This window comes from Cataglyphis hispanica, chromosome 3 (assembly GCF_021464435.1).
Source record: "Cataglyphis hispanica isolate Lineage 1 chromosome 3, ULB_Chis1_1.0, whole genome shotgun sequence".
Lineage (NCBI taxonomy): Eukaryota > Metazoa > Arthropoda > Insecta > Hymenoptera > Formicidae > Cataglyphis > Cataglyphis hispanica.
Genome location: NC_065956.1, coordinates 7,961,513 through 8,249,870, shown reverse-complemented (window position 1 = coordinate 8,249,870; position 288,358 = coordinate 7,961,513). Strand labels below are relative to the sequence as shown.

Here is a 288,358-nt window from a genome sequence, read left to right as displayed (position 1 = left end):
TCCTGTCTCGCTCGCCCGGAAAGAAGCCAAGCCCTTTAACGCCCGCGGCGAGCCTTCCGTCGTCGTGTACCTACATAATTTATGAGGATCAAAAAACGCGAAAAAGTTAATCAGCCGACCACGCAGCCATCGCCCCGGCTCTTCCAGCTTCCAGTCTCGTCTACACCTGCTCTCCGCGCCACGTTCGCCTCCTTCCATCGCGATCCTGTCCCATAGTCGCCGTCATCGTCGTCGTCGTCGTCCTCGTTCTTTGCGAGATTTTGCCCCTCGGCCCTTTCGGATCCTTCTCGTACCTTTGTGTCCCAGCTTTTTCCTGAAGTTCGCATTAATTTCTACCTCGTTTGTGGCGTCCGCAACCTCTTCCGCGATATCCTCCCTCTTCTCCTTCTCTTTTTCCTCCGCCGTCCATGACTCTTCGTTCTGTCGCGACTTTAAAACATCCTGGCAGGAGGTTCGCATAAATCTAGACGCCGCCGGTCGCCGCTTTATCCGTCGTCTCACTTCCAATTTTCCCTACGCGACTCAGACGTCCTTTAGATAAGTACTATTTACCCTCGTCGCAATGATCTCTGTCGTTTATTATCTATTGGCAAAAGTACACAATTCCATTTTTACGTATATCCAAGGAAAGTGAAAATTAATATAAATGTAACAGAAAATTGTTATAGAGATGTTGCACAAAATAATAACAGTATAATATATAAAATCAAATCAAAAACTTTCATGATATTTTGTTTTGTTAATTACTCTCTCTCTCTCTCTCTATCTATCTATCTATCTCTCTCTCTCATTACATATGTGGATATGTGTTTCTCATTGAGATTTACCTACAGTGTTACGTATTTGAATGCCTTATTAGCGTCCGGAATTTTCTCCCGCTCTTATTTATTATCCAGGCGTCGGAACGCCTAATTAAAAAGGTAGAGGAAGCACGGCGGGAGGGGGACGATGAAGCCAGCCTCGTACCATCCCGTCGAGAGATTAGAATTTACAGCGTTCTAATCGGGGCTACCTAACTAAAGAGGCCAATGATTTGTAGAAGTCTCTGGGAGAACCGATCCTTATTATCGCTTCTGAGATGCTTCTCTGCATTTCCATCCATCATCATAAATACTTTGTTGATTAAATGGATTAAAAATTGTTACAACATAGCTTTCACGGAATTCTTGAAATTCTTTCTAACAAAAACTGTCAATGTAATATTAGTTATTTTATTTTTTCACAATTTTTGCCTTGTAATTTATTCGAATATTTTATAAATCAATTAAATATTAAATATTGCTGCTTGTGTAATTATTCATTTTCGGTGAAATAACATGCGAGATTTCCAGTCGATGAAACATTATACGCTTTAGGCAGATAGTCTACAACGATGAATCGTTTTCTAGAGGGCAGTAGCTTCCGGTGCGCGAACCATAGGATATCAGGAAGGAAGATTCTTTTACGAAGAAACCTTTAAAACAATTGTTACATGCTTTATTGCGAAATTATTGCTGCTTTATTCGCAATGTAAATTCGCGTTTACCGCGGAGCAGGTCGAATCGAGACTTTACTTGGGATTTACTGTTCGTCATCCACATTGGGGAACTTCCTTAACACGTGGCTGCCGGCAATGACGAGACTACCGAGTCTAAGCGACGAACAATTTGCATAGATGCTAATTATGTGATTGTCTACCCGCGGCAGCTCGTAAATTGCTTCGCTACGAAACGCCATATCCGCGATATCGACGATAATCCTCGCGATAATAAGTATTTTCGTAAATCTGAGCGCGAGTCATATTCAAGGACGCCAACTCTCGAAGAACCATAATTTTAAGATTGTCATATTGAACAACGCCAAAGTCGCGAAAGATTACAAATTGACAGGGATAACGTTGATGTTCGCATTGATTTTGCAAATTTATCAATTTGAATTGAAAAATTTACGCAATTAATGGAGGTTTCTGTTCAGCTATTAAAACGCACTAGACCAGAAGGATGCGAAATCTTCGCAAACATTCCGATTTGATTCCGTTAGATGCGACCAGCTAAAGGATCAGCCGTCGTCGCATTACACTTCCATTACGATTAAGGAAAAAAATAGAAACGATTCCCTAGTTTTCCCTTTGGACGGTAATCGGTAGGTAGATAGATAGGTAGAGAAATCTCGTGCCTCCGAGAGGATACGCCACGGTAGGACGGTATAGACGTAGTGAGCGCGGACGAGGAGAAACGGCACGGCCAATTACTTCCGCTCAGTTACACTCGGCGTAATCTCTGTTAAACTGTTTGTCGAATCATATTGAATTACCCAGCTCGGGGCGCCGATCCTTTGTAGCACGGAAGGCCCCTCGGGGATCCTCCGTGAGATTAGATTAATTCGCCTGATTTTATTAGGACGTTTCTACAACGGCGCGACGCGACGGTACACGGGGCCTTTTCCTCAACCCCTCTTTGCGCATCCTTGCTCCCTCCCTCCTGCCCCTTTCGTGAGACATGCCGCTCGGGCCCCGGAGAACGAACGGCGGGCCAGATGCGGTCGTTCTTTATCTTAAGGACTCACAAAAAGCCGCGGAGGCGATATTCTCCTCGGGAAATCTCATTTTCAACGCGATTGTCCTCTCTCTGTCTCGCATTTTCTCTTTCTCTTTCTCTCAGTCGCTTTGCACCCCTCCTCGAAGAAATTAGTACCGCTTTACGGTTCCTTGCGCACATGCGGCCCACCCTCTCGTATCCCGCATTGAATGCACGCGGTGTATCCACGCAGGTAAACCGAAAAGGTAGACCTAACCCCGAGAACGACGGTCTCTTTATTCCGCGTTTATCCCTGACAACGGTGCACAATGCAATTCTATTCTCCTCCCCTTTCCCTTCCTTGAGAGTCGCGCGCTGGTCCAAGGTAGTTGGAGAGAAGCCGATTTCGACGTAGCTCGATCTGTGACGAATAATTTTTACGCTAATTTCGAGTCGCCAGATGTCACCCAAGATGAAAAAGAGGGTGGAGGTGAAAAGAGATTGTTTGCGACCGTTTGTGGCCGCGGGATGATTCGTTTAAAAGTCGGTCGAGGTGGTCAGCTTGGAATATATGTTACTCAAATGTATAAATCGTGTGTAAGAAATTGCGTCTGCGAGTACTTGTATATATTATCAATTATGGACGGAATAATTATGCGACAATATTTTTCTCTTACTTTCAATTCTGTCATTTATTCTTGTTACTGTCTCCTTTTCGAGTCGGGATACTATTATCGGATAATCGCTTAATCGACTAAATGCACACAATTCACTTGAATTATAATACGGCATTGCTCGAAGCGTTTAGTGTCTCGTTTCGTATGTAGGTCACTCGAAACAGTAGAAACACCGTAGGCACTATAGTTCGGTCAATGAGTAATTCAATAAATAATGATTTGAAATATATTTGCGACAAATTATAATATTCACCAGACCGAATACAACCCGAAACCAATCTCGCATGTCCGCGGGATATTTTAACCGCACGCAAATATATCTCAACTATTTACATGGACATTTCGAAAATCAAATGAATCGCTAAAACTAAACGAACTCACGTTATACAATCGTCGAAAGCCCTTTTCAACACGAGCGATTGTAGTACGATTGGACTACATTCTCGCTCTCTCGAATATATTTGCGACTTCAATTTCGGCGAGATAAAAGAGAAATTGTCAACAGGCTAAACGCGAAATAAATTTGTTGACCGTTGTGCATTGTATTTTCACATCCATTTATTTATTTATACATATATTCCGTTGACCCGCAAAATACAGTTTATTTTATCGACTCTATCCCGTCAAACGAATTCCGTTTTGCGGAGACCGAAATTAAATTTTACGTTCTGTATAAAATTCATGACGATGTTGATGCGCTCTGTTTTAAATTAATCACAATTCTCATCATATATTAATTAAATCATAACTATTTGATTACTGCTTAATTCTTGTCAAAGTTATAGAATCATATTAGTTTTGAATACTTTACTCCGTTGCGATCACAGATTATGATTGAGACGAGCAAAAAAATAACAAATTTTATTTTAAAAAGACACAATAAATTAGGCATATTAAATCAACCGATCTATTTACGTCTCTTTAAAACAAATTAAAGATACTTTTTTTGAACCTGTTACATGTATTGATAATTCTATAAAATTATCTTTCTTAATTTCTATAAATTATCCTCCAATAATAATCCTCCATTATTAAGAACCTAAAAAATCCTTATTAAAGAGATATTAAAGAAAGAAGCTAAATTAATATCTATGAAATCGCATTAAAAATTACTAGCAGCCTACTACTAGACCTTATCTAGTATTGCTATTATTAAACATCAATTATGAGATATAATAGGAATGTGAAAATTATTTAACATCGGAAAAAAATATTAAATCTCGCGTCCGTAATTTGTAATTTTGTCAAAAATAAAAATGTTTCTTGATTGCACATTTATCACAGTATACACACCCTCTGAATAATCCTATTATTATTATTATTATTACGCACATGAATATACGCTTTATTAAAATATTATAAAATAAACTCTTTTATTAATATTATATATATCGACATGATATTGTAATTTTATGAAAATTTTGTGTAATATATTATTTAATTTCACGATTCTTCCGCAAATATGCGGCTACAAACAGTCAAATTTAATTAATTTAATATAATTTGATTTGATTTATTTTGAAATTACAATTGCAAAGAAAGCGCATTACGTTTTATATTTGTATTATCAATCAATATTTACAATTCTTACAACCTACAACCTATAATACTTTGTTATAATAAAAATATATTTTTTATATAATAATAATTTAAAACGCCGGTTATTACTTCTAAAAAGAAAAAAAACAATTTTAATTATAAAATTGTAAAATTTAATTGTAAAATTGGAAGCAAGATAAACAATTTATATGACGAATCATAAATAGAATTTATTGAATTCCAAACACGAAAATATTTATATCTTTAAAAAATCAAGTTTTCCAAACGATTTTTGTCAAAGACACTAGATATTTTACATACATTTCCATTATTTAGAGTCTGTCGATTGAGAAATAACGATTACAACCGTAACGAGAGATGAAAAGAATGGAAAAAGGAGAAAATAGGTATTCCGGGGATAATAGAAAAGATTTACTTACTGAAAAGAGGGATTCGTGCTGCAGGGTTAAGCGCATAATCAATCTTCGTTACCGAGCGCAGTTAGCTAAACGGTCGTCTATTAATCGCTTAGATGCTCCGCGTTAGTTGACGGAAGTGTTGCCGAATGAAAACAGTACATTGTGGCGTGCGGTATTGCTGTTTTATTCTGAATCACATCCAAAGAGAGAGAGAGAGAGAGGAAAAGAGAGAACTACGGTAGAGAGAAAGCCAACCACTTTCCAGTTCGCGACATACATACACAAAGCTAGGCACATATGCATACATTCACGGCATGCATATATATATATATATATATATATGTATGTATATATGCACATATATATCTAACGATAAATAGCAAATACGTGCGCAAAGTGCATAGCGACGAGTTATCGCGGCGAGCACAATTTCGCCGGCGTTTTCTGTTCGTACGAGCTACAAAGCTGACGTGGCTGAGGAAACGCCGCGAATTCCGTCCATATACCAAATATTTTCATATTCCATTCGCGACTAGCTGCCCCCCCCCCGTTCTCCTCCTCCTCCTCCTTCTCTCTCTCTCTCTCTCTCTCTCTCTCTCTCTTTAGCCTTTCCTTCTACCGCGCACTATCTTCGTCTTTCTCGCACCACGGCCGATACCAAAGGGTATTGGGATTTATAAGGAGGAACGAAAACTTCGCCCTCTCCTCCCTGCCTTTCCCCCTCCCCTTCCGCCTTCCCCCTCCTCCCTTCCCCGCCTCTTCTTTCTCCTTCTTCTCGTCTTCCCACAGCGGGAGGAGGAAAAGCAATTTAAATTCCGATCGTTCATAAAGCGGAACATCTCTCTCTTTCTTTCTCTCACTTCTCTCTTCGCTATTTTCATCCCCGTGGGCCCCTTCTCCCCTCTCTCCCCCCCCCATTTTTTACTCTTAAGCTTTCTTTCGCCTCGCGGCTCTTGCGCTTCCCTACCACCCTACCATACCTCTTCTTCCTTTACCGTTCGTTATTTTGGAACGCGGCTTTTGGTACTCGCGAAGAATGAAAGCTCGCGAAGGAAGAGATGTAAGAATGTTTCGAGAATGACAGTTTTGATCTACGTCAAAAACAGATAAATTATTCTTGTCGTATTTAATGCAGAAACCGGTACTATGGCCAATAACAAGCAAAAGTGTTCCCAATATTAGAAAAAAATTTGTTCAAATATTTTCTATTCTAAAAAAGAACAAATTTTTAAGCCAGTTAAAGGGGCAATGCGCATTTAAAAGTTCGATTATCTTTATATTATTTGGATATTTTTTTTTTAAATTAGCAATTAGTTTAATTGAACTTCCGTGCTCTCGAAGAATTTGCAAAAACTCAATGCCATTGATTAAACATTTTCGGACACAAGAGTAGACTAGCTTAGAATTTATGAGACGCATTTTTTTTGCAACGTGCCACGTATAAACAGGATGAAGATGCCTTCGTAAATTCGAGTAGAAGGATGACATATATACACAAATACACACGTGGCGTTTCTCCCTTCGCGTTTCGCGAAGAGAATACAGAGGGAGAAAAGCGATTACGGTTATTTCTCGTGGGAGAGCACGCGTTCCCTTATCCCTTCTCCGCCTCCCTGCCATTGTTGCTAATGGATCACATCTCTGAATTTCCCTGACATTACGTCCCTCATGTAAGATTTAAAGCGGAGTCCATCTCTCTGCCCATCGAGACTGTACGAGCTAATCTCTACGACCTGAGCGATAATTCTCCTTCCAGCTTTGTCTTCTCTTCACCTCCCTCCCCCTTTCTTCCTTTCTATTCGAGCATATCTAATACGCACGTAATGCGTAAGCAAAGATGATGTTGTTAGAAGCTCCGCCGAGTCCCTTCATTCTTGTCTAAATAAAAATTGGAATTTTTTTTCTGACATTTCATTTATCCTGCAAATTCTTCTTGTTTATAAATATTTATAATTACCTTGCCTGAAAAATTTTTAGATATTTACAGAGTTTAATAATTATGCTGATTAAAATATATGTAGCAAAAATATATTAATAAATTTTAATTATATCTTTAATACCTTATTAGAGATTTCTCGTATAATTTTTGTAATAATTTATAACTAGGCGACCACATTTCATCATTGATCCTCTCGTTCACAAAATTTGCTCATTAACAAGATGGATTAATCCGTAATACTTCCACTCTTTTCTCCCGCCTCGTTCCGACGTTCGCTCGCAATCCCGATTCAGTTTTTCCTGGCTTAAGCATATCGCATGTACGCTCTTCGGAAGGAGTTGCAGGGGATACATGCTTGCTTTGTGATATATATATATATATATATATATATATATATATATATATATCGCTGGTCAGCAAAAAATTAATTAAGCGCTCACGCACAAAAGCGCAAATTATGCCGCGTAGATTTCACAGCGGCGAGCCAGAAAAATTACAAACTCTTAACACCGCTTAATTAAAATCGTTTAGACCAGCTTTTTTTAATTAAGATTGTTAAAAACCAAAATTAGGGCGGTTCGCGTCTTCGAATCTACTGGCTATTGCTCTGCCTCTCTCTCTCTCTCTCTCTCTCTCTCTCTTCTTCCGAGCTCTCCCTCGTAGATTTATAACCGGCGATTGTCTCTGTCCATCAACGCTAATCTCTACAACCCCTGACGATAACTCTTGCTTTCGTTTAACTCTCTCTCATTCATCCCTCTCCTTTACTCTTTCTCGCGCTTTCGCAAGAGAGGTGCAGCCTCTCTTTAGCGCAAACTACCGTAATATATTACACGTAATGTATGCCGGTTTTATGTTTCTAGGGCATGTCGAGCCCTTAAGCGGAAACCTATGCGTCAGCTAAAGTACGAGAAAGCGGGTCATCGAAGTTCGCAAAAATTAATTAAAATCCTCACGGCAAACTTTCCGCGGTCCGAAGCGTCACTAAAATCCACTGCGCACTTGGAAGCTTCTTATGCGGCATTTAATTAAAAACGTCCTCTCTTTTCTTATCACAATAGGACAACGTAAAAAGATTTCTCTCTACAATAATATAACATTAATGTTTCGATTCGCGTTTAAAATGCGACATTGATTATTTCAAAGAAGGTAATTAAGAAATAACGATTGCGATAAAAATTTTATAAAATTTCATTTATTAAATTATTAAAAAATGAGGAGCTATCAGTTTCAGAGTATTGCAATTATTTTAATTAAGAAACTTATTGGAATACCGTACAATATATGTGAGATAAAACTTTGATGTTGCAAAAACCAATAATAATCCATTTTACTCTAAAAACGCGAGATACAAGGTAATAAAAATCCTTCGATGAAACATAGATTCCGGGACTCGCGCCGACGGAATATTTCGCGCAAGCTCATCTTCCCGTATTCGGTCCCGATAATCGAATTCCCGACCGATAGATTGCTTCGAACTCGCTCTTAATCGTCTCCCATCTCACGTGCGATTACGTTTTAATATCGAGAGCGCGGATCAGGAACCAAATATACTAACGCTGTACGAGGATGACGGAGGGGGAGAGGGTGGCGAGACGGGAAGGGGGACAGACTTCGCGTAGGCAAGTTCCCAGATTTGTTTCCCGACGGACGTCGCACGTTGAGCCGACGGTAGGACTTGTCGGATTTTCGGCTCTCCCGGGCGATGTCCCGCGGGAGGAAGCCACCGTCGGGATGGCGGACGGGCCTGGAACGAGTTTCTGGCACTTTGCAGCTCAGCGTCTGTTGAATATTTGATTGCAAATGTGGCCCAGCCGCAATTCCCGTACCGGTGTATCCAACTCACTGACTGACTGACTTGACTGATTGATTGACCGACTCGAATCGCGTGAAAAAAGCGCGATCGCTTTACATATAAAATTAAACAGCTTTAGCTCCTGTACTTCGTCTTACTTAAGTAAAGACGCTCCTTTGTTGTTCATTTAGTATTTATTGTTGTTTTAGCAGGAAGAAGCCTCCTCTTTCTCTCTCGAATTATTATAGCTTAAGGCTTAGAGCAACGAAAGGTTATCACGAGACAAGAATGTTCTATCATATCCCTCGAGGGTAAAATGTATAAAAATCAAACCTTTTTAAAAATTTATTTTCTTATCAAAAAAAAAAAAGAAAAGAAAAGAAACAAGATCAATATCAGATTTTAAGAGATTTTAAAGTCTTGAAAGCCACAACTTTCGGAAAAATAGCATATATATATATTTTTGTTAATACATGAATTAATAATGGTATCTTAAAAGCAATCCAAGATACGATAGGATTGAAATTTATCTTCCTCAACGTTCAAAATTTACAGCACCCGTGATTCAAACGGCCGACATAAATAAGCAAAATGCAGTCTTCCGCTTTCGCCGTGCGACTCTCTAAGAGCCTTCGTCACTGCTCGAAGCTGATTAACCGTAGCCTATACAGAGTGTCCGCGCCACCCTCGCAACGAGACTGATCCCATCCCGTGTCGTTTCTCACCCCGTCTCTCGCACCCTTCTCAGCCGTCTGTCTGTTCTGCTCCCTGCATCAAGTTCAATGAAACTATACAAACTACGGTGGCGTTGCTCTCAGAGAGATACTGAGCCCCTTTCTCCTCCCTTCCTCTCTCACACCCATCCTGTCTGCAGGGTAGATACGAAAGAGCTGATAAGAGAGGCAAGACGAGGGAAGCAAAAGGGGGAGGAGGGACTTCACCTACGAGCAGAAAAGGAAACGGAAGCGAGAGGCATGAGGCTATGAAAAGGTACCTCCGAAAGACGCGAGAGACGGATAGATAGAAAGACCAGGGAAGAGGAAGAGAGAGAGAGAGAGAGAGAGAGAATGAGAAAGAGAGAGTGGGAGGCGAGAAGGAGATTGATTAAAACGCCGCGGGAGTTCGGCGTTTTCCTTTCACTATTGATTCCGTTTACCAGCGGCCACGCCGGCGCCTCTTTCACTTATCTGTCAACACTTACGTCCGCCAAAGCTCTCGAATAATGGGTTCCTCGTTTCGAGAACGATCGCGAATGGAGAAAGCGCGAGGATGGGGAAAAAGAGGTTCGCGAGTGATCGGTGTGGTACCGGCGAGATGAAAAAAGTTTTCGATCGAACCAAAAAGCGGCCTTTATTATCGAAGCGCCTTCTCCCCCTTCTTTCTTCATCGCGTTCCTATCCTATTCTAGCGTAGAGTAACGTCAGTATTTCCATGAGAACTTTTTGACTGGCGAACGCCTAGCGAAGAGAACATTTTGCCAGCTTTATTTGCTCGGTAGAATGGTTCAAGAATTGTTCTCGCATTAATCATTATTGCGAACTGCTTCGATAAGCGAGATAAGCCTTTAACTACACTAAATACTACTCTGACAGTTCTATAAAAAAAAATAAGTTTTTTTTTTATGTGACACGTGACGTATCTAATTATCATGATTTACAGCGTACACAATATACAGAATAATTTACGGAATTGTCATAATTGATATCTTTTGTTTTTCAAAGATAAAGAAAAATGAACAATTTAACAAATATTGTATTTAATATCTTTCTCTATTTTTATTTCATTAATACATTTTAAAAAATACTGCATTTAAAAAAAAATTTAGAACCCTTTTAATTTTTTATACTAATTATTTTGCGTAATAAAATGTAAAAAGATTTTCGTTTGAAAGTAAGAAAGATTATCGCAATGCCGCAAATTATCATCGCGCGTAATTGACGATTTCGTCTGCCGCTCGAATGACTATTGGAAGAATTATTGCGAGCATGTTCGTGCGGGCGTAAATCTCGCATGAAGGATGCTGCGCCGCGGTCTGCTGAATGTCTAGAACGAGCCGGATCACACACGTACCTTGACTACTTGGCGCGCAGCTCAGCGATAAGTCTGGCGCTGGAGGTACTTGCGAACACGCGAGTGAATGCATATCCACACATACATACGTGCGTATACTCTTTCCCCTCATTAACGTCTCGCGACTGCTTTCTCTCTTCCTTCTCGAGTTTTCCCGGTTCCATTCACTCGACGAGCTTTCTCCTCTTCTCTCTCTCTTTCTTTATCGTCGCATTTCCCATGAGCAAAAAGGAGAAATTATCAAAAGCAATTAGTAAGTTAATCGTTCCTTCAATTGTCAACGACTTTTTCATAATGCTGAAATGAACATTTAACGTGTCGAATTGACAAGATTTCAGCTGTTGTATGATTGAAAACTACAAAAAGATTTCCAGAGTTTTGTCTTTAAAATGATAACTAATAATTATCTAAAATCCACATATAAATTACTATTATAAATAATTTTTAATTAAAGCATATTTATCTTACAAAATTAAAAATTTGATAACATATAAATTAGATTTTTATAACACAAATATAAGCATTCCATTTCTTCGGAATAACAACGTGATTAAAACGTCATTTACATTCTATATAATAAAATATTGAATAAGAGATAAATGGACGAAATGAAATCAAATATCTAGTTATATGTCTTAAGCGGGCAATTTATTTAATCCATCTTATCGCGATATCTGACGGAAAAATAATTGAAAAAATAAATGGCTCTTTCTTCCGCAAAAACCGCCAAGTCAGGCAATCGAGAGAATGCAACCGAAATTGAAATGGCAACCAAAAGTCACCGGGGGTCTTCCAACCCACAACACTGACCCAACCGCGAGAGAAAGATGGATATCAGATATATGTCCTTCCAAAAGCGAAAGAGTAACAACCAATGTCATCAGAATTTCAATAAAGCGACGACTGCTTCGGAATTCGCTTGAAATTGTTATGTCGTTTTCACACACAGAGAATTTTTATTTTTCAGGAAGTTGCTTACATTCCCAGTACTGTCCAATAATTTTTCGAAACACAACTCGCGTCAAGATAAATGTCGCGGTTTAAGAGGCCGGCCCTTTGAAATTTTTCCCTTCTTTCTAACCACCGTCACTTTGCAGAAAACACTTCAACGTAACCCTTTGTATGCCTTCACATATAGAGGAATTTACCCTGTAACAGGCACGAATGGAAATGTTGACCATTCTCTCCAAGCTCTTTCATATAGCTCGACGGAAAAAATTAGACGCGAAGGGACGATACGGAGAGAGGAGACTTGATGGGATATGATACCACGCTGCTCCTTACACGATTGTATCTGACGACTAGAAAGGAAAAATAAGCGCGCGCGTGAGTGGCGGTAAAACGACAGATCGAGTGGCTTTCATGGATAATGGGATGTTTTATACCAGACGAGCGATTCTGTGGTTACAATGTGACAGGTAGGCAAATGAAGAGGGAGAGGAAAAGACGAAGGGGGAGGAGAATCACTGATAAATATTCAACCCCGCCGCCGTTCCTTCCGGATATCGGCGCGTTTCCGCGATCTTGATTGATCACCCGCCCCGAAAAAAAAGATGAAAGGCGCGAAAAGGCCCTCCGGCGATGTAAAAGAAAACGGTCATTATCTGCGACGACTTTCCACAACGAGCGAGTCTTATAACTTTGCGTATTGGCTGATTTGATGGAGACCCATCTTTTTTTTAGAAATTTTTTTGACTCCCTTATCGATAATTCTTTTTTCGAGCGAACTAATGAGGGATTCCCCATGATTGTACCGCGATTTAGCGTGGCTCGATCGTGCCAGAGGAATACATTGCAGAAAGTCGATTATACGAATTAATGGGGGATGATAGAGAGTATCCGGATAATCGATATTTTGTTTAATGCGACAATCTTTAGCGGGAATCTTTAGTGGAATTGCAGGTATTCGATAAAAGCACCGCGATAATGGTTTTGTCGTTTTAATGTGAGTTTATTCCTATGAAAAAAAAAAATAGGAAATAGGTTAAACAAGAAAATTATTTAAAGATTAGAATTATAAATAAACTGATAAAAATAAATAAATATTAACAAGAAAAATCATCTTTTTAATTTATGAAAAATAAATTCTAAATTCACTTTTTCATTTATCATAATATTATTTACGTATTAATCTTTCTATATTTATTTATATAAGAATCTAAAACATTATTAAGTAAAATTATATCTACACATTAAAATAATAATGTAGTAATATAAAATGTAACATAAAGTCTATAATTGATAAAATATATTAAAATAAGATTTATGTTTTGCTATATATAAAGAATTCTGAATATTATTTGCTGTTATATAGCATCGCATTCCATTACGCATCGGAAACTTTTTCTCGCGCCATTAGACGTCCGTTTCCATTTTTCCAACAAGCGCGACAGCAGATTTCTCGATAATAATAGCATCATGCTTGTGGAACCGTTCATGCGGATTATCGGTATTTTGATGTATCGCGTGGTAAAAGATCGATACGTCCCGTCTGATAAAGGTCTACAAATGGACACTCAAGAACGGAGGGACAGTATCTCCGGACGAGATCAAACGCGACTGTCTGTCCTGGGTGCCAGCTGATACGTGAAATCTGACAGACACGTGGCCACGGGACTGTACACGCTTTTCGTTTTCCGCACATTTCGTTTTCCAAATATAATTGCCGCGACCAGAGAAGAGATTAAATGTGATCAGATACGATTTCTTCACTACGATAAATCTCGTTTTCTCATGGAATTTCTCTCCGTGAGATGAAAAATTTAATCAGCCCAATATTTCTGTATTGGCAGTGATGTTGACGCAACGTCAAATCTTTTTTCTCTCTTTCGTTTATAGCTACGCTTATAAAAAAAAGGAAAATATTAGCCACATGTAATGTTAATTACGCGGTTCTTTTCTTTTTTAAAATCGCTATTTCTTTTGTATTTTTATAACGCTATTATTATTTTTTTCATATTTATAAATGCTTTTTGCATTTTGTTCGGTCAAATCTAGAGTGAGTTATTTTATGCACTTCTGGTCGCGCGATAATAATTTTCAAGCCAGTTTTTACCAGCTGACTTTTATTAAGATTGCGAGCTGTCTCGCGTCGCAAATAACGGTGTTGTCGCGAAGACTCCCGAGAACAATGGCCAGCAGCGATGCCTTATATTCCTTTTACGCAGAATCCTACGCAGTTCTGCTGGTCGCCAAGGGAAAGTAGCGCCCGATTTATGTTACCAGGCGACACCACGCACCATTGTTCTTTTTATCGATTCGATCGGCTGCGTTACTTTATTAAAAGACGTAACGCATGGAATGTTGTAATAAGGATACGCTCCCGTGTATCGCGACCATCGTACCGCAAGTAATAACGTCCGTGGTGCGATACTTCACTAGGTGGTCCCTTTTATCTCGATTGTCGGCTGCTACGGATATCCCTACAATACTGAATCGTAATAGCGACGATATGAAACCGGAGGAAATATTGTACAAGCAATCTTGAAAAGAACACAAATATCCCTTCGTGTAAACGAGATAGAAAATTCCAAAGGAATCTATCTTTGATCAGATTTGTTATTCGTAATTATATCTTACATATATATACGATACAAAGTCTACGAAATTTAAAATCACTATCTTTTTATTGAATTATATATTTTTTATTATATCGTTAATGACAATGATAGATTAAACACACATTTGGCTCAGCCAAACAACAAAAAGTTGTTACATATATATTTTCAATTTTCTTGATAGCACGCGAAGAGATTAAGACAGTCTGCACGTGTCAGAATTATGAAATAAGACGGTCAATATGAGAGAAAAGTGTCAACGCACTCGTGACCTAATCATTTGTTGACTGCGAAAAAGTGCCGTGCTCTATCTGTGAATCTCGATCAGTCCCTCCATCTCTACCGCGCTCATAAAAAGTATATTAATTCGGTGGCACGTAATTCAATTCTCGATTCCATCCTTCGAGCCTCATCAGCTGAGTGCACGCTTCCGCATAAGCGTGTTTTCACTATGATGTCAATGCGCCAATTAAACGCAAGGGAAACTCGTATAACATACGGGAGCCAATCTAAAGTGACAATAAACACGCTTGTTTAGGAATGGCACATCCTTGCCTGAACCGAAGAGATAAGCCTTACACGCAAGATGTTACTCGCGAGATTATATTATATATACATCTGTAATTCTTTTTCTTATTTATCACGAAAAATATATATTTTATTGATATAATTATATAAACAAAATTCAATTAAGTATGTTAATTACTGCAAACTGACATGGCAACATTTCTATTAACGTATTTATGTTCGAACAATGAAATTGAATTTTATGACAAATGCATTAAACTTTACGAGTAAATTCAAAAAAATTATTTGTACCTTGTAAACTTTGCACTATCATTATTGCAAAGTTTCACGCGTAGTAATTTTCGAACAAATTGAGTAACGGCGGCCTTAAATCTTCATTAAAATAAAAACGGATATTACCGAATCTATAATTAAAACTATAATTTAAATTATAAATTACTGTTATAAATTTTATTGTGTATATGTGAGTGTTTGCGCGTTGTTGCTTGAAATTCCTTAAGATAATTAAAACTCGTTATAATTTTATTTGTATTAATTATACGGAAACAGTACAATATTAATTACAGGTTTAAAGAGATTTAAATAAATTATATAATCAAATCATGTTGCACTTTTAAAATAAAGCTAATTAATGTTAATTAATTAGCTTTATTTTAAAAGTGCAACATGCTTTGATTTTATAATTTAAGTAATAAAACATAATTAAAATTACACAATAGAAAAAATATGCACATTTTAAAATATTAAATTATAATATTACATGTATTCTTTGTCTCTTCAGAAACTGCAATTAAAATTTTATTTAATTTGCTGCGTTGTCACAGAAATGGTACTGTATCAACAATAACTCAAATAAAATGATTAGAAACAATTTCTTAATTTTTATCCTTATTTTAAATTACAACAATAATAATTATTTTATATTTTTAATCGATTAAATATTGCAGAATCAATAATTAAGAATTGCCTTCATTTTTTTCTACATTGATACTGATAAATAAGATAAATAATAAATAAGTATAATAATAATAAAAATAATACATTATCTTGATAAAAAGAATTTGGAATATTAGATGAAAAAGGGAGCAATGAAACTACTTCAGATTTGTATTTCGACTGAAAAAAATACAATAATAATATTTAATTATCGATTAAATAATATAATGCTCTTTGTGAAATTTCGCGAATAATTTTGCGATCAAGATACTGTTTCACTATACTTGCATTAGATATATTTAGCTACATGCGCTGGATTAAATTCATCTTATATGCACGAGCTCCACTGCTGAAGCTTTGCCGCGTAAACGACGCGAAAATTCGTCAACGATGTCGCGGCGTACAACTAAACCTTTAATGTGTATACGCGACCGTCTAACGGCGTGTAACTAATTCCGAATCCATTAGATCCCCCGCATTTACGTTCAACCGTATAAATTGCACCGCAAACGTGTAGGCGTGTAAATCCCAAATCTCCTGCATGATTTGCGTTTCCTAATGTAATTATTGCGTACAATTTGCCCCGATGTTGCGAACGAATTTAGCATTCTCGTCGTCTGAGATTTTTTTGCACCAGTATGATTTATTAATTAATTATCGCAAACTTTTGTCGATCAGAGAAAAATGTCTTCTGATAAGAAACACTCGTAGAACACTGTGTTAATTAATGTTTTTTTTTTTCTTTTGTTTCTTAGAGATTGTAACGATGGAGTAGTTACGTTGAGAAAATAGCATTGACCTATTTCTAGCGACAAGCACGGAAGTTTCAACATGCGAATAATGTCAATCAACGCCCATTATTGCTACGGAGAAGCTCGTCTGTGTGTTTTAGCGCGTTCCGAATCCGTCGAACACCAGTGTGATAAATCCTCGTTAATGACCTGGCCGGATGACTTAACGTTACCGACGTTTCTCGCATTACGACGCGCGTGGGTGAGTGACTCTTCTTCTCGTATTGGTTGAGCGCGGGATGCAGATTCGCGGAACGCGGCTTTGTTAAAGGCATGAGGACGTCTTTATTAATGACACGCGGGAGATCGCAACATTCGGTGCGACCATTATTCATCGCGAGAGTTCGACGTGGATGGGGAGAGCGAGTCGCATGAAAGGAGAGAGAGAGTGAGGGAGAAGGAGGGGCGGGGCAGGGAGGGAAAGAGGAAGTACAGATACGCGAGATATGCATAATCTGCAGTTGCATTAACGTGCGCACGCGCGCATTCATTAGCTCGCACAATCGTATTATTACCGCGTTCCCCCATAAACAAGACCGATCCTCGCGGCCGATCTCTCGTTTCCGCGCGTGATAAATGATGAAAGCGGGACGTTTCGACTTTCCGACGACGGCCGATGCACCCACGTGCACCTATCTCGCGGTTTATCATCGACGCCCACGCCGTGCACCGCAACGGAGCTGCGAGTCGTCGTTGTCGCGCGTAAATCAAAATCGCAGGCGCCAACACATCTTGTCGGTCTGCTCTCTCCTTCCCTGATGTACGATGGATACACACCGAGCATAAATGTCGGAGCTGTGAGTATTACATCTCGTATTGCTCGGATTATCGATCACTTGTTAGTATTTATGCCTATCTTACGTAAATTTTAGTACCGTGACGAAGAAGAATTAATTAATCGTCAATTATAATGATTATAGTCGATTAATTTCCGATATTTGTCGCGGTCGCGAAAAGAAATTTGATAATATACGGAGTATCTCGAATCACTATCTTACTGTGTCGAGTGTCAACACGCGAATGACAACACACAGAGCACCTGTGATAACAACAACACTAACACTAATAACACAATCTCTCTTTAAAGAATATTTTCTTTAAAGGAAATGATTTTTTAATAAATAGCATAATCCCTAAAAAGAATAACACACTTGTCTGTGTGAAGAATTCTTTATATTATTGAAAGATAACAGATAAAAAAAGGCATCTGTCTATCAAAACTTTTACCTCCGATTTCATAACAAACATCCGAGAAGAAGACTACCGAATTCGATCGACAGTTATCGATCCTTCAAAGATCTATTTTTTCACTCTCTTCGCCCATTCCTTTTTCCATTTCCTCTCTCTCCCTCTCTCTCTCTCTCTCTCTCTCTCATTTATCCATCTATCTATCCTTTTATTTCTTTAAACACTTTTTTTTTACTGCGATCCACTGGGTGGCGGACCAACGAATGTTACCTGCTTTATCGGCCCCATCTCCCAACGCCGAGATCGTCAATTAACCGGCAGTGGTCTCCCTATCAAACGACGGACGCCGGCTTAACAAGGTTCTTCGCTGGCCGACGCACGCGGGTCTGATTTAAATAAACCATTACCGGATGGTATCTCTCATCGGCGGGTCCACACCTCCGACGAATTCTGACACTCATTTCTTGCCGACGCTCGTAGCGAGTGAGAATTAGGGAGCAAAGGGAGAAGAGCCATACCGTAATCGTAAGGCATGGCTGCATTAACTGCAGGAACAGTAGGACTTGTGATAGTTACTGCTGATTAATTAAATGAAAAATCAAAGCGTGTCAACAATTATTTACCAAAAAAAAAAAAAATTAGATAAAAACCCTCTTTTCAGAATATAAATTATTAATAATAGAAATTTTATCTTAAGTACAGAAATAAAAAAACTGAGATTTTGTTTAAAAAAGAAATGCACATTTCGAATTTTTTAAACATTCCTTTAGACTTCGCAGGTTTCTAAAAATCGATCCTGTGTGTCGATCTTTCATTCTTTCCTTCAAAAGTAGCAAAGTTATCTACCATCTGCTTCTCCCGACTATCGAACCTTCGATCATTTCAAAATTTCGTTCGCTTCTCTTTCTCTTGATGATGTCCTGACTCATCTTCATCACTAGCAGTAGCAGCCATGACACGGGCGGACTATCGCGACGTAAAGGCTAACGACTGATCGGCATGGATGATAGAGCCTGTTAGCCAAACGCCATGCTTCTTATAAGAGACGAATATGTTCGCGGTTCAGGACCTGTTAACGCTGCCGGGAGCTGATATCTGTGTTCTCCACGGCACAGGACGGTACCGTCCTGCCATTCTCGTATCCGGTACACGTCGTGTACCGACGGATATTCATCTTGGTGGTCTTTGTCCCGGCAGCATTGTCCGTGCTGCTGAAGCTCACGGGCTGAATTTCGCTAGAACTATCGGATACGCGGCCAAGGCGGCGATAGGGTGTCAATTTAGAGAACGTTTTATGGGTCACGCGCGACATGCGCGTCCGTCAACGAGCGTGAGAACAGTACGATCGGATTCGAGAATCGAGAGGCGCCTTCGTTGAGAAATTTTAAGACACAAGGCTCAAATCCATATCTTCAAATTTTTGTTAAAAGAAAAATATTCTAAAATTCTATCAGACAATTCTATTTTTTTTTTTTTTTTTAATAGAGAATAATAATAATTAAGCTCTTTATTATATCGTTGTTGATTATTCGCATCTTAATTTTTGAGTTCTCAAATCTCTATTTTACTCTAAATTCAAAAAGATCACATCTTTTAAAATTTTAAATGTCAGTAGCTATAAAATTGCAAAAGTTTTAAAATTTACAAATCCAATGTTATTAACACTAATATCAAGTTAAATCTCAGAAAATCAAGAAATATATAAATTTAATCCGTTAAAAAATCAAAAATTTTCATGAAACTTTATTTAAAATTCAGAAATTGAAAATATAAAATTATCTAACAATTCAAATTGATTTCAGGCATATCACTATGAATATTTAAGAAACTGTTCCATCTCGCAAATATACAAATTTAATACACATAATTGCAACCGCGATATCTGTCTGTTTAATTCAATGCCCGAGATGCCTCGGTGCATATATGTACAATAAAGTAACAAAAGCTATTAAATTATTACTTCTATAAATTGTTAATTCTCGATTTTCCTCGAGGAATTACATGCGAAAGAATGTGAATTTTTGCATCAAAGTACATTGAACTTCGATGCAAAAATTCTCCCTCTATGAGAGAGAAGTCTCGCGATGTCAATTTTGTTTTATGGGTCGTGCTTGACACACGTATCTCTCGGACTTCTGCTTCCATCGAGAGAATACAAGTCGTTCACTTCCAAGAATGGCCCTTTGATCCGCGCCTCTCTCTCTCTCTTTCTCGTTTAAAAGGATGATATATCGTATTTGCTTTACAAGACGCTTTCGATAACCCGATCGAGGCCTCTCCGGTCGGATCGGAATTATTAATTACGATCGAACTCCGTTTGACACGCCTTCGCATCGTCCGAAGTTCACGAGAACGACGTTCGTTCGGAGATTTCAAGATACTCCAATGAGATCCACGCCTACAAAAAAACTATTAAATTAAATGCCGCCTTTCGTATAATTGCACGCGTGTGTGATTTCTACTTTCTTCGGCTTTTTTAACTCAAATCCGACTATAAACAATCGAACGTATGAAATTCTGAGATAGCATATATAATTTAATATGTCTTTTAAAAATTACGAGTGAAGTTGCCTCTCTAATTAAATACACACACAAGATTCTAAAAAATTTTCTGATACTTTAGCCTTATTAATGACTAACTATCCAGCTTTGTATATAAATTTATATGAAGTTTTGCTCAAAAAATAAATACACTTATATTTTCTTTCAATCGTAAATTTTTATAAAACTCGTATTATAGAACTCGTTTTATAGAACTCGTAAATTTTTATAAAAATGTAGATTTATATTTGTTTATTATTTATCGCTTTTCACAATGGAAATATGGAAATCTCTAAATTCTATAAAAACTTTTAATAATTACATATTCAGATTATTGAACAACTGTTTGCACATCAATAACTTCAATTGCATCGATTGTAATCAATGTTTCTCATCGAGAATAATCGTCAAAAATTGCGTAAAAAATATCAAATGTACATAAAAAAGTTCAGTTTTATATTTATAAACGAATAATTGCAAAAAAATTGTAATTATATACTGTTGTTCGTTTTACGTTACATTCCGATGCCCGTAGCGCTCATTCATCACTAAATCTGCACTGACTACCAATACTTTCATTGTAAATCTCAAATTTCGCGAGCACGGTGCATGCAAACAAGTTGATCTCTCGCGCGGCAGAAACGCGTCGCTGAACAAACTTTGGGCGTAACCGATGCGTGCATAAATCGCTCGTGAGCGAGAGTAAAAATTCGAAGTGCGTGTACAATATACGTTCGCATGGGCGTCGCTAAAATTTTTCGTCACAAGAAGTTTATGCTATCAAAAAATATCTTTTCCTTTTTCTACACTTTCATGTTTTTTAAAAAAATATTGTAAAAAATACTGTTAAATCCTGTGTTGACAACAAATAATAATATATAATTTTAATAAAAAAATTATTATTTTACTTATTATTACAAATATTATTTTTCATAATTATCTTAAACAATCTGTAAAATAAAAAAAGAATAAATGTTTTCACATAAATACATTGTCCTCTATTTTTATCATTTATTAATTTTGCAATTATAATTTGTAATTTTTTTAAATATTTAATTTATTTGGCTTGCTAAAAATCGGAGTCATTAATTTTGGCAAATATAATCTCGATCAAAGCTTTCTTTTCTCTCTCGATTCCACACCGTGGGATGCATCATTTCGCATCCATTTCGCTGCGCCTATGTAAGCGATATATACGTCACACGTGCACGTGGTTGCGCGCGAGGCGTGTCACCGTGTGATGTGTGATTTAGTAAAGAGCCTGAGGCCCGATGGATCATCCATTGAATGGTAATCTTCATGCCCCCGAGGATCGTCTCCGAGGCTTGTCCTCCACGGAGATTGTTGTCGATGACGTTGTTGTCAAGATAGCGCGTGCACTACATTCTGGTGCAACATTCCGATATTTGCGCTTGAATAAGCCCGTAATACATTTTCGATTTCATAAATATGGTAGAGATATAAAAAATACAATAATTCTCTATATGTGAAATAACATCTATAAATATTTAAAAAAAAAAAAAGAAAAATTTAACAAAATAATATTTTAAAGATAGTAGAATTCCAATCCAATTCGATTTAAAGGAAAGAAGGGAGGGAAAAAGAAAGATAAGAATTGAGAGAAAAGGAGGAGAAAAAAGGAAAGAAGGAAGAGAGATGCTGAGATAGCTTGGTGGAATTTCATTGCACACACGGCGTAATTAATATATGACAGTTCGTCGAACGGCCCTGAACTGTTCGCGCATGACGCACGCCCACCGCATCGGAAATACAATACGTATAAATCGTCATGAATTTTGAGAGGCCTGTAATTTCGTATTCAATTGCATTTTCGTACTGGATTCGGGCCCGTCCTCCGTCGCCGCCTCCTCCCAAAGCGGCAAAGACTTTGCCGTGTTCGTCCTCTGATTGTAGGTTCGAATGACTCAGCCCTTGGCACATCCCATGGTTCGCGGTCTATGAGTTTTCACGCGATTTTCGAAAAATATATCTTGTAAAAATGTAATAAATATGCTTATATCTAAGAAGAGCAGAAAAACGTAAAACAGGAAAGGCACCTTTTCAAAAAGAGTCTCTGTAAAAGTCACAATAAAATTTTACAGTTTAAGCAAAAAACACCGAAAGTAATTGTTCTTCGTAAATTTCTATACCAAATACACACACCCACCCACAATTCTGACCAACAAAAAATATCATAAATGTCAAAGAATTTGAGAAAATAATTATTTCATTTTTTTGCTTAGAAAAAAAAAGTTATTTTTTATCGTGTAATTTAAGCTTAATTTCGCGAAAGAAAAATCCACACTCATGTTCAAAAACGAAAAAGGAAATGAGAAGGTTGCAGAGAAATCCATTTTCAAGACACGCTCGCCCCTTGCATACAGAGCTCTCTCTCTCTTTCTCTCTTCTTTAATTCTCGAAAATCGCGCAAACTTTAAATGTGCAAGCTAGGTAACTCTCGCTGAGCGATTCGCAAGTTCGTGGAACACGTTCATGGAACAGTTTCGCGGATGAAAGAGAGGACGAAACATATTCGGGCGGGCAAAGTGAATTCGCGGCGGAGACGGACGGACGATATTTCAAGTTCGAACGAACGCGACCTGATTCCGTCATAACACGACGGGGGATACCCGAGATGCGCGGCTCATCTCGCCTCTCGGATGCAGCGTGAACTCCGCGTAGCACGCGATTCGACTTAAAGCCGCGCAATATTTCTCCTGTCGTCCCGACGTTGGCAGACGTTGGCACAAAGTTCCGTCCGAAACATGGTCGACCGAGAAAGTGATTTCGCCCGTATCGACTTTCGAAGTCTACGATTCTGAGCCAACGGAGCTACGCAGTTCTGAGGATCGCGTTGACAGACAAAAATACTTGTACATATGAGAAAATACATATGTATCTTAATATCTTGTATAATATATATATATATATATATATATATATATATATATGTACACTTTATATAATATATATACATAGAGATATTTTTTTCAGAATAATTTTGTTAATCTCTCTCCCGCAACATATTTACGTGAGATATATGTTTTTAGAGATTTTAATTTATAATATTAGTTTCAATTGTCTTAATAATTTCTACACATATGTATACACACATAATTTATTTAAAGACACAATAACTGATGCATGATTAAAAGCCTCTAATAAACTATCCTCTTCGATAATTCAATAATCCATAATATCTCATAATTTCAATTGTGGTTAAGCGCACACTGTTATAATTTGCCATTGTGACTATCCTTGTCATCATTATCAATTATTATATCAATGAATAATAGATATTCCCATTAATCAATTCCATAAATATTTATTGGATATTGAATCAGAAAGATATGCAAAGGATATACTCGGATATTCTCGTGAAGAATAAAAGCTAAATTGTGAGAAAGTCAGAGACTGATAAAGGCAAGACCAGCATGTGCCGAGTGCAAGAGATATAAATCTCATGATAAATCGAGTGCCGGCGGGGGTGTAGCGGAATAAGCAAATGGCAATGAGAAAGCCACCCTACAGGTGGCAACACCCACACACACGCGTGCACGCAATGTACGTACATATACACGCAGGATGCGCAGCTAGACGTATAATGCAGTCGAATTACCCGTATAGAGGAGACTCCATCTATCATCCCGATCTCATCCGCCGGCTTAGGCGACCCCGATACGTCATTTTCCAAATCTCGCGGCTGTGGAGAGCGCCAGAGAGATTCGACGCGTCGGCAAAAGTCGAGGAAAAAAAAATCTGAAGGAGAGCAATGGAGGGATGGTGGAAGAAGGAAGCGCGACAGAACGGATGAAATAAACCCCCCAGACGTCGGAGCGCGGCGTCGCGACGCCGACTCCGACAAACGTCAAAACTGACGTCTGCCTCACGAGTGCACCCACTGTGACCGATAAATTATGTCACACAACCACGCGCGAGAGTAAATGATTCCGCGTCCTCCGTTCCATTTTCCTTCGCGTTGACGTCTATTAGATTGATAGCCTCGCGTCGCCATCCGCTATATTCAAGCATTTTGTAAAAGCCTGAATTATTAGAATTTTATTTTACACGCGTGGTGATTGACGTTATGATTAAGTATGAAAAAATTAATATGGAATTACTATAAATTATAAAAAATTGTCGGTTTTTATAATTTCTACATTTCATAAAATATGTACTTGATTAACTCATTTCCGTCGTGATACGATATTACTATTAGGTCCTTTAAAAATCAATAGATTCCACACGTAAGACTCCACGAATCTTTCCTTTTTTCTAGACATTAGAAGGTACATGGGATCCTTGATTCTACGAAGAGAGCTTTCATATCATAATCTTTCGATCTATAAATCCCTCGTTCTCGATATGGCCACGCCTTCACTTAGCTTATCCTTAATACCACAAATTCTTTCCTTCATAAATCCAACGACTTATCGTTGGTAGATTAGATTGAAAAATCCAACTACACTGATTCTCGATTTCACAATCTTCTCTTCTAACTATTATTTAAATTTACAAAATTTTTATACATTTTTTGATATATATATATGTATTCCAAATACTTTTTAACGATGCAATTTTGCAGCTACATTAGCATCCACATTTATGAAATCCATCCTAATTAATCTACTCAAACTTTTTTCGTTCCAGGCGAAGATTCATAATCGTCACCTCTGATGCATGTTTGTTTTTCACACAACGACGGCCGTTGCCGTCGGGATGCATTTTAAGCTATTCTCCTCTCCGATCTACTCAGATACCCTCCATCGAGAAGGTCGGTAATTACATGGCGGACAGGTTAAAGGGAAGAGTTATGACGCTCGAATAACCGTGGTGTCTTACGCGAGTGGGTAGTAACTTGACCAAGGCATTAAGGCGATCTCCCGCGGCGACCATGCATACATTACGGTGCGGGGACCAACGCCGTTTACTCTTTCTCTGCCCTCGCACGACGACACGCAACCGAACGTTTAAAGACGCAGCATCGCGCGGAGTCGATTAGTAGCCTCCTCCGCGACGATGATTTACAGCATCCTCTCGTTCTTCTGGTTCCAAAAGATTGAGCGTGAAATTAGGATGAGTTAGATCTCGACATGTTGACTTATGTCAGATTTCCGTTCCAGACTCCAATGCAAAGTTAAACCTCAAATATCGAAACTATTTTCCAAATTGCTAATCTTTTTTCGTATTTGTCAGAGTAAATTTAGATGCCAATAAAAAAAGGTAAGATCTTAATAAAACAAAATTAATCGAAATTTACGAGAAAGTCTGTAATGTTACATTTGATTTGTGATTTCATTACGCTATTCCTTTATTTATAATTAAATATGCAGCTTTGACACTAAAATCTAAATTATGATAATATAGTTTCCAAGAAAAAAAAAAAAAAAAAAAAAATATTAGCCTATAAAAAATATCAAAGTAGGTATATAAAATTGAGATTTAGGTCAAACACAGGTTAATTTTTCCGTCCATCTGTCCTTGGGGGAAAAAGACATATGTTTCACCGTTCTCTTGTAGGTAATTTCACGGTCGATTATAGGGCGGGCGAAAAAGAACCGGCTCGTTAAGAGACGTTAAGATCAGGCAGCAGCCGAGCGTCGAATTTTAACATTTAGTTCTCTCGGGCTCTCAAAATTGTTGTCTTATATCTTGTTCTCTAGCAATGATACACGTCGATGGAAACGCTATCTCGCTCGCTTCGACAGGCGAGTTTCGATGTGGAGGTAATCATGATTACATCGCCCGGAGGCGTTACACATCGTAACAGATATACAGTGGTTGTCAGCCTCAATCTTTTACTATTTTGAAACAAAACTAAAATTTGAAGTGTATAATTATTATACGAATTTGTGCTTTGACAATTAATTAAGTAAGAGCCTTATATACAAGAATTATATATTTATTTTTTATTTTCAAAATAATCATTTTCATCCAAGCAGCCACAACAACTTATTAAATCTCCTCATTGATAATCTCAGCTCAGAGTATTTATATTTTTGCTCAATATTCCTTTTGATTTTCAAGAAGACGAGGCTCGCTCTCTCGACGCTGTCGATTCGGCGGCCACTTTTAGCCGACGTCGCTTTATTTCTTTCCTCGCGAAACGTTTTCCTCGAGTAAGGCGACGTCGACTCTCGCGCTGATGAGCCACCGTCGCGAGCAGTCGCGATTCATTAATAATTTTAATAAGGGATCTTAATAGAAAGCGCCAGGGCCCCGCCCTCTCCCTCTCCTCCTCCATCGGAGATTCTTTTGCTCGTCGAGATCGGAACGGAGCCCAGCCGTCCTCATTCGCGATTATCATTCGCCGTTAATTTGCCCGGCGTTCCTTTCCGAGACGATTCATCCGGCAAGGAGCGAAGTTCTTTTCGCGGACTGTCTTGCCATTAAGTATTATCGAAAGATTGAGAGAAAGAAGGAGATAGAAAGACGAGCGCGCGACTGCCTCTTTAACAAGCTACTCGTCCGGCCGATTATGAATTACGGTGCAAACCGTCCCTTCCCTTCCCTCCCCTCCCCTCTGTCTACCGTCGCGCTTGATGAGAGACTCTTCATCAAGATTCTCGATATTTCGTATAGTAGCTCTCGCGCGTGCAATAAGAAACTTCCGCGACAGACAAGAATTTCCCGCGAGGAGTTTCCGATCGCGTCGATTTCCTGCGAGATTATTGTCTTCCGCTCGTCAAATCGACGTTGCCGTTTCATAATATATTTTTAAAGCTTTACAAAGTTGTTACATTCCTATCGTGCAGGATGTATCTCGAAACGTAGGTACTGTTTATGATATTATATTTATCGGAAAATAAAACGAGGAATATTGAATAAATTGTGGTTAAGAACTCCACGTACAAGCGAGCAAATTATGACATAGTGATCTCTGTTGATAGCAGAGATTATTAAATTAAAGAACTGAGATGACCGTGCGTAACATTAGAAATTGTACTGTAATTTTTTTTTTTTTTTTTTTAAGGTGGATTTTACTTTAAACAAAACTTGTATAATCCAGTAATAATATAACCCAGATATATTTAATTACGACGATAATTGATCTATTTTTTAATCCTTATTATACGAGAAGTGCGAGAAAAACCGTAGTTTATTGTTAGTAGCGGGATATATTTCAACGTCGCTTCGCCGAGCAAGCAAAAATCTCTCCGAAACAGCGAATTAATTATTTTACATGCACGTCGTTTTACCAGCGCGTCAATCACCGATAGACACCTGATGCGTCAATGATTAATGATCCTCTTCGATTACGTAGAGGGGATCGTGATTTCGAAAGAGCGAGAGCACCGGTGATGGAGATTCCACGGCGGTCGAAACAAAAAGGGTTCGAAGGAGGGCGTCCGCCTGTTTTGGGATTCCGGCAAAGAAAAAAAATACGGGCCAGGAAAAGAGATGCTTCGGCGTCGTCATCGTCGTCCGCCTTCGGTGACTCGACGATTTGCGCGATTGTAGATCAGCCGGTCGCGCTCATAAATCGTGATTAAATCTCGTAAATATCGCTGTTGAACGTCAGTAAAGAGAGAGGAAACTTTGTCGGAGAAGATTGACACGAGAAGAAAGTGAAAAAAGGAGAAAAAATTCTCTCTAGCTTCTTTTTTTATCGCTTTCCTTTATATCTCACTCATCTCTCTGATGATACTCTCTTTGAGCCAAGTAAACATTCTCGAAGTTGTGAGAAAAAACAATTTTTATCTGCATAAAAAATCTTAATTCTGCGCATCTCCTATTTTCTAAATTATCTGCTCAGAAATTTGATTTTTTCGTACGTTGATTTACTGCAGAATTAACCGTAAGATTTTTTCTTTGAAAATTTTTAGAGTTTGAAATTTTTTCTTATTTGTATTGTATCCCGTCATCTAGTTTTAAAAGTTTAACATCTTTCCCTTAAAAAAATCTGTTTTTTTTTTTCACATATTTGTTGTGTTATTTTTAGATAAGATTTTTTTATAAAATTATTAATTTTTTATATTAGTGAGCTTTAATCTTAATTATAAAAATCGATGAAAATGCCCTTTGCATAATTGTCGGATATATTCGTTTTTTATCATCTGTGTTCAAAATTTTGAATTATAAGAGAAAATAAAACTAAGTCTATAAGACATAAAATACACGCACATATACAAATGAAAAGTAAGAATACAAATCGAATTCTTACTTTCAATATGTACATGTACTAATTAATTTTAATTAATCGTATCTGATAATAAAACAATGAAGAATCTTACTTCTTTATATTTTATATAATATAAAGTCAATTTTTAAATCTGATTTTGTTTTTATAATTCCGCATTTATTTTTATTGCGCATAAAAACACTTCACGCAAACAAATTTCAACATTCATATTGTCTTCATTCTCGTTATACGACTAATCCCACGGCGTGTCGTCGTCACATAGACTCTCGTCACGAGACTCGGTTTATTTACGGGAAATTTCGTTTATCCTCAACGCCAGCGCGAACGAGTAATTTCCGAAAAAAAAAAGGTCAGCCGGAGGAAACGCAGTGCGCGCGCTCACGTTTACCATACATAATCTCCTCCACCTCGCCCACGTTTTCGCCGTAATAGAGCCTTTTGATCTTGCCTCTCGCTATCTTAAACCGCAACGCGAGTACCTACCTACCTATCTACGAAAGCGCCTCTATCTGGGTCGTCATATGCGGCTCGTTCCTCGCATCCCAGACGCGTTCATCATCTTCCTAACATCTTTGTCCTCGAGGGTCGTTTTCTCGGCTTGCCTTTGAACTCGCCAAGACGCGATAATTGCGTCATCTTTTTTTTTCTCGCGCGTCTTCCATCTCGCGAGACTACGCTTCCACAGCAAAATTCGTTGGCCTATATTCGCATACCGTGTTAATGTTGAATATCGCCGCGTGATGCTCAGTCCGTCATAATGTTAAATGCGCGATTTTTATGTTAAACGTTTCTATATATAATGTTAAATAATTTATATTTAATGTATGTTTATATTTTAAAAATTTTAGTACAATCCGAGTTGAGATATTTATAACTGTTGCATGTCTGTTAAATTTTTCTACTTTATTTTTTCTGGCGGGATAATTGCATGCGATAAAATACTGTGTTTTTATAGAGCTTAAGCAAGGATCAAAATTTGTTCAAACCCTTACACTTACATCGATTGCCTTGATTTTAAGATATATTACTGTACAGACTAGAATAATGTAAATCATTTATATTTGAATTGATTCCGAATTGCTTCTGAAGAGAGTTGCTAAGAGGGGATTGCAATCTGAAAACCTATTCAAGACGCAAATGACTACACCCTTTACGATAAATGTAAAATCTAAAATAATGCGTGAAGTGTGTAAATTTTTAGGAATAATTGCCGCTATTTTACTAAACGATCCATCACGAACCATCTCGCGCTTTACGCACGACTTGGCTTTACCCACAAATCGAAGAGTCGGAAATCACAGAATGACATCACGCGCAGATTCGCTCATTGACAAAGTGATGCATTAAGCGAGCCGGGAATGCGCGGCGTTGGCAAGGGATTTTATCCCTAAATATCGACGATCCCTGAGGGATCGGTTCCGAGGGAGAGCGCGCCCGTTCCATAGTCTAAGAGCCCCGGACTGACAGCCGCGCCATATATTGATAACGTGTCTGAGCTCGGGCTTCCATTTCACGGCGCTCTGCCTCCGTCTGTCGTATCCGGTTTCGCGGCATTTTCCACCCAGTGCCGTCGTCGCCCCCTTTACGCACACATATGTAGATATATATATATCGTTCTCGTCTCGCGAGACACGTCAAGGTTTTGTCGGGTCTCTATAGTACAGCTGGGTGGTCGGGACTCACTTACAGACGCCTCATTTGCATCATTTCCGATGATATCCAGCGCGCGAATTATTACACGCGGATGATTATCGTCGTGTATGAGCGAGATGTTTTTCATATCTATCTGGTGATCTGAAGGTGATTGGGTCTTTTTTACAAGCCGTTCTGAGGATGCGAACAGGAAGAATGTTCGTATTTTAAAAATCTGGCATATAGTTTCTCAGCATTGTTTAAATCTACGCGAGGAGAAAGTTTATCTCAAATTTTTTATTTGCGAGAAAACATCTTTTTAATATAAATATTCTGTATAATATTTAATCGCTCATCAAATCAAATAATTTTTATCAAACATTTCTTACATATTTATTGATCTAATAAAAATTAATATAAATGTGCAGCGGGAATAGATTTGATAAAAATTATTATCTTATCTATCTAAATGGGAAATAGAACAGCTCCAGAGTATTTATATCAAGAAAGTGTCTTTTTACAGAAAATAGAAAATAAATTTTCTCGCGCGTTGATTGAAACGATCACGAAATAGTCGCTCCATAAATTTTCCAACTGCGTGTATTCAATACGTATTCAATACAATATTAAAATTTAATGTATTGTATAATTGAAATTGGACAAGAATAGTCGAGATTGTTGGGACATCGATTTATTATTACGCATAACAATTAAATATGCAAGCGGTATATGGCCGATATGGCTGAAAGGCTACTTTGGCATTTACAAAGTGAACTCAATTATATCGTCGGTCCATGCACGACGCAATAGAGAGGTTTCATTAAACGAGAGACCATCATAGGGCGTAATACTTCTACCTAGTTCATGGTAGATTAATACGGAATTTATGGGCAAAGTTTTGCCCGTATTGAGTCTCGGCGCGCGGGAAAGTTCCTGCCAGCTGCAGCTGTACCGCGAATACAGCATTGCGATCGCGAATTTCAAGCAGCTGCGGGGAAAAATGTTGAAAGATTAGAAAGCCCTATCTGAAGCGTTCTTTTATTTATACATAATTTACATGCGTACACCGAAAATAAAGTAAATGTAAAACCTGTAAAATTTTTGTTTTACAATTTTATTATTTTATTAATTTTCTAATTTATATCAATTTTATATTTTTTCCGATCTTGCTTTCTTCTATCCGATCGAGACAGATGTGTGCCTTGATGCCAAAAGGCATCGATGGATTTATCTTATTTTGAATCGAGGGGAAAGAGAGAGAAAAGCCAGATTCAATTTCCAATCAAAATTGGAGACACAGAATATACGCGACTCGACTCCAAGTTATTCACAGTGCATATTAGCCGCTTAACTATAAAGTAACCAGCTCGGCGCTCGTTCGAGGAATTTCCCCCATCGGTATAACCTACTCCAATTTTTTTTTTTTTCTCTTTATCTATACTCGCGCGGGAAAAATAGTTAGCCGAGCTAGATATCTGTATCGTTTTCTCGTTCGTATGTGGCAAAAAAAGAGAAAGAAAGAGAAAGACAGACTCCTCTCCGTTTCTCTCGTTTTTAACGTGGCACGTCGCGACGTCTCGGCCGTGGCTTACCGCGGGACAAGGGAAAATTGGAAATGCGACTAAAACGAGGAAAAAGTTAAATTAAATATTCCGCGCGCCCGCGTCCTTTTTACCCGGATTTTTCAATTTCCTCCGGCAACACTCGGAGAGCTTTCTCTCCTCCAACGCGGCGCATTCTCGTTCGTGCGGATGCGCCAGCGTCACTATACCTCGCGGAATGATAGTCCGAGTGCCTTCTCTGACTTCTTTAAGGTAATCACTCGAGAAAGATTTAAGCGTGCTTCCTTACAATTGAATTTCTTGCCGTTCGCGCCGCATTCGCGAATGAGACAGTCCCCGAAAAATTTTCTCGCCGATTTTTTAACGAAAAAAACGGTGCCGTTGCGATATTATATGACAAATTATGTCTTTATGTTCCTTTCTTTCAAATATAATAATTAATTATCCAAATAATTTTTGTTTCACTTTTCTTCTTATATGATTGACTATATCTTGATCAATGTTTTGTCGAGTAAGTTTTGTTTAATTTTTTTTTATGGTTTAAATAAAGTCAATTTTTTTTGCCAAATTTGATTACTTTTAATAATCACATTTAGTAATCAAATTATCAATTTAAAATCGAATTATAATTTATTCATTTCCAACATAGATTAAAAGAAATAATTGGACTAATAATTTCCAAGAAAAATATACATAAACTTTTCTTAGCAAAGTGTGTAGTTTTCTTTCAAGATATAAACTTATTATATTAATCAATCAAATCATCTAACAGTATTCTTTGAAACTTCTGATCCTTTACTTCTGAATCATTAACAGAATTCTCAATTTCTTTATTTTCAATTTAATGGATTGGTGAATAATTGTAAATCAACTGTCAAGATCCAATTTCAGTTAGAAATGTTTGACAAAGAGTGAATTGTGATGCAGATTGAATTATTAAGTGCATTTATCAACGTTCAATACCAAGAAAAAGAGAGAAAAATTTTGATATATTTTACTAATCTATATCAAATACGAGTGATGATAGAAAAAAATTGATTTATTACAATGTATGTAAGCAAAAAATTGCATGATTTTTTGCTTCATAATTTATAATTTATGAATTTTATAATAAATCATGAAAACGTCAATACGACTACAATGAAGGGCTAAATTAATTTAACTCGTTCACTGATATCTATCTACCCAATATACGTATCGTCCAAATTTAATTCGAGACTTTGGAAAAACGATGACAAAAGGAGACTTTCTTCTTTTTTCCTCTCTTTTAATACATGGTTTCTGTTCTGAATAAAGACATACCATGTTTTTACAAAAAGCAACTTCAGCGCGTAACTGTCGAATTAGGGTGCGCTTCCGGCGACGGATAATTCTCCAACTTAACGAGTTCCCCAAATCTAAGAGACGCGCATCTTAACGAGCCGAGAACGGACAGGTGCATCGGAATACCCAGTCGTACCCTCACCACCGGGAATCCTCTAACCGCCTCGATAGAGTCATTATCGAGCAGGTGAATCCGCGCATACGAAGCTGCGAGAGCTCAGCGGGCACATAATTTTCAGGCCACACCGGGAGTAGCTTACCTGCGCATAATACACCTGCGTGTGAGCAGGCAGATAATCAGCTGGCGCGGCTCCGACTAATAATTGAAACCGAATCCGTCCGCGCACACGTACACTAGCGACGCGGATATACACGTGAGGAACGAAATGCGCGAAACGCACGCAAGTTGTTAATCGTAATTACGTTCCCGTACATTGCTGACTTTATTATGATATATTAACGTTGCAATTTTCAACAATGGCGAGGACAGAGCATTACTTGAGAAGCCATCGGGATTTCAACGTTCGTTCTATATATCAGATTGTTACATGCAAAAAATGAAAGATCGCTGTTGCAAACATTTTTAAAGATCATTGTTCTCTTTAGAGAGAGGCTATTTAAAATAATGAGTTTAAGAAACGGCGAGGAAAATATTTGTTAGATAATTAAAGTGTTCTTACTCTCTCTCTCTCTTTTCTTTCTCCGGAAAGATATTATCCACGCGGAATAATTACAAGACTTGCCGAGACAACTGAAAATGGCTTTCCTGAAAAGCGGCAAAAACTTTTTCGCGAAAAGACATTAATCTCGGGAAGAATTGCTTCTACTCGACTGCGCTCGATAGCGGCAATAATAATTTCTTTATCGGCTCGGATGCAGCAGCGCAAGCTGCGTGTCGGATGATTTTTTTCGACATTTTTTCCTACGACGGCCATCTGTCGCGGGCTTGCAATCGCATTCGAAGCAAGCCTACCGTAACTGACGAGAGAATGTCGCGTTCGCTTTTAACGATAAAGCGAGAAAAATAAATCGCCAGCGCTACTCTCGCGATACGTTAATTACCGGCGAGGATGAGTCGCGAGCCGTCGCTCTAACGACCGGCTTCATTAACCGGAAACAACCGACGTTATTCGACAAGTAGATTTTCGCGTCAATATTAACGGCGTTTTTCACCCATTAGGGGAAGCGAGTTCGATGGCAGATAAAAACGCTCGAGAGTTTTCTTCCCTATTCTCCACCCATCTCCACTCCTTTTTTTTTTTTTACTCTCCGACGAAACGGAAACGGGAAACCAAACCTGTCGGAAACGCGACTCGAACGGGAAAGGTAATAGGAAAACGCGCGGATAATCGTTCGTGAACATTTTCGCGTAGTTTTACGAAAAGAGAACCGACGGGAAACAAAAGCGGTATTGGAGCTTCATTTGCAGCGTTGATGCAGCACAGAATTGGCCCCGAAGCGTGCCCCTGTTATTATATCCATTTCTCTCGCTCTCCATTCCGCGTACATTCCACGTATATGCCGGCGCAATTTTTTAATTATGCTTTATTATTATTAACTTTATTATTAACGGGATAGAGAAGGATTATGCGCGCGATTGTAAAATCTCGCCAAACTTCACTCGCGCTTCCGTCATCTGTCAACGCGTCGTGTTTATTGTTATCAAAAATTCACGCAGGAAAAAGGGACAGAATTATTTATTAATCGCACGGATATACAGGCGTAAAATAAACCGAATAATAACAATGTAAATATTTGTCAGCAACCAAATTTTGTGGAAAGAGTATATATCTTCGCTCTTTTTACTCTGATGCGACAAGAAAAAAAGATCAAAAGCTCGACGCGTATATTCGCGTCCAAAATTAATTATAGCCATCATTGTATACTTTTGCGTCTAGTGAACAATATAAATCTGTCGTGAATTAGTTATAGTAAATTGGGATTTATGGATTTCGAAGAAAACAAAAAACTGGCCAGCGATTTCGGGACGGGTTTCACCTGCTGTTGCTCAATTTCACGGGGATAGGTTGATTGGCGGGGATCGACGGCATCGATAGAAAAGTCGGCCGTGATAATCGGCAACCTACGCAGGCTGAAAAATCGGAAACGGGTCCTGCCCCGCGCCACGGTTATTATCCCTCCATCACGAGTTAATAATAGTACGCATCTGCCGCTGTTTATACAAAAAATTATATCCATCGTATATACTAGATTTGCTTCTAGATCAAAAACATTCCAAAAATTTTCTTTTCGAGTTAGATACATATCTTGTAATGCGTTGCATGATTACTGAGAATTCTATCTTTAATAAAGCATTCGTACTTATCAGAGAATGCAATTAGAGAAAAAAATAGCTCTTCAATAACAATATAAATATGAAAAATTAAAAAATTGATAACAAATATTATCAAATTAAAGAGATTACATATGCAAAATAAAATTTCCTTTAATATATAATTATATATATTATTATTAAAATATATATAATCACACACATATTATTATTGAGATTGAGAGGCAGTGTTAATGTCATTAATTCGAGAAATAATTTTAAAAGACAAAAAAATAAATTTTAGCGCACATATTTGCGCTGCCTACAAGATTAAGACGTACATATAAGCACGTTCTGACCTTTTTATATCAAATTGTTCCCGCCTCGTTAAAGCCATCAACGTATATAGATCACGCAATCAATTAATCTAGCGCCTTCGTTTATCCACAAAGCCTGGCGTCGACTCAAAGATAATGCAGACTCTCTTTTCATCTTCTTTGTTTTATCGCGCGGCCTACGGGCGTTTTGCGGGCAGAAAATCATATTTTTTTCTGGATCTCGCGATGGTCGGCCAACCGCCGTTAATAAAGACATTAACCGGCTGTGCCGCGCGATCCTGCGGCGCGATGAAGACCTTCTCCGTTCCAGGAGGCCACTTAGAGTTCAGCCGGAGCGAAGCAAAGACGCTCGCTTTCGGCGAAGTGATTTACGTCCCGCGAACTGTAATTATTAAAAGGGCCTTCCGCGCGAGATCGCCTCCGTTCGCCAGATCCGCACTGGTTAACCTTTTATGACCCTAACCCGGCTTCAAACTAACATATTCCTTTCGCTTTTGATTATTCGAAAGATGATGATCATACAAATATTTGCAAATTATTTTTAGAAATGCAAAATTTTGAAAAATGAATTAAAGATATTGTTATCTCTTAATTTAACGCTTTAATATTTATATAAATTATATACGTTACGTTTTTTTTTAAATTCGTATAGAAGGTCAAAACATTTACCTTAGATATCACAAATACGTATAAGATAAGATTACGCGAAATTGTAATGGATGCCGGGTGTCTGCGTCGTTAGGGAAAATTATTCTGGAAAATCCATCTTCTACTTTCGAGAGATGAATCGTAATCTAAAAGACCGAACTTTATACTCGCGCGCGAGAATCTCAGTCGCTTTTATGTCACCATTCCCCGGCATGAGAAGAAAAAAAAACACGATGGCTACGGAGGATGATAAAGGCGGAATGAGTCGTCATTCCGTGTCGCGGTTCGAATTTCCGGCACGTTATGGGTCGTCATAACCGGGATTTAAAAGACACGAGTAACGAACAAACGACACTCCAGAGGCAAGTATATATGTACATATATATATATATATATATATATATATATATATATATACATATACATATATACAGTGACATATATATAGCGACGAGTTTATTTTCATTCGCGTTATTGCCTTGCCGCGACTTCGATGCAGCCCCTCGTTCTCCAGAGGATCATCGATATCCGGACATATGTCGGATATCCATGAATGGATTTACGATAGAGGCTCGTTTTGCGAAAAGAAACGATCGTCCCTAAGAGCGAACTTTGATTAACTCACCAAAGTACCGTTCAATTTTCATTTTATCCAAAAAATATAAGAAATATAATACATAATTCGGAATGACAAATAAATTTGGATTTTTACAAAATGCAGTTGCATTACTGCAGATATTATTTTTGTGAAAAGATAAAAATATTAATCGATTTCACACTTATTATTCTATGAAAAATGTAACGAATATTTTAGTAAAAGAATGAGTGTGTTATATTTGAAATGTTTCATATTTTATCACAATATGTGAAAATAAATTATGAATTGCCTCGAACGATATTAATTTTTTTATGATTCCACCTTAAATTTTAATTCCTTCGCTTTATAAGCATAATGATCAAAAAAATTTTGTGATAAATTATAATTTATATAAAATAAATCACTAATTTTATTTTTAATAAATGAAGGTATTCTTGAAATATCTTATTGGTGCCTGTATTTGAACAAAGCAAAATCGATCAAATTATTTTACTATTTTCTCGAAAATCCTACGAAAAAGATATCGAATCTCTGAATTTCCATATTTGATATTATTAATTGAACTATAACTTCTATATATTGATCGACTCTTTTCCAATATAGTACTATTTTTTATATTCACGACTGCATACGGACAGACAAAATAGAATTTCTACCGCTCGACTTGTAATTAAATAATCAGATTGTCATTCATATAATTCACCAAAAAGAGATTATCCTATTTTATCGCTATATCTTATCTTATCGCTTCTTTGCAACTAAAAAGAAACGCTAAAATTCTAGTTATACTTAAATAATTATACTTTAACAATTTTTTTCTCGCGGCGCGCAATGTGTTGCCGAATCGAATTTATATCATACATCAAAGAGTTCGTCGATACAAGATTCATTTTTATATATCGTATTATGGGTATACTTTTTTTTACGAGATGTGGTGTTGATGTTTACGGAGAAAAGTCGCGTAAACTAAAGAACATTAAACACTAAGAGAAGAGTCCTCTCACAGAGGAAAAGGGAGATAAGAAGGAGGAGGGGGGAGGGGGAGAGGAGATGAAATGAGATGAGATGAGGCGCGCGAAGCGTAAAGAGCTCGACGACGGAGTGGTTGCTCACATTCTTCTCGCGGCGACTCCGTTATATTAACGTCTTATATCCGCCCCGACGGTTTTATCGATAATTAAACCAACTTTTCTGTGGCGCTTCCCCCAGACGCCTGCGGCACTTCATTCGCCCGGACACGAACGACGACTGCAGGCATCTGACAGCGGCAAATAGGCTTTAACTTGTCTTTAAGGCTTCGTCACTTAAGCGAGCACAACCGCCCGACCACGAGCGCGGGAATAAAAGTCCGCCAACTTTTTCATCCCGCCGCCTCGGCAGATTACGGACTTTGATAGAAAAGTCGAAGCGCGCGTCGATAATGGCAAGGACGGTGTTCGATTTTCGTAAACATCAGGTAGACACGTCGCTAAACGTTAAGTAAGTGCCCCCTGAAAGACGATATCCAAAGAGTTAAGCGAGATGATTATTTCAGATAGTTTCACAAATTTTTTAAATCTAAAAAATTCAATAATTAAATTATCTTATCTATATATTTAGAATAAAAATATCTATATTTAGAATAAAAAGATCATGAAACTTAAATATTACAAAAACTAGAAATTAAAATATTCTCAAATTCTCTCAGAAACATAGATATCCTAGATAATTATTATAATAATATACTCTCTAGATTTAATTAGAATTAAGTTTAATCGTAATATTTATTTATAAATCTCAATTATACACGTACAAACATATGTATAAGTTCGACTATAATATCGACAAATTCCGGTAGCTAATCCAAGAAACAATATATGCGCTTGTGTCTCATATTAAAAAAATTCAAATCTCGATTTATCTCAACAGCCACTCTCTTCCGAAATTATCCTAATCAATTCCAGTGAGCAACGATATCTACCATTAATTGTATAATTAATAAACATTGGTAAGGACAAAAATAATGACAAACACTAGCCTAGCTTCGTTTATGAGAGTCCGGGTTAGCGCTTTACGAGCAATGGCAGCCTGGTAAGTTCCTCGCCATCGCATACACACACACACACACACAAACGCCGCTCCGAAACTATCCGACACCCTGCATAATGAGGACGCTTATGTCGACATGACTGCAAAATACACATGTGCTCAAAGTGTACGCCGGGATTACGCGAGATGCGGCCCCGTCGGTGCAACTTGGACGGTAACGCACGAAGAAGAGGTTTAATCCGCCAAAGTGTAGGAGTTCGGTTAACCCGTTTGGGTGAGATTTCGATTCGGCAGTTTCATTTCCGACCACCGGCCGGAATCATTAGCGTTTGTAAACAATTACTGCGTTCCGTGGGAAATCTCGCTTTCGGATTAATCTTGTTGATCGCATCGCGCATTTGTAAAGTAATTTCTCACGCTAATTTATATTATTGCATTAAAGTATTAATTGTTAGAATGCTTAAAATGTATCCGTGACATTACTATATCGGCAGACTATATTAGCTTTAGTATTCTTTGTATTCTAGCTTTAGGTTGTAAAAAACGACTTATTTACTCTTTTTATATTTTCTCATCTATACTCATCTATATATTATAAAACATATTTTACAATTTCTGTACAAATGAAAAAATATAGATAGCCAAACATAAAATTAATAATTACTAGAAGATGCATTCGTCAATTAGAAAACATCTATTTATAATGAGCCTTTTTCATCTAAATAAATTCTCAAATATTTTATAAAAGCACAAGAGAAAATTATATTGATATATGAATATTTCAACGCAAATAAATTTTACATATCCCAGAAAATGGCAGATTTTTTTATATATTCCTTCTATTTCTACATTAAAAAGATTATTCATATTTAAAACTTGCAAATGAATAATTAATCTCCCTATCGGCTTTATTCAATACTTTTTAGTCCTCTAATATTGAGCTTAAATATAAATTGATCATTAAGTATAATCTTATTATCCGATTACATTAGAATTTAATTGGAATGCAATTATCAAATATGACAGGAGAGATTATTATATCATATTTTTCTATAATAAAAAAGAATGATTCATGAGATTCAGCTCCCTTAAATTTCTTTAAGCAGAGAATAATATTTATACGTAAAAAAGATAATATTACAAAAAAAATCTCAATATATCAACGTACACATCATATATACAGTGTTACATTCTTTTCCCGATGCGCGAACAGAATCATCAGATTTTCATCGGTAAACACATTCGTCGCACATAATGAAGAGTGTTGAAGTAAAAGTTTTACCCGCCGAGAACGATGCCCTATCGAGGGCGCATCTTCCTCTCGGCCACGAGAAATGGCAGTAATCCCCCGTAAAATGGCGGGTCGTAGAGACTCGTGCGATTAGCGTGCCAGTCCGGAGTGCCCGGCCGGGGGCGAGATGGCCTGATGGATAAACGAGAGGCTCGTTTGGACTTTTGACGACTTCGGCCGCGAGTCGTCCGCGAGTTGCGCCGCAACAGCTGATCTTATCGCGGCCGTAGCTGTGATCCGCTCGCATTAACGAACGAGCACCGATTTTATGCGCCGTTCCGTTCCGTCCTCCATCGATCTGCCCGTGAACCAACTCGATAATTATGCTAATTGCGTAACAACCAGCAGTCTTAGCGCAATGTTGGCTGGGGAACTCCCAGGTCGCGTGAACCTCCAACTCTCGGCTCACGTGAACTCTGCACGTGAATGGTTGGAGGTTCTTTGATCTGGCTCTTTGATTGCACTGTTTCTTACTCTCGGGAGATTAAATTGTCAAAATATTAATTCGTTCTATTTTGTATAAGGAAAAAAAAATATTTTATTATAAAATATTTTTAACTTTATATTAAATGTACTTAAAAAATTAAAGAATTTATATGTATAAAATTTTGAAGTATCAAAAGAGGGAAGAGAATCAAATTTTTGAAAATAATAAAGTCAAATGACTTTACGATGCGCGAGATTTAAAAAAAATCATGTGATCTGAAGATTATATCAGATCAAGATTTTCTAGAAATATCAATTCTTGCATCGAAAAAAGATAAACAGCTCTTTGACCTTTCGATGCTTATTTCGAGCTTTTACGTATATTTGGCGCGTGGCAACGCGGCTGTTTCGAATCGACTGCTTAAAGTAAATTGCAAACTTCAACCAGATGTTGCCCCTAAATTAATACAAGCATTAACCTCGTTCATTGCTAATTCCCCCGTTGCTCCACTTCCGCTAAAATTACATCCTCTCATTCGATTAAGCAAACTCCGAAGTTATATCGAGTTAAAAATGTTGATTTACACTGGGGAACCGATTCAACGTTGGAATGCTCTTCTAACTTTATCGCTAAGCGGCTTTGTTCTGCATAAATTTCGAGAAATTGTTCAACTCCCCCTCAACGTTTCATATAAAATTCTGTGATTCTGTTTTACCAGAGTTATAAAACTATCCGTGATATTACACGATTCAATAATTTAAAAACTAATATAATTTTTATCGTCGAAAAAATTTCCTTATTCCTTGGGTCAGACCGATTATACGTATAATAATGCGAAGGAATTAATAGCATGAAATTAACCCGCAAGCGCTTTCTCGTGTTGGTTGAAACTAGTAACAACATTATCATAGTGTTATAACAAGCAGGATGCGATTAAAGTAATTATCCAACGTCTCGTATACTCGTCGATGAATTATTTTCAGTGTATACCACGGAGTAGAGACCATAAAAAAAAAAAAAAACGGAAGAGGTAGCTGATTGTGAGCTCAACATATTTGCGAACCATCAATCGTCTTCATTGCACAAATTATACTTATATTTGACTTTCTAACTCTGACTTAAAATTAATTACATGCTATAATTATCGTTACATGGTACCGCAGTTGTGCGAGAGCAAACGATGTTTATTATTTCTCTTTTGTATCATAAAAAAATTATAAAAAAGTTAAATAACATATTAATAACATAACATATAAATAATACACGTATAAATATAACACGTATATAAAACGCGAATTTTTATGTATCAAGTTTAAAATGTTTAATTTTTATACTCGGTTTTATGAATAAAAATAAACGTGAATATAATATTGTTATGAAAAATCAAAATATTTAATAACACAAAAGTTTTACGAATCTCGTTCAATGGCCAGTAGCGTGAAATTTAATTTTATTTTAAATTTCTCAATTAAATATTGAATTATCTTATCAATTTATAATTCAATAAATATTGGCAACTGATAATAAATCATATTACGCAAACATCCAATCATTGAAATTTAATATTTGCCGGTGTGTATAATTCACGATAACATTCATTTATTTCCCCATACAATATAATCGCAACATTCGACAAATGCGGGTCCCCTTTTAACGCGATGAGCGGAAATGTTTAGGAAACTGCGAGACTATCTGGAAGAAATTTATACGCGCATCTGCGGCTCGCCTTCGACGCTTCTGTCGTGCATCAATTAATTCACATGCAATTAAGATCAAGCGAGAAGCATCCCCCTACCCCCGCATCCTCCGCGCCGGTGCAAATCCTCTGTAAAACACACGAGCCTAACCGGCCGTTAATCGAACACTCCTCACGAAGTAAAAGGAAATGCTGCAATTATTCGCGCACGAGAACTGGAATCGGCCGGCCGCGAGAAAGGAGGGAAAACCGAGAGAGTTGAGAGAGGAGAAAGAGGGAAGATTAAGAGCGAGTTTTCGCGCGATCAAGGAAATTCTTTTCGAGCAAACTAAGGGAAGCGATTTAGTACGGCGTTTAAAAGCGAAAGCGTCTAGAGATGCAATTATTTAAATTTAATCGTCTCGAATAACATTAAATAAATTAGTAAATTATTTGTCCAATAATTATATATATCTGTGTTTGCTTTTTGCGAACAAAAAATAAAATAAAATAGGTATCTAAAATCAATGTTTAAGAAAAATTTTCTTTTCTTTTTTTGTGAATTTGTATGCATACACTTAACAACATGTTAATTACTATATGTTTCCCAGCTTATCCTATAACATAGTTAAGCGTGAATAAAAATTTGAAATTGATCTGAAGAAAATTTTAAGCAATCATTATTTTTGCAATTTTCGATCACTATAATTTTTTCAGTAAAGTCTTACTGCTATAATCAGTGAAATATATAAGATAAGAGAAGCAAAATGTTTTCACAGTGACATTTCCACTTATTCCATTTAAGAGGATAATAATCTCTCCAGTATACAATACAGATAGATAATACACTAATTACAAACTAAATTAATTTTAATTTCCCGCAGAATTCCTGAAATCTGCAACTTTCATGATTAAATATTAAATTACCAATAAAGTATTAATCATGAAGAATCCGTTGCAGAATTTTCTTTTATTACCAACTTTTCTTATGTTTTACGAAATGCTCGATATATTCTGTGAATATTCTTGAAGAGAATGCGTGACTTTCGCGGGAAAAGAAAAGAATCGATCACCACACATTCAAAATCCCCAAGGAATTGGATCGTCTATCTCTCGATTCCCAACATTTTCATTTCACAGAAAGCTGTGAGAGGAAGAAAAAGGGGAAAAACAAGAGTACGTATATGAAGATAAAAATACGAATAACATAAATGAAAAACATATGAAGGAGAATAGACAGCGGAAAAATTTAAAGTGCTAAAAGCGATACTTCGCGATACTTTGGCCGTTCCAAGAATGAACAGTTGCTCTCTACCCCTTTCTCTCTTTTTCAACCAGCAGACTTACAAGATGACGACGAGCGGTGTCCCGAGGATACGCGAGGAGGTTGCGACGGACACTTGAAAGGGACAACTTGGCAGAGAAGAAAGAAAGTCTTCTAAACCGTCTTTGTGCTAAAGCATTCGGCTTGCAATCCCTCCTCTCCTCCCCGCCACCAACTTGTGCAACGAGCCGCTTGCCGGGAAAAACGGCAGACGTTTAACCCAGTTTTCCACGGGTGAAATTAACGTCTTACTTTAATGCCGAACTTTAAGTATTTCACCGCCGAGCGGCCGAGATATATGGGGCTACCCGCTCCGGAAAATAGGTAACGATTCTTTTCGTGAAGAATCTCAGACGCGCGAAGACTCGTTTCCGAAGTGGTAGATATTTTATGCTACACTTTTTTCCCCTCTCGAATTAAAAGCGTATCAACATTTAATAATGTGCGCGCGCCTTATGTGTTTATTAAATTCATCGAAAATTAATATATTTTTCTTCTCTCTTTTTCTTTTTTTTTCGCTCGTTTCTCGTTTCTTTTTTTTTATTTAAAAAATCTTTTTCGTCTTCGATACGATTCGACTTCTCGGTAGAGTTACCACGAAGGGACTCGGGTAGATGTTGCATAGGTAGATGTTACCTGGCATAGGACAGCCAAGAGAGCCTCGTAGTATTAAGTCATTACGTTCGAACCTGGCCCTAATAATACCCTTCGAGCGCCGGATGAGTGAGCGAAGCTAGCAAGGCCCCGTCCATCCATCCAGCCGTCCGTATCTTCTGCAGAGGTTCTCACAGTGATCAACAACCTCCATCGCGATCGGTCTCTTCGGGATCGAATACGATCGTAGCCGACATTGTCACTCGCACATTCGATACTTTGCTTCTCTATAAGAAGCGAGGTTACTTCGACCCTTGAGTGTACTTCGGATCAACGCTCTACTGACGATACGAAGGGAAGTAAAAATACCCATCATGAGATGCGATTATTATCCGCAATAGAGTGTATGATCTAATAATTCTAATCATCGAAGGCACAGCAGCATTTAGCCTTATTAGTTTATTACATGATTTACATTTTAATTTTTTTATGTTAAAAAATCGAAACACTTCACATTGAATGTTTTTATTTTGAAGACTTTTATGATTTTCAACTTGATTTGTCGTAAAAAAATTTATCTGAAAAATCGAATAATTAAAGAAATTAACATGAATATTATTCTAACATTGCAAAATGGTATCGGAAAATCAACTTTTTCAAATACGATCTTTTTATAGAAATTAGTTTTATACTATTTATATTATCATGTATTTCTACTTGTCTTTTTCTAAATCTCAGCTTGACATCACTGTCAGTCTCGCGATATCGATGTAATAATATAATAATATAATCACAGACGGTCGGATTTTCCTGACAGTACATCTCGAAGCTAGACAGACAGTTAGTTACCCGATGCTAACTGAGGCGAGCCAATCCGACATGAATCTGCACATGTCACATAAGACTCTTTGTACGGATTCTCGTAGGCGCCTGACACGGATTGTCTGTAAGCGAAACCCCGCATCAATAAGCTTGTAATAAGATATTAATACCGGCAATCGCGGTTAGTCTAGTGCGTGACTTTACGGGCTGCTCATACACCTCTTTCTCCCTTTTTCTCTTTTTTTTTTCTTTTCTCTTTGCGTGAAGAAGGCTTGTTTGGGGGAGGAGGGAGCGACACGTTTTGCGTTAGGCCTCCTCCTCCGATCCAGAGGCGTGCGTTTGTGCGTACCAGGATCAAGATGTGGATAATGACTTCATACAGAGTACCTCGGTGGTCCTTCATACACGCAGATTCACGCTGATCTATCTGTACGAGAAAGTATATAAAGGCCTCTCGACACAATGCAGTTCAATACAAAAAGCTATATCGTATTATAATTTTGATAAAGCTTGATATCTTTCTCTTTCTCTCTCTCAAAAGCTATGAAAAAGAGAACTATTTTTTAATATAATCGACCGCAGTAAACTTAATTTTTTTTTTTTTATTTATAAAAATTTTAATTTTTATGATAAATTTTTGGGGGAATTTAAAGAATTCTGACAATACATTTAATTTTTAATAAAACAAAACTTTTCAATATGTTACGTGCCATAATTGTAGCATAATAAATTACTTTTAGTTCGTTTATACAATTTCAATCTTTAATTTTTCAAAAATGTAAATTTAACTCTTCTTAATTTTTTATTAAAAATTCAATTTTTTTAGTTTTATGTATTTTGGATTATTGTCAGAAAAAAATTATAGTTTTATTGTAAAAAAAATAGTTGGAGCAAAAAGTTGAAAGTTTATCACGTTTTAATCAAAGATCTTATTTTTTTTTTTTCGTCGATAATTTCAGAGATAATTCTTTGTGCGAGATCGCGCATTTCTACATTGGAAATTGCCTCTTTTGGTACATCCTGTAGCATACAAGGCCGAAGCGATCGTGTAATAAGATATTACAAGGGCAAACCCGCAAGGGCCCGTCGGGCATAACCGGGGAACATAGCTGGTGGTCCGCACCGATTCCGCCGTGCGCCCAGAGAACAACCTTGTCGTATGTCATCATCGATGTACCCTGTTCGAGTGTGTCTTCCTTCACGCCCTCATATAGAAGAAAATGTCTGTTTTCCTTCTCTCATCCTTGTCTCCGCGAATCTAATTGCGTTATTCATCATGCGAAAATATTCGTCATAGAATTTGCGCGAACTTATGTTAAACAAAATTAATCAATATCAATTACAATTTATAATGCATTATGAAAGCACGATATGCGTTCTTAATCGATTTTCTTTAATTAAATGTGATTAAAAATATTCATCCCTTTTATTTTAGATTTTGATATTCAATACTTGGATAATTAAATTTCTGCTAAATGTAAAAATTGTAATTAATAGCAAGATATAAATTCTTAAAATACAAAAATAAGATAAATCGCAAGTAATTGCTAAAAATTAAAAATTCGAATATCATAAGAGTATAATACAATGTGATCAAGTTCACACGAAACATCTTTGGCGAAACGATAATTGCGGTAATATATAGGTAACGGACGTAAAGCAAGGAAGTAAAAGGTATAGATATAGTATAGATTGCTTAGCGTAAAAGTGACGTAAAACTTCGACGCCAGATGCGCCTCGTAAATCTCGCGTAGCTTCCGCTCAATCGATATACGGTCCGGTATCTCGGTCAAAGCTCGTTAGCGATTCTTCGCGGTGGAGTTGCTCTAATTGGAGATCCCTAGTCGGAGATCCTCCCACCCTAAAGAAGCGCGTGTACATACACTGCGTTCGAGAAGCGGTTATTATTCGAGTCGATGGGACCCTCGATCGACGGTACTCGCCGCCGGCCGTAGAATTCATCGCAAATTCACGCTCGACGCATTCGTTTTTGCCCCGCCAGTTCATTAGCTCGGAACCAGTCTACTTCAACTACTGACAACTTTGCGGAACGCAGCTTACCTTCCTTACATACGTATCGCTTTTACGAATCGGAATTTTGATTTTAAAATATTTCGATGTAAATATTCCGTTCCTCTCGTTTTTTCACGGCAATATTATATATAAATATATATGTTCCGACTAATCCGCTAAAATTTTGATTTTAAAATATTTTTATACAGTATTTAGTAAAACTGTCATATATATATATATATATATATATATATATATATATATATATATATATATGTATATCTAAAAAATACATCAGTAAATTTTTTTTAACTTACGCCACTTATTCACATTGTTCATCATCTCCAACTGTCAATATAAATTTATTCATAATAAATTAATAAATATTTGCTTAATTAAACGTCAGGTTAATCAAACATATGAAATCGCACTTGTCAAAATAAATTTCATAATTAACAAGAATCAACCAATCACGTTAAAAAAAATCGATCGCATCTTCCGATAAATAAAGAATCTTCGAGAATCGCGACAAGACCAGTCAAGATGATCGGAAATAAGACAGACTCATCCTTATATATATATATACCGCTTTGATGGTCACGGATATCAACGGACGCCAATTTAGTCAGTCTAGGTGGCTACTTAATAGCCGCGTTATCCGCTCCAAGATCCTCACTTACGTCGGATCCCATTTGTCAGTCTTAACACGCGAGCCGCGATCCGCCTTTGCCAGTCTCTTTCCCAGTGGTACTCGTCGCCAAACACGGTGATGGGTTTCTATGACGAGGGAAGATCACCTACTTCTCTGAAGCATCCTAGTCGCGTATCGCTCCGCGCCCCACAGTCTTCTAATTACAGACTCGGTGCGCAGAGGAGATATCGATTGGATCTCTTTCTTTCTCTCTCTCTCTCTCTCTCTCTCTCTCTCTCTTGAGGCGAACGGTCGCTGAAATAATCGAGCCGAAACGCGGCGCCGATCTTGTCTAGGCGGTTAATGGCTATCATCGGGACACCTATCTTCTGTAGGCGACGCAATTTCAAAGCGCTTTTTCCAGAGCCGTAAAAATGAGTAGAACAAAAAAATAATTGCTGAAGTATAGAAATTACAATAAATATCGTTTCAAACGAGTTTTTTTTTATGTAATTAATGTGGACGTAAAGAATCAATCATTTCACAGGTAAATAATTATTTATATCATTTCTGATTGATTTATATCATTTCAATTACAATCACGATATATAAAATCTCTTTAGAAAAATGTATGCCATTATAGCTAAATTTGTTCTGAATTTTACAGATGTATGAATATCGGTAAATAGGATAATTCGTAGCTTTATAGGTCAGATCGCGGTATTGGGGAATCCCGCGAACTTTTAACCCACGAGAAGACAAAAATTCGAGCAATCACGTGCGGATTATGACGAGGAGAGATGAAACTGAGCCCGAACCCGGAGAAATCTCGTATCCTCGTTCTACCAATCTTCTCGGTCGCTTAAAGCTCCGCGATGCTTACCGCGAAATTGGTAGGCCGTAATAAACCCGGATCTGATTATCTCGGGATTGCTTGATTTGCATCCAGTCACGGTTCAGCTCAGGATGACGACGCTACGCCACGCCGCGCCGAGCCGAGCCGTTTCTTGAGGCGCGCTGCGACGAGATTGAGAAGCACGTGAGGGTTTCATGCATGTCATCAAGTGCCTCGCATATTCCGCCAGGCACATGCGAATGAGGAAAGCTCGCTTTAAACACGTTGATGGAATAGCGACAACAATGCGAGCATTCCTTCTTCGCCGATTCTTAGTCGGAGTAATTACGAGTTTTGTAATCCGACTAACTAATCAACATATTTTTAAAGGCAGCATCTCTAACTTTCGAAATATAATTAAATATCAAATTATAGATTATAATAATGTGAGAATATTCTCGAAAATAATCTAAAATATGAGATACTCTCTCGAAAATTTTAACTTGTTTTTCATTTAATTTTAATTTACTTTAATTTATTTTTAATTTTGTTTTAATTTATTTTAATTTTATTTCTATTTAATCTTGGAATAATTTTTAATTTGCAAAACTATAAAAAAGAAATTTAAACGCAAGATATATTTTATATTGAAAATTATAGGGTTCTGATAAAATACATTTTAGAAGAACGAATAAGTAGTAAGATAGTTAAAATTTACGCACGACTCGTGACACAGACAATTAATTAAAATCAATGAATTAAATGTAAACCTATATTTCGTGTTCGATGAAGATAACAAAATGTTAACATAGCAAATATTTGATATTAGCAGATTGTGTGCCTTACATATTTAATATTCTGTTTAATAATATTCCTCTTATATCCCATTCAAATTTATAATTATAACCGTAATTTTATATATAATAACAATATATATATATATATATATATATATATATATATATATATATATACACACACATATATATATATATATAATTTTATACATATATTAAAACTTTTTCGCTTTAAATATAACGGGAAGAGTAGTATTTAACGTTCGAGGAGAGAAAAGCGGATCATAGCCAAGAGTTTCGAGTTAATTAATTAAATTTAATTACCGAGCGAGTGATATCCCGGAGTATATATCCCCGGTATCTCCTCCTCCCACAGCGCAATGTAACTTTCACATGCACGAGACGCATATAATGTGAAACACGAAAAGAGAGAGAGAGAGGGAGAGATTTGGAAACACTCTTCATAAATTTAATGGCGCGTTCCCTCCCATAACTAATTAAAGCAAATAAATATTACATAAACCCGTGACGATCCGTTAAAAGAAAAAGAGGTAATCGCGGAATGATCTTCATTACATGGTCAGCGTAATCTTCGTTAAATAATCCTCTCACGCTTCGAGGGAGCTTTTATGCGCGGAAGGGAAAAAAATTCCGTCAGACGAGTCGGTAATCCCAGGGTAAGCTCGCAAGATCCTCCGCCACGGATGCGAGAAGCTTCGCGGTGAATTTTAGAAACGCGGCCATTACGCGTTAACGCGATCCCTCGGTAGAATCCTTGGAACGAGAGTACTTCGACGATGAGATTTCGATTGGACGATGACGTCGTCGGAGAGGCTGCTAAATTAAACGCCGTCAAGCGTGATCTTGTAAACAGAGCGTTTCCCTGCCGGGAGAGATTCTCGCGATTAAATGGGCTTGACGATTCGTGCGATTTGACTTCGTGAATTAACATCGACTACCGGCGTTTACGATCTCGCAAGTGGATATACCCGATCCTCCGACACGCGACTCTATCGCGAAGACGTCCGGAGGGTCGATTGTTTGTCTAGCTTTCCTTTCTGCCTCCACCGGGTTCAATCTCCGCCGAGGCAGACGGTTTATACCGAGTGGCTCTATCCGACACGAGCGCCGTCGTGTTTCTAGAAAGACGTGGTCGTGAAGGGGCTTTTAACTCGCGTAATCGAAACGCATTCCGCGATCTTTAACCCTTTAAAGCAGATGCTATCTTTCGCCACTCGTTTAACGTAGCGTAAATTCTTGAAACCTTTACATTCTTGAAAAGTTTAAAAGTACGAATCTTAGTAGAATACAAACTAGATTTCTCAATCCTATTGTTTTCAGATTCAGAAATTCTTGAATCCATAAATAAATAAAATTTTTAAATTTCTGGAATATTTCTTTTAAAATTCAAAGTGCGTCTCCGATTTAACAAATATAAGATATAAATAATAATTGCGTTGGCTTTTTCTAATATATTCCTTACTTTCCGGTTTTAATATAAAAAATTTTGCATTTATAGGTTGTCAAATTTTTGGATTCTTGAAACAATTCGAAAATATGTAGTAATTTTCGCTGGTTATTCATCGGTTCACTCATGCAAGGCGAAACTTGAGATAACGATGTAATGGGAAATCCCCCGTCATGTAGATTCGCCTCGATATTTAGGCGCATGATGAGCGATCATGGCAGTAGGCGTCTGCCGATAGCTGCCCAACACGGCAAGTTTCTACTTCATCTACCGCATTATGTCAGTTCTATACGCGTACCATGATTAATCGCGAATACAGATACTAGAAGTTCATTAGCGCAATTAATTCTTCCTCGTTACATTGTTATACGTAAATGGAATGTACGTGAAGTGATAGGTCGTTTCGCGCAATCGTAATTGTGATTATATGCGTAGAAACAATAAAAAGATTAAAATTCATATACATATAACAATTGTAATGTACAAAACAATGTGTTAGTAAGCCATTGTAATGTAATAGAAAAATTTCATTTGATTAGATGTTTAATTTATTTTATTATTTTTTTAAAAAAGGTTAATCATTGTTTATTAGTGTGTACATGATTCATAAAAATAGATAAGTTATTGTGTAAAATTGATCTTTACAATTCAAATTTTTAATTAACGTATATTTATTACATTAAATTGATATTATTACTACCTCGTTCAAAGAAAAATTATTCCCTCTTTCCAATCTGAAAACAAATCGCAGAGCATCACAATTTGCAATATTGCTAAGATAGCTCTTGTAATTATATTTCAATAAATAATTTGAGCGAATAAATATAAATCGCAGTGCCTCAGAGAGAGATAGACAGAAAAAGAGCTTTCTGTAAAGCCGCGGTAGGAAAGTCGAGAAGAGACAATGGATGAGAAGAAAAGAAACGCTAGAGGATGGCAGGGAAAATGTAAATGAGTACGTGAATATCTGTCAGTAGTGAAGTCGTGGAATGCAAATTGAGGAGAGAGAGAGAGAGAGAGGGGCTTAAAAGCTAAGCTATTGCCGACTGGTGCATTGCAGTGGCCGGTTGAACTAATGATCGATATAGTACAGAAGGCGTCAACCCGATTTCCGTATCGAATATACAGAATCTTCGGGACACATAAAGCAATTTTCACGTAATTGACCTCGTTTCGCGTGCTACTCCGAACATCCACTTGAACACGTCTCGATCGAAGGATTAACGATAACGGGAACGACCTGTTTTTTTCTCGCGACATCGCGCTTCTCGCCGCAATCGCTTTTATCATTTATGATGATCCATGAAATAATCGTAGCGATATGAGCACATTGGACAGACTAGTGTAAAAATAATCATTTAGAAATAATTTTGTTTAAATAAAAAGGTATCTAAAAATTAATTTTTTTTTTTATGACAAGAATACAAGGAAGAGTACAGGGAAATATTTATTTTAAGTAATTAAAAAAGTAATTTAAGTAATTAAAATAATAATTCGAAATAGAGTACCTATACGATGGTTGCAATTATTAATTAAAATATTTTTTACAATTATTGTAGAAGAATTTCGTACACAATTTTGAATTTAAAAGAAAGAGAAAAGACATTCTGCGATACAGCTCACGCTCGAAAAGCTGCTTAGATGAGCCGATTTTTACGACATCGTTAAAGCGACGGAAAAACCGGCAAGCACAGATCGCCGGTGTGAATAAAGCATCACGCTGCGGAGAGTGCACTACCGATGACTGGCGTCAATAATCTTCTCTATTATGCATAACCAGTCTATAAAATCGAAGTATCCCGCATCGTGGAAGCTTTTAGCCGCGTTTGGCGTAAAGTAAAGACGAGATAAAGACGAGCTTAAAAACGGCCATACTTGGCTGTACGATTCCCTCTTCTCTCTCTTTCTTCCTTTTTCTTTCTTTCTCTCTCTCGCCCTTGTTGTAAACGATCCTTTTATCGGGCGTTAAAAAGATGGTCCCTAATTAAGGGTGCTAAAAAGTTTAGCGGGATATACGCGCTTATTTAAGGAACGATACGAATCCGTCGCGTCCGTCTTCTTTATTTATTTCAAAACTTTCCGAATGTATAATGACTCCGGCGAAAAGAAAGTTGCGCCTTTTCACGCGCAAAGTAAAATTTTCACAAAGAGCTGCGTTATGTAAAATACTATTTATACCATTTACTGGCGCGCAATAAGACCAATACCCGCTTAAATTTTCTATTTATTTAAATATTAACAAAAAGATTTAAATTGCCTGACAATTCTTTCGACTTGCATCATCTCTCTGTCGAGAATTTAATGTTTTTAAAATTAAAATTAAACACTTTTGAAATAATTTAAATTGAAATGAGATTTATCCTCGTTTTTCCTTCTATTTATTGTTAAAATTATTCAGGACGTTCCATCGTCAGAGATGTTACGGTTCTGTGATCTTAAAACTACCACACGTACATTAGGTGTACATGTACATGTCGACCCCTCATCCGACCTCTTCCTCTTATCAAGCATTAACCCTTCGCGCGCGAAATTTGCGGTATTGTAAGGGTGTCTCGTGCGAATGGCACGTCGAGAATTCACCCGACGCGATCCGCAGGGGTTACGGATATTTTCATGCAAATGCGGATATCTCTTTTTTTTTTTGCGCCAGCAACGTGGAACAATAGCGGCCGAATTCATTCTCGCCGGAATCGCGCGTCGAAATTGTCGGGATTAATGCGAAAGCGCCCCATCGCCCGCGAGTATAAACACTTCCTGAAAGGGGAAACGACAAGGGGGCGTTGATTCCTTCACTATAGAGGGGATTTTGGTGTAATTTCGCCAGTTAACAAGATCGTGCACTTTGCCCATTGATTTGCAAACGTTTAATGGCAATAATACCTATTAATCGATTCGCAAAGAATTTATATATAGTTTAATTATCTATGTTTTAAAAAGTATAATACAATATGTGTGAAAAAATTTAATTAACTCCACCAATAAAATAAAAATGAGAAAATAGTTAAAAATTTTTGATATTAATAAAGTGCACATTTTTTGAAGAATAATAACAGTAACTTAGTGTCAATCAAATTATTAATTAAATTTTTTTATTAATTAAAACTTCCAAGCTTTATAATAGTTTTATGATATATTGAGTATAATATAAAGCACAATATTTTTCATGATATATATTTTATCTTTTATATCACTGCATATAAACGCATATTCATTCTTAAAAAAGACATGTTAAATATACGACTTCGACCCCCTATCAGAGGTCAATGAAGGAAAAAAATTCCTTCCGTTGCCGGCTAATTATTGTCGCCGGGCTACACAAGCATAATTTTATGCTCATTTATGACATGACAGTTTGTCATGCATCGTTTCAATAAATTGCAAAATTTAATATTTGAATAATTTGATTGAAAGTCAAATTATTCAAATTATATGACACACAAATGTTTTATTAATTTATTTTAATATAAATTACATATTATAAATATTATAAATATTATATATTGTTATAAGATTAAATATTATTACTTCAAACAATGATTAAATTTGATTGATAATTTGACATTAGATTGACTAAAGTAAAATTATTTTAAACCGATGCGTGACAAACTGTCTAAGCTTTCATTGCTATGATAATAAAGATGGATGGGCTGTGAAAAATGCTGACAAAATTGGCGCAATATCACAATAATTATCAATGTTTCATGTAAGAAATAAAGTTGTTAGCGTCTTCTACATTAAATAAATTAAATAAAATTTCTATTGAAAAAAATATTTTATATTTTTTCCAATTTTTTCTTTTAATTTATATCTTAAATTATATTTCTAATGTGTCTTAATATATATTTAAAAAGTCTATTGAAAGTTATTTGATTGCATTTATTCTAGCCCATCCATTTTGAGGCAACGGATTTATTTACAATCTACAATCTACATTTGCATCTACAATATCTACGGATCCGTCACCTCAAAATAAAATAAAATTTATCACTCACCGGCACTCTGATGCGCAACAGCGGAGATTTGGTCTTGAGGCTACGTTGTCTGCAACACACAAATATAAAATCCAAATTGTAGCAACGTTTAAAATAATTATTAATATTTCAAAAAATTATTATTGTGCGCATCGAATTTTATATCCGATGCATATAATAATAAGAAGATATATAAATATGAAATAATTTTATAAATTCTAAAAAAGAAAACTATTTTAAATAGAAACTTTTAGACGAGTCTATCTTGTTTAAATTATTCAAACAATGATCGAATCGAATTAATGCGTGTGCGATATTTATAATAATTAATATAAAAATAATAATACTCACCCTTGGGTTGCTCCGCCGGTGCAGAATGCCTCTCCTAGGCCTCCTCCTCCTCTCAGATTGATTCACACGCGCGATACTTTGAACGACACTCCCGCACTTTCAAACTTCGGCACGATCGAATTCCGTTTCACGCGAGAATCATACTACGAGTCGACAAGTATTACTTTACTGTTCGAGCGTTGCTGTATGGATGATAACAAGGCTATAAGTCGTAAGACGTTAACAATAGCGCGCTAATGTTTACATCGCCAAGGCCGAATACAATGTTATTGTTTTCGCGGCCGAAAATATGTAGCGTACTATGACGTATATACGGTGTGAAATATTGAATAATACAAGTATTTTAAATTATAGATTAATTATTTAATAAATACGATTAATATATCATGGAGCTTATTATTATGTTAATGATTATTCGAACCTGCGATTTGACTATTTTTTATTACGCGTTCTCAAGCTGAATCATATTTAAATTGTCGAAAAATTGAACAATAAAGTATTGGATGAAATATAATTAAAAATCAAGTATTTTTAAAGAAATAATTATTGTTTATAAAGAGAGAAAGAGAGAGAAAGATCGCGATAAAACAATAATTTACAATTTTCTAATCATTTAGATTCTTGATTAAAACGTCACGCAAAATACGCACTTCGGAATTTATCCATTATGATGTAATTACGTATTATTCAAAATTTAAAGTGTGAAAGATAATTAATTATTTATGATATCAAATTATTTCCCGATACTTGTCGCGATCGCGTAGAAAAATTTGATGGAGTGTCTCGCGTTTTACTTCCTTACTGTTCAAGTATCGCCGTGAGACTAATAAAGTTGTAAGCCATAACACGTTAACAATAGCGCGCTAATGTTTACATCGTCATGACCGTATACCATGCTATGTTTTGATTATTCGTCGCCGAAATATTTTCCGTACTATGACGTATATACAAACGGAATATTAAAGTATACATGTATTTTAAATTATAAATCAATTATTAAATTATCAATTAATATATCACGGAGTTTATTATATACTGGCAATATTGTTACCTCTTTTTTGCGATGCTGATTGGTTATCTCGACGATGCACTGAACATTACTTTATATCAATAAAAGCTTGTCATAACTGAGCGACACATTTAATAGTTTAAATATTGAGGGTGTGTAATTTTTATTTAATTTATTTAAAAAAAATAGAAAACTAGAATGAATATGTAAGTAATTATATACACGTACACGTTAAATAAATGGGGCGCGCGCATTTATAATATTCTAGTAAAATAAAATCCCTCTAACTATATTCCAACCATATTCCATGTTCCAAAGTGCCTTCGCAAATCCTGAGATACGTCGCCGCGATAATCGCTACATTGCCCCGCTATCGCATGGAAACGATATAAAAATCGACGTGCTTCAAGGAAGTATTGAATACCAACGTCACAAGATGCCGTTGAGAAGGTTGGCCGCAGGACTTCGAAGACTCCGCCCGATCTTCCCTCATCATCGTAAAGTTTATGCCAACACGCCGTGTTGTATACACTCTCTGCCGGAGCCCGGTATTACGCTTTAAGCGTGAGGCAGGGATGGGGTTGGTTTGGCTATAGAGAAGACGGGGCGCGGTCCCCGCTTTCTCTCTCGCAATATACGATGGGGTCGAGCATGTACAACCACCGTCGTGTCACGGCACGTAATTTCAGCTAGCTCTTTATGGACCATCGGCTAAACTTCGAAGGTGGCCAAGCAGCGCGTTCTAGGATCGATTATGGCTTCTTGTCGCACATGCAAAGTCGAATATCTAATATAAACAGCGTCTACGCTGACATCAATTAGAAGAGACGATGTTTGTAGCAAAAGATTTTTTAGGAGTAAATTTAAAAAAAAAAAAAAAAACTACGCCTGAATGTTAAAAATTATTTTCTTCATACCGATATCGCTTCCCCGAAACTTATTAAACTCTTATTACATTCCTCAAATGCTTGGAAGTTTCACGACCGATCGGTTCATATATGAGTTTTTGAGCTAGAGAGAGAAACTGTTTAATTGCTTATCGTATCCATGTGTTATTTATAGTCCATCGATTAAATAGCTAATCATTTTTTAAACTTTTATATTTTATGTTACCTGTATTAATAAAATGTTATAAAAATATTTATTTTTTATTTTATTATTTATTGTTTATTACTAAAATATTATTTATTTATTTTATTTTCTCATCAAAAATAAAGACAAAAATATTTTGAATAATTTAAATTTTAATTTGCCTATTCAACTTTCCTGTAAATATATGTAAATTCTTTTTTATCCTATAATTATTAAGAAAGTAGCATGACTAAACGATTGACTTGCAAATTTTCTAACTTTACAAGTTTGATACTGCGAGAGTTTCCAGGCTGCACATAGAATTCCTTCTTGAGAACTGCGATGTGGAAAATGCGTGTACGCCCATCGACGACATCGTACCGAAAGCGTTCTTTTCTCAGGGAAAGCCGCGCTTTTTCTCACGAGGACGCTCGTAAACGCTGAACGCTTAGCCGCGGCTAAGTTATCGTTCGTTTCGCCAATTGATTACATGAATTATAGATGTGCCCCGCGCCATCCTTGTATCACGCGCGCCACGATCCGTACGTGGCTATCCTCTCGCGGCTGTTAACGTCCGGGAAGAATTAGAGTCCGGCCGGCTTTAACCACTGTTCGCATCGGCTCGTAACTCACGTCGAAAAAAAAATATAGGATTCGTGACGAGCGGGATCGGTCGCGCGGCGGAGATGCGATGAAAAAAAAAAAAAAAGAGAAATTAAAAAGAGAGAGAGAGAGAAAAAGGAAATGCGCGGAATAAAAATGCGTGGGCGATCCGCAGCTCTCGTTATTACGATTTCCGAGATCTGCATAATGGCCACGTATGCGAGACACGTCGCGATATTTCATCGCGCGCACACTTGGAAACGTCAACGAGGGGGGGATGAAACATCTCGCCCGGAAATGCCGTTCTCATCGCGACCGCGATCGCTACGCTCGTTACATCGCGATTAATTAATGCGGATGTTGTCGAGCGATCAGCCGCTGGCTAGCGATCGACCGACAGATTGTATTTTTTGACGGACAACGCGTGATTCTGGTACGATGTACGACGACTATTGCCATTTTCCTTCATTCTCTTTCACTAATTTAAAATTGTATTATTAATTTTGATAACAATAATTATTAAAAATTATTGTTTAATCAATGTTCAAACAAGTTTTATGCACGATAATCCACTCTTAAAAAAGGCCTGCTAAATTGAGACTCATAAATATTGTTGCTTCTTTTCTGCGATGTTAAAATTAATTATCTCGACACTGCGTTATGTATTACTTCATATCATTAAAAGGCTATCATGGCTTTGCAAGTCGCACATTTGACAGTTCAAATATTAAGTATGTATAATTTTAATTGATTAAAAAAAAAACAGGTAACTAGAATTAATATCTAAATAATTTTGTAAATATATATGTGCGTGTGTGTGTGTGTGTGTGTGTGTGTGTGTGTGTGTGTGTGTATGTATAAAAAAATGAATTAATTAATGCTATCAATAATTAAAAGTCTTTTGAATTTGATTACTCACCACTTATAGCGTTGCTCCATTCATTGTCGGATGCTTTTTAGGATCTTCTTTTTCTCTCTTGCTTCATCTTTTGTTGTTTCTTCGTGCCACTCACATTCACTCGCGAAAACACAATTAATTATAATTAGTCGAATATGCGACGATCGCGGCACACTTTACACACGCTGACATTCCTGATTACGGAACAATCGCACGAGACACCCACTTTATTATATCAGAAAAAAAAATAAAAAAAGAGAACACAAAACATACGATTTGCTCGACGTTTACACGAAAATCATATGCCACTCGTTATAGCCTCTCTATTGTTGAATTACCTTTTTTAATTTTTAATTTTTAATTATAATAATTATAGCAAATTATATTTTAATATTTGTTACAAAAAGAAAAGAATTGGACAAAGCGTCCCGCTCTATTATTTTATTGCTTCAGGGTCGCTATATGATAACAAAGTCGTAAGCCATAACGCTAACAACAGCGCGCTAACGTTTACGTCACCATGTTATTGATAACTTGCTGCCGAAATATTTTCCTTACTATGACGTATATATAAACGGAATATTAAATTGTACAATTATTATAAATTATAAATCATTTATTTAATAAATGATTAATGTCACGGAGATTATCGTTGTGTTAATTATTCGGATCTGCGATTCAATTATTTTATTGCGCGTTCTCAATCCGAATCATATCTAAATCGTCAAAAAATCAAACGATAAAACAGCGGACGAAATATAATTGAACTTTAAGTATTTTTGAAGAAATAATTATTGCTTATAAAAAGAGAAAAAGATCACGACAAAATAATAATTTGCAATTTTAAAATACACATCTCGAGATTTATCGTTGAGATATAATTACGTATTATTTAAAGTATGTAAAAGATATATAACTATTTATTGTATCAAATTATTTCGCGATACTTGTCGCAATCGCGTTTAAAAAAGGAATTTGACAGAATGTCTCGCGCTCTACTATCTGGCTGTTCGAGTGTCGTCGTGCGACTGAAGGCTGTAAGTCGTGGCACGTTGACAATAGCGTGCCAATGTTTACATCGTCAAGGCCGAATACCATGTTATTGATAATTCGTTGCCAAAATATTTTATGTACTATTGGCATATACACGTACATTTATATGTATTAAATTTATACGAGAACATTTGAAATGAATTTTAAATATTTTAAAGGTAAATTTTTTTACAATTTCTTTTTATTTAGAATTATAGATAGCATCCCACGAGATATAAAAGAAACTTATAACATTTTTATACTCAAACCAATATTGTAAGAAATATCGCAAATTTTTTTTATCATTTTTGTCTATTATTATTTATAAAAACTAAATGGCGCATTTTATAATATTTTATATAACACACACACATACATATAATATTAATATGCCTTAAACAACTCTTATTGGGTTATCCATTTTTAAAAAGATATGTTAAATTGCAAGTATTGTATCCGCGATGCTGATTGATTATCTCGATGCTGCATTACTTTATATCAATAAAAGCCTATTATAACTGAGCGACGCATTTGATAATTCAAATATTAAGTATGCGTGTGTAATTTTTATTTAATTTATTTTGAAAGAACGGAGAACTTAGAATAGTTAATGTGTACATAATGGAGAATTAATATGTGAGTAATTATACGCACATAAAATAAATAGCGCGCGCTTATAGAGTTCTAGTATAATAAATTTTTCGAAAATTACAAAATTAAAGCGTAACAAATGTACAATGTTACTTCCTTTACATTAATAAGTGCTGCAAAAATTTGAATAACCCATGATCACAAAAATGGTAGAGTGTAAAAAATTTAAGACATTTTGCATTTTTTCGAGAAATAACGCTCGATTTCAATTTCTCGTCGGCGATGTTTCAGACCGACTGCACGCAAAATCCGAAACAGCCAATCGCGTCGGCGTTTTATTTCTATCTTGTTTTTTTTTTTTTCTTTTTCTTTTTCGTCAAACGGTGAGCGCTCGAGGGTTGCTCGTAAAAGCGAGAAACGGAGGTTCACCACCGACCTCGCTAATGACCGGGCGTAAAACGGTCCGTAAAATTTCACCCGTTATGAAAGAGCCCGGAAGAGGAAAAGTAGGGGGCCGGGGCGGGGGGGAGGGAGGGAGGGAAGGTTGCGTATCGAGTTTCTCCGGGGGGTTGAAGACCAGGAATAGGTAAACTCGATGATTATTCCGCGCACGTTATTCGATACGTCGTTAAACGCGTCCCTGGACGAGGCTTTGGAAACTTTTGCAACGCGATGAATTTGGCAGAGCGGCCTCGTCGATCCGACACTCGTCTCCTTCTTATTTCTCCCAAATAGATATTTCTCGCGCGTGATCGTAAAACACTACTTCACGATTCCAAGATTGCCGCATCGCTTCGACTCGCGAACGACTTATATCGCAATGTATATTAAATTCTATTGTCTCGTGTGTGTCATCACTAGAGATATAATCATCGGCGCAAGTAATAATCGTAAATCAAAACTAAGCAAAATTTACAATACCTATTATTAGCAAACTTTTTCGAAGCATTTAAGAAAAGCGGTAAAGAAAAAAATATACGCCTTTATAAAAATGCCTTTGGTAAGTTTTTTTATGGGACACATTTTTGCAAAATTCCATTGATATATATATGTGAGAAGCCTATTATAATACTATTCTGTTATATAAATAATTAAATTAAATGTTATATGTGTTTTGATAGAGTTATAATCATCAAACGGGTAATAATATCTTTCATTCTCGTTCAAGATAGAACGATCTGCTAATGCCCTAGTAAAGGGTTGAAAACCACCGACACGCCGGATCCCTTCCAGGTTCTCTAACTGTACATAATCCCGCTAACATTGTCGCGTAAAGTGCTTTACGTTGTATCTACGTGCGCTTCGCTGCGGAATTAAACGATCCGAAGGGGCAGAAGGGAGGTGGTCGGTGAGAGTGAGAGCAGATTGAGAGATTTACCGAACGACGGGGGCGGCGTCCAGGTGGGCCGTTATTTATGAAAAAATCGATGCTCGCTTCTCGAAAGTATATTTTCGAGGGATAACAGCGCGAGGGGGTTGAGGAACGAGAAAGGGGCGAGAGAGAGGGGTCAGGGGAGCGGCGGGATGGATCCATAAAACGTTTCGTACGACGGGGTTTGCAGTCTCGCGAACCGAGCGGACTCGGCGTTAACTTAGTCCTATGATTGACGGTTTCCGGTTCCGGCTCGCCCCGGACCCACGGGGACTGATATATCGCACAGACTCGCCGGATGTCTGCGCGAAGGCATCGCCGTAAAATTATTGGCCGGCCGCGACGAGACGACTTTATCGAATTTCCACGCTCGAAACCGGGCCTAATGTTTCCCCGGGGCCGTTTGAGTGCGCGAGCTCAACCCTCTTCCGACACGACGCGAAATGCGGCGGGAATCGAGGAACGTCTTCCTCGTAGGATACGCGCGCTCCCTCGTCCCGTTGGACGAGATAAAATCGTTTACTCTGATTTTTACCATCGTGGGTACTAAAAGAGAAATTTATCTATGATTTAAAGAATGGACCCAGGAACCTTCACACAACGGTTGTTATCATTCTTCCATCGTTATTTTAGATTTAATATGCATTTAATTAATGGACAAATATTTAAAATCCGAAATATTGATTTTATTTTTACACATCCTGATAAATTTTAATATCAGTAGGAGAATAAACAGATTAAAAAAAAATTACTATTCTTTTATTGTTTATGTATTAATTACTTTTCGTTCTTTTAATTGTCACGTTATTCCGCGCAATTAAATAAAAAGCACATACGTTCGGCGCGACTCGCTAAATGCCGTAAGATTTATGTTTACGATGCAACATAAAATTCCGAATTCGCCTTTTCAGACACCAGACACTCACTACTAGAAGAAGTGAATCGCGCTTTACGGCCACGACGGGATAGGAGTCTCGTGCGAACGGCAATGTCGATCGTGGCGTTTCCCACACTCGGCAAAGTACTCAATTACTAACGAGTGCCGTCTATAAAACAGTCAACTATCCCGGCGGCAAGTCGTGTCGCTTGAAAAAAATTTTTCACGCATGCTTTTTTAATGAGACTGCGCTTACAATTAACGGTCCACTCTCGCACTGCTCTTATAAAAGTATCACGATATTAGACGATAAAAGCGCGATCGACACAAAGTTAAAAGACTTTATCAAAGTTTCACTACTTCATATCAATCTTTAAATAGCTAATTGTTAAAGGTACTTGATAAATTTTCCTTTTAAACCTCCATTTGTTGCCTGCAAGATTGAATACTTGCTCTGAATTTTCTATCTTTCTTAACAAGAATTCTTTTTTACTCTCTCAACGCTTAATTTGCCAGAACCTTTAAATCTCGCACTCAAAATAACTCTGTAATTTGATTACCCCACTTAATTTTTTGCTGGAAGAAAAGCAATCCACCGTGAATTCGTCAAAGACTACATTTTTGCTTTTAAAACGGGAGAAAATACAAAAGTGACTTACGGTTCTCCAAACAGTGTACGGTTGTCCGACAGTCTAGAACGCGAAATTAACAAGGAACGACACCGATGCACCAGCCACGAGACGCGAAAATAATACCCGCTTCATTACCGCGCGTTTTTAATTAAACGCGGACGGCCGCGCTGGCGTAACAAATTAATTAAGCGACGTCGCATTAAATATCGATATCGGTCGAAAAGCGGACAATTCCGGACCGTACATTTGTCGCGTGCGAGAAATTTGTCCGCGTGCGCGTTGCTGCCGCACGATCCCGTTGAAACCGCGCAACATGCGCCGCGCGCGCTTACATTTTTCAGGTCGACACGTCATCTCATATTTTATAATTTGCTCTCTGTTGGCGCAAATCACGCGTTAGTAACGTTAAATTACCGCGGCGCGAAACGCGCGTACCGACGCGTCGACATCGTATATGTAAATAAATAGTTACGCAGTAATTATCGCGTGTTTGTCTTCGACGCAACGTTAACCGGAAATAATGTCGGATCGGGGAGCTGAAAAGTAATTAAAATCTCACGGAAACGCGCGTAATTAGTCCATTGTTGAAATTATAAATCCACAACTTTGCCACACTACGCCTCAACAACTTTCGAAGCTATCGCCTTTCGCATAAATAACTCTCGCGTCTCCCTATTTTCCGCGGCCATTAACTTATCATTATCTACCTCATTAGCATAGAAAAGTAATGCTATTATTTAAGTACTAACTAAAACGAGTTTGCGCTGAAATGATTCTTATAGTATCGCGAAATGGAATTTTGAAAAGGACTAAATAACTAATACTCTTCTTACAAGAAACATACATTGTTATCCCTTTTGATCTCCGCATCACACAATCATACACATTTTATGGATATATAAAAAAAAGAAATAAGAAAATTGCCATCAAACAAGCGTATCACACAGTATTGTGAGTATGACATTGTCAAAATAATTACAAAACATAAAATCTAATAATGATCTCACAATATTTTTGTGTGTGCAAAGCATTAAGGAATGATAATTAAATACAGAATGTAAAAAGGCAGCGACAATAAATAAATTGTTAAGGAGTTAATAAACTCGTAGTTGCGAGAAAAATGACATGTCGACTACAGATTATCGCAAATTGGAGCTATAAGCGCACGCGAGTATTCAGGTGTTATACGAGAGACGGATTATTTGCTCAGCAGCTTCCATTACGAGGCTGCGTCGTAATGACGGTGTTAAAAACGATCCTCGGTTAAGGTCGAACGACACGAATCCACCACATACGCGACATACTTTCAGTTTATCCCTCTTCTCGTGCCCAGAGATGACGGATTTGCTGAAGCGCAAAGCACTTTTTATATTATACGTGTGTAATTCACAGTATAATTATCGCTCTATGCTTATCTCTCTCTCTCTTTTACAAGTATTTTATAAATTCTGCGTAGTTATTATAATATTCAAATTATTAAAACAGAAGAAAATCTTTTAATTTTTCTATTATAATATTGATTTAATTAAATTATTATAATAATTAATTATTTATAATTATTATAATAAAAATTATTAATTACTATAATTATTATAATAATTAATTTATTATAATATGAAACTAATTAAAACATAAGAAATAAATATTGTAAGCTCTTTTTTTATTTATATGCGCAATAATGAATATTGAACAAATATTTCTAAATATACAATGGAAAAAATATATATTTATGTAAAACTGCGATTGATAATTATATATTCTGGATAATTATATACTTTTTGTTTGTCTTTCATATTTTTTCCAACACATTTTTCTCTGTGAGATATTCGTACACGTAAACGTGTCGAGATTGTACTTTTCTGTAAATGAAAAACGAAATTGCGCAATAATATACTTCATGGAACACGCGTTTTCACACGCAAAGAACGGTAAAGCTCGCTCCGCGCGTATGTGCAATGGGATGCCGGGTTACTATTAATCTTCAGTTAGCCAGGCATTCGTATTTATTGTACGAATCACACTGGCGGGACGTCGCCGCGATTATCAGCCGGCGGAATTACCTTCCATCAGCAGTAAATAGCACGTGCACATTGCGACACGGCGCAACAGCGTGTTGCAAGTTGCACCTGCAAATGAGAGCGCATCGAATTCTTGTCCGAAAACTTGCAAGTGTATAGTCATTTTATTTAAAAAAAAAATTCTCCAATTATAAAAGCAAAAACTCTAAAATTTAGAATAGTTAGTCAAGTTTTACAGCAATATCCAAATTTTGTAGTCAACGCTATTTTAATTAATAAATGTCTTGAGAATCAACACAAAATTCTATTCTGTTGTTATAAAATTCATTTTAATTTTTAATTAAAAGATGAAGTTTTGCATTGTTTCCGTTTATCGTTAAAATTTAATCCCCAACACCTACGTGTTCAATTATTGCAGATTTAAAAACGACCAGGTATGTGTGTGTGTGTGTTTGTAATGTGAAAGAATAAAAAAATAATATTCTGCAAATAGTTGCGCAATATATCTTGTAGTAATATTCTTTACTTTTGAGCTTGAGAAGCAGATTTGAAGAACGCGCATATTACGCGAAATATAGCGGCTATATTCGACCGTCCTCGGAGAGTGAGATGAAACAACTAAAGGATAGAGGATAAAAGTTAAAGGATAGAGCGCATGCGAATGTGAATCGCGGCGACGAATACATCGCTTTACTCAAACCGGGAGATGTGAAAGTAATTTATGATTTCCACTCTATTGTCCTGACCGGGATGTAAAATTAACACGACAGTTCTGTTACAAGACAGAAAAATATATAACGCGCAGGTTGCTTTTTTAATTAGGCAAAGGTTTTCGCACGCTATTACAGAGACAATTAAATTAATTCAGGTCGTTGACATATCAATTAATCATACTAATTGCTGTAAGTGCATGGGATAAATTAAACGGTCGCTTACAAAGTCACCTAATTCGAACTTTTTCAATCTCGTTAATACACATATCGTATATATATTATAATAGAAAAGATATTAAAAAAATATTCAATGTATTCAAAAAAAAAGAAAACTAAATTCGTAAAACAGTGCTTATTATATATATATAACTTTATATATTTATTAATTCTATTTGTTTGCTTGCAAATTTCTGGATTCCTAGATACGTAGATCCATGAAGTGACATGTCTGTGTCAAATTTCGAAAACGTTATTAATCACGAATCTACAAATCGCTAAATTCGTTCAATATATAAATTACCAGGTTTATAAGCCTTATATATTTTGAAACAATCTGTAGGGACAACCCACGCAACGCACAACGTTGTTATTACAATAAACAATGAGCCGATTTACATACGTCGCAACACGCAACCCGGAGCATTGTACCATCACACTTTATCAACACCGACTATCTCTCGACCGGTGTTATCAACCATCGAATCATCTTACAGATAAATCCTTCGTACGTGAATTATTACGGCGCGTCGCATTTATCGTTGCAGCTGCTGTGCGAAACGCGAAAATTTTGAAACCGCATTGAATCAGAGCGATTGAATTTTCACTGAAGCAATTGAATTTCGCATGTAATGTTAATTAACAGATGTTTTAGCATTAATGATTTCGTATTATTGTGCGTAGCGTTCATCATTTATCGGATAAAACGAGTTAATATATAAAAATATGCATTTTGTTGATAATTAAAATTACCGTATTTATCGCGCTTTTACGATCGGTAGTCAAAAATTTAAATGTTGTTTACAATGAAAAATCTCATCCTCATATTTCGCATAATTTATGCCCGATGGATGACGATAAATGTTAAGTCACTGCTAATTACAGGATTGTTATCGAAAAACAGTACTGTTATCTAAATGAGTAAACAATAATATTCAGATTTATGAAAATGTCGACAACGTGTTTTGTATATGTATAAATCACAGTGCTTATTTTGAAATATTTAACAGCACATTTGATATAATTACATACATACACAGTTACTTTTATATATTTATACTAAGCATAAAATTATTTTTATTTTAGATGTAATCAAATAATTGTATTAAAATATCGACTATTTCTTTTCATTTTTTGAAAAGAAATAGTCGACATTTTAAAAATAATAAATAGTCGATTTGTTGAAAAATCTGCATTTATAAATTTCAAATCAGAGTTATATACAAAATGCATTTTTCTAAAACATTGATAATTATTGTTAAAAATTATCAAATTAGGAAAATAAATTTTCGAACAATAATAATGCTTTAGCCGTGAGAAATAAAAACGTACGATTCTTGTTGGAATTTATGTAAAATGACATTTCCCCGATATTTATTCTATCACGTGAATATAACGAACGGACGTTTTCTAGATTTTTCTTGATCCGTTTGCCGATGCACGTCTCCTTGCGATCCGCGCTCTCATTCTCTGAGATTGAATCGTAATAAACTAGCGCGTGACAAATTTTATCGAGGAAACGGCAATGCGGAACACGTGCCGCGAGACACGGGGCGCATAAACGAAGTAAACGACAGCGAACGTATTATCAGAAACACCGACGTAAAAATTCAGCGCAGAAATTTTTATTGCCTTGTCCAAAGTTATTATAACAACAATCAAATAAACTTTCCTATTGTTCTTGTTTCACACCTGCAATATTTCATTTCTCCCCTCCCCTTATGCGTAAAATTCCTCTTTTTAACTTTTTACGTGTAAGCGTGCTCATTCGCTAATTTGCATTTCTATTCATTTTTATCCGTAGCGCTTATTCGATGGTAGTCGAGAAAATCCAATCTCCCCTCTTTAGTAGTGATCTCCTTATCTTACTGCTTGTTGCCATGCCAACATTATTATGTCTTGAATTTAATTACAAACGTTTTTCTCCTCCTTCTCGAGAAAAATGTTCTTCTGCACTCCTTTTCATGACGTGGCGTATTTTTATTATACAATTATATTCTTATAGAGCAATTGTAATCTCTCATTTTATCACTTCCCTTTTGCAAGGATCTCAAAATATTGGTATCACTCGAATTCTCATTATTTCTAATTTTTCAATTTCTACTTCTCGCAGAATGGTCTCTTCGGTACAAATAGATATAATATATATATATATATATATATATATATATATATATATATATATATATATCTCATTTTAAAAAAAGAAATTAAGATTTCATAAAATTATGAAAAAATTTATTAAACATATTTCTAAAAATTTAATATCCAAATACATAATTTGCAGATCTTGAGATATAATTTCGACAGATAAAAATATTTATAATCTTCGCGAAAACCCCTGTCATCGTATTCCCTTCCGTTACCGTCAAAAACGAATGAATAATTACACACAAAGGGCAGCGATATAAAATATATATATTATATTTTCCTCACCAACGTACGACGTGATTGAGCGATGCTCTTTTTCCCGCGGAACGTTTAGCTCGCTTATTTAGAACGCGGACGACCGCGATGATAAAACGATAAAGAAGGAAAAGAGAAAAGGAAAGGAAGCAGTCCCGCGTCACGGGGTTGAGGGCAGAGGGGGAGGGGGAGAAATAAGGAACGAGGTACGGCGCATTAGTTGAGAAACACTGGTGGCGGTCTATCATCTGGCGTATATAACGTGGCACAGTTAAATAAACCCCGGGAAATGCATTTCTCTTTGCGCGCGTCCCGGATAGCACCGGATGCGGCTGTCATCCCCGTGTGCTCGTGCATCATCCTCCAGAAGACGCGGGATCACATCTCTTCCTCTCCGTTTCTTCGCCGCCTCCCACCGCCGTCTCACCCTCATCCCTTTAAGAATGATTCTTCTTCTCCCTGTAAATTCTTCTACCGGTGATTCTTTGCGCCCGCGAACGTTATTAATCCTCCGATATTTTCACCACGTTTACGATATAACTCGACTCGCAAACTTGATTAATTTCTTAAATCTGCGTTTTTTGTATATAACGGGAAAGCGCTCGCCAATTTTTGGACGCATTTATATCTTTTATATCTTTTTACTTGAAACTCTTTCATATTCAGGTATAAAGACTATCATTAAAATTAATATCATTAAAATTTTATAATATTGTAATATAGATATATAAGATCGCAGAGAGAGAGAGAGAGAGAGAGAGAGAGAACTTTATATTTTCTATAATTAAATTCTAGTGCGCGACTTCTGCTTTATATATAAGAGAAATTTTTCCGCTAATGAAAACTTTGCTAAAAAAGAAAATCTATTGAAGAAGAAGGATAAGTGTACAGTACACTCTCAACGTCAACGCGTTTGAACGCAGCATCTGCGATATTCCATGAATTATGTCATTTTAACTGACGGGAACCAATTTGGTAGATCTTAAAAAAAAAGAATCTCGCGCGTTTAATCTCCTCCCTCGGGACACGCAACGAAATAGCCAACAGAACGATGGCGGTTGTCCGAACGGGAAACGAATTTATTCTCAACATCGCGGCCCCGTCCTTTGGATAAAGACGATGACGACAACGACGACAACGACCAGCGAGCCGAACGATATTTTCAAGGCAGGAAATTTATGCCGCTCGCGCCATTCGTTACGACGACGGCTCTATCTGCGCGTGACGTTTATTAATAACCTTTCTATCTTTAAAGGGAAGAACGACGCGCTCCGGCGTGTCACCTCGCTAACGAGACTAAAAGCTCGTAATTGATTCTCTTCCGGCGCTAGCCCCACCAGACGCGAGCGTGTTCACGCGGATGAAAAAGAGGACCGGCTATTAACACCCGTTCATTGGCGGCTATTAAATCGGAGCGACATAGCATCTGGCATGCGTCGTCCGCCAAGGTTCTGCCTTTGCTACATCTGTTTCACGGAGTCCTTTTTTATCTCGTTATGAGGTACTTTGATGATCGGATATAGAAAGCAAAGATTGTATCCTATAATGTATGCTAGTGACATTTGACTGTGTGTATAAATATATAAAAATATTGCATAAATAAATAATACACTGAGAATTCTGAAAGAGTTGAGTTTGTAGATGATATATTTAAAATATAAAAGAAAATCAGCCGTTGCTCTTTCGTAATGTAATTACATTATTTATAATTGTAGATTTAATTACAGGAAATGTTCTAAAAGACTGATTAATCGAGCAAAAAGCTTTCTTAGAACTGCATTAATTATAAGGCTTATAATGAATTTTCTCTTTTAAAATCTTTAAACTGTTTACAATCCCCAGAGATAATTTCAAAAAAAAAAAAAAGAAATATATTTTATTTAATATTGATTTCTCGATACAGTTAATAGAGAGGAATGTCTCTTTTTTGAAATTCCAATCAAAACGTGCAACAAGCAATCATTAAGAATGGTGATACTAAATTGTCGCGCCATTAGTCGAAAAATAATTTTCTTGACATTGTATCGCGTAGTACATAATGTCAAAAGAATTGTGTGTATTACTACCGGTATTCGCTCGAGATTTTTCGTGATACGCCCGGCTTGTGAATGCAATTTCTCATTAAAGATAATGCTCGTCGTTCTTCAGGCGAACAACTGCGACCGCGAGTAAGAACAGAATGTAATGCCGGCATTCCTCTTAATTAAGATCGTACCTTGTCTTCCTGCCAGCAGTGAAACGACACTCTACAGTCTGTTTTGTTAAACAATAGCAGAGAGAGATGCGAGATTATCTTATTCTAGATAAATGGAGTTATGTTTCTAAATAAATTATCTGATAATTATTATAAAATTTTAGTGTAATTATCTAATCACATCTCAAAAAGATAAAGTTAAATGCTTTAAATATTTGAAAATTCAACAAAATATTTCTTTATTTTTTTTCAATTCAAATAAGACATTCGAGAATTATTATTAGCAATTTCCGTGCGATTCCATTATTATCACTGAAATTTATAAATCAATCGACGAAGGAACGAGCGCATTGAGAGAGGCTCCAGTACCGGTGTATTCTCGATCAAACGAGCACTCGAAGAAAGTAGCTAGAGCTCATTCGAAGCAATGGACAGCCGGTCAGAGAGCCGTCGGAAGGCTATACGAACAACGTCCTTCCGACCTCGTATTCATCCACTTTGCAGGCTTCACAAGAGTGTCGGACGAGATTGGATGGCCATCGTCGCCATTTGCAAGGTCGATTGCATCGGTCATTTGGGTAGCCGCGACGGTTTCTTCGTTCACGTTTTGCCAATATTGGACAATCAAGCTACCGTAACAATCGCCTTCGCAAGTTGCAGACGAAATAGGAAACAACAACTAGCTTGCACAAATAATGTTCTACAGCCAAATTCAAATCTTTAAATTTAGTGTCGCCAGTACTACGAAATTTTTATTATTGACTTTATAATTCTCCGATGAACGTAATATAAAAAATTAAAGAATTCTAAGTTCTATGAAAATTTGTATAAATTTCACAATTTTAAATATCCAGCTTTTCTTTTCCAAAATAATTTTAGTCGCGTACTCATCGAAAGAAAGAAAGAAAGGAAGAGAAAGAGTTTGTATATTAATTCTATTTTTTAAGTAAAGCTTTACAACAAAGAGCATACGATTTTCTAGACAACGAGTCAGTCATACATCAACGAATAGCATAATAACAGAATTTCTATTACACTAATTATGTCTATTATAATTTACGCGTACATAATATCACAATAGCACGCTTCGACGCGTTGTTTGTATCGCAAACTAAATTACAACCAATTATTTATGTATACGTCCGGTAATTACGAATATCCCATCGGGATCGATAATAATCAAACTCTGGAAGCTATATGAAATTTACAGGAATCCTTTGATATAGAAGTGCCTTTGAAATGAATTTAATGATACGGTCAAAGAGCGTAACCGTCTCGAGATTTCTCTCATTTCGCGCAATATCGCCTGTGGAATCCAGCGGCGTAATATCAAGTTTTAACATTCGTAATCCAATATTTCCGTTTTAATTGATACCATAATACATAACATTGATACACGCGTAAATGAATAAAAAATTTTCAAAAATTTTTTATCACAAAAAGACATTTCTTTGCTCCAAATATATTATGAATTCGAATCACACTATCACACACGCACACAGATATTACAATAAATGATATTTGGAAAATGTATATAGTTGATGTATCATGTAAAAATTATCTTGGAGAAAATTAATGATGTTTGAATCCTCGACATCCGAGATCATTAGAAAGACTTCGGACAGACGTGTTTCTACGTGAGTTGTTCGATCACGTTTTTCTTTCGGTGACTCGAAAGACCGAATAACTGCGATCGTCTTAGTTTTATTTGCTGTGCGATCCGCGCAGTCAACTCAACGTTTTCTCTTTTCTTCTTGCATTTGTCTTTAGTGTATATCCTTGTATATCGAATCTTACTTTTTACGTTAAGACGAATGTTACGCAACGATAGAAACTTACTAATGGATTTTATCGATTTAAGAATCAAAAATATTTTCGAAGATCAGAAGATTCAAAAGGCTAATATTTTAATATAAATAATATTAATGTGCATATAAATATTATACAATATACATCTATAATAAAATTTGAAAAATTTGAAGAATTGTTAAAATACTATGTTTTATAAAATTTCTTTATCGCTATATAATACATAAATCTTTCAATTTTCAAATTACTGCGTTTTATATATTATTGATCATAAAAAAATTTACATGTTGCTGTTTTCATACTAATTTTTATTTCAATATGTTATATACTAAAAACAATTTTCTATAATTCTAGTTATTAATCTATCAAAATAAATATTATTTACATATTATTTATGTATATTATAATATGTGTATATAAATATTATTTACATATTATTAAATATTATTTACATAAAAATAATGTGATTTCTGTAAGTTTTCATAAAAAACATAATATTATTAACATTTTAAATAAAATATATTTAGAAATAAATATTAAGATGAATTTATGATAAGAAAAAATATTTTAAATAGTATGATGCTAATTTTTTATGGCTGAAACGCGGATTGGTTAACATAAAATATTTATTTATCATAAAAAAATAAAACAAAGAATAATTCTATTAGCAAGAAAGTACTATATATTTAATCAGAATTGACAAGTTTTTGTATTAAATTAATACCCAAAATTAAATTTTATTAGGCTACATAAAAATGATGTAACGAGCCCGTATTAAAAATACCTTAGTCTTTATCTTTATTTTGAAAAAATATGTCGTTATCTGAGTCCTGAAAACATTTTTGATGTATCGGTCATCAAAAAATGATTGAAATAAAAAATGATTGAACTATGATTGAATTTTATACATCTTTCCGAGAATTTTTCCGGAATTTTTCTCAATGACGGGAAAAATAAAATGTGACGATTGCAAGCAATCGGTTCCAATCGGCCGGACTCAGATGAAAGATACATCGGGTAGAAAATCAAAACTTCCTATTTGTCGAATATTGGGAAGATTCTTCCGACTCTTCCAACGAGCAATCGAGCAAGAAGTCAAAATCGTAAAACGCGACGTCGTCTTTCTCATTCGAAAAAATTTCGCGGCGTCTCGTCGAAACGAGAACGACGGTCGTCTGCGCGAAAAATGCAACCAACAATGCATTTCTTCGCCGGCGAAGTTTTTACGATGAATCGCGACGCGGATTCCCGTCGACTTGTCGTCGACAGAAGTCCGGCTGTAAAACGCGTATTTCTCGCGACTGACCCGATTCGTCCCAATCAAAACTTTGTCCCGTTTGTATCTCTGTAACTTCCATCCGCTTCACATCCGTCATCCGCACCGCGTTTATTCCGTTTCTGTAAGTTTCGCGCGGCGTGACTTCACAAAAAAAATTGAATCTTCCGGTTCGTACAACGCGAGAAATTCGAGAGTTAGTAAGTTCGACAGTTACAGACTCAGTTATGTAATAAGTCACCGAAATGTGCCAGTAAATGATCACAATAATTAATAATACATTAAGTCATTAATATTATTACATCATAATATTATATTATTAATGCAATCAATAATATATAATAATTTAAAACATCGATAATAATTTTTTTAATGTAGAAGCCACTTTATCGATTATTTTAAATTGACGTTTTAAAATTTTCATTTAAAAATTCAATGTTTGCATTTTAAAACATGGAAATATATATGTTCGAAAAAAGTAGTTGTAGTTTTTATTTCATTTTATGTATAATCGTGAACAATTTTGTATACAATTATAAGTAACATTGCTATAAATTCTAAAGCAGAAAATAATTTGTATTTTATAAATAATAAAATAATGTGTGTATGTGTATATGTGTGATTCTATTCCTATATAAAAATAATTCTTATATTGAAAATCATTCTTGTAATATTTGGAATTATGTACAAAATTTATTTGATACATATTCATATTTTTCAATCAATATATTATATCTGCGCATAACATTACAGTATGCAATATTTTATATGCTTTTTCAATATTCCCGATACGCCTTTATATGGTTAATTTTAATAGATATTTATTATCAGTAAATTTAATATTTACTTTAATAACGTTTAGGACTACGGTCACACGGAGTTTATTTGTTGGAACTCTCACACATTCATACTACCGACGCTATATATTGCTACAATCTCTCACTGCTTTTCTCGGCATTTTCGATGCTATATGTTTATTTGCAAACAATATTCCACTTAACAAATTTTATCTAAAATTATAAGATCGAATGTCCTGTGACAAATGCGCTCTCTCTCTCTCTCTCTCTCTTTCTCTTTCTCCTTCTTTCTTCTGATCGTAATATCATAATATAATATATTTTTTTAATATTCACAATATTTGTTTGCAATTAAATTAATATCACAAACATTTTGATGCCACGAAGCCGCGCAACTACTTCATAGATGAACAGAAAGATTAAATATTTTAATTTCCGGTTTGTTAAATCCGATTTTATAAAATTTCGTATTTACTACGCAAATTAAATATAACTGACATGCATTATTTGAGCGCTAATTTCCATTAAACGTAACGTTAATACATATATGCATATTGAATATAAAATGCAAAAATATAAAATAATTTTAATTGCTAATTATTCAGATATATTCCATATATGAGTAATTTTTGAACTTCGTTATTTTAATTTTGCTATACATGCTGTATAAAATCAAGATCTAAAATTCCAAGATGCAAAATTCGGTAAAATTGTAGGACTGCATCTCAAAATAAATCCAGATGTTCTCTCTACGATTTCTCACTATTTGAAAAAACAAAAAAATTAATTTCTTTTTTAATCGATTTCCGTTACGAGCGGCCAACCCCCATTCACGGGGTGTCAAAAGTGAACGGCTCCGCGCCGTTCGTCGGCGGATGTGTAGCAACTGGCGAGCACATTAGAATAACGCGACGCGGCCAGGCTGCACCGTGCTAATTACGTCCTGCCGTCTAGTTTGTATTAATGCGGGCGTTAGCATTCCGCAACGGTCGTCCGGCTTTCCGCGTTACGTCGCCGTGTCGCGTCGGAGACGTGCGTTACGTGCGTCAGAACGCACCGGTGATTGTTGTTCCGGCCCCAGAGGGCCATGTTGCAACTCGTTCCCCTTCCTCTCTCTCAACCCCAGCCAGCCGAGGGTTGCTCTGCACCAGGTGGATTTAACTGCAGGTATAAGCTACGTTGGTGGATACCCAGCATCATCCCCGAGTCCGAAATCACTTCGCACGAGCTAAGCTCGTTACCGACCTCGTACTTTATTTACGCAAATGTCGTCGCTGCCACACGTCTCGCGATTAACGCAGCAGGTACCGAGTGTGTTTCTGTTACGTGGAACACGAAGCTGGAAATTAAAAGATGTCCATTGTCCATGTCGCATACATGTGTCAATGCAATTGACGTGGTGAAAAGCAACACCAGCTAGTTTTATTGAGATTGAACTATTTATAGTACGAATTAAGGCAATGCTTTTAAAAGAAATGAATTAATTAGTAAAATGTGTAATCATAAGTAGATTAAATAAAGCTACGTCGAATCTCTTGTACAATATATATCATAGTCATCAATTGATTATATATTCAATGATAATATATTTAAATTGATTATATATTCAATTAATTATATATTTAATTTTTTTCTCAAAAAAAATTATAATATATATAGTATATATATATATATATATATATATATATATATATATATATATGTATATAAGATTATATACAACATATATATTTATATATAATTATATTTAATAAATATATTTAATAAATTAAACATGTATTAAAATTTTATTTACATAAGATTATATCAATGTTTTGTTTATATCGTTTCTTATGTAGATGACTACGATAAAATAATACTCATTATTCTATCTTCGCTTTCGCCGCATACCTTAATTTTCATTGCGTACGAGAAAAGAAAAAGTATTTTTTCACGTGGATGTATTAATCTGGACAAGGCTACATAGAGATTTCGCTAATTACAGTTCTAAGTAAATCATACTTTGGACAAATAAGTAAAAATGCAAGAGTAGCGCTGGCAGAAAGAAATAGAAATAAACGACAGGAAGGAAGGACTCCCTCTTTCAAGGAAGCGTTGTGAATTAGTTTCCATTTGTTAATTACATACGGAGTAGCAAAAGGAAAAGAGAGCAAGATAGAAGCGGGACGGAAATAATTATGTTTAATCTTGCAAAAATTAAAAATTCTGAGACGACTGAGAGAAACTTTTTCTTTTCTCTCCGCGAGAGCCGCACGATCGAAATCAGTTTACAACTTATTGTTTTTGTTCCTTTAATTTTATGTATCTTATAAAAATTATTTTCTATAAAAATTTCAGTATAACATTATATTAATATATTTTCTTCATATTGTAACATTTAGTGATTAAATAAGATTGCGAGAGCATAATTTTTTTTTTACATTATATCTTATGTTTCCCTTAAAAAAAGAGAGAAATGTCTTGTAATTTTTTTTAAAGATTTTATAATAGTTACATAAAAATTCCGGTAAATAATTTGATTATAAATCATGGACTGTGTTAGGCGTGAGATACTTATGTCTTCAGATGAGTCACTGTCCGGAAAGGATTAAAAGACTGCAGGAATGCGAAAGATACTCGCGTTAAAAGGGTGCAAAAGAAAGGAGCGTGAATCGTGGAAACCTTTGCCTGGTACTTTTCTCGTTGCTTATCTCTCCGGCAGATACGCTTCGCAGCGTTGTTGTGCAGCTAGTGTCGAGACGAGGAAAAAAAAAAAAAGAAAAAGGGAAGCGAAAAGCCGGAAAGAGTACGCTATCCGGTGTGCCCACGTACAAGTAAATCGTGCAAGCGTATATACGTGTGTCCGTACGCGTATTCCGCGAGCGCTTTTAACGAGCAAACTTTCGACAAATAAATTTCGTGAATCAGCGCGCGTTTCGCCCCAAGGAGGTGTTCGTTCGTTCGTTCGTTATGCGGCCAAGAGATCCACGAACGCGTTGGCTCTATCTGCATGCTCTGTAACTGCGAATGAGTTGCAACTGATGCATCTCTGGGGCACTCTGAAAGGATTTGCATGGTTGACTATTTACGTGTTTTACTCTGAACGCATCATCTCGAATGTCTATTCAAAGTAAACGAAAGCGAAAGAGAACGATTGCTGTGTTTTAATGTCTTTAATGAGTGGATTATTTTTATGAAAATAAATTTTGACTCTATTCGAGGTGCTTGAATGATGTTATAAAGAGATTTGGTAGAGATTCTAATATTCAGATAACTTTGGATCAATGTTTGATGTATCTTTAACACTTTTAGATTGCAGTAATTCAATGAAATTGATCAAGTATCAAAAATTTAACAAAACCTTTAGAAATTTATTAATTAAGTTTAAAAATCTTGTTTGTATTTTTCTGATAAATTATAAAAATTTGTTTATATAAATATAAATATTCCCTTCCCTGAATAATTAAAAATAATATTAAAACAAATAAAAATATAAAAATATAATAAAATTATATGTTATTATTGCTATTGTATTTATATATGTATATATCTCAATCATTAAAGATTTTAATTAATCAACATATGTTTGTGAAAATAAAAATTATGCTTCTTTTCATCTTTCTGATTGATATCATATCAACTGTATTATTTAATTCTTCTTTCACATTTACATCCTATAATATATGTAACATGTTTTTATAAGCTTTCGGTAGATGATTATCGTGAAATAAATAGTAAATAAATATATAAATATCCGATAAAAGACAGTTTGCATGTACATCGTGCTCATTTTATTCCGCAATTTCGTGATACTTATACAATACTATTCTACTAGTTTTCTTTTCTATAATTATTAATCTAATTGATCGTCAAACTTTATAGTCTACTTTAATAAGATTTAAAAAGTTTATTTTATAACATTGGCAGAAACAAAACTTTGAAGAAAACAACGTCTTGGCGTGCGACCGGCGGAATATCGAGCTGCATCTCGCGACTTTAATACTTCAACTTCCACTTTCGTTCCTTCCACCGGATGAAGTTCACTTGTCTTTCGTTAACTCCACGTCGACGCAGAGCACAAGCAGCTTAAAAACTAATAAGTAACTGTCGCCCTTGTCTGCTTCCTTCCCTTTTCTTTTTGTCCCGCTGTACGTTCCTCGTATCGCTGCTTTTCTTCATTCCTCATATCTCACCATTTTATTCTTCTATCATCCTGCTATATACTTTGTTCCCAGATATTTATAGAGTATCAAAATAATTTAATAACATGTATTAAAGATAGAGAAATTGTTTGGAATATTGTACAATCAAATATAGATTTCTTTCTTTTTATTTGACTATTTTTAAATTTTTATTATTTTTTGTTATTTTTTAAATTTATATTATAGGAATAAATGCGCGTAACACGAAGACTCCGACGATAAATAAGGGATTAAATTTAAATTAAATCTTGAATAAAAAAGAGTCGATTTCAGTTTCATTTATTTTAGTTTCACGTGCTCTATACATTTCTTTTTTAGGTATATACTCCATATCTATACATACATTCAGGTCGCAGGTATGGGCTAATTGCTGGAAATGCGTCTTCCCTCGGTAACAAAATTCGCTCATAGCCCACAGAATGGCTCGACAAAGCTAATTCCTTGCCGAGTTTCTCGCTCTTAAAGCCGAAGTCTCATAAATTCAACGGATTCTCTCGATATCCTCTAAGATTTAGTCGAAAAAGAAAGAAACAAGTCTCGCTCCTTCGCGGGTGAATTATTTTGCCATCCGACCCGACCATCTCGATTATTGCAATATTAACTCCTTATTTCGACGAGATTCTAAAGCTTTCTTACTCGATAACTCACCTCATTGTCGACATTTTTTCCTGTTTGTTATGAATAATAACAAATCTTGTCCATATGGTTGATGAATAAATTCGCAATGAAACTTTATAAAGACCAAATAATTGTAACCAAAATATATCGAATTCTTTTGAAAGACTAATTTTTAGCTAATTAGCGATTATAAATTACTCGCAAGTGCGACGATTTGCTTTCTCAATTTAATATTTAAAAAATTTATTTTAATTTCAGATTCATCTCAGCAATGTTCGAAAAATTAGACACGTCCGATACTTGCAACCATACACGTTGATCCGAAACGAGTGTTTAAAAGAGTGATCACGGAAAAGACCGTGATAGATACGCGCGATCGCATCGGTAGGCGCAGTTATACCACCCGCCTACAAACCATGGCAATAAAATGAATTTATCGATGCCGCAAAACGGCGGCTCCTTACTCGCTCTCCTCCCGCGGTCGTACTTCATTTTGCCGATATTAAATGCTGTAAATTCAGACCGCCACCTCCATCCCTCTTCCCCTCTTTGCCTACTTCCCTCTCTAGGTACTACCATATCGCCACAGGGTGCTGGGAATCGATGGACTTGTGTATGTATGAGTGTATCGTATGTGTATATATGTACTCACATGCAATGAGTTTATATCATATGTCATCGAACACAGGTCTAGACAACAGCTATTAACACGTGAATGAAAAGCACATCTTATTTAACAGAATAATTTAAATTAAAATAAATTATCTACTTTATGATAAAAAGTTTATGCACAAAAATATACAAAATTATTTTTTTAATAGAATGTATTTTTTCGGAATAGTTCGATAATTATTGACTCGAATTCACGATAAGATAATTGACGATTATTTAAGTTTAAGAAAATATAAATATATGGAAAATATAATTCTTATCATTATTTAATCGGTTGGGGAAAACATTTTCTTAGCTCTTAGAAAATTTTTATTCAGTTTAAAACAAAAATCATTTATTTGAGAAAACATGAAACTATGATCAATCTAAGAGCATATTTGAGGACTATCTAATTAATATTTTTTTATCATTATAAATTTTTATTTTATATTAAACTTTTAGCTAGAATCTTAAAGCACAAAAGTCAAATTATTGTATATGCCAGTTTTGATGTCGTTCCTTTATAAACTTCATTATAAGGCATTATAGAGCAAAAAAAAATAAACACAAAATTTTACTTTTCAATTACATCACATTACAGCTGCATTATACCGTAATAATTATATTACTTTGTATCTATAATACATAACATAAAACAATTACTGCTATATGTGATATCCAAATATATCGCATTATATCACCATTAGACCAACACGATTACATCACGTCGCAATTACATTACGTTATTTGATCAAAGTGATTATCGGTTGAAAAAGACCTATTATCGATTTCGCGATCGCGTAAAGTAACTTATTAGAAGAAAATCATAACGCATCACACAAATGAATCGATTCGCAGTCGTTGCATCGTCGATCGGAATTCCGTTTCTGCTTTCATCCGGATACAACATCGGCGGTTATTTCGTAATCAGACTCATAAAGGAGGTTTACGAGCGGACAAACTTACGCAAAAAACCCAATCATATCCGCGTGTAACAATAGCGAAAGGGAAATAACGAGGCGGCGAAACGCCGCCACGTGCAAGCACTCGAGTCATCGTTGCATAAAATCCGTTGCATCAACGCCAGGGATTTTTGTTCGATCAAAAAATCAACTGGACTACGGATTCGTATTGTAACTTCATAACGATAATGAAGCTCGGACATTAATCGCGCCTTTTATCGCGTTTTAATCAAGAGACGCGACGTGAGAGCACATATGATTCGTCTACTCATGGCTCGTAAGATATAATGATTAACAAAACTGCTTCCGAATCGCGAGGGATTTATATAGCAATGTATTTGATTTACTTAGAGACAAAAGAGACTCTCATTTCGAAATTTATAAAATGTTTGTAATAGAGATTCGTAAAAAACCAAAGAAAAAGTTATTTTTCTTTTTATATTAATTAGTTTAATTAATTTTATTGCAATCATTAAGCTAATATAATAGAAAATTATATATATATATATATATATATATATATATACAAAGATGCAACGCGATATATAGAAAACATAAATATATATATATGATATATATGTATACATTATCTAAAAAAACTCCATAATGTTGTTGATGCATTTTTAATTTTATATATATAAAGAAACACATGTAGATCGTGAAAGGAATTTCCAATATAAAAGATGAGTTATATTACGGAATGCATTTGTATAACGTTGGAAAAAGATGAGATATTACACGCGAGTTATATATATGTACAACAAACTAACATTTTAACATTAACATTTTAACGAAAAAACTTTTATTACAATATTTCACACACAAGGGAATGTACTTTGCAGTAATGAAAAATGAGAAAAGAACATACATGAGAGAGAGAGAGAGAGAGAGAGAGAGAGAGAGAGAGAGAGTGAGAGAGAGCAAATTACGTAATAACTGATTATCTTATAAATATGTTAAAAATTGGCTTCTCGATATATATGTTTGTCTTCCAAATATCAATATGTTACAATATATCTATCTTTGCTTTTCTTCTAGAAAAATATTTAAAATACAATCTATGATGTATGACCATACTTAATAGCTTATAGGCACAGTGTGCCTAAATAATCTTGTTCTCACGAAATGCAAATAGAAAAAATTGTAATGTCTTTCTCGAGGCATACATAAATTCACTGCAATCATCGTGTATCTTTTAGCGCGCCTTTCTGCTGCGTTATCTTCATACTATGTGTACGAGCATAAACGAGCATCGTTACGCTTGCATCAGCATCAAAGGCAAATACGACGCGTGGAGAACGGGGCACGTGGCGGCAATTTTCTGAACGTGTCGGGGAGACATATGTGTGCGTGCGTGCGTGCGTGCGTGTGTGTGTGGTGTGTGTGTGTGTGTGTGTGTGTGTGTGTGTGTGGTGTGTGTCGGACCGACCTTTATCGTCGCGGGAAAAGAAAAAACCACGACCTAGAAACGTGACCCGTTTCGCGCACGCGGATGTTGCGACGATGCAATTATCAACTCCCGCATTTCTTTGCGATCAAACTTTAGCATTCGTATCTTTTTGATGACACGGCAAAAAAATTCTTCTGATGACTAAGACGTTTTTTTTTTTTTTATCAAATGATTAGATTTATGCGATATCGGGAAAACTGAGTTTTACGAGCTAGGTCAATGAAATCGAAACGAGTCGCGTCAACCAATCAGTTGACCCTGTCTTCGTTTTTTTTCTTTTGAAAATTTTACCTGAAAACCGTAAAAATTGTCATACTTTGCGATAGAAAACAACTGTAAAATTGTTTGAAAGATTAACTGTCACAACTTAAATCTCTCTGTCTGTAAATATGAATTAGAGATCCATAACAGCTAGAAATGAACATGCAATTGAATGAGGGAAGATCGAGAGTTCTCGCATGCTGGACATTTATCACGCAATAAAATAAAATAGTCGTGAGCCGTCGCTCTACAGGCACCGTTTCTCTCCCGTCGAGAGAGCGATATTATTAGAATCGCGATTGCCAGCATGAATCACACTATATGCAGCATCGTGCGAAATGCAACAGCAACAACACATGTGTTAGTTTTCTTTCTGCTGAAACAACGCAGTCCGTTTACCTACCAGTTATTTACCTTTGTTTTATATGTTGCTAAATGCAAGCTTATTTTTTTTGCCTCACGTAGAATCATCATCGATAATATACAATAAGATACATTGTCGAATGAATACTATCTAATCGGTAGACTTGCATTGTTGTAAAATTGTGCAAGAATATCAATTGACAGATTTAATAGATATTTTGATCAGGACAGATTTTTAGCTATAAATGTATATATAAAAGAAGCAAAATTAGATAAGACAATAATAGATTCGAAATTAGCATACATTGACTAAATTATTTCTTTTTGTCTTAAAATAACAATATAAATTAATTAAAAAAAAACAAAGAAATATAAATAATTATCAAAGTTTTGTCACTTTTTTTTTATTGTAACAAGTGTTAATGTATTATTAATTCTTTATTATTTTGAAAAATAGCATTATTTATTAAATAATGTTTGTGAATAATACAACAGTTTTATATTTGTCACTTTATAATTATATAGCAGAATAAAATATTAAGTCTCTATTTATTTTATAATTATACATTTTTAACTATTATATAAACAAAGTGATTCGAATGATCTTCGAATATTAACGCAAACTGTAATTGTTTTATGTATTGCTTATGCAAACATTGTTTATATATATATATATATAAAGATTTATAGAATTGTAAAGATTATAGAATCCAGATTTTTATAAAGATTATAGATTTATAAAACTTTATAAAATTCTTAATTATAATAATTTTTACAAACTGTATAGTTCTTAGCATATACGTATTATTATTTGATATTCAAATGCATTTTATGATATAAATTGTATAAAAATTTAAATAATGAACAATTACACTAGTTTAGAAAAAATATAATCATTTATCATTATATGAAATATTATGTAAGATATATTGTTATTTTAATAAAATGTCATAATCATTATTTGTGTGTGAAAAATGTGAACGGCTCTTGATTAAAAATTTCTAAAATTTGGAATATTTAGCATCAATAATAATTTAAATTAATTCTATTAAACATTGATAATAAAAGCACCAAAGATTTAAGCAGACTTAATATTAAACATGAAAATGCATCTGACATTAAATTAAACATTAACATGTATGAGCTATACATTTATATGAGCTATAAGATCCGTTAATACTCTTTCCGCATAATTACAGTCATTAACATAATTATTAAAGGTAGATTATTAATTATCATTAAAGGACTAATAAAGTGAAGGGGAGCACGAAGCGAATATTATTATAATATCGCTATTTACAAATTTCTCTTTACTTAAATATAATTATTATAATTACTCTTTCTTTGATAATAGTCAAAATACAAAATACATACGAAAAATATATTTACAATTTATGATTGAGAGTAATCTTTAGATTTTCTCAAAATGCATTTGTACCTCTGCTGGTTTCAACAATTCGTCTCCTCTCTTTTAAAAGCTCCAAAAATTTTGCCCTTGGACTACCAGGATACTTTAGTTCCATGTTCAAAGATCCTATAAATCTGGAATTCGGTGACTCGAGCCTTAAACTATCTTTTGATTTCTGTGTAATTTTTCGTGTGATTTTCTCTTCCGCATTGAACGTTGGTCCAGCGTCAATCGATTTTGAAGGATCTATCAGACAATCGGGATACTCTACTTTTGGATTATCATTTTCTTCCGGCAATTCGTTGCAATCGTATAATTCTTCAAGATCGATCTCCGAACTGATCGATGTTCTCGAGCCAATATTCTCTGTTTGATCGGAAAGTTTCGTTTTCCTAAAATTCCGGGGGCTACTCTCGATTCCGCGGATGTCGTCGAGATAATCTTCGGTGGCGGAAACTTCATCGAAATTAAGGATTCCACGAGTGTCCCGTCGGAAAGTCTCCTGTAACTTGGAATAAGTTGTCGGGTTTTGAGACCTAAGATCGTGCATTTTCCAGAGGCGTTTCTGACGCAACTGCCTCGAGCTTTGGTACTTGCTGGAATCGGCCACACGCATCAATTGATCAAAAATCTTGCGCTCCAGATCATCCTCCGGTGTGATATCGTTGTTTTTATCGTCAAAATCATGTTCATCGATTTTAATCCAATCTCGCCGATCCGTCTCCTTTAACGTAGACTGCTTTGTGACGTCAGTTTGAATGGAAGACAAAAAGGGCAAGAAATTTCTCGAAAGATTCGACTTGTCGCAACTCTTAACGTTATTTTTGAAAATTACATTGTCGCATTGACGGATCACGCCGTCCTCGACGCTGGACATCTCGGAATCTACGCTGAGACTCGCTAAACTCGATTTAGCGTCAGCAGACTCAACGTCGATGCCATATCTATCTCGAAGGATCTGATTGTGCTTGCTGACCTTGTCGATGCACGCCTCCAGTCTCTCGATACCCTTCAGACATTTCACGTAGGACTCGACTGCGACTTCGTCCTTCGCTTGCAAATACTCGTCGGTGTCATCTTTTAAGCTCACTTTGCGCCCGCGGAACTCTATGTGATCTTTATCCGTGCTCGATTTGTTCCCTCGACGACCTCCTCGTCTTCTGCGACGCTTTCTGCGGCTCTCCAATGTGTTCACGGCACTCATGTACTCGTTGATAGAGTTCATGTTGCGCATGAAGATCATCGCCTCATTCAGGTATTTCTCGAAAATGTTTTTTCTCTTCGATGTGCGGGTATCTTCATCGCTGACGACGCTGTCTGATTCGTTGCGAAACTCCTCGCGGTGATCCTCGTCAGGAAATTCCTTCTCATTGGTTAACGATTTTCGAGAGCCCTTAGAATCATGATTTTCTTTCGAAGTAGACTGAACTTCCTCGCTCTTTGTCGGTTCTATCTTTTTCCGCTGCAAGGATTGGTCAACTTCGACATTTGATTGCACGATGTCCAAGTTTTCGGTCACAGCTGGCTTCTTCATCTTGATAATGGACTTTACAACAGAGTTTCGTTTCGATGCCAGGATTTTGTGGTCAGCCGCGACAGTTATCTCTTCGGGATTACTTGAATTCGAAAAAGATACTTTCTTCTTAATAATATTATCACACTGATTAAACGCTACGTTTGCTTCTTCTTCAGAATCGCTATCCACAAGATACGACGACGTCCCTAGGATCAATGTCTTGTAATCCTGTATTGGATTCTCATCCAATACCTCGTCAGGTTTTCTTTTCGGAAATTCCATCTTAATATCATCGAAATCGTCGTCTATCGATGATTCAACTTTAATCAAATTCGCGTGATTTGCCGATTTCAAAGCTTCTTTCTTCGTATGCGCGACAACATCTGGAGGACAAAGGCTCTCGTAATTCTTCGTATTCTCGTTAATCTCTTCGTAATTCTGCGTATCCAGCGTATTCGCGACAATAGATTTTTTTGCGGCATTATCTTCGTCACAATCAAGACTGTCGTCCGAGAAATTATAATCACAATCTAATAGATCTTTTGTCAAAGCAGATTTCTTCAAGTCATCAAAATTGTTCGCAAAATCTTGATTGCATGTTTCGTAAATCGGTTTTTCTGAAATTTTATTGATTGAAGTACATTCGCTGATTATTGTAGAAGAAGGTAAGTCGTCAGGTAATGGTATATTAATGTCTTGCTGCGCGTTAGGCGACATGACCATTATCTCTCTGCTATAATCGATAAAATCTGAACATGGAAAAGTCCAGTTTTTCCATAAATCTTGACAAGCAAGTCTGTGTGTCGGTCTTCCAGAACTTAAACTGAAGCTACGTCTCGCGACGAAAGCCCGTGTTAAATCGGATCCTCTCAAGATCGGCTGTTTTCTTTGATAAGGATCCTCGATATCCCATGTCTTTGTGTCATTCTCCTTTGTCTCGATAACGGAAGAAGTGCCCAGAGAGCTCCTAAAGACCATCGACTTCTTTGTTACGATTTCCTGCCTCAAATCGGAAGTCGCATCACGACTATAGCTATTGCTTTTCGGATCCTGAAAAATGTTTTCAATCCTGAAGGTTCTACCATCCGCCTGAATGGCCGTCGATCTTACTGTAAAATCCTTCAAAAAAGATCCTTCAGTCTCGTTCTTGATCTGTTCCGTCTGAGATTCCTTGTTGCTGGAAATAGGTTGCGGCTTTTGGACTATGGCATCATTGCCATCCGTCACAGCAATCCTGGACTCTAGGCCGTTCGTACTTTCGATGGTTATGCTGATCATGTCTGGTAGAGATATGGAAATGACATTTCTCTCGGGACTGCTCACTGGCATGTGCTGGCCGATCTCGTGAATCAGACCGCAGCAATGATTATGACCTCTGCTCTCCGAGCTCTTCTTCTGCCGACTCGCTATTTGTCGATTTCCGCTTTCCGTTTGCACCGCCGAGTTCCTGCCGGATGCAAGGAATGTGTTGGTCGAACTATCCGTACATGGCATCCTTCTGTCAGTTTCTGGATAAAGCTCGGGCATCTCGGCGCTAGATAGGTTGCTCTCGGCATAATTCTGCGTGTCGTCGGAGAGTATGCCGGAATCGTTTCGCGGCGAATGCAGATCATAATCGTCAAAATCAAGATCATTGGCTAAGCTCTCAGCATCCTTGCAGCGGAAAATGCTGGTTTGTGGTCGGCGATCTGTCAGCGTGGCCATATCTTTCACTCTCAGAATGGGCAATCGGTGATTTGCCATAGCCGCAATGTCATCGCGTACGTCTGCATGTTCTTCCGTAAGAACCGCCGCATCCTGAAGAGCCACTTTAGGATTGTCTGTCAAGCACGCCGTGTCTTTGAAACGCAGCGTCGACGCCGTCTCTGTCTGCGTATCTACGTTCATCCTCCGCCGCTTCATCAGCATCTTCCGCGAGATCTCCTGGAGTCTCGATCGTGTAATAAGATTGTTGGGCATCTTAACGTCGATGCCCTCCGGCGGCGAACGAATGTCCGATGTGTTATTAATGTTCGCCATATTATTACTCTCTTCTGTATGCTTCTTGCTGGAGTAAAGTCTTTCCGTGACGGCTGCGACAATGTCGGCGCGTTTTACTCTCTGAATCGGCGTATGATGTCGTACACCGCCCGCGGTTGTCGCTTCCTGATCTAAGAAGCTCTTTCTGCGTAATAATTTGTCACGCGTCAAGCTTGAAATCAAAATCTGCTCGTCTTTGGAGCTACTTGAGCTACTGTCCTTGCTAGTTTTTCTCTTTAGATTTTCCAAACTCGGTTTTCTGCCAATGTTGTAGCCTGTCTTGCCGATATTGGAATCCTTCAAGCTCTTGTCAGATTCGTTGCTGCTCTTCCTTTGATAATCCTTGCTGCCAATCGCTTTCCAAATACTTCCAGATTTAATGTTCACCTTGCGATCGTCGATCTCGCGGATGTTGTTGAGCTTTTTCCCACGATCGGGTAACGAACGCTTCTCTAAATTTGTATGCGATCGCTGAAGATGATCGAGAATCGATGATTCCTTCTTTTTGCTGATACCATCGATAGAGCCAAACTTCTTCGAGACGTTCAAATTCGATGACGGCAAGTCGATCGAGTTTTGTTTGCTAAACTTACCCCTCGGTCCGCTTCTTCCAACAGATGCCGGACTCGATGGAATATGAAACTCGCCAATCTCTGAATCGCCCAAGGCGTTGCAAGAATTCACCGAAATACTGTGATCATCAGGATCAACGTCGTCGATCTTTTCTGCTTCCTCAAACTCCTCGTTGCCACCTTCTATAAAATCCGCGTCAATCGAGTCTTCCTGCACCTCATCAGAGCAGATTTCCTCGATCTGCGTCGACGACTCCTGTAAACTGTCGTCTGGCTTAATTAGCACAGCCACCAGCGTCGGTATGTCCACGAAGACCGGTTCGTTAATTTCGTCCACCACCTCGTCCTCTTCGTCGCTTAGCTCGGTGACCTTGGCCTGGTTGTAATTGTTGATGAAACGATCGGGGACTCGTAAATGCTCGTAAGAACTAAACTTTCTGATGGATTGTGAAGAGCCAGTCTCACAAATCGTCACACTGTCGCTGGAGTTGAATCTTCTGATCGGAAGAACGTCATGCGATCTGTCATTCTTTGATCGTGCAAATTTGTTCTCGTGATCGAATTCTTTAGGCCGCGAAGTGTTAAGCGGTTCCTGTTCTTCGCGATACTGAAGATCCGTCGCCGAATTTTTTGAACTTTGAACTTTGCCGCAACAACAGTTAGTCTGCTGGTCGATATCCTGCAACAAGGTTCGTATAACCAATATTATTTTAATTTTAACTGAGAACGAATATAACATATTCGCGCAGCGAAGTTTCTGTTCAAACTATGTTCAATTATGTAGGTAGATGTTTCTCAATATTATCGATGCTTCCTCCATAAATTATTTAATTAGAAAGAAGAGAGAAAGAGTTTACATTTTTCTCTTTCCTATATAACATTTTTATTATATTAAAATATTTTTCTCTCTATATATTACAATTTTCTTTTTGTAAAAAGGCTAAATTGACTTAATGAAAATTTTTAGCTTTTTATTTTCTGCTCCCATAATTCTATTTTATAATATCTCTATTTGCACACATATATACCATAATTATGATATATTTATTATTAAAAAAAAAAGATTATTATTGCATGTATATAATATACTGTTTCCGATTCGACATAAAGGCTTTAGGAAAAAGAACGTCGACAGAGTTGCAATTGCGAATGAAGCATGAGAAATTTAATTAATCGACAATTATGCAACACGCGCAAATGAAGAATAGCGTCTGCCTGATAGAAATGGAAACGCGGATACCTCGTTAAAGCATAACACATCGGCGAGCTGTATTTTATCAGCAATCGTTCGGCAGATCACTCGCAACGGGCGCTCAATAAGTGTCAAATAAACGATCAATGAATCTCATTTGCGTAATGACATCGGACAATATCGCGCGACGCCGCTCGTATTGGTAAACCCCGATAATAAACTCCCCCATCTCTCCCCCTTCATCTACCCGCACAACCCTTCGTGAGCGTGAGCTAAAACGCGACTGAAAAATCGGCCGCTATTTATCGCGGATCCGCGCGCTCCAGCGAAATTGCAAAATTTGTTTTATAATACCGCGCTATTACCGATCGCGCGCCGCTCGAAACTCATTAATATTTTGCGCCAGCAGCATGCGAATCTACAGCCGTGTTATAAAGTCGCTCGATCAACATCAGGCCGGGGATTAAATCCTTTCGTATTTTCAGTCTCGCTTATACCGAGCTCGATTTTTCATTCCGGTCGTGCCAAGAGACAAAACGAGAAAATGTTATTAATTTTCCTTCGATTGGGACAAAACTTTTGCACATAAAAAGTTGTGAAAAATCATGGTAAATGATGTGTAAATAATATTCAAATAATATCTCTTTCCCTCTTTCTCTCTCTTTTTGTTTCTCTGAATTAGAATTATTATATTGCTCACGCCTACAATTTTCTATTTAATTTTAAAAAATTAATTTTAAAATTAATTTTAAAATTTGAAATTATTTCTTTTTGTCTGCTTATGCAAAGTTGAGGCAGTTTTTTTTTTTTAAAAGATCTCTTATTAGAGACAATGTTTGCGTGTTTTTCATTACAGAGGATTCCGTATTTGATTACTCAACTCGTTTTATTTGTGTATTTGTGTTTTTTAACTGTCTATAATAAAAAATTTAAATTTAAATTTTAAGTAAAAATGCTTAAATGATATTATGGGACGAGAAGACCCTATAGAATTTTATATAAATTTTAAATTAATAATTAAAGAATAATTCTAAAATTTAAAATTATATTTTGTTGGGAGGATAATTAAATTAATTTAACTTTAATTTGTAAAAAATAATTGAAACAAAGATATTTGAAAATAATGAATAAATTTGTTTTGTTTTATTGGTAAATAAATAAATTGTGTATACACAACTCGTGTAATTTGCGTATGTCGAGTAAATCTGTAAATTTCTTACCTTTTGCAGTAACAAGGATTTTAATCTCGCCACCTCGGCCCTTAATTCACGGATGAGCCTCTCCACAGGATCCTCGTTGACCATCGGTCGGTTGACCACGCTCTGCGCCCTTTGCGCAAATCGTAAGGTATGTGCAGTCTCGTTATAACTTCCGCTAGCAGGAGATATTGCTGAAGTAAACATAGACTCGTATCAACACCAAAAATACATGACAAAAATATTGCACGTTCCAACTACGACTATTTAATCGGTGCGATTTTTTGTTTGATATTAGCGGCTGCGACAAGTTTGCATTCTATAAGTACAACTGTTTACAGCAACAATTAAAAATCGAAATAATGAAAAGTTGCTTAATGGTATCTACCAAAAAAGATCTACTGTCGCAAGATGTCGCAAAATACTGCTTGCTTATTCGAAGACAAACTATCGTGCGAGCGATCGATTCGATTCACTAAACACCTCACGTGCATTTTCTCGATGTATAGAAATTTTTTAATTTTAATTGGCCTCTGAACAAAGAACTCGTTGTGAATTTATAAATCCATTAACAATCAGATACTCTCAACGCAAATGGCGAGCTCGAATCCTCGCGCATCGCGTCTATCGAATTAATCGAGAAAAAATGTACGGAGCGATGCCCCTCACATTGACAAGTCAAACAAAAATAATTCTCACGTCTCTTCGCTGAGAGAATTTAAAATGAATTTTGAGTGAACGGTATCTCTTTTTCAGACGTCGACATATATACGATCCGCGGAATAATACAAGTCTACGCGACTACGCACTATATGTACACTACACAAGCGCGGGTCCACTGAATATTAAACGTCTCCTCGATAATAAACCGAAATGCTATTAGCAATTCAATTAATTGCCGATAATCAGCGGTTCGGAATATTCCGCTACGATTAATTATACATGTCGCCGAGCCCGGCTAGAAGTATTCGCACAAAACTGAGCTGTGTGTTCCCCGGCCAATTATACGGATCGCGACGGATCGACTCTTCCATTTCGGCAATTAATTGTGATGAGTCGAAAGAGGAAAGGCGCACCTTCTCTCGATTAACGTCTCTATACGTCGCGGACTCAATTACGTCAATTTCGTTTACGGTTTACCGCGAAGTGAGGAAAATATCACGATGATATAAATTAAGTCTAAATAAACGATAAAACGGATAATATAAATTTTACGTTTTGTCCCAGATTAATTCCAAGGATTTCGTGAATTTAACATTCCAAAAAATCATGTTTTTATTACACGCTATTGTATCAGTTTCAATCTAAAAGGATTATATATATAATGAAAAAGTTATAGTATTAGATAGTCACTCACTTATACTATACGTTATCGTTATTTTAGTACTATTTTAAATTTTAATTCTTTCCGGTTTTTAATCGACAAAAATGGCATTTTTGTGTGCTCGTAGAGATAAAGATATTACTGTGTATAACGCAATTCTCTCTGCATGTTTCATTTAACTACTAATAGAATTTTCTACGGAAAGATAATATCTCCTTAAAATAATGACGATGATGATTCTCTTAAAACTTTGTCCAATTTGTAGTAACATTTATTCTCCCCCAATTAGAAGAAAATGTCATGAGAACAATCCGATTTAAATACCTTTCGGAGGAATCTTTTCAAGATAATACTGCAGCAAAAGATTAACGTCAGAAATAAAATTTATTCAAATCCCTTGGAAATTTGGAGTTTTTAATTGTTTTTCTAATATACTCTCTATACAGAGCAAGACTTAATAGTATTATTAAGAATGTATTAGCTAACATCCACCTGAAAATTAAAAATTTAAAACTTTATTTTTATGTATTATTTAAATTATTATATTATTTTCCAATTTGTTTAACAATTATCATATCTTAAAAAACATTATTTAAAAATTAGTTAGCGATCATCGCTCATGTTCATATCTCAATTCGATCTATTAATAATTGAGATTTTTAGGAAATCCCTTTACAAAATCCACTGATATTGACGTGATTATCATAGCAACGATGTTCATTCTCGAGTTACATTGCAATAAAAAGTTTTATGAATTATATTCAACAGACGAGCGAACGATATACGCTACGAGAAAAATATTGGCGCTAGATAGTAGCATCGATCATGTATTGCTCTACTATCACAAGCCCACTACAAAGTTCTTATTTACCGCTTCTCGCGTCACTACCCTCACTCTATCTCGGTTCTATCGAAATTTAATCTCCGCGTCTTAGCTTGCCTGGAAAAGCATTTAAACCAATTATGTTCAACCTTGGTTTATCCTAGATGGAAATAATTTCACGAATCTCGCGCAGGTGCTCGTGAATAACATTTTCTCCTTGATAATTGATGGAATTCAGGAAATGACAGAGCCTCGAGAACAGGAAGATAGAAATGGCTGTGTGGCTTTTACGGCCGAAAATTACTTTTAAAACAAACCGAATAATTTTTAATTAACGAAGCAACCATGGAAGAGCGCAGAATAAATTAAGCAATTGGCAACAGCTGATCGTAATTGACTCTTTTAGCTGGCTGACAAGGGACTCGCACTAAAAAGTCAATTAAGCAATTGTCGAATCAGCCGTCGGATTTCAATCTGTACACGAGAGAACAGCAAATGGTAACAGAAAGGATATTAAAATGAAGGGTTCGAGATCAAAAGAGGGGAAAAGTGAGCTTATAATTTCCTCGCGAAAATACACACGGTAAAACGCGATTTGTACGGGCAGAATATTCCTGGAAGGAAATCTCTTAACGTCGATGGAACGTTCTAAGGTCGCGAGAGTTGTGGAGAAATGGAAAGAGAGAATATAAGTTTAGAGAGAACGGTAGGGGAAAGATCAAAAGAAAAAGAGACCGACATACACTTACTAGCGAGCATAACGGTGGTAGCATTTCCTCCGAGTGCATCTTTCAACAGCCAAGTAAGAGAGGAATCCCTATAAGGGATGTATCTTTTGCTTGTCCCACTTCCGGTCGAGCCTTTTTCAACGAGTGCTGATATGACGTTTCCCAAGGCCACTAGGCTCTTGTTGATATTCGCACCTTCCTATAAATAATTCGATGAAATATCGTTGAAAATATTAACGAAAAGAAGAATTTATCTTATTGTCGACTTTAAAAATACATTTTTCTCAAACAGTTATAAAAATAATTTTAATAATTATTTGATTTCGTATAAATTGCGAAAATTATTGTTAGATCAAATTATAAAGTATTTTCGGATCAATAATATTTGAAAGAAAAGACAATTGTTTATTTATAAAAATTTGTTTAACGTATGACTTTTCAGTAACTGAAACATACTTTCACACGTGAAACACTACCAGCGATGATTCTCGATTTTCCGCGACGTTTTGATGATTCTTTCTGTATCTTATTATTAGAAGGCATAGTCACATTAACATTGATACTCAATCAATCAAATTGTACATTGATTAATTTAGAGCGCAATATTTAAATTATCTAAATAATATCCTTTATATATTATCCTTTAACGTATTAAATCTCAATATTAAAAATATATTTATATTATTTTTATGATGATCCTTATTTATGAATGAAAATAGAAAGAATTATTGACAGGTATTGAAAAACACTGATGTACTTCGATAGATTAAAACATATGTATATCTTGTGCCTCGTCGAGATGTAAAAATAAAAGCATTTCAATAACACAATAGTTTAACGCGGCACTTCTTCACGCACGTTTTACATTAATATTTCCGCGAGCAAAACTCTCTCCGGCGGTCGATCAGCCGCGATGGCGTCCAGGAGGAGATTGATAAGTCGACGAAGCTCCATCCCGTCCGTCCATTCGACTCGCGCGAGTATCGATTTTCATCGCGCGAAATTCAGCCGGCGAATATATCATTCCGACCAAGGATATTATTTTTAGGAAATGACTCACCTTCAGTCGATGAACACCGCCGCAGGTGGCCGCGCTCTCGCTGCCCGCTAGATCGACCAGATGCAACCTGCTGCCGGCGCGCTGAGTAACGTCCTGCCTCCCGGAGGACGTGGTGCTGTCACCATCAGAAGGACGCTCGACATCGGCCGTCTGTTCCCGCGTGAGATCGACGGTCAGTAGAGCGTGGCTACGGCTGCTGCTGGGATTTTGAAGTGTCGAAGCTGTCTTTCTGGCCTTCGTGCCCTTCTCCACATATGACATCAACGATCCCAGGTCGCGGACCACGTGGCGCGTTAATCCTGAAAGAGACGGAGTGTTTGACAGAAGAAAGATATGATGAAACGGGAGGAAAGGATAGAACTTGGTCTATCGCGAGATGTATCAATTGAGTTTCGTTGTTAGAACGGATTACGAAGGTGAGTGAGAAAAAAATAGACGGTAGATACCGGTTCAGAAATTTTAAAAGAATGGAAAAAAGATCGTAAAATTTGAAATTTTTTTAATCTTCTAAAATTCGAAAATCCAAAGATTCAGGAATTATATCAGAATTTAAAGATGTAAAGATCCGACGTGATTTAATAAATCAAGAATTTTACAAAATTGTAATAGTTTAACCGATTAGAAACTTAAAGATGCAATAATAATAATTTTGAGAAATTTATTTTTATATATAAAAAGCAATCATATATTATCCAATTCCAAAAAACGCATCAAATTTTCCAAATATGGCATTCAATTATATTCAATGATGACATTTTATGATTAATTATTATTACAAAATAAAAAAAAATGGTGTTAATAAAATTATATCACTCTCGCGGAATTAATGATACATTTAACGCGATCAAGACCCAATGTTTAATATACTACTATATTTATCTCTTTATTGAACCTGTGTAATGTAACGCGGCGAGAATGGAAGAGATATTACAGCGTGAAGAAAGGCGGCTGTGCAAAGAGAAATAAGCGGTGAAGATTTAAACAGCGCAGACTTGGGTACACACTGAATAAGAAGACCCTCGAGAAATTTTAGCCGACGTCCACGGTACGCGACATTTTACGTAAACGCGAGCAGAGTACCTTGAACGTAGGGTCCTAGTCGAGGATGTTCTCGAACTCGAAGCCGGCTCGCGCTCGTCGACGACTGCAAGAGATCCCTCACTTTCTCGTTATATATCTCCAGATAACTGAAACAGAGATATAATATCAAAAGAGCACTTTCACCGCATACAATATTATTGTAAACAGTTACATGTTAGTTATTATATTTTCCCTCTCTCTCTCTCTCTCTCTCTCTCTCTCTCTCTCTCTCTCTCTCTCATGAATTTTCTTTTTCATTATTAATTATATCTGAAATATTGAAAATATATATCTAATATAACTGTAAAAATAAAACTGTTGATTATCGATTCATCATAATTAATCATTTATCAATATTCATATAATCAAGCACATATGATATTTATAATAAATAAGATCGAAATGTAATGAATCTCGATTCTTTTGTAAAATATCATAATTACACATTTGTGATAAAAAAGATATTATCGATTAAAATAAGGACAATAGATTGCGAGCAATGCCTTTACCTTTGGAGTAAAAAGAATCAGAAGCAATTAAAATCATCATTCTACACACATCAGTAACACTATTAAACCAACACTATTTTCTTCTCTCAGCAAGATAAAATTTAAATCCTGTCGATTATGGAGATCCATAAAAAAAAAAATGTGTTAGTCATTTACGTAAACTTGACGGCTTTTAACAAAAAAAAGAGAAAAGCGAATCGCGACGCGTCACCGATGCACGAGAATGCGATGCGCTTCGAAGACGAAGACGAGTGCGAGGAGATAAATCGCATACGGCGACACGTGAATGCCACGTGCTGCAACGAGGCTTCTGCGATCCTCTTAACGTCATTATACGTGCTGTTGCGCTCGCGAATTGCACATACGACCGTAAATCGGCTTAACGGCATGATCGGGCAACCTCGAACGAACGGTCACGTTCACCAGGTAAAACAACCTCCTCGTCTCTCTCTTTCTCACCATCTTTTGTCCCCATTTTCTCTCTTTTTATTTTCCTTCCTATCGAATTCCTCGACGGATCAGCGCTACGCGAATCTTCTCGATCGCACCGTACGATCTGCGTAAGAAATAACGAATAATTTCTTATTCAAATTTTCACAGATTTCTCCAAACAATGAGTAAATATCTTATATCATAGATGGTGAAATATTAGATTATTTTTTGGATTTACAAAACATAATAATACCAAAATAAATTATCAGTTAAAACATTTATTACAAAATAAAACGAGATATTTTTGTTATCTTGACTGTCTCCATCTAACAATAAGATACGAATCTCTCTTTCTTTATCTCTGCACGTATTATAATATATTATATATGTACTCATTTTGTTTATGTATAATAATATAACTTAAGCCAATTCTCTTTTGTTAGCCCATTTTTATTTTTTTCGTATCATAATCGTAGATTTTTATGTATCTCTATAAAGATAAATAGTTCTTAAAAGAATTATACAATTGTTCGACTTTTTTAGAATTGTTTACAACCAAATGCACCAAGTACTTTCTCTCTCTCTCTCTCTCTCTCTCTCTTATATTTCTGAAAAAAAAGTTCTGTCGTCCATCTTTCTTGACCCGAAGATACACCCGCTTATCGGATTACAGTGGTCGTTACAGTGACGTAAATTGTGCGGCAGGGAAATTTTAAACGAACAAAACATCATGTTCCTCGTTCACGAGAAAAGAGGTAAACGTTCGCAGGGATCATTGCATGCGGCGAATTGGACACTTACCAAAAAAATTAAAATTTTTTTTCGTTTCTCACGATAATATTTTTGGAAAGACGTAAAAATTGCGAGAGATATTACGCGAAATCTCGATGGAAAACGCCGCGTATTTTCCTGAGCGCGATGAAGTTTTCGTGCCATGCAATAATTTCTAATATCATCGTCAATGTCTGGACAATGGTTTGCACTGTAATGTGTGTTTAAAAATAAAAAAAGATGATTATAAAATTTATTACACGTCAGAAAATTATTTAAAATTAATCTAATTAGCTAGAAAACAATTCGTTTTAATCAATATCGTTAATTTAAGCCGTCTGAAAATGCAGAGAAATTTCTGCCAAAAAGATATAATTATTTTTTCGCAATCTTAATAGCAAATAAGTTATTAAATATATACATTTCAATGAAAAAATAAAATATGAAATACACTTTTAATAGTGAATCATAATTTGTAGCTTATTTTCGCATATACAACTCATTCTCTTTAAACGTAAGCTTAAAATAATACTGTTATCTTCTGCGAAATACTGTTATCTTCTCATTGAGGACACCGGATCTCTCGAGGGAAAATATAATGCAGGCTTCTTTGAGAATATACCCGAGAGAGACTTGACAGCAAAGTTCGATAGCCGGTAATTAATGAAAATTAATAACCTACATTGAATTATCGCTAACCGATGACGTCTAATCTCACCGATCTCCAGAGATCTCGTTGCTTAATTTATTCTAACAGAATAATTTACACCTTTCACGGCCATTATCTATTGTCGATATTGATCGAAAGCATATTATGTTTGTTCAAGTAATAGTTCTCTCTTTCGCGTAATAATTTTCCAATAGTTGTAGTTGACCTAGAATTAAATTTCATTTTTTGAATGCGCTCAAAACATTATTATACCGGATATTGTGAGAAAAGTATGTTTCGTTTGAGAAACCATTTGAATTCAGTTTGTCGAACTCGAAACAATTTCTCGTGTGGATTTCATCTCCCCGTCGACAAGACAGAGCGCGAAAACTTTGCCGAGGAAGGGATCGGTGGGCGCGTTAATTACTGTTAATTAATGATATTCTCAGGCGCGACGGTGGGTGGAGAAAACGCCGAAGCTCATTTATTATGAGCCCTAAACTTTTCGAGTGTCTTCCGCCTCCATCTGCCGAAAGGCAGCTGACGAAGGGGCTAGTTCTCGCGAAAACGGCGACTCTTTTTCGTGTCTGGCGAATATTACGCCACCGTAATAGAAATCGATTCTGCAGCCCCCGATATCTGAAGGACGAGAAAACCTTCGGTCGTGAGGGAAGGAATCGTCGAGCATCGAACGACTTGCCTGTCGCGCCATGTAATTCTCGAGCCTGGCGTTATCGAAACGAAATACTTATCAAGTCGAATCTATTACTTGTGTATTAAAATTTCTTTATTCTACTGTAAAGATAATATACCGTCACCAGCAATATTTATTATATTGTCATATTTTATAAAGCAATTATCGATTGAAAATTTGTTAGCAATTTTCTTGCTCTTGCTCTTATTGTCATTCAAAATCTTAAATTAAATTCAATAATATTTAATCTTTTAACAGTAATCTTTTGGGATCTTATACTTAATACTTAGAATTCAATTTGAAAATTCGTCTGATAATATTGATTAATATTGTATTTACAATATATGTGTGTAAGTAAAATAAATATATACACGAAAGTTTGTAAGAAAATTGCATAATTAATCCGACGAACAAGAAGAGATATTTTTGGGAGGAGCATTTTTAAAAAATACGATTTATGCGTCGCTTCGTCGATGAACAAACGAGGGAAAAGGAAGGAGAGACAAAGAGACAAAGGGCTTCCGGCTCCGAGCGGCGAGAATGATAAAGGTAGAAGTTGTAAGCTTCAACGAGCAGAATGCTCACGATAAAGACGCTTCCGATCACTCTCGATAGTCCTACGTGTTAAAGGCCATAAAAGGCTCTCAGAGAGAGTTAACTGACCTGGGTCAACGTTTCTCGTACGCTCCACTTGCGTACGTGTTGGTTATATGAAATGGACACGGCGAGGATTTAGGTAAAACTTAATTTAAAAAAAAAATCTTTTAGAGATAGTTTTCCACACACAAAACTTTTTTATGTACGTATATATTAAACAGTTTAGTCTTATTTGAATTAAACTAAATGACAAACAAAGAGCGCGTGATCAGCATATATTGGCTCTTTAATTATTTAATTTAAAGTCAACGAAATTTATTTTTGAAAACGGATGTATTTTTATCACGTGTTTTTTTATGATTTATTTTAAAAATTTTTTTCAAGAAAATTTTTTATGCCTTTTATTGTTGGAAAATTGGATAAAAGTATGTAAATGGCAATATTCGATAAACAAATAATCGATACAAACAGTTTGTTACTTTGAATGTAACAATGATTATTTGAGATAAATAAAATAAAGCACAGTTCAAGGATCACACAGTATCGGTATAATATAAATTTGTTTAATTATTGGTTTTTTTTTTATAAATATAGCCCGCAGACATGGAAAATGACTTTGTTCTCTTATTTACAATGCAAATGCAAGCTATTTCATATGATATCGTAGCGCGATAACGCAGTAATCGAAGAATAAATATAAATGTCCCAGTTATGATTTCAGTTTGTCATAAAATACTTTCAACATACATTATTCACGCAAAACATGATTATATTCTGCTATGTTTAACTGCATCTTTATATTAAGCTTTTAAGCAAAAGAAACTTGTGCACTTTTTATAAAAACCGATCAATCTTTTTTATTATTTCAAATGTTACATATCGGTCTTTTTTAGATTACATGTAAGCTCAGGAACAACAAAATGATTTATAAATATAAATATCTTAATATGAAAAATAAATTCTGCATATGCAAGATAAAGCACAATGTGTCTACTTAATCAAAATTAGTGATCATTAAATATATAGCAAAACAATGTACGTATCACGATGATCATCTCAAAAACAATCCGTTGAGTGCGCCATCGATCAACAATTATTGTCATTAGGCATTGACATTTAATGCGCGTCTAAGTCCCACGTGATGTAGCATGCCGGTCGGCTCTTTCCGTCCGCAATGAAACGGTAAGCCATCAAAAGCTCCGCATTACTTATGGCTGATTGATCGATAGAACTCTCCTTTGCCCGCCCTTCGTCCTCCCTTTGCGTGGTTCTCCGTCTCTCCACAACCTTCTCACTCTCGACGGAGAGCTTTAATTCGACTCCGAGCGGCGTTTTCGATTACCGCTCTGATCATTACGCGATCGCGACCGAATCGCAAATTCAATTCGATCCGTCTCTATTTGCCGAATTGGCCGTCATTTAGCGAATGCACCGTTCCATTCGAGAAACGAACGCACATCGGAAAAATTTTGCGGTTTCTACATTCAAATAAAAAGGCTGTTAACTTATTTTTCTTGATAAACATATTATTTGAAAAAGACTTTTCTTTTCATTGATTATAATAGAGGACATTAATACTTTTTGATAGCATTCTTCAGGTGCGGAATTTTTTCTGACATTCATCAACTCTTTTCGAATCAAATTTCCTTAACAAAAAAATTTCTTGTTTAAAAATAAAAAAAAATTGATATATAGAATTTTGTATAAATTTTAATCTGAAAACAAAAAAATAAAAAATGTTAGAAATATGTTAAAAATATGACTGTTCAATCGAAAATCTCTAGAAATTAATTAATATGCTAATAATTAGGAGAATCCCAAATTATATCCGAAAAAGTCCATCATTTGAATAAAGAATTCGCTATAGCATTTATGGCGAAATTTGTTGATATATTATATATAGATATCCGATGTAAGCGTCCAATGTAATGTCTCTTAAACTAACACAGGAAAAAATATGATAAATAACCTACACAGTATACATTAATTAAGAGCTTTCAGCTGAAAATTTTAAAACAGTCTCTTCTCTCACGCATATATTCATAAATATAAATTAAATATTCGAAAATTTTGCAATGTAGAATATTATCTGTGATCCACAAAAGAGCATAACATTTCCTATTCAGCCGTATTTTACGCCAGTCATGTAAAACGAACACATTATCATCTTTTTAAATAATGAATGTTGCCAACGCGAATTTGTCGCCACATTATGGAAACGCAACAGAATATAATATTCATATCCATTAGAGTGGAAAGAGAGAGAAATATATATATATCTTTTATTAATTAATTTTCTTCGGATATTTTATCCATTATACGAAAAGAGACTGATATTCTTTATTTTAAAAACGGGGGCCTCGTCATAAAATAAAGTTAGGAATTTCAGAATTATATTATTCTTTGCCATTTGTATTACGACCAGATCATGAAGAAAAATTTTGGCATTACTGTTATTAATTTTAATTAGAGTTAATCAGACATCGATTATCGGATCAATCCAAAATTATATGTTCCAAAGGATTCTTCTAAAAATAAATATAAGCCGATTCAATGCCTGTCTTGCAGAATGATAAGTTTGTCCTCAAACAACATTTCTTCTGTCACATTAAATCGAATTACATCCCGTAACGTTTGTTTTGCATATAGGAGGGAAAAATATGCGATGTCAAATTCGAAAATAGATGTCGAAAAGATGAGCAAAATAAAATAGAATTTTATCGAACGAAAGTTTATCTAACAAAACGTTAATAGGAAATGTGTGTGTGTAAGTCTCTTGAATCTGTCGCGAGACGAAACATCGAAGAGGGAACGCGCGCGATCTTCCGAAATCGATGACAGGCCGCGTGACAATTCCCGGACCACACAAAGTGTGTTATAACGTATCGACGTTTAGACATATGTCGACTGTAGTATTGTTGTTGCCCCGTAAATTTAATTACACTTGCACATCTCCAGCCGGCGTTTATTGACGGGCACGATACTCGTTAATAGGTATAATTAATTACACAAAACGTGTATATCGAATTGACTTTTCCTCTCCTCCCTTTCCTCGCGGGATACTCTACCTACGTTTGCCTCTGTACACATTTATCTACGTATATACATACATGCACATCGTCACCGCGTTGTTATGTTTATCTGCATATGCATTTAGGCACGTGATAATGACAGTGCGAGTGTATGGAACACGCCCGTAGATGAAATGGTCTGATCGCCGCTTGGAAAAACTCGACCCTCGCGAAAAGTAGTTAATTAGTTCCTCGAGCGAGCGAGTTGCGGCCGCTGATAAATGCATATAAATCCATTTCACACTTAGCAAGGTCAAGCTTGTATACAACCTTACAGTTTCTATCCCTTTCAACGCTCATTATAAAATATGATTAAAATAACAAATCTTATTTTATAATTTGATAACTAAAAGATGAATAGATACTCTAATACGGAAGATTTTCTTCTCTTTTTTTATAAACTGCAAGACAAAACTCGGCCTTTTTACTCTCGAAATGTAAATATAAAAGAGACTTGTAAGTTATTAATATTCTTATTATAATAAATTTCAATTTCTTCGTGAAAAGCACAGAAGCTCGGCATAAGAAATGCAAAAACTTATATTGGCAATCAATAAATAACTTCGATAGATTTCCCGAAGATTCTAACCGTTCGTTACCACGTGGTGCTCAATAAAATTTCCTCGAGCCTTCTTCGCTCTTTTCTTTCCACCTTCCGTTACATCTCCTTCGACTTCTACCCCAGTGAAGAAATCCCTCGGGCGCTAATTCCATTAGCTGCCATTTTTGTTATTTTCCACTCTAAGCATCGGCTTTTGCAACGCTTCACCTTTTAATTCCGCGCTTCCATCCTCCTCATCTATCCTCATATCACAAAACAGCGAAAGCCTGTCAATTAGCGACAAAATGTCGATAATATTATACAAGTGTGCGTCGATGCGATCTCTTTCTAATCGTTATCTATGCATTATATATTATATGTCGCGTTTCTCTTTCATTTAGGATTTATTTTCATGCGAGTAACTTTAAAAGATTGTAACAAAAGACTCTTAAATAAGGATCGATAGTAAAGGTACGGCGCATGCAAAAATGTTATTAATTAATATTCTAAATAATACTCTACAGCAATTCTTCTTTTTCTTTTCTCTCATTGTCAGCATCTTTTTGCAATTTTCTTTCGTTTCCATTCGTTATCTTTCCTATCCTCTCAATTGGTTTCTTTTCTTTCTTCTTTTTAATTCTTCAAGTTATTCAGCTCAATTTCTTTTTTTTTTTTCACAGTGAAGCGCGTGACGAGAATAAAGTTCGTGATCGATTCAGCGCTTTGCGATTTGCACGACTGAATTTTATTTATCGAGAGTCCTCGCCATCAGGCGCGTCGCTTCCGATTTTGGCATAGACGACAGCACAAATCCACGATTCGACGATCGTCCACGCGTCGACGGAAGCCGTGAAATTCGATGGTCCCGCGTATCAATGGGAGATATCCGACGACTTCTCTTTCGCGTAGGCCAATATTCAGCGTCGTGTCATTTCATGGCAGTTTTGAGCTCGTCATTCTCACGAGACATATCGTTTCGTCCTGTCATACGCGAGATCGCAAGGATTCAATATTAATATAATATATATTTTTTTCTAAATTCAAAAATTGAACTCGTTGAATATGTTTAAAAAAATTTAATATCTGAAATGCAGTTGTGATAAAAATTTACAGGTTTATGTTATAAAGATTTATGTGAGATGTTCAATTATGTGAGTTAAATTTCATAAATACAGGTATCACATCCAATAACATTTTGATATTTCTGCAGAAGTTACATATATGACTCAGTTTACACAATTTTCGAGCAGAGAATCCTACTGTCAAAGCAAACATTCGAAGATCCAAGAAACTGTCGATCTAGTATTTCAAAAGAGACAGCTGCTCGAGTCAAATACGGTATTGTAATTAAACACGAAGTCCTAGAAATTAAATAGAGTTCAAACACGAAAAAATTCTTTACATACACAAAAATCTTAGAAAATCTAAAAATTTTCTAATATTTAGATTTTAGGAAAAACGTAAAACAGACATCAAAACGTTTTTTTTTTTCAAGACTCTCCAAGAATCTAATTGGATAAACTTCTACAATGTTCGAATTCTAATACCTAGCAATCTAAATCTTCTAATAATGGATACAGATCAAATATGACTTTTATCATAGATACTTGAATATATTTCATGCATTTGGTTTATATAGCTTCAGCGTATACATCGAGATCACTGTATTATTCGAACATTCCTCTCTCAAAAGATATACGCGTATAAACTCGTCTATTCGTTCTCAGGATTATTTATACGCGTTGCGTGCAACACCTTCTGCGCATCGTCAAAACGCGAACTAGGGTCTGTTTTACGTACATAGATATTTGTATCCAATTGTATGTGTGTGTATGTATGCAGAACGCTATCGCGTTTTACCGTTTGGATTCACGAGATCATACCGTCGTGATATCACGCCATCGCCGCTAATATCCGACGATACAGCTAAAGCCGAATCGTATCCTTTCGCCGATACGAGCAAAATAACGTGGCAGAATTTTTCCTCGCAGTTATATTTTTGTTTCAAAACAGCCCGATAAACAGGTCTTTTCCCGACGAATTTAAAAATAAAAAAAAAAATGAATTTATACGCGATTTTCTACTCGAAGAAAAATATATATGGTTGTCATCGTAAAATCGACGTGGAAAATAATAAAGAGAATTATTAATTAATTACATTAATATATCAGATGATCAAGAAAATTTGTGCGGCTTTCTATTGTCGAAAAATATACGAATTTTCTTGGTTGCCTAACAATTAAAACTACGCTGAAAGACAAGAGCATATATATTATATATATATGATATTCCAAACCTATTTTATTTGACTCATTTTTAAATATTGTTACAAAAAATTAAATCAAGAAAACCATTATTATTATATAAAAATATCAAAATAGTCTTGAGTTAAAAGCATCATAATTAAACATTGTGATACTTTTTATAACAGAACATACTTTTTTATTCCAATTGTACTAATACTTATATCAAACATAATATAATATAGAGGAGTTTACTTCCGTGTATAATATATGCAATATTATACATGAATATGTGCTATAATTATTGTCATTTGCAGAGAGATTTCATCTTCAATGCAGTGTAAAAGCGTTAACATCCGTATATGCAGAAAGACAGAGAGAAAAAGAACAAAAAGGAGCGAGAGAGAGAGAGAGAGAGATCGTTACAACATTATTTCTCATCCGTCAACTACACTCGCGATACGTTTCACTTGGGCTGTATTGTTTGATGATTACGGATGAAGCTTTATATCCAATCAATCACGCTTGACGGGTACATTGGGCAGCTGACTCGAGTGGGTTAATGCGTCCATCGATTATAGATGCGCGTTTCAATGATGAATCCGCGTCAGAATCGATTGCCGAGCAGTGGCTGCAGTGCCGTTAACACACATTTAATCCACGCGACAGCGATGTGATATTTCACAATGACTTCCGGCTCTTTTTCAAGTCGTAAGCTCGCCGCGTCCCCGATTTTTCACAAGCACCGCGGCCCGCCGATATATCGATCGCAATTACGGCAGACGCCGCGCACTTTACACATAACGCGTCGAACAGTCCATTATCGCGACGATTAATTTCGATGAAATATCGGAGCCGGTAATTTTGATTCATCGCGACGCGAGAATGTTGTCGCAAAAAGAGTAATGCGATCGTATCTACCAAGCTATTTATATAGACAAATATTTATATATATAAAGTGCGATATTTATTTATAAGTTTTAATAAATTCTGCATTTAGGAGTCATATTTTATAATGTAAATGCGATTATGCATATTTGACATTCTTTTTAAAATTAAAATGAAACAATAAAAACTTTTACAAACGTATCGTTTGAAGGTGAGCAAAGGCAATTAAGAGCTAGCACGGTAATTTGTGCGTAAATTTTATTATAATCAAATTATATTATACTTTATGTTAATATAAAGTAGAAATAAACTTAATAAAAAGCGTATATTTTGGTTCTTTCTTTGATCATCTTTAGCGCAATTACAAATGAAGAACAGAAAACCGAGCTGTTCAAACGTGATGTTAAAATGGAGTCGCAAATATATAAGAAGTTACAACGAACAGGAGTCTCATATATTAAAAGGCAAATATCACAACAAACGCTCGAAACAGACTGTCAAGTCTCTTAACGTCGCACATAACATAAAGAAAATAAATACAAAGAAGTGTTTACAAATAAGACCCGATATTTAAAGTCTCAACAACTCGTTGATTACATTTGTATAAGTATGATGTAAAACGTAAAAAGACACAGAATGTTTATGTCATATTTATACAAATGTAACCGATGAGTTGCCGAGACTTTAAATGTCTCGCCGCCTGATTTGTAAACACTTCTATGTATTTATTTTCCCTATATTTCTTATGTACAACATTGAGAGACTTGACTGTCTCGAGCGTTTCTGTGCTATTTATCTTTTAACAACATATGCGATTCACTTTTATTCGTTGTAACTTCTTGTAATCTTATGTTTGCAACTCCTTTTTGACATTACGTTTGAAAAGCTCGCTTTATGTTCTTTATTTAATTTACAATTGCGCTGAAGATAATTAAAAAAGGACCGAAAAGTGTACGCTTTTTATTAAGTTTGTTGCTACTTTATATTAATATAATTTGATTATAATAAAATTCACGCACAAATTACCGCACTGGCTCTTAATCGCCTACTCTCACCTTTGTACGTGACATTTCTTTTATTTTCCAAGAGTAACATTTTTCTTTCGTTTTAACCACTGGAAAATGCGAACGCTAAAGTTTCTCTATCTTATCCCGTTGAATTTAATTTACCCCTAAACACAGTCGACGGCAGCAAGTAGAAATGGCTCCAACAAACTTTCTTGCTCGACCCACTTAACGATTTTATGTCCGGCCGCTGACGGGCCGATGGAATCGGCCTCAAAACGGGCCGTGGCGCCCAAAACTAGTTTCGTTTTTTCACATTAAATCAAAATATCAATTTTTGATGTATGATTAACATTTCAGAATGATTCATACTTTTCTTTTAGCAAAATACAACTTGTCACTAATTTCATTTCTATATATCATTGATTTATATCTGCTCTTATAATATAATATCTGTATATACTTTATATATTTGATCACCTATATTTTTTTATATATTATCTATCTATTAATATTATCACATACGTATATGCAGAATCTATTTTATTATATAATTTATTATCCACTATATTTTAGAGAATATAGTCCAAAATAATAAGTCCAAAAAATAATAAGTCCAAAAAAATATAAATCTAGAAAGAAAAACAATATTGAATATGAAGTATTTTTTTGATTATATTAATTACTGAACGCGTTTATCATTTACATTTTATCTCTCAAATTGATCGTTCGCGAGTAGAATAAAATGCTTTAATTGTCAAAGGAAAAAGAGATGTTAAATGGATGTGAGAGCGAAAGCAACATAAATTTATTTGCAAAATTATACGTGCGCAATAACGATGATAAAATGAAATAATTTATTTTTTATCTGATTTTGAAAATATCATAATGCAGCGATAATATGTCATTTTCACGTATATGCTTGATGATTGGCACATAAACTTTATGAAATAATAATAAAAATTAAATTATTAATATAACGTATTCATGCTTCATCCAATGTAGTGCAAAAATATTTTCATACGAAATGTAAGTGACAACAAAAACAATTTTATATATTTTTTAACAGATATTTTAAATAAAGAAAAATATTAACATGCAAATCGAGTCTCGCGGGCTATCTTCATTTCATTCCGCAAGAATTTATCAAGTTTAAAAGGTAAAAAAAAGCAAGATATCTATCAATTCAAGAGTCTAAGAACATAAATAGATATTTGAGAATTCGAATATTTATTGTTTCAAAAAGTTAGAAGTTCTGAAATCTAAGAAACCAAATGTTCCAAAATTTACGGAACCAAAAAAATCTAAAATTTGAAATCTAAATAATGTATCCTAGAAATCATAAAATGCAAATCTAAGAATTCTAAGAATTCAAAAATTCAGACATATTTTATTGAAATTGGTGGTTCCAAAAATTTTAGAATTCTATGAATCCAATTCAAATTTTGGGAATTTCAAATTTGACTTTAGAGATACAAGAAAACATCCACAGAATCCGAAAGTTTAACATGATTAAAAAAAGGTTTAACGTGTCGGGAAGTCAAAAGATAGTTTAGGAGAAGCTTGCTGCATTTTTCGCGAAAATACGCGAGACATACGGGAAACGGAAATTCGGCGATGAACACATTTGAGATACATTCTTAATCTTACCCGGCTGCAGCAAGATTGCGTCCGTCTGGGATTGCGAGTCACGGGGCACTGAGCTTGCAAGACACATCCAGGCCAACAGACGGTGGTTGCAAGCCTCGCGACTCGCAAACTCGATTCTACGTCTATCGTTTCTCCCTTCCACCACCACCCGTTGCAACCCTTCACTTTACACATAGTATTTTTCTTCCTAAACTTTCTTGAATTCTCGTTGAACTATATATAACATTTTTTATACCATTTATATAGATCTTTACACATGTTTTAAGATCATGTCAAAAATGTAGGGATTTAAAGCACAAATTTTTCAAATATTATGCTGTTTAGAATAATTAATTAAACCGTCGAATTTCAAGCTTTTATTTAATGAATAAAAAATATTAAAACTTTTTGGCTTCAAACTCCTAAAAAATTCTATCATATTCAAACCGTCAAATTTCGCGAACATACATTCAGAGGATTTGAAAACATTGACTGCCACTTATCACAATCAAATGGCAATAAGCCTGTCTCTTCGATGCGCTCGCAACGCGCGCTATCAATTATTGAAAAATTGAATTTATGCCAGCGCAGTTTTGCAGCTTTTTTTCAAACTAATCCTCGTTTTCATCTAGCGTCGCGTTTAACGACTGCCAAAAATACACGAAGTCGAACTATCCATTTATTCGCGTCATGAACGGTATACAGTGTGTCTCGGCGGATTTTTGTCGATTGGCAATTATCGCCAAGCGATTTGTTCCCTCGAGCTTTTGGTGCACGGGACGAGGATATGTATGAAAGCGATTAAAGCGGAATAAATAGTAAATCCGCCCGCCGAAGGCGAGATAGATAGATCGGCGAGCACGCGAAACGACTTTTGCAATCCCGCAGCGATTTTCGATGCAGTATCAATTTGTCATTATTATACTTGCAGAGAGAGAGCCGAAGAAAAGTCTCGCAATTCGCATCGCGATGCAAATTGACCTTACAAATTCGCGATAGCGATTAGACACGACGCAGAACGTCGACGATCGTCGACACGAAAGCAACTTAAAGCTATCGATGATAAGGGATAAAAGAGGCGCGCCTTGATTGGCGGGCCTTGACCGAAAGCATCAATGTTATATATATATATATATATATATATATATATATATATATACTATATATATATATATATATATAATATATACATAACGATATATAAAGCGATCAGAGAAGTTACGCGAGTTGCATTTTTGATTCGCATAACTTTAATATTTTTACACGTTATATCTCATGTGTAAAATCAAATATTCCATTGTTGTCACAATTCAACGTAACAATATATGTATTTTAATTTCACCAACTTTTTATGGGAGAGATAGTGCATTACATGTATATGATTTTTTTTTATACAAGATACTACCGCATATAAAATAGAATTATTAATAATTTCGTTATTCGACTATGTCTATATATCTTCTTTTTTGTTTTGACATAGTGTTGATAAAAAAAACGAGGTAACTAAATCACATTTAGTTTGACATCCGACGAGAGATACATTTTTGATATTAATAATAATATTGTTTACACACATATTTCTATAAATATTGCTACAGACCATACTACATATACGTTTGAGTTTCGTGACTTTTCGATCATCCTGTATCCACATTTCACGTACGTGTGTATTCACGCGGTGTTCGCGAGCAAAGGGTACCACGAGAGACGGTGTTGATTTTCCCACAGTTATCAAGACGCGGACAGGTTATCGGTGTTCCGAAGGCTATCTGTTCGACTTGCAGCATGATTAAATTTTCCAAGACGCAGTATGAGAGAGAACGATGACAATATATCGTGCATGGCATAAATATTAATCTAGGATCGACAACAAATTTATATCAAATTTATAACTTTTTGATTAGCAATTAATTATATATTATCATACGTTTATATTTAAAACTTTACACCATTCTTCATTAACTAATGTGTGAGAAATTATGCAAAAAAGTTTTTAATAAAAGAAAATAAAATATAAACAAATTTATTTCTCAATAAATTTATATCACACTTGTTTGATATTAATCAAAATATTAATATCAGGTTAAAATAATTATATGATACACGAAGAACTAGCTTTCTTTAAATATTTTTCTTCAAAAGTAGTTTTATTAAAGCATTTTATATATTTATTAAATAATCTGTTGCATAAAAAAAATTACAAATATTACATGCAATTTCTATAATTTTATGCTCAAACTTGCTGATTTGAAAAATATAAAAAAATTTATTTTAAAAAGTTGATCGCGTATACAGACGAGATTAATATATTCGAGGAAAATCCGAAGACACTACAGTGGCCAGCAATAAGGAAAATAAAAGAATGCAAATTTCATTGAGGCTGCGGCGAAGCGCGATGAACTTTTTTGGTGGTAAAAGGAAAGGATGTAGCGCGGTTCACAAGTATCTTTCAGAGTATGTACTTAGTACAAAGTATCGAGATACTTTAAGCATTTTAAGTGGCGATCGGAAAGTTTCTATTGATGATATCGGAGAGAAACTTGCAATTTTCATCGACATTCTTATCGCGTTAACTTTATATATTAGATTATCGAGGATTATTACAATTTCTATAATGTAATAATGATAATAATGAAAAAGTATAATAATATTTCAACGTTGTATATATTTAATTTTTCTTGATTGTATTAAAATATAACAGATATTATATAGAATAATATGTGGACTAAAATCTATAGTCAAATTAAATCACGACGAGATTGTATTTTACTTTTTGACGCAAAATGTAAACATGAAAATTCATCTGTGAAGTCGCAGATTTATGTTACAAATTTTGCGCGCATATTTATATATTTCACGAATAATTGAAAAAGTTTTCGTCGGATAATGCACTCACCTCACAGTCACACGATAAAGTTTCTCATGGCCATTCTCTTGCTCGATTTTTGAAAAAATTCCTTCGCACAATCGTGGAATAAGTCCTGGATCCTCCTGAAAAAACAAAAAAAAATCTAGATTCCAACATTGCTCTGCGGTAGTATACTTTATCACTATGTTAAAAATGGTGATGCTTCATCGTTCTATTTTTCAATGATTAAATACAATCCGGATTGAGAAGGCGCAATAAAATAATCGAATTGTAGGTCCGAGTAATTAGGATAATGAAAAATTCCATCATACATCAATCGTTTAATAAATAATTAATCTATTGTTTAAAATATTGAACATTTTAACAAGAGAAGTTTTATCAATTTCCAAATTTGGTGCGTTCTCAATCAACTTTAACAAAAAAGAAAAAAAAAACAATTTTTTTATAATTGAAGCTCTATAAATGAGCTATACAGTCATAACACAGGCTGCGCTTTTAAAACGTTTCATCTCTTCGTATCCATTAGGATACAGCCTCTGATCGTACGCGAATATGTTGAGGGATGCCGGCAGGCAATTTAATTAAGCGGTATTCCGCAAAAACAGTTTCAATTTATTATTTAAAATTATCGGAACGAAAAACAGAACATTGATACGATAAAGACTTTTTCTCTTCCACCTCCCCCCCTCTCCCTCTCGCTCTATCTCTTTCTCTCTATCTTTTTTTCTTTCTCTCTCTCTCTCTCTCTCTCTCGTCCGTTAATTAAAACCAACGATGCGATATGATAAAATTTCGGGAATGACAAAAGAAGAAGAGAAGAAAGAGGAGGAGAAGAACAATCAATAATCAGATTAATGCTGTTTAAACTTTAAATATATGCATCGATCAAATGATGCAAAATGTAAAATATATAATTTCGCAAGGCTATTATATATGAGAGTGCTAGAGCTGATCGAAGCTAAATATTTTCCGGAAAATTCATCCCACCGATTTTCATTTGCCGATACAATAATAAGGCGGGAAAGATTTTGAGTGAATTAATATAACAATTGCGTATTATATGAGCTAATGGAGTGAGCTTGATTGCATCCAAGATATGAAAAGTAATTTATATCCAAATTATTTTATGTTACAGTGTTAAACGCGCTAAAAGATATAGGAATTTAAAAAAAAACTGACATTTCTATTTTTTTAAATTGAAATCAAAAAGAATGTAAGATGCCCAAAATAAAAATTTTATTTGTTACATTTAAGTACTAACAATAAAAAAAGACATTATACAAAACGTAATAATTATCAAAAAAAAAAATCTAGAAATTATATCAAAAACACAAGTTTGTCATAATTAATTAAACAAAATAATATAAATATAATATTAAATTTTAATTCAATATTATATAGGCAATAATAATATAATTTTTATTAACGCATTTATTTAGTTGTTGCAATGAAATGTATGCAGCTCTAAATTTGATTATGAAAAATTGGAAAAAAATTTTTTGTAAAAAAACTGAAACTGTATTCAATATGTAGCTAGTGGCAATTCTGTTGTTCGATAAAACAAAATTTATCGTACATATTAACAATAAAGTTTGTTATATTTGCCTATAATGAACCAATAGCATTTTATCACTGATTTTTTTAGCATGTCAAACGTGATTTCATTGTAAGCACTTCGATGCTATTTCGCAGATTTGCAGATTGTGTAATACACATGTGCCTTAGAAAAACGGCGAATTATCGAGAGATTTTTCTAAGAATACGGGAGAATTAATCATTTAAGCGAGCGTGAAAAGACTGATCAAGATTGATAACACTTTTTTAACGAAATTAATTAACATGACAAATTCGCGAGGAAAAAATTTTTTAGATCGTAGCGTGTATACATTTTGCATGGATATTTTCGCGGATATTGCGAATACGTCAGCGGATACAACGCTGATGACAACAGAACGCTGTCCGGACTAAAATAAAAGCAAATAGATTACTCCGCATTGCACGTGAAAAATAAAAAAAAAAAAGTAGAATAACGTTTCGCAATGTATTAATAAAACGCGGAGTAAATCAAAATAATTCGGCTCGCGCTTCGCTTTTAAAAATAATATTGCGTATCAAAGGAAACGGGACACGGATTCGACGATGCATGAAAAAGGAGTCTATTATGTTCTGCAAAAATGAAAATAAAGTGCCAATCAGATTTATTACGAGATAAATCGAAACAATTTGCACATTGTACGTTGACCCGTAAACACATCATCACCGGTTTATTCAGATGGTAAAAGAGTTTCGCAAAGCTGCCGCGCGCGAAAATAACGTTGATAAAATAGATATAAAATGCGAAACGCGTTTTAACGGACGACGAGAGCGTGCTCGAAATCGCAAATGCAATTTTTCACGCATAGAGCGTTCCTCTACTCTATCGAATGAAACTTTAATAAAACATTCTTAGAGGTATCTCTGTGAAACTGGACCATCGTATTTCTTATAATGTAGCAAACATTTTCATTATGATAAGGAAAACAACCGCGAAGAGAGAGAGAGAGAGAGAGAGAGATTTTCTTTTTCTAATAATAAAAGTGTATGTACTTTTGACTAAATAAATATTGAATAAAACCGAACTTTTTAATCTGTTATTTAATTAATGGCGGCATCGAAACAAAGGTTATTATTATTAGTATGTTGATAAAATATGCAAATAATACTTTATAATAACTAGTAATACGCTCACAATTTATCATTTGATGCATATATGTGTGCATATATGCGATGTGTGATATTATAAAGTCAAAATAAGCTAAACGCTCAATTATTCATACGTTCGATTATCGAGAATCCATATCAAGTAAATTTATAATTAAACACATTTCAAATTTAAAATTAATAAAAGTGTTTAAAATTATATTAACGCATTGCATAAAAGCTCCAATTGCATTTTATATTGTGTCTATAAATGAAAACTAAAATGTAGAAATTAAATATTGCGATGGATCACAAAATTCCGACGATAATGTAAATAATCCTCGTTCGAATAAGTCAGTTAAAAATTATGATAAAAGAAGTGTAATTGTACCTTTGTGCCCATCATGGTGTAGGTTTTACCCGACGCACTCTGCCCGTAAGCTACCAAGCAGTAATTGTACCCGGAAAACATAACGTCCAGGATGGATTGGCCGAGCGTCTCGTAGATCGTCGCTTGGGTAGCATAATTCTTCGCTTCGGGATTCGATGAATCGAAGCAGTAATCGAAAGCATACCTTCGGGTTCTCTCGCGACTGTCTCCGGCCTTGCTCGACGACACCTTCAAATTCGTCAAGGAAATCTCATTCGGCTCCGCGCGAATCACCACTTCGGACCCCGTCAAATTTAATTCCCTGCGTAAATAAAAAAAAAAATATATATATATATATAAATATTTAAATTAATATAATAGAATTTTGAAATCTAATTCTAAAAACATGAAAATCTAAATTTACCACAAAAATCCAAAAAATGTTAAAGTCAGAGAATATCAGTCAAAATAACAGAAAATCTAAACATAAATGTATATTTAAAAATTTAAGAGTCTAAAAACTCCAATAATCTAAAATAAAGAGGCATTGGCATTTTTCAATTTTAATCTAGAGAATGCAAACGAGAAAGTATTCAAATAGTTGAAATCACATCAAAAATTTATTGACTCATAAAGATTTTGCAAATCGGTTTCGGCCGCGATCTGCCGATCAAACACGAGAAATAATTGCTAGTATCGTCGCAAATATTTGCGAGAGGGTCAACGAACAGGCTTGGAACAGGAACATTGCAAACAGCTTTGCTAACATTTTCGAAGCTACCATCGTTTTTCCGCCTTTCTCGTCTCGTATATACGTGTTACACTCCCGTCGTCGTTCTTTTTTATTTCATGCTTTTTTTTTTGCCAAGCACATTTTTTCATGCTTCGTGGATCGGAATCGATTCATCGAAAAGCGGTGGCGGCGGCAACGGCGATGGTGCATGCACCGTACATCGCGTTCACACGGAGATATGCGCCCCCCATGTTATTTTATAGAGGGCTTTGCCCGATTTTCTCAAAGCATTTTACGCGACCGATCGCTTTATAAAAAACTATTCCTTTTAATAAATTTTAATATTAATTTTAATATTTAATGTTTTTTATTAATGTTTTTTATTTAAGAAAAAAGACATTATATCAGCATACTAAAATATCTTTTGGACTCTATGAGACTTCGCCTTTAAAAAATTTAAAATTGATATCAAATGATTCAAGGATGAATGTATAAATCTGGCCAATAAGAAATCTAAAAGTTGGAAGAAAAATAAAAATCCCCAAAAAATGTAAAAATTGAAAGATTGAAACATAGATCGTAGATTCGAAGATTCAGCATTCTAGATTTCTTTTGATCTACAAAGACATGCAACAAGTTTTCCTCGCAGGAAACATCGAGGTTTACATCGCGAATTGCAGGTCGAGTCGCGTTTTTGGGTCAGACGGTGTCGTGCGATGCTACAGTTTGCGTGTCGCGACAGATAGAATGTCGCGATTATGTATCCTCATGTGTATACATATATATATATATATATATATAGAGAGAGAGAGAGAGCAGAAAAGAGTTTAACTCCGGCGCGCGCGCTCTTGCGTGATTCTCTCAACCCTGTTGTAGATTTGCCGTCGGAAACATCCCTGTACGATTTCGTATCGTGCTTTGCGTTTTAATCGCGAGAAAAATTTAAACTTTTCCTAATATATTATATTAGGCAAAAGAGACATTCCAATCGTACAAAAATGCTAATATTTTTTTTATAAATACATTTATGCAATTGTATGTGTATTCTATATTCTCATCATTATTTAACACAAAATAGATATAAAATAATAGTTATTATAAAATATTTTTGTACAATTAGTAACGAAACAACTAATTATAAATTTCAACTTCTGCGTTCACTCTTTTAAAATGTACACGCAATAAGTTTATTTTATGAGAGCCATGATTACTATGATGCGGAACGCGGTGATTCATCTCCGTTCTGTTTATTTGTTCTCGCGCTTTAATCGTTTGAGCTTGCTAAAAACGGATTCCTTCTCAAACGGAGTCGTTAACTCCGTCTAACAATATAAGTGAATGTCAAAAATTTTATTCTTACTAAGCCTCTTTAATTAAGATTATTTTTATATTTTTATATTTCTTCTTCTCTTTTTATATTAATTCATAAATTTTTAGATTTTTAAATTGCGAATTTTTCGAATCTTTATATTCTTAGATTTGTAAATATCTGCGTGTTTCGAATTTGCAGTCTCGTTTATTTTTAATAAAAGATTTATGAGGGTTAAATTTTTAGAATTTTTAAACTTTAAAAATTCAGTTATGAAAGAATTATAAATTAATTTGTTAGATTTTTTTTCTCTGGAAACATGCAAATATACAGCATGAGAGAACTCACGGTTTATGCTTAAAAAAAAATAATAGATGTAATATTAATAACACATTCTTTTATCCGACAAATCACTGTCATGTCACATACTCGGTGGAATGATGAAATGTAGGATACTTTTGGAGTTTGACCATCCCCTAAATGCGTGCTATATTGGTTAATAAAAGAGACATGTGCGTATCCTCGATTCTCTCGACGCACTAGCACGAAAATAACAATGCCGACGCATTAAGACGATATACGCGTACCTGTCAGACCGAGGCGACTATAAACAGAACAGATGCACCAGCTGTCAACGTAAAAAGGTCGCCCCTACGGCCCGTCGCAAGCCACGGTCCCTGTGCGGCCCAACCTCACGCTAAGTCAATGGGAATATTTTTGTCGTGAACTCTACTCTCGGAATCATTAAGCGACAGTCGACAGCCATACGTCATCTCGTCCGCAAAGAAAATTAAGACTAAGAGTTTGATACAAGGTAAACATAATTTGCGAGATATATGATAAATAATTTTTTTCATATTTGAAGAGAATCATCACAAATTGTAGATCTATTTTTTTTTTTAAGTTTTTAATTCTATTTGGGAGATCTTTTATGAAAATTGCATATAACATATTTTTCAAAAATCTAATTATTAAAAAATCTGAAAGTTTTATAATCGAAAGATTTGGGATTTAAAAATTCAAGAGAAAGAAAAAGAAATTGCGAATCTAAAAATGTAGGAGAATTTTCTAAAGAATTTTATCGAAAAATTAAGAATTGGAAATGTGTTACATTCGATCAAGCAACGCATGGTGTAAACGAGCTCTTACATATTTCAACAAATAAAAAACTTGAAGAAAATTTCAATACCTCTTGCATGGATACATACAATAAACTTCGGCGCGCGAAATCATTAATTTCCTGTTGTAAACGAATTTCGTGAGACCCCATTCTGTATCTTTAAATATCCACGGCTTGTGAACTTAATACTCAGTTACACTCGATTCGCATAATTATATAATATATAGAAAGAGAGAAACTAATCTAAAAAAAAAAACCAAAAATATATATATGTATATATAATCTTTTCCAAAATATATGAAACTTTATTAACGTATATTTTTCTTATTAATGTTATCTCGAAAAATAATTTAATTAACTTGCTAAAGAAATACAACAACGAGATATATTACTAAAATATTTGAAAATTAACCAAACAGTCGGAGGTAGATTGGAAGAGAGCTTCCACAATTAAGCACTCCTAAATTATTCGGCTAATGCAGCGCGACCGGGCGCACCGAAGCAATTAATCACGCTTTAATTACGTATTTGTAACGTAAATAAGCGCGTAATAATTCGCGACAGAAAGCTTCCCAGAAGGTCCTCAAATTCTCGACGCCCGATCGCTTTCATCTGCGTTTCCGGTGATTCCGCTCCGGACGCCTTTACCGCCTGTGGACGGACGCGCCCGGTCGTCTTTTTGCCGCCACCCCAGTAGTCTAAGTATAGAAACGAGTTCGTAAGTGCTTGCATTGAACAACTGCGCACAAGTGTGTAAATTGAAAATTCAAAGGTGTAAAAATTTCGGGAAGAAAGACGAGAAAAGATACAAGAAACGTAAAAGTCAAGACACACGCATGGACTTATGAATCTAAAAAACTAGGAATAATAAAAGTTGAATAATTTAAGAATCAACAAAATTGTTCATTTTTAAGATATAATAAAGATAGAAAAAATTATATAACATTAAAAGCTTGTATACAAAACGCGTCTGAGTACTTCCTGTACAATTTAAAAGACACAAATTTTTTTTACAATTTTTTTGTAATTTTTTAGATACATAAATTTGAATCGTAAAGGAAACAAACGCAAAATTTTGCAAAACAAAATAAATTTTAATTATTGCTAAAATTTATTGGAACAAAGTTTTATCACTCTTATTGTATTTTAACAATTCTTATGCTATAATATAATTTACTTCGTATTTGATTCGTGCATCAGTGTTTCAATGTTTAAAAATAATAACAAATTAATTATCAATTTTTAAAACTATTTTATATCTATGCTGGGTACAAAATATTGCGAAGGAAGATACAAACCTTGACCCACATTGCTATATCTCGAAATTCGTGCGAAAGCATAAACGAAGAGAATGTAATCTGATAATTTTAATATGCCAAATTAAATAAAATTAAATTGATTTATTTTTAAATATGAAAATGCGTTTGTAAAAGGATGATATAATTATTTTATATATTATTTATATCAAAATATTAAGTTTTTATATAATTGAAGTTAATTTTCATAATAAAATATTTTTTCTGAAGCATGACAATATATAGATTGTCTTAAAAATAACATGATCTTCGAGACCCAGCAATTACTTTTCTGAACCATTTATAGCCTCATTAGCGACACGCACAGCACAAAATAGATCTTGATTGAAAAACACATCGATAATTATCATACTCTTCGTTTTGATATTTTTATCCACATTTTCAAGCAATATTATGTAAAATTAATATTTTATTTACAGAATCAATGATCCCGAATTATTAACGATTGATTTACTTCTTAGACAACATAATACAAAAATATAAAACTAGTTTACATTGAAACAATAGAAATTGTATTATTCATGATACTATTTTTTAAGCAATATAAAAACAATATTATCTTTAAAATATTTATTATTTTCAGATCTTGAAGATTGTTGTTTTCTGAATAATTACAATTTTTGAACTTATTATTCAACAATAAATTTAGATAATTAAAAAAAATAATATATCTTATTGAAGATGGTACCTAGCAGATATCGGTCTCACACGTACGGCTACCTTGATGTTCGCCATATTGCCATCCCGCAGACAACAACGAGCGTCATCCAGCTGCCTGCATCTTGCTGATGATCTCCATCGACGAGGCGCGCTCGCACCAAGATCGAAGATCTTCACCGATGATCGTCGATCGGAAATTGACAGTAAGGTATAAGCACGAAAATAATCACGTGAAGCGACTCACATCTTCCTAGCTGGATCAGTTGCCGCCACAGATTTGGCCACAGCGCGAGACGTGAGAGATCGAAACGAATTGGTGCACCGACTGCACGTGTTGCACTGCCACGATGAAAATACCCTCGAGTCGCTCCCGAGACCATCTCGCTTCGTGATTTTACCCCACCAGAAGTGAGTGAGTGAGCGAGTGAGTTGGTGAGTGAGTGTTGCGGTCGAGTTCATACTGTTTCGTCCGGACATTACCCGACTTATTGCCCCCGACGACACCAGCCCGGGGAAAAGAGAGCACCGCGAATCGCCGGTGAATTATGTGTACAAGACGTTTCACAAGAAATCGATTGATGATCGGCCCACGATTGAGGTTTTGAATGAAATATTTGCTGAGCTTGTTGTTTGTCGAAGAGATGAAAGATTTGTGAGCGTGAGAATTGAGAGATTTAAATGTTTGCTGGAGCTTAAGTATGTCAACATTGAGAATCTATGTACTTAAGAGCTTAAAATTTTGTGAGTCTAAAAATAAAGGATTTTAAAGAACTCTAAGACCCTTCCACTAAAATACTAAGGTCTATAAATAAAAATATAAAAATATGAAAATCTACAAATTGAAGAAATTAAAAAACAATCAAATTCCATACATGTGAAAGAATCTAAGCACATTTAAGGATTCAAAAATTAAAAATTTTTAATATTTTATATTGATAAATATTCTAATCAGAAAATAATAAAGCAAGCCTCGAAGACAAAGTTATCTCAAAAGACCGCACTCTCAATTTCATCACTATTGCAAAATACAAACCGCATCTTACGAATCACCCTGTAATTTAACAGAATAAACTCTCGGTAGACAGACAAGGATAAATCGTCGCTGGTTGCGGTATCGTTGATTACGCTAACCGTATTGTACGACGAGGGCATGTCTCGGTGTTTAACGGAGTTACTGGGTTACCGTGTTGTACGAGGGTGGTGACCGCGCGCGCATGTGACTTAACGCGAGTCTTATCGGCGGAGAATTAATCAGAGGGCGATTTGTCTGTGCGTTTGCTCTGAAGAAAAGAACGTCTCTCGTATTTAATAGAGAATGCGTGTACAACTAATGAAAAAAGGTTCTTTCAAGATTCGGAGGGATTTCGCAACTTCCATTCCCCCCTCTTATCCGCGTATTCCATCTCATCACGTATCTCGTAACTTGTGGCCTTCATCCCGGGTTCCCTTGAGGCGCTTCATCCGTCTTTTATGCGATCTTAAAAGTGCTCCATGACTTTGAGGCGAGACCCCCTTTGATCTCCCTGTGCATGATATTTTCGGACTAACGGATTGACTAGCATATTCTCTGTGAAGTAGAGTCCGCGCTGCATCAGCTCCAGAGTGCTGCTGCTGATCCTTACTCTTCGTTCATGGTTATCAAAACCATCGTGTAGAAGAAGGATTTGCTGAACACCTGCCAACATCGCAATTATTTAATGTAATATTTCAATTATTTTTTCAATCTTTAAAGCTTTTTTTTTCTCTAGTAGTTTTTATTGTATATATTATATATATTTTTTTTCTCGACTTCTTCTCTCTTATTTCAAAAAGCGATGTTGCATAAATAAATAAGAAGTATAACTCGTTTTAAGTACAATAAGAATGTAGTTTTTTATCGTGTTGTTTATATATAAAATAAAATGTAAGTTAATTAAACGCTAATTGCAAAGAAGTATTAATAACATAATTATGTATTTTTTAAAATGCTTAGTAAATATATGTAATATTTTTTTATAAAATCCAAGTGTTAGAAAAAAAAATTATATATATATATATATATATATATATATATTAATCTTATTATTGCTCGTATACAAAGAAAATAATAATATAATTAAATTTGTGAGACAATTATAAAGTTATATATAATTTAGAGATCGTTTCGACATAATAATGACTAATATCATTTAGGAGAAATTTTCGAAGAACATATAATTTTGCGATGGTGATTCTGGATGGCATCTTCGATCGTATCATGCGCGATCTGCAAGCTTTTGCCGTCAATCCTGTTGCTATAGTAAGCCGATTCGCCCATAACATCGCTCTGGTTCGTTACAAGCATTGGCCGTAAATTAATTACAGGCGATTGTGAGATCGGCGGACTGTGCACTAATGAAGATACATGCGTCGGTGATCGGTCGATGCAATTACCGTATCGAGCCTTTCAATGCTTGTTAAATTCTTGCTTCCGATATACATTTGTCGGCATTATTCAATTCGTAAAGAGGATTATAGTAAATCTACATCGAATGGCAACTTACTCAAGTATGAGAATATCTGGAATAATTCTTATAGGTCACACATGGGTCATTCTGATCTTATCGATCTTATCTATATTTTAACAATAGAATAGTCCGAAAGGCCTTGATCAATAAAAAAAAAAGTTTAAAATTTTTAACTTTTTAACTTTTATTGTACATGATCATTTTCTACAGATGCCAAGATATATATAATATCTATATGTATATTATATAAATACATATAATTAATTATTACATATTATAATAATTTATTATAACAAAAATTTATTATAATTTTTGCATTATTCATAATTATTATATATAATTATTATTACAATATGTATAGATTTTTGTAGATTTTTTTAAGCATTTTGAAACAGCTTAAACTGTGATAAGATTGTGACCCATATGGGATGAACAGAAACAGAACAAAAAAAAAATGTGTGTGTTAGAAAAGTTAATAATATAATAGAATAAATAAATTTTGTGCAAAACAAGATGAGAAATTCGTCATTATTGCAAAAATTGTATTAACTTTTATTTTTATTAGTTTTATACATCTCTAATTTTGCAAAGCAACACGACTTACTTCTCTGACTTGTTTTCTTTTTCAATCGTTGAGTGCAAAATAAATATTTGATCTTTATTTTAAGAAGCTTAAATGAGCCGATAGATTATAAATCGTTACCCAGAAGTTTATTTTCTTGAAACATAATCTGTGCATTTCCAGGTTTCTTTTTCTCCATCTAGGAAAATACTTTCATAGTCAAGGCTCGTATCATTAAAAACTATAATTAAACAATACACACAAACGATAAACAAAAGTTTGCACGCAGAAACACACACAGCACAGCAAGAAACAATTTTAGTATAGGTTTAGCGCCACTTTTGACACAGTAATGCCAATTGTGAATTATATTCATAATTTTTTCTTCGAGATTTTTATATCGATAGAAGGAATATGGAGTATTCGATATAATATCGAAAGAAGATAACCATCTTCAGCGCATGCACAGTAAGCTGATCGCTTCTGACATATACATAACCTGTTGGGATTGTTGTCACATCAAGAGGGTGTTTTGGTTGCTCGTAACATATATTTTGACAACCGACGCTCCGGGACATGAACTGTCATTACAAAGACACGCGGTAATCGCGAAAATGGCTACGGTTCATTTAGGCGTGAGCGATATCGTTCACTTGAATGTTGGTGGCACCAGGTAGATTATTATCCCAAAGAATTATTATTTTTTTCAATTCTCTTTGTTATCAATTTTCGAAAACGCCAACAATTTATCTAATCTTATAACTACTTTTAAGCTAACAAATCTCAGAATAATGATTTTATTTTCTTTAGATTGTGTGTCTTATATATTTTAATATTTTTATTTAAATGCTCTTTATTCGTTCTTACATTATTATATTATATTCTATTGTTTTAATTTTTTTACTAAATTTTTGTAAATGTTTTTTTGACTTGAATTATTGCTAATCTATTAGTGATAAATAATTTCCTTTTTCAGATTTTCCACATCTCGTCAAACACTAACGTGGATCCAGGATTCGTTCTTTACAGCTCTACTTAGTAACAGGATTGACAGTCACAAAGATGAGACTGGGGCATTGTTTATAGATAGAGATCCAAAGTTGTTTTCTATTATATTGAATTATCTTCGTACCAAGGATATTGATCTGAAAAATGTAGATATTCGGACTTTAAGACACGAGGCTGAATACTATGGTATCACTCCTCTAGTTAAACGCTTGATGCTTTGTGAAGACTTGACTCAGTCATCCTGCGGCGATGTATTATTTTACGGTTACTTACCACCACCATGTAAATTAACATTAAACACTATAATATTGTTATAAAAATATATTATAGCAAATTATAATGTTTTGTTTACTTTACAGGCATACCACTTCAAGAACCTGTTGCAGTAACATCAAATGTCAGTGATGTAACTGTTCACATTAGAGTTGGTTCTAGTGCAAACTCTAGAATTGATGGACCATCTAGCTCACAGTCTACAACAACCACCAATTCTATTAATCAAAATATTACTGGTAGTGTGTTAAAATTTTTATTAATTATCTAATTTTGAATTATTTAACAAAAAGTTTTTATTTATAATTTATCTACTTATGTAAAAATGTGAAGAGAGAAAATAATATATAATTTAAGAAAAAACTAACTAAAGATGCTCTTGCTGCAGGCCCACAAAATCACAAAGGAACACTGGGAACACATATGAGAAATTCTTCTTTAGATTACCGATTGCCACAGCGTGGTCTTCCACATTCTCGCACACCATCTTTAGATCTGAGACATGTTAGAAACAATTCGGCTGATCTAAATAAATTATATAAAAACGATATTGGCCTTGTATTTGGATTACAACAAGGTGAGTTCCAACAAATCATTCTAAAGTAAACAATATATTATTGCTATATCATAAAAAAAGTATAATGATAATTTTTCGAAAAAGATTAAAATGCTTTATTTTTGCTTTCATATTAATAAGATTATATTTAATGTGCAGTTTCATCCTGGGTGGACCCTTTGAGAGTACAGATCATAAAAGCGCATCACAACTGGATAGTTATCGCTTACGCGCACTTCATTACGTGCTATCGGCTAAAAGATTCATCTGGATGGCAACATGTGTTTACCAGTCCGCATATCGAGTGCATAATAGAGCGCGTGGCGATAAATGCGAAAATGGGAAGTGGCGCGGACGGCAAAATGGTCGCCATCTCTTATGGCAGTCAAGTAAGACTCTGGGGCGTATCCGAGGAAGGAATCAAGATCAACGTAGGCACATTCAATTTGAATGTACGCGTAGAATATCTATTCTTCATTGGTAGCCAATTGGTCGCGTTGTCGCCGACTGGAAAAATCGGCGTGTGGCATGCGATGACTCATCACTGGCAGATACAAGATGTAGTACCCATCCTGTCATTTGATACAGCTGGGTCCTTTCTTCTTTTAGGTTGCAACAATGGGTCCATTTATTATATTGGTAAGAAAATCAAAATTTTTGAATGAAACAAGATCTGAATATTTTTAGTGGTGTATACAAGAATATAAAAATTCGCTTAATGCATCTAATATTTGAAAAACTTTGAAGATCTATAGCCAAAAGAATATTTAATAGATCCAAAACACCTTAATTAGAATAGAAATAAATTTTTAATTTTTCTTCTTGATTAAAAAAACTTGTTATATAACTGCTATAATAATTTTGATTGCAGATATGCAAAAATTTCCTTTGCGAATGAAGGATAACGACCTGCTTGTGACCGAGTTATATCGAGATCCGAGTTACGATCCCATAACTGCAATATCTGTGTATTTGACGCCGAAAACAAGTAAGTCTCCTTTATCTCTATTTTCGTCTTAATATTAAAATGCCGACAAATAATAAGATACAGAAAAGGTAAAATCTTCTAAATTAAAGTTAATTAATATTATTCGTTAAAAAAACGATCTTCCAATGAGTGATATACATTATTAAAAAATGTTTATTAAGGCTGCTTAGTGCAGAATGTAATAACAAACGTTATTATAATATGCCAATTTAATTTTATGATGAAAATTATTTCTATTGTATGCTAAGATAAAACAAAGCTTTTAAATATATACATATACTAATAAATATATATATATATATATATATATATATATATATATATATATATATGTAAATATATAATTGTTATTATACACTGACTGGTGTATATTCTATTCAATAATTTATTTTAATGAATAATTTTATTCCATAATTTATTTAAATGAATAAAATATACGAAGAAAATATATTCATTAATTTAATAAAATTATAGTGAAAATTATTGCTTACTATAATTACGTTGGTTAAAATTAGAGTAATATTAATATTAATATTATGAGACTTGATATTGATCGTTAAAAATATTAATGAGAGTTTATTATTACATTCTTTGCTTCATTTTGTACAACTGGATAAATAGCACAAGGCAAGTATGGGTCGATATAAGCAGATGTTCTGCTTTCTCACGTCTAAATTGAAGCGTTATTCGCTTCTACTTTATGTTGACTGTATCAAACGTAAATCGTGCGATTAAATAAGAATAAATATACCTTCTTCCTCTCAGATAGCATTAAGTTTTATATCGGTACACTGGCGCATAGTCATATTTTACAACATATTAGTAATGTAAAAATAAATACTTATATATTTGCAAGAGTTTATATCATGAAGCACATTTGTTTTAATAGAATATCAATGTAAAACTCTATTTATGTAAGTTTCTCTTTCTAATAATCGAAAAAATTAATTTATACAAGACACGAGATAATATTAGAGATTGCACATTTGCACATACAACCCTGCTATCCTTATGCGTCCAGTTGTACTAATGCAATGTACTCTTTGATTTTTTTTACATATTACTTTATGCAATGGATTCTGTTGATACAATTTAATTGTCGGAGTTGCTTGCTTGCTCTTACTATTCATAGTAATATGTTCCATGCCAGCATCTGAGAGGGGAAAGGGAGGTAATAGAAAATATGTATCTTTGCCACATATATTTTTTTCGTTAATAGTGACAAATTTATATTTTTTTTTCAATCATACATATAAAAGTCGATAGCTGTAAATTATAATTATAATTTCAAAATGTTAATATCTATATCTGTAGATGTAGTTGCTTAATTGTAAAATATAATTATGTACAATTATTGTTATACATTTTGTTTCTTTTATAAATTGCTTCTGCTTATTGTTGCAATGCACAGCATGCAATATTGTGAGCTTTATTTATTAAAAACATTTATATACTAATTATTTTATATTAATAATATATTGAGACATCTGTTTTTAAATATTATTTTATTATATTTTGAACATTTTCCATTATTGCAGTTCTACAAACACACAAAAATATGTATGCACCCACATACAAATTAATCCTCTGATGTACTATTAATTATTGATTGGTGCAATATAAAATTTCAAATATAATAAATTGATACATATAATATAATAAATATAAATTTCATTTTTGATAAAAGAAACTCTTAATAACAGGTGATATCTATTTGTGAATATAATTAAACAGTTATGTTTTTTTAAGTGCGTCAGATGGTTAATGCAAATATGAAAAACACATTTCACCTAAAAGTATATCATTCCCAATGCAGGTCTCTGTGGAAATTGGATAGAAATTGCTTATGGCACGAAATCCGGAAGTGTCCGAGTAATCGTTCAACATCCCGAAACAGTTGGTCATGGTCCACAGTTATTTCAAACTTTTACAGTACACCAGAGCAGTGTAACCAAAGTACGTGCAATATAATTTTTTTTGACGAAAATTTTCGTGTTAAAATTATAAATTAAATTATAATGTTGTATACACATTAATTTCAATCATGCCCGAATTATGTTATAGGTAACGCTTTCGGAAAAATACTTGGTGTCTGTTTGTTCGGAGTATAATCACGTTAGAAGTTGGGCGGTAACCAGATTTCGCGGAATGATTTCAACGCAACCGGGATCAACGCCTGAAGCAAGCTTCAAAATTGTTTCCTTGGAAGCAATCGATCCCTGCGTTAGCTACAACGCCGGCAACGACTTCGGTACATTATTCTTTCTTCGATTTGGGAATATTTTTAAATGATATTTTTCTCTTTAAATTTCTTTATATGTATATATATTCACCAACATTAAAAATATTTTTTATTAAAATACTGATTTTTATATTCTTTCTTATATGTTATATTAATACTCAAATAATGGGTACGCAGGGCCGTTTGGCGAACAAGACGACGAGCAAGTGTTCGTGCAGAAGGTTGTACCCGAAACCGATCAATTATTTGTTCGATTAGCATCTAATGGAAAAAGAGTTTGCGTGATACAATCGGTGGATGGTAGCATTATAAGCTCATTTTACGTGCATGAGTGTGAAGGCTCTAGTCGCATGGGCTCAAGGCCCAGACGCTTCATATTCACTGGCCATTCTAACGGCACTATACAAATGTGGGACCTCACAACGGCATTGGATCCGTCTTTCAATGCCACTCAAAGTATGTTACTCTCTCTTTCTTCCATCGTGGTGACGTAACGAAATCGGCGAGCATGATTCACATATCTGAAATTCTGCAGGAAACAGAAAATTAACGTGAAACACATGTATCTAAAAAATTCTAAAAAGTAAACAATATCGTATCCATGATATAATTTATCTGATAAATATTATAATGTTTATTGTTTTTTTTTATTCTTAATAAATAATGGCTGATATATAATTTAATGATAAATATTAGTAATATACTATATTTATTTTTAAAAATTTGATTATATTTACTTATAAAAAAGATATATCTTTAATCTCATTGATTTAATAAAAAAATTAATTGCCATTTTATCACCCTGATTTTTATAATTTTTAGATACTTCGGGAGGACCTACACCAGAAGAGCTTTGGAAATTATTGGATCAATGCGATTTAAGCAATAGTCATTGTTCGACACCTTGTATTAGTCCCTCACCTTCATTAATCACGTCTGGACCTAGAATTAAGTCGAGCAACGTGTTATTTCTCAATCAATCCCAAAATCCAGACACAACACCTGGATCAAGCCAAACGTAAGTACACGCCTGTTCAAGCTATGTCGCAAAAACATGCAAATATGCATGCTACTCCAGAATCTGCATTTATTTATTTATTTATTTTAATAAATCCTTATAAAAATATAGTTCAAAAATTAAAAGTCTATAGTTCCTAAGTTAAAGTTAACTCTTTGCATTTGTATTTATGAGACAACATTACTTTATTAAAGTTCGCTATTTATCTATTTAAATAGTGCAATTTAAAAGTAATAATATAGGGAAGGATTGCACTATAAAACTCTATAATTATGTAATTATATAATACAGCTGTTAATGTTGAAAAAAAAATTATTTTCAAGATTTATTGTTTTATATAAATTTAAATGAATATCTAAATTGTTTTTAAGAAAATTTGATATCTCGAGTTAATAAATCTTTGTTTATTGTTATTAACATTATTATAAGTAACTTTTTCAAGAAATTTTACAATTTAAAAAAAATGTAAATATTTTTCTCTCTCTACAAAGATTTAATTATTTTGTTTATATTATTTATTATTATTCCAAAATGATTATTAAATTTTTTTCTTAAGAGAGATCAATGTAATGAAATTCATTTTGTAATGTAAGCTTATATACTCTGTCTTATGTAAATCTGTTTTTAATACAATAAGAGCCTGTCTAGAGCAAGGCATAAACATTAAATTCATAGACTGATAGATGATACAAGTTAAACGTTTTGTTTAGAATTATATATTCTGTATCAATGTTATAAAATGAATGTGAAGATGGTGATACACAAAATTACATCATTTCATTCTCTTATGATCTTAAAACAAGATTAACAAATACTGTCAAATTTTGATGAATACTTATACATAGTTATTGTAAGTCGAAATGATACTATTGTTATATATTTCTAGCGATTTTATACTCTCTCTTTGACTGTAAAACACTTAACATTACTTCAACATCGTATCGCTACCAACATTTCATGATCTTTGAACATTATTTAAAAAGTTGTGATTTTCTATATCTCTCGATTAACAAATGGTATGCATTACGTATGCAATTAAAAGACATTCAAGATCTGAATAGTTCTCATTATATGTATATATGAGTACATGTATACATGAGTACTTGTGTACGTTTGTTATAATTTTACTGCATATATAATGTATACGTGTTTACCATGTATGTATATGTACATATATATATATATATATATATATATATATATATATATATATATATAATATATATTGTAATATTGTTGCAACTGTTACTTCTGTGATTTAAATAAACCTTTATGTATATGTGTATGATGATATTATATCATCTGAATATCACTTCCATTGTACATAGATATCATACATATATTGTACATACAGATTGTTATAAAAGTAGTTGATTAGAAAGATCATTTTACAAATTTTCTTAATATATTATACTGATTAGTATAATAATATATAATATGTGTTACATTTTTTTGACAAAAATCTTCTTGAAAAAAGATTGATGAATTGTGATTTATAGAGAGATGATCATAAAATAATTCATTGCAACACATAAATATATGCAACAATTCGTAAATAATAATATAAAAGTTAGATTCTATTTTCGCATTTCAACTTGCGAACAAGTTCATTTACCTTAATAGTCATTGTAACACTTTATGTTATTACCACTATAAAAATCTAATTAAATCTCAGGCACTACGGTGATACACTTGTAACAATCCCGAACTGCAATAGAATTATAGATATATTTTTATATCAGTGGTATAATATAGTTGAAATTAATTAAATTATTATTATGTTATTATTATACAATTCTTTTAATATTCGCGAAATTTTTCAACAGATAAGTTTGTGTACTCTGTTAGACACAAGTAAAAAATATCACGCAGCAATGTAAATCTTGCTTAAAAACATTTGATCCTAGTATTTGTTAGAAAGATCAGACACGACTCATATAAAATGTTTAGTCCAGAATAAATTATTATTGAACAATGATGGATGTGTCATCGGTGTCAACAAGAAACACCAAGCAACTAAACCAATTACAAATAGACAGAGCAGCCCAGCTCTTTTCAATGGATCTTTATATGCTGCTACTTCAGAAAGATCAGGAAATCCCATGTGATTACAAAAAGAATGCGCGGCGAACGGTGCAACGAAGTGTCCTAAGAAAAATACAATAAAAAAAAAGACAAATACAAAATCTGAATAACAATTTTCGTGAGGAGAAATAGAAAATAATCCCACCTGTCTTTGCAAAGAGAAAAGCCGCGTATGCTCCAAATAAGGTCGTATATGCAGACTGAAAACCTGAATTTACCATTATTTATTTTCATTCATTGAGAAAATCAGACTTATAAAGATGTCTTTTTAAAATTTGTGATAAACTCACAGGATACAAACAACGCATGTTTGATTCCCACTCCCATCTTCATTCTCTCCACCACATGATGGAAATGAGCCACTCCAAAGAACAGAGGACACACGAATATGGCAGTAGACGGCGTAAAACATTGTAAGAGCAATGGCAACATACAGGCTCTGAAAGTCCATTCTTCGGACAATGGAGCAATCACTTGATTTCTCCACCAGATTAACGTTCGTATGCTTCCTAACCAGTACATGGGCTCTAAAAATAAAATATTATTTGTTACTTTTTTATAATTATCGGGATATCCTAATTGGATTTACAAAATACTAACCAGTATACAATCGCCACAATCCATTAAATCCCTGTAGACTCAAAGGACCTAGGAACAGGATCATTGTTAGGACTAATGGTATCACAGTTGCCTGTATTAAACCAGACCATCGTAGACCCAGCAGTTCCCAGATAGTTACCTATCAAGTATAATATAAGTTAGACAAATAGTTGCTACAGAATGGATGAGAGTTATTTAAACTCGAAATACCTTTTGAAATATTTTTTCATTTAATCCAAAATACAAAGGTACTGGTGAAATGAGAGTCATGATAAATACGCTAAAAAATCGCTTTTTTATTGTTGATGGATGCTCTCTAAAACACAAGCAATCAAATGTATTAATTATCAAAATTTCTTATTAGTATATCAGTATAATTACTTTTAAATGCATTCATTAATATAATTTTAAATGCATTCATTAATATAAATTAAAAAAAATTGATTACATGTTAATTTTACCAATTAAATGTAATTGCCAATTAAAAGTATTTTGTGATTATTACAAAATAATGAATATCGCATTTACAACATTATAAAATTTACGCAAAAAAAAAGATTGAATTCATATTATCATGTTCAAATGTCGCGCCAAATAATCACATCGTACGGTAATCATAAATAGTATAGTCGACCATGTCATGTCTAAAACTAAGCCTTAGGACATAGACATATAAAAACCATAGATGAGCACAAACTATCTCAGATGATATATACAAATAATATAAAAAAGGCGAAAATCTACTAAAAAATAAACATGTCTCTTTTTTAATTTTTGTCCCGATTTTCTATAGGATAATATATGGAAAATTCACTTTAGTATATTATAGAACTCGGTGACTCGGACGCCCGTCAAATATGTTACTAGCATCATCATTTGACTAGAGATTTCATGTCCAAAATATAATCCCGAAAGCGGCACCGCCGTTTGACAGAAGCGCCACCACGTGCGAAACTGCGTGTGTCAGTCACGGATGTTCATTCGGTCGGTGCGAGACGGTTCGCGTCCGCGAACGGTTTACCGAATAGGCAGTGAGTCGACGGGACGGAACTCGAGAACCGAATCTCCATCGTATCGTATAGACGATAGAAGGCATTTAAAAGAAAACTGGGGAAGAGAAAACAAAAACAGACCCGTTCCGTTGACATCGCGTCGCGAGTGATCGACGCTGCTGCCGTTTGTTATCCATCACACGTCATATCGCGAGACCGTGTTGCACACACGTACCTGTTGTGCGGCGAACTCCATACATACAGGCTCGCCACGTATACGACCGAGAGCCCGAGGCACGAGAGGATCGCGGAGACGCAGTTGTGCGAGTTATCGGTACTTCTCTCCGCGGCCTCCATAATTCCATAACTCCGATGTCGGTCGCCTGTGTCGCGCTCCACTGCGGAAGGGGAGCTCGGTAAAAGCGCCCCGTGGCGTCGGCGGTTGTGTCGGCGGAAGGGAAAGACGGGAGGGAGGAAAGAGAAAGAGAGTGAGCGAGGCGCCGGAGGTTGAGGCGGCGACGAAACGGTGCGGGTCGAATGGGGGGTAAGGGACGCTCAACACGCACTCGCGGGGCAGAAACACATCCGATTGGCGGCTGCCCTCTGGGCCAGTCGGCAAGCAGAGATCAAGAAGATGGCCGCCGTGCACGGTGGTAGTGTCGCTATTGTGTAGTGTTTCCTAAGATTTTGGCACCTTCTGCCTAAGCGTGTCCGGGACCGCGGCGTACCTGCCGGGCAGGGTACCCGCCGGGACTACTCGCGCATTCCTCGTAATCGGGAAGTGCGACGAGCCGCGATCGAGAGCGGAATAGGAGAAGGAGCGGCGGCAGCAGAAGCAAGAGGAGGAGGGGGAGGGGCAGGAGGTGGTGGAGGAGGACAACGACGGCAACGGGGACGGACACGAGGACGACCGCCGAGGGCCGCCGACGACACGCGCAAGATGCCAAGCGCGTCGTTCTCGTCGTCGCGCAGCTACGTGCGGAGATCGCGTCGGAAAAACGCAAACAGGATCCCTTTGCCGTCGAGAACCACGGGTAAGAGAGAAAGAAAGAAAGAAAGAGCGAGCGAAGAGGGACAGCGTGAGCGAGCGAGACGGAAAGAGAGAAAGACAGGGACACAAAGAGAGTCTCTCTTCTCTTTCTCTCTCTCTCTCTCTCTCTCTCTCTCTCTCCGCATCGGAGAGTTTCTTCTAAGATCTCGCTGCTCACCTGCTCTGTTCACTGTTCGCCATCGCCCATCTTATTCGGGAGCATCAAGGGATCGAGAGTACCACACGTCATTCTAACCACGAGCTCCACGTACTCCGCCATCTCCGTCGAGTCTTTGTCTCGGCGTACAGGCCTGCGTGCCATCAACGCTCTCACCTTCACCTATCTCTATCATTTTTTCTAGGATTTTTTCTATCTTCTATTATCTTACTATTTTTTTCTCTCTCCCAAGAGTCCATACATTTTTCTTTTACATGTATGTGCAAAAGAATTTGGGAAGGTGGTGAGAAAATGACTTCAAATTATATATCTGGTGAAAGAAAGAAACATTGACATTCTTTGTAACTTATATATAGGAGAAAATAATTTATTCCATATTCATTTTTGTGACAGCCACATGTCAACTTATTCAAGTTGTATCAGTCATTACTTCCATGCAACTCTTAAACGTTTCAGCTGAGGTTATGTAGTCCAGAATCTATATTCATTGGCTTTCAAGGACAAAATTGTCAAGTGGAAACTCAGTCTAATCATAATTATGTTGTAGTGACAAGGAAAGTTTGAGCAATTGATGATTAACGCTAAAAACTAAATACTTAACTAAGCAATATTATAATAAATGCTAGAATATATTTACAATATTGATTTACTTTATTCTTAATTATGCTCAATTATTCATCTTTAAATTATAATTTTCCATTCGTGAATCACTTTTCAGATTTGAGAATAATTTCTTATTGATAGCTATTAACAGCCATATTGCTTTTTAGTATTTATAGATAAGATCTGATTGAGAGAGACTGCTGTGGAAATGGAACAATTGTGGATTCGAGAATTTGCAATGAGTTTTCTCGACGAGTTTTAGAACAAAAAAAAAATCGTAGATATATCAGAATGAACAAAGAAAATATTTTAACCAGCAATCCACAAAATCGCTTATCATCTATCTTGAAAGAATACATAACATACATTCATAATGTGAACTGTTAAGTTTGTATGAAATTAAAAATTATATAATGCTTATAAAAGTACAGAGTAAACATTAAATATTTCAATAAAGCAAGAATTATATTGGAAGACGATATTCTATTGTAATAATATAGCAAGAGCTGAGTGCCCCTCAGAAATATAATAAGGGTTGAACGATCCCCGACATTATTAAGAGAACATGATCCTTATTATAATATAATATTGTGTTGGATTAATTCTCGTTGGAGAAACGATTACTTTTGTACCTGCCGTGTACACAATACTGTACGTCGTGGGCCGATCGCGATCTCCGCTTCGCGATCAATCCATCGGAATGTTGGCTTCGGAGTCGCCCCCTTCCCTGTCCCCTCCCTGCAGCCCCCCTATACACACTGCCTTCTTTTTCCTTTTTCTCTTTCTCTCTCTTTTTCTTTCCCCTTTCTTCTCGATTCCGAATCACCAGCGATCCAGTTGGAACGCGGCGCAGGAGTACAAGTCGATCGGTGCCGAATTTTCCAGCAGTCCAAGAGAGACGGAGAGCGAACGAGAAAGAGAGTGAAAAAAAGAGAGTGGGTGTAAGATTGATATTACATTCATATGACAAAATGTTTGTTGGACATCGATCGGTTGGCTATCATATTGGCAGTTTTTAGAAACTTGATTGAAACTTTAGAAATTCTTTATTCGAAAGCCAATCGCTATATCTGACGAAGAATAGGAGGAAAGAAGAAAGAGAGATCGAGAGGATGAGTGAATAAACGAATAATAAGTATGCTTGAGATTAATGTGTACATTTTTTCGTATTTTTTTTCAGATAGAAATTCAATTGTTTACGTGTTTACTGTGTGATTATTAACTTTTTAGCTGTGTTAATTTGAACATGTGTATTTAAAAAGAAGGGGAAAAAGAGCTTTTATTAAATATCTTATTTTTTACGAATGCGATTTAATTCCAAGATCTCGAGTTCTAGATTAATACTTTCAATGCTTGATTATTCGAATGTTTCGGGAAAATCAAATATAAAGTTGTTAAAGTGACATTAGATAAGAATAAAAATAATGTCATATATAAACTTATCTATTTAATTGCAACAGAGATATGTACTCGAAAAATTTAATCTTGGAATTAAATCGTGCAGACGGTATTTGTAAATGAAAAAAAAATATTTAAACTAGTTTTTTTTTTTTTTTACATATATATTCTTATATACAGAAAGAAAAGAGGAAAGAGGGCAAGAACTGATGTGATATTGCCAATGGATGTTTTGTGAACGATGAATTAGCGGTGCTCTACTTTTCCCAGAGAAGACCCGAAAACAACGTGTCCGAGGAATCTCCAGCCCGAAAAATTACGCATCCCGTAAATGCTACGAGCAGAGCGCCATCCCATACGCGTGTCCGTGTGTTATCGGCTAGAAAGTGAAATGTGTCTGAAAGGCGCTGTTTCCCGGAGCGAAATGGAAGGCGCATGATGGATTCTGCTTCTTTTGCAGCGATATTCGTTGACGCACCGATGATAATGATTTGATAGTGAATGAAGAGAGAGATAGAAGAACGTCTGTGAATCCCAACCTCGGCGCATCTCTTTTTGTCAATTTGTACTTTGGTATACGATGAATTTCATATTTTGTGATAACGATCGGTCAATAGTGAGGTACATCGTGTCTCGATTTCGTTTCCTGTTATGATATAATATTGCATAGAGAGGCAAAAGGAATATATACAATTTATTAAAAACTTTATTGTACGATATGTACTCTTGCAATAAGTTTGACATTAAAAATGAAGCAGTGAGATTTATATATCTTTTTTTTTTTTGTTATTCATGGTTCTCAAGTTGCATAGTGAAGAATGATTGGAATGTCAGAAATTACATTGTCAGATATTGTATTGCAGATTATTTGTATCGATATTGCATACTAGACAATTTATGCATCAGTACTCATAAAACAGGGTCACCTTGTGTTAATATGTAAATTTCTCTAATGATCTCTGGCTTATTATTAATGATAGAGATAATAGCAGATGACTAATGTGTAATGTGTTTTTATTTACCAAAGTTTACTCCTGCTCTTGTGAACAGGATATATTATTTGTGACGATGCACAATGTTTCTCTCTTTCTCTTCGTCTTTTATTTGATAGATGTATATTTTGGATTGACAAAACCAAATTTTATTCTTCCTTTATTCTTTTTCTTTTGTGTCTTACTATATTCATCTTGATAGGCTAATATCAAAACTTTATTAAGGATCTTCTATTGAAAAGAACTATGATTTAATTATGTGGCTATATTCGCTGTTAAAATAATGTATACTTCTTCTTCTTCTATGTAGATTTCCATTCTAGCAGGACGCAAAACTACGATTTTAGATTTATTAGTACCGAAGGTAGTATAATATAGAAGACTACTCTTTTGGTAAATTAAGTGTAATCATATATTCCATTATCTTTCTTTCTCTTTTTATTTTTCCTTTACAAATAACTATTCTTCGTAAAAGGTTCCTTTTTAAAAGTTCTCTTATCGTCAGATAGTGACACAAAACAACGTATACACGGCATTCTTTTCACCATTTCTTTTATCTCCCTTTCGAAACTAGATTAATTTTTTAATTTTTTTGTTTTTGCTTTTTTTTTTATTATTATTAGCCGAGCCATGCGACCTACCGTGTCCGACGTCCAATCAGATTCTTCCGGGAGGTGGAGTTGGCGGTGGAGGCGGAGGAAGTGGTGGACGAGGCTCGTCCCCTAGTGTATCCGGAATAGCTGCACCCTCGCCGTCTCCGCAGTCACACTCATCGCCATACGACTTGAGACGCAAAAGTCCACCTCATCCAGACCCAGCGCCAGGTACGAGTTCTGCTCTACCGCCATCGGGTGGAAGTAGCATCGCCGCTACCTTCGGTTCGTCGTCTTTACCAGCAAGAAAACGACCAAGACGGACATGTTCGCTTTCTACAGACGGTACGTCTCGAAGTTGTCACAGTTGAAAGATGAGTCGAATTAAAAATTGTTCCACGTGTCGAGAGGTAAATAATTAATATTTAAATAATGTGATGATCATATATTATTAATGTATAGCATATACAGTATATTTTTATATGCAATATAATAAATAAAAATCTTTCTAATGAGGGAAACAAATTTGAGAATTGTCTACTTGAGAACTTGACATTGCTCTCTCATTTGCTTCTTGACACGTAGATCTCTAGAATTCAACTCCGCTAATCAGTCAGATCTAATTTTGACTTCTCATGGCAGGTATAAATACAAACACAGCGGCGCATTATCTTCAATATGAGCTACCGGACGAAGTACTGCTCACGATATTCAATTATCTCATGGAACAAGATCTTTGCCGAGTCTCGCAAGTGTGCAAGCGTTTCCAGGCAATCGCGAACGACACAGAGCTGTGGAAATCGCTTTACCAGCAGGTTTACGAGTACGATCTGCCCCTATTTAATCCAGCCCCGTGTAAATTCGAATTCGTGTCGCCAGACGAATCCGAATACCAGAATCCATGGAAGGAGAGCTTTAGGCAGCTATACAGAGGTGTGCACGTGCGACCCGGCTTCCAGGACTTGAAGTTTAAGGGCCGTAATCTACCGTACTTCAATACAGTCCAGAACGCGCTGGACTACGTGGACGAGTACAGGAGTAACAGCAGTTCCACAACGAATAGTGGAAGTTCAGTCGCGAGCGGACAGAGTTGTTGCAACAGCAATTCGCAAACGAGCGGGGAGGACACGTCGACGCAGCATTTGGTATTCCTGCACGCAGGCACATACAGGGGCGAGTTCCTCGTGATTGATAGTGATGTGGCGCTAATCGGCGCTGCGCCAGGCAATGTCGCGGAATCCGTCATCCTGGAACGGGAGAGCGAATCGACAGTTATGTTTGTGGAAGGTGCAAAGCGCGCTTATGCCGGGCATCTCACGTTGAAATTCACGCCAGATGTCACAAGCACAGTGCCGCATCATAAACACTATTGTCTGGAGGTTGGCGAAAATTGTAGTCCTACCGTTGATCATTGCATTATCAGAAGCTCTAGTGTTGGTAAGTGAACAATTAATTCTTGTATAAACATATATTGCAAATGTAAAATCAAATAGTCATTAAATTTGTATAAGAGATTAATTAAAATATATGACACAATGATTAAATATAATAAAAGATTTATAATTATGCAATATGCTACAATATACGAAAAAAGATTGCAAAAGATTGTTTTGAAAAAAGTTAAGCAAATTAACATCAATTTCATATTTTAATTAAATAATTGTGATGACTCGTTTATTAAGATTACTTTTTTTCAACTTTTAGTTGGTGCTGCGGTCTGTGTATCGGGCGTAGGTGCCAATCCATTAGTAAAAAACTGCGATATTTCGGATTGCGAAAACGTTGGCTTGTACGTGACTGATTACGCTCAGGGCACATACGAGGACAACGAAATCTCGCGGAACGCTCTGGCTGGCATTTGGGTGAAGAATTATGCGAATCCTATCATGCGACGGAATCACATTCATCACGGTCGTGATGTAGGAATATTTACATTTGATAATGGACTTGGTTACTTTGAAGCTAACGATATTCATAACAATCGGATAGCGGGTTTCGAAGTAAAGGCCGGAGCAAATCCGACCGTTGTTCATTGCGAGATTCATCACGGTCAGACTGGTGGCATCTACGTTCACGAAAACGGCCTGGGACAATTCATCGACAACAAGATTCACTCCAACAATTTTGCTGGTGTATGGATCACGTCAAATTCGAATCCGACTATACGACGGAACGAAATATACAACGGTCATCAAGGCGGAGTATATATTTTCGGCGAAGGTAGAGGGCTGATCGAGCACAATAATATCTATGGCAACGCGTTGGCCGGCATACAAATCAGGACAAACTCGGATCCGATCGTTCGACATAATAAAATACATCACGGTCAACACGGTGGCATTTACGTCCACGAAAAGGGCCAGGGCCTAATAGAGGAAAACGAAGTATATGCCAACACCCTAGCAGGTGTATGGATTACGACGGGTTCAACGCCGGTTTTAAGGAGAAATCGGATTCATAGCGGCAAGCAGGTCGGCGTGTATTTTTATGATAATGGCCACGGAAGATTAGAAGACAATGATATTTTCAATCATTTGTATTCGGGAGTACAAATAAGGTAATTCACACGTATAAATTAAAAGGTGTTCGCGAATCTTGAGCATAAACGAAATGTAGTGGTAAGAAAATTATCTAAAATTGTGTTTTTTTCTTTTAATTTAGGACTGGCAGTAATCCAGTAATACGTGGCAACAAAATATGGGGTGGTCAGAACGGCGGTGTTCTTGTATATAATAGCGGCTTAGGCTTACTTGAACAAAATGAGATTTTTGACAACGCAATGGCTGGCGTTTGGATTAAGACGGACAGTAATCCGACTCTTAAGAGAAACAAAATATACGACGGACGAGACGGCGGAATTTGTATATTTAATGGAGGCAAAGGTAAAGTATTTTGTTTGCAAAATTTTAATAATTTTCGTATCATACACACATATACACATAAATAATAAATATTATAAGTGATAAAATTTTTTTTACTGACAATATGTGTGTGTGCGTGCGTGCGTGTGTGTATGTGTGTACCTGCTTCTTTAAATTTAATTGAATATATTTTACCCGTTTTTATTAAAATGTATCACAAATAATCAAACAATTATTTCAATTCAAAACTTATCAACTCCATTGAAAAGTACTTCTCTCTTAATAAAATGAATTGAATTATAAATACATTAGATTTAAGGGAAAATTGATAGTGATTTTTACGTGTCTCAATATAGGTGTTTTGGAAGAGAACGATATATTTCGCAATGCGCAAGCGGGCGTGCTCATTTCGACGCAATCGCAGCCAATCTTGAGGAGAAACCGGATTTTCGACGGCTTGGCAGCTGGCGTTGAAATAACCAACAACGCCACTGCCACGCTGGAATTCAATCAAATATTCAATAATCGATTTGGTGGTCTGTGCCTAGCGAGTGGGGTGCAGCCGACAACTAGAGGTAAATACTTGCTTTCGGGTAATTGTGTTTTTAGCGAAGAAGAAAACAAATCTATTGAATATTGCGCACTTTTTTTAGGCAATAAAATATTTAGTAATCAAGACGCGGTGGAGAAAGCAGTTGGAAATGGTCAATGTCTGTACAAAATCTCATCGTACACTTCTTTCCCTATGCACGACTTCTACCGCTGTCAAACTTGCAACACAACAGATCGCAATGCGATATGCGTTAATTGTATAAAAACTTGCCATGCCGGTCACGACGTGGAATTCATTAGACACGACCGGTAAGAGAGTTTGCTCGATGTATTATTTAAGTACACATTCTCTGCTAGAATTAAATAACTATAATGAAATCGTGCATTAATATTTTTAGATTCTTTTGTGATTGCGGTGCCGGAACGTTGAGCAATCAGTGCCAGCTGCAGGGTGAGCCCACGCAAGATACGGACACGTTGTACGATAGCGCGGCGCCCATGGAATCGCATACACTTATGGTTAACTAGGAACTAACCTAAAATAATTTAAACAATCAAACAATTGTTAGAGCCGTAAGCCCAATAATATCGCGAGCAGACGCAGTAATTTGCTGCCGAGTTCTTTATTATGATACTTTTTCTTCTCTTCGTATATACGCCATCATATATAATTGTTATATTTAAAAAATTTCTATTTATTGCAAAGATATTTTGTTATTGTTAATACGAGCGCGTCATGTTACACAATACTCCCTGACAATACTATAATTTTCTTTTTTTTTTCTGTAGGCATCATTAGCTCTATTCGTATTATTGTTTATTATAATTTTCTTCCTCTTATCTTTCACGAAAATATATTCCAAAGCTCTTCTCGTATGTGGAAACTTGTTACATCACATTACAGAAGAATAATATATTTCTATAAATTTTTTACTTATTTACTCTCTTCTTTATATTCATTTTATATTGAAAGTTAATCGTATCGATAATCTTTTTCCCATGATTATTTAAAATTATAAAATGGTTATCTTGATATATTGAGTTTTTATTTCACATGTTATTTTCTCTTTAACCAATCCTTGTGAAAAATTTTACAAATAAAAATTGTTTTTTTTTTTCTAAACTAATAAAGAACTCGGCAATCGAGTGTCGCCAAGAAACGGTAGTATATAAAATAACAAAAACTCATATGTAAGACAGTATAATATTAGATATATCAAATTATAATTTGAATGTATAAACGAAAGAGATGCTAGACTAATCGTAAATCGAACATTTTACGTGATCCTTTTTATTGAGGTTCTGCAATTCTTAAAATTATCATATAACAAGAGTGCAGTGCCGAAGCATTAAAAAATGAAAGGGAGAAGAAAAAGAAGCAAATGTATACGCCATAATAAAAACATTTGACGCCTCGTAATATATGCTCTAATGAATTGGCTTAAAACTCTAATAAAAGCCGCGTTAACACGTACATAAAACGAATGTAAATTCACACGGTGTGAAACAGTGTATCCAGAATGTAAATTGTGTATATCGAAGCAGTAATAATAATGAGATGATAATGTTGAGAATAGGTAATACAATCATATTACCATATTCTTGCGAGCAGAGAAACATCAATGCCAGGTAAAATATATAAATAAGATTTGCACTCAACAATTAATAAAACAAAAGACTCTTATAATTATACCAGTGTATAAAGAAATACAAAAGCAATGCGTATTAAATATCACGCTTGCTGAAATCGTAAAAACTGAAAATTTTAAACTTAAATCATTGCAACAAGGAAAAAGAAGGAAGGATCGTAAACCAACGCGTCACATGATCGTAAACATGTTAAGTGCAACTACATGGACGAATTTGTCAAATCTGTGCTGTACAAATCTCGAAGAAATAAACGAAAGTAGAAGAAGGAGAGGCGAACGTAAAGCGGAAACGAAAAGAAACCAACAAGACGAAGATCTGTAAGACACACGGAAACACAATGTCTAAAATATGTGATATATAAAACTCACAACAGGTGGAATATAATCAAAAGGAAGATGAACATTCTGCTAATTTTTCGACGTAAATATACCTCGTAATTAACGCATAAAAGTTCCATTATATTCGCAGTGATAAATTATGCGATGGTCCTAAGTTGCTCCCCCACCTCCCATCGGGCGAAGTGCATAATAAAGACGAGATAAATATTCAAAATTAAATTAAAATCACGGATAAAAAGAAGTGTATGTACAAGGAGATGTGCAACGGTGTGTATACCAGTGAAACAAAAAGGAAACGGAAGAAGAAATTGAGCGTTCGAAATAGAAAAAAAATGTACTGTCCAAGGAACAGTTTTTAAAAAATAATCTCGAATTTTTCAGAGTAATCCGATTTTTTTAATTATTACGTTAGTGCATAAAAGAAGTCTAATCGCATTACTGTAACTGTAATTTCTTCGGGAGTGAGTACGCGCGCTTCCGTGCGAAAGAAAAAAGAGCAAGCGCCTATTAGCGATATAATTTTAGACCGAAATCACCTTTATTTACGCATACACGTGGTATACATATATAGATAAATAGAGAAGAAAAGAGTGAACTCTATTCCTGATAGAGGCATCATTATCGTAAATTCTGTTCGCACGCGAAAAAAGAACGTGTAATTTGTTATTATACGCGTATATATATGATATCTTTTGTATGTCGTCTACAGCGAGAAGCGGCGCGTGAAAATTGCTTTTGAGCTTGCCGACTCGGAGGAGGATAGTATTATTTACGGTGTCATATTATATATACTATCGTGACGGAAAAGCTTGTATATATCCAACAATAGGCGCGTTGAATGAAAGAAGGATATAGGCACTTTTCACGCGCGCGCCATACTAGACCTAAAAAGTAAAAAAAAGAAAAAAGAAAAAGAAAAAAACGCGTATCGCGAATCTTTCGGTTCTTGAGTGATATAACGTATGGTCTGTTGTTTTGTTTAACGATATTGTGCATTCGACGAACTTCGTGGATCCTTTCTTGTCTGACGCTCGAAGCGGAGGAACTGCAGAAGAATGTGTGGCGATGCGACGGGAAATAGTACATACGATTATATTATATTTTTTTATTTATATATATATATATATTTTTTTTTTTTGCATTGTACACCGAATACGCTCTCGAGTGATTTCTGTTGTCTTTTTTTCACATTGAAATTATCGATCAGAGTTACGCCTCTCTCTAACAATTTGAACGTGACTGATTGTGAAAATTTATTTGTCAAATTGTATAAATTATCGATTGAATTTGAACGCTGGATGTTCTGTGTTATTCATGGACCGAGTTATTTTATTATGTGTACGTAATATGTGGCAGAGATATATGTATATGTATTATTTTTTCTTTCTTTTTTTTTTATCCGAGCAATCGAGATGGAAAGAAAATCGCGTGCACGTGCGCGCGTCCTTCATCTTTTTTCTCTGAGAGAGAATAAAACGAAGCCCTCGAAAGTATAAATTTATCATTGTCCGTGCGGAGCCATTTTCTCTTCAAATACGCGAAGGGAACATTTTTCTGCGATTTCTACCTCCTCACACGCACGCTGAGTAAAGGGATTTCCTGTCACAGTAAAACTGTCACTGTTATTGCTTATCCGATGATTCGAGAGCATATGCAACGAGAGATTTAAGGATATTTTATCAATATTTTTAGATTATTCAATAGCAAATTTTTTTTTGACAAAATAGAAAACTCTCAGTATTTATTATTAAAGCAAGACGCGCGATATATTATATTTTCTGGAATATTTCAGAAATATTCCAAAAATTTTGCTAAAAACGCGTTGCGTTTCGATAACATGCTGGTCAGTCATGTCTGTTGGTAGAAGGAGATAATACGTACAGATTGCAGAAAACTGTTCTTAGCATGTAAGATTAGTATTCCCTCGACAAGTCTTTATTTACTGTTCATATAACAACTAACGATACTCTATGACAGTGACAAATTTGACCGTGTCAGCGAATTCTTTTTCTCCATGCACTTTCAAGTATGTATGTTGAGTAATGTTTCGAGTATACATTGTTTTTGCGCAGCAAACCGTGTATATATGTATGTACAACATAGGACGAGGCAGCAACCAGGCGAGCGATTCGTGGACTCGTATAATAACTTCCCAGCTGCTTCCATTCCGCCTGCTCGAGCGTACGCGTTTTACGGCTTACACCCTCGTGACCTAAAACTCCGAAAAAAGAGAACAAGGGGATGAAAAACAAGACGAATACGTACATACACGCGTATTAGACGCGTGAGATAGGTAAAAATAGGCTTGCACAAAAAACTTGCAGACATATAGACACAAACATACACATACAATACAGACACACTGTACACACAATGGGTCGAGATTCTCGTATTCGGCTGCGGCACGATCCCAGTGTTTCTCTGTTTCTAGTTGTTGAATGTATTAGAAGATAAGGGACTCGATCACAGCAAAAACGGACCCTTTCTTTCTCTCCCCCTTCGCTCCCCTCCCCTCCCCTCCCCTCCCCACCCCGCTGCTCCATCCCTTTCCGTTGTGTTTGTCATTCTTACTGTTCCGCTATAAGATCGGCTGACGCTAAATAGAGCTTTATCTTAACGTTCACCAAAGTGACAGTCGTTTCGCACCACGCGTGAAAGTCTCGGGAGTGACAAGAATCTTTTTGTTCTGCAACAAAAAAACAAAAAAAACAGAAAAGAGAAATATTCAAGATTGTAATCACGCAATATACGAGCAAGCTCTCGCCATGAGATGAAAGCGAGTAACATTGATTGTACATACGTGCCGTCATCGTTCGAGATTATCGGATTAGTGCGTGAACAATCAACGTGTTTCACACAAATTGAAACCTCGAAATACTATACGACAAAATGTTAATTATCCGGACATTGATTATCCGAATATCGAAACATTCCTAATACGATCGGTAGCCGAACGAAATGACAAAAAAGCAGAGAAAAATTTTATATATATATATATATATATATATATATATATATATGTGTGTGTGTATACAAAATTATGTATTTTTAAATATTTTATATAAAATTATATATATATATTTTTAATACTACATTTTTTTATCTTATTTATATTTTATTTATATTGTTATTTTTTATTTAATGTATCTCATATTTCTCAAAATTTCGCGCAAGTATAATCGTATTTTATATATATTATTCCTCTACTTTGAATCCGGATAGTTAATGTCTTGCTGTGCACAGAGGTTCACTTTACTAAATTATTTAAAATATTCTTATTACCATAAAAGATATAACAAAAAAATGTTTTAGGAATAATCGTTTAATTCAAAGGAGACAACCATAATCGGAATATTTATTATCGATGTAGCGCGAAAAATCAGCCGAATCCTCGCCTTGATCTATCGGTCTCTCTCTTTATCACGAATCGATAAACAATCACTCCATTCCATGAACTATAACTATACTGTCCACCATCAAACATCGATTCTTTCGATTTTCCGTCAGCGAGTACTTGCCATTATTACGTTAGTTGCCATAGCTCCGGTGCGGTAGAGAAGCTAGATAGATTAAGAGCACACAAAGCGTTTGTTGTGCAAACACGGATCCGTAAAAATCAATAGAAGTACGTATAATGTAAATATTAACTTGACCATATATATAATTATATATATATATTTATATACATATACATATATATATATATATATATATATATATATATATATATATATATATTGCATATATATATATATATATATATATATATATATATATATACAATTTATTGATTGCACTATTATATAAAAAATATATATTATTGTCGATTATAATTTTTATTTTTTTATCCTTTATTGTTAATTTATGTACTTTTTTCATTTTGTCGCGGGACGAGACGATGATAATATGTTTTTTGCGTTCTGCTTTAATTATAATTATAATTATAAAAGGAGGAAACAAAAAATAGTCAATCATCTTTGTACAATTAAATAAACAATGCTATCAAATAATTATTTCGTTCAACCGAATAGATTTGCAGAACATGACACTTTACGCTGCGCGCGAAGCTTTTTCCCGCCTACAGATTCAACTGGCAACTGCAAATTGAAGTCACTTTATAAAAGAAAAATGAAATGAGGAAATCTTACGTCGCGCGCTCTCTTGCGAGTCTCATATATAGCAGCACTTAAGTAACATACATATGTTAATCACACAAGAATGTATTAGCTCTTTTGCGGCTGAGATAAGTTAACGACGTTGCATTTTTATTACATGCCTAAATTATCGTGTTGCATGTGTAATATCGCAAAGTTGATAATAAGAAGTGGCAATTTTACTCTTTATCATTCATCTATTTACAAATAGATCTCTACACAAAGTATTTGTTTATTAAGTGCGTGCTAACTACACATATCGGATAAATCGTTGCGTAAAATGTGTTAAAGTTTTTATAGCATCAAATGTATCTTTGTTTTTTTTTTTAGAATTATTTAACATATTTAATGTTTTTTCTTTAGAATTATTTAACGTATTAAGTCACAATTTTGAAAAAATCAAGGAGAAAAAATCTTAAGAAATGTAGAATTTAAGAATGCCCTCAGCTACGAAAGAATTAACTCTCAATCAATTGAGATAATATATTTCTGATTAAAGATTTTCAAAACGTTTGCATAAGTGGATCGCGCGAAGGAAAAAAAAAATTAAATATAATAATTTTTATATTATAATTTATATATTATAATTTTTTTCTTCTTTATATCGCGTTGATTTTCCTAAAGAAATATCTGCTTTTGCGAAAAAAAGACGATCTTTCTTCTCAGTTTCATGACATAATCGGAGATCGCATATTGCAATTTTTGCGAGATCAAATATATTGCTGTTATATAAATACGTAAAAGCGATACTGTTTTTGATGGAACAGCACGGTAGCCGTGAGATTTATTCTTTTTCGCATCCGCGACATCGAGAATTGAAATCTTCGAAGTTTCGAAGTCGGTTTCAATCTCCGATGACTATACAGAATGGGATCGCGATCGCATTGAATTTCAGTTTCTATAAGAAAAAGAAACGGAGAGTTAGTTTTCGATTACGTTATATAATTCCACTATTCTCTGTATAATATTGCCTTTATAAAATAATTGAAATTTAGAATATACATTGAGATAAACGTTATAAATTGTAACACATTTAGACACATTTAGATGTACTGTACATCGTCATGTTGTGCGATAATTAGAGCAATATAAATTTGCAACAGTTACGCAAATGTCATACACATTCACATCTTTGTGATAAATACCCAAGAGGTGTTGAGCGAAATTTTAGCGAGTTCCCGCATTTTTTGTTCAAATAATCTCGCTAATTAAATAATTCTAATTAAAATGTTTGATTGCAAAGACTTAATGATTAATTAACTCGATGGTATCTTAATTCGCGAACATGATCGTGAATTATGTTGACGCACGAGAGTATAATTACAAGCGAGGAATATGTAAGTGTAAATAACTCTCTTTGAAGTGACAAGAACGTTTCTACTTTTCACGAGTCGTGAAAATATCATGGATTATAAAAGCGATTTAATTTTAAAATTTCAAAAGAAAAACAGAAACGTCATTTTTTCCATGTTTTTTTTTGTCAAAATAGAATTATAGTGAATATAAAATAATCTTTCATAATGTAGAAAATTGAATTCATCGAAATCATATTACTTTCGTTTCCTAAAAAATATATAATAGTCAAAACTCTGTAAATATTATTCGAACATGTGTTGTAAAGCTAATCTTTATCAAAAGAATTTTGAAATCAGACAAGCAATATAACTTACCTTTTTCCATTAAGTTCAAAGGAAAATAAGGAAAAAAATTATTCTCACATATATTCTCTGTAGTTTTTTTTTATACTGAATAAAATATATATTTTGGTTTTTAAAATACGTTAGAATTTTCAGAATTTTGAGATTAAAGTTGTAAAAAGATTATTTTAACGTGAGTTAAGTAGATTTTCACGATAACCGGATATATATTTTACATATAAAACATTTACAATACACGAAAAATGTTGTAATAATTTACAGCAAAAACAATTCTTCTGAGTAACGAAATTATTTCGATATTTTTATTTTTCAATATTTTATATAAAACTTTATGTATTGCATAAATGGATATATATTTCCGCATCAGAATTATAAATTCGTTTCTTAATGAAATTGCACGATGAAGGATGGAGAGAAGTAGAAACTATTATTATCATTTTCACGCTTATTACATTGTAAGAGGAAGAGAGCGCGGAGACTATTATCGTTACTTTTTTGCATTTATTACATTGTAAGAGAGCGAGCGCGTATTCCGCGATAGAGCGAATGTAAATCGATGATAATTTAATCGAACTTAAGCGCAGTAGCCAGGCCGATTTAACTCTTCGATGCGCTTTTAGCAAGTCGGAAATAAGCGCGCGTATGGGCGCGACTTTTTTTTCGTCGACCATGTATTTTATAGATATTCATCGGTATTTTCGCATTTATTGGAATTTTTAAAAATGTAAAAATTTCATTTAATGCCTCGAAAGCGGGAGCATCAGAAATGAATTTTTCCGAGGAGAATATTGGCTACAGAAATTTGTCCGACGGGGCATAAATATAATATGTTCTTTTTATTTTTTATTCGCAAGTCTCATAGAATGATGTTCAAATTAATCGACTACTTTTCGCAATAATATGTTTTATAAACGCGATTAGCAGTAACGTCACAGACAATACAGGACTCTAGCGTTTATCGCGTCTGAATTATTGGCATCGCGAAAGCTTCCTATTGATGCGAATTATATTAAGCTAAAACTTTCGGACTTTACGACGCATCGGAGAGTTAAGACGGAGAATCTACTGTAATCTACTGTAATACGAATTTTCCATAAATCCGCGTTCGATATAATCCATGTATGTAGGCGGCTAATCTTCCTTTGTTTCCGCTAAGACTTTCCGCTTTCACTTATTGTTAGCGGATTGACGAGGTACACGGTAATTACGATAATATCGGTTGCATGATCCGTTCATTTAATCAGCTATCAACGCTAAGGATTTTTCATTCTCTCCGGTATAACATAACTGTAGAATGAGATAGCTGAATTCTCTAATCGGAATCAGTTAGCCCAGATTGACTATTCGCATCCACGTCAATTAGTGATGCTTACCGTGATTAATTATTTACATCGTATCGCTCTACTTTATACATAGTGTCCTAAATCTGTACCGAATCGCGTCTTTTTTCTCGATGAATATCTCTTTTTTTAATTTAAAATTGATTTTCACTTTGCGAAAATGTCTTCATTCGTCGCTGGTCTATAGATAAAAGACGATTTCTTAGGTCTGAGGGCTTTCGTAACCGTGCGCTTCCAAGAAATCGCAACTAGAGTCGAACGATGATCGGTGCGCGTTTAACGTTTAAGGACTCCGTTGGATAATTAAGGTGGTTACGTTTTCACTTTCCATCTTCATCGCAGCTGGAACGTCACAGCGTGTGTGACAGGTATAATTCTTAGTCTAGAGACAGGCGGAGAACGCGAATTGTTAACGAGAGTTAGTTGGTCAGTCGGTCAAGCGCGATTTAACAAAGTTTTTCTTTATTCATTCGCGTGTTACGTATGTATATCTACAATGTAGCTATAAACCGGGACAGCTCGAGACTTGGAATAACTTCATTAGAGCTGCATGTGCCTCTCATGGCCACTTTGCTACGTTGGTCAATTATTAAACTACGGTCTACTAACGTGAACGCTCCCTGCTTACCTCGTACAGAATAATTCTTAATTGTATGCGAACGCTCGATGGAAACATGATCATCTTCATAAATAAGTTCTTACGAATAAAGCTTAGAGGCAAGACATAGAAAAGGGGATTAATAAATGCAAGCGATCTAAAAAATCCCTTATAGAAAGAAATTCTAAAATTAGAACTGTATGCTATGATTAAATTAAATTAAATTAATTATCTTTTTTTAATAGAAAATGTGTAATGTACGTGACAAAAGCAAGAGAAAAAGACTCTTATATTTTCCAAGATAATTCCACAGCATGTATAACAAGCTCGTTTTGTTAAATGTATTTGCAATGCTGGGATGTCTTTATCGATCATCCTGTAGGTATACAATCTAAACAGTTAATTAACTAAGACTGTCGGTACGATCGATCCTAAGCGGCTTTTCTAGCAAGAGAGAAACCCAAAGTGCTAAAGCGCGAAGCGATTCCGATTTGGGAAGGCGGCTTCAAGCCTTCGGAATAACACAGGAATTGATTGCAACGCGCGAGGTTCTCCTGCGTTGCATAAATAAATCGATCCGTACGAGAGAAGCTTTAACTTCGCTCCGATCTCTGCAAAATGGATTCTAACGAGTACGTTCATGCGCGGAAACGCTCTCGATTGTGGCTTGCAATTGAAAAAGAAAAAGAATCAAAAAATAATCCATGATTGAAAATGAAAAGGCAGGTATCTTGAGAGACCGAGGGATTGATTATTAGGCGTGACTACTGAATTACGATATCGCCATAAGTGCGCAAGAGTAAAAATATTCTTTGCTCTTTCCGATCGCGAGATACATACGCTTTTTACCGCTTATAGCCTCGAGAATCAAAAAACTGCCGATTTCGATCCTCGATCGAACTGATTCTCTTGCGGAGCGAGATATTCTCGTGCGATTCGATTCGAATAAACGGGGATGCCGAACAAAGGGCCTACTCGACGAGCTGCTCGGGGGAGGGACGGGGGAGGGGGAGAAGGGACTGAGGGGACAAGTTACTTTTCAAGTGCACCGAACTCGACGTTACACGAAGATATCGGGTCCTTCCGCGAGTGCATCCGCTCACGACGATTCACGACGAGAGAACCGTTCACTGCACCATTAAAGTGTACAATACAAATCTATATATATATATATATATATGTATGGATGTACGTGAGTATGTGTGTATAAGGCCGGGATGAAAGGTGTAACGCGATTAATGTTTCACTTCGTCAACCGCTCTCGTCCATCTACACAAAATGCGCGACACAGACGCTTTTCGCGCCTCTTTCAAGGACCGAGAGCATCTCTAAAAGCGATGATAGATCCGAGAAGCTTCAAACAAGCTTCGCGCGACGAGGTGTCAATATTTTCTTGTACGTTATATCGAGTCTTGCGTGACATCTGAATTGTACATTAAATACTTAGGGAGGAAAAGAAATATTTAAGACGATATACGCGTATATAAGATAGGATATAGGTGATCAATTTTGTCGCGTATATAATGTGCGCGATGATTAATATATGTAGTTTTTAATCTAAAAAAAAAAAATAAGTTATTTTTCCATGTTTTTTATTAATCATTATTATTTTTATCATCTTGTATTTATTCAATATTGTTTTCTTTTTTAATTCGGCGCGTATTTCGATATTTTATATAAGACACGTGATCGATAAAATGATTATCACGACGGTTGTATTATATTGTATTATACCATACCTGATAGTTACGTGTACCATTACGTTTATCATATTTACGTAAAATCGCAGCTAAATTGTTTTCGAGATCGATCCTTATCTGCTCCGCAAACTCAAAAAATAAATCACGATCCTCGAAGCGTGTCCAACGTGTACCGTTAAATCACAGATTAACCGTGGCTCACGATACATAAAAGCCCGATCGCATCCACATCGCTTTACGCTCGGTGTAACAGAATTACCTATCCATACTTGCGCGCGCGTTATAATTAAGACAACGGAGGAGGGACAGAGAAAAGTCATAAAGCCGGTCACAAAGGGTGTTTAAGGCGCGGGAAAACCTTGACCCTTTCATCATAAATCATTTTCGAGCGTTACGGCTGGATTCTTACCGGCGCGACGACGGTAAATTGACTTATTTAAGAGCGCCTAATGACGCGTACGCTCGCGAAGAAAGGGAGGAGAGGTTCGAGCAAAACGGCCGACCAGCCCCCATCGACGCGGTGGCGGAAGCCCTTTAGAAACGCCTCGGACTCTAACGGAGCGTGATCGGATCAGCTGTCACCGCGCAATCACGCACCGTGCGCTTGTCTATCCATAAACGAATGAGGATATGCACGAGGATTTACGTCATGTGTCGCATCTCCGCTGTACTCTAATGGCAGCGCGTCGATAACGCTTCAAACGTTATTAAGTACCTAAGCGACACACCGTTTAAGCCGTATTCAACTCGTAAATCTCAACTCTAGCTGCACCAAGTGCCATAGTCCATAGGTACACGATTATGTAGAACTCTGTATAGCGTCAGCGACTGATCGCGAGAGAGAGAGAGAGAGAGTCAGCTATTAATTACGCGAGCAATTAATTAATTCTGCGATTATTACAATTGCACACAGAGTGAAAGAGAAAGAGAAAATCTAAGAATGAGAGAGAATGCAAAAGCGTGAATGAATAAGAGGAAAGAAGCAGGATGACGGTATGAAGCGGGAGTTACGTTGTTATCGTGACACGTGGCTTGATCCGGCGCGAGGAACCGGATAGCGTTCTCGAATGTCTATACAGACACCAATGTGACAATATACAGTTGAGATTGATTGATTTCCGGTTCACCCCTGTCGTCTCGATTGCTATAACACACACCCAGTACACATCCGTTTACTGTACATTATTCGCCGGTTTATTTTTCGACGCCGTTAGTATGCGATTAGATTTGCCGCTTCCACCCCTGACTCGCGAGATATCTTAAAAATAGTGGTGGAGTTTATGAGAAAAAGAAAAAGAGAGTGAGAGTGTGTGTGTGTGAGCGTGAGAGAGAGAGAGAGAGAGAAGCATGGAAATATAGAACTTGCGGATGAAACGACAGCGCGTGACGTTTTTGCGAGACATTATCGAACACTTGGAACTGTAGTAACACAAGTCGCAATTATATGTTGTATAAACATTACTATTTCAAATATAATGCTATTATTAACAGAATATTTACAGATATCGCTTATGGATTTTGCACTATTTTTATCTCACCGTCTACAGTTAATCGATGTTACGTAAAAGAAATAGCACTCGTATCATTGATGCTCGTAATAACATGTTGCGATAAAATCAACACAATCGATTTTTTTTTTATAGATGCTTTTTTTAAAATTTAATCGATGGCGAGACAAACCAAAATTAAATTTTTTTTAACATTTTTTTTAACATTTTATTTTTTCTTATTTTCATATTTTGCCCTAGCTTAGATATTCTTACATTCTTTTCGAGAAAAATAAACGAGATAAAATTATATTTGGTTTATTCTGTATTATATATGTTTTTTTATTCAATTAAAAAAATTTTTTTTTATCTATACCCCATATTTTTTTTGCGTTTTAGAACGGTTCTTACATCTTTTTCATTTGAGAAAAATAGATAAGATGAAATTATATGCAATTTTATTGCAAACTTTTTACTTAATTCAGAAATGAATTGTTCTTCAATAAATATGTTGGCGGGTTCCTCTTACAATTATTAACGATTAAAACTATTAAATTTCTCTAAGTTTAATTTAATAAAATCTCTTAGATCTAATTTTAAATAGACTTTCCTTTAATATAACTTTAATTTTAGCTTTATCTACTGAGATATTTAAAGTTGAATGTCAAAAATTTGCAATAAATTCTGATTTTCGTAATCTTTATTAAGAAAAATGCAATTTTAAATTTTTTATTAAAATTAAGAGATTTTTGCTTATATCTTCTTCAAAGATAATGCTGTCTATATTATTTTTAATTTTGTCTTTTCGTAAAAAGATTTTTTTTTTGTAAATTTCTTGTCTTATCAAAAAGATAATTGCATCAGAAATTACGAGCGCGCGAAATAAATGTCAACAAAAAATAAATTCATCGATCGAAGAGAGAAAAATATGTAGACCGGCGATAATTTGCAAAATCATATAAAGATATCTTGACGTAAATTTTATTCTTTGCCTAGAAATGCGTAATTCGTGTGTCTCATGCGTATAAATACGCATACATTAATTTTATTATAATAAAGATTTATGTTATTTTTACGTCTGACACAATGCGTTGCGCTGCGGGATATATTTTTATTTGACGAGCATATATATTTTTGCTTTACAGAATATGCGCATGAATATGGCAGCTGAGAAAAAAGATTATATTCATACTATATTTAAAATTCTTCAAACGATTAAAGGTAATCTACGCTCAGAAAAATTATTGGAAAAAGTATCTATTCAAATAGATACTTTTTTAATATAAATGGCCGGGTTAAATAATAAAACGTCAGTTTTTAATGGAAGCACGAAGAAATAATATCATTGAGCATTTTTTTTAAATATTGACAAGAGAGTACTGAAAATACTGACGAAAATACTGATCCGATAAATACAAGCGTTACTCAATTAATAAATCTCTACCACTGATCTATCCCATTGTTTTGACGAGAGGAAATAAATTTTGAAATATTTTTCTATTGAGAGCGATGATGAAAGAAATATCAGAAACATTACGGCTATCGATTTTCTTTTTATTCTAAATTCATCGAAAAAATTTCTACATTATAATTAAAGATAGTTACATGGGATCGCATAACCAGCAGGAAGATCAAAATATTATTTTTTTTATTTTTTTTTTTACAGACGTCTCGTTAGAAGCTCGTAACTACGCGCGAACAACGATAAATATGCGAGTACGTTTCTCTAAGGAACTCGGGGCATTTTTAATTACGCCTAAACGCGTGAAAACGATGCCGGTGAAAAATTCTCGACCTATATCTACGAGAGATGCCTTTTCCAACCGCGGGGAAAAAATAACTAAAAATAACGGGTCGTGAGTGAATAAAGGCCGCATTCGAAGCACGCAAAGGTCGATTACGAGCGGAACCGAGCGAGTATCCAGGCATCAAATCCTACTGCATAATTCCACGCGCTGAGTATAACGTGTCGAAACTTAGATCGTCACGACTAAAGCTAATACGACAGCGCGTTTCTTTACGACCGAATGAAACTTTTGTTTTTCGCGTTGAAGCGAAATGAAATAAAGAGGAGCGCGCGCGCTTTCATCCGTCGCAGATGAAAAATGCGACGTGTATAATACCTGAGGAGAAAAAAAAAAAAAAAATTGAAAAGACCTGTTTGTAGCCGCGTTCTTTGATCTCGCCGCGATCAATATTTAGATTAGCGAGATTAATATCTATCTCAATATTTAGTTAAACATTTATTAATATCTCGATATTGGATATTGATTTTGCTATGTGTGAATATGTTCTATTTATTTAGCTATATCTCATATCCACGCGTACCTGGAAAAGACGACGGAGCGCACAGGTGGATTTAATTAAACCGCTCCTCTCTTGAAAGCTTTCCGGATACGGAGATACAATATCGGACCATTTCGTCAACAATTGATAATTAATACGACGATAAGAGTATTCGTGCTCTAAATTAGCCGTAGAGCCAATTCGCGATTATACCGTCATAGAATAGTCATCGCAAAGTGATAACGCAATGTCAAAATAGCGTCGCTTAAATATACCTTGTTTTTTTTCCGTGTTTTTAGCGACGACCTGAAATTGCGGTATAAATTGCCGCATAGAAAGAAGGAGAAAGAGAGAGAGAGAGAGAGAGAATAAGAGAAGGAGAGAAAGTGAGGGATGGAAAGAGAAAGAGAGAGAAACAGCGGCGCTTATATCCTCGAATTCAATTACACATGAATAGCTGGCATGAATATTTTCGCAACGACGTTGCAGACAGCGCTCGTCTTGGCCTGAAGCGCATATATAGCGACGATGAATCCGATCGATCGGGTCCCGCTGACCGACCTGCCGTTCCGCGCGCACGATCTCCGGATCTATCGAGTGCGGATATCCGCAGCGGCGCAAAATTGCGGCCCGCTCGTAATTACGTCGCCCTTTCGCCACGCCGAGAGGGAGGAGGGAATCGGCCCCCGTCTCTCTCTTTCTCTCCCTCCCTCTTCCTCTCTCTCTCTCTCTCTCTCTCTCTCTCTCTCTCTCTCTCTCTCTCTCTCTCTCTCTCTTCGTCAAACATTCACAAGGGCGCTTTACGGTGTGCGAAAGCTACAACGCGGTGTGTGCCGCATGAAAAAGAGATCAGTACAATGCGCATCATTATACGCGAAGGGGGTAGAGGCAGGCCCGATCGATCCGCAACGTAATTTTGCGAAAAGAAGCGTGCCAAGGGCCGCGCGTTCTCGTTCGACGTTCGCGAGAGTCATGTCGACATCCGTTCCATCGGCATTCCAGCGGCATTGTTCAATTTGTCGCGGTCTTCAACATCGCGATTGACGCGATTCCTCCCTCTGTTTGACATATTTCCTTTGCCCCCTCTCCCCGCACTTTTCATCCTTTTTTTGATTTTTTTTTCCCTTTTTTTTTATTACGTTTCGTCGAGTTTCACGTATGTGCGTCACACATTCCAGCATGTAATTTAATTTAAATCACTTGCTTGATTCAGTATATTTTATGTGACACATATATGTATAATGAATGCAATTTTATTCTCTATATATTCTATTTTATCTAATTTTATTTTCCATTCCGGCTTTTTATTTCCTCTCGTTTTAATAGTTTCCATTTTTGTCTGTTTCGTCCCGCTTTTTATTCGATCCTATTTGATTTCGATGTTTTTTATTCTACACTCTGTCTCTCTATATTACAATCTTCTCGGCATTATTACATACGAATGCAACAAAACATCGATTATCGCGACAATTAAATTAGTTACATTTTTACGCTTGCACGTCGATTGCACGTTTTTTGCATTTTTTACTGCACGAGAAGCCCCTCTGTCATTTAACAACGTTAATTTGCGCAAACGCAATCGTCGCTTAATTCATCTACATCACGTAATTATTCTCGCGCTAACGAATTTGTTCTGTCTCTGTCACTGTCTCTTTCTCTCTCTCTCTCTCTCTCTCTCTCTCTCCAGCTCTTTTTTTTCACCAGTTCACATCGGACAGCGAAATGACGAATGTATCTCTTGAAAAGATCGGGTCTTGAATTCGACACTTCTGGATGCGGGTGACGGCGTTAACGATCGCCCTGCGGAAACGCCCAAAGGCGACGGTAGACACATTTCGAATCTGACGCGCGCGCACGTACGCACGCACGCACGCACGCACGCGACACCCGCCGCTTTTCGCTTGACACGCGCATCACTACGCGTATCGTACGCCGAACATCGTATAGGTGAAATGGGTCGAAATGGACCGGGTAACAAGTCGAAATGCGCTGGGTAGACAGGTCAATTCACGAGTGGTTTCGTCTCACCCACATGCTCCCGCTGTTGAACCGTCTGTCAAAGAAGGGCGTATAACGTTTACGATATATTCGGGTATCGCGCGTTCTCATTTCGCGAAACTAAATTGGAATTGAAAAGAATGAATTTTTTGGAAGAGGGGATTTGCATTTTAATTACGTAGCTAATTGTGGAATTCAAAGCTGAGTCTCTCTCTCTCTCTCTCTCTCTCTCAGCGGGGAAGGGATTAAGAAGTTATCAATGAAAACTGCATTCGCGAGAAAATGACGGGTGCAAACAATGTAAAGTCAATATTGCCATCAACACGTCGACTGTTTAATGCGACATAAATATTGATGCTTTAATTAATATTAATTAATATTAATTACTTCCATTTTACACGATGCGCACTTTTGCTTATTAAATATTTAATGCGTTATACAAATATAGGTAAATATAAAAGAATTTTCTTGTCTTCAATTATTCATCTTTACGTTAAGAGATTTACATCTCTAATCATTTTTTTCAAATATCTAAATTATTTTTCTCGGGATTTTCATTTATATTCACACGTATTTGATTTTTAAATAATTTTTAAATAATTCACAAATTAATTATTTTTCTTATTTTATCTTGTACATAATTATATCATATCATTATATCATTTTCATAAATTTGAGACAAAAAGTAACAATACAGACATATTTTGTTTATATCTCATGATCAGAATCCCCTAAAGTGCTATAAAGGCCGTAATACGATAACAAAAAAAAAACTTGCTCTCTCCCTTATCTCTCGCAACTTAACTGTAACTTTCCTCTTCGTATTCAAATCTGCTTCCAAGCAGAACATAATATAGAATAAGGATATTATTGATATCGAGGATAAATGCTATCCGACAGTTTGAAGGGCCACCCTAACAGCCAAATATTGAGCCACCCCTGATTCCTTCCCCAACGTCGTCTACTCCCGACATAGCTTCACAAAGAAAGTTGCAACCCTTCGCGTCACGCTTTCTTATACGCCTCGAAAACGTAAATCATTTCTACATCTCGGATAATCCGTTTTATTTCTCTATGCTAGTAAAATTTTAACGATATTTATAGGATAATCAGCGGGAGGAGAGAAAAGAGAGAGGAATTGAATATAGGATTAATATTGGGTTTTTAGTACGGAATTAATTATTTATAATATTTGATTTATAATGTTTATAATATTTATAGTATTTGATTTATAATGAATATTAGTTCAATATTTGATAACATGAATTCGCGTTTTTATTCGCTTAGCTTATTTAATGCATATTTAAAATTTTTAAATATTCAAATATAATTATATTGCCAAAAATTTGTGTGTGTATAATTGTTATCTGTAATTTTTTTTTTTTATTTTCTTTTACTTTTTTACAAGCTTCACATTTGCCTAATTTAATTTGAGTTGTTCTCTAAAAAAAACAAGTTGACATTATTGCCTCTTTTCACTAGTAGCTGTCATCGTGGAAATAGCATATTTTGACAGTTCGTACAGCTTAATAATTCAATGTGTTATAATAGTCATAAAAAATAATTTATATAAATTAATTTTATTTATAATTGTACTTTTTTTGCTGTGTTTGGAAGTTTTTTAAATTTCTTTTTTTAAATATATTCAAGATTTTTTCAGATAAGTTTTAAAAACGTTGTTATAATTTTTAATATTTAAAAATAAATTACAATACTTTATGTTATATTTTATTCTCAGTAATAGATCGCTGGCAGAAAGAAAACATCCATGAAAAATAAGAAGCAAAAATCTTCGAGAGAGAGAAAGAAAGAAATTTTAAAACCTACTTGAGGTCTGACAGACTGCAAACGCAAAACTTTGCTTTTACCGGTTTATACATGTAATTTTATCACGTATAGATTAAAAATTATAAAACAGTATATATATATATATAAATAGATAGATCAAAAACTAAAAATATAAATATATTATTACTATTTTATCTCAAAATAAATTAAAAATATATTATACTATTATAAAATGTATTAGCTATTATATAAAATATAAAACGATATACAATATTAATGTGCATACAATATACATATAAGAAAATTAAATGTAGTACAACAAATGCGCGCTTTTATAATGTTCTAGTTAGATTAAACTAAAGTTAGATCGTGTAAATTTGTAAAATAAACCGTATTTATAATCACGTATTGACGTTATTCTACCGCGTAAAATAATTGAATTTTCGTTAATCCAGAAATTGTATTTAGACATGTAAGTATGTCGTCTGGGTTTATTCATATTTGAAAGCTTGTATATTTTCCAACATTAAAACGGAGAAAATCTTGTTAAAATCAATCAGGCAATCGCGAGCGCATAGAACTGGGCCAACTCTCGAAAAATATATAACGTATATCGAACATTAAAAGTAAAATTGCTGTTTTCTTCATTTCTATCAAGCAAAATATCATGAGGAGGATTTATTAAACATAGAGTATTAATAACTTCTGCATTGATACGCGATACTGATCTGCGATAATGTAGAACGAGATCTTCGAATGTGAAAGGACTTATTAAAATTAAACAAAATGTACAATAATATAAATAATCTCGTGGGCAACTATCTACTTGACATATTATTTTGTGCTAGTTAGATCTTTCAATTTAGCGCTCCGCAATTCTATCTTGTAAACGATTTTCACGAATTGCAGTTTGACAGGGGATCGAAAAATTCTCCCACTCATATGAAGATCGTAGAGCAAGCGGATGTCACGTTGCGTGTAATTCGATACGCGTTACCTCACGAACAGAATAGAACAGAAATTTTCTCGTTCGTTCGTTCATTCGTTCGTTCGTGAGATAATAACGTGCCAGCAGAAATGTCGCGTTATATACGCCCCTGCTTCTATCGCCCACCCCTAACGCATCGTGACTTTGCTCACGTCAGTAAAGGCGAGACTATTACTCCTATAAAAGGCTGGATTAAATAGCAGAAGGGAAGAATCTTGGCTTCCAGAACATTGGATCAGCATGATGGTTATATTTTTTCCAGCTGGAAACACTTCTACTATGTTATCTTCGACCTCCCTTAACACTTCGTCCCTGTATAATATCTCGTAAGACCAGAATGCCCCGGTCATTATACGCGAATCGCTAAATACAGGGTGGGTACTATCAAATTGACGGAGTGTATGATACATATAAATACTCAATTTCTCTTGATAAGATTTGAACTAGGATTTGTAATACAGATGTTTATTAAGTATAGCTCGACTTTGCCCTTGGCGGAATTTACAGGTTGAACACATCGTGATCTCATAAATATTGATAAATCTTGTATATAAGATTTTTTAAATTTTCGTTTTAAATTCAAACTTTGAAAATTTATTTATTAATAAATTGCTAATTAATTTTGAAATATTTTAAGATAATTAATCTTTGTTTTTAATGAAAATTTCATCAAGAGTTTTTCGCAGCTTTCCGACTTTTGCAATTTTATAAACACTCTTAATTAAAGACACTTTAAAATAATATCTTAACTAGAAGTTAATAAAAATATATAAAAAATATATAATAAACTATTATATTAGTTTTTTTATACAATTTATAGTTGAATTTTCAAGGCTAAGTAAACTTTGCAACTTCGTCCTCACTTAGATTCTAGCGCAAAGAAATGTTGATCTACAAATTTGCCGAGCATACGCTTCTCAAGTTTGACGTAAACTTTATGAAACACCCCGTATACCGGGTAGGTCCCTCCCGGTGCCTCCAATTTGTTTTCTCATGAATACTTTCCTCCGATCCTGGCGACGGCGTGAATGCACCGTTCGCGCAGTCGCACTCACAATAGATACAGACAGTCGCCAGGAAAGTAAAATGCGAATTAAAATCTCGGGGTAAGTTTTTGCCACCCCTTTATTTCATACAGCTTACATATTAATTTTTGCTTACATATTTGCGCAAAGAAACAAAGATTAAGATGATAAAAAATCTTCTAAAAGTGAGTAATTTTAATAAAAATTAAGAAATGTAAAAAAATATGGTTTTAATAAAATTTATAAACATCACATATTTTATCGTAATTGGTTAAAAATATATATTTTTATGTAGTAATAATATTTTGTAAGCAAATATACAAATTATATATAAAATATCGCAAGAGAAATATATGCATGTAAAGAAGTTAAAAAATCCATAAATTTTAATTGAATAAAATTTCTGATAATTTAAAGAGCAATATTTAATTAAGCTTGTCGCACAGACGGCTAATTATGAATTGCAATATAAAATAGATAATATCATGAGATTGTATTCTTCTTCGTGTCATATTTTAATGCTTTAATGTGATAATTAGATCACAGTTTTGACAGTTTTGATTACATAGTCTGCCATTTGATTCAGATAAATAGCTCAAAAGTTTAAATTTGTCATTTAATACAATTTAACACTTCAGTTCAGAATTTAATCTGATACCACACTATCGAATATTGAAATTCACAAGACCGCATCGAATAATAATCCTTCTCCATATATATCTCTGCGAAGACTAAAAAATTCCCGAAATCTTATACAGGGGATAGATTTCGCGTACTCCTCGTCGCATTCCGGGACATTTTGCGGATCATCGTCGTGCACCCCCTGCACGGACAGCCCTGCGCGGCAGCACGTTCTCCACCACCCCCTCCGTAGAACGGGGCTGTACATCGCACGGGCATCGAAACGCGTCGAAACGCGAGGCGGCCGGATCGGACTGACTCGCGCGAATCGATCGGCGGCCCCGCGTTGTCGTCGTCGTCGTCATCGTCCTCTCACCCACGACGGCGATTATAAGCGGCGTGTCCGCGCGACGAGGAAGCGTGCAGCGCGTCGCACGCGGCAGCACGCGTCGCGAAAACATCGAGAATTTCACCGTCATCGTCGTCATTGTCGTACAGTGCGGAAAGTCGTGGAGGAGCGCGAGGGCTCGAAAAACGGGAGGCTTTCGGTCTCGTCGAAAAGACGAGAATCGTGGGAGATTCAGCCGTCGATTTGCCGGCTCGAGATCGGACCGGATTTATTTGCTGTGAAAAAAAAAAAGAGTGAGAGATTTTCTTGAAAAAGGATTATGAGAGACGATCAAATCGACGTAAAATGTTGAAATTTAGCGTCCGATAATCGGTGACTAACAACGAATGTGCGCGTGTAATAGAAATTGGTGCTTTAACTAACTAATATACAAATTGAAGAGCAATTCGGAGAAGAGGAGATTGGAAATTTTGGGAAACATATGCGAATGATTGGCTGTGCGTGAATGGCCGTATCTTCTGCGAATAAAAATCGAGTTATCAATTACGCTTGTTGAGCAAAACGATTAACGCTGTTTAAAAGGCTGAAAAACTGAACCAATCGATTCTAAATATCTTTTAAAAGTTTTTTTTTTTTAAAGGGAGCGAAGCGAGCGCGCGCGACAGAGAAAGAGAATCAACGAGAGGATGAATACTGCCCATATTTATCGCGCGCGGAAATTTTTACTCCATGTCAAAAAGTAAAACAATTCGCGCCATTAAAAAGCGAAACGCATTTGCCGCTGTTGAAAAATAAAGTCAGATTTATACAAAAGTAAATTTTTTCACGAACTCGTCCATCGCTTTCGAATATTTTCCCGTTTCTACGTGTGTTTTATATCGTAGAGTTTTTACACATATACGCGCACCTTATACATTTTATATCCCCGACAGTGTCTTTTCCGCCAAAGTCCTCGAAATGATACGAGGGATGATTGATCACTGCGGAAATTGAGGGCCAGCACGATAACAACGTAAGGTATCGTGCTAGTATCGAAGTGCACGTCTCTCCAGCGATCTGTCATCGCCATTGTCGAATCGCCTAAAAGCGGCTCTAAATCTACCTACCTACCTACCTACCTATCTACCTAGTTACCCCAAAGGGTTAATAGCCCCGGAGGAACGATAATCCCCGCAGAGAAAGGCGAGTGACCTCTCTCTCTCTCTCTCTCGTCAAAACGCGTTGCGCCATTTCAGGTGCGAGCTTCGACGAGTGCTTTAGATGTGCTTCGAGGTGCGCTTCCTCGCGAATTATAGGAAAGGCGAGGAAAGAAATTCAACGAACATCAAAAGAGCCGGTGATTAATGAGCGCGGGTAATTAAGAAACATTAGGGAAGAGGCTGCCGAACGACTCCTCGTACTATTCGGGGAGAGCGTGTCTCGTTCCCCGCCGTCCCCGTCTTCTCAAGAGGATCCTAGCCGGAGGACATCGTCGCGGGGTTGACGGTGGGAGGAGGCCGTCTACCTTCGAGGTAAGAGGAAGTGAGAGAAAGAGAGAGAGGGAGGGTGAAAGAGAAAGAGAGGGGATGGGAGGCCTTTAGGGGTGGAAAATCGTTGGAGAATACCGTCGCGGTGAAATCACTCCTCTCGAACGCTCGCGAGACGATCAGACCACGAAGCATCCCCTGCCAGGCCGTCCTTTTGCCTGCCTTCGCTCCCTCGCCTCGTTCGGCTGGAAGTGGAGGAAGTGGCTGTCTGATCTCGAACGGAATGACAATAAGACTCCCTTTTGATTAATTGACAGAACGGAGAGAGAGAGAGAGAGAGAGAGAGAAAGAGAGAGAGAATTAGTCTTCTCATCGCTCGGAGCAGTGGATTGTTTTGCAAGTGTTAAGAAGTTTCGGCTGCTTATAGAAGCGACTAAATGTAACTGTAACCAAGTAACTTGAGCGTAAATATAGCGATTTAAACGAGCGAGCGACGCTTGAAATAGTCGCGTTGAAATACGGAAATACAGCTCTTCCCAAGGTGTATGAGTGAACGCAAGATCATTAAAGTGAATTAATAAAGATAGCTATAATACAAAAAAGGATATACCAGTGAATCAGCCTGTAAAGAACATTTCAACGTGCAAAAAAAGGAACGCTCTCGAGTGCAACGATTAATCGGGCGATTGTGATTAACGACCGTCGATCCTTCCTCGATTCGAAGTGATTCTACTAATTCCTCTCGTTGCATCTCGAGACTGATCGAGGGAAATTTTTCAGACGCGTGGAAACAGAGGCGTACGCGACAATAACGCGAATGATTTCGGGGGGAGACGGGATATAAGTAGAGTGGATCGAAATTAGAATTGTGTGCAGCCAGTGGAAGAGGGTCGGCGCTTGATCAGGCGAGCCGGCCGGCCCCAGCCAAGCTGCACTACTGAAAGGAAGTCGTTTGCTTAAGAAGATCTTTTACTGTACATATATCTATACACATACACATATATATATATATATACATACACAGTCTCTTCATAAAATTGTGTATCACAATCACGAAAAAGAATACTCTCGATGAGAGTGTATCTCCGTTCACAATGGAACGATAATTATAACACGTCAGTAAAATTTGTAACAATCGATCGCATATCATCGCAGAGGAAATATCGATGGAATTTCGATGCAGCTCGGGTGTTTTTGTAATGTCCATCTTTATTTGAGTCGGAGTGCACGTCAATTTGAAACGTAACAGTGAGTAATCCCGACCTCCATGCATCTTTCTGGAATACCGGGATGTAATCGTCAACGATAACCGAACGATAACAAATCACGGCGAGGACAACGAGAAAAATTGGAGAAAAGACGAGGAGTTGAGGCGCGACATAAAAGCTATAATTTACGAAGGACGAATTGGTGAAAAATAAAGGAATAACGTAAAACGATAAGCAAGCATGCAACGAGAAAAAGAGAACGCCATTGTATGTAACAACGTGACTGAGGACAATAACGCTAAGAGAGGATAATCGAAGGCAATCACGTGAAAACATGAGCCCTTGTTGAACTTGATACCGTGGCATAATCGAAAACAGCGATATATTTTAACAACGCATCGATCGGGACGGGATAAATATATAGCAACAGTAATAGACGAGACAGCGTTGATATATCAAGTCGGTGCCGAAGGTTTGAGTCCATATAAATTTTTATCTGTCAAAGAAAAAAATGTATGGTATTATTCCTTGTTTTTTATCAATATTAATTAGAAAATATACATTTGTATTTTTTAAATTACTTTAAAATCACTTCTTAAATATAATTTGCAAACTCAAATCTTAATTACTAGCAAAAAATAATAACAAAAAGATTTTATTGTTTAACAATAAAATCTTTCTGGAAAAAAAAATTTTATTTTTTATTTTTAAAATTTTTTATTTTTTATTTTTATCGACATATAATTCTATATATAACATATTATACACATGTAACATGTATATAAATTAATATACCGATCTAAAAAATAATATGTAAAGTGGACAAAAGAGAGTCGTGGCAAACCTTTTGCACTGACTTGACAGTGATACGGTGCAACGGATTAAGAACGCGAAAGAAGTTGAAGATTTCTCATTTAGATATTTTCGATGTGCTTCTATGACGGGCGCTCGAACTTGAAGGATTCGCGCTTGAGTAAGTGTGCCGCGTGTTCGTCCCGCATGCAAGATTGGGACGCGTAGCCGGTGACAGGACGGTCCTCTCGATCGTGGAATGACAATAAGGGGGCAACGTGCCCGCGGGATGCTATCATGCGGAGGACGACGGATTTGAGCGGTACGCCAGCGAGGTGTCCGGCGAAGGTGTCGCATCCCTTACGTGGGATGGCACTCGGGACATTGGCCGAGATTGCGGTGAGACTCGTGATTAGCGGCTACATATTCGCCGTGGTCGTCTACGTGAATGCCAGCGGCAACTGGGATAAGGACGATGACCTAGGTACGCGAATCCGCTCACGATCGGGATTAACCGAATCGTCGGAATATACAGTGTCCCAGAATTACGCTTTTATCTTTCCGACTATAGATTTTGTGTCCGATTTTTTTTTTCCGACTCACAGGAGTTCGAGTGAGTCATCATTCTTGACGCGATCGGAGGTCGCGATTGCCGTCACGCGTTTCTGTAACTCGAGTTAAAATTCTGTTAAAGTAGAGTCCACTTATAAAGTCCAACAATGAACATACTTACTTATTTATTTTTAGTAACAAAACAATGCTTATCAGTAAATTCTTAACTTCTCTACCTTAATAGAATTTCATTTCTGAAATTGAATATATCTAAAGTTTAATTTACGAGAAGTTCTTTAAATGCTAATGACTTAGCTATTGATGTTTCGATAGTCTTGTTGAGGAAGTATCGATGGCTTAATCAAGAAATACGTAGTTAAAAATTTATTTGGTGATTTTGGGACACGTACTCTTGGGTATCATATTTTTCTAAAAAAAAATATATATGTACATATAATAAAAAGTTATACAAAAATTAAATATAAAAAATAAATATAAATTCAGACATATTTTTATAAGAATGCATTCAATTTTAATTATTAGAAAAAGAAGAAAATTGAATAAAATAAAAAAAATATTACTCTCTCAATTTTCTACAAAAATATCGGGCAAGAAAGTTACAGTCAAGCTTGTTAGCGATTTGTTTGCTTTCTTTTAGATTAAAGTCACATTAGATATTAACGAAGAAAGAGAATTTACTTGATAAAGTTATATTAGTCTTAATTTTGCTGGTATAACTTCGATAGCAGTGCGTATTCAGCATATTCAGCATAGAAGCTCTATAGAAATTTTATGCGCAAAATGGAATCCAATGTGTATATGTATTTCATAAATGCATATTGAAAAGTGGAAAACTGGCAAAGTCATGAGATTGAAAACTGTTAGAATAGATATTTATGAAGTTATGTTTTTTTTTTCAAAATAAAACTGGATCGAAATGTATAACAGCCAAGGTTGAATGCACTCTTAAAAACGTTATAGAATAATATATAAGCTCCCGTTAGTGGCATGTGTAGACTTGATCAAAGCATGAGAAGCTTTCACAACTTATGAATTTATAATCTACCCCTTACAGCGATTCATATAAAGTTTTTTAATTATATTTTTTTCAAAGTTTCTTTTCCTCATAATTATTTGAATATATTTTGTCCTAAAGTCTTATTCAAACTTATTTCCATTTACACTCACGTGTTGTCAGTTCCCATTTATATCCTTGGAATAGCTTCAATATAAAAAACGATACGCATTTAAATAGATGGAACAGATAATAATCGCGCTGATACAAGAGAGAAAGATGCTAAAAAAAAAAGATAAATGGCTCGTAGCATGTACATTTTTCATCGAAGCGTCACAAACAAACGTGAAAACGATATCCTGCCGGAAGAGTTCGTATTCGTGTTACAAACGTCGTTCGATTGATGAAAATTGCGGCGTATCGGAAAACGGGAAATCAGACGCAGCTTGTTGCGCGATCGGACCGGAAATCACTTAGAGCGTGAAACCTGCTCAAAGAAATGTTGCACAGCGTAATTATATTTCGTGCTGCGCTGGGCGGAAATTCTCCATTATGCGCGAAAACGAACTTCATTAGTGATATTTTTCAAGCTGCTTTCCCGTCGCTTTATTCGAAGCAAAGAAAGCAAAGCGGCTTTCTTTTTTATATCGCGAGACAGGACGCTTTCTCGCGTTCAAAAAACGGAATGAAAAATTGGAGAGAGAGAGAGAGAGAGAGAGAAACGATCCTTAAAATATCTGTGCATTCTTGATACGCGACTTTATTTTGTAAAATGATATTATATTTGTTTAGAAAATCATCGATGATGTTGCTGCAACGTAATTAGAATCGCGACAAATAAAGAATAGATTAATAAATTTAATCTCAATGTTTTTCATCGCTAAATCTCTCTCTCGTCCACTTGAGTAATTTGTGCGTATTTATCTTTGAATAATTTTACTTATAATATTTCTTACTAATTTAATAACTTTCTAAGTCCTTTCATAACATGAAAGCTAACGTTACAGCTCATTTAACTTATTAACCATAAAAATTCACAAAATGTCACAAGTTATTGTAAATGTAAATAGTCTTTAAAATTATATTAAAGTTTAAAACTACATTATATTATGCAGTAGCTTTGCGCATTTGTTAAAATTATTAACTCAATTATTAAGCAACCTGTAATGTTAGCTTTTTCATCCTAAGAAAATACAGGAGGTATTGTAAGTAAAATTATTCAAAGCATGTTGACGTTAATGAGATTTAGCCATGAAAGTACTAAAAGTCGCATTGTTATTTACAGCAAATTCCAAAGAAACTCTTAAAAATCAAAGAGACTGAGGGGACTTTATAACTCTTTAAATTCCCTTTTTAACTATTTCACTCAACATATAAATAAATGAAAAAAAAATATTTATGATGCAAAAAAAAATATTTTTGATCACTTGTAATTACCTATTATATCGCAAAAAAAATTTTTTTTGTAAAAATATGATTAATTTTCTCCTATTGAATACCACGAAGAGGTCATTCAACTTTGCAAGAATCTGAGTAAAAAGAACGTATGATAAATAGATAATAACGTACTTATAAAAAATGTAATCTTTTTGATAGACTCGATTATCTTGATCTAATCGATTCTCTACCAGTTGAGTTCAGACATAAATCGATGAGACACAAAGAGTCATTCGCCGACAATCATCGCAATATTAATGATCCTTCTTTTACTCTCTCACAGTGTCCACGTCTAAGGTCAGCGCCGTACTTGGTCGTACCGCCACTTTGCCTTGCGACATTGAGCCGTCCACGCGAGAAGATCGCGTCTACATGGTACTTTGGTTCCGTGATTATGCGGTAAAACCCATTTACAGGTAAGCATTATCTTATAGTGTATTATGATCCATTAAAAAAAAAAAGTTGTGAGGAATTACGCGACAAAAAACCTGTCTGTTTCTATTGTAATCGGTAATATACAGAGTGAAAATAGATATATTATCACATGTCTAATTAGTAATATTTTAATTATTAGCAAAGATCATTTCTTAAAATATTCAAACACGATGGTATAAAAATTCTTTTAAATATAAAAATGGCATGAAAGAAATGCGCGAATTATATGCCTCTTTTCAGTTTTGACGTACGGGGTCGGGCTTTTAACAAAGCCCTAAACTGGTCAGACAGCACTGCCGTAGGGCCTAGAGCCTATTTCGTCACCGTGACGAAACCAGCGGCCCTTTCCCTGGAGGCGGTTCAGCTAGACGACGAAGGGGTCTACAGGTGTCGCGTAGACTTCAAGAACTCGCCGACCAAGAACTTCCAAGTGAATCTCACGGTGATCGGTGAGAGAATACTCATTACCGTAACGACCGCTCTGTAACATTGCCCCGGTATGATTAACTGCGCTCCTTAACGCGTAAAACGCTTCAAGATCGTCCAAAGATCTCTCTCGTGGCAGGAAAAAGGAGGGGGACCGGGGGCGGAATATTAGCTGCAGTTGGCCGATACGTGGCGGTCCTTTTTCATCTCAAGATGCAAAGTTGCTTGGAACAATCTCGCCCCTCCTCCCCCTCCCATTTCCCGTCTTTCGCGGTTTCGCTAATTGAAGGGCCCGGCGCGGTCTAACCCACTTTTCTCAGAAACTTTGGGGGAAGAATTAATCGAAATTTCATTTTTGCAACTTTCAAATTAACTTTTGCGAGTTCTTAAAAAAAAAAAAAAAACGGAGACTCGAGAACCGCTTATTCGAGGCTTATTATCCGTCAATTATGGAAAGCGAACACTTCACGTTCGCAATATTGTTCGCAGTGCCGCCGCATCAGCTGTTCATCTATGACAGTTCCGGGGTGCAGGTGGACAGCGTCGCCGGACCATTTCAGGTCGGCATGGAGTTCGGCTTGTCCTGCGAAGTGAGAGGAGGTGAGTAAATTGTCGTTCATTCTGACTCGACTGATATCTTTGGCTTCAAATTGTTAAGAAATTTGCAGATACAAGTGTATCTTACACATCTTGCAGTCCGTCCGCGAATTAATTACATTTATAAAATTACATTTTTAATTATGCGCCCGAGAATATTTCATTTATACATTTTCTTTCACACGCCAAGAGACGGTAAATTAGCATTAGCGTACAATTCATTAATTTCATGCATGCGAATCGTATCGCGGTAAAACAATTGTTTCTTTATAATCTTCCTCTTTTCATCATTATCCTTTTTCGAGAGCGATTAACGTTAATGGCGGAGACAGGAGGTGAAATACGGTGTTCCAGGAGGTAAAACAAATCTCCCAGTATTTTAAAAACAGCAATGAATTTGCCGGGCACGATTCTCGTTACACGTTCCCATTTGTAAAATTTTATCCGTTACATAATCCCTCCTTAAGAGAAATCAGGTTTCTCATTAATATGTTTAGTCAGAGATACGAATCTCGGCGAGAGAGTGTGACAAATTACCCGACTCGGCCCACATTACACGCGTAACTTCCGGTGTAAATCCCCTACCTCTCCCTCTTCCGAGATCGCGTGAACAAATAAAAAGAAGCAGAGAGAAAGAGAGAGAGAGAGAGAGAGAGAGAGAGAGAGAGAAAGAGATACACTAATGGTTTATCGTTGGCAATTAAATACGAGCTCTAGTCTACACTAAGTGGCCAGACTGCGTATTACGCGGGTGCGCCCGATCGGAGACACCCGGTATTAAGGGTAATTATGGCCCCCGGTGATTTGTCTACTGTCACGCGAGTCTGATCGACGACGGTACGCGAAAAGAGAGGGGTGGGAGGGAGAGAGAGGGTAAGGGAGAGGGAGTTAATTAGCCGCGTATAATTTCCGTTGCTTTCCGTGCTTTCGCCGGCGCGAAGGGAAACCCACGCCGGTGGTGAGCTGGCTGGTGGACGGCAAGGAGGTGAACGGCAGACTCGAGGAGTTCGAGAGCATCGTCGTTAGCAAATTGACGGTGCCGCAGCTGCGACGGGAGCACCGCAACACGACGTACAAATGCCGGGCGAACAATACGCATCTAATACCGCCGCTGGAGAAGACGGTGATCCTCGACGTTTATCGTGAGTGCCTCTATACATTCTTTATTTTTTCCCGCGAGGAGAAAATATTTTCACGGACGCGCGAAAGTGACAGTTTAATTTCGCTTATTCGAATCCGATATTACCGATTCGATTGATGCGATTAAAAAATGTAGGAATATCTATGCACATTTTTCTGTATTTTTTCACTTGTACAAAAATTATATTTATTTTGATTTTCCTCTATACTTGTGGTAGGTATGTAAAAGCAACTGATTTTTTAACTTATTAAGCGATAAAAAAATATCGAAAAATCAAGAGCCACTGAAGGATTAATACGCTGATTCATTTTGATTGCATAAAGCGCAATCAATTGCGCATTTCGCAGTTATATGTGCTGCGAGTGAGAAAACCTCAGTTAAATGAGGTAAAGCATACATTTGACAAAAATGGCATTTATTTGCTGCAATATTGGTTATGCAACCTCTAATTATGCTTTTGCAAAGTTAATCGAAATCCCCGTGGCATTTAGCCTGTTAATAATTCACATTAGTTAAATTTCGACCGCGAAAAGTAATCCTTTCGCATTTATGTTATCGACTCGATAAATTATTGACAGGTTTGTTGAAAATAGAAGCAGGGTGAGCCTGTTATACGGATAATTGTGGCTTATACTCAATCATGAAAGTAAATTTAATTTTCTTTTTAATTTATTCAGATGTAAATATATATATAATTATATTTAGAAATAATAATTTTCTATAATCCATATAAATAAATATTTTGATTAAAAGTAATATTTATAAATAATATTAAAAAAAATTATCACAATATCTTATACATAAATATTTTCATTAAAAATTTATATTTATTTAAATTTAAACATTAATGCGATTAATAAGAAGAAATATAAAGAACAAGGAATCAAAGGAGATATTGGAAAAAAGATTCGCATACTTAAATATTAATTACTATGACCTCGCAAACTCATACAATAAAATTGATTCATCGATTTATTCTAGTAAAACCGTTAACCGTGAAGATATTGTCGAAATTAACGATTATGGAGACGGAGAAGGACTACTCCATCACCTGCGAGACGACAGGCTCTCATCCCCGCGCCCGTATCACCTGGATCGAGGGAAATGAGACGTTTCGGAATGGCAAGGTTGATATAATGATATTGAAATGCGACATACAATTTTTTTTTTTAATAATTATTTACATTAATTAACTCCTCACGGATCGTTTTCATTTTTACATATATTTTAGAGGGCACATTCCTAAGTAACACGCACTTTGAATTTTGTGACGCTCTCTTCTGAGATATGCGATATTGAAATATCATAATTTTCGCATTTATTTCTATGATTTTTTCGCTAAATCTTACATGCGTATTGGTTTGTTTTTTTTTCCACTTTTTACGCGAGATTCAACGCAAATCTATGTCTAGTTTTTTGATAGTGAAGCCCCTCCGTAGGAGAGATAGAACATACTGTCTCTACGCATATATTTTTTAATGCGAAGTAAGGTTCCACAGGTTTGTAATTTTCCACTTTATATTTACGCATTAAAAAGTATATGCGTGGAGATAGTATGTTCCACTCCCCTTGCGGAGGGGTTCCACTATCAAAAAATTATAGGTTTGTATTGAACCTCGCTTTGTGTGGAAAGTGGAAAAATCCAAGGAGTTTCGTCCCCGGAAATGTAAACAAACACTTTTTCCACTGTCTGTTTTACACAAATACAACGTAAACAACTTTATTTTTTTTATTTTATAACTGAAAAAGCATTGAAACTGTGAAATTTTAAAATTGCTTATCTCTAGAATCAGAGAGAGCGCCACAAAATTCAAAGTACGTGTTACTTAGGAATGTGCCCTCTCTAATATAAGTAAAAATAAAAACGATCTGTGAGATGTAAACATTTACCTTTTTTTCTTTTCTCAATATTGACTTCAAATTTTATCCCATCTGCAATTATCGAATGTGCCGACAGATAATGGAGAGCGGCAATGCGTCCGTGGTTTTGAGCACGCTGATATTCTCACCTGTCCCCGACGATCACGGAAAGATCCTCAAGTGCCGTGGCGAAAATCCGGCTCTGACGGATACGTACTTGGAAGATTTCTTCAAGCTAAATGTCGTCTGTAAGGAACTTTCTGAAAACTCTGCAAATATAATTATGATTATACCGTGAAATCAATTAATTGCAATTAATATGATGCTAACATCTAATAAATAAATTTAATAATTAATTTTTTCAATGTTGCGAGAAAAATGCACTTTTATTTGTAAAGAATACGCGCCGCAATATTTTCTGACTACAAGGATGTTTAAACATGGAATGTTCTGTCAAAGTAATCGATCAATTTTGATAGCTAAAGTATATAATTTAAAGTCGATTGAAAAATATAAAATATGAATGACATTCGATAAATTTTTTATTTTTGCCTTGAAATCAGAAATCATGAATATGTTGCACGAATAGTCGCGTGTTTTATCAATATCCTCTTGCCTTTATGTATTTCGGCGATTTAGTATTTCACGGCTTTTTTTTTTCGAGATCTGTACCGAAATATTCTATTACGTACGATTGCATTACATAAAATATTAAGCTACTCGAAAACTTCTCTTCAGTTCCGCCTAAGGTACAGTTGCATCTGGGTAGCACCCTGAATGCGGAAAATATAAAGGAGGGCGACGATGTGTACTTTGAATGCAAAGTCCGTGCTAATCCGGAGCATCACAAAATCACTTGGCGCCATAACGTAAGTCCACAATAATAAATCTAATTTATTTATTATAATTAATCTAATTTATTTAGTTTAATGAATCTAATTTAATTTAGAGCATTCTATGAAGTCTTACTGTTTTTTTTTCTAGAATTTTAATATAATTAATTCTAAATTGTTTTGCCAAAAAGAAGTCCGAGTATTTAATATGTTTGAAAAAGAATTCTGATGATTAAACGCAAAGAATAAAGGTAATACATACATGTCAATTTGTTGTTATTCGAAAAAGAATCAATACTTTTTTATTTCAATAAAAATCAACCTGAGTCATATGATACTTTATAACAGAGTTATCTGTAATTTTCAAAAAAGTCAGATTTCTAAAAAAAAAAAAAGAAATTTATAAGAAATCGAAGAATCTTCGCCTTCGTCATCCTCTCGATTTTTATAAAAAATGCAAGAAAAATTTGAAAAAAAGTATATACTAAATTTTAAGTGTATATCGAATATTTGTGAGGAAAAAATATTTTTATTAAAGAAGGACTTTTCTTTCCCTTCTGGTCAAAAATAGTTTGTGTGGAGCGAAAAATTTTACACGATATCGATTTGCCACCTTCTCTTTTCTTATTACCAAAGAAAATATGATATAAAACGCTACCGTACCTTCAACCTACGTGTTAAGCGCGTTAATCCATCAATGACAGGGCGCCGTGCTGACGCAAAACTATTCGGCTGGTATCATCATGAGCACCCAGAGCCTGGTGCTGCAGGGTATAGGTCGCGACAACGCGGGAAATTACACGTGTCTCGCCAGCAACGATCGCGGAGAAACGACGAGTCCGATTGTGAATCTGAGAGTACAGTGTAAGTAGATACGCGAATTCGATCTCATAACACACATCGATCTCCCCCCAAAAAAGCGGACGTATAACTCTGGCGATTGAACGTCGGCAATTGTAGGCAATCGATCGGATTGTAAATTAAAGTTTCGCTATTTAAATATAGAGAGATATTTATAGAATTTATTTCGTATATATTTTACATAAATAGATTTAAATATCTAAATACGCATTATTTATTATATAAATATTCATGTGTAAGTACATACATAAATATTTAATACACATATATTCGCATCGAATCAATGGCGAGATCTACATATAAAAGTGAATTATTAATACGTCCGATTGTCAAAAAGATATATTATTGCGGTAAAATTAACCTTTGACCTTTTCATATATCGCTAAAAGTTACATTTAACGTTGTTCCTCCTGTTTCGTCCGGTAAACTCCAAAATACGCGTTACACAATGTGCCAACTGCGCGTAATTGTGTTCGGTAGCGGAATATCGCGGACGTCAGATATGAAGGATTACATTTTGGAACAATTTATTTTCAACCCTCCTATCCAAGCCCTACGGCGAACAACATAATTCTACCGATTAAGGGCGAATAAAACGACGCTTAAACTCGGTATAATCCCTCTCGTCGTCGAAGTTCTGCCGATCGATAGCGGAAGATGAAATTGTTTCGCCTTTCGATAATTTTATTTCTTTTTTTCCCCGAAAATATGTACGAATCATCTTCACTTTTCTTTTCTCTCGTTACGCGCGACCAGTCGCGCCGGTTTGCAAGTTGAAGGAGGTAACGATTATCGGGGCTTCCCTGGAGGAGTCTGTGAAGGTGCGCTGCGAGGTCGACGCTGACCCCAGCGAGGTGGATTTTGTCTGGGAATTCAACAACAGCGGCGAGAACTTCGAGGTCGCACCGGCCAGATTCGACGGTAACAATGGCACCATGAGCGAGCTCGTCTATACTCCCGAATCCGAAAGGGATTACGGCGCCCTGACCTGCTGGGGTAGGAACGTGATAGGGAAACAAGAGACGCCTTGCATCTATCAAGTCATTCCGGCAGGTAATACATTTATCGCGTCATAAGGAGAAAAAGATGGAATTTTCACCAGTTTTTCTTTTTTTTATCAATTCTGTTTTTTTTTTTTTTTTCAATTTTTTCTTGTATAGATATCTCGGAATCAAAATATGAAAACTCTTATCGTCCCTTTCGCGCTTTTAGAGAGAAATATATTTTATATATCTCGGAAATATTTAAATGTTATATATTTTCGTATTTGACGTAAACATATAATATTTAGATGTTCGCATATGTTTCACAGATGTTTCGAACTGTCGGCGCGGATATTTATGCTCTTTTTTTTTATCCAACTCACTTATAGTTGGCTCCTCGTACACGATGTTTTATAAATTCAAAAATATTTGTTTGAATATTAATTTTCTGCAATGGAGCGCATTATTTTTTACTTCTTCCATTACATTTTATTTAAGATTTTTATTTTATGCTTCATTTGTATTAAATGTCAAAAAAAATTTTTTTTTTATATCATACATATATCTTGATTTTTCTTTTTGAGCCTTTCAACAATGAAAATATCTAAAATTGTCAAAAGATAACAGGCACACAGCTGATGTGTGAATATGAATCTTCTAATAAAATCTAAAAGCTTAAGTAAAAAGTTTCAAAAGAAGACTACGTGTATATATATATATATATATATATATATATATATATATATATATATATACACGCAAAAATTCTTTTGTGATAAAGACGCTTTTGTGCAGTGAAACCAAATTCCCTGAACAACTGCACCATCAAAGCGTCACTCAATCAAAGCTCGGAGATCCTAGAAGTCGAGTGCGTGCCGGGATACGACGGCGGGCTCCATCAGGAGTTTCGGCTTGAGGCTTACGAGGTGCTGACTGGCACTCTTCGAGTAAATATTTCCAGCGTATCGGCCGATCTGCCGATCTTTCGAATCGCTGTGGCAGATCTCCTGCCAACCACGCATTTCTACTTGGTGACGTACGCCGTGAATGCCAAGGGCCGCAGCGAAGTGTCGCGGCTCGAGGACATAATGCTACGAGATTCGGAGAAGCACACGGGTAATTAAATTTTTAAAAAAGATTTTTTTGTTGCGCAAAAAAAATTTGACTTTCGCACAAATGTCCAAATTAAATTAATTCTCAATCTACAGCTTGTTTCCTGTTCTTTCCTTTCCAGCTTAATATGTAAATAGACCTGTATATTTAAAACCTGATCTATAGTCCATTTATAATAATAAAATAATAGTGATAATAAGCAAAACTAACACATCGATAGAACATCTTTATCAGATGTATTATATCTATATAGATGTACTATATCAGATAATCAAACCCTTTTCAAATTTCCAAAAAATAATAATTTTAAAGTTTTTTCTTTTTAGAAGAATAATTGATTCGATTTGAGAGCAAAATTTAAATGTTTACTTTATATCTTTTGTAAAAAGGAGATTAAATCAAACAAAAATTAACAATATTCTATAAAAAATTGTTTTGAAAAAAAGGTCAATAGAAATTTATTCTGTATAATTTAATTTACCATCTTCGAAATTGACAAGTAATTCAATTTAGATTTTCGATAAAACTGTTAAAAAAATAATAGAGCTCTTAATCTAATAATAATTCTAAATTAAAATCTTTTATCAAGCTCTGTTCGATTTTATTAAAAAATATGTAAATAATTGATTTTTTCAATTAAAAATATATTAGATACTTCTTATTTCTCTCTCTCTCTCTCTCTCTCTCTCTCTTCTAAATCAATGAAAAAAAAATCATGTTCCTATCATAATTTACGATTTTGCAACAGATTTAACACGTTTTTATTATCACTCATACATAATTAATATCATTGATTTTAATGATAATTTTGTATAATAATCAAGTTTATAAATAATTCAAAATACAAATATCACATCGAGTAAGCGGATTTTCTTACACAATAACGTGCCATTCTGCAAAATGCATGCACTTAAAGATACCGGAGTTAGCATGCTGCCGTTGATTCTCCTGCTGATCGGCTGCCTGCTGGCCTTCGGCGTGACGGTGATCTCGGTGATGCTGATGATGTATCGTCGCCGTGGCACCACGTCGCCCGTGCACATTGAACCCTACATGAAGCAGCCGATAATCACGCCGCCGGACTCGAGGAACAATTCGATGCTGGACGTGACCCACGGCGACCACACGTATTTCGTCGAGTACACGTTGAAACAGGTCACCGATTACACGCTCAATAATCAGCCGGATATCATACAGTCACCGCAAGGTAATAGACTCTTATTATCCCGATTTCTGACTTGATCCCACCGAATACAATATCCATCGCGGAAATCCATCGTTTAAAAAAAGAGAATCATTTCACACAAAAGAGAGAATTATTTTAGAAATGTATAGAATATCAGAATAAGTCTTACAACACAATTTCTGTGTCATTGATCAAAAAGTCCAATTAAATTCGTCATATTTCATATTACATATTATTTTGAATCAACGATATTTTGCGATGGATTTTCCTTGTCAAATAACAAATTCTAATTTAAGTTGCTGAGCATGAAAAACAAGCAGATGATAAAAATCGCATTCGCTTAAAATAAGAGTTAAATTTTGGAACATCTCTACTTGTTACGAGTGTTGATACTAAATTTATTAATTTTTTTTTTTTTAACATTGTCTACTTAGTTTCTATCCTCAGCGTTTTATTCCAATCGGAAGCTGTCGGAAGCTGTCCATAAAATAAAATACAATGTGTAAAATTAATGGAACGAAATTGTGCGAATATTTCAGATCAAGATAAGATCAAACGCGAGCCACAACTGTTTCTGCCAGTGAGACCGGACACGTTGTTCGCACCCTACGATATTCATAAACAGGGGCTGCAAACGAACAGATGCAGCGTAAGTCAATTTCAAAAATGATACATTCTTTTAGAAATAAGAGATTACAGTATATGATACAAATGATATATACTATTACAAATGATATATACTATTACAATCTGTAAATTGATTCTTGAATGTCATATCTAATATCAATATCAAGTACATTTTGTGTCTTAATTGAGAAAGGCAAGATTTACTTTAATTCTTGTATTAAGATAATCTCGAAAATATATTGCGACAAGTATGTGACACATACTTTTGTCTCAATTCCTCCTCATTAACAATTTATTATTCCCTTATATTTTCTACAATTATCTCAATAGAAGAATTAAAGTAAAACCTTTGATTCCTTCCTCGGTATTTTAAGACTTTAAGAGATAAAGTTTCAATAATTCGAGAGATTCCAAACTCTGATTTGGAAGATTAGAAACTTAATCTATGGTAAATTGAATTTCTATCGATCGCTATATAAATTAAACCAGATTAATCCAGCCATCTCTAACCAATCTCAATTCAACTATAATGCAGTCTGTTATGAATAATATCGATCCTTTGAAACAGTTGGCGAAAGATCAAAAAAATAATCACCATTATCAAGGTATCTCTATTCAAATCGTGTAAAAATATTCCTTGAAAAATTCCTTGAGATTTTTCAGGTATTTTTTTTATTGTATACGTTTTCTGTTTTTTTTTTTTTTTACTCAAATAAAGGAAAAATATAGAACTATTTGAATTTCAAATGCTAGATTTACAAACGACTGAATGCACTGAAAAAAATCAAACAGCTTTCGTAACTTGCACAACATTTTCATTTTTTTTTATAATTACAATTAAAAAATTACAATTAAAAAATTACAATCAAAAATATGTATTGCATATTCAATATTTTGTTGAGATATTAAATATACGAACAGAAATAAATATATATATTTTTAATATATTTTCAACTTATAATAACGACTTTGCTGAAAAATTAAAAAAAAAACTCTCCGAGTCCCAATAAAATTCCATGACAATTCCCAGATTTATCCAGAGGTACAAAAGGAATCTTTGAGAATTTCAAAGGTTTTCCATGTTTTTCCCGGGAGTAGACACCCTAAACCAGAGAATAGACTCCTTTAAACTTTAGATTCTCTTTTTCTTTGTGTAATATCATTCGTATTAAGACGCTCAATATTTTTTCTCATTTGACAGCTGAATCCATTCTCCGCAAAGTCCTGGGAACCTATCAGCTTCAAGGCCGATCGCAACCTGATGAAAGAGATCATCATCGCCAATTCCATACCTGGCCCAGAGAGCTGCGTGTAAACTCGATCGCGGGAGTGAATTGAGACGCAAATACATACATACACATACACACACACATACATATACATATACATATACACACGTACACACTACATAGCACAGAACGATCGATTTCAAAAGCCTAAAAATTGTATCGCGCGCGTCAGTTGGACACACGCGGATATCAACGCATAGTCAACGAATCTCGTGTCTCGCTTGTTAACGCGCGCCGGTGTGACATATCACGATGACGATATCGTAGCAGATAACATACATATCAGCATATCGTAGCATATCGTGGCGCGCCACGATCTCTCCCGAGATACTCGGAAGTTTAGATCCCCGTCGACCCAGCGCGAGACCGGGACGAGAAGTCGCGAATCGTCGCGACACGACCTAGTCACATAATTTATAACCGAACGCTACACGTGGTGTACTATTCCAAGTTTAATATATTTTGTGTCAAGTCTTGAAACGTCTCGTTATTTCATAGCGCCGTTATCATCTCCTCTCAACCGTTCTATTCTCTCTCGCTCTATATAACATGTACATATTGCTTTAATTCCTCCGCTTACATTACTAAATCAGTTTTATTATTATATTTTATTATTATATATTATTATATTATTATTTTATATTATTATATTTTATTATTTTTATTACAGTATATTTTATTATTTTTTATATTTTTATATAACTAAATCATTTATATAATTTATATGTTATATTTTTGTTTTCTACATTTTTATTCTAGCTCATTATAACATCTTTTAATTTATTATCTTGATAAAAATATATATCACATATTATTATGTATATGCGTGTGTGTGACATGTTCCAAATATATTTTTTATCGCTTTAAAAATAATTTCTATTAGAACTTGTTATAATAATACACACAATCCAGATTCAATTTGTTCTTTAATTTAATAAACTGGATTAGCTAATCCATATTAAAGTACAAGGATTTCTGAAAATAAATTTATTTTCAAAAGTTTCTCAAATAAATAAAATATTTATATTTATTTTTTATAGCTAATTTCTTTCTTTCTATGAAAAGAAACAAGCATAATTAAAAATTTTTTTATCAACAAAAAATATATTTATTCAATATTTTATAAAGCAACATATGCATTTGGGTGTGTGTATATGTGTCATATCGAATATATTTGAAACTTTGCTCTGTCTCTACAAAAGAAACGGCATTAAAAATCTCAGTTTGCTGGATATAATATCTGGTAAATATGATATAAATATGAAATAAAAAATAAAATTGGAACTTTCATCATCCTTTCTGGAAACTGATACATGTGTGACTTAAAATAGTGAGCGTTTAGCATGCTTGTATCTAAGAGTTGAGGCAAAGCAGGTGCGACCGCTTCCGCAAGCAGTCGCACCCAGGAAGACACCGTACACCAGAGCGGACCACACTATCATGCCAACTGCAGCAGCCAACAGGATCAGATATGCTCGATGACGAAAGCGATCTAGGATCCGCAGCATCCACTTGCGGTTCACCACCGTTCTCCCGGGAGACGCCGCATGATGCAAGGATGCGGTCTAAAGAGATACGCGGTTATCAAAGAGAATATCCGGTTATAAGTTAATCGTTTAATTATTTAATTATTTAATTATTTAAAAGAGTGATAACTTATTTCTCTATGCATAACAGTAGTTACTTTTCAATTATGTATAATTTTATAATATATTATATTGTAATATTGTATATTATAATTATATTGTAATTATAATATATTATACATATAATAATTTTTCATAATATATTATAATAATTTTTAATGCGTAAAAAAGAAAACGATTTGATTGATTAAATCGATTAATAGATTTTGATAATTTTTATAATTATAATGATATACTATAATAAAACACTATTATTATAATATATTATAATTTTTTATTGTATAAAAAAACTGATTAGATTAATTAAACAGATTAATAGAGGTAAATGAATCACTACAAACGCAATGATCTAGTTTTGTTTACCTCTACCACATTTATCGTTTCAGTCCGCCTTACATTCGTAACTGTTTCATGTGCTTCATAGACTTCGTCGTACTCTTCATCGTGCGGCTGCTGTATTTTGCCTTCCATCTCGTATATGTCATCATTATACGGCTCGTGCGTTTCATCGTAGAATTCACGGACATTATTGTAAGATATTTCGCTCATGTTAATAGGTATTTCGTTATGCGTTTCTTCGCGTGCTTCATCACGCATTCTGTCAGTGGCCAGGTAGCGTTCGTACTGCACATGGTACAGTTTCTTTTTTGTATAAACTTATTGTTAATCGTGATAAAAAAATGAAAGAAATTAGAGAAGATAATAAATAGAAAATTCGTAGGTAGAAAATTTATAGATAGAAAATTTTTTTATATTTTGCTATCGTCAAAATTGGATTTTGCTTATTAATTTTGGCAAAATAAATATTTTTCCAGATAAGAAACGAGATTACAAACAAACATACAAGTTGTTCATAACACATTGTAAATTTTTTTTATAGTAAATTAAAACAAATGTATAGAAAGAAACGAAAGCAATCAAAAAACTAATCTCATTTTTCTATTAAACAAGAAGAAAAATAATATTTTATCATAGTTAATATAAGAAATGTCTACATAACAATAAGCTTTGACAGTGTATATTTAAACAATTATAAATATGCATAGCGATAAGAGATGTTTCAACATTTCCTTCTCCATCATTATAAAAAGAATTGCATTTTTTTATATGTGAAGCGCAAAGGGCATCAAAAATATTGTCCTTTTACTACTCCTTTTACTACCCCTTTTACTACTTCTTTCTCATACATTAATGCAATTTATATAATTTCTTCAGGTGCACTTTCTCTCTTCTCTAAATAAAGCACTGCAAATTGCGAGACGCTCCGAATTATCGAATGCAAAAGCAAAATCAACATGCTTTCGCAAACATCTCGTCCTGCAGGGTGTATCTTAAAATAGAAAGAGAGAGAGAGAGAGAAAGAGAAAGGTAGAACGACGTTCTCCAAACAGCGCAAAGGATGATTTTAACGCCGCCGGGGGCGTCGAAGAGAATCGATAGCGCCCAATTATGGAAATGCTCAGAGTACCTGCATGTTCTGCAGTTTACTTATTTGCTGACGGACCAGGCGAACCACCTTGCATTTTGCATGTTGACAGTTGGCCAGGAAGACCATGAGGCTCGCATTCTGCTCGTCCTGCTCCTGCAGATACTGGCAACCAATGCATGTACGCGCATCGCATATCATTTTCCACGGCGTATAAAATGATCTCTCGCGATATGCGCGAAGAGTGAGTTAAAGAGATCATTTTTTTTTCCAATAAAAAAAGCCGCTGACACGGCTGAATATACGAACAAATCGCCATGTCAACTGAGCAGCGCGATTGTCGTCTTTTACATCGACAGTTCATTATCTTCATTTTTTGAATCTGTTCTTCTTATTATAGCATTTTATTTACGCTATCTTCTGCATCTAAAACGAAATAAGCGTGCGTATTCACGTGATACAAAAATGTATATACATAAATTCAATATAATTCAGTCGAGACTCTAATTTCCATTCTGCCAGATTGTGATTTAAATTAAAAAATATAGCTATTTCTGAGCGTCACTTATATTCCGTTAGAAGATCATAAATTTAACAGCAGTCGAGAATAAAACACGCCTATGCATCAGATCCAATATACATAATAATTTCAAGTTACATCATCGATTATTTTCATTTTTAATAGAATATTTGCGAGATAAAATCGGATGTTTTTTCGGGAAACTATGACATAACAAATTATTATTGTGCTAAATTTCCGACAAACAGTAAATTATATGTCGAATGTAAAGAGATAAAAGATCGATGCAAAAGATTATTAGTTCGATACATTTACATCGAATTAAAATGCGAGTTTAAAATGCGAATATTAAGTGTCCCGGCCTTTCTATTAAATATAATTATTAATTATTTTTCATTAAGGCATGGCAAATATAAAATCTGAAGATATATATTCTGAAGATAAATATATTGTTGCCTTAAAGAATATATATCCAATAAAATATTCACTAGTATCTTACAAGTCAGCAAATTTTATACAAGTTTATCTTAAATCTACCTTTATTTATTATTAATTAAGAAACTCTAGGTTTCTTTTCTGGTGGTGGTTTCATATCTTTTTTCTCAGTTTTCACTTCCTGCTTAATCTCTGTAGCTGAAAGAATCAAAATCAATAATATTAAATAGAGTATTAAAATATATATAATGAAAAATAAGATAAATGAATATAAAATATATTACATACAAACTTCTGTTGCTTGATGCACTGGTTTTGGTACTGGTAAGGGAAATTTACGAGTGAGCTCTGTAAGTAACATGTCCACTCTCTGCCGTTGAAACAACGAGCTAGGTTCCTCGCGTACCGGCGTTTCTTTTTTTGTGGCTAAAGCTTTGCCATTCTTGAAATCCCAAAAGTAACCCTTACTAGGATGATATCGCGAGCAAGAACTAGCTTCTTCAAAGGCAGATTGCAGATGATGAACCGTGGATAACTGCACACATTAATACATATTTATAATACATATTTATAATACAATTAATACATATATATTTTTTACATACAATAATTTACACAAATACCACATTACACAAAAATGTAAAAATACACATGTAAAATGTTTGCCAAATATGTATTAATATCGCACAAAATTTCAAAATATGGACATTAAAATATTTTGTCACTCACCAGTCTAGAACTCACAACAGATCCTAAATCTGGAGCCTGATACACAACACCAGCTATAATATAATAATCAGCGACTGGTGAAGCTACAGTTGGTGAATGTCTGTGTTGTTTCCTAATCACATATAAAATTGGTTCTTGCACATGCAGAAGAATATATTCTAAGCCAGTCATATTGCTAGAAAAATAGAACAACAATAAAGTGAATGATAAATATGTTTATTTACAATAATTATATATATTCATATTTAATAGAAAGATCAGTTGAGGCTCACGTCAGTTGATCAGGACTCAAACGCTGCATCTTGACTATTTCATTATTGCAAGTTCTATCATAAAATGGATTACTCCTTTCAGAAAAGTAATCCATGATGTTACTTGGATTGAGGACAGGAATCCAAGCACTGTCATGCCAAGATAGGCCTAAAGGATTCTCTGAAAGAAAAACCAAGATAAACATTATAAAGTATTAATTATATCAATGATAAATATGTACAATTCACACTTTTTTTCTTCGATGAAACAATTATTTCGCATGTTTATATTAAATTATTGAATATTAGTTATTAATTAATCCTTACCTTGTACTGGAGTTTTTCCTGGCATCATCATATCACCAACTAAAAAAACTTGTCACAAAAATAATCAAGAATACACCTCGTCTATTAATGTCACGAATCAAATATATCTTTTGCTTCTTTTTTTATGAATTTCTGTTCAATATCAAACACAATATATCACGATGTAATTTTCCTTTTCTTTATTCCTTCCTTTTTCCGATTTCTGTCCTCTAACAGAAAAAGGTAATCGAACATATGTATTTTGACAGTAGCGTATCTCCCCCTTCTCTTTCTGTCGGCAATAAACTATAAATATATAGATAGAGTCTTTCATAAGAAAAATTGAAACTAGCTGCCTTAGGGCAGAGAGAAGCAAGAAAGGTTTAAACACCACTCATATCAATCGGTGTCTAGGTTAACTAGTACGATTGACCAATCAAAGAATCTCATTTTCAACTAGCCAATAAGCATTCACTCTAGCTTCTCTCTAGCCATATTGAATATTAATTCATGTATATTTGCCCAGGTAGCGCTTAAAACACTATTCCAAAGCGAAATATAGTTAGCTATCTATTTTTTTGTATCATCTATGCGCGCAGTTACGCGCAGGGACTGAGTTGTCAAACGGTTCTATTTGCTACCCGGTTCCGTGACTTTTCATAGTCCAATCTGTCATCTGTCAGTAGTGTCGCGCGAGATCGCGGCAATGATACTTCGTCTTCGTACTTAATAACGAGTGTCATCTGAGACGATTAATCATGATGTGTGAGCGAGTCTCCTCAATTCTGACAATACGCGCGAAAAGTACTGTTCGAGCGACGCTTCGCTGTCGACGCTGATTCTACCGAGATGCTATCGCCAATCTAGATCCTGGCAAAGGTAAACGAGACAGATTCCGAAAGCAAACAAACTACGAATATCGAGTCAATGGAGTGTTTTCGAGAAACGGCAAGAGATAGAAAGAAAGAGAGAGATCTATGATGACTCCGCAACCTCCGGAAAGTTCAGCTTGAATTAATTGATAATTTTGATATTGGAGGGATGTAGGTTTTATGATTTCTCTTCGAAGAGAGATTTTCTTCGGTGTCATGTTGAACGATGCAAGGTATATATAACGTGTAACTTATTTAAAAAAAAAAACAATCGCAGACTTTTAATAATAAATAGGATTCAACGATCGTATTTTCGCGTTCCGAAAATTTCCGATGAAAAAATTCCGATTTAAAAAGATATATAATACTTAACAAAGAACGAGAAATTTATATACTTGACGCGTAATATATTTTTCATTCATTTAATCGCGATGCCTTCGCGCTGTCACTTTCATTTTTTCCCAAGACGCACGAACAATTAAACATGGAGGTTAAAATATTCTGTCGTGACAGCTTTCTACAGATACGAAGCGTGGGTGCACGCACATATTTACGCGTGCGCGTGAAATAGATATAGATAGCAAACTAATTTGAAAACGGTCGCGAAATTGCGCAAACGATCGTTTCGCTCTTTTCATCTTTATATGCCCGAGAAATAAATAAATATGAATAAACGACTGAAAAAAAAGAAATTTTGAAATCGAATGTTTGCGCAGCTAATTGTAAGAAGAATAATAAGCTTAATAATTTATTTTTTAATTTATCGTTCTGATTCTTTATAAAGAAGTTATGAAAGATAAACCATAACTTTTTATATTTATTTATTTTTTTTATTAGAGATAGATTTTTATATCCATTATATTTATTAATTTGATCGTTAAAGCGATAAGTATTTTTATAGTATATATATATATATATATATATATATATATATATATATATATGTACACATTTATTTCCTTTTTTAATCAAATAGAAAAGGATCGTATATAAAAATTGATTTTGTACGAACAGTGAATTTTATTTATGACTTGATTCTTTTTATTTAGATTAAAAACTATACACGTTTTATATTATCACGTGTTAATTAGAATGCAAGATTGGAATGAGTCAAATGAATCGAAATATCGTTGAATTACAGTTACAATTATTATGGAGCCTCATTGAGAATCGGAATTTAAAATCTCGTACGAAACGGGAAGTCTGATTAGAGCGCAGTAATTCGCAGCATGTTGTCAATGTAAATATAATATTAAAGAATATTTGTGTAAATACGTGGACAATGACGGTACATGTATTACAATGCATATTTGATGCATTGCAGAAGTCATTCCGGAGGAGGGAAATGAGATTAAAAGGAACAATACATTGGCAATTATGTAACGGTCATAAACAAGACTTGTAAGTATTTTGTATATATATATATATATATATATATATATATATATATATATATATATACATGTGTGTGTGTGTGTGTGTGTTTGCATATGTGTACATATCCAATACGTATTCATAAATTGCATACGCGATATAAAATATATAATATCTAGTAAAGCATTAGCTTTTCGTCATGTGTGCTTTCCTATCTTTATATTTTTATATAAGGATAATTGTGTGCGTGTGAGAGACATTTTATAAAATTGAGATGAGATGAATTGATCGATATACCGATCAATTCATCTCATCTAATCAAATACGATTGCATTGAAAAAATATATCGTTACATGAGTGCAGTATTGCATTTGTATAAAAGTATAAAATCATTAATCGATCTTACTTATTATTTTGTGAAAGTAGCAAATATTAGTATATAATATAAAAAAGTTAAGTATTTTTAAATATTTCATATTTTACCAGTCTTTTTATCTGATTGTATATAATATATGTATCTCGCAGATCTTGGTGATGGAGGATTACACGCCAATCGACGAGGACTTTCCGGGCCGGCTGTTGCATCAGGCCGCGCTCTGGGACAATGCCGAGCTGCTGGAGGATCTGCTACGTGGCGAACACGCGCAGTACATTAATAGCAAGGACTCGTGGGGTAGAACGCCACTGCATGCGGCCGCGATCACAGAAAATTCTCGCTGTCTGGATGTCTTGCTAACCGCCGGAGCCGATCCGAACGTTGTTTGCGGTCCTCGCGGTCATCATCGAACGCCGCTACACGTATGTGCGGAGCACGGTCACGCCGGTAACGTGGAAAGACTGCTGAGTTTCAATGCGGATCTCATGATCCGCGACGATGATGGCTTGCAGCCGCTCGATATCGCCGAGAGAGGCAAACACGACTCTTGTATTCATCTTCTGAAAGCGGCGGCTGAGCAATATGAACTGGCAAAACAGGCGACCCACGCGTCCTTACGCGCAGCTTGTATCCAAGGTGACACGGTGGCCGCCCGGAGCATCATTCAGAGCTTGTCGACTGATCTAGAATGCGTGGTGAATATGACACCGAACGGCGCTAACACACTGCTCTTCATCGCCTGCGAGAGCGGCCATAAGGACATCGTTCGGCTGCTACTGGATCACGGCGTCGATTGCAGGATTCATCCGGTTACTAAATACTGTCCGCTCTATATAGCGTGTTATCACGGCAAGGTGGAAATCGTCGACTTACTACTTCGACATTTTCCCAAGCAGGTGCAACAGCTTACGGTAGAGCGTTGGTTGCCGATACATGCAGCCACGATAAACGGTCATCATTCAGTAATTGATGCGTTGCTTAAATTTGAATATCCGCAACACGTGTATCAGCGATACAAAGATCCGTCCGGCGAATTCGAATACGATCTGCCGTTTGATATCAATGCGCAAGATGTCACCGGTCAACATGCGCTTTATATAGCCAGCATGCTGGGCAATATCAAATGTGTTGAATTATTTTTGGGTTATCGAGTGAAGGCGAGAACAACCAAGGAGGAGGATAGCGTGGGTGGCGCGCAACAGCTTCCCGTATCGAAACACAAAATCTCCAGCGGTATCCAAAGACTGATGTCATCCTTGAATTTTCGTAGCAAAACATCCACGGATAAAAGAGATGATAAAATGATATATCCGGTAAATCTGGATCTTTATTGCAACAACGGCAGCGAAACGGCATTGCACGCGGCCGTTAGGAGTCGACATACTGAAGTAGTGAACGCTCTTCTTCAAGCTGGTGCCAATCTAGAATTGCCTGTTAAAGTCTTGTATGATCAAAATGATCCCGAGGGCAGTTACTCCAGCGTATTGACGATAGCATGTCAAAATCGCGACGTAAAGATCGTGGATCTGCTGTTAAAACATGGTGCTGTCGACAACGAGTGCAAGGCGCTGAAGATCGCCGCACAGAATCGCGATGAGACATTGACTGCAAAGTTGCTGTCGATTAAAGCGCATCCGGACTCCGAATACAAAATTAATAAAAAAGCGATGACCGAGTGCACACAAAGCTCGCATTTCTCCGCCTTATCATCTTTCGGTCATGTCACCTATTCTACGTTGTTTCCGAAAACACCCACCATGATCAATTGGCATAATCAACAGTGTCGTCTCTCGCAGATCCGTTTGCAATGGCTGATCGACGCGGTGCTGCACGTCAACAAGAAGCTGAGCCCAAAGAACAACGATCTGGTGCTGTACGCCATCACGCGAATTGATATCTCTCACAATTCCATAACTTCCATGCCGTCTGCCGTGTTCTATCTGCAGAGTTTACGTTATCTCAATATGGCACAGAACAAAATCGACACTCTTACTGCTGACTCTAAAAACCCGAAGGACAAGCTATGCCCAGTTCTAGAGGAGATGTATCTCCAAGACAATCGATTGGAGCAACTGCCCGAATTCATTATGAATCTTCCAGCTCTCGAAATCATAGACGTCTCCAACAATAAGTTGCAGTGCCTGCCACAGAATTTGTGGCGCGCACCCAAACTCAAGGAACTGAACGCGTCGTTTAATCTATTACGCGATTTACCCAGTCAAGTGTCGCAGAATATCCTAAGAAAGTCGCAGCGCGGTTCCGACGAGACGCAACAGACATGCACCGACTTCCGTGGACTGGCCATTGTGCCGCGGATAGAGTCTATGGAATTTGATTCCTTTACGAAGATCGCAAACGCGCAGGTAATCGAGATGGAACGACCACATGTGTGGACCAGTTCAGTTCAAGTATCAGAAAGAATGAGCGATGACACGGAGAATGGCAACAAATCAGTGTTGGCATCATTGAATTTGGCACACAATCTCTTCAACAGTATTCCCGTGGCATTACCATGCTTGGCTGTAAGCCTAGTGCGATTGAATATGGCATACAACTCTCTGCGATCGATGAGTCACATCACCTCATATCCAGCGAGCCTGAAACAGCTAGATTTATCGAATAATCAGATTACGCGTTGGCCGAGTTTGCCGCAGGTTGACAGTTCCGATAGCATGGAACAAGCGAATACAGCCTGCTATTGTCCAGCCGTCAATGCGCAATCTCCCAACATCGTACCCGGCAATCGGCAGACCCCTACGTCGATGCGCGACATTGTGCTGCAATCAGTGTGTGCACATAGACGGCACCTACGGCTAGAAAATATGCGTACGTTGATTCTGGCGAACAATCTACTGAATCGTATCCAGTTAACGTCGTGTGACGACGGCGAAATGCCGAGTCTAGAAGAAGAGCGAAACGACTCGGACAAGGATTCAAAAGGAATCGGACACTCCAGCTCCAAATCATATCTGCTCTTTCCCAATGTCAGTATGCTGGACGTTAGTAACAATCAATTGCGCGAAATACCGCACAACATTTACGAGCTTAATAATCTGTCGGTATTAAATATCAGCGGCAACAACGAAATCGTCGAGCTACCGCCGCAGATGGGTTTACTGGGACGTTTATGGAATCTGAACACACAGGGTTGCCGATTGCAAGAGCCGCTCAAATCGATGATCGAATCAAAAAAGTACAAGACGATGGATGTGATTGGTTACCTGAAGTCAATCCTGGAAGACGCCAAGGCATATGCACGCATGAAGCTGATGATTGTTGGTATCCAAGGAATCGGCAAGACAAGTCTGCTCGAACAGTTGCGGCAGGAAGGTGAGGTGCCGAACAAGAAGAAGGCGTCCGAGCACTGGGCCAAACGGATGGGTAACAAGAACATTAACGCGAAGACTGCTAAGGGTACAACCATCTCGACGGTGGGTGTAGATATCGGCGATTGGCTTTATGAGAAGAAAGTGCGTGGACAATCATCCCACGGTCCGGTATATTTCAGGACCTGGGATTTTGGTGGCCAGCGCGAGTATTATGCAACGCATCAGTATTTCCTTTCAAAGCGCAGTCTATATCTGGTCGTGTGGCGAATCACGGACGGTTTCAAGGGCGTATCCGAAATCTTTCAGTGGTTAGTGAACATTCAGAGTAGAGCGCCAAACTCACCGGTTATTATCATCGGCACCCATTATGACATTTTCTACGAGCACAGTGAGGGTCTGCAGCAATATATTCGCGACAAATTTATCAATGTGGTTGATGCCGAGAAATGCGGCCTACCCAAGGTCATGGAAACGATTGAAGTGAGTTGTAAAACGCGCCACAACATCAAGATGTTATGCAATCTCATCTACGATGTTGTCTTCAGCCTGAGATCGCCTGGTAGCAAGGAGTTGCTGCTAGAACAGAAGGTTCCAGCTAGTTATCTAGCACTAGAGGACGTAGTAATTCAATTGGCGCACGATAGGAAGTTGTCCGGCCTAGATCCTGTGTTAAAAGCCGATCAGTATTACGCGGCAGTCAACAACGAACTTCAAAAACTGCACAGATCATTTAGAGATCCCGCCGAATTGCATCAGGCGACACTGTTTCTCCATGAGAACGGTATAATCTTGCATTATGATGATGCTACGTTGAAAGATCTCTATTTTTTGGATCCGCAGTGGCTTTGCGATATGCTGGCTCATGTAGTAACTATACGGGAGATTAATCCATTCGCAAGATCTGGTATAATGAAGTTGGACGATATCCAGCACGTCTTCAAATCCTCCACGATATCGTCGATCGACACACAAGGCTATATCGTCAGTCTGCTCAATAAATTCGAAGTTGCACTAACATGGGATTGCCGTACATTGTTGATACCGTCTCTTCTACCAACTGAGGAGGATATTTTGCGCAATAATCAAATTATCAAAGTGCCGGTGAAGACGCGTGGTTGGCACGTACGCGCCAAGAAGATCACGTCGCCCATATTCACATGTTTGGGCGCGCCATCCAGCGATAAGAGCAACGCTGAGTGCGTACTTACATCGAGATCGCAGCCCGACTGTTCCGTCACCAGGCTGTTACTCATGTCATACTTCCCCAGCGGCTTCTGGTCCCGATTGATTACTCGAATTCTCGCCGACGATGCTATTGTCGAGATCGTCATGTCGTTTCTGGCGCCGTTTAAGGACTTTGTCGATGACAATATTTTTGCCAGTCTATTAGACTTGCAGGCCGAGTGGGTGCTCTGGCAGACAGGAATTGAGCTGCGATACTCGGGCATTACATTGTTGCGTTTGAAGGAGGTCTGTTACAATCTGAAGAATTCACCGTACGACTACAGGCAGTTCAAATTTAAACTTAAACAGGATGGCATTTGGTGCACAGTGGATTTGCGAAATTCCGCCATCCTCGAAATTTGGTTTCCAGTGGACACTCTGGTAATTAAGCAACCCATCATGTCCGATTCCGTAGACGAGGAACCAATGGGCTATCAGGCAATCGTAGTAGAACCGCGGATGGAGAGTATGCCGCAACTGATGGCGTTGATTGTCGATCACATCGACATTCTCCTCGAAGATTGGTATCCTACGTTAGGCACACGCTTTGTTCATACATCGGAGGGCAAATTGCTGGTCACCAGACTTATACCGTGTCCACGCTGTTTGCTCGACAATACTGAGAGCAGTGACATCGAATCGAACGACGGTGACGGTCGACTAATCGAGGACATCCAAAAATATTGCGCCATAAATCGTAGCGAAAGGCAAAGCCAAGACAGCTACAAATCCGATGGTGACAGCGGCGTCGGTTACGATAGTTTGACATCTAGCAGAATGCCATCGCTTGAGGGACATCCGGACGTATCGAGGCAACAGACTCCTTCCTCGCATCTCGAAGGTATCCTCGCATACTCTTGGATGGTGGAGGAATGCATATTGGCAGCGTACAGCAACAAATCCATCAGTTGCCCGAGGCACTCGGAGATCCCATTGTCGCACGTCGCGCCAGACATTATTTTTATGGATCTAGGTGCTAAGCATCTTATCAAATCGGAAGACCTTAAACGAGGCAAGCTGCTTGGACGGGGTGCCTTCGGTTTCGTCTTTCGTGGCAACTGCCGATTACCAGGCACACACGTTCGCGCTGACGTAGCCATTAAGATGCTACAACCGGTCTCGCCGGGTCCGAACTCGACGCAGTCAGCAATACTTGCGTATAAAGCATCGCAGAGCAAATGGGACCGCGACCCATTACAATACGCCTGCAAGGCTTATTGCATGGCGCGTCAGGAACTCAACATCTTGCTGACACTCAGACACGCCAATATTGTGCCATTAATTGGCATAGTTGTCAGTCCATTGGCTCTGGTTCTGGATCTCGCTCCTCAGGGCGCGCTAGACGGCGTCCTGAAAAACTACCGTCGTTCCGGCGCTAAATTAGATCCTTATACGCTGCAGGCAATAATCTTACAGGTCGCCAAAGCAGTGGAGTATCTGCATCAGCAGCATGTCATCTATCGCGACCTAAAATCAGAGAACGTCTTAGTGTGGCAGATACCATTGCCGTTTCAGGAGAGTTCGGAACCAGTGCACGTCAAAGTCGCTGATTATGGGATTTCAAGGTTGACACTTCCCACGGGAGCAAAGGGTTTCGGGGGCACGGAAGGTTTTATGGCACCCGAAATCATCAGATACAACGGCGAGGAGGAGTATACGGAGAAAGTGGATTCGTTCTCTTTTGGCATGTTCATCTACGAGCTGATTACGCTGCGCCAACCATTCGAGGGTCACGAGGCAGTGAAGGAATGCATTCTGGAAGGTGGTAGACCGCCGCTCATGTACCGCGAGACTCTCCATCCATGTTACGCACTCGATCTAATGGTGATATGTTGGGCGCAGAATCCGAAGGATCGACCAACAGCTAGTCAGATCGTTTCAATCGCTTCCGCGCCCGAATTCACACACCTGATAGATGTCACTCTGCTAACGGAGCGCACGCAGGTAACGGCAGTCACCTTGACAAATCGAGCCGGCAACAGCTCGAATAGCGACGCAGATAGCCTGAATAGTGACGAGATATGGTTCGGCCACAACAACGGCGAGGTGGACATGTTATTGGGCACTCAGAAGGGTTGGCTGCGTCACGTACGTATCGAAACGCCTGTAATACCGTATGCCATGTACGGTGTAGATGGCTACATCTGGATCGGCGACAATGCTGGCCAGGTGCACGTCTATCTGTGCGGCAACTTTGGCTGCGTGGCTAGCTACAACCTCGAGGCGGATCACAACAGAGAATCTAAAGTAGTCGGATTGATCCACTTAGAACAATTGAAACAATTTGTCGTGGCACTGCACAGCGGTCGTATCTTCTTATTGTCCAGCTCATTCACGCAGATAAAGAAGACGGAGATCACCGGCGGTACGGCAGAAGTAACACGACATAATGCCGATATCAAAACTTATTCGCTGACGGCGATTTATCGAAAGAGACGCATAGTGGAGCTTTGGGTTGGCCAGAGTTTCGGCCGGATATCCGTTTATACGCTGAAGGACGGCAACCTAATCGACACGGTACAATTGTCTCACTCTACCGGGACCGCCAACGATGCCACCATGAAGAATCTTTTCGCCACATATCTGACCGGCGCGACCGTCGAGAGCTTCGTCTTTTCGTACACATATCCAGGCTGCGTAGTGTACCAGTGGGACGTGGACGGCCGACAGATCGTCAATAAACTTGACATGTCCAAACTGGTGCCTTGCTCCGAAAGTCTCAAGTCTATTTCTATCGAGGAGAATCTGTCGACGGACAAGTGTCAGGTGACCGCGCTCGAGGCCAGCTCCGGTCAGCTGTATATCGGCACCACCTGGGGCTGCATCGTCGTCGCCGAGTGCGGCACTCTGCGACCCGTCACCGTGTTCCGGCCGTTCGAGGGCAAGGTTTGTCAGATTGTGTCCCTCAAATCTACCGACAAGAAGAAAGCACTGTTGGCAACCGTCGGCCAGGGCTATCGCAGCCTGATCGCACGATACACCGATTTCCCGTTGAAGAGTCTGGAGAATGAAGAACTCAAACATGGCATGTATACTTTGCTGTGGCGATCGGAAAACTGGTCGTCGGCTTGATTCTCCCGAAGATCTTAACGTCCGCATTCTCGCTCGTCTTCAACGATGTCTGATTTCAAGTTTCGTTTATCTCGTATACGAAAACAACACAGAACATGCTGACAGATTGCATTTAACCGCCGAATGCGCGATGAGACGATGAAACAGTCCAACTTTCTTCCAATGAATACCGGCAGAAAAAGGTTGTAATAAGCTTTGGTCTGTGCCAATGTAGACATTTCGGTATAATGAAATTTCGAAGAGCGATGAGATTTATCGGATTCTCTTCTCTTTTCGACGAAGCATTTAAGTGGTGCAAAGTTTAACCGAGTCTTTCTGCGCTCGAATGAATCTTATACGTCCAATATTATTATAATGCCTGATATATAACAGGCATTTGCGGTGCAAATAAGCGCGCTTGAGAAAGAAATCATTTTCATAGAATTTAAAAAGAATAACAATCTTAAATGCAAATTTTAACGCTCGATTTTTTCGAAGCACGCTTATTGACAAATACTCTATGTATCGCGTTACAGGCTGTATGCTAATTCTTTAGTTCGTCCAAGTTGCAGGAATTATCGAATCAAGAGTGTAAGAGATTGAGAGAGGGAGAGAAATAATCTTATTTTGTATAAAACAAAATTGTAAAGATGTATAAGAGTTTAACGATACTCTAGTAACGTTTTCGTTTGCATAAGTATAATCAGATGTTACGATTCGTGGTATTTAAATGTTTATATAATGCTTGAAATAATGAAAGAATAGAAACGAGTCCGACATATATTAACTTATTAATTATGCCTTCGCAATAAGACAACAGCAAAAGAAGAGAAACATTCTTCAGTATCCTATTTGATATTATCTGAGCTGTTTTGGATATTTTTTAGCGCTATTAATTAATAATATTCACACATATCGAGAGATTTTTATTTTACTGACATAAATTTCACAATCTTGGATCGATAAAAATATGATATCAAAATCATACTCATATATTTCCTTGAAATTCAGTTGTAACACGTACAAAATAATAAATAATTTCGTCTTATCGCGAAATATATGTACGTAAAAGTATAAAAATCTAAATTTTAAGATTACTGTGGAACACGTTATATAAATATATCAGCATTATGTTATTATATACTAGATATGAGATTATACACACGCACACATACACATTAGAAGCACTTCGCTCAATTGAATCATTAAATTTTCATTCATGTTTTAATTATAAAGAAATAATTAATGTATCCCAAGTGCGTAATGAATGTGATACGAGGTACTCAGCGAAAGAAAGAACGTAAGATATCGAAAGTTGTTACATTATTTTTAATAATGATGTTCTCTAATTGTGTTTTTTTTAACAAGTAGCTCTTCAGATTTTTTAGAAATTTTGTCTTATTGGGAGATACTCGGCTCTTAAAATTAAACATTCTGCAGAGGATAGTTCTTATATTAGTATCGTAACATAAAAAAAGAAAGTGAACAATGTATGTATGTATGTACGATTTACATGTCGCGCGTATAATACATTTTTTTTAAATAGCATTTAAAAGACTAGATTAATGTTATTTCTAGAAAATGTGACAAGATCGGCCGAATCTTTCTAATATTATATATAATGCATACGGCTTGCCCTCCATAAATTCTGAACCAGCACATTCGATACATACATTGATACGTTAAATGCCGTAAGGCTTACTGGTGATAGCCAAATTAGTGAAAATGCTTGTAATAGATATAACAAAATACTCAAATTTTTGAACAACATTAACGTTATAATAATTATATAAAATAGCAACATATGACAAAATATGCAAAATTTAGTTGATATTAAATGTATTATATATATATATATATATATATATATATATATATATATATATATATATATATATATAATTTATACAGTGCATGCGCGTTTTATACTTATTTTTTTAATTACTTGTACCTGCAGCGCATGAAGCGAACTACAGTGTGATATATATGCAGCTTGTATCCCTTTTTCTAAGATGATGACTATTATGAAGAACTAGAAATTATATATCTCATCCCCCCTATATAATACTTTTTAGAATTATATATCTCATTCCCCTATAGAATACTTATTAAGTATACCTTGGAATATGGCAAGTGATTAGTAATGTAAGATTTATAATTATTCACTAAGAGAAAATTCTATGATTGATGATCTCGACACGTTAGGAATATCTTTGTAAATTCATGTTTACTCTCATTATGAAGATTATTATAATTATCATCTCAACAGCATAAGTTGTAATGTTACCGAAATCCATTGTTATTTAATGTATTGATTGTCACAAAATACAAACTATACTTGTTGAATAAGATTCTGCTATATTTCTATCATTTCTATTTCTGTAGTGTAATCACACTTATATTTTAACACTCATAGATCACTATCTATTAAATAACAAAGTCTTTATTTACAAAAAAAAAAAATATATTTTGTAATTATGTAAATATGTTTGATGATTTAGACTCTACTTTCTTTGACATTCTTGTTTCTACTTCTAAAATATACTGTTGCATTGCCTTTTCATAAACACTATTTTCCGATAATTCTTCTTGCTATAAATTGAATATGTTTTTAATACAATATATTATATAAACAATTTAATGATAAATATAACTTACTGCACATACCTCTTTTATTGTTTTGTATATAGATAGAAAGTTTTGTGTTGCAGATTTTACATTTTCGTTTGCTAAATTAGTAGCTGGTATAAAGTTTTGATCTTTGTGAAATCTTCTGCAAGAATAAACATAATTTAGTAATATAAATTACATAAAGAATGACACACAATTATTTTATTTAATGTAATATAATAAAAGACATCTTACACTCGAATTAAATCCTCTTCATAAAAGATAGGTCTGATTTCTTTCCTTGGCAATTGTCTATCGTATCTAGGTTCATATTTCGGAGGGAAGGCCTCGTACACTGCCAACCATATAGGTTTGTCCTCCTCTTTCATAGCTTTGCCCTTTAATAGCGAAATGACTCTGAAATTCATTCCCATTATATAGATATATGTAGCTATTGTTCGAAATCTTTAAGTTAGCTAATTAAATATTGTTAACAAGAATTCCTTTTTTTTTTAATTTCCAAAAAATGATGTAATACAAACATACAAAACGAGTTGTTAAAACATCCAAATCTTTATCCAAAAACTCTAATTAAAAAATTTATATATTAATAAAATATCAATTGAAGAAAATTACTTAAAACATCGCCACCTTAACTATCGCGTAAACTCAAAAATAATTTTGAAAAGAATTACGAAGAGCGCATACACTCACCTGCTATAAATCGTACCAATTTTTTCTAATCTACTTTGTGCCATGGTGTGTCTCTTTCAACGTAACAATTCGCAAATAAAATATAAAGAAAATTCGATTCAGAATAGTCCCGGTGATTCGTAAATATTCTTCAGAAATATTAACCTAACTTTTCAAGCATCAAAATATCCTGTCGCTATTTTTAAAACGTTACAGTGTGGCATAAAAAGATAAGTCCCTAAAAATTAGCACGTGATCTTTGCAAGTGATTTTTTAAAATGATAGTGTGGCTAACCTGCCGTTTTCCCGCGCAAACAGAACCGAACCATGTTCGCGTAGCTTTCAAAGCGTTTTGCAAGTTTCTTCGAATTTTTTCCATATAAAAGATCTCGTGTAATAAATATTGGTTTTTATAATTAATTGCTGCAAAGATGGATACGGAGATCGATCAGAATCTGGAACAGATAACACGCGAATATGTTGATTTTCTTGATGATATGGTAGATATTTAATAATCAACATTTGTTCTCAATACTGTGTACTTTCATTTTATACCGGCTACGTCTTTTAATTCTATTAATTTAATTTATATATATATATATATATATATATATATATATATATAAAATTTAATTATATTTTAGTATAAGTTATAAAGATTATATTGTATTGTTTTTATGATATGTTGATTTTGTTTACTTAGGAAGATCAAGGTATATATGCCACTATGGTTAAGAATATGGTCCAGGAAAATAAATACAGACTAGTTGTGAATATCAATGATTTAAGAAGGAAAAATCCTGTACGTGCGGCAAGGTATAATAGATTCATTTCTTCAGTTTTTATTCACTTGTAGCATTGACAAATATTGTTCACAATGTCTTGAAGAGTTAAGAATAATTATGAATTAATATATTACAGCTTATTAAATAATTCTTTCGAGGAACAACAAGCATTTCAAAATGCCTTACAACAATATATTTCAAGTATAGATATTGAATATGCCAAGAGCAACAAAGATTTCTTTGTAGCTTTTGAAGGTAGTTTTGGAAACAAACATGCCACACCAAGAACACTTACCTCACGTTATCTGGGTAACTTGGTATGTGTAGAGGGTATCGTCACAAAATGTAAGTATTTACAGAAAAAAAAAAACAACTTTTATTTCATAAAAGATTTATTAAATTTATTTAAATCTTTTAAATTGTTTAATACAGACTTATACAAAAAAATTTCAATATTTTTCGTCATTCAATATTTTATAGAAATTTATTTTTTCATAAAAATAATGTATATTACATACAAAATTATTCATTGTAGGTTCACTGGTACGACCAAAAGTTGTAAGAAGCGTCCATTACTGTGATGTGACCAAAACAGTCCTAGAAAGAGCCTACTCGGACTTAACTTCCTTGGAAGCTTTTCCACATTCTGCTATTTATCCAACTACTGTAATTATTTCTACAATATTTAAATAAACAAAAAAACATTTGTTTATCAATCTAAAAAAATTTACTATTTTGATTGTAGGATGAAGATGGCAACCCATTGGAAACAGAATTTGGTTTGTCTACTTACAAAGATCATCAAACACTCACTATACAAGAGATGCCGGAGAAAGCTCCAGCTGGACAGCTACCGCGAAGCGTGGACGTAATCTGCGATAATGATTTGGTGGACTTATGTAAACCCGGAGATCGAGTACAGGTCGTTGGAAATTATCGATGTCTCCCAGGAAAGCAAGGCGGATACACGACTGGAACGTTTAAGTATGTCCTAAAAAATCGAGAATTATTTCTTAATGTAATTGTGATTCGTGGATCTTTTCTATTTTCATCTAAATATGTGTTCTGTGCATAATTAGGACTGTTCTAATTGCCAACAATGTGATGCAACTGAGTAAGGAAGCTAATCTCGCGATTTCCCACGACGATGTGGCTATGTGCAAAAAACTGGCAAAGAATAATCCCTGCAAAAATATTTTCGAACTCCTCGCTAAATCTCTCGCACCATCTATACATGGAAACGAATACATAAAAAAGGCAATTCTGTGTCTTCTGTTAGGCGGAGTGGAAAAGATCTTGCCAAACGGTACGAGACTAAGAGGGTAAGATTTTGCTGAGTATTTCATGCTTATATTGAAAATATGATTAATTCGATATCTAAGAAAATAGGTAATTTCTATATTGTTCTATTGCTATTGCTAATTTTTCTATTGTTTCTTAATAAGATTTGACAAATTTTAAAGAATTTGATTTGAGAGGTTTGATATATTAAAGAGATTTTATAATTTTGCAATTTTAAAGAAAAAATATCTAAAAAAAAATTTATAATTTATAGCAAGTGGTGAAAGTTTTGTCTCCGCTGTCTTTAATATTCATTAACGATCTTAGAATAATGATCAGAACATCTTTCATATATTAGAGATATAAACGTGTTGCTAATTGGAGATCCATCAGTGGCCAAATCACAGCTACTACGTTATGTATTGTGTACTGCTCCACGAGCAATTCCGACTACTGGGCGTGGATCTTCTGGTGTTGGTCTGACAGCGGCGGTTACAGTCGATCAGGAGACTGGCGAGCGTAGACTAGAAGCGGGCGCGATGGTGCTGGCGGATCGCGGTGTCATTTGCATCGACGAATTTGACAAAATGTCAGATATTGACAGGACAGCGATACACGAAGTGATGGAGCAGGGGAGAATTACGATCGCCAAAGCAGGCATTCATGCCAGTCTGAATGCTCGTTGTTCGGTACTGGCAGCTGCGAATCCTGTATACGGAAGAGTAAGTTCATCCTTTTGTAGTACCCTTTTGAAGAAGGTTTCAAAAAGAAGCGGAAAATAATTATGTAAAAATTCAAGTTTTTAGAGGATTCTCTGTAATTTATAGAGTGATTTAAATAAACTTAAATCAAATTTGCTTTTTTGCGGAAATAACTTCGTGAAACTGAAAATTGCAATTGTTCTCATATAGAAAGTAATATATAATAATTAGACGAATATGTAACAAATAAATGAAATAATATCGATATATATAGAATAAAATATCTAATGACGAAAGAGAATATAATACTAATGAAAGCTTTTCTTCTATTTTCAGTACGATCAATATAAGACACCTATGGAGAACATCGGCCTGCAGGATTCTCTGCTATCGCGTTTCGATTTGCTCTTCGTTATGCTAGACGTGATCGATTCGGATCAGGATCACATCATCAGTGATCACGTCGTGAGAATGCATCGATACAGAAATCCTCTGGAGCAAGATGGGGAGGCTTTGAGTTTAGGTTCCAAATTGGATATGTTAACCACGAAAAATCCGGATGATGTCGCTACTGAAGAGACGCAAACCCAAGTTTATCAGAAATACGATCCGCTTCTACATGGACAAACGCGTGCTAAGAAGTAAATATACTGCTATTTAAACATATTATGTTATTTTAAATATAATATGAGCTTTTATTCGATTAAAATGATTTGATTGTGTAAAGATTTTACACAAAGATTTTTTATACGAATTTTTTTCTAGCGACCAGATCCTCACCATACAGTTTATGAGAAAATATATTCATATTGCACGATGCATGAAACCCAAGCTTACGGAAGAAGCCAGCGCCGTTATCGCGGAAGAATATTCGAAACTTCGGTCGGAAGATATGGTGGAATATGATGTTGCGAGGGTGTGTGATTTTGTTCCTACAAGATAAAAAAGATTTTAATATCACATATCAATATCATAAAAGTTATACAAATATCTCTTTTTGCATAATTTTTAGACTCAACCGATAACCGCGAGAACCTTGGAGACGCTGATCCGGTTAGCGACAGCACATGCGAAAGCACGGCTCTCGAAAAATGTCGAAGAAGAAGACGCGCGCGCCGCGATAGAGCTAGTGCAATTCGCCTACTTCAAACGCGTACTGGAAAAGGAAAAAAGAAAGCGAAGACGTCGTGACAGCGACGCATCGGAGAATGCGGGCGATATTGATGAGAGTAGACAACCAAAACGCAGTAAAAAGACGAAAAATTCAGACGATCCTTACGAGTATGATAGCGACGATGCGTTCGATATTCCGAGCACGAGAATAACCAGGACGCAGTCACAAAGAATCAGCACGCGCACGTCCCCTAGTCGCACGGAGACCGCGGAGAGCATGGAAACATCTGTTCCGGAAACAGCAACGCCGACAGTCACACAGGAAAGGTAATTTTATTCAGAAAAAATGACCTGAAATTGATTGTATTTGTTGAAATTATAGTAAAATCGTTACTAAGTATGAAAGCTTCTTTCACTTTTGACTTCTTACATCTTAAATATGTTATATACATCCATTTTTATATTTTTATTTTATTATTAATATACCTGATAAAACAGAAAAAACGAAGATTGACTGAAAAGAAAATATATTCTTAATTAATTTTTCTCTGATGCTTAGACTTACAATCTTCAAGTCATCACTTCACAAGTTGTTCCAAGACCGAAGGGCTCAGACAATTCCGCTAAGAGAAGTCACCAGTTATCTAAACACAACACAATCTTTGAATTTTACAAACGACGAAATCAACGCCGCCATCAACGTTATGACTGAGGCAAATCAAATTATGGAAGCAGAAGGCAACATCTTCCTGATATAAAATCTTACTGGTAAAGTTTTATGTTTTTTTTTTTTTAAATAATCAAAGCATGCACGCGAATGCCGTTTAAAATAAAATTGGAATTAAAGCTTTCGTTCAATACAATTAAACGAGAAGCAAACAGTTATCCAACATAACTATAATGAATAATCAATGACCTTATGTGAAACACGTAGCAATGGTGTTTAGATTTATGTATGTATTAGTTTTACTCTCCATAATTTTATGCAAGAGAAATTGTTTTTTGTTTTTTTTTTTATACCGTTTGTATTTATAGTAATAATCATCGAGTAATAATAACGAATAATAATAATGAATTTTATACAATTTTATGAATAATGATATCTAACAACATTTATTTGTCTCATACTCGATAAGACAATACATTGGCACATAAACTAGCAACAATCATCAACATTCATTTACACTGACGTAAACATAATGCGATTTCCAGCGCTAAAAATTTTTCCGTAAATACATATATACTTCTTCTGTAAATACATATATACGCGTAACATATCGACTCACTTTGCGTGTGCGTATTATTGCGTCACATCTATCGCGTAAAGTTTGACAGATTTATTCGACATACTCGCACACATACATTCTTCGTCTTATAAAAATTCACGAATATATATAAAGGTTCCAATTATGTTCAACATGCACAACGTATAGTTGATACAATCTCATTTGAAAATAAGTTACATTTTTGGTCGAATAACTCTTTCTTGAGTCTTGCATAACTGTTGTTTTACATTAAAGCATCTTTCGTAACAGCATTACTGCTAATTATAACATAAATAATGTAACATCAACATTAAGTGCGCTAACACTTTACAACCGCCGATATTAAATCAATCAATTCGCGTAGATCTATTACGATACAGGCCCTCTCTCGGAATATATTCTTGTTGTAAGGAAAGAATCGGCATTCTATAATGTCCTATCATTTTCACAGAGAATCGGGACTATCTTCGTAACAAAAATATCTACGACGAATCGCATCTTGCGCTAATTGTACTCACAGTTGCCCTTAACAACGCTATCCAACTATTAATTGCACAATGATTAACTTTAAACTTTATATATCGTATAAAATTCATTATATAATTATCTTCAAAATGTTGTGTCAAACAATATGATCGATAATGAATGATAATACGAATGATGTATAGGAAATTTTCTACATCGACATGTTTAAACAAATCGATGCTCAAGGATTTAAGTAAATTTCGTATGGACAATTTATTCGACGCACATATAATGCGCAGACATTCGATACGAAAAATGAGTGTGTATCCCGATTACATTTCTCTCTTTCGTTAGGAAATCGATTCCTTTAACATGATGAGCTTCAACATACAAAGCAACGGAAAATTCGGAAAGCGTACGAAACTATTTTTTGACATAGCAAAATATTAATATAGTTAATTAGTAGTAGTAGTTTTTGGCATTAGAAAGGGCAAATTATGATCAAAGCTCAACATGTTAAAGTTTTTCGAGATTGATTCCAAGCGATTAAAATTATTAGGCACATACCACATTTTACCTCCTCCGATTTCTTTTTTCTTAGTCGATGTAAAATCTTTAGGCTTGTGTGAAGAGAGAAAAAAGGTTTTCTTTTTTTTTACTGCTAAAGATAGAAATCCTTGTTTTACAATCTGCTCCTGATCATAATTCTCTGTTATAGGGCTTACAAGATTTAAACCTCGTCCTCGCTGGAGTCGCTACTGTAAGCTAATTGCTCCTTCCACCATTCCCGAACTTCTAGCATTACACTGGAAACTTTAGGCACAGTTGTCTTGTTGCTTAACGCCTCCCTTTGTTGCCTGCTTTGCTCTGTATTTTCCGTCAAATGGGATAAATTATTTTTCACCATCGCTGAAAGAAATTCGGAGAGGTGAAACATAATCCAAACTCATATTTAATGCCAAAGTGCGATGATACGAAAATCTTAGACTTACATGGCGGTCTGCTGTTTCTTTTTTTCGATACCGCAATTTTATCTTTCTCAGATCGAACAGATGCAGGATCTGATAACGTTGGAGCCAGATATTTTCTTCCCGAAGCGCTTCCTATGCTGTCCGATCTTGGAAGCACTACCGGTTTCTTAGCTCTATGTTTTGGAACTTCGACATCCTAATTGTCGAGAAGATTAGTAAAATAACATGAATTTCACATAAGATAACATTTGTAATTAATTTTTATTTTAATCTTCAAGTAATGGCAGTGTAAAAATTCCAGCGGACAATATTTTAGAGATTATGTAGAAACTCGTTTATTTTATATATTTTTTGAAAACTTTAAAGGAAAAATTGATTCGTTAATTTTGATATAAAAATGTTGAAAAATTTCTTTCTTAGATTAATTTTTCTATCCGAAATATGTAGTGATAGAAATAAGACAAAATGTACCTTCGTCTCGGTCTCTTCTTCACGATCGACGCTAATTTCTTTGCTTTTTTCCTCCTTAATTTTCTCCTGATCTTGAGGCGGCGCGGTCACATTGTTCGTAGCACGAAGTCCAGCGATCAAACTATTCTGTTGCTTCTATAAAAATATAGAAAAAAAGAAAGATTATTTCTACGACACGATTTGGAAGTCAATTGATCCTCACCGCTCGTATCTTTTTCAAACATCCCTGTAACCAAGTTCTAATGGTTTGCTTGGCTACCTCCTCCTCGATTATGTATTCGAACTCTTCCCGTGCGAGCAGTTCTTCCAGTTGAAGGGCTTTTCTTATGTCCACTGAACGATACGATAACATACTGAAAAATTCTTCAGTTTAGGAAGCTTTTTAATAATTAAACTCGAATGATATAAGATTGTTCGCACATATCATTTATGTATAGTTGAAGAATTTACAAACTGTAGGATACAACATAAGAAAGATGAACAAATTTAGAATATTTTATAGAATCTAGAGCAATTTATCAAATATCTAAAAGATTCATAAAACATCTTTATCAGATTTTAATTAAAAACTTAATATAACGATAGTAAATGCATTTAATATTTATCATTGTATGTTTCATGAAACTTACTTAATGACGTCATGAAAGGTGACGTCCTCGCCATTATGCAGTCGCTCTAGCTCGTAGCACATGTACTTGAAAAGTAAGCGATCCTTCTGTGGATCAGTCTCCAATCTACCCTTCAATAATCGCAAGATAAATTTTACCTGAAGCAGTTAGTATTATTATTATTATATTATTTGCGCTTCTAATAGATTATTATATCGTCTCACTAGATATCGAATTATTGATTCGAAATTCATAAGTAAAATCATACCCGCTTCACTGGTATAACACCTTTCTGGTGATTATCAACGACATTCCACGTATTCTGGAAATTCCTTATGTCGGCGTACGATAATAATGCATCTTCTTCGTTCGAATAAAATAGAGAAAAGTTTTCCATAATAATAGCTGTTTGAAAAAAAAAAAAAATTTTTTCACTTTTCTTACTTCCGATTCTCACTCTTTTTAATTAAATTATGAATTTAAATTATGAAAAGTGAATTAATTAAATTAAATTAAATTATTCTAAAAATTTAATTAAAAGAATATTATTTTAAAAAATTAGATTAAGTATCCTCCCTCCGCTCCCATAAGCAAAGCGAAAGAAAAACAATTGTCATTTTTTTAAATATAAATAATATCTATGCATATGATTACTTAACATAAATACTTATTTAGTGCGTATTCTGTACATACCCACTAAAAGATTCAAGACGATGTAAGTAATAATGACGTAAAAGGTGCAAAAATAAATTAGAGAAGCGTGGAAATTGCCACAGTCAGTTTCCCAGTAATTATTCGCCGGTGTACAATAGGGCGGCTGTATCATGCAGTCGTGCATAATTTTATTCCAATCCTCTCCCGTCACTATGCGAAAGAGCATCGCCACACCGGTGACCGGTGATTCAAAATTAGCACGTCTAGATTGCAAAGAGATGGCTTTTAATACATCACTCGAGAGAATAATGCAGGAAACGAAGAAAGATTATGAATTTAGAAAAAAGATTTAGTATCATCGAAAATCCAAAAATAAGAAAATGTGCGTTTTATATACTTATACATTCTAAAAAATCTGGTGAGAATAATTCTTTTATGATAAAAATTAATTATAATAAAATTAATTATAATAAATTAAAAATTTTTAAATATTTGCGTGCAAATGTATATGTATGTGTATTTCTCACCTTCCTATGCCTTCTCCATACTTTACAGTACCAAAGATTATGGTGCCGGCTAATGCGTAAAAGAAGACAAGAAGAAACATGCCGAATATGATGAAGAAACTTTTGCAGACAGACACACCGACTGTCAACATCAGCATCTTGAGAGTCGTGTGTTTGCCGGTGATGGTGAAAAATCTGAGGATCACAACCATAAATCCGATCACGTAGGATAAGTCATTCTGAAAGCAACGCGATAAATCATAATAGTAGGAAAACAAATATGGTCAACGAAGAGAATCTAACTGCATATATCAAACGTACCTTCATCGTGCAATGTATGACGATCCAGATAACGCCCACGACTGTCACGAGCAAATCATATCTGTTTCTTCTGGACTGCCAATAGCCACGTGGTGTAAAAGCAATGTTTTTCATGATTACTTCCACGAGGAAGACCAGTGTCAGAATCGTGGAGACCGTAGCGAGCGCTTCCGTGTGTTCCTCCTCGATTCTCCACTTGAGACGAGCAAGATAAAGAAAAAAAAGAGGAGAAGACCGCAGATTAAACACGAGCAAACGATTAATCACACTAACTTTTAGCCACGGTCTAATGGTAGCCGGCAAGGAACAAATGATTCAAAGTAACAGTCTCCAAATCGATGGGGGCTTCTTTATATATGAGAATGATTTTTTCTGTTATCTTCTAGATTGGACGTCACTTCGTCTTTTCAACATCCTACTAATCCTACCGTTGGACGCTTGTTATATATATATATATATATATATTATATATATATATATATATATATATATATGACTAATAAATTCATAAAAAACTAAGTAGGAAATAAAACTGCTTAGTTAAAGCTTTTCTCAAAATTGCGAATAGCGCTTTCAAGCAAGATTGATTCATTCTAAGAATTTTAAGCTAGCATTGAATTCACATGATCATGCATCTAACTTCCTAGTTACTATATAAAAATTTCTATAATTAAACTATTATCAATAAATAGAGAGCTTATCTAAGGCGCAAATGAAAGCAATCCAATCTGAGTAATAGGATAATTATTGAAGGAATCGCGGGAGATCCTAAGAAGTATATATCAGTTCTGGCATGTTTAAAACGAAAGATTAGCATGTTCAACTCACAGAAACGCACAGCAGAGCGCTATTTATGAGCACCATGACGGCGATGAAGCGTTTGAAATAAATATTCTGCGTAATGTCGTAAATGAAAGCACGGAACTTCTTGCCGTCTGGTCTTGGCGGTAAGTGCAACGGCTGGGCGATTTTTAAACGTTTCTTCAAGTCACACCTGCATCGAAATTCATATCTAGTATAGCATATCGAGATGAAAATTCGCCGATGAAATATCTCGAAGCCTCTCACCATCGTCTCTGATCGACCGTAAGCAAAGCGGTGCCTTTGTTCTCGGAGTAATTCGCGATCACGACACCCACGAATAGCGTTAAGCCGATCATACAACCGAGGAAGATATAAATGTGTATATAGATTGCGTGAACCTAAAAAAATAGGGTATACAATATAATGAAAATTATCTATTCTTGGAGCACAAAATATGTAAATTTTTACGATATATGTCTGTGTACTAAAATGTCAAAATATTAGTGACTCACAGGACCGAGAGCTTTAATAAGAACATCCCGCACATCGAGCCAGCCTTTGAAAGAAAGTACTTCAAACAGAGCCATCATCGCATCACCAATATTATCAAAATTAAATCGTTTAGGATTAGCCCTGAAACGCGTTACAGTATTAATACTACAAAGGAAAAAAGATCTATAAGCATTGCATTAAGAGAGAGAGAGAGAATATGAATTATTGATAACAAATACATAACTAATAGTATACATATTAATAAAATATAATTATGATATGTTTAGTCAAAATAGAACTAATCATCAATTTATTAACCATTTTATGCTCACCAAACGCGTGGTACTAAAATGGACGGATAACTCTCGTTCTTTCCTGGTCGCAGCTTCATTTTCGTCACAAATACTCTTCTCATGAACACGCCGACGCAATCCTCGCGCTTTAAAATAGTGGGATCGTTACATCTTGCTAAGCGACCGCCATATAGTTGCACACCATAGCTCGCAAATACGAACATTAACAGAATCAATAATGTCGATACCTAAATAAAATGGTTTTTTATCAATCATTTTGTTTGGCAGTTCATAAATCACATCATTTCTAAATCAAAATTTTAGAGAGAGAAGGAAGGACGCTATGCTTTAAAATCTTTAATATTTACCAAAAGAATTTCTTTAAATCCCCTGCAAAGTTCGTAAACGACTTTTCTCATGTGCGGTACAAGAGTAAAGATCCTCAATGGTCTGACGCATCGTAATATCATCAGCAATTGTGCTCCGGAATTCGGCGGTACACTCTTCGGCATCCAACATAAGAATACAAGACTCACCTGCAATAATATAACATGAGCACGCACACAATTATTATTATTATATATTACTTATTATATATTATTATTTATACAATTATAATATTATATAACCATTTTATAAGATTTTTATCATAATTTTTTTTTCAAAATTACTAAAATATTTTATAATATAAAGTAGAATTCGATATATATGTATTTTTGACACATTATACGCACGATGTAAATGAAAACGTCCAAGACAGAGGCGACATCCTTGATGTATGCCTTGGGTGTAAAAAACAGGCCATCTGCCAATATCTTGAGCGCCAATTCGATGCTCATGCAAATAACAAAGCAATATTCGGTGATTTGCAACGCCGGCTCCTCCATCACGCGGTATCGCGGCGTCTCGAACATCATCGAGATGCATGATAACGTCGTGATGAATATCATCACCCAGTCAAGATAAGTCACTAAACCGAGAAAATTGCTGCAGAGAAAAAGATTAAAAAATTCATCAGCTTAAGTGTCTCTTTTAGTTCCATCTCAATCATGTTTTAATATCACGACGAATCTTACTGCAAACTCTTGTACTGCACTTTCCTTTCCTTGCCCGTTAAAGGATCCTTCAGTTTCGCATCGTATCTCGCATAGACGAACAACTGGCAATACTTTCGGAATTTGCTCTCGCGTGGTACCGCAAATAACGGCGTATCGAAGAATGGATGATTCTCTCGCAAATCATCTTCTCGTTGATTTCTGGAGAAATAAAAAATAAAGATGTAGAATATTAGATTGACGGAGATCTTAAAAATATGCGGTACCTTCGCATTTCCGCCTGTTGTCTCTTAGCTTGAAGCAACTTGATATCTAAATCATGCGGTCTGCTGCGCGACGAACTAACTCTGTTTATTCCGCCAATATCTCCGTTTTCCATGAGATGCTCATACGTCTGTTTGAGTTTGATCGATCCACTTCGGACGCTTCTTCTGATTGATCTATTTTTGTTCGTGAGAAGAAAAAAACAAATAGAATAAAAGCGAAAATATACGGTTAATATTGTTATGAAAAATATATTTAAAAATATTAAAACTTTTGTATAATAACGCATTGAAAAAGAATGTTGGATTATTGAATATATATTGTTCTATTTCTTAAATTTTTAACATATAAATGCCGATTCTCTTTTTTACATTCTTTTCTTAATAAATCATTGTATTTTATTCTTACTTTTTCTGGTCAATGCGAAGCTGTTTAGCGCTGCTAACAGTACCCTGCGGTTTTAAAAGTCCTTTTCCTGGTACTGGAATCATGGCAGAATCCCCCAATAACAATCTCTGATTGTTGGAGTCACTGTAAACAATTAAAAATAGCCAAATCTAAGCTATGAAATAATACCGCGACGCGATGTTAAACTTACTTTATGATATAAGTGACAGCTGCTTTCTTCAAATTAATGACAACACTTCTCACTTTTGGTGGATTGTTCAAAATCTTTACCGGTCGTTGTTTTCTATATATTATTTTTGAATCGAAAGTTTCGTTAATTCTTTTAGCATTTTCGTTCTCCTCGTCTTCTACTTCGATTACAAACTGTCGCATAAAACTCTCACGTACCTTAGAAAAGATGGATCAAATATTGATTTCAATGCATAGAATAGTTATATGTTTTTTTTAAATTAATATTAATTAAAAATTTATTAAAATTATTAATAACGAATCTCAAAAGAATAATTTCTTTAGAAACCTTCGGCAGATTAAAGTCCGATGGTACTTTGTGAAGACACGTCATTTGCGGGCTATCCGGGAATTTTTCAAAGATTCTCAACCTGAACGGTAAGCTCTCCTTTATCTCTGCGCTTTGTTCACGAAATTTCAATTGTTTCAATTTCTTTATATCTTCATCCAACTCAAGATTGTCCAGAATCACTGCGACGAAGAGACTCAATACAATCTGAAGAGATGTTATAATTAATTACATTGATTAATAACCGTTACATAATTTTAATATGGATTTATTGCATGCACAAAATATCAAGCGAAAAAATATATACCAGAGTAACGAAGAGATGATATAAAATAAAATATACTGCGACTAGAGGTGCCATCGTCTCATGAGTTCGTAACATGGTCTCGTCCATGACATCGACCCAGGCTTCTTGCGTGAGAATTTGGAACATCGACATAAATGCCTAAAAAAATTTATCTTTTAAAGTTTAGAAAACACAATTGTGTAGCAATAATTTGTCAAAATATAAAAACCACTAACTTCGGGAAAAGTTTCAAACTTGGTAAAATCGCAGAGAAAGCAGAAAAGCTGCATGGAAATGCTGGAAGATATCACCAGCAGGCACATGGTAAAAATAATGAGACTGCCAAGCTTCTTGCCAGGACCAAAAATTTTGTAGACGAAGTCCTCCAACATCGGTGATGCTTTAATAAGCCGGACCACTCTGAGAACCTTTTCGTATACAAAAATATAAAATATTAAAAATCTATGATAGTTTTCCCAAATGTTATGCAAATTTCTAAAAGTTTAAAAATCAGCGTTTAAAAATCATTAAAGAAACAGCGCAAACACATTTAAAGAGCACAATTCAAGCATAAAAAAATGAAGTAAAGTGAAACAACACGAAAGACAAGGAGTCGAAGGCAACTGATAGAGACCTGAAAGTAAGTGAATCCAGAGAGATAAAAGAACGGAATAATGTGTAGAGTTGTGCCAATAGCAAGCAGCAATTCGAACTTGTGAATCGAATGCTTGTAATAACTCCGGAATCCCAGACACCATATCTTGAAAAGCGTCTCCAAGTCCAGGAGTATCGTGAAGACGATCTCGGCCCAATAATAACGATCGTAATACGTGTTTCTCGGTTTTTCGTCATGTTTGAAACTCATCGTTGCGGTAGTAATACCGTTCGCTAGAATTGCGCACATTACTACCATACGAAAATATGGCGATCTGAGGATAGCGTGACAGGCCGGAGACGCCAGACCTCCGTGCTTATTCTCATCTAATGTCACCAACTTCCAACCATTGTCATCTCCAGTCAATATCTGCAATATAATAAGTAGAGTAAATGTATATGTAAAAAATTTCAATCAATATCATATCATTATTTGCTTTCAATTAATTACAAATAACAATGTTTATATACAGTATTTTATTGATACTCCAAAGTAAATTAAAAAACAAAGAGAATAATTCTTCTTTTTCTCAAAAATCTCGAGAAAGATTAGTACAAATGACCTGCGATGCTGAACTATTACTAATATGGCCTCTGACGCCCCACATTTGTTGAAACTGCACTCGGATTTCGTTGAAGGTCTCTGTGATGACGGCAATGAAAACGTTCTTCACCAACCAAGCCAGAAAGAATATCATCGTGCTGAAGTATAGAACCGCACGCCATGCCGGTAAACTGTCGATTGCACGATACATGATAAAGACCCATCCTTCTTGAGAAGCTGCTTGATACACGGTAAAGATACTGGTGGCTAAAAATTCAAATAAAAAAATCAATAATCTTACATATCTCGCATCGCAATTGTAAAATTGTAATTTTTTAATTCCTTATTGAGAATATTGAATATTCATATTTCAAATGTAACATTATAAAAAGATATATATTTCGATAATATATATCATATTATATTTTTAGTAAAGCGAAATTATATTTTAAGGCCAGAAGTTACTCTTGCAATATTTTTACGAGGGTATTAAGTAAATAACATGGATTATTATCAATTTACACATGGACTCTAACAAGAGCATAGTATTAACATTAACTACTACCAAACTCATCAAATCCATTGAAGCCTATGATATATTTGGACAATTCCAGCTTCATGCACATCATTCCTTCGGGGCATTGATATCCAGACTCCGGGTCGGTGGAGCAAAATGTATCGGGAATAGCTAAACTATTGATCGTGATATAATGCGGCTCAGTTGTGTTTAATACGCAATGGTTTTTCAGCTCGCCGAAGAATTGCACTCCCAAAAGACCGTATAAGGACATGAAAAACAGGAAAAAAAGTGTCACATTGTAGATCTGCTGACTCGAGCGTCTGTATAAATATAAAATAGTTAACAATTAAAGAAATTGAATTAAATCAAATAAGTTTGCAAAATATCTCACTTTTAAGCCACATGAATTTTTCAGTTTAGATATTTAATTCTCTTACTTGAAAATTTGATTAATTCTGGCTTTGGGCATCGAAAATTTGAGGAAGACTCGTAGGAAACGTATCATGATCAGCGGCCGTGGTGCTCGCATAATCGAAGCGTAACTAAACTTTACGAGGAAACCCAGCATTTCAAACATTTGTAGAATCACAGATAGCCAGAGAAAGATCACCATACTAGCGTCGAATTGGCACCAATGGTCTTTCAAATAGGACTTGTCTCTCTGTGCAATACCATTAGCAATTTTATTCTATCCACGTAAAAAATACAGTGATATAATAGAAAAATTTTTAATCTCTCCATTTTAATTATATTTAAAAGTAGTTGCAGTTTTTTAAAATTTGAAAAATTAATATACTTAGATACTTCAATTCTGCCTCGATGAAGAAAGCAACTTTACCTTTAGTATTCCTCGTATGTGCATCTTGGCGATCATTTCAGCGGTGAATAGAAACGTGACTATCAGATCGCAAACGAAGGTGACGTATTGGAGGGACGGTATTTTCTCAAAGGTTTTCGGCGTGTTCAAGCAAACGGAGGCCAACGAAACTAGGGCGCAAAATCGCATCAATCTTCTCACCCATAGCTAAAATTATTTGTCGTTTGTAAAGTGGTTTTCAGAAAATTTTGAAAAAAGGGAACTCTTTCGGAATTTTCTCTCTCTTCCCATTGACCAGCATTTCCGTTCTCACCTTGTTGACCCATTCTATGTCAGCGCTCTCATTGAGGGACTCCTCCGGACCATAATCAGCCAGGACGGGTTCCCCCTTGAGGCTCTGCTTCCGCCCCAGCATCATAATAGGAATTATGTTCGCAATGGTGAGGCCTGGAAATAAAAGAAACTAACAATTTTATTGAAAAATACACTCAAGGTTTTATATCAAATTTAGAGACGCATTATTATTGCAGAAACAACTCCTAAAAATTAAATTTTATCAATTGAATAATTGCATGCTACTGTGTTCTCATCATTTTTTCGACGACCTTACACCAATTGTTTGAGAAAATATGTATATTATTCGATTATATATACATTCAATTAAGAGAGTATAAATTAAAATTTATATTATTTATTAATATTGAAGTAAAAAAATAATAATTTAAAAGAGCATAAGTTATATATTATTATACATATAAAGGATACATTATAGGTTTTTTAGATTATCTATAATTTTAAAGAATAATATAAAATAGTAGTTTATACGTTTGAAAGAATTAATGGAAGAAAAATTCAAGAATAATCTAAGAAAAATACAATCTTTTTACGAACAACCGTTTATTATATCTGCGTGAAGATCTATGTGTTATTTATATATATATTAACAAGGGATTCACACCTTTTTTTAACTGTTTGCGGAAAACGACGGATGCTGCCTTTACGGCAATTTCTATAGACTACATCTTCGGTATAAAGCAACAGTAAAGCTCAACGTGTAATAAACATCTCAGAGGTAATAACAAGCTGTCGCGACGAACATGCCTCGACCGCGTCATCAGCGGTCCAGCACGGCCGAATGTCGGTGCGAACGAGCATGAGCAGTATGCATTCCCAATCTTTCGAGAAAATCAATATTTCACTAAATGAGTTTCCAGAAATCAAGAGATTGCTAAGCAATTGTATTTATTTAAAGTAATTCTATCAAGAATATTCTTCTTTAATTAAATTATTTTCTCGTCAGGAACTTGATAGACGTATCATCAATATTTTGATATCGAAAAATTAATCTTCTGATGGTCACAGTTTGATGTATCAACCTTCAATGTACCTAAAAGTAGATACAGCTAATGTAATGCCTAATGATAATTGAATTGTTATAATAAATATTGATCATTAATCAAAAAATTAAATACGAAAGGATACATGGAAAGCACTGGGAAAGCATTTTTTTTTTTATTCGTATAGGATGTGAGTTAATAGAGAAGTAGCTTCATATATTTACTTAAAAATTTATTAGTAAAAAGTTATATAATCACTTATTCATTTATATTGCTTTTTGATGTACCATTATTATACTTTTGTATATCATATAATATTATATTTCTCTTTTTTTCTTCCGTTGCCAATTCATGTAATTAGTTTTATTATTTATCAGAGTATACGAATCAGATCTTTGGCGAAGATTATTTTACACATTCTTGTCCATGGCAGCCATCAATTTCGAAAACTCAGAATCCGGTCGAGAGAGAAGAATCGTCGGTGCATCGAATTCAACGACTCTGCCGTTACTCATAACGAGAATGCGATTGCACGCGACGACAGTTTGCAATCGATGAGCGATCGTAAGCACAGTGCAATCCGCGAATTCATTCTGCAAAGTACTTTGCACTGTTGCTTCGGTTTCCGGATCGACAGCGGCTGTTGCTTCGTCTAGAATCAGCACCTAAAAAGCGATTTCAGTTTCATTCACCATTTATTTTTACTTTAACACTTTGAAGAGATTCCAGAAATGAATTTCAAAGCATCCCATAAATCACAATTATATATTCGATAAAAATTTTTACTTTTGCACTATGTAATAAAGCTCTTGATAAACAAAGAAGCTGTCTTTCGCCAACACTTAAATTATTTCCCCCAAATCCAACGGAAGCATCGAGATTTCCCGGCATAAGAGACACCCGATCTTTCATCTGCGTCTTTTCAAGAGCATTCCAAATGTCGCAGTCTGTATGTCGTTGGAAAGGATCTAAATTGGATCTTAAAAACAAAATCGATTGAAAAGAAAAGCATACCCGACAATCCAAAAATTTTGCAATTATTACCTTATAGTTCCACTGAATAAAATTGGATCCTGAGGGATGATCGATAATTTACTTCGTAATACATCTAATTCCAATTTTGAGACATCAATACCATCGATCTTAATGATACCCTCGCAAATCTCGACTAATCGGAATAAAGCTACGATTAAAGAACTCTTGCCAGATCCGGTGCGACCAACGATACCTGAGATAATTCATGGTTAATCTCTTGTATGAGAAAATGTAACAAATATGCATTATCAAAATATTATATATTTGTCCATTACCTATTTTCTCTCCAGCCTTTATAGTAAAAGACAGGTCGATTAGCACGAGCGGTAGCTCCTCTCTGTATCTCAACTGGACAGCTTTAAATTCTATTTTGCCGCGAGAGGGCCAATCGTCGGCTGGTTTAAGAGCGACTGTCTTACTTGCACCTTCCCTCTGCAAAGTCTAAATAAAATAATAAAATTAAGATAAAAAGTTATATACTATTGAGACAGAAAACTAATTACATATTTGCAGACACAATTATTAACTGAATAGAAATAAATTATTTATACGTACTTTGAGATAATAACTGATCCTTTCTACACTTATAAAGCGCACTTCGGTCTCGGACATCAATCTGACCGTATATTGAAAGATACCGGTCATTTGTGTGGCATATGCCATTGCCAAACCTGCAAAGGCTGGCGATATCTCATTTTTAAACGAGATCACAAGTAACGCAGTTATGCAGGATGAGGCAATCACCAAACTGTCCAATCTCACCGCGGACCATCTCATTGCAGCTTGGCATAGATGCTGGCACAGATTATTCGTGTTGAATAACTCCTCGAATCTGTCAATTAAAAACAATTCTTACATATCTTTTTTATTTTATTATTATACTGAATAATTACCTGTACAAAAAGTTCTTCTCCTTTTGAAACGCGTGAATTGTGCTCAAACCTTGGATCGTCGTTGTAACAAAACTTAAAACAGGAGATCGCGAGATATTTTCCATTCTTTTCAAATCCCTCATGCATATTCTGCAGAGATATACAGGATAAAACTCCAATTATCACTATTAATCTCTCATATGTATATAAATTATTTGATAATATAGTATACTTACCTAAACAATTTGCTAACAAAGAAGAATAGCGCGCCAAATAGAAATAACGCTATCGAAAACCAAGGCAATACGCCGCAAATAAAGAAAATAGCGAAAATACAGGTAAAAATATTTTGCACCATGTTTTCAATCGATATAGGTAAATAATTATCAACTGTAAGATGTAAAATAAGAATGCAATTAATTAAATTAGAAATAAGAAATCACAATACAGTTAGGAATATCACTGATCACTCACTTTCATCTATATCTCGACTGAAAATGTTTTGTATTCTGCCGCTTGGAGTGGTCTCGAAGAACATTAACGGAGAACTAATAATTTTGCGTAGAAATGTATTGTGCAATGTAGTCGAGGCTTTTATCGTGGTAAATGTAATGGCAATGCCGCGAATAAAACTTGTCAATAAGATACCGGCGATGCATGCGCCATATATATTACGATAAAATGAGAAGTCAGGATTGGCATTTATATCCTCTATGTACACGGTATCATTACTTTCTGGCACAGTTATGTTCTGAAAATTGAAAAAATTGATCTATTTTCACAACGATATATAATATTGAAATAATAAAATATAAATATATATAAAGAATATTTATTATTTAAATATTTAAAATATTTCTTAGTCAAAGAAATGCAGATATTTTAAAATGCGTAAATCTTAAATGTTGGATATATGTGTTACTCACGCCTCCGCCAGCATTAATCCACACAGCGAGCCACCAAGTACTAAATGCTGAGCTACCCACGTTCAAGAAAAACGTAAAAAATACAAGAACCGCGACCAAGTAACCACCTGTGGCTTCTATGTATGTATGATAAGTGTGCGACTTAACAGCTCCGGTTTCGGCTTTTTCTGTCACTGTTAAAGTTCCTAAATTTAAACGGAGAACAGTATTAGGGAGATCATTTTTAAATCAAAAGTTGATATTATAAAACTATGCGCGCGCACCTTTGTACGATTTTTCCCGATCATTTTCTTTATGTCCCATCTCTGTCTTTTCCAATTCTGAGCCGCCGATACTAATAATGTTTTTCTGCGTTCCCACAAACTTTCCACTGACAAAATGAAGACTAATTAAATTATTTTACTTGAAGATCTATCTGTATATCTATAATTCATAAAAAATAATCGTACGATGACAAATTATCTTCCGCGGCAACTGTGCTGCTCTTTACCATCGATGCATATTCCCTATCGAGTCTCATGAGGTCTTCGTGGGTTCCATGCTCTACGATTTTGCCGATATTCATCATATAAATTTCATCACAACGCTTCAAAAACTGCAATGAACAAAAAATTAAGAACCTTTAGAAATTTTAATAAATGTTAATTTTCTTTAAATTTATTCACTTTATAGAAAATGATAAAAAAATATGAAAAAATGCTTCTCATAGTTAATTAATAAAATAATATCTTTGATTTAATTAGATATCTACCTGAATGTTATGCGTCACAAAAAGGACGGATTTATTCCTAAGAGCCTCGACAATCAATTTCTCGAATATGTACGAGCCGATGTACATGTCAACCGCGCTCAGAGGATCATCGAGAAAATAAACATCCCTGAAATAACAGACACTCGTCATAAGACATTCGTCAAACTTATCAATAGAATATCGATGTGTATTTTTCGGAAACAACAAACCGATCTTGCGCACCGATTGGCGTAATACGCTCGCGCGAGCGCGACTCTCTGCTTTTGTCCCCCAGACAAATTGACACCTCTCTCACCGATCTCGGTGTCGTCTCCCCCGGGCAACATGTTCAGATCATCCTTTAGATTACAAATCGTGATCGTGTGATAGTAACGCTTGGCATCAAACTCTTCCCCAAACAAGATGTTCTCCTTGAAAGTGCCGTTTACGATCCATGCCTGTTGGCTAACATAGGCGCAAGTGCCCTCCCGCAAAATATGTCCTTTTGTCATTCTCAACTGTCCCAGAGCCGCCAGCAGCAGACTGGACTTACCGCTGCCTACGTGGCCGCAGATACCGACTAGTTTTCCCTTGGGCGCTCCAAAGTGTATATCACTGAGAACTTCGATGTACTTGGCTTCCTGCGGTTGATTCAGATTTTCCAGTTCCGTTGAATTATTCGTGATGAATGATGACATGTTATTCCTATAATCAATCAAAGTAATTTAATCTTTTAATTATCGCAGTCCTTAGTGTAGGGATTATTATGATTATTATAACGAAAATTTACTTTTTCTTGTTATTGATTGATGTATCCCTTTGAAGCTTCATGCTGTCGCAAACGAAAGTACCATTGGCGATGGCAACTGCTTGCGATCTCACTATCGGTTTCGACGCCTGGCAACAGCCCTCGTCCAATAGCAGCACGTTCTGTGCATAGATCGTTTCGTTAATTAAGTTCTGTTCTGATAATCTATCGAAATTCTATTTGACAGATTATTAAAAAAAATGTAAAACGATCGTAAAAGCAGTATTAAAAAGCGAAAGAGTATTAATATGTTGAAATTTACCTTAAGATAGAGAAATAGAATAGAAATATAGTGTACATTCAGAGAATACAAAATGTACAGATGAATTTTTAAAATCAGATACGAATTATATATAATGATATACTTGCTCTTTAAACTCCTTCGTAACTGTACATTACCTGCATAATTACAAATACAAGCAAAGCAAAACTATCTCATAACATAAATGTTGGATATAAGGTAAGCATGCATTAGCAAAACAAAAGCCAATTCGATTACAAGGAATGATGAAAACATTATTCTCAAATATTATGGTACAACATTTATGTATTTTGTTATCGATTGTGCATTTCTACTAGATATAGATGTAAGGAGATAAAAACCTTAATTCTGCCAAAAGTTATCTTTACCGCAGCGATATTAACTAAGGCCACTTGCAAAAACATGAAAGAAGTACGAATTTGAGCACTGAGCACCGATACGAAGGGAAACACCTGAAAAGTAATGTAGTGTAAAATTAAAAACGACTATGTTAGTACGATTGTACTTCGCATAAGCATAGGAACATTTTAACATCTCATGCACCCCCAACTCGATATTATTGCTTGATAGCTGACAATTTGAATATTTCACGTGAAACTCAAAGGAATGACAGCTAATGACAGCTATTCAAGTGTAACAGGGTGCTTTACAAGGCATGCAGTGTTCGCCCATCGCGTTTACTTTCATTTTATGAGCGTTTACTTTCATTATTCTCGAAAGCGTTTGCTTTTTTTATACATTAAAACAACATTTACCTCGTGTATCTATTATTATAGAAACAGTACTCATACTGTGTTTCTTTTCTGGCCAATATTTCGTAAAGATTTAAGCTTATAAAAATTTTGTAGCAGCGATACATTTAATCGATTTGGCAGATAAAATTTTGTACTTGAAGTCAATCATAAATATATATTTCAATATAATTTTGGTCAAAAATAAGTGATAACAATTTATGAAAAAATATATGTCAAGCATGAGTACTTTCTAATAATAGGTACATTCATTAAGCTGTACATGAATATCAATCGAAAAACACTGGAGACCTTGAATCTTCTAAGAGCTATGAGGGCGTTGATAAAATATCGCGTGGTATCCTTAAGTGATGTAAGTGCCAGTCTAAGCAAATTTCCGAATAATGTGGTCATTGGAAAAGCCTGTAATGTATGATCCATTAAGTGCAACATTGGTTGTACAATCTGTGGAAGGACACTATCTAATTAAAAGGTTGCAAATATCTATGAAAATCGGTGAAAAATACCAGTCTATTCCCTTTGAAAAATTTATCGTCTCATTGGATTTTCTTACCTATTGGACGTAATTTTCCTGACATACATAAAATTAGGGTATTGATAAAAATAATATGAAACATTAAAAAATGTTCAATCAAGATTGTATCGACAGATTGTACTGTATACCTGTGCGGCCGTTAATCCACTGCCTGAGGTAACATGTGCTAAAAATGTAACGATCGCGGATATCACGGGTATAGCAGGTGTTAAAGAGATGCTTAAGCTTTGAAAATATGCGGTCTTATGAAGCCAACATTCTTCCTTTTTGCGTATGGCTGTAAAAATATATATTAAAAAGATGTATTAAAAATATATATATATATATATATATATATATATATATTTTTTTTTTTTTTTAATTACATAATATTTATATGGAAATTTAGAATGTAAAAATGTGAAATATTCTCACCAAGAAGTTTCTGACTAAAATATTTTTCCCAAGAATACATCTTAATCAGCTTTATACATTCCAAGATCTCGCTCATAAGTCGCACTCGAGCATCCGTAATGTTTACTGATTTTGAGCGAAAGTAACCAGTCGCACGGGAAATAAAGTACTACAAATTATTAATGACGTCATAATGACGTTTGCCAAAATGCACACAAAATGCTTATACGACAAGTCACATTTACCTGACATGGATAGAACGAAAGGAAAACTGCTATTCCTATCAAAGCAATGGGATTGAACAGCCACAATATATAAATTATACCACAAATTAGGACTATTGGTCCACTGATAATCATTGGTCCATAAATAATTACATCAAAGAGCCTTTGACTGTCGTTACAAAATAAATTGATTATCTAAAAATAAATCGCGAATGTATACAGATGCTTATTTAGTATTGTAAGTTTTGCAAAATAAGTATCTAGTATCTCACTTCTCCTATACTTTTATTGCCAAGGCTGTTTAATCTGATAATCTTCTTGTATAACAAAGCCACGCAAGCTGACTTTAATCGTAATCCAGTTTTGTAATTCATATTCCACGTCCAGGTAAAAAAAAAAGCGCGCAGAGAATCGCACAGCATTAGTAATAAAACCCATTTTAAACCATCCCAGAAACCTTCCTCCGAAGATTCTACATGCTCCAGTATCTTCCTCATTAATATTGTCTAAGAGAAGATTCTGCATTATAACGAAAATGATATAATTTAATAGCAATTTGTCACTGATAAAAATAATCTTACAGGACTTATAAATCCAAAGATAAGAGAACAGCTCATTAAAAAGCACGATATGCAAATTCTTGTGCGAACAAATCTCCATGCAACCATGAAAAAAGAGGCTGCATTGGGACCATTTTTACTTAATTCCTGTTGCCAAAGTATATCAAGTCTGAAGGAATAAATCTTGTTTATATATAGTAACAATATCTAGAAGACACAATATTGTATTTAGTTTACCTGAGTGCGTTGTACTCGCAAGTATCATATAAGGAAATGTCTGGCAAGTCTTTAATCATAAGTCCTTTCTTGTAAGCTTTCCAAAAATATGGTGTCATCCATGTTATATATACGTATGAAAATAATCCAGCATTATCTGCTGGCCAATTCTCTTTTTTTCTATAAAATGTATTTTTATAATTGAGATATTCTTATGAATAATGAAATAAATAATGATAAAAATGTATCGTTATAACTTTGAGATATAATTCCATTATATTTTCTATTAATATGTATAAATTTTTTAATATTATTAACTATATCTAAAATGCTAACATACATCTAAAATAATATAAAAAATTATTATTTTAATACTTTTAAGATTAAAAAATTTATTGTAATACATACTGATTTTGATATCGCACTGGAATTAAATTACTCAAAGCATGGTGATACTTTTTCATCCCAGATCTTGGAATGTATTCCCTAACTTGTTTGGCTGTACTACTACTCGCTTTTGGTAGTAGAGATTGCTGCTGTTGCCTGTCAGGCTCTGAAGATCTATAATAAAAAATCAAAAATAAGATTTAAATAAAGTTTTTATCCTTACAGCATTATTTTAAATGATTAAATGCAAGTATTTTTCATTAATTTTTTTTCACAAAAAAGAAATATTTTTTACATAACTCATGTTACATACAGATGATTTCATACCTTTCATTATAATTGTGCTGTGTGTTACTTTCAGTCTGCTTGTCTTTATCATTGTTGCCTTCTGTCGTTTGAGTCATCTTTGCACAGAATTGTATTTTTATTCTAAATAAAAATATAATAAATGATGCTCAAGGAATCTCAAAATTGCATTTCACGCCATAATAAAATGATCTTCGAGAAGTGAAGAGATAAGGACTTATAATCACGAGGATGCGTATCGTGATAAAACAGAATCACACATAAAGATAGTACTACATTTATGTACATACAACCGATGCTAGAATCTTCTCATTCCTGGAAATATTAAAGCGCATATTTTTTATATAAAATATGCGATATATTATAAAGGTAATATATTCTATAATAAAAATTGCCCGATATTGTTTCGTCTATTATGTCGCTGTTATTACTCACCTCGCTGCTAGTCAGCGAACAGAATATATAACTCTCGAGAAGTAATCGCCGAGAGCCGAGAGTAGATCGGCGTGATATCGATAAGAGTGGCTCTTAATCACTTAATCTCCTCCATCATTAATAAGGTGCGTGTATTTTTTGAATTCTGTCTCCGCGCGCGACAGGGATAGAATACACAATACACACGCTCGTCACATACACACGCACACAGCATAATAATCTCAAGTCGATTAATAGCTATTCTGTACACGAAGCGCCGTGACACGAACACAACATACACAAATATGGACACCTGTTAAACAGCAGCATGTAACAAGAGTGATGACGTGACAGCGGTGTTCAAGCTGATCGTTCTCTGCAGAAATTTCAACGCGAAAGTGAGTCTTAGATATATTTTTTCTTTTTTTTTAATTTATTCAGCATTTTTATCTTATTAACTTGCAATATCGCAGCAGAAAACAAAATTCAGCAGCCAAAAATTAGTTTCTTCAATTCAATTTGTAGTTATAAATGAGGTTGAGGTCAATGCACTCGTAAACATCGAGAATTCTAAGAACAGAACAGTCTTCTATTCAGGCTGCCGTTCGCTTGCGAACAGGCGTGGGTGCACACTGTCATCAAGGATATCAACTTCATTCGTTCTCTGATATACTGTTCTTGATCCTTCTCCGCGCCGGGAACTTTTGTTCAAAAGTACGATGACCTCTGCGTGCATTGCTTAATCAATGAAGCATGATCAAGCATTATAAAGAACCCATACATAAGCGACACTTATGTATAAATGTGTCGGTCACGACTGTATATAGAGTGCCCATTAAAAGATCGTTAGACAATTAGGCTGCTGAGCTTATTACAAATCATAAAATAACGATTATATAAAGTTGAAAATTTAAACTGAATCTCCTTGAATAACTAAAGTTAAAATATATAACTACACTTGTATAGATTATTTTTTACAATGGGCAATTTTACAATTGCAAAGATTCACAAGTAAATATTTTTAATTAAATGATTCCTGAAAAATAATTTAAAAAATTTCATTTAAAAAATAAGAATTATATTAGACATAGAAGACCAAGAGAATATAACAACACATATATAAATAATTTCAAGGCACATTATGATCTGGAATCACAAAACCTAACAGTTTTTTCTCAGATTCAACATGTAAGTCTTGATTTTTCCAAAGCTCTGAGCATCCAACGTAACAAAATATGTCTAATTTATTTACATTTATGTTTATTTTATTCTAAGGAATTTTAATTAATTTTACATATGTTTTTTGTTGTTTTCATTTCTTTTATATTCAAATATCTCAAGAGAATACAAACCGAAGCTAGACTTATATTTTAAGAGATGTACACATTGATAGCTGATATCTTCTTGTGCACCTCATAATATCAATGAAAACTATAATAATTCTTACTCAAGTACAATACATCATATGATACATTATCGCAATATGATAAAAAATGAGTGTGTGAGTGACATTGTATCCTGCACAGTATGTAAGATAATAAAGTTATCGAAGTGTGATTGCAAACTATTAGTCAGTTCTGTATATTACAATCATACATTTTGCAACTCGTCTCGACATATAGAAATATCAAGTCTAAACTTGCATCAAAATTATTATAATGCAGAACGTACATGTAAGAAATTATCTAATCATTTAACATTAAATTAGAATAGATATTGCATGGAAAACAAGAAATATTTTTTCGTATAATCTTATATTGCTAAATTAAAAACAATCTTTTATAATTTTTTAATGAACATTTTATGTATATCAATGACATACTATTGTAACATTACGTTCAAATGAGTATATATATAATTGAAAATGAAAACAATTGTGATAAAAAAATATTTCCGCATTTCCATTTCTATATTCACTTGGTAATTAAATCACATATTTTATGTTAAATTTATATAATAATCCATTATCTATATATATAAAGAATAAGCAAGTACTTAATACTATCGATTTGGCTTATAGCAGTACTCAGAATTAGATGCCCTTTTCGAGCCGAAATCTGAGGTGATGTCTACAATAATCTCACTATCATTCGGAGTTCGACAGTCGAATCACGTAGGCAATCTCTTGAGGCAACGTTATCCGCGCGATCGACGGTTATCAAACCTTAAATTATAGCAAGAGGATCGTAGGCACCGAAAGGATTGGATATCGGCTCGAAAAAGACATCTAATTCCGAGCACTGGCTTATAGTCATTATCTAATGTATAATTGTGAATTGAGGACTATTGGAAAAAAAGAAAAAAAATTAATCGCTTGTCGCGTATACGCAATCAATCATGTATTGCATCAGTGTGATTTAATGTATCATTTCACCAATGATCACTTTGATTCTTTGAATGTTTATAATCATTGTTTATTTAGCGTTAAAAACGCATTGCCCAGTCTCAAAAACTATTGTAATTATTACCGCCCAATTGCGAGTTGAAGCCTCTGTTGTTTGGCGAATATCCTGGCCTGAAGTTGTTACCTAAACCTGTATACAAATGATACAATATATACATATATATGTATACAATATATACATACATATATACATTACATGTTAAAGTTTCTTATTTGCTCAAGAATCGATAATCTTAAGAATAGATAAGTGAAGATTTGTGAAGTAATAATTGATTGTAATTAATCTAATCTTCTAGATCTATCAAATATGACATAATGATTTAAGAATTGTGTAATATAATAAAAATATTATCTCTGTATTATCTTTTAACAGTAGCAATATAATATTGTTTATAAAACAGATTAGAGAGAAAGTAAGATTTCTGTTTCAAACATTTTTAATAGTAATTAGAAATCTTACCTCCACAGAAATTGCCAATACCACTTAGTGACATGCCACTCGATCCGCCAGTTGAGTTCAGGAACAGTTCAATGTATCTGTGTGACATGTGGCTTTTATCCTACAATAAAATGTGAAGAAATTAAAATAAAATTCACTTTATATATACGAATTGTGCCAATGATTTTTCCACGATATTTCTTAAAATTATTATCTAAACGAATTCCAAGTAAAACTTTAGCAAAAAAAAAAAAAAAACTGTACGAACCTTGCACATTGCTTTTACGGCTTCTTCGTGAGTTGCGAATTCCACGTCAGCTTCTCCCGATGGACGACCGCCATTCTCAAGAATAATGCGGACATTCACCGGTTCGATTGGTCTGAAGAACTGTAAAATAATATTCAGAATAAATTATTATATCCAGAGAAAGAGAGCCTATTTAAAATACAGACTTTTATATCGTTATTATTGATTATAGGAGAAAGAAGCTTACATCAGCTATATCTTGTTCTGTCGCCTTGAATGGCAGTCCTCGCATATGAATACTGTGAACACCAGAATTACCGCCCCAAGAGTCATTATTGCCTCTGTAATTATTGCCCTTCATGTCCATACCGCCACGCATCCCCATATTGCCTCGAGATCCGTAATTGTTTCCACTTCCCCATGGGCCGCTATCAAAGTCTAAAATAAAATTGTAAAATCCATAGCGAAAAAATGGATAAAGTATATTGTAGGATCTAAAAAGCAGAGATTATATATAGAAATATAAATACATACGTAATGAATTTGTACGTGTATTGTATAATAATTCTCTATTACGGTTTTCTCCTGCGCGATAGTCTCCATACTTCGATAGATGATGTAAGGAATCACCTCTATTTCTGGATCCTCTGCTATTGTTGCTGAAGCGATTCATCCCGCCGAAGCGATCACCGCGAGTGTATGGCGCGGGCCTCTGATTGAAGCCGCCCATAGGACCGCCGCGCATTTTCGGCCCGATACTCGCGCGTACCTCGGACAAACTGCTTCGGAAGATCTCGATATATCTGTTAATAATCGAAATAATGTTAGAGATGTTCGTAGAGCGGATAAATTGTATCGTTGTCATTATTGCTACTCTCACCATACATTGTTATCAAATCGTAAACTCGACGAAATATTAACGATATTAATAGATTTGAAAGATTGCGAATGGTGAGAGAGACAAGAAAAACAAAATAGTAACACGGAGATTTTAAAGGAATCATTTCTCTGCATAGCGCAGTAATGAGAAATTAATTTACAGTTTGATGTTTATAAAAAAGAAGAAAAAACTTGTGTGTTGGCGTTAAAGTTGACTTTACAAATGTGTGACAGAACAACTATATGCATACTAAACCTCCGCATTATTTTTTTTTTTTTTTGTATTTAATCTGCGAAGACTCTCCCGCGACGAAATCGCTTCTCGATGTATCTACGTCACATGTACCCCATAGAAACCCATGCGACGTCGACGATCTTCAGGCAAGCCACGCTTTTATAATTACACTTTCTGGAAATGAACATTTCTATCGACGTGAAATTTTTTAGACTCAAATTATTTAATATATAATTCTTCATACAACAAGCATCATATTGCAAACATTTTCTTAAAGACTATAGACGTCTTAAAGATGTCTATAGGATAACAAGTTGTCCTTAAGTTGTCTTTAAGACATCTTTTAGACACTCGTAGGAGCACTCTCTCTTGACAAGTTTATATTTTTTATCTTAAGATAATTAATGTTCATCCACAGAAAGTATAATTATGCGTGCTATATTGGATCGATGGTTATTATCTCTCTTTCTCTCTTTTTTTCTTTCTCTCTCTCTCTTTTTCTCTCTCTGTAGCGCCCATCGAGTTTTGGCTTGCCCTACCCATGTCCCATGGGATTTGGTGATGATGGTAAGGGGCTACCTCCCGCCCCCCGGCACCCACCCACGGGTATAAGTTGGGTCCACAGTACTTTCGCTTACGTATTATGATTATTTGGTTGTAATTGTGTTTTTTGAGAGGCAGTTTCTTTATATCAGATTAAAAAAAGAAGTTGTCTAGAAAGCTTTTCTCCTTTCAAGAAAAGTTTGTTCATTTAAAAATTAATTCAAAAGTCTGTGATTCTTGTCAAAGAGTTTTTTCTAAATAGTTTCTCAAGCTGTAAGATTAAATTGAAGAGAATTTTTTTATATTATAGATTTTTAAATATGAATGTACATATTGATAGTTTTGTATAATGTAATATAATTCATATTTTATTTTTTCTCTTGGGCAAAAAATGTTTTCTAGCAAAAATCGGTTAAAGAAACTGCATCTATTGCAAAATTTGTTCCCGCTATTTATTAAATGAAATGTATATAGCTAAGTATACTACAATCATTAATATAAATGATATGGAAAAGTCATAAGTATACCCAAACCCAGCTATAGCGTCTCAGTGCCCCACCTGTGTCCTATCTTTTCCTTGTGTTTCTGCAGAGCGCGCTCCGCAACATCTTTGTTAACAAATTGAACGTAAGCCTCCCCAGTACTGCGGCCCGTGTAGTCTGTCGGTAGTGAAATCCCGTTCGGCAATATCTCCAACCCTGACCCACACATAATCAAACATCGACATTGTAGCTTATAGGTACCCATTAAGGAAAAAGAGAAGTTATGTTCAGGTTTAATAAAACCCTTATAAAAAAAAAAAAGAAAAAAAAAAGCAAGAATTGTTAAAATTCTAAAATCGCGTTAAATATGCGCACATTTTTCTTTTCTTTTTTTTCTCTTCATGTTTCTCCTTGTATAGATAAAATAATAATTTTCTGGCATCCGAAAAACCAGAGTTAAGAATTAAGCTCGATCATCGAATCGCGTGTAGCAAAAATGTTTTTGTTCCGTTTGTACAAATCATAATAAAATAATCCATAGCAACTCAGCTCTTAATAGAATCTTAAATCTTAACTGAGGCATCGATACCGGAACACAGAGACGTCGCTGTAGATGGAGTTTAATATCAGTTATTCAATATATGTCATATGCATTATCTTGTGAGATCTAATTCTAATTGACAATTTTATGATAATATTGTTGCAATATTGTTAGATAAAGCAATTTTTAGCTTGCAGAAATACATAAATGTAAAATAATAATTTTATGTCAGAACCATCCAAAGTATTCTGTCGCTGCGTTCCCGAAATAATCCTCAAATTTCGTATCTATGTATTTTCGTATATATGAAAAGAGGGACTATGAAAACAAAAAGAAAACTACATACTTATAAAAGAGAATGGATATCTGTCTCAAAAATTAATTAAAATATCGATGACATTCATTAATCAATTAATAAGCAATACTGGATACTTTATAGTTTGCCAAATACCTGAGAAGAATTGTGCAATTTCTTCTTTGGAACAACCAAATGGCAGGCCACGTAATCTCACGCAACCATCATCCATTGCATTTTCCAAATTAAGGCCGCTCCTCTTCACAACCCATTCCATCTCTCCACGTTTTGCTTTAAAAACTGAAACAGCAACAATAATGAAATTATTATAAAGTTTGCAAATAAAGAAATAAGATATTTAAATATTCATGTTAAAACTAAACTATAAAAAAAGATAAATTATTTTCAAAAAAGCTTTTCAATCTTATATATATATAAAGAATTTATATATAAAAAATTAACCTTCAATATAACGATGGCCCATATGATCCCTATCTCTTTTGCAAGCCTTCTCAATATCTTCCGGAGTATCCATTTCTACATAAGCCTCGCCACTGGGGCGTCCCTCACGAGACATAGTCATGTGAACACCATTCTTGCCATTAGAAATGGAACAGTCGCCAAAAAACTTCATGATTTCGTCCACAGTAGTGGACCACGGCAACCCACGCATTTTAACGACATATCCTTCATCCTCGTGATCCCCACTGCCACTCGACATGATTCTAGTGTAATTTTCTTTTAAGCAGTGCCTGTAAAAATGCAAATATATAATGCAAATGTATAACTTAATATATTATCTCTTTTGATTATTTTATCTAGCATAACATAACAGAGAATGATGTTCATAATGAAAAAAACCACAGCAGGAGAAAGATAACTCAAGCAAATTACTAATTTTGTAATGATTTGGTTTCCAAAATATCTAACATCCCATGTTTATATATCTTATTTTGGAAACGATATTCTTATGTTACGAGAAACATGCACCGATTGCGAATGTAACATTATAACAAAAAAGAGAAACATCGACGAAAAAATTTTCGCACGCACTTCGAGCTTTTCTTGATTTGTAAATACTTGTAAATATATATTGACGAAGCAAAATAAAAAAAATGAAAATAAATCGGCAGTTTTGAGTCGCAGATAGAATGTCTGATAAAGCACATGCCCCCACATGTTCGCGTTCAATTATTTCAAAGCGAAATCATTAAATCGTTGCAATTTGCACCGAGAAAATTATGAATTTCGTGTTGGAATAGAAAATCAGTGAAAAGAGCGTTTCTCGCAAGCGCTATCGTAGGAAACATTCGCAGTCATGGGACGCGAATGCATTCCAGATTTGCGATATCAAGTTGCTCAATTTGTCGTAATCGCGAAGAATCTGGTGATATTGCTTTGTATTTCTGCTCTCAAATTCGATTTTATTCGTTATAACGAGCGAAATGTACCTGAGATATCTGCAATCAGCGTCAAAATTAGCTCCTAAATACTCCGAAAACGTGCGAGTCGTAAGATCAGGCAAAATGGTGTGCAAACAGAGGAGTTCAAGCACGACTCGAATCGTAACAAAATGGTAGACGCTCTAATGTGGACGCAGTACAATTGAACGCAATCGCTTATATCGTTCGATGTCTAGAGTAACCAAAATGATTGACCAATCAGAAAGCTCTATGGTCAATTGACCAATATATTCAGTTGAACGTTACCCCCTCCGCCGCAAACTTTCTAATTCTTTCAATATATAATTATATAAATACATTTATATATAAATAAATATATATATATATATATATATGTATATAGACAATTTTTTCTTATTTCTATAAATTTTACTTTTTCTAAAAAAAACAATTATTCTTTTAATTATTTTTCTTATTATTTTTCCTTCATGCTAGTTCTGACGCATGTGCAGAAACTGTTACCTCAGTCAGTAGTTATTATATACTTGTGATTGGCTAGTTTCGAGTTCCGAACCGAGAAATTCTCCGATATTGTTTTGATTTCCAGTATCCAAAGCAAAATAGATTTCGTCTTCGTCTCTGTATTTTATGTGTATGCTTATTCGAAGAAAAGAGAATATGAACAGATATTGAAAATCAGATATCTAGATGTATATTTGCTGAATAACTTTCTCGTGTGCAGAAAACACTTTTTAAATTAAAAAAGAAAAAAAAAAATTATAAGATTATAAGACAAAAATTATAAGGAAACATATGTATGTAATATATGGTGTATTCCATATCCTATCGAGAATTAAAGTATATAAAGAAGAACTTCCACTTATAGATCAAGAGAGAGAGTGCTCTATTATATAAACTATAAAACCAGATTGATTATCATTTTTATATGTTCTTTTTCTTCTAAAATTAATTATTAACTGATTTGAAATGCTACATACAAAAAATCAAATTTGAATTTAAATGCATTACTAAGAATATCTTTTTTGTAAATTGTAATAAAAAATATTGCTTAAAATGGAAGATTCAACAAAATCTGAGGATACTGAATTTGGTAATGCGATTCCTGTGTGTTCTCAAGTAAATCAAACTTACTCAGATACAAAACTCTTGGTAGATAATAAAAATACACAGATTCGCATTGTCCGAGGTAATAAAAAGCTCAAAATCGATAATAGTGATACTAATAATATTGAAAAAAAGGGTGCGTATAGATAATATGACAAAAATATCAATTATCATCAATATGTAACGCTACACTTGCTGAATGATAAATTCTCTTTTTTTTTTCAACATAGATGTAAAAGATGAGGAAGCAACAGAGGCTAAAGTAAGATCCCTTAAACGTTCATGCGAATTGTGGTCTATGGAAGATAAAAATACTTTTTTTAAAGCGCTTAATGAATATGGTAAAGACTTTGATGCCCTACAAAGCTATTTTTTAAATCAAGGCAAAAAGCGTGGCCTTTCAGACACTATGATAAAGAATAAAGAGCAAATTCGACATTTTTATTACAGAACATGGCTAAAAATATCAAAGCATCTTAAATTCTCAGAAGGTTGTTAAAATGTTTATAATATAAATGTTTATAATATATAATCATGAGAGATATTATGAGATATCATGAGAGATATGATTTGATATATTATATAATGTATATAATTTCATAGATGTTAAGAAAACTTCCCAAGAATTATATGGATTGATAAATTATGGTGAATTGAGAAGAAAATTACCTCGTATTCATGAGAAGATTCATTTAAGACTAAATGAATTGATATATTGGGGATCCACTCAAGTCAGACTAAGAGGAAAAACTATGAGAATTAAAACACCAATATGTAGAGCACTTAGAAAATTAAACCAATTAGAAGGTATATTAGAAATTTTTAATATATTTGAAAAATAATATAAATAGAATATAATATTATCATATTGTAGAAGCAATAGAATATAACATTACCATATTGTAATGTCAGATTATTAAAGATACAAAATTTAAATTTCTACTTTTCTTTTAATACAATATGTTAGATTCTTGTAAATTTAAATAATTTTATTGCTGCACTTGTTTAGATAAATTAAGATACATTTATGAATAAAAATTTAATAATTGTATTAGATATATTAGATGTATTATATGTATTAGATAATTATATATAAGAAGTATTGGTGAGAATCTTCCTGATTGAAATAATAGATTAATGATTAATATTTAATAATAGAGAAGTCTATTTTTTACTCTAGATTGGCAGGAAGAGATTAAATTACCATCTAGAATAACAATAGAGCTGCGGCCGCGTAATAACATGGCTTGGTGGCAAGTACAAGCAGCATCGATGAATCCAAGAGTGCGCACATTGCTCCCAATACAAAGACGTCTTTCAAGTTTATTAATATTTTTGCAACAACGATGGCGACTCGCGAAATATACTACAGTATCCTTATTTTATTTAATTATAATATACTATTAACTATAATGTAGAATTGTTATTTATTTATAAAGGCATCTTGTATCTTATACTAATATATTCATCCTTAAATATTTAATTACTTATTACAGTGTTCCACTATAGAAAATCTCGTTGCTAATGATGTAAAAGATATTCGTTTATTACGAATTGCTCCACAAGAAGGATGTAAAATTGCTTTACCGATGGTAAATCTTGGAGAATATCTCACTAGTAATAGTGTTAGCTTGAATTCGTATGAAAAACGTCTTGGTCTCAAGAGCTCGAGAGTGGATTTGTTAGGATCTGTTCAATATTTAAAAGGAGTGGGGAAAAAGGGAATTAAACGATATAAATCAGATAAAAAGCTCTTAAACCGCACTGATGAAAATTGCACACTGCCAGATAATAGTAGCGATATGGACTTATTAGAAACAGGAAGCAATATATCTGAAAAACCAGCGATTGTAAATACTACAGAAAAACCATCGACAGAAAATCATTCAGAATCTAACAAATTTCCTGGTAGAGAAACTATCGAAAGAATTCGGAAAGGTTGGAATGTTGAAGAAGCAAATACAATCACCGTGGGTGATCTCTTTTTAATGGTGCGCACACAATATTTATTATTAAAAATTTAATTTTATCAACTATGAAAATAATAAAAATTTCATGTACATTTATATACTATTCTTAAAAATATGTCTTCCAATTTTCTAAATTTAACAGTTTGGTCGTGAATCAAAAGTTACTCTGGAATATTGGTGGGATTGGCTACCTAATGAACAATATGCTACTGATTCTAGCATTATGCGTGACGATAATTTATGTTCGGTTTTACAAAAGTTATTGTCACTGGCAAAACATAATTATGGTACAAACAAAGTAAGATATATCAGAAATTTTATTAGTTTTATGATGTATAAAATATAAAGTATTACTTTCATGGAACATTAAGTCATAAATTTTTATTTATGAAGGAATATTTTTTAGGTATATGACAACACAACAGGAAGTAATGAAACAGTGATTTCATCTCGAGTACCATCTATTAAGGAATCTACATTTAGAAGACCTCTTATTCCGCAAACATATAATAAGATTGGCACGGCTGACGCATTTAAAACGCAACTTGATGTAATTTATTATATTAAATTGTGATAGTGTAATTGCATGTAAAAATTATGTGTGCGCACGTGCGCACGTAAATTATTCTATATAAAATGTTTCTGATTAGAATCATACATAGCAAAAGAAAGTAATTGATTTTAAATACATACTTATACATGTTACAGAAATTTAAAACACGCTTTTGTAAACGAGGTAGAACAGTGAGACAAAAGAGTCTCGTTATACAAAGGGTACTACCCATTGTATCCGCGCCAAATATACCGTCGGAAAGTTTAACAACAGATGCAAGTAAAATTGGTGGATCTTCTTTATGTCAAACTCAAACCGATAAAATAATAGCGGTAAACGCGAACGAAGTTCAGGACAAAAGCTTTTTAGATGCTCTAGAAACAAATGCAGATGCGAAGAATTCCAATTCAATTATTACTAGCGCTACTCAAATTCTTAAGGAGGGCGAACATCAATGGTTAAATAGTGAGGTAATCGATAAGTCGCACAATATATAAACATAATGCTTTTTTCGTACGAATAATTAATGCCATTGAAACAATTGAATCGCAGGTTGCGGATTTCTCATTGAGCAGCTTTTTAGGACAACTTGAATCACCTATGAAAGGCTCGCAGAGAAGTCAAGCAGGTGAACAGATAGAAGACACTCGTCCTTCCTCTGATGTAAATATAAATATGTATAAAATTATATCATGTTAATTAATTAAATATATTTTATCTTTTTCTATATCTTCTATTATAATTTGTCTTATAATATTTTAGGTTGTATCACATATGCAATGCCTTATGGGAGAGAATAGTGTAGACTATATGGCAAAATTTGCAAATCTGGCTTCACAGATAGCTTCTGATGAAAATAAGAAATAGAGAATTTAAAAATATTTTCTACAAGAATAAATATTCCGTTCTTGTTTTTAGTATGATTCCAGTACTAAAGTAAGGGTGCGTATTTATTTATGTATGTATTTAATTTTTATATAAATATATTAGGATATAATATCAGTAGATTACGATTTTAAAATCGAACTACATAGCATATTAGTATTGTAAATATATGTTGTAAATATTTGTATATCTTTGCAATATTGTAAATACATAAGACAATTGATAAGTGACCGTTATTCTGCTGCTGTTATATCACATTAGTTCCTTTTTCTAAGAAGAAACCGCCAATCTTGCGATGAAAATTGTCGATAGAAAAATATGAGAGTGACCTATTCTAGCTGTTCTACCTATGCCAATTATATGCCGTTTATATTATTAATTACCTCTTGATTTTGATTATAACAATGCATAAATATAATTATAATAACATGAATATAATATAAAACGAAATAATAATTTTTTACATGAGTGATAAATATATAAATTTACATGAGTGATAAATATATAAATTCAAACATACACTAAGTACCATTCAAAGAATTTTTAATATAATCTTTCAAATCAAAATATGAGATTGAAATAAATAATTTATTATAGAACCGCGATATAAATAAAATTCGTATATATACGAATTCCAGAATATTATTATTTTAACTCGAAAAAAAAAATATTCTAATTGCACCCTTCGGTATGATACAGAGAATTGCCCATTATCCAAAGCAAGTCGACCTGCGTTGCTTTTGAATCACGGGGTTGAATCTCCGAGTATTCAACTACTTTGCGGAGCGAAACAATCAAGAGCAGTATAAACTAGTATGCAAACGTCCCTTCCCTCTGGATCCCCCTTTCAGCATGAAAGAGACGGTCTAGACAGCGCGAATGCGAAAAAGACCCATCTCTCCGACATTCGCAAATCGGAGTGCCCGACAGTTGCTTGCCCGACCGGCGTTACATCTAGACGAGTGCCCATACGATCGATGGAACGTGTGTACAAACGAGTAAGGTGAATGTACAAACGGAGCAAGATAGCTCGCCGCGCATGGTCCGTAGGTAGGCAGGCAGGTAGAATTCGTGTCATCTCGGCCGTGAGGATCAGAGCACAGTTCGAATCGCAAACCATGGAGCTCAAACCGTGAAAATGGCCGTCTAACGACGATGTCAAGGACCAAGGATCCTCGCGCACGATCGATCTCGGGGAACATTGCGTTCTTATTCGCCGCGAGTGGACATTGACACACGCAAACTTTCAGACTCATGACTGTCAAAGTGGTTTAAAAGCAATCATTTAGGATTGTCCTGCGAATATATATACATGACAACTCTATAAGTGTTACTCCCGAGAGAAATAAAAAAATATATATTTGTTGTTTACAATGTTTGTTAGATAATGACAAAGTTTACGTATTGTGCGTGTTTTTGACATTATATTAAATTTTAATAAGAGAAATTCTCAATTGATAGTTAAAGTAATAAGGATATGTATGTATTATCCTTTTTTTTACATATTATTTCAAGAAAAGATTACTTTGTATGAGATCTATTTGACATCAACAATAATCACCTATTGCTCCTGCTTAATGTAAACAAAATACCGGATGACAGCGAGCAATTTAAGAGCGATTATATAGAGATTTGAAAACTTTAATTCATCGAAAATATTTATTGCCCCAAATCATATCGAGAAATTGATATTCTTGTGTTTGTCAAAGTGTATTAAAGTCCATTCGCTTTGGGAAGTGGAAGGCGCTTTAACGCGCCGACGAACGTAACGGAGAATCCTGGCGCGGCGGAGGTCCGTTACTTCCGAGGAGGAGGAGAGCGAAGCAGGTTAAAAAAGTGGCGATTCTGTTGGTTTCTACAATTTTACCTCTCTGGGCGCAATTAGGAAAGAGCACGATTAACAACCAACATGCTTTCTGCGAGCGAACAGGAAACAAAGAATTGCGAAACTCGTTACTGCCTGCTGAGCCTCGCTAAATTACACAAACCATTGTGATATCTTGATATATATATATATATATATATATATATATATATATATATATATGTATATATATGTATATGTATATGTATATGTATATGTGTATGTATATAATATCGAGTAGTGCATATATATGTATGTATATATATATATATATATCTTGACTCGAATTAATTATATCGCAAAACGAAGCACAGTTCAATTTTATAGGGATTTGTGGCAATAATATTATCAGTTGTAATTTTTTGTATAGCCTATAAAAGACTTTTCAAAGTGAGAACAGTGAAAATTAATTTAACGTAAATTGAACAAGTATATCTGTCGAGGAAACTCCCCTTATATGGAAAAGAGACGTCAGAAAAGTAGAATATCAAGATCGATGTAAGAAAGTGAAGAGAAATTTCGATGGTAGTAGAGAGATTCGTGTACGAATATCGTCGATTTCTTTGCTGCAATAATTTTGTCAACGAGAACTTACGAAGTTTGGCTTCGTAGACATATTTGTCAAGGAATTGACATGGAAATAGGCTGTATCTGTAAAATTACGAGAATGTTAAAAAAAAATATCAAGAACTTTATTCTAAAACAAATCAATCTAATATTAAAGTGCACAATTTAACGGATTAAAGCGCTGTAAAAATCTTTACGACATCATATCGCAAAGAGAAGAACCAGCTGACGGAGAACCGGAAACCAAAACCAATTGATCAATCGGTGGGAATGTCCGGATGGGAGTACCCGAGTCGCCGAGTATAGCGATCATTTCCTTAGGGCCACACCTTCTGACAGAAAAAAACGTACGATGGACCATCGCAGGATTGACAGATATGGCACTAGGGAGATGCGCCACTCGAGAAGCGAAGATCTTTTGGGCGCGATCTCCAGGTCTCCCAGTCCGAATATCGATTTACCCACCGCTACATCCGAGGATGACCTGATCGCAGCTAGCGGTCTCCGAGACTCGAATATCTACGATGAGGCTGGTGTAAACATCGGCGTCGCGGGACCCTCGCGACGTATTCTCCCGTCACCGTCCAGAGTAGTGGGGTTGCCCGTCGACCCGGAGGACTCCATTCGCGACATTGTTACCGAGAACGATCTGTATAGGTCAGTGCAAGATAATACAGTTATTTTATTTATTTTATCGTTTAACTGCTTTATTTTATCATTTAAATATCATTAAAGGGATATATCTGTAAAAATGATTACATTTTCTAGATTTTTTGCAGCGCAATGATTTGAATGATTGATTGGTGTACATGAAAATGTTCGTTTATCATATCCGACATCAAAAATATAAGTTTTTTATTAATCATATTAATAGCTGTCTAAGTGATTTTTCAAAATTTAAAAAAATAAAAAAATGAAAAAATTACAGCATGTTGAAAAAAAGTTCTGTTTCTTTTTAAATCGATTTTTTTATTTAACAAATGGGGAATCGGATTAAAAAATTCATTAATAGATGCGGAATCTTATTAGAAACTCGCATACAAAATTAAATCATTCCGTCGAATGTAGCTCGAATTCTCTGTACACTTGCATGAAAATATAAATCTGCAAATATTGGCATTTAAAAAAAAATTTTTTTAACTGCAAATTTTTATTTAAGAACTTAATAATATTGTATTAATATTGTTAAAAAATAAAAAAATTTTATCAAGTTATTGCGCTGCAAAAAAATCTAGAACATGTACTCATTTTTCGAAGATTTAAACGGATATACTTGCTTAAGGAAAGATCAACTCCAAATTGCATTCTAAGAAATTCTGTCGTTAAAAAGTAACGCAAGGGAAATGAGATATCTCCTGCATAGGTATATATTTGCATTGATCCACTTTAAGTATTGTATCTAAAGAAAATCTTATTATAAATTTTTTAGATATGTGTTGATATCGGATTTTCATAGTAGCAGTAAAATTTTGAAGTAAAGTTTTAAGTGATTAATTAATTTCTTGTTATTATCTTACCAACATCATCATTTGTATTTTATTAATATGTGAAAATAATAGATCTCTTAAATATTTTGTTGACGAATGCGCGCGCTGCGTACCAAACGATAATTAATTATTTATTATTATTTTTTTATTATTTATTTATTTATTATTTATTTATTTATGAAATATATCATTATTATATTATAATTGCCTGTCACTATGGACGCTTTCTTACTTTTGAAATCTCGCATTTTCGTGAAACATTTATGTTAAATCAAATGCGAAGTTAAAATATTTTTGCCGATTACTCATGACTTGATTACTCATGACTTGACTGGCCTTGTGATGCTATATAAGAAGATCATTACTATCATCTACTCAATCTATCTACGCAATCAAGAGACCGAAACAAGCGTAATTTCTTTTCTAAACGACCGGGAGTGGCTTCCGCGGGTCGCGGTCACTCAATAAATCAAATATTTATTTCAGTATCTACCTATTACCTATTACCTTGAAACATGTATTTGTATCGAAAATATTTAATAAAATTATATAGAATGTCCTACAAAATCATCGAACATATTTTTAGAACTATTTTGGGGGAAATAAAATCATTTATCTCCAATTTTTTAAATAGTAATGTAAATGTTTTATTTTCTATTTTTTATTTTAATGGCAGAAAATTTATTTTTTCTGTTATTTTCTTCCATATTCTAAATATCTTGTTGATTGTTAACTTATTAATCCGTTACAATATATAAATATTAATACACGATGCATGCGCATCGAATAAAAAATCTCCGAAAACTTTGGCGAATTTAGCATTTTTTATTTTACACGCGTTAAATACAGAATTAAAAAGAAACGCGCTCAGAATATAATTTTTGATTATGTCATCGATTACACAGTTCACAAAAAAATAATCTTTTTCAAACGATAAAAAGAAGATTAATCTTTTCCTATAGTCTTTTAGATTGATGAATACGAGTTTGGTGTTAAAATTGACAAATTTAAAATGATAGAAATAATATTGATCTAACATTTAAAATTGTTTGAATATTTGTGGTATACAAATTTATATACATATATATATATATATATATATATATATATATATATATGTATATATATATATACACACATATATAAGTTATTATTAAATAAGTTTGAATAAATATAATTGAAAACTATTTGATAGATCCTTAACGATTTAATTTGCAATTTTTCCGCAATAAACTCCACATTTAATTATGAATATCTTATCTATCTTAGACGGGACAAAAAATTTCTTTTCAGAATTGAAAGTCTTAATAACATACTTAATTTTTATTACAATAAAACTTTTCTAACACATCTAACATATCATAACTGCGTGTAATATTTTATAATATTTTATAAAATAGATATTTTGTGACTTGATGGAACAGTTTGCAAAACAGGAATTGTGTTCAGCATCAAAAAGACTAAAGAAACCGGTTAGTCTTTATTATTATATTTTTTTTTTTATTGAACTGTGTTATTGATTACAATCACGCATCTCGTGTGACGCGAGCTTCGTGTTTCCGGATCAGGTGACTTTCTCATTTGGAATGTATCATCGTGCATAAGCTAGGCCAACCCGACCACTTGCTCGTCGACTACCGGGCTGCGAATCATACGAATCAGTATTAAGAACGAATCAGCCGATTTCATGAAAGCGAAAGTTGTGTTCGCGGGGACCAGTCAGCAAACGAACGAGAGGAGGAAGTCTGATTCATCGCGCGATTAATGCGGTGAAATCGGTTTCAAACGCAAAGTCCCAAAACTCCAAGACTCAAAGTGAGATAAACGAGTGTGCATGTCCGGTTCCGTTTCTCTCAATGGCTGGGAACAGACTGCAGAACTATCGTAGACTTTCCGATGCTACAATGAACGGCGATGAGACACGCATGTTCGCGTATGTTATTTAATTCGATAGGAAAAAAAAATTTTATATGTTTTTTTCATAAATGATTTTATGATCCTAAACTTTTTTGATTTTCTCTATTTTAATATCATCCAGATCGATGTTATTTTCTTTTTTCTATGATTTCTTTTCAATTTCCAATCATATTCTAATAGCATATATATGTGAATTAAAAAAATAAAAATGTATATTCTCTGTCTCTTTACTTCTCTCTGTTCTCATTTACTTTCTTATTCTAATATGATCATAATCGTTAAATGTGAGAGATAAAAGAATGACGCAAGATAATTCAATTAAAAAAAAAAAAAAAAAAACGATTGAAATATGATCTATAATACAGAAAGAGCTTTCTCTCCTTCTCTCTTTCTCTCTAGATAGATGATTGTAAAATATAAGAAATTTATTGTACCGCCTTGATTTAATTTTTTCCGCAGATACGTCCTGTTCAAACGGCATTATGACAAGTACGTGGATCTCGCCGAAAAGTATAAGGAGGCGAAGAATATCACTTACTACCTGGAGGAACGCTATCATGAAATCAAGGTATGAAACTAATATATGTGCATATAAACATACATATACATACACGCACATCAGTCTGATCTTTGATCTTTAATATTTTCTCTTCAATTACATCAATATATCAATATGTATGTATTTGTACAGAATTGCATTCACTCTTCTTTATATTTTTATATACATTATACTATTTTATAATACACGTACAATAGAAGAAAATTATACCAAACTTTCCCATACTATGGCTCATCACTATTGTTAGAGCGACACCCATTGCATTTATTCCCACGGTTCATTTTGTCAGTATTGTCGAAATAATTTGTAGGCCTCGAAGTTTTACTCACATTACTCTCTGTTGTCATTTTTGTAAAACTAATACATTTCAACCTTTATTTTTAATATTTCATGGATATATATGTCATACATAGCTTTACTATTTGTAATTTTATTTCTCTTTTCTATAAAACTGGTCTCTTCATATCTTAATACTTTGGCTGCTGATAATATTGCTATTTTTTGATAATAAAAAGCAGTTTCCATTGTGACATCTCTTATTTATTGTGTTACAAGATTAACTTGGAAATTAAAAATATTCTTTCAATTTATCGTCAAGTTTCTTTCGTTTAACTTCTTTATTATTTCTAATTATTCTGGCCTTATTAAAAGAAAGAAAATGCTATGCGTGAAGTTCCGTACCATGGAGTCATTTAATCAATGCCGAATGCGGAGACATTTGCCATTAATCTGGTGGAATCGAAACGAAAGAATATCATACAAAATATTCCATTGCTTAATCTTTTGCTATTTTAATATCTCTAAAAAAAAAGATTTTGAGACACAGTCACATAATCTAGGAATGACGCTTTCTATTTTTTTCGTTTTTGCAAAAAGAGGATATAAAACTATAAAATCGACTAACAAAATCGAAAAGGAGTCAAATCGTTCTTTGCGCCAATTAATTTTCAAAATGTGAACGATAAATCATATTCTACACAAAAATTATTCTTACGTGATTTGTGTTGCGACGATAATTATCAAATTTGATTGTTCCGCGATCCCATTATTCTCGATGCTCGATGATGTTATCTCACTAGCTGATTGTTAGTAAGTGAAATCGAGTCTCCTTTCTTGTAACGTTACCCGCGAACCATTTCGCGAAACCGGAAGAACAGCTGCGAAGACAAGAGAAGCGATCACTAAAAGAAATCCGTTTTTTCCGCGAGAAATTTCCTTTGCTATATACTGATCTTTATTTTATTAACTCTACTCTATTTATATCTCTTTTGACGTACAAGTAATTTAAACTGGATAATTACTTTTTATATTAGTGTGGAGAGAACGTACTCCGAAATTTCTGACCGATCGTCAGGAATTTTAATTGGGAAAAGTGGAAGGTTTATTGGCGAAATTTTTCCGCGGAGCATTGCATTTTTTTCAGTAAGATTGGTCGCGCAGATAATTACATATTGTAGCGGCCGAGAAAGACCATTCTCTATCTTTAATCGCGACAAAGACTTTCGTCTTTCGTCCCGCGAAGTACGTAATTCTCGATTATTCGTGACATTTTTTAGTAAATACACAATTTTTTTTTTTTTGGAATTTTAAATTTTAGTCAACATACATAATAATATGCTCAGTCCTGTGAACTTTTGGCTTTTATAAATCCTTGGAAATTCGTTAAATTTTAATTTAAAATAAATGGATAGTCCATAATCTTGCGATTTTTAATCAGCATTATTTCAAGGCCAACTATTACTCTTCCATTATGTGTCTCTTAGTGTATTAGTTTTTAAATTAAATTTTTTATTTTAACCAAATAAAATTTTTTTTTATATTTAGGTAGATTTTAATGTCATTAAACGTATGATGAAATTCAGAAATATTTTCTTCAAAATTTTTTAAATATATCTGTCGCTCGAATTTATACAATGGCACGCAATGATACACTCATAGCGATTATTTTATGTAGAAAAACAAGACATTCTCGAGGCGAGAAATTGCTTTGCTTTACCTCTAGCACAGATATTTCCTCAATCTTACCACTTGATAATTTTCTGATACCTCCCGCTGAGAGACTTGTAAATCTGCTTCGTCGAGCCATAACTTTCGAGATGACAGTCAGCCAATTACCGCTTGTACTAGTTTTCTGTATTCGGGATGCAATAATTTATTATAAAGATTCTATAGTCACCTATGATAACCAAAATTATAAAATTTTCTTTCCAATATTTTAATCATTATGCAATAATTGAATGGTTAATTTGTATATAAATTTACTTTTTTTACAAATAACTTTCCTTTCAATTTTTTTCAAGTTATCGCGTTTTGAGATGCGCGAATTACGTCGACCACCATATCGGGTTTTAGATCATCTTTAGGCATGCATTCCGAGAAGTTCGTAAACCGTAACCAGAAAAAAAAAAGAAAAAAAAATGGTGCGGATATTATTCTCGTCATCCTACTTTTCCTAATGCATGCATATCCTGTCTTTGCATCCTCCGGTTTTTTAGTATATTTTTTACTTCATCATCTACTTGTCGTTTGAATTTCTCGCGTTTGAGATTGGAAATGTGACAGATATGCGTGAATTCCAGGATGCTTTTTCTCATTCTTTCTTAAACGAGACATCCCTGGATTAATGTTTTTATAGAGATTAGAGATTTGTTTTGATTTTATCAGCTCATAATATTTTGACGAAAAAAAAATTCTAATCATTAAATATTTTTGTGCGCTTGTACACATAATAATTTAATAATAATATAAATTAATACTATCATGTTGTAACGTACTATTCATTTTTTTCACACTACGGTGCTCTCTTTACCACTTGTCTCAGATAATATTTCTCGACGGGAACAAGTAAAGTGTGACGTAAAAAAAGAAGTGAAACATGAGCTACGATATTGATACTTCGATTATATTTCTCTATTGCATTTTGTTTTCTATTCCGTTCATTTTATAACAATAAAAGTTTGAGTTATATTAGTTATTAATTACTAGCTATAGCGCATCAAATAATATGTGCGCGAAATAATAATAAAATATTATATATATATGTATTTATATATATATATATATATATATATATATTATATATATATACATACATACATACATGCATACACATAAACGGAGAAAGAGAATTTTGCAGAGAAAAGTCACAACTGTTAAAATATATATAAATTTGTTGTAACAGTGACAAATTTTGTTATTATAACTGATTGTTCAATATTACAGCAAAATCTATTTTGTTGACATAATAGAACTTTTTTTTGTTTAGTAAATTATAGTACACAGTAGCATAAAACATGTTATGGTAGCAAACTTTTTTCTGTGTACATATATACACATACATACATATGTATATATATAAATATACATCTTGATAAAATTAGAATTAATAGAATTCACGCACACATATTATTTATTCAGCTATTTCTCTAATATAATCAGCCATATATTTTCTTCGGTATTTCCGGCTTCTCGTTCTTCGTCATTGTAACAAAAAAACTCACTAGAAGAGCCTACTATTCTCAGTACCCCATAGCTAGCGTTCATCAACCTCGTTTGCCTACCTGGTTGACCTACAATATGAAGCCGCCATTAGACAAAACTAGAACCTGCGAGGAAAGAGTACCGAGTATATGCGTCATCCGGCGTCATCGAACGATCGTGCGAAGTCGAGCTAGACGCGGTTTGCCAGATTGTTAAGAAAAAGCGTAAATTATTAAAATCACACTTTGAAAGATATTTTTAAAAAACTTTAAATCATATCAATATGACATATTAAGTACCAGTTCCGGAGAAAAATGTTCATATATAATAAATAAGATATAAATATATGCATATATGTATAAAGTCTGGACCTTGTATAAAATATGGTTTTTTTTCTCTTACATGATTTTTTTTATTCGTACATACGAAGATAGAAAATGTTATTCAAATAGAAACCTTAAAATTGTGATAGAAACTTTGAACACCATGCTATATAATCTTGTATGAGTTATTAGAATTATTACCAGTAACTTAAAAAGTGTGTCCTGTAAGTAAAAATTATTATCTATATATACATATATAGGCTATTTTTTCTCAATTCTTTAAATTTTACTTTTTCTAAAAAATAAAAATAAAAATTATTTTTTAATTATTTTTTACATTATTTTTCTTGTATGTGTAGACAAAGATTTTACAAGAGAAAGAAAGTTTATATGGACATATATATTTGATATAATTAAATCTATTTATATATTTAATATTTATATATATATTTTTTATATATGGTTTTTTATCGGGCGTTTTAAAGTTTAAATTTTCCTTGCGCTAAAAAAATCATATAAATGAAATTGTATGATCTTATTTTTAAAGGTTGAGCGAGATAGGCTGGAGGAGATTCGTAGGAATCTGGAAAGACGGCTGGAGGGTTGCGAGACGGAACTTCGTGGCAAGGAAGACGAGCTTTTTCTACAATTGGAGAGAAGTCTCCGATTGGAAGAGGAAATCGAACGCGCGAAAGCCGAAAAGGATAGTTACATAGAGGCGCAAAATCGTTTGGAGCAGCAACGAGAGTCAGCCTTTCGTCGTCTGCAAATGCAGCTTGAGGAGAACGAGATCACAAGACGAGATCTCGACAGAGCGCGCCAAGACGTCATCCGACAGGCCACTATCATTCGCGCCGAAAGGGATACCTTGGAGAGAGAGGTAGATATTTTTTCGTTTATGTGATTCAAATAGACATATTATATAGTTTTATCTAAAAGAATTGATTTATTTTAAGAAATTCTTTATTTTTTTATCTCCGCGCATATTATATTTTTGGAAAATTCCCTGTTTTATTACAATTTGTATAAATTAGACTCATCAATTAGTAACAAAATATAAGCTAATAATTATTTTTTAATATCGAAAAGATTGTCGCACTTGTCCCATTTTGAAGAATGAGTTTGAAGATTTATCTTGAAGAAAAGAAACATTTTGAAGGAAGATGATTTCTAGATGATGCAGCAGTATAGAATGCTGTTCAAATTTAAAGAGCTGGATTCTTATTGAGAGAAAATCTTCAAATTCGTGCAAAGATGAAACAAGCGCATTAATCTTCTCGAAGATTATATTGAAAAATAATTGTTATTGTCTCTATTTTAACACAACAATTTGTTATATATAAGTTATTATAAATTGTAAATAAAAATCGTAATAAAATAGAGAATCTTACTTTTTGATTCATCCAAGTTTATGCTATATCAATTCTCTGATCGTTTCTTTTCTTTCAGAATGAAATGTTGCGGCAGAAACTCAGAGTGGAACAGCACGAATTAGGAGCCGAACGACGCCGTCGAGAAGAAGGCGTTGCGGCACTGACAAGGGAGACTATCGCACTGAAACACGCTACACGCCACTTGAGCGCCGCGACATTTCACGCAACATCCTGCCGGAATCGTCGCCGATGTTCCATTTGCATATATGCCAGACGCACTTTCTCCAACGTCAACAATTACCGCGACAAGTAAATAAAGATTGAGATTTTAGTATGTCGGCATTTGACACGATCAAACACTAACATGTTAAGCGAAACGCATAATATTTTGATTTAATCATAATTTTATCATAATTTTTTAATTTTGCAGTGGAAATCTCTTGCAGTGCCTTCAAGCGCCCTTACAAGATCTTCGTAGTTGGTTACGACCCAACACGATACAGTCATCGTCCCGAGTTCCGAGAATCGATTCGTCCATGGCCGATCGCGAAATCTGTTACATCGACGACTCCAGCGTCGACAGTAGTAGCAACGGTAGCACCAACAGCCGCAGTTGCAGTAGTAGCACCAGCAGCAGCAACAGTGCTTACGACGATGAGGCTTATCCAAATACTCCGATAGCCGAACCCTCTCTTTCTTCGGCAACTTCCAGTGTCCCACATACAGTCAGAGCCTTCTCCTCGGATTCAGGGTTTGTTTAACTTTATGAAAGTTTTATTATAAGAATATTTGTTTGCATTCTTATTTTTTAGTTTACATTACCAATTCAGGTTCTCTTCGGAGATGGGGGATCGCAGATCGCGATGCTTTGACAATGTTGGCAATAACAGTAGCAGCAAGAGCAGAAACATCAGCGAATCGCTAGATAGCAGCGAAGCTGATGATCAGGGCGCGGCTGGAAGAGACGGATTCACTCGCTCAAGATGGACTTCGTCTTTTCGCAGATTGCTTGGACGAAAGTCGAAAAATAAGCTTGATCGTTCCTTGGATATAAGTAAGACTGATGAATCACGATGAATTTGTATTTATATTGTACCGAGACAAGAACTCATTATATACATCCTCCCATTCACCCGCCTCTTTCATAGGGTGAAATCTGCAAAAAAACGAGATTTATTCGAAATGAAATAAATCTTTCACGAATGTCGAATTTTGTCGGAGAGTGTTAAGATTATTGAGATTTGCATGTTTATTATTTTGAAAAAATTGAAAATACGAGAATTTATTATAGATATTTATAGAAGCTCTTGTAATTTTTGAGAAAGTAATTATAATTGACCCACATTTTGAAAAACCCTGCCACTTCCAAAAATGTAATCTTATCTCTTCCAAAATTTAATTATTAATTGAATTGCGTGTGTGATACTAATACGATAAATAATACGCAGACATCTTGTAAAATATTAAAAAAAACGCTGTGATTTTTTTCAAAGCTTATTAATTTTTTTTTCTCCATAATGCTTATATTGTAACTGAATTTTTTGAAGAAAAAATATTACATATCCTATCTCTTAGAATTAAAAAAAATCCTAAATGCAGATTCCGAGATTCTTTTTCCTTCAACGTAGGAATTGAATTTCGAGTAAATTAGATAATTGCAATTACGAATATATAAAAAGGATTTGAATTAATAGAAATAATTGCAATCGCGATCAAACTTTATATATACTTATTCGCAAATTGTATACATGGGTTTTAAAGGTTTCGAATAGTAAAAGTGATATATATATATATATAATATTGAAATATTCGATATTCTCGCGTGCGAATCGGATTTTCTAATAATAGGAAAGTGTTATTGTTTGCATTCTGAAAAAAATCTGTTTTGTATTGTTACGTTTTATTGTTGTTGTGCGGTGATTGTTGTTGCATTCACCAAAGAATACAATGGTTGGAGTATAGTGAGCACAAAGATTAATCGCCATTACATTAGAAGTTTCAAATTTGCGACAATTTCTTATTATTCGTTAATATTTTTATCATTTTTGTCAAGAAAGCTATTTTTTTGGGTGCAATTTTAAGTACATGCATGATGACGGACCAAATTACTAACACGTCATAATCTTGTTACGATAATGTTATGAAATTTCAGAAACAAATATATTATGAATGCAAATAAAAATATGTATACGATGAAAAACACAGATTCTTTTATATTTCTTAAATATCCTACCTATTAAAAAATCTTATTAGCTTTAAAAGTTTATTAGCATTAAATGTAGACTTAATAAATATTAAAAATTGACAAAAGTGATGGAATTGATTGTTGTATATGATCAGAATTATATTAATTGAAATAAATAAAAATGATTTCTAGAATTGTGAGTTCAGGAACATTCAATTTTCAATTTAATTTTATTGTCTTATTATCTTTTATTATCTGCTCTGCTCTGATATGTATAATATATATAGTTCTCGATTTCAACTTCACTTTTGATAAAGAAAACAGATAATAATCTTATTATTTATTTCTAATTGTGAAGCGCTTACACATGCAAGTAATTACTTATTGTTAATTTTGCACGAAATATCATATAAATTCTACAAATCAAAATCCTAATGTTTATACGAAACAATTCGCTATTTGAATAAAACTTGTCTAATCTAACTATCTAAATTTATCACATTGTATTTAAAACAATTTGAATTGTAGAAGTTGTACCTTTCTCTCCTATTTTTTTCCTTACTTCTGATAAGATATTTTTTTGCGTAGAGTATGTGTATGTGGAATTATTTATTCATGATACGTTAATTTTGTTGTCTTATGTCATCTTAAAACAATTTTTTTTGAATTTTTTTGAATTTTCTTTAAATCATCAACATCATTAGATTAATAACGTTATCATCCCTCCGCTCATTCGCGCAAATATTTTGTATATATATTGTATCGCGCTATTAATAATGTATATTCTTTTATTTATTCCGCGTATCCCGCCATCACATTCAAGTCTATATGTACAAAGGCTTATCGCAGTTTCACAGAAATAATTCGATTCTGAAATCGTGCCTCGAACACGGGTATGGATATCGGCATTCTTCTGCGAGTGTTTTTTTTTGTGACAGGTGCGTTAACGTATTAATAACTGTAATAAATAAATTGAGATCTCAAAAATCGGAAGCGATTAAATATCAAACAAGAAAAAAAGTTCCCGACGTATTTGTATCGCAAAATTTGTGTTCAAGTAAAAATTGTCAGAAATTCTCATCTCGAGGAATGAAACTATATTGTATGCGATGTACGATATTCCATACGTCACGTAGGATGTTTCTATTAAATTCTCTATTGATACATATCACGATCATTTAATATATTTAATTTTATCTTTCAGCTTGTATACTAATTAATAAGAAAAAAAGATTCTAAAATACGGATTTTAATAATGGTGTATTTAAACACATTAACATTTCGGAGATATAGGTATTATTGGGGAATTTAAACAAATATTTTTTATTTGACTGTTCTCTTAATCATTTATTTTGTTGAAATCTAATTTGAGAATATTCGAGGAAAGAAGATTACAAAGTAATATCAAAAAAAGATTGTATCACGGAATTTCTACAAATTGATAAGAGAGCACTGATCGCACACACAAGTACGACATACTATATAACTATATATGTTATAAAAATGTGTAAGTATGTATAAGTATAGTATGTAAAATTTTTTCTATATTTTAGATAGTGATAGTTGATAAAATTGATAGTGAATAAAATGGAGCAGCCACCGTCATATCCTCCACCACCATTGCCACAACAACCAAGTAAGTAAAATGTTAGAAGTAAATTGTCAGTAAATTCAAGCAAAAGATGACATCTATATTAAACTTATGTTCTATTAACAGATTCTAACTAAAGAAAGTAAATTGACAAAGCAGAAACAAATCAAGTATCAAATATTTGTTATAAAATTTGCTACCAAGCTGTCATCATATTTTATTGGCTAAGCTTTCCTAAATTTTTCTATCAACATTTTACCAATAGCATTATATAAGATTATTTATCAATAACTAATCTATTGATAAAAAAGAATTGCATAACAATTATTTTATAAGTTTTATTATTAATAAATTTGCATTTCTGTGTATGAAGCATAAAATATTTAGAAATAGAAATTTTATTTATAAAATATTGAAGAAAAATAAAAAATATTTATATTTATGCTCCTAATAAAAATTCAAGATTTCTCCAAGATAATCTTGTAAAACTTAATGTAATTTGATTAAAACTATAGATATCATTACAACGAGCCAAGGTTTTGGATCACACTCACAACATTTGATATGTCCACATTGCCATGCTAACATATCCACGCGAGTAGAGACGGAAGCGAATGCAGGAGCATATTTGATAGGAATATTTTTTTGTATTTGCATGTAAGATTTGGAGATGTAGTAACAGATTTTTATATAAAAGTGATAAAATTAAATCTGAAATATTTTCCCAGATGCATCGCCTTCATATGTATGCATGCAACACATAATGTTAGTCCACCAGATTCTAGCTGCCATCCTTATTCTTGTGACTGTTGCTTGGAAACGAAACATTATTGTCCAGAATGCGGCTCTTATCTCGGATCGTCCAATAATTGTTAATCTTCTGTTAATCTATCACATAAGAATACAAAGAGATATTGCGGCATTATCATCGATCGACGTACAGGCGATGAAAAAAAAAATTTTGTATTTTTGTCATGTATACTTCAAGTTAAATTTCATTTATTTGTAATACATAAAGTCAAATATATTTTGTCTGCAATGTTTTATCGTTCTATCGTTTTTCAATGATTAAATGCAATTATATATAATAATATGATTAAAGATTAATTTTGCGTGATTTATTAATTTAATCGAAAAAGAATTAAAGTAACAGAAATCAAAATAAAAAATTATCATAGTTTTGTTGCAATTTCTCTCTTTACACTCACAAACATACATACATTATAATTATTTCTTTTTTTTTATAATTTATAATATATAGAATTAAATACGTTTGCGATTTTTCGACGATCTAATATAAATATAATATAGATTGAGAACACGCAGTAAAACAATCGAATCGAGTAATTAGCACAACAGAAGACTTCGTGATAGATTAATTGTTTAATAAATGATTGATATATAATATAAAATACTTATATAATTTAATATTCTGCGTCTATAGGATGAGTCACAAACATGTTTCAAAACTTCATAGGCGTATTTCTGGATAAAAAATGTGAACAAATATTTTCTTATGGAAAGGGCAATACGAACCACGCGCAGTAATTGGAGCAACTATAATTTATTAGAGTATGTTAATATAAAGTGTGACGCTATACGGTCCCTTTCTTCGAGCCATCTTCACCGTTTTTTTAACAATATAAATTGCACGGTGCAAATTTTGCATAATAGTCGATACATAAAACAAAATCATAATCAATTAAATGAGGTCAGACAAAAGATATGAAAATAATTACATAATTCGGTTAAACCATGGTCCGTCAAGTAATAGCGATGGAAAACAAATAAATATTAAATTAAAATTAGCTAACAAATAAATAAAATTGTAGTCCCTTATGTCAACAAAGATAGGCAGACTCAGTTTTCGTTGTAAGATGAATATTTTCAATCTGTAAACCCTCACAGTTGGAAAACCGGGAAGTAAAAAGACTTTGCAATGCCTAAAAGGCAATAGCTGAAATAAACACATGGAAATAACGAGAGAGACCTTGTAAAATTATAATGCAAGAGGATTACTTATAATAAATAGCAGTCATTAGCACTCAAATAATCCTTAAAACGAGATGCTTTGTATATCACGTAATAATTAACGGAATGTGTGTCTGGTTAAACTTGTATCGATGACATGTCGGAAAACAATATCGTGTATATTTAGAATTACAAGAAAACGAGACATCGAGAAGCAATGTCAGGCAATACGTATATGTATACATGTTTATATATACAAACGTAACCAGTAGACATATATATGTACAAACAAAACCTTCACATAAAAACATATTAACGCCCATTTATTAAGAATATTAAACCGAAAATATTTTGTTAACGAAATAATGGACACAAATAGATATTGCATTTCACCATACGTGAGATGATCACTCATTTCTTTCAAATGAAAACATGTTTTGCATTATTACAGCAAATTAATAAATCAATACTAATAGTGCTCGGTTGATCTGCCTTATGCTTATTAACATGATTGCAGGTGCTTTGTCTCTTACTGTACTACATTAAAACCTCTTTCCCCTTTCCTTCAGTTAGTCATAATAGCATGGTGAACAAATACTATGCCAGAATTAAAACATTAGAGACAACATTGTGGAAAGAAAGAATCTGATCTAAAACTGTCATTATGAAATCTATTTGTGTCCATTTTTTCGATAATAATGTTTTTGGCCTAATAATATTCATAGGAATATTTGTTCATGTTTTTTATCCAGAGTAACGAAGTTTTAAAACATTCTTATTACTCACCATGTATATGCGTTATAGTAAGTAATGATACGTAAATATTTCGGTAGCGAATTATCAATGGTATTCGGCCTTGACGATGTATAACGTGCTGTTGTTTACATACTACAACCTTATTATTATTATTTGCACGATGACATTTGAACAGTATTGTAGTAGTGGAAGAGGCTCCGTTACATTCCTTTCTTACCTGTTATCATCCGCACGGAAATACTTGAGCAAAAAAGTAGTAGTGCAAAACGCTTCGTATATTATCAAAGTTTTATTTTAAACGCAATCGTGATTAGTATTGAATGTTCTGCATATTACGGCCGATTTCGCATAATAATGCTTATATTGTAACTTAATTTTTTGAAGATAAAATGTCCTATATTCTACTTCTCAAAATTTAAAAATCCTAAATGCAGATTCCAAGATTCTTTTTCATTATAAAAATTGAATTTGAAATAAATTAGTTATTATCTTTATAATTACAATTATAAATATATAAAAGGGAGTTGAATTATTAGAAATAATCGCGATTACGATCAAACTTTATATATTATATATATTATATATTATATTATTCTATATATTATATATATATATATATATATATATATATATATATAATATTATATATATTTATTCGCAAATTGTATATGTGGATTTTAAAGATCTCGAATAGTAAAAGTGATATATATAATATTGAAATATTTGATAATAGAAAAATTTGAAGCAGATTTTCTAATAATAAAAAAATGTTACTGTTTGCATTCTGAAAAAAAATCTGTCTCGTATTGTTACGTTTTACTGTTGTTGTACGATGTGTTTACTGTGTTGTTGGCGATTGCTTGCCTTCACTAAAGAGTACAATGATTTATGAACACAAAGATTAATCACCGTTGTATTACAAGTTTCCAATACGCGATAATTTCTTATCATTTGTCAATATTTTTATCGTTTTTTGCCAAGAAAATTACTTTTTTGTACAATTTTAAGTACGTGCGTGATGAAAGTGGCTACACCAACTTACTGACACGTCACAATCTTGTTACGATAATGTTATAAAATTTCAAAAACAGATATTATGAATGCAAATAAAAATATGTATACGATGAAAAATACAGATTCTTTTATATTTCTTAAATATCCTACCTATTAAAAAATCTTATTAGCGTTAAATATTTATAGGGCTTAATAAATATTAAAAATTAACAAAAGCAATGAAATTGATTGTAATCTATCCGAGGAAATGTTATAATCAGAATTATATTAAGATAATCAGAATTATAGTAAGATATAAATAAAAATGATTTCTAGATATTCTTGATATTCAGGAGAAATCTTATCACTTAAAAATGATATTCAGGAACACAATTCAATTTTATCTTATTATCTTTTGTTATCTGCTATGATGTATTATATTGCAAACTTTACCAGTTCTCGATTTGGGCTGCTTTTGATAAAAGAAATAGATAATATTATCATCTATATTTCCAATTGTGAAGCGCTTATACACGCAAGTAAAATTACTCATTGTTAATTTTGCGAGAATAATCAATATTCTACAAATCAAAATCATAATGTTTATAGGAAGCAATTTGCTATTTGAATGAAAATTATCTAATCTAACTTTCTGAACGTAACGCATTATATTTTAAACAATTGGAACTATAGAAATCTTTATCTTCTTTTCCTATTTTCTTCACTTCTTCTGAAAGATATTTTTTCGTGTGTGCGCGTGTGTGGAATTATTTATACGTGATACGTTAATTCTGCTGTCTAATTCTTGTCGTCTTAACGTGTGTCTCTTCCTTGAATTGTCAACATCATCTGATTCATAAGCGTTCGCTCATTCGTTAATATATTCTCCCACTTATCCCGCCTATCCCACCATCACGTTCAGAGTCCATATGTATACGAAGACTCCTGCCAATTTCACGGAGATAATCCAATTTTAGTGCCGTGCCGCGAACACACCCACGGACGTCGGTATTCTTCTACGAGGCCTTTTCCTATGACAGGTGGGTTAACATATTAATAAGCTGTGACAAATAGACTGAGATGAAATCGTTCAAAATTCGTAAGCGATCTGATAATCACATCAACTCAAATTAAAAAAGAAGCCCCCTCGGAATTATATCGCAAAGTTTGTATCAAATGAAAATTGTCAGAATTTTCGTCTCGAGCAACGACATCCTATTGTAATCATCTAAAAAAATGTCCTATAGCTAAAAGTTAATCTACTATGATTAATCAATGTTGAAGAAATACTCTATTTTTTTCGTAATTAAATTTAATTCTCTTTTTCTGTTCTCAATATAAACTATACCTAGACAGCACAGAAAGGTCAAAAGACATCTTAAAGATGTTTAAAAGACAATAAAACATCTTTAAGTGGTCTTTTATAATCATCTTTTAGTGGCATGTGCTGTCCGAGTATAATTATATATACAATATTATATAACACACAACATACACATATGTATATATACTTTAAATAAATAGTGTCTAAGAAACGTAACGTCAAGATCTATTTTTTATCAAAAAATGGGCAATTATGCTATTATCACACATATTATACAACATAGTTTTTTGAGATTTTGAAATACAGCAATTCTGTTCTTTTAATTAGTTTCAATTTAAAAAAACGGAAAATATATTAAAATGAAATAAAATATCAGCTGTCTCTGTATTGATTCCAGATTTGCATGTGTGAAAAAGTTATTAATTTTTGATAGATTAGCAACAATGAAATATATGTAATATAATCCAACAATTCGTCGATTTAAAAATAAAAAAGTAATAGATACAGAAGAAAGAATCAAGAGAAAAACGTAATATCGAGATAACGCACGCACCCATATAACGATTTTGCACTTGACTTTGATAAAAAGCAAAGCTCTTTCTTTATTCAGTCTCTATTCTAAACATGGTCAGTGGTTTACTAAACGTGAGACAAATGCTCGTTACATCCAACCGATGATACAGTTAATTATTTGAAAGGCATCCAGTGTATGCACTTCTTCTCTCTTGTCTTATGAATAAAAAATATTTTGCGATACAAAATTTCTACAAACAAAATAACAAGACTTTTATAATACAAAGTATATATGTTCACATATTTCTAAACTATTCATTAAATAAAAATTAAATTAAATAATAAAAATTAAATAATATTCTAATAATCATAATAATCGTAATAATTAGATGCGATATTTATTTTCATTCAAATGTTAAAAATAATGTTGTTTTTTTTATTTACTTTTACACGATATGCATTAGCCAGGCTCGCAGAAAAGAGAACAATATGACTTTGATAAAAAAACGAAAAATGTTGGCTGCTGATTTTTTTTTCAATTGATGATAACACTTTGAAACGCATCGCTTGATGATGTAATCTGTTATCAATATAAGTTAATGGCATTGAACAAACATATGAGTCACACGCACACGTATACATATATGATATACATTTGCATATACATATTTCATATGTCGCGTATCAGATGTCTCGCATATTAAATTCTTTCGATAAATAAGGAACGCATTATGATCGTTTAATATCATTTTTCTAATCATTTATTTCCTTGAAATCTAATTTGAGAATATTCGAGGAAAGAAGATTACAAAGTATATCAAAAAAGTAATATCAAAAAAGATTATATTGCGGAATTTCCACAAATTGATCAGGATGCACTGATCGCGCTCAAGTACAATACAATATATATATATATATATATATATATATATATATATATATATATACATATATATAAAATGTGTACGTATGCATAAGTAAATTCTACCAACAAATTCATTCTGCAAACAATACTGCTTTTGTTAATAAACATATTTTAATTAAAAAGAGAAACACTTTTTTGTAAAGAACATGTCAAATATAAATGATAAACTTACTCGTAATGAATTTATTAGAAGCGATTCGTCACCCCTATTTTTACGGATTTTTACGAAATCCATTTCATTTAACAGATAATTTTCGATATCTTATGTAAAATTACAATTTTTTCTAGATTTTGCGATTAGGTAGTGATAATTGTGATGAGTAAAATGGAGTCTCCGCCGCAACCTGGTTTTAATACGTCAATGCCATATCCTTATCCGCAGCCACCATCACCACCACCGCCACAACCGCAAAGTAAGCAAAATGTTAGAAGTAAATTGTCAGCAAATTCGAGTGAAAAACGATATCAATTGTCCGCATTAAGTTTGTATTCTACTGACAAAATCTAACTAGACAGTAAATTGGCAAAAACAAATTATGTATCAAATATTTGTTGTAAAATCTGCTACAAAGCTGTTACCATATTTTATTGGCTAAATTTTTCTGCCAACATTTTGCCAACAGAATTATATATCTGATTCTTTATCAAATCTACTGATCTACTAGCCAATTTACTGATAAAAAAAAATTTTATGCAGCGATTGCTTTAGCAAGTTATCGATAAATTTCTTTCTGCTTATGAAACATAAAATATTTAAGAAATAGAAATTTAAAAATAGAAATTTTAATTATAAATTATTGAAAAGAAATAAAAAATAATTATACTATGCTCCTAATAAAGATTCGAAATTTATAATCTTGTAAAATTTAATGTAATTTGATTAAAAATACAGGTATCATTATAACGAATCACGCTTTTGGCTCTGAATCACAACCTTTGGTATGTCCACACTGCCATGCTAACATATCCACGCGTGTGGAGACGGAAGCGACCATGAAAACACATTTGATGGCGCTAATTCTTTGTCTTTTTATGTAAGATTTTAAAATGTAATAACAGGTTTTCATCTAAAAACGATAAAATTAAATCTGACATCTTTTCCCAGATGCTGGCCGTGTGCACCATGTCCTTATTGCATAGATAGCTGTCAGGCGCAGAAACATTATTGTCCAGCGTGCGGTTCTTATCTTGGATCATCCGATAATTAATAATCTTCTATTATATAAGAATACAAAAAGATACTGCAACATTATCATCGATCGAGATATAGGCGATGAAAAAAACAATTTTGTATCCTTGTCATGTATATGTCAAGTTTAAATTATATCTTTTATAATATATAGAGTTAAATATATTTCGGCTGCAATACTTTACCATTCTACTTTTCGAGGATTAAATACAATTATATATAATAATATGATTAAAGATTAATTAACTATTATAAATAATAATCATCACAACGATAATAAGTCTCGAAGTACATATTTCGCGTGATATATTAATTTAATCATATCGCCTGCGATGTTTCATTGTTCGATTTTTCGATGATCTAAATATGATTTGAATTAAGAACACGCAGTAAAACAATCGAGTCGCATAATCGAATAATTAGCACAACAAAAAGCTTCGTGATAGCTCAATCGTTTAATAAATAATTCAAATATAATTCAAAATATTTATATAATTTAGTATATCGCATATACAATATATACGTTATAGTATACGTAAAATATTTCGACAGCGAATTATCAATGTTATTCGGCTTTAGTGCCAAATAGCGCTATTGTTAATATGTTGCTACGACCTTGTTATTATTCGCATAGCCACATTTGAATGGTATGTGGTAATAGGAAACGCTCCGTCACATAAATTCCTTTCCTATCTGTATTATTCGCACGGCGGCAGTAAAAAATAGAAGTGCAAAACGCTTCAAATATTTTGTTGAATTTTTTTCCTAAACATGATCGCGACCAGTATCAAAATATAATTCGCTACGATTATTATAATTATCAATTAATTAATGATTAAATTTTTGATAAACGGCATAAAGCTTTCGTTGTATAACGACGTATTGCTTAGGTTTTATACAACGATAAACCTAAGCAATACGTCGTTATACAACGAAAAAATGCTTAGTGCTTTACTGCAATAAAAAATATTTATTGATCATCTATTAATGCGATTAAAAAGCAAAGTAGAAGGCTTTAAAGTTTTAAATTCGTTTTGTTATTATCCTTCGATTATTCCGAATAATAATTATATTTCCATAATGCTTAGGGTCAAATGTATATATTTTTAATTTTCCTATAATGCGAATATAATATTTTTATTATTTATTAATATTTAAATTACTAATTAAATGATTGCTTCATCATGCCTTTCCATTACTTTAATCTTTCGATCTTATATGATTCATGTTATTATATACACATATCAACATTAGAGAATTAAAAAAAGAGAAAGGGTAGGGGAGGGGAAGAGAGAGATAGCTTTGTTGTAACGAATAGCGCATGATTTAGTCTTCGTGTAAACGTCGAGCAATATAACAAACGAACGGTATAATAAAATGCATATCTCGTGTGTTTGTTTCGCAAACGGGAGTGTCGTGCAATGTCTCGTGACCGTTACGTATATGGCTAATTATAATTACTCATGTTTCCGTGTGTAAACGTAAATGCCACAAGGAGTACATTTATAGTATACTATATAATATATATATATATATATATATATATATATATATATATATATATATACACAATTTCCTTTTTATGTTAGATATTTTCATTCAGAAACTTGAAAATTTTAACTATTATTTTATATTATATTTTATGTATAATATATAATTTTATATTATATAACTATTATTGTATAAAATATAGTAATTATAATAATTATAAATAGCCTGATTAGACACAGCATAGCAGAAAAAATAGAAGAAAATAATATAAATATATATTTTTATAAATTTTTTATTTTGTTTACAAAAAGGACTTACATTATTATATTACAAACTTTTCAGTATCCGCGTTTAATAATGATATAATTTACGTAATTCTAATAAAGTTGTAAGAAATTTCTTTTTCGTTTTTATATATTGCAATTAATGTTTCTTTATTTGCAAAAAATTTTCATTAAATTACAATTTATTTTTATATTTCTATAATATATTATTATTTTTAAGTGTCTCAATGCATTTTTTAACAAAGTCTTTTTAAGAAATGTTTTAACTTTTTTTTTAAATTTTTTATAATTCAGCAGTTTATTTTATTTTTTGTTTTTCACGATAGCTTTTAAATTTTTTACAATTATTTTTTTATTTACAATTATATTTTTTTTGCAATATTCTTTTTTTGTAATTTTTTACGATCACTTTTGATTTCTTATGATTCGGCAGAAAATTTATTTTTTTTATGTTAACTTTTAATTTTTATATAATTCGGTAGCTTCATTTTTGCTCATTTTTCATGGCAGCTTCTAATTTTTATAACACGGCAACTAATTTTTTTATTTTTTAATAACAATTTTTAATTTGTAATAATACGGCAGCTTATTTTCTTTACATTTTTCACAACTTTAAATTTTTTATAATTCGATAACTTAATTTTTTCGCATTTTTTCACGGAAGCTTTTAATTTTTTATAATTCGGCAGCTAATTTATTTTTTTTTACGATCACTTTTGATTTCTTATAATTAGGCAGCTAATTTTTTATTTTTTTAAAGAAAGCTTTTAATTTTTTATAATTCGGCAGTTAATTTTTTTTTATTTTTTGACAATTTTTAATTTGTTATAATATTGCAGCTTATTTTCTTTATATTTTTCACGACAGCTTTTAATCTTTTATAATTCAGCAGCTAATTTTTTTACGATAGCTTTTAATGCGGCAGCAAACTTTTTTTAGCTTTTAATTTTTGATAATTCGGCAGCTAATTTTTTTTTCACAGTACGATATCTTAATTTCTTAATCGAGTCTTTTTACATTATTTCTTTTGTTCTTATTATTTTCGTCAATGTTCTACATTTCTTAACTTCTTAAAATTTGTCAGCACATTATTTCTTTTTTTACAATACAACTTTCAATTATTTATGATATATTTTTTGGCAACAGATTTTCTCCGCTTGTAATTAAGTAAACTTATATCTTACTAAAAATTGATTTTACATTCTTTCATATTTTGTTATGAGCTTCTACATCAAAAATGGGGATATGAATTATTTCAGCAGTTTAAAACAAAAAAGAAATAAACTGTTGAATTATAAAAAATTAAAAACTAAAAAAAAATGTTGCCAAAACATTTCCTGAAAACTGTCAAATTTATTTTTATATTTTTATAATACATTATTTTTTAATGTGTCAAATACATTGACACACTAAAAAATAATGTATTATAGAAATATAAAAATAGATTCTTGTAATTTAATGAAAATTTTTGGAAAAAGAAACAATTTTATTAAATCTACGTAAATTGTATCATTTATATTTATATATAATCCTATAATTTCACAACATGTCAAAATTTTCGATAAAGAGTTTCACAATCTTTTATTCATTCTTTACAAATAAGTTATTTTTATTTAAATCTCAGCCTTCCAATAATTCGAATTATTTGTATATAATTGGCTGGCAGTATAAGTTTGGGAAGATTCTCTAAAGGTTTATAGAGAGGTGATGTCTTTTAGAAAAATCTTTCTCCATCAGAATCCAATCTTTACTCGTAGATCCACTTCTCGGACGCATGCGTCCAGTCAATCACTTCCTTCTCGCCGAACCATAGATCGATTTCCTTCTTTGCTGATTCGACAGAGTCGGAACCATGGATGATATTCCGACCAACTTGTATGCAAAAATCGCCGCGAATAGTACCAGGTGCGGAATCCTTAGGATTCGTCTCGCCCAGCATCACGCGACCAGTCTTTACAACATTCAAGCCTTCCCAAACCTAAAAATAAACAATTTTATTAAGAAAATAAATTATAATATACAATTACTTGGTTTTTTTAGCATTTTGTTATCATTTACTTTAGAAGACTAAGAAATTCATTATTGTATGTATATGAGCATTATTTCATTACGACGTGACAACAAAACTTACCATCGGCACAACTGGTCCTGAACTCATGTACGTGATCAAACCTGGAAAGAAGGGCCTCGATGCTAGATCAGCATAGTGTTTCTTCAAAAGTTCTTCAGTAGGCTATAATGTAAATATAAAAAAAAAATATATATACATAAGTTATAGAAATAATTTATATCGTTATATACTTATATCATTATATTTATAGAAATAAGTTTAAGATATTCTGTCATATTTTCAAGATAATTAAAAATTATATTAGCCTCAAGTATAACTAATATTTCAAATTTCGCGCCATCTCCATCATAGCACGGCCGGTTACATCGACGGATTTCTAACCATAAAAGATTTTTGTAGCCGTATTATATTCCATCCGGCTGTATATAAACTTAATTTACATAATATAAAACATGTAAATGGTATAAATTAACTGGTATCGATCAATCACAATAGAGTATTTCTGAAAATTCAAATCTCGACAATTGATTGCTCGAGATAACGAGACAAAATGCGTTTTTTCTTTCATTTTTTTTAAAAGTTTCTTTGTATGACCATATTGACGTGTTACGTGACATTATATCGTTTACGACATATATAGCACTTAATATTAGTGCAAATTAGTTTACGTTTCTTTCAAATCAATGTCAAATGTCAATACTTAATATCTGACTCAACACAGACAATTTTATCTGCAATTTATGAATAAAACAATCGAATTTATTATTTTTTATGTATCTATGGATATTATGAATTAAACTCGAGCGCGATTCGCCGTTGCTCGACAATCTGCTTTTGTTGAAAGTACATTGTATTTATTGGTGCGGTTATATATTCGAAACAAAGAAATAGGAGAATAATTTCAACTCTGGATTTCTAATAAATATATCCAGTAATATGTCATCGAAGGCTCACGAAGGACCACGTGGCGTACTCGTGAAATCTTGGTCGATCTCCATCAAGTTACGTGTAATATTACACGGAACAAATACTCACCCACACCATCCTCATAGCCATCAGTTTGAAGCCCTTCTCCTCAAAACGCTGGATAATTTTGCCAACCAGACCACGCTGCACGCCGTCTGGCTTGACCATGATGAAGGTGCGTTCCTTGTTCTCCGCCATAATAAATTTGAAAATAATTTGTAATAAGGTCGAGATGGAACAAACAACCATGCGGTGCCGACTAGCCGCGATTAAGTGAGAACGAGACGACGGGAAACCGATGCGAGAAACCTGACGAAAGTGGGGGCTCGTGACGTGCCGGTTTCGTCAATCGTAATCGCCGGCCGGTCGAATCGTCGTATCTTAAATTTCAAGATGCCGGACCGATCAGGATCGTGTACGATACAAGCGCAAGGATTCTTCCGAGCCACAAATATTCTAGTCAAATCGCATACACACGCACATTAGTACGTTTTAAATATATTATAAATTTATATATTTTATATATATTTTTTAATTTTTTAATGTACAATAATCTAAGTAAAAGATTCCAGAAGTTTTAAGTATATATATTTTATAAGATATACTTTGTGTGAAACCTTTCTTAGCGCGCGGTTCGGAGCTCTGAACGTAATATCGAGCTGGTCCTTTGTCCCCATTTCACAAGCTGTGAAATTCAGGGGCGTAGCGATATTATTTTGTCTACACGTTATTTTTCAGCCAAAAACAAATACATACGAGATTTAACGCGATTATACCATTATTCCCTTTCTCATGTGCGTTTAACATATATATATATATATGACAGGAAAAGAATTTTACGCGCATTTCAAGGTTCGCTATTATACGAGGGGAGGAGGGGAATTCCATTTTATTATAAATATAATTTTATCAAATTATTGGAGTTGATATTGTTTAAAAAAAAGAAAAACGATTGTTATTTTTTATAAAATATGAAAGACATTCTGATATTTTAATACAAAACGTTCCGTACACACATGTCATTGCGGAAATGCTTGGAACGCTACTGTCAGAGAATGTCACGTGACATGACATTGCGCGAGAGTATCCATCGATTGGCTCTACAACTTGGCGACCTTCGCGATTTTTCTCTGTCCGGGAATGCCCGAGAACTTCCGAGAATCATTAAAAATGTGTGATACGCGATAATTGTCTTTTTTTTTATGCCGCTATTAAGATATTTGTTACTGATCTTTTAATTTTACATTGCATCTTAATTTGCATCTTATATCTTATAATAAAATTCAATTTTATTCTTTTTTTTAATTATTGCTATAGGTTTTTTTCTCTTTTTTCCATCTTTCGCGAGGTAAACGAAATATACATATGTATAATATATATACATATATGAAAGAGAGAGAGAGAGAGAGAGAGAGAGAGAGAGAGAAAGAAAAAATCCATTTTAAAAGAACTCGATATATATTCTCAGACGATTCGTCTCGTATTAATCTCATTTCTCAATTTAATTTTACTTTATTTTATCTCGCCGAGGTTAATCGCAAAATTGGCAGATATATATATTGAAAATATGCCCTCTCTCTTTTTCATCCGTCTGTCTCTGTCGTCGCTGCCGAGCATTCGCGAGCATCGCCGAAGACGGTCGAACGTGACTCTCGAATTTCCGGCGCACTGGTGATGAAGGATTTCATGATGGCGCGCGTGTGAGAAATTACATTACGGTCATACACACAGGTCGAAAAAAGTCGGATCGTTAGACACGCGAATCTATCGTTTATCGGGATCACGCAGCGCGTGCGATTCTCCACGAGCTACGATCGCGGGCACGCTAGCTGTCAAGTGTTCGCTCTCCCCCGACGCGTGTGCTTCTCGTTTTCGGGCATCGGCCGATCCATTTTGCAGCCTCGCCGCGGACGCAGCCATGCAAGCGCAACAGCAGACGCAGCAGCAGCAGCAGCCGCAGCAACAGCAGGGCCACCAGCAGATAGCGGGCACCAATGTGATATTGAAAATGAACGAGATTCAGCAGCTGTCGACTGTCGGTACGTTGGCGCTTGCCTGTTTGTCTCACGGCTCCTCGAAATCCGCCTTCGCGTGCAGCGTCTTATTTAACCTTTAGCATCGTCTACATTACCTTTATATCTGTTTCTTCTTTTCTTCTGTATCTGTAACACAGACAGTAAATTATGCTCTTTGTCATTGCACTTTTTGCAACCTTTCATAATTTTCATCTATATATTATATATGTATGACGGATGTATATATACGTGCGGATGCATGCGTGCGTGTGTGTATGCGCATTATGCATGCTCCGTCTTGCGTGCAAAAGGACAGGTGCGAATAAAATGAGCAAACGTAGGTAAATAAAAAAAAGAGAATAATATTATAAATCTAATATTTCTTCATTTTTCGATTTATTTATGATAACAATGAGTATGATTAGTATGAATTTATAGAAAGAGAGAGAGAGAGAGTGAGAGGGATAATATATTCATAAAGAGAAATCTATAATTTTTTTCATGAAAATTATATCATCCCGATATTTCACGTTTATTATTTATAGATAAAATAAATTAGTAGTTAATTTTGATCATACATTCCAGTTATTATCATAATACATCAGTTACATCATTCAGTACAAAAGAAAGTATTTTCTTAGTTTTTCGTTTTTTCTCCATGAAGCACTCATCGCGCGCGGTAACGTGTCGATATGCTCTTTGCTATCCCTTCCCTAACAGCGGATATCCTTCTCTTTCCCCCTCCTCCTCCTCTGCTCTCTCTCTCTCTCTCTCTCTCTCTCTTTGTTTCCTTTTCTTTCTCATTGAACGCAATATAATATATTCAACTTCAATATCTATTCTCCATCTGCCATCTGCACCCAGCAGGGGTAACACTCTCTTCTTCTCTCTCTCTCTCTCTCTCTCTCTCTCTCTTTCTCGTTTAAAGTTTCTCTAACTGTAGTTCTCACACAGGACAGGGACGTGTGTAGTAATTGATAGACAATGTTACGAACATTTATTCAGAATATTTTCAGATGTGATATCGATCAAAGATAAAATTTAATTTTTTATAACCTTTTGACTTTACTTAAACAAGTATGCACAAAGAATAGTCGTTAATTTATTAAGAATCTTATTGTCAATTTGATATCTAAGTATCTAAATGTCAGTTCCTATCTAAAGAAATTTTACATAAAAAATATTTAGATAAATTTTATTTCTTCAATAGAAAAAAATGTCTTTTAGACATATTTTAATAATTATTCAAAAACTCAATAATATATAATACAAGAGTGTTAAATATTATTCAAGTTTAAAAACGATGTTATTAATTTTATCGATGATCAAGCTTCGTACGAAAAAAAAAAATTATTCTTATATATTTTGACTTATTTTTTCCGTGTAGAATTATTATCTTTCCGATTGTATTAGCGATAACGGAATATATATGTATATATATATATGATCTGAATATATGATGTTTTTGTTTTGGTATAAATTATGATTTTTCTAATTTTTAATAACTAAAACTGATCGCTTTTAAATTTTATAAGCTAAAAAAATTAATGTAACATATATATATATATATATATATATAAATTCATAACAATTAAAAATATTTCCTTCATTTTCAAATATGAAAACGTAGCTACATAGTATAGACCTGTAAAGACAGGACTTTCTATCACGGAAGTATAGAAATATTCAAGGTGAATAGAAACATTTAATATGTACACTCCTGAAGTTGTCCGCTTCGACCACTCTTCGCTTCACTTTGACGCTATAGCGTCGACCAATCGGCTCATCTCTTGTTCGTCGTGCTGTTCGGGAAGGAAGGGAGGAGAAGGATAGAGAATGAGCAGACAGAGGACAGAGGATGTATGCGCAGCGCGCAGCATCATCTGTGCGCGAAGCGATACTCGGAGCAAAGCGAAGAGCATAAACGAGCGGAGAAGTTAGGTTCGCGACAGGTCAAAAACTGATCTAGAATATTCGTCGGGATTAGACGCGGGCGAGTCAAGAGTAAAGTCGGAAAGTTGTTCGAAATCGAGAGATCTCTGATATACACTTTCATCGTCAAAGATGAGCGTGCACGTCGCAGAGAAGAACAGCACATTGAAAGACTCCAATGGATTGATCGCGGAGAATGAGGACGACGATTGGCAAAATGGACAGAATATTTTGGTGGTGACGCAGGACACGCATGGCAAGGAGCTGATCAGTCTGTCTGATAGTCAAACCATTAATGTGGACACTTATTGTTCGTATATTTTTTGGATATATCTTCTTCGCTAAAGAAGACGATGTTGCACGAATCATAATAACATAATGTGGATGATGATGATGATCGGGAATATTTCACAGGCGACGAAGTGGTTCTTTGTTTAGAGATGCTCAGTTGAATTCGATTGATCGTTGATTAATAATTTAATCTTTGATGTATGATTCAAAAATTTACTCAGGATTTAATAAACTAATATAAATGTTTTATAATTCAATTAATACGTTCTCGAGTTTTCCTAAATTTTTTTATTTCTTCAATGCTTATAATTCATTATTTTTTAATTTTTTAAGTCTTTTTTTTAGTATCTCTGATTTTTACATCGCTCTTCTTTCATTGTTATCACATCACAATTGTTGCGATACTGATGCATTATTCTCGCTTCTGTCGCAATATCTAGCATGCATTCGATGAGCGAATAGCATTAGACCATTCCATATCACACAAATCTTAATACATAATTTTAAAAAAATGATGAAAACATTCACCAATGTCTATTTGATATTAAGTAGAATGAATGAAAAATATATATGTATGTAACTTGAAAGAAATATCTTACAAATATTATCTCTATTGAATTTGAATTTAATACAAATCAAATACTATTTACAAAAGATCTTATGCATTTCAATTCTTATTTTAGGGTTGCTGGAACTTGCTCACAGAGAATACCAGGCAGGGGACTATGAAAATGCCGAAAGACATTGCATGCAGCTGTGGCGACAGGAAACAAACAATACTGGTGTTCTTCTTTTGCTCTCCTCGATACATTTTCAATGTAGAAGATTAGAGAAGTACGTAATCTCTTATTGTATTTAATATTCAAGAGTAGATACAAAATTAACTGTGTAAATAAACATTTACACAGGGAAATTGGCAAAATTTATATTTATAAATAATTATATGTAATTTTTTAGATATGTGATAAAGATATAACTTTACATATTACAGATCAGCACATTACAGCAGTTTAGCAATAAAGCAAAATCCGTTGTTAGCGGAGGCATACAGCAATTTGGGGAATGTATATAAAGAACGCGGACAATTGCCGGAAGCACTGGAGAACTATCGTCATGCTGTCAGATTGAAGCCAGATTTTATTGATGGTTACATCAATTTGGCAGCAGCACTCGTTGCAGCTGGGGACATGGAACAGGCTGTTCAAGCATACGTTACAGCGCTACAATACAATCCTGTGAGAAAATCAACATTATAAACATATTACATTTAGTTATTACTTAATAAAACACATCTAAAAAGTATATGAAAGCTGGAAAAAAAACAAAATTCTTGTTTATAAGATTTAAGTTGCAAAGTGTTTTCTTTATATAGTGAAATTATTACATTAATGAGATTTTATATCGTTTTTTTGGATCTAGAAATTGACATTTATTTCAATGAATTAATATTCTGTTTTATTAAATCTTTTTTATTTTAAGTAAGATGAGTCACATGGGAAATCACACGGAAATAATTTACATATTTCATTTGTTCCAGGATCTTTATTGTGTACGGAGTGATCTTGGTAATCTTTTGAAAGCACTAGCAAGACTTGATGAAGCAAAGGTACGTTTTAGAACTATTTATACTAGTTGATAAACTAATCCGATATATTATGCATATGTTCGCGAGCATCTTTACTTCGATCAAGCTACAGACGGTGAATCGTCGAATAAGGAATAGCGTATTATACTCCTTGAACTAGTAAGAGATTATTATAGAGAAGTTTTTTTAATTTCAACAAAATCTATCAATCTATCCTGTCCTGAATATCACTTTTCCCAAATCCCAGGAACAAGAATTAATAACAATCAATACTTCTAATATCTCCTCTAGATCAAGGAGAGAAATTTATTGAGAAAAGTAGAGGAGAGAATGTATTCGATTGTGACGTTTTGCTTTAATTAATAGAAAAATATTTTGCCACTTTTGAGTTTTCACATCTCTTGATCTCGGAGTACAAATGCATCGCGCGTATGTGCACGAGTACAGTGCGCAGTTTTTTGTGAAATAAGCGGGCCGAACGGGATTCGTTCGCGCTGTTGCGACGAGAAGCTTTCATTCTTTGCCGAGCAACTTGCAAGCGCGGCGCACGATTTTCTCCGTCGTCGAGTATATAAAATTGGTAGAATTATCCGTAGAAGATCTCTAATTTTTTTATTCAATAGTTACTTTCTCCATCAAGGAATAATCGAGGAACATTGTTGAAAATGCTCGCGGTTGTCTCGATGGCGAATCGAAAATCGTGCGTGTTTCCTCAACCTGTAAAATCAAAAAGAACTGCGTTTCATGTCGCCGCGTATAATTCTAGTTTTCGTAGCGACATTAAGCGACGGTCTCTTAATATAAAACCCTAAACAATATAACAGACGTTTCTGACAGACGCATTTTTTTCAATCGATGTTTTGAAAAAGTCTTTCTTTGTTCGAACAAATCGACGACAAGACAATTGAAATCTGATCGGACATTTTAAAAATATGGATTAAGTTTTTGAATAATTTTTTTCTTTCTTTTTTTTGTTATAGACTTGTTTACTATAATTTCTAAAAAAAAAAAATGTCAACATAAATCTTTTTTATAATGTTTAGGGTTATTGTCAAAGTATAATTGAGGAGAATGTTTTCTTTAGCATTGCGCGTTTTGCAGCAACACCGAGAAAAAGTACACTTTTGATTTTGTTCTTTTTTCTTTTTTTTTTCTTTATTTTTACTATTTCGAGGACTCTTGATGTTGTCGCAAATTATAGCATTGTTTAGCCAGTGCCATCCGATGCCATTTTAATTTGAATTCGATGGCTGGCAGCGCGCGAATGTTTAGTGAATGAGCTGACTTTTGTCTCTTTTGAGTGTGCGATTTTGCTGTTGTTATCGTAGCATACGTGCATCGTCACGTGCTACGTGTTTTTTTCAGCACTTTCATGTTGATGAATAGTTGATGATAGAAAGAGAGAAGGAGAGAATCTACAGTGTGTACAGTGAAAAATATTGGCGCGAGATCACTTGACCAGTTGCGCTTTTTTAAATCGGAACTTGTTGAACGCCACATCAAATAGTAATTGTGATCTTTAATTTTTTAATATGTAGACGTGAAAAAGGATCATATTTCAAAAAGATCACGCGGCGATAAAAGTAATATTTTGAAATTATTAAACTCGTGGAACTCTTGGTATTCGCGAGTTGCTTTCTGATATTGGTCTATTAAACGGTCAAGTGATCTATATTTTCATAGCGCGGCGCGGCGTCAACCGCAAGAGCGTATTCGTAAGTGTGCTGTTTATTCTTTTTTTTCTTTGAAATATTTCTATTTCAGATAATATATATCATCAAAACTATAACACATAGGTTGCGCATAATTATATAGATATGAGATTTACGGATACGCCTTCGTGTTTGGAAAATGAGAGCAACGAGGAAAGCTTCCCGTTACATTTCCCGCTATTCCCGAGAACTGGCTACTATGCTCGTTCGTTTCTTGCCGAGCTCCTCCAGCCACATTTATTTTTATGAACATCGTAAACGAACGTAAAATAAAGATTCTGTATCTCACTATTTCATTCTCTTCCACATCATTCGACGGTTGATAATATAACGTAACGGAACATTTATATTAGAGAAAGAGAGAGAGAAAGACAGCAGAAAGAGAAGTGTACTCTGCGGTTTGATCGCGAGAGGAAGTTGAGACACGTAATTCTCAGTTGGCTGATGAGCTCGGTGAGGCGTGTCGTTTACGGGCACGCAAATTATCAATTCTTTGTGTACACACATATACACACACACACGCACACATGTATGTAGAAAGTAAAGAAAAAAGACAAAGATTTGAGGCGAGAGTAATCAGTGAAGAGACATTAACGCAGCTGTCTTATTGTTGTGGACGGGATTATCAACTCTAGGAGGGGAAGTGCAGGAGCAATGTGAGGTTGGTCGGTTACCGCGCCGGTTCCTTCGTCAAAGGGTGAATCTGAATCTGGTTATTCAGTAACACACTGTCTCTCGGTCTAAGTTTATTATGAGAGCTTGCGAGCCGTACCTACCGAGTCAGCCTACCGAAGGGTACACTGCAGGTAAAGTAATTCCCAAGGCCGGTCTCCAAAGACCTCTACAATCAATCCAATCTCCTTTTCTTTCGACCGGCTCCTGTCGAAAAAGGGTTCTTTTTCCTACTATCCTGCGAAGTGATTTTACAAAGGGCGATCAATATATATTATTTGTTACTTGGACTCACTTGTATTATGCATCATTGTTATGCAAATCGGACTTCCAGTTTGCTTAAATGAACTTCGAGATTCAGCAAAGAAAACTTTTTGATTTTTAAAACATTGTACAGGATGTTCTAAATTTACTTGTCCTTGAAATAATGTCCGTTTATGTTTACATTAAAAACGAGCAATGCGTTGCACATCCTTTCGCTAAATATTGCAATCTCTTTCAAAAAATTAAATAAGCCATTTTTTTTTAATTTAATATATAAAATTGTATACATAAAAAAGATCGCACGATCCTTTTCTTTTCCGCTTTTTTTTTCTTTAATTCCAAGCAAACCTCTTATCCTGCAGAGACTGGTCGACTGTAAATGCCCTCTTATTTATTGTTTAGGTACGAAGATTACTCTGTTTTCAATATCAATGCAGCCCACCTCTCGGCACGCGCGATGATCATCCACGCTAAATTCTTAGGGTCGTCATCCCGTCGTCGTGATCATGTTATGTAAAGATCGTGATAGTTTTTTCATCAATAAGTAGCTTTATCGCATGAGTCTGGAAGAGTTCGAGTTGACTTCGGTTTTAGCGTACGGCCTTCAGCGTGCAGTCGAGTCCACCGAACGCATTTCGGGGACTCCGCGTGCACCGAAAGTCGCGCGTTATTCACGATGACGCCTCTAGCGCGCACCCAGATACCTTTATTTTCCTTAACACTTTCCCGATTCCTATCCAAGAATGCAATTTTGAGGCATGTTTGTGAGGCAACTTTCGTTCATTCTGTTTCCATTTCTTACCCCCTTTCTTGCCCTCGACGAGCATAGAAAGAGGAAATTACTATAATACCTCAAGAATGATAACGCTCAAGGAGAACTATGGGAATCCATAAATCAAATGAACTAAAATGAAAGATTGTGATTGTATAAAAAAAAAGTAATATATACGAAAGAAATGTCTGCCGAATACTTTAAACTCGCATTGTCTTTTAAATCTCTGATATGCAAAACGATTTCGATGCTTTTGTTGGGAAACTTATTAAATTGTAATTTAAAGAATTTAGTGAGAGTATTATTGTATAATTTTAATTGTATGGGTTTTTTATCATGCAATTGTGTATCGTATAGATTTTTTATTTGACACGTCTTTATTTCTAAAAAAATTTTGATGAATTTTTCCTTTCATTCTGACTTTTTATTTCATATGCACATTAGAAAAGCTGCAAGTTTTCCTAATGTTGATTCTTTTTTAATAAATATATAATATATAATTTTCTCTTATTTACTTTTTTCAGACTTACTTTAAATACATAATTTTATTCAAATAATTCAAGATTCAATGCACTTACTGGACCAAATAAAAAGTACTTAATTAACATAAGACCAAAGTTCGACACAATTAATTTTCTCTTATTAGAGATCTTATTAAAATTAGAAAAGATGATTTTCGCTAAATAATTTCAAAAATTTTGGTAAAATTCTTTAGCATTCTTTTATATTTCTAAAGACCATGAAATCTGAACAAACAAAAGATTTATCCCGTGAATGATTGCAAGAAATCACGGAAGAATTCTAAGAAGATAAATGAAACTGCTTATTGATTGAAGTTGAAAAGAAGAGACGTGCGAGAGGAAAGGAAACAGAAAAGACATAGAAGGATCAAATATATTATTTATGAAGTCGAGAGAGTGAAAAGGGGAGAGAAAAAGAGAGAAAGAAAGAAAGGGAGAATATATGAAATAATGAATGAGAGAGAGTGAATGAGTGAGAAAGAAATAGAGGCTGCGGCGCGACGATGGGAGGTCGGGCATAGCGCGCAGCGCGTCTCTCTGAGTTCGCGAATAAAGTCGTTATAAATCACATTCTGTTTCTCTAGGCTTGCTATTTGAAGGCGATCGAGACGCGACCAGATTTCGCGGTTGCTTGGAGCAATCTTGGATGCGTGTTCAACGCGCAAGGGGAGATATGGCTTGCGATACATCACTTCGAGAAAGCAGTTGCCTTGGATCCAAACTTCTTAGATGCCTATATCAATCTTGGAAATGTTTTAAAAGAAGCTAGAATCTTCGACAGGTTTGTTTCTATGCATCATTCACTAAATATATATATATATATATATATATATATATATATATATATTATTTATTTTTAAAAACAATCTATAATTTATAACAGATAAAATTCAGGACAGAACTCTGTTTATAATTTTATTATGTCGTGTAATATTGAAAACATTTAAACAAGTTATGTACACACACACACACACACACACATATATATATATATATATATATATATATATATATATATATATATGTATTAATCAATACATATCAAAAAACACGTATATACATTAAGATTTATGATGTATGGCACATAAAATTATAAACGAGTCTATTTGGAATCTTGTCCCGAATAATGAATCGTCAAATAAAGTTTGCTAATACGGGCAAATAATAGATAACATGAATTATGTGTAATAATTAATTTTATTAGAGTGAAATGTGTGATCAGAATTAGCAATCCAACCAAAATAAAAATTTTATCGCATTTATTTATAAAATAGGGATCTTTCAGTATACATTTGTGTTATGTGTGGCAATTTAGCGCAAGTCAACTCTCAATAAAAAAATCCTAGAAACTTTGTATCTTAGATTTGAATCGCGTAACTTCTAAAGCATTCATTTCTTATTTATAACTCAAATGCTCTTTAAATGATGCAAGTTTATGAAACTGATAGGCAGAAAATAAAAATAATATACACGCGCACAGTTTTGATCAATCGGCGTCTCGAAATTTCCGTCGTCGTCGGTTTTAAAGTCTGTGCAAGATAAAAAATGGCTTTAGTTATTCCACTGATACATTACATAAAATTATTATTAGTGGCTAGTCCAAAGTCATACAAGTCTTTTATTTTACTTCCGCATTCTTCTTTTTGTTACAAGTATAAAATTTACAGATATTTTTCGCATATTAATGTATGCAGAAAATATTTTTAAGTATAATATTTATACACGCACATTGCCTATATACACATGAGATCGTAAGAGTTGGATATATAGACGATATAAGTATATGAATAAATACTATATACTATTTTCGTTGCATTCAGAGACGAATACAGCGCATGAACCGTCGAGTGAACACCGAGGATCGATATTCATGTAACATCCTTTTCAAGTTCGTCGACCTCTATTTGAACGAGAATAATTTCGGACAATGCACCGTTTCTCTCTAGATACATTTCTCATAAAAAGTTACGCGCAAAGCATTTTTTGTATTATTAATATCAACATAGACCAGTAGTAACGACATCACTCTAGCTATTTCGGTAACTTTTTTTGTATTTTTAGTACCAAATTCTCTTAGTTTCGCAGATTTTATTATCAATGCATTCATATATCTTGATATATATTATCGTCTATTCTCTCTATTATCGATTCCCTTGTCTCTTTGAGTATAAATTCTGTGAATTTCCAAGACTGTAGATTGTAAAGCCGCTTCCATGGTTACATAACACATTCGTCCTTCTCCTTAACTTACATTTAACGCCCGCGGTTCTATCGATCTTCGCCAAGATTCGTCTGAACAACCACCAAAATAAAAGAAATCCGCTCGTAATATCATCTCCGCCTACGCGATCATTGTTTGCCAAATATTACTTATATATTGCCACATCTCTTACATTAACTCTTCTTCGACCAATATATTAAATATATATATATATATATATATATATATATATATATATATATAATTTATTAATTTGTTAAAAAATATTCAAATATTTTTTATTTTAATACGTTTTATTTTGATTTATTACGTATTTTCTTTTTTTATTAATTTATATAATAATATATGTACATATATAATGTAGTTTCTTTGTTTGATGACCGTGCCTATAAATTATAATTTATATAACATAAAATGTAATCGATTAAGTTATGTGATAATAATAGACCCATCGAACGTTTCTTGGTAATCCCCGAGTCTGGCTTGGGGGAGAGGGAGAGGGGTCCTTTCACGCACAAAGTGGGAGGAATTCGAGGACAACTATCGATTCCAGCAACCGCTCCGCCCCCACGGAAGTTCTTCGCCCCTCTCCTCCCCTTTCCTTGCGGGAGGATACGCGTGCTCGTTCACGATTTTCGCCGAAAACGGGAATCTCGCTCGCTCGCTCGCGAGTTGAACAGCTTTCCTTTAACCGTTAGTCTTCTGATCTGATCTCAGGATCCGCAGACTTGTAATTCCCCGCTTCATCTCCTGCCGCTTTAGATATCATTTGTGAATCCTGAGATGAGTGGATCCTGTATCCACGTGGATCTAAAGCTATTACTATTCGCGCTAGTGTAATTCTTATTTCATTTCCCGCGCTTAGATATCATTGTGTATCTAAAGACTTGTGTTCTCTGGGATCCACATATCTAAGGATTCGTGCTTTTTGTTTTAATATGTTCGTCGTGAAGAAGATCGTTGGGTCCATGGAGACGTAGAAGAAATCTAAGGATTCGCACATACCGGTATATTCAGTCTCCGTTTTACTTTTCAATTTCCTAAGAATCATACTTGGAAACATCAAAAGACCATTCGACACGTACAAATCCGACGAGATTATCGGAAGTATGATTAAATTTTCAATAAATTTGTGGACTCAACATTTTTCGTGCTTTGTGCATTTTGCATGAACTTGCGCTCTTCCAAGCATTCCTTTCTTCCAAGGATCTCTCGAGGAAGATTCAGCATTTCTTTCATTCGTTGCCTGTCTAAGGATTCGCTACTAATCTCACGAGCCGCGTTTTGTCAAGGATCCTTTGCTCGCACTCAGATCCGTGGACTTCTGGGATCCGCGGGATCCAAGACGGGCGGGATGGGGAAGGAATGGACTGCCAGTGCGTGGTAGTCTATACGGTGATCTCACCCTCGAGTACTATCGCGCCCGCGCTTCGCGTACAGATAGAAGATACTATCGCGCGATCCTCCACCTCTGGATGCCTCTCCTGGATCAGGCGCTATCTTAAAAGGTTCATCAGACTCGTCTCTGTAACGTCGGGAGTTTTATTAACAATTAGTCTCTACAATTACGATCTGGAATGAAAAGAGCAACTTTTTCGCGGACAGTATTTATATTTAGTATTATTAATACTTAATTTTTTCACAGCCGAGATCTCTTTCTTTTTTTCATTCGGAAATGAGAATCCTTAACCAATGATCATCTTTGTTTATCAATTGTTGCAGAGCTGTAGCTGCTTATCTTCGTGCATTGAATCTCAGTCCTAATAATGCAGTCGTGCATGGAAATTTGGCATGCGTTTACTACGAGCAAGGGTAAGTTGATATTTTGTGTTTGCATTTACGATAAAAATTTACGAAGAAAATGAGCGCAATCAAAAATTATCTGATATTATAGGCTTATTGACCTGGCCATCGACACGTATCGCCGTGCTATTGAACTTCAGCCAAATTTTCCAGATGCTTATTGCAATCTGGCAAACGCCCTCAAGGAGAAGGGCCAAGTGGTCGAGGCGGAAGAATGTTACAATACCGCCCTCCGGCTTTGCCCGACACACGCCGATTCTCTCAATAATTTGGTATGACTATATGACATTCTAACTTAAATATACACTGTGACAATATTAAATAAATTGCAATGATATAAACGATTTCTCTTTTTTTAGGCCAACATAAAACGCGAGCAAGGTTATATCGAGGAAGCGACACGCTTATATCTTAAAGCTCTGGAGGTATTTCCTGAGTTTGCAGCTGCTCATAGCAATTTGGCTTCCGTCTTGCAACAGCAAGGCAAACTAAACGAGGCGCTAATGCATTACAAGGAGGCGATTCGTATACAACCGACTTTTGCCGATGCTTATTCAAATATGGGAAACACGCTCAAAGAGATGCAGGACATACAAGGCGCTTTACAATGCTACACACGAGCTATTCAAATCAATCCGGCTTTTGCTGACGCTCATTCTAACTTGGCATCGATTCACAAAGATTCCGGCAACATTCCTGAAGCGATACAATCTTATAGAACAGCACTGAAATTGAAGCCAGATTTCCCTGACGCCTATTGCAATCTGGCGCATTGTCTACAAATAGTGTGCGACTGGACAGACTACGAAGCCAGAATGAAGAAGCTTGTATCTATTGTCGCTGAGCAACTAGACAAGAACAGACTGCCTAGCGTACATCCGCATCATTCCATGCTTTATCCTTTATCTCACGAATTTAGGAAGGCTATCGCTGCTAGGCATGCTAATCTTTGTATCGAGAAGGTGAGTGCGTTCGTCTAATTTAATAAATCTTTATGTATACTATATATATATACACTGCGCATAGAACAATTAATATTCCAGTCATTGTTTCATAAATATTTTCTATCGCTAAGTACTTATATACGAATAAATTGTTGCAGATCCACGTTCTCCACAAACAGCCGTACAAATATCCACGTTCGATTGGCACACGCTTAAAGATTGGATATGTTTCGTCGGACTTTGGGAATCATCCGACCAGTCACTTAATGCAATCGATTCCTGGTTTGCATGAGCGCGAGAATGTCGAGATTTTTTGTTATGCGCTCAGCGCGGACGATGGCACAACTTTTCGTGCAAAGATCGCGCGTGAAGCCGAGCACTTTGTTGACCTGTCACAGATTCCATGCAACGGCAAGGCTGCCGACCGCATCAACGCTGACGGCATTCATATCTTAGTGAACATGAATGGTTATACGAAGGGTGCCAGGAACGAAATCTTTGCCTTGCGACCGGCGGCGATACAAGTCATGTGGCTGGGCTATCCCGGTACTTCCGGCGCAAGTTTCATGGACTATCTTATTACAGACGAGGTCACGTCACCGCTGGAGCTCGCCAACCAATACAGTGAGAAGCTCGCTTACATGCCACATACTTACTTCATTGGTGATCACAAGTACGTGAATTTATTTTATTCGTAAATTTTTTAAATAGCGTTTACGCTATGGAAGTACAAATTATACAACTTTTATATTTTTGTCATTTATGAAAGTTTTTATTTATCCGCTTGACTTTAATTATTTATATTTTTCAGGCAAATGTTTCCTCATCTGAAGGAACGTTTAATTCTCACGGATAAATCGAATCATAAAGGCAAGGTAGCCGATAATGTGGCAGTAATCAATGCCACCGATCTTTCCCCGATGATGGAAAATACTCTGATAAAGGAGATCCGCGAGGTAATCGTACAAGATGCAAAGAAACAACCTGTCGAAATTTCGCTTAAAGTTGCCGAGTTACCGACTACTACCCCGATCGAAACGATGATCGCTTCCGGTCAATGTCAGATGTCCGTAAACGGTGTCGTCGTGCAAAATGGTATGACCACTACACAGGTGAACAACAAGGCCGCCACGGGCGAGGAGGTGCCTCAGAACATTGTGATCACAACCAGACAGCAATATGGCTTGCCCGAAGATGCTGTTGTCTATTGCAATTTCAATCAATTATATAAAATTGATCCTCTTACTCTTCACATGTGGGCACATGTAAGTAAACGATCGAATTATTTTTGTAGAAAGTGAAGACCTTCGCCGAGTTTTTTGTCTAATCATACACAAATATACGATTGCAGATCTTGAAACATGTGCCAAATTCTGTGCTATGGTTGCTACGTTTTCCGGCGGTTGGCGAACCTAATCTCCAAGCGACGGCGCAACAATTGGGTCTAACACCTGGCAGAATTCTCTTCAGCAATGTCGCTGCTAAAGAAGAACATGTAAGACGAGGCCAATTAGCTGATATATGTCTAGATACGCCACTTTGCAATGGACACACGACCAGCATGGATGTTTTGTGGACCGGAACGCCGGTGGTTACGCTACCGGGCGAGACTCTAGCTTCTCGTGTCGCCGCTAGTCAATTGAACACTCTCGGCTGCCCCGAGTTGGTAGCGCGAACACGACAAGAGTATCAAGATATCGCTGTTAGGCTGGGTACTGATAGAGAATAGTAAGTATTTCGACATCTGCAAAATTTTGCAAAATTTTTTCTAGATATAGCATAATAGACTTTAATTCTTAATTTTTGCCAGTTTGAAAGCAACAAGAGCCAAGGTTTGGAAGGCCCGCTCGGAGAGCCCACTGTTCAATTGCAAGCTATATGCGATGGGCATGGAAATGCTATATAAAAAGATGTGGGAGCGTTTTGCACGCGGAGAAAATCCAGACCATATAGCAGCTGTCGATAAGAATGACAACCAGAAATCATTGAGCATGTCTTAAAACAATTTTTCCGACATTTCGATCGTTATTCCGACGTTACGATCGCTTTAATCAACTTCGACTTCACGATTAAAGATTCTTCGTCTCCAGGAAATTTTAGAGTTTACAGCCGTGATTAATATCTATTCTTTCCTAATGAGAAAATCTTATATAAATTTCATATCTACTATTGTTTTGTACGATAAATTCACGAAGCTTAAACTAGACAGTAGACATGAATATATGTATATATATATATATATACACATATACATATATATATATATATATATACATATACATATATATATATATATATATATATATATATATATACATACACACACACACATATACACATATATATATACACAAAGTTCCGTACGATATTCACTCTGCTCTCCGCTCTATTGCTCTTGTTATTTATAGTTTTCTTTCAATGTAATATTTACGCTCTTTCTCTCGATTGAAAAATAATCAGATCTACATTTTGTGGAAAACTAAAAGAAATTTTGTTCAACATCAAAATTTAGAAAAGTTATTAAAATATCAACAATAAGAAAAATAATATTGGAGAATATAGAGAAACTATGTTTTCAATTTTTTATTTTCCAGATTGTTCGTCTTTCTATACAATGTAATATTGACATTTAAATAAAGCATTTATAGTGAGTTTATCAAATGTACAAAATTGAGAACAAAAAAAAAAAAAAAATTCGATATTTTAAACTTTAAGAATTGTAAAAAAATTAAATATTCCTAAAATTATAAATTTAGACCTTTGAAAAAAAGTTGAAATGCAATATTAAGAAATTATTGTATGCAAAGATTTTTTTTTATTAGAATCTACAATTTGCGAACTGGATTATTACAAATTCCAATCGATTTGAGAATTGTACATTCTGCTTCTGCTGCTACAATCATTGCATTGATTTGTTTATTGTAAACAATTTATCAAAACACTTTTTTTCTTTCTTATAGTTGATCCTTTAACGCACAGATATCCTTTGCACATAATTTGCCTATAAATGCAAGGACACTTGACAAAGATTAGAGTTACTCTTTCTCGAGTTCCTTATATCCTAGCTTATCGTTTATTCTTTATCATCATGACAAAAAATTAACAAAAAGGCCGCAGATTCCGATCTGAATTGATAGTTAGGTCTTTACAGAAATAAAAAAACTAAAAGCATCTTAAAATGACAGAGAAAAATAAAATACAGAAGTTTTGAGAGATCTTATAATTTAAAACATCAATAAATCTTAAGAAATTTAAGATTAAAATGACAATGATTCAATAATTTCATGATATAAAGTTTTAAAAATTTAAATTCAAATATTCTTTTAGTCAATATTTTAAGTATATAAAAACAAATCATAGAAAATTTATCGTAAATTTTTCTAAGCATCATAAAAATGAAAAAAATCGAAAAAACTTAAAAATAATTCCATAAAAGATTGACCTAAAAAAATCAAGAATCTAGGAATCTCTTAGGTCTTAGGATCTCGACATCGAGATCCTACAAGCATTTGAAGAACAAGACATGTTTATTTTAGTGACCTTGAACAGCATGTAACGCAATTGTATTATATGAAGCGACTAAGGATAATATACGTGTAAATATTAAGGATAACTGTTAATTATTTACTTTAATTCGATAATTGAGTGAATTGCGCGATTTTTGTGTGAGGTAGTAAAAAATATTGAACTGTAATGAACTGATGTACGTGTAGAGAATAAAGACAATGAATGAAATAATAATCTTTCACGATTTGTGTCGATATTGTGATTCAAAATATTTATCGAGTTAATGCGTGTATTTGACGTAATAATCGCTCAAGTAACTGTATTATATTTTAAATATATTCCAAAATTTATATACATACAATTTAGGAATGTATTTCATTTGATTAATAAATATGGATTAGAAATTATGGCCATGAAAATTGTTGCAGAGTAAGCTCGCCATTGTATATAGATATAGCATATACATATATAATACGAATTACTGAAAATGATATTATCAAGGAATGTTTCAATTTGATAGAAAGATTTTTTATTTATATTTATATATCAAGTTAAAAGCATATATTTCGTATCATAGTTGCAAAACAATCAAACGTAATGATAAGTTCGCTAGCAATTTCTTTCAATTTATCCGTTTTATGGCATGGTGATAAGAGAAACTTCAAAGGTCGATTTTCACAACTTCTTTATGATTGATCGGCGAAAAATCAAGCTATCAAGCTTCGCAATTCTGTATGTGCTGCGATGATAAATCTATAAAATTGTTTCATTCGCTATCTAGTGATCAATGAAAGTCGTAAATAAAAAGCATCGATATCATTAATGCTAAAAGTCATTTTTTAGTTTCTCTATATTCTGATATTTGCTAGAATTAGACAATTCACGAATATAATAAAACAATTCTTAAATATATATATATATATATTAAGTAATTATTTATATTAACACATTTCCGATGTCTTTGACTTTAAGATAATTACTAGAATATTGCAAAGAATATTAATCAACATTAAAAACTCCGAGCGACGCACGGTAGATTTTGTTTCGTGAGAAACATTTCAAATCGATGTACTCTTTCTTCCTGCCATATATTAAATTGTATTTTCAACATTTACATGAATATCTAAAAAATTATACAAGTCGATTAAGACATGAACAAATGTTAATCAATACTTTCAATATACAATACCAGGATCAAGGCCATCAAAAGTATGTCCATTGATAATTGTAAATAATTATCCTAGATTAATTTATATTTATTTACTTTCTTTTTATAAAAGTGGTCGGATCGAAGAATACGCTATTTTCTAATAGTCTCAATATTACATACAGGCGACGCATTATATTAACCATCACGGATCACATTCTTTCATGCGTCCGATAGCATATCCGCCTACTGTCGGAATTATCAGCGCGCACCTCCGAGCCTTCGATAGCCGTTATTTGTTACACACGTCGGTTACGCGGCAGATAAAAGCAGTTGTAACGCGGACGTTTAGGTTTCACGACGCTCGCTTATCGCAACGTTTATACACGAGACTTGACGAATCGTTCCACATTCTCGCGATGCGTTAAAAACGACGGCGTTATATTGCTCGCATTTATCTTACATAGCATAATAATATATACGCGAAAAATTGACGCGTTAATTAATGTGTTAAGTTACATTTAAAGTATTAAATTCCGCGTATTAAATTCCGATGATGAATTCTGGGACTAATTATCGGAGGCCTATCCAGGTCAAACACCGTATAATGCGACTATGCGGGACTTCCCAATTCTTGCTTCTAGCACAATAGCGGCACTGCGATCGCGTTTTCTGCGGCCCCGCGGTTATCGATTGCCACCACCTAGCGAGGATGAAACTGGGTCGAAAGCACAGGGGATAGCCGCTGTTTCCACCCCCGTCCGCCACTCTCCCCACGCGCCCCGATTTACATCATCCTCTCACTCTGGCCAATTTGTACCGTTAAATTTGTGTCGTTGTTCTTACAACAAAATAATTGCAACAGAATACATTCCTAATAATATCGTTCTATTTATATAATATATATTTAATATATCGCCGTTTCTCTCTCATTCTCGTCTGCAAAGAATTTTCTCTCTTTTAAATTAATAATTAGTAATCGATTGTTTTTACGAATGTCAGGGACTAGTTCATCTCAGAGATCTTATAATAGACTTCAACGGCTCATTTACTTCTCCTTTTGTGAATCGTGTATTTCATTCCTTCCCCTCTGCGTTTTTTCTCCTCCTATCCTTCCCCCCTACTCTTGCTTTCTTCCTTTTCGCAGTGGCGGATACATGAATTTTCAGAACTTAATATATCGAACTGATGCCAACAAGAATAAATCGCAATGCGCTCTACTCTATGAACTTACGCGAGTGTAATAAATAACACATGAAATGCGCAAAGAAAAATATAATAATATTAAAAATATAATTATATTAAAAGAATATTCTTCTCCCTCTCGTCATATTCTCTTGAACTTCTTGCCTCGACTTACACCACTGGAGATTCGCTCCCCCTTTCACTTCTATCTACATATTCCACCACCCTATCCGGCCATCCCTCCAATCCCCTTGATCTTCAGTGTCACGTGGATAGGCTAGTAGGCTGCCAGACTAAGCGTTTGCCGCCCCTCCGTCCCAGAATGGAGAATTTGCTCGCGTTTGCGTTTCGAGCCTCGAGGAGGGTTGTGGGGAGAAAATCTTTGACATAAATAATCAGTAGTGGAGCACCGCGGTGCCGGCCCGGTCGCCATGGCGACGGCATCGATCGAGGCCTACCAAGAGGTCGAAGCGAGCTACCCCCTCTTGTCGTTAGTAGGACTTCTTTTTTCCTTTCCTTCCTCGTGCTTTCTTACCTCGATCTTTCCCTCTACTGTAAGGGTCGGCTCTTCTTCGCTCCACTTTTTTAACAATTCGTTCCCTGGTAGTCCCTTTCGCTTCCTCGTAGTCTGCCCATTTGGGGGGGTTGATCCTGGCAAGAGCTATATCCTTGTTAACCGCTGCTTCCTTATCGGGAATTTAATTCACAACGTCTTGCGTCGCGTATTGATTATATCTGTACATATATAAAATATTTTAAATACAAATGTATGTGTACATATATGATAAATTAGAGGCTGTTTTACATAGAAGGAACATTTTTTTAATAGCATTGAAATCTTTTCAAGTAATATGTGTAAAAGACAATTTAAAAAAAAAATAGTTTGATAATTAAATTATTATAAATTAAACTAGAAGACAAAATGTTATGCTGTCAACAATACTCGTAACGATATTTAATCATAATGAAATTTTACCATTAGGAATATACAAAATTATACATATAAATATAATGAATGATAAAATATAATGAATGGGAACCTGGATTGAATTGAATGTGGAAGGTGATCGCAAAGAATGCGCAAGATTGACGAATATTTCAACGGGAAAGTTTTCTTCGAGGTGAAATGTAGCTAGAAATATTTCAAACTGAAAAAACTGAATCTTGCCCAGTAACCTACTTTTTTTAATATATATTTCGAGTACACAGAATCAATGCTCTGTTTTGTCGGAAACGTAACAATCTAGATCTATTTTTGCCTGTAAAAGAGCATACATAAAAATTCAATTTCATATTTTCGAGGCTCTGAAAAAAAAATTTCACGAACGCAGGATAGACATTCGCAATTTTGAGTCAGTTTGTGTAACTAGAAATTAAAAACAGCTTAACTGATTTTAATCTGAATCATGTCAGAAACATCACATGATTTTTTAATATAAACTTTAACATTATTTAAAAAATGCTATTATTATTATTAAGTAATATCACTTAATAAATATTATTAAAAAAATAAAAGTATATTTTTTTTTATGGAATATACATACGAATATTATATTTAAATTAGCAGAGATTTGAAAAGTGAATTCGCGTGGAAGAGAAAGAGAGAAAAAAAGTGCTTTTTCCTCAAACCTTTGGATAAGCACAGAAAGAAACCGCAAGTCTGTGCAATCTGCGGCGAGTCCAACGGTTCGCGCACGACGCTCATGACGAGCGTTTCAAGGCTGAAGCATCGCCCCTCTCGTTCGCGCTCCCCCAGCTCGATCATAGCACGGCTTCATCCTTGTCTATCCGACGGATCTATCTCCCTATCGCATGACTCCGCAACGTTACGCAACAGCCAGCGCACGCACGCGAGCGCGAGCGTGAACGCGACGTTGCCGAGTGAGCGAGCAAGCGAGCGAACAAGCGGCAGCAGCTCGAAATGTGTGTGTGTGTGTGTGTGTGTGTGTGTGTACATTTAGTCATAAGCAGTAGTAGAAATGCGGGTATGCTCCGAATATATGTATATTTGTTTCACACACAGGTATAGGGCGATTCCGATTGAGGCGGCCTGACCGAAACTAGGTGTAGGTTCGAACGACCCGGAAATCGCAACCGATGGATATTACGTAAATGATTATTACAATTGTTGCGATGCGATGCAAACGAGTAATCTGCAAGAGTCGTAAGAGATGGATATATATATATATATATATATATATATATATATATATTTCCCCGCGGAAGCAACCGATGTAAGATTCGTATCCCGATATTAAATAATGAAAATAAATATATGATAGAGAAGTGTGTGTGTGTGTGTGTGTGTGTGTGTGAATCGATGGAACACGCGAGTTTGCTCGCTCCTTCGTCAGAGGGTCCGTATAGTTGGCAGCTTCGTTACATTTCCGGTGCACTTCCGCATAGCGTTGGCGAGGAGACGCGCGTGCACCTGCGATCGCGGAAACGCACGCGATTCTTGTGTGTCGCAGCGCTCATTTAGAACAGAATAAAAATCAATCGTTATCCTGGATAGAGATGTACCA

General features: G+C 34.7%; 19 protein-coding genes and 1 long non-coding RNA gene across 54 annotated transcripts; 11 read left to right on the top strand and 9 right to left on the bottom strand.

Annotated features, from left to right (window-relative positions):
• Window positions 1-84,029: 84,029 nt before the first annotated feature.
• On the bottom strand, window positions 84,030-120,675 carry LOC126848220 (centromere-associated protein E-like). Of its 3 annotated transcripts, XM_050588914.1 has the most exons (9): window positions 120,465-120,479; window positions 120,249-120,391; window positions 115,104-115,404; window positions 112,061-112,155; window positions 96,137-96,243; window positions 95,057-95,355; window positions 94,018-94,195; window positions 91,146-91,315; window positions 84,030-89,412 (listed from the first exon to the last, which is right to left on the bottom strand). In XM_050588914.1, exons 2-9 carry the CDS (start codon window positions 120,293-120,295, stop codon window positions 84,640-84,642), a joined length of 5,970 nt encoding a protein of 1,989 aa, XP_050444871.1. In that variant the 5' UTR covers window positions 120,296-120,391; window positions 120,465-120,479; the 3' UTR covers window positions 84,030-84,639. The 3 variants fall into 3 exon arrangements, with proteins under 3 accessions (XP_050444871.1, XP_050444870.1, XP_050444873.1); XM_050588913.1 differs by having other exon boundaries at window positions 120,249-120,675; XM_050588916.1 differs by lacking the exons at window positions 112,061-112,155; window positions 115,104-115,404; window positions 120,249-120,391; window positions 120,465-120,479 and adding an exon at window positions 96,646-96,663 and having other exon boundaries at window positions 84,032-89,412.
• Window positions 120,676-123,774: 3,099 nt separating this feature from the next.
• LOC126848236 (BTB/POZ domain-containing protein KCTD3) lies at window positions 123,775-129,902 on the top strand. 3 transcript variants are annotated; one of them, XM_050588961.1, is made up of 11 exons: window positions 123,775-123,941; window positions 124,245-124,558; window positions 124,636-124,788; window positions 124,938-125,126; window positions 125,265-125,744; window positions 125,977-126,093; window positions 127,244-127,264; window positions 127,910-128,049; window positions 128,158-128,344; window positions 128,513-128,791; window positions 129,158-129,902. In XM_050588961.1, the coding sequence occupies exons 1-11, from the start codon at window positions 123,883-123,885 to the stop codon at window positions 129,355-129,357; spliced, it is 2,139 nt and encodes a 712-aa protein (XP_050444918.1). In that variant the 5' UTR covers window positions 123,775-123,882; the 3' UTR covers window positions 129,358-129,902. The 3 variants fall into 3 exon arrangements, with proteins under 3 accessions (XP_050444918.1, XP_050444916.1, XP_050444919.1); XM_050588959.1 differs by having other exon boundaries at window positions 127,226-127,264; XM_050588962.1 differs by lacking the exon at window positions 127,244-127,264.
• A 151-nt stretch (window positions 129,903-130,053) lies between these two features.
• Window positions 130,054-133,433, bottom strand: LOC126848256 (CAAX prenyl protease 2). The gene is made up of 6 exons (XM_050589014.1): window positions 133,266-133,433; window positions 132,249-132,354; window positions 132,039-132,177; window positions 131,729-131,965; window positions 131,584-131,646; window positions 130,054-131,501 (listed from the first exon to the last, which is right to left on the bottom strand). Exons 1-6 carry the CDS (start codon window positions 133,385-133,387, stop codon window positions 131,287-131,289), a joined length of 882 nt encoding a protein of 293 aa, XP_050444971.1. The 5' UTR covers window positions 133,388-133,433; the 3' UTR covers window positions 130,054-131,286.
• A 488-nt stretch (window positions 133,434-133,921) lies between these two features.
• Window positions 133,922-147,058, top strand: LOC126848229 (F-box only protein 11). The gene is made up of 8 exons (XM_050588940.1): window positions 133,922-134,064; window positions 137,855-138,169; window positions 138,467-139,261; window positions 139,529-140,381; window positions 140,486-140,706; window positions 141,042-141,260; window positions 141,339-141,546; window positions 141,636-147,058. Exons 1-8 carry the CDS (start codon window positions 133,971-133,973, stop codon window positions 141,763-141,765), a joined length of 2,835 nt encoding a protein of 944 aa, XP_050444897.1. The 5' UTR covers window positions 133,922-133,970; the 3' UTR covers window positions 141,766-147,058.
• Window positions 147,059-163,227: 16,169 nt separating this feature from the next.
• On the top strand, window positions 163,228-181,518 carry LOC126848230 (neural cell adhesion molecule 1-like). 5 transcript variants are annotated; one of them, XM_050588946.1, is made up of 15 exons: window positions 163,228-166,320; window positions 166,810-167,167; window positions 169,971-170,103; window positions 170,363-170,571; window positions 171,038-171,148; window positions 172,087-172,287; window positions 173,268-173,413; window positions 174,244-174,394; window positions 174,885-175,015; window positions 175,684-175,843; window positions 176,597-176,893; window positions 177,619-177,939; window positions 178,853-179,143; window positions 179,662-179,771; window positions 180,951-181,518. In XM_050588946.1, exons 2-15 carry the CDS (start codon window positions 166,981-166,983, stop codon window positions 181,062-181,064), a joined length of 2,562 nt encoding a protein of 853 aa, XP_050444903.1. In that variant the 5' UTR covers window positions 163,228-166,320; window positions 166,810-166,980; the 3' UTR covers window positions 181,065-181,518. The 5 variants fall into 5 exon arrangements, with proteins under 5 accessions (XP_050444903.1, XP_050444902.1, XP_050444899.1 ...); XM_050588945.1 differs by having other exon boundaries at window positions 163,228-166,350; window positions 166,711-167,167; XM_050588942.1 differs by having other exon boundaries at window positions 163,228-166,363.
• A 691-nt stretch (window positions 181,519-182,209) lies between these two features.
• On the bottom strand, window positions 182,210-184,317 carry LOC126848273 (uncharacterized). The gene is made up of 3 exons (XM_050589042.1): window positions 184,153-184,317; window positions 183,048-183,308; window positions 182,210-182,603 (listed from the first exon to the last, which is right to left on the bottom strand). Exons 1-3 carry the CDS (start codon window positions 184,309-184,311, stop codon window positions 182,361-182,363), a joined length of 663 nt encoding a protein of 220 aa, XP_050444999.1. The 5' UTR covers window positions 184,312-184,317; the 3' UTR covers window positions 182,210-182,360.
• A 77-nt stretch (window positions 184,318-184,394) lies between these two features.
• On the bottom strand, window positions 184,395-186,643 carry LOC126848261 (mediator of RNA polymerase II transcription subunit 6). Of its 2 annotated transcripts, XM_050589028.1 has the most exons (6): window positions 186,373-186,643; window positions 186,067-186,226; window positions 185,795-185,969; window positions 185,354-185,600; window positions 185,168-185,263; window positions 184,395-184,536 (listed from the first exon to the last, which is right to left on the bottom strand). In XM_050589028.1, exons 1-5 carry the CDS (start codon window positions 186,401-186,403, stop codon window positions 185,184-185,186), a joined length of 693 nt encoding a protein of 230 aa, XP_050444985.1. In that variant the 5' UTR covers window positions 186,404-186,643; the 3' UTR covers window positions 184,395-184,536; window positions 185,168-185,183. The 2 variants fall into 2 exon arrangements, with proteins under 2 accessions (XP_050444985.1, XP_050444984.1); XM_050589027.1 differs by lacking the exon at window positions 184,395-184,536 and having other exon boundaries at window positions 185,059-185,263.
• A 320-nt stretch (window positions 186,644-186,963) lies between these two features.
• LOC126848219 (leucine-rich repeat serine/threonine-protein kinase 1) lies at window positions 186,964-198,424 on the top strand. 4 transcript variants are annotated; one of them, XM_050588911.1, is made up of 4 exons: window positions 186,964-187,230; window positions 188,365-188,463; window positions 188,548-188,624; window positions 189,123-198,424. In XM_050588911.1, exon 4 carries the CDS (start codon window positions 189,132-189,134, stop codon window positions 196,596-196,598), a length of 7,467 nt encoding a protein of 2,488 aa, XP_050444868.1. In that variant the 5' UTR covers window positions 186,964-187,230; window positions 188,365-188,463; window positions 188,548-188,624; window positions 189,123-189,131; the 3' UTR covers window positions 196,599-198,424. The 4 variants fall into 4 exon arrangements, with proteins under 4 accessions (XP_050444868.1, XP_050444867.1, XP_050444866.1 ...); XM_050588910.1 differs by having other exon boundaries at window positions 186,964-187,456; XM_050588909.1 differs by having other exon boundaries at window positions 186,964-187,456; window positions 188,273-188,463.
• Window positions 198,425-198,785: 361 nt separating this feature from the next.
• Window positions 198,786-200,086, bottom strand: LOC126848269 (28S ribosomal protein S23, mitochondrial). The gene is made up of 4 exons (XM_050589038.1): window positions 199,902-200,086; window positions 199,443-199,604; window positions 199,245-199,350; window positions 198,786-199,169 (listed from the first exon to the last, which is right to left on the bottom strand). Exons 1-4 carry the CDS (start codon window positions 199,943-199,945, stop codon window positions 199,053-199,055), a joined length of 429 nt encoding a protein of 142 aa, XP_050444995.1. The 5' UTR covers window positions 199,946-200,086; the 3' UTR covers window positions 198,786-199,052.
• Window positions 200,087-200,206: 120 nt separating this feature from the next.
• On the top strand, window positions 200,207-208,889 carry LOC126848231 (DNA replication licensing factor Mcm3). 2 transcript variants are annotated; one of them, XM_050588947.1, is made up of 12 exons: window positions 200,207-200,380; window positions 200,584-200,696; window positions 200,802-201,010; window positions 201,201-201,331; window positions 201,411-201,649; window positions 201,745-201,987; window positions 202,305-202,668; window positions 202,984-203,288; window positions 203,413-203,563; window positions 203,660-204,087; window positions 204,320-204,528; window positions 208,750-208,889. In XM_050588947.1, the coding sequence occupies exons 1-11, from the start codon at window positions 200,312-200,314 to the stop codon at window positions 204,516-204,518; spliced, it is 2,451 nt and encodes an 816-aa protein (XP_050444904.1). In that variant the 5' UTR covers window positions 200,207-200,311; the 3' UTR covers window positions 204,519-204,528; window positions 208,750-208,889. The 2 variants fall into 2 exon arrangements, with proteins under 2 accessions (XP_050444904.1, XP_050444905.1); XM_050588948.1 differs by lacking the exon at window positions 208,750-208,889 and adding an exon at window positions 206,209-206,337.
• LOC126848221 (sodium leak channel NALCN) lies at window positions 206,221-217,433 on the bottom strand. Of its 7 annotated transcripts, none has more exons than XM_050588917.1 (30): window positions 217,300-217,433; window positions 216,634-217,062; window positions 215,989-216,122; window positions 215,697-215,882; window positions 215,296-215,546; window positions 214,904-215,178; window positions 214,358-214,605; window positions 213,775-214,164; window positions 213,377-213,568; window positions 213,162-213,299; window positions 212,855-213,061; window positions 212,528-212,724; window positions 212,338-212,460; window positions 211,932-212,105; window positions 211,687-211,866; window positions 211,345-211,597; window positions 210,979-211,146; window positions 210,650-210,858; window positions 210,338-210,458; window positions 210,090-210,223; window positions 209,850-210,015; window positions 209,022-209,216; window positions 208,722-208,939; window positions 208,234-208,457; window positions 207,809-207,945; window positions 207,562-207,698; window positions 207,135-207,285; window positions 206,933-207,067; window positions 206,483-206,657; window positions 206,221-206,399 (listed from the first exon to the last, which is right to left on the bottom strand). In XM_050588917.1, the coding sequence occupies exons 3-30, from the start codon at window positions 216,091-216,093 to the stop codon at window positions 206,221-206,223; spliced, it is 5,268 nt and encodes a 1,755-aa protein (XP_050444874.1). In that variant the 5' UTR covers window positions 216,094-216,122; window positions 216,634-217,062; window positions 217,300-217,433. The 7 variants fall into 7 exon arrangements, 6 of the variants coding, with proteins under 6 accessions (XP_050444874.1, XP_050444876.1, XP_050444875.1 ...); XM_050588919.1 differs by having other exon boundaries at window positions 215,296-215,519; XM_050588918.1 differs by lacking the exon at window positions 216,634-217,062 and having other exon boundaries at window positions 217,300-217,397.
• Window positions 217,228-225,708, bottom strand: LOC126848224 (ATP-binding cassette sub-family C member 5-like). 6 transcript variants are annotated; one of them, XM_050588926.1, is made up of 25 exons: window positions 225,454-225,708; window positions 225,040-225,333; window positions 224,734-224,886; window positions 224,347-224,505; window positions 224,131-224,278; window positions 223,822-224,055; window positions 223,571-223,744; window positions 223,347-223,494; window positions 223,061-223,209; window positions 222,689-222,799; window positions 221,987-222,097; window positions 221,366-221,505; window positions 220,819-221,280; window positions 220,597-220,723; window positions 220,295-220,440; window positions 220,109-220,215; window positions 219,846-220,030; window positions 219,394-219,670; window positions 219,156-219,309; window positions 218,941-219,069; window positions 218,603-218,879; window positions 218,323-218,488; window positions 218,057-218,240; window positions 217,799-217,991; window positions 217,228-217,677 (listed from the first exon to the last, which is right to left on the bottom strand). In XM_050588926.1, exons 2-25 carry the CDS (start codon window positions 225,114-225,116, stop codon window positions 217,423-217,425), a joined length of 4,266 nt encoding a protein of 1,421 aa, XP_050444883.1. In that variant the 5' UTR covers window positions 225,117-225,333; window positions 225,454-225,708; the 3' UTR covers window positions 217,228-217,422. The 6 variants fall into 6 exon arrangements, with proteins under 6 accessions (XP_050444883.1, XP_050444884.1, XP_050444885.1 ...); XM_050588927.1 differs by having other exon boundaries at window positions 220,109-220,212; window positions 220,298-220,440; XM_050588928.1 differs by having other exon boundaries at window positions 220,301-220,440.
• Window positions 225,702-227,070, top strand: LOC126848274 (uncharacterized). The gene is made up of 2 exons (XR_007687233.1): window positions 225,702-225,830; window positions 225,958-227,070. It is a non-coding gene; the product is annotated as an uncharacterized LOC126848274 (long non-coding RNA).
• A 676-nt stretch (window positions 227,071-227,746) lies between these two features.
• LOC126848249 (heterogeneous nuclear ribonucleoprotein H2) lies at window positions 227,747-233,093 on the bottom strand. Of its 2 annotated transcripts, none has more exons than XM_050589005.1 (9): window positions 232,949-233,093; window positions 231,960-232,249; window positions 231,654-231,797; window positions 230,739-230,877; window positions 229,057-229,325; window positions 228,770-228,960; window positions 228,544-228,663; window positions 228,297-228,396; window positions 227,747-227,966 (listed from the first exon to the last, which is right to left on the bottom strand). In XM_050589005.1, exons 2-9 carry the CDS (start codon window positions 232,216-232,218, stop codon window positions 227,878-227,880), a joined length of 1,311 nt encoding a protein of 436 aa, XP_050444962.1. In that variant the 5' UTR covers window positions 232,219-232,249; window positions 232,949-233,093; the 3' UTR covers window positions 227,747-227,877. The 2 variants fall into 2 exon arrangements, with proteins under 2 accessions (XP_050444962.1, XP_050444963.1); XM_050589006.1 differs by having other exon boundaries at window positions 229,153-229,325.
• A 412-nt stretch (window positions 233,094-233,505) lies between these two features.
• On the top strand, window positions 233,506-239,813 carry LOC126848235 (uncharacterized). 7 transcript variants are annotated; one of them, XR_007687225.1, is made up of 12 exons: window positions 233,506-234,161; window positions 234,256-234,516; window positions 234,629-234,832; window positions 235,206-235,396; window positions 235,522-236,016; window positions 236,138-236,293; window positions 236,402-236,545; window positions 236,704-237,018; window positions 237,101-237,211; window positions 237,311-237,490; window positions 238,133-238,436; window positions 239,668-239,813. XR_007687225.1 is itself a non-coding variant. In XM_050588958.1 (10 exons), exons 1-10 carry the CDS (start codon window positions 233,975-233,977, stop codon window positions 237,413-237,415), a joined length of 2,169 nt encoding a protein of 722 aa, XP_050444915.1. In that variant the 5' UTR covers window positions 233,506-233,974; the 3' UTR covers window positions 237,416-237,661. The 7 variants fall into 7 exon arrangements, 1 of the variants encoding a protein (XP_050444915.1); XR_007687222.1 differs by having other exon boundaries at window positions 238,133-239,260; window positions 239,668-239,807; XR_007687226.1 differs by having other exon boundaries at window positions 238,133-238,431; window positions 239,668-239,797.
• On the top strand, window positions 239,753-251,203 carry LOC126848248 (uncharacterized). 2 transcript variants are annotated; one of them, XM_050589003.1, is made up of 6 exons: window positions 239,753-240,521; window positions 243,728-243,836; window positions 248,178-248,510; window positions 249,080-249,312; window positions 249,434-249,754; window positions 249,834-251,203. In XM_050589003.1, exons 1-6 carry the CDS (start codon window positions 240,217-240,219, stop codon window positions 250,078-250,080), a joined length of 1,548 nt encoding a protein of 515 aa, XP_050444960.1. In that variant the 5' UTR covers window positions 239,753-240,216; the 3' UTR covers window positions 250,081-251,203. The 2 variants fall into 2 exon arrangements, with proteins under 2 accessions (XP_050444960.1, XP_050444961.1); XM_050589004.1 differs by lacking the exon at window positions 239,753-240,521 and adding an exon at window positions 242,882-243,284.
• An 867-nt stretch (window positions 251,204-252,070) lies between these two features.
• LOC126848272 (lipopolysaccharide-induced tumor necrosis factor-alpha factor-like) lies at window positions 252,071-253,825 on the top strand. Of its 2 annotated transcripts, none has more exons than XM_050589041.1 (4): window positions 252,071-252,126; window positions 252,742-252,824; window positions 253,295-253,436; window positions 253,508-253,825. In XM_050589041.1, the coding sequence occupies exons 2-4, from the start codon at window positions 252,776-252,778 to the stop codon at window positions 253,653-253,655; spliced, it is 339 nt and encodes a 112-aa protein (XP_050444998.1). In that variant the 5' UTR covers window positions 252,071-252,126; window positions 252,742-252,775; the 3' UTR covers window positions 253,656-253,825. The 2 variants fall into 2 exon arrangements, with proteins under 2 accessions (XP_050444998.1, XP_050444997.1); XM_050589040.1 differs by lacking the exon at window positions 252,071-252,126 and adding an exon at window positions 252,567-252,656.
• Window positions 253,826-257,397: 3,572 nt separating this feature from the next.
• On the top strand, window positions 257,398-260,615 carry LOC126848270 (lipopolysaccharide-induced tumor necrosis factor-alpha factor homolog). The gene is made up of 4 exons (XM_050589039.1): window positions 257,398-257,539; window positions 259,550-259,674; window positions 260,154-260,295; window positions 260,367-260,615. The coding sequence occupies exons 2-4, from the start codon at window positions 259,578-259,580 to the stop codon at window positions 260,467-260,469; spliced, it is 342 nt and encodes a 113-aa protein (XP_050444996.1). The 5' UTR covers window positions 257,398-257,539; window positions 259,550-259,577; the 3' UTR covers window positions 260,470-260,615.
• Window positions 260,616-262,492: 1,877 nt separating this feature from the next.
• Window positions 262,493-265,628, bottom strand: LOC126848266 (nucleoside diphosphate kinase). The gene is made up of 3 exons (XM_050589034.1): window positions 265,332-265,628; window positions 264,357-264,458; window positions 262,493-264,203 (listed from the first exon to the last, which is right to left on the bottom strand). Exons 1-3 carry the CDS (start codon window positions 265,509-265,511, stop codon window positions 263,973-263,975), a joined length of 513 nt encoding a protein of 170 aa, XP_050444991.1. The 5' UTR covers window positions 265,512-265,628; the 3' UTR covers window positions 262,493-263,972.
• A 1,174-nt stretch (window positions 265,629-266,802) lies between these two features.
• On the top strand, window positions 266,803-283,735 carry LOC126848226 (UDP-N-acetylglucosamine--peptide N-acetylglucosaminyltransferase 110 kDa subunit). Of its 2 annotated transcripts, none has more exons than XM_050588938.1 (12): window positions 266,803-267,301; window positions 270,184-270,334; window positions 270,492-270,735; window positions 271,038-271,106; window positions 275,611-275,807; window positions 278,970-279,059; window positions 279,142-279,322; window positions 279,410-280,012; window positions 280,153-280,667; window positions 280,806-281,259; window positions 281,346-281,722; window positions 281,805-283,735. In XM_050588938.1, the coding sequence occupies exons 1-12, from the start codon at window positions 267,181-267,183 to the stop codon at window positions 281,992-281,994; spliced, it is 3,192 nt and encodes a 1,063-aa protein (XP_050444895.1). In that variant the 5' UTR covers window positions 266,803-267,180; the 3' UTR covers window positions 281,995-283,735. The 2 variants fall into 2 exon arrangements, with proteins under 2 accessions (XP_050444895.1, XP_050444894.1); XM_050588937.1 differs by lacking the exon at window positions 266,803-267,301 and adding an exon at window positions 269,160-269,519.
• Window positions 283,736-288,358: the final 4,623 nt, after the last annotated feature.

Excerpts from the sequence above, each read along its gene's own strand:
- LOC126848273 (XM_050589042.1), bottom strand. The coding sequence starts at position 184,311 with ATGATATGCGATGCGCGTACATGCATTGGTTGCCAGTATCTGCAGGAG. Across the intron at positions 183,309-184,152 it reads GTAAACTGCAGAACATGCAG|TACGAACGCTACCTGGCCAC; the intron begins GTACTCTGAGCA and ends TACCATGTGCAG. Across the intron at positions 182,604-183,047 it reads AAACGATAAATGTGGTAGAG|ACCGCATCCTTGCATCATGC; the intron begins GTAAACAAAACT and ends GTATCTCTTTAG.
- LOC126848249 (XM_050589005.1), bottom strand. The coding sequence starts at position 232,218 with ATGTCGAGTGGCAGTGGGGATCACGAGGATGAAGGATATGTCGTTAAA. Across the intron at positions 228,961-229,056 it reads TACACGTACAAATTCATTAC|ACTTTGATAGCGGCCCATGG; the intron begins GTATGTATTTAT and ends ATTTTATTTTAG. Across the intron at positions 228,664-228,769 it reads CAGAACAAGATATAGCTGAT|TTCTTCAGACCAATCGAACC; the intron begins GTAAGCTTCTTT and ends ATTATTTTACAG.
- LOC126848235 (XM_050588958.1), top strand. The coding sequence starts at position 233,975 with ATGGAAGATTCAACAAAATCTGAGGATACTGAATTTGGTAATGCGATT. Across the intron at positions 236,546-236,703 it reads CATTTAAAACGCAACTTGAT|AAATTTAAAACACGCTTTTG; the intron begins GTAATTTATTAT and ends TACATGTTACAG. Across the intron at positions 237,019-237,100 it reads ATCAATGGTTAAATAGTGAG|GTTGCGGATTTCTCATTGAG; the intron begins GTAATCGATAAG and ends ATTGAATCGCAG.
- LOC126848270 (XM_050589039.1), top strand. The coding sequence starts at position 259,578 with ATGAGTAAAATGGAGTCTCCGCCGCAACCTGGTTTTAATACGTCAATG. Across the intron at positions 259,675-260,153 it reads ACCACCGCCACAACCGCAAA|GTATCATTATAACGAATCAC; the intron begins GTAAGCAAAATG and ends TTAAAAATACAG. Across the intron at positions 260,296-260,366 it reads CTAATTCTTTGTCTTTTTAT|ATGCTGGCCGTGTGCACCAT; the intron begins GTAAGATTTTAA and ends ATCTTTTCCCAG.
- LOC126848221 (XM_050588917.1), bottom strand. The coding sequence starts at position 216,093 with ATGATGCTGGGGCGGAAGCAGAGCCTCAAGGGGGAACCCGTCCTGGCT. Across the intron at positions 208,940-209,021 it reads TCATACATTGCACGATGAAG|AATGACTTATCCTACGTGAT; the intron begins GTACGTTTGATA and ends CGTTGCTTTCAG. Across the intron at positions 207,699-207,808 it reads GTGTTATACCAGTGAAGCGG|GTAAAATTTATCTTGCGATT; the intron begins GTATGATTTTAC and ends TAACTGCTTCAG.
- LOC126848220 (XM_050588913.1), bottom strand. The coding sequence starts at position 120,295 with ATGGCGAACATCAAGGTAGCCGTACGTGTGAGACCGATATCTGCTAG. Across the intron at positions 94,196-95,056 it reads GCGGTGTTCATCGACTGAAG|GAAGGTGCGAATATCAACAA; the intron begins GTGAGTCATTTC and ends AATTATTTATAG. Across the intron at positions 91,316-94,017 it reads TACCACCGTTATGCTCGCTA|CAATATCTCCTGCTAGCGGA; the intron begins GTAAGTGTATGT and ends TGTTTACTTCAG.
- LOC126848219 (XM_050588912.1), top strand. The coding sequence starts at position 189,132 with ATGGAGGATTACACGCCAATCGACGAGGACTTTCCGGGCCGGCTGTTG.
- LOC126848231 (XM_050588947.1), top strand. The coding sequence starts at position 200,312 with ATGGATACGGAGATCGATCAGAATCTGGAACAGATAACACGCGAATAT. Across the intron at positions 201,988-202,304 it reads AACGGTACGAGACTAAGAGG|AGATATAAACGTGTTGCTAA; the intron begins GTAAGATTTTGC and ends TTCATATATTAG. Across the intron at positions 203,289-203,412 it reads GGACAAACGCGTGCTAAGAA|CGACCAGATCCTCACCATAC; the intron begins GTAAATATACTG and ends ATTTTTTTCTAG.
- LOC126848230 (XM_050588946.1), top strand. The coding sequence starts at position 166,981 with ATGCGGAGGACGACGGATTTGAGCGGTACGCCAGCGAGGTGTCCGGCG. Across the intron at positions 170,104-170,362 it reads GCGGTAAAACCCATTTACAG|TTTTGACGTACGGGGTCGGG; the intron begins GTAAGCATTATC and ends GCCTCTTTTCAG. Across the intron at positions 176,894-177,618 it reads CTATCAAGTCATTCCGGCAG|TGAAACCAAATTCCCTGAAC; the intron begins GTAATACATTTA and ends GCTTTTGTGCAG.
- LOC126848256 (XM_050589014.1), bottom strand. The coding sequence starts at position 133,387 with ATGGAGGCCGCGGAGAGAAGTACCGATAACTCGCACAACTGCGTCTCC. Across the intron at positions 132,355-133,265 it reads TGGAGTTCGCCGCACAACAG|AGAGCATCCATCAACAATAA; the intron begins GTACGTGTGTGC and ends CTTGTGTTTTAG. Across the intron at positions 131,502-131,583 it reads TTTTCTCTTTGCAAAGACAG|GACACTTCGTTGCACCGTTC; the intron begins GTGGGATTATTT and ends TATTTTTCTTAG.
- LOC126848272 (XM_050589041.1), top strand. The coding sequence starts at position 252,776 with ATGGAGCAGCCACCGTCATATCCTCCACCACCATTGCCACAACAACCA. Across the intron at positions 252,825-253,294 it reads ACCATTGCCACAACAACCAA|ATATCATTACAACGAGCCAA; the intron begins GTAAGTAAAATG and ends TTAAAACTATAG. Across the intron at positions 253,437-253,507 it reads ATATTTTTTTGTATTTGCAT|ATGCATCGCCTTCATATGTA; the intron begins GTAAGATTTGGA and ends ATATTTTCCCAG.
- LOC126848236 (XM_050588959.1), top strand. The coding sequence starts at position 123,883 with ATGGCTACGGTTCATTTAGGCGTGAGCGATATCGTTCACTTGAATGTT. Across the intron at positions 125,745-125,976 it reads TGGGTCCATTTATTATATTG|ATATGCAAAAATTTCCTTTG; the intron begins GTAAGAAAATCA and ends TTTTGATTGCAG. Across the intron at positions 127,265-127,909 it reads ATCTGAGAGGGGAAAGGGAG|GTCTCTGTGGAAATTGGATA; the intron begins GTAATAGAAAAT and ends TTCCCAATGCAG.
- LOC126848261 (XM_050589028.1), bottom strand. The coding sequence starts at position 186,403 with ATGATGATGCCAGGAAAAACTCCAGTACAAG. Across the intron at positions 185,970-186,066 it reads TTGAGTCCTGATCAACTGAC|CAATATGACTGGCTTAGAAT; the intron begins GTGAGCCTCAAC and ends CTATTTTTCTAG. Across the intron at positions 185,601-185,794 it reads CTGTTGTGAGTTCTAGACTG|TTATCCACGGTTCATCATCT; the intron begins GTGAGTGACAAA and ends TAATGTGTGCAG.
- LOC126848229 (XM_050588940.1), top strand. The coding sequence starts at position 133,971 with ATGCCAAGCGCGTCGTTCTCGTCGTCGCGCAGCTACGTGCGGAGATCG. Across the intron at positions 140,382-140,485 it reads TATTCGGGAGTACAAATAAG|GACTGGCAGTAATCCAGTAA; the intron begins GTAATTCACACG and ends CTTTTAATTTAG. Across the intron at positions 140,707-141,041 it reads TATATTTAATGGAGGCAAAG|GTGTTTTGGAAGAGAACGAT; the intron begins GTAAAGTATTTT and ends GTCTCAATATAG.
- LOC126848224 (XM_050588926.1), bottom strand. The coding sequence starts at position 225,116 with ATGACTCAAACGACAGAAGGCAACAATGATAAAGACAAGCAGACTGAA. Across the intron at positions 218,489-218,602 it reads GGATCAGTTATTATCTCAAA|ACTTTGCAGAGGGAAGGTGC; the intron begins GTACGTATAAAT and ends TATTTTATTTAG. Across the intron at positions 217,992-218,056 it reads TTATTCAGTGGAACTATAAG|ATCCAATTTAGATCCTTTCC; the intron begins GTAATAATTGCA and ends TTTGTTTTTAAG.
- LOC126848226 (XM_050588937.1), top strand. The coding sequence starts at position 269,342 with ATGAGCGTGCACGTCGCAGAGAAGAACAGCACATTGAAAGACTCCAAT. Across the intron at positions 269,520-270,183 it reads CATTAATGTGGACACTTATT|GGTTGCTGGAACTTGCTCAC; the intron begins GTTCGTATATTT and ends TTCTTATTTTAG. Across the intron at positions 279,060-279,141 it reads TGCGTTTACTACGAGCAAGG|GCTTATTGACCTGGCCATCG; the intron begins GTAAGTTGATAT and ends CTGATATTATAG.
- LOC126848266 (XM_050589034.1), bottom strand. The coding sequence starts at position 265,511 with ATGGTTGTTTGTTCCATCTCGACCTTATTACAAATTATTTTCAAATTT. Across the intron at positions 264,459-265,331 it reads TGGCTATGAGGATGGTGTGG|CCTACTGAAGAACTTTTGAA; the intron begins GTGAGTATTTGT and ends TTTACATTATAG. Across the intron at positions 264,204-264,356 it reads CAGGACCAGTTGTGCCGATG|GTTTGGGAAGGCTTGAATGT; the intron begins GTAAGTTTTGTT and ends GTTTATTTTTAG.
- LOC126848248 (XM_050589003.1), top strand. The coding sequence starts at position 240,217 with ATGGACCATCGCAGGATTGACAGATATGGCACTAGGGAGATGCGCCAC. Across the intron at positions 243,837-248,177 it reads AACGCTATCATGAAATCAAG|GTTGAGCGAGATAGGCTGGA; the intron begins GTATGAAACTAA and ends TTATTTTTAAAG. Across the intron at positions 248,511-249,079 it reads GGGATACCTTGGAGAGAGAG|AATGAAATGTTGCGGCAGAA; the intron begins GTAGATATTTTT and ends CTTTTCTTTCAG.
- LOC126848269 (XM_050589038.1), bottom strand. The coding sequence starts at position 199,945 with ATGGCACAAAGTAGATTAGAAAAAATTGGTACGATTTATAGCAG. Across the intron at positions 199,605-199,901 it reads ATTGGTACGATTTATAGCAG|AGTCATTTCGCTATTAAAGG; the intron begins GTGAGTGTATGC and ends AATGAATTTCAG. Across the intron at positions 199,170-199,244 it reads TATACAAAACAATAAAAGAG|CAAGAAGAATTATCGGAAAA; the intron begins GTATGTGCAGTA and ends TTCAATTTATAG.